Genomic DNA, 282,738 nt, shown 5'->3' with positions numbered 1-282,738 from the left:
TAGCTACAAAAACTCTGTTTTTCTTTTTTTTTTTTTTTTTGGTTTTTCGAGACAGGGTTTCTCTGTGGCTTTGGAGCCTGTCCTGGAACTAGCTCTTGTAGACCAGGCTGGTCTCGAATTCACAGAGATCCGCCTGCCTCTGCCTCCTGAGTGCTGGGATTAAAGGTGTGTGCCACCACCGCCCAGCTGTTTTTCTTTTCTTAAGTTATGTGTATGAGTATTTTGTCTGCATATCTATCTGTGCACTATATTTAAGGAGAGGGCATTAGGGCATTAGATCCCCTGGAACGGGAGGTATAGAAGGTTGTAAGCCACTTTGTAGATGCTGGGAATTGAACTGGGATCCTCTAGAAGAACAACCAATGCTCCTAACCACTGAACTGTCTCTCCAACTCTACCCTGAAATTCTTTTAAACGGCATGTGTAACTCTTAACCAACAAGATGAAAACTTGTTTTGCCTTTGTAATTTGATGACGGTGTAGCTGATACTCTGAGATACTGTAAACTATTAAAGAGTTATTTGTGGTTAGCCTTAGAACTTAGAACAGAATTTAGTGTTTTCCTGGGCACATACCTGGAATCTGCAAACTTGGGAGGTGGAGACAGGAGGATCCTCCTCAACTCTATAATAAAATCCAAACCAGCCTGAGCTATATGATACCTTATCTCCACAAAAGAGAAGCCTTGTTTTTTTGTTGTTGTTGTTGTTTTTTGTTTTTCTGCACTGCTGGGTTTTAAGTGTATTTTTTACTGGCTGTGGAGCAATAAAGTTTTTAGTGAAGGTTAGTAAATGAGTCCAGTTTGGGATTTTGTGTTTTAGGAGGTTACTTCTGTTTTATTTTTAGAGGTTTGAGACTTTTTCATTTTGGTTTTGAAACAGTCTCCAGTGTAGCCCAGGCTGGTCTCAAACTGGAGATCCTGCTTCAGCCTTATTGAGATTACAAGCTGCCCCATGTTCGTGTTCCAACTGTTAATGTCTGCTAAGCCTTGAAAAGCTCCTCAGATTGCTTGTGATTTTACTACATACTTTGTTTCTGTCTTTACATATCTCCTTCCCACTACTTAATGTGCTCCTTACACACTTAAGTAAACCTGGTTCCTTCCTAAGTAGGATGTCAGTTGAGGAAGATTTCAGCTGGTAGATAGTCACTCTGGCAGAGAAAAACGAGGGGAGTGTAGAGGTGCTTTTGTTTGTGCTCTACTTCCAAAAGCTGGAAAGTAGTCAGCAGAGTTAGGTGTCGGATGGTGAAATCCAGTTTGCTAGGACACCGTTGTTGGGCACACTGGTATTACTAGCTGACTGTGATTCTGTTATCCATTGTCCTTTGCAGGATATAACTATGAGCTAAGTTAGTTTAAAGCATACAGGATTAACACACTGACAGAAATCAGAGCCCAGAACTTGGTTTTTACCTTTTCATTCTCCTGAGTTAGGGTTCCAGCCCATGTTTAGTTCATAATTGATACAGTCTTTTGTCATAGCTGCATCTCTCTACTCTCAAAAAAGAAAGACTTGAGCCGGGCGGTGGTGACGCACACCTTTAATCCCAGCACTCGGGAAGCAGAGGCAGGCGGATCTCTGGGAGTTCGAGGTCAGCCTGGTCTAGCTAGTTCCGGGACGGGCACCAAAGCTACAGAGAAACCCTGTCTCGAAAAACCAAAGAGAGAGAGAGAGAGAGACAGAGACAGAGACAGAAAGACAGACTTGAGTGCAATGTAGAATCCGAAAAGAGAAAAAACGGGAGAGGTGTGCTCAGGTCTTTGAGAGACAACCCCGGAACTAACCTTTAGATTATAATCCAATTCTGTGAGAGATCTATTTAGTCACTTGAAAATTCACTTTCTCGTCTTGTTTGCAACCCACCAAATGAAAATTAAACATTGGTTTAGGAAGAGTTTATCACAAGTACTGTGTGTTTCAAAAATAATGAAATTGCCGTGGATTTTGAATTAACTTTTTTTTTCCTCTCCAGTTATTAAAGAGAGTATACGGGAGTTTCTTGGTAAACCCAGAATCAGGTATGTAGAAATGCTAGTGGCTATGGAATGATGGTAAACCATGTTTTGCTTGTATCAGGGCTTTTTTAGCTAGAGGATTTGGTTTAAATTATCATTCTGTAAAACACATCTGAAGGAGCCCAGTTCTCGAGTCAGTTCCCTCTGTATAAGTAGCTGTTAACGGGTTCTACCTTTTTCAGTGTGATACACAATGTCTTAAAAATCAGCAAGTGTGTTAGTAACACCCCAAAATATTTCTTCTAATCTTTTAGTCAGAGGAACCTCCTTTATTTGAGCAAGTACCCTTTGAATATACTCATAAAATGCTGTAGGGGCACTGGAGATACTGCTCAGTTTGTAAAGCAGTTGTCTGAAAAGCATGAGAGCCTAAGTTTGAACACCAGCGCCTAGTTTTAAAAAAATGTCAGTTGTAATCCCAGTTCTGGGGAGATCACCGGTGAGCATAGAGTTTGTTTGTAGCCAATCTAGTCTAATTGGTGAGCTCTAGATCTCAATGAGAGACCCCTTTTCAAAATACAGGATGGGGGTTGGTTTAGTGGTAAAGAACACTGATTGCTTTTCCAGGGGTCCCAGGTTTCAGTTCTCAGCACCAACATGGCAGTTCACTATCATTTGTAATCTCAAATTAAAATAAAAACCAGTGATTACTTTTTAAAATTTTGTCTAAGAAAAGATGAACAACTCCTGTGGAAACACCCCATATTGCACCCTAGTTTCCATTCATACACAAATAAATGGACAAGCATTGGTTCCCATTCAATAGCCCCTAGTAACAGTATAAACCATGTAAAAGTTGTATCTTATGTTTATTAGCTTATTTGGGCAGTTTTAGAAAGCACAGCCAGCCATATGGCATTGATTGTTCTTGTTTTTAATTTTTAAAAAGTGTTACTGTATATGTGTGTGCTTGGAGTGTGCACCATACCGTGCTTATGGAAACCAGAGGACAGCATATTGTAAGTTCTCCTTTCACCTGTGTGGAGGTTCTGGGACAAAGTGAAGCTATCGCAGGGTTTATAGCAAACATTTCAGCCTTAGCTGTCTCGCTGGCCCTTATTCTTACTGTGCATCCTCAGGATGTTCTGGTCCTATCTGAAGTCTTCACTTGAGGTCAGACATTAGCTATACTTTGCTTTTGATGTGGGCTCTGAGAAACAGCAAGCCTCAACTCTTTGTTGTTGTTTTTCACATTTCTTAAATTTGAATAGTGATTGTTATTTTTAATATTAACATGACAAAAATTAAGATTTAAACAGCCTTTCTTCTCAAGGAGGTAAATAGGGAAAATAGGGCCCAGGGAATAACTTTATTAGTGGTAATTAAATAATATAAAGGTTAGAGATATTTGGAGATGTGAGATCCATGTGGTTTTGGTAACATATTCCCATTAGTTACTGTTTTTAAATGATCCCCAGTGGTTTAAAGGTATTCTTGAGGAAACATGTATAGTCTTTGAAGTACCATTAATGACTTAATTAGCCCTTTTCCTGGCATTCATAGAAGACGGCAGGGTACTTTAGAGGTCAGTAGACATGATTCTCAGTCCTTGTTCTGGCCCACTTACTGATGACTTGGTCCATAAAGTCTGTAGATGTTTTAGAGATAGTTTTGTAGTATAGCCCAGGCTGTCCTGGAAGTCAAGACACCCACCCTGGTCTCTTGAGTACTGGCTTGCCCACCTACACCACCATGCCTAACTTAAATACTAAACTTGTGCCTAGTTTAATCTCTTCCCTCTACCTACTACAGCTTCAGCACCACCCCAGGCTCCCCACACCTTCCCTCCTACACAGATGAGGGCATTGTAGAGATTGGGCAGTTTTCCAAGGTCGTGTAGTGAGGCCAGAATATGAACTCACTTCAAGATAGAGAGCTCTATACCTGTGTGTCGTGGCATATTCAGCAAGGCGCTGCTTCTCTGAACCAGTTTTCCTTTCTAAATGAGGATAAACTTACCTGTCCTGACATCTTCAAAGAAACGCATGGAGGGGTCAAATGAAGTAGAATTCTGAAAACACTGAAAATACACAGTTATTCAGAGAGACACTATTAGGGAAGTATGTGTATTAAGAAGCAGATTTCTACCCTGCCCCCTACAAGGGTTTGCAGTGGTGTGGGGGGGATCGGATTTTCTTTCCAGAAAGCTTGCACCTGCTGACCATGTGGGTGCATATTAAACCATTGGAGAAAATACGTGACTTGTACAGCTTGAGTCATAGAGTCCCCTTCACAACTGTCTCTAGGGCCCTAAAGCTATCTATAAATATTTACATAATTTGGTATAAGGTAGAGATGGGGAGTTGCCTCTACACTGTTTACTTGAAAGATAAAGGTTTGATTTGGTTTTTTGTTTGTTTATTGTTTGTTTTTACATATAACTGATGGGTGATTTATTTTTTTCTCCCACCAGGATACAATGTTTCTTTGCTATATGACCTTGAAAATCTGCCTGCATCCAAGGATTCTATTGTGCATCAGGCTGGCATGTTGAAGCGAAATTGCTTTGCCTCTGTCTTTGAGAAATACTTCCAGTTCCAAGAAGAGGGCAAGGAAGGAGAGAACAGAGCGGTTATCCATTACCGGGACGATGAGACCATGTAAGCGTGGACTTCAGCTCCAGGCTGAGGGTGGCTTCTGTTTAGGTGGAAGCCCTACCGCCATCTATATATACCCAAAAATGTTGAGATGTTGGGGATCTCCAGCTAGGGGCCTCATTCTAACCTTCCTCCCCTGAGAAAATCTGCCAAAAATCAGCCCCTTGCTGAGGCTGCTCAAGACTGCATCTACAGGCTACCATATTTGCCAGGTGATTCCTCCTCTGCCTTCCCAAGGGTCGTCCAGGAGTTGTTTTGCTCTGCTCAGATTAAACTTGGATTTACTAATTCGGCCTGACTGACTTAATACCTTGGTGGTGGCGTTGCTACCAGGGGAATTTAAACTTTTCAGCCTCCATACACCACTGACTAAGAGAGACAGTGTCAACCAGATGAAAAGAAATCCTGTCTGTCCTTTAAGGCACTGATCTTTTGATGTTTTTATGTTTTTATTTTTTAGGATTACTAACTACTTTATGTGTGTTTGTATTTTATGATTGTGAGTTTTGTAGAATGGGAGTTGAACCATGCCCTCTGGAAGAGTAAGTAGCTAGTCAGTGCCCTTAACCAGTGAGTCATCTCTGCAGGCCCAAGGCACTACTTTTCTGAGTTCTCTTAAAGGAAATTCACAAGGGCTAGGGAGATACTCAGCCCTTCAGACTACTTACTGCCTTTCCAGAGGATCTAAGTTCAGTTCTCAACCCACTTGGCAACTCACAGTTGTCTGTAACTCCAATCCAGGGCATCTGATTTCCTCTTTGGGCACCAAGCACACATATGCACAGGTACACATATAAACAAAACACCTGTATATGAAATAAATTTAAGGATGGCCTAGGTAATCAGGCACCAGAGGTTGAGCATAAATGCTGGGGTTTTTTTTGTTGTTTGTTTGTTTTTGGTTTGGTTGGTTGGTTGGTTGGTTGGTTTTTTGGTTTTTGGAGGCAGGGTTTCTCTGGAACTTTTGACCCTGTCCTGGGGCTCATTCTGCAGACCAGTCTGTCCCTGAACTCATAGATCCAACTGTCTCTGCCTCCCAAGTGCAGGGATTAAAGGCTTATGCTACCACTACCTGGCTGTTACTGCAACTCTCTTAAGTTATCTGTGTACTATATATGGACCCTATCATATGTAAAGAAACTTTTTATAAATGAGTCACTAACTTAAGATACTATGTTATGCCTTATATGCAAGATTTAAAAGTCTAGTTTTGTTAATTCCACTTCCTTCTTGGGAATGCATTTACTACCCTGACTTTCTTGACTGGTCTCTGGCACACCTTTGTTTTATTGAGATTGAGACTTTGGACTTTACCCTTCTACTTCCCTTGCAGATAAAGTTATTGATAGAATCTTCTGATGCTGTACTTACTCCTGAGTTTGTTTCCCTCAGGTATGTTGAATCTAAAAAAGACAGAGTCACAGTAGTCTTCAGCACGGTGTTTAAGGATGACGACGATGTGGTCATTGGAAAGGTCTTCATGCAGGTATGGAGCAGAAGTCTTTAGGGGAAATTGTGCGGCAGGAAGTTATCTTTACACACCATGTACATAGCCATCATATGGAGTAGGGTTGTGTGTAGTTCAGTAGTAGAGCATTTGTCTAATATGTACAAGGTCCCTGGTTCAATCCCCAGTATCTGAGAAGATGATAACAGAACAACATACATGTACACCATAGTATAGACAAGACAAAGTTCTGTTAATGTTGGAACTTGAAGATGTAATAAACAACCCTGTCTTAGTTTGCTTCTTTGTTGTTATGATAAAACACTGTGTGATGGAGGAGGGTCTATGAGTTACTTTCATTGGTTAATAAAGAAACTGCCTTGGCCCTTTGATAGGACAGAAAATTAGGTAGGCGGAGTAAACAGAACAGAATGCTGGGTAGAAGGAAGTGAGGTCAGACACAATGGAGCCAGCCGCTAGGTCAGACATGCTGAATCTTTCCTGGTAAGCTACCATCTCGTGGTGCTACACAGATTACTAAATATGGGTTAAAGCAAGATGTGAGAATTAGCCAATAAGAGGCTGAAACTAATGGGCCAGGCAGTGTTTAAATGAATACAATTTGTGTGTTGTTATTTCGGGTGTAAAACTAGCCGTGCAGGAGCTGGGCGGGGTGAAAAGCAGGCCTGCTCGCCTCTTCACTACAACTGTGGCCAAAAAAAATCTCAAAGAGGAAAGGGTTTATTTCACCTTAGACTTCCAGGTCACAGTTCATCAGTGAAGGAAGTCCTGGAGCTCAAGAACATGAAAGCAGAAGTAAAACAGAAACCATGGAGGAGTGTTGCTTACTGGCTTGTTCCCTGTGGCTTGCTTGACCTGCTGCTTCCTTATACAACCCAGGACCAGGGTGACACCATGCACAGTGAGCTGGGTCCTCACATCAATTATTAATCAGGAAAATGCCCCACAGCCATGCCCAAAGGAGTCTAATGGAGGCAATTCCTCAGTTGAGGTTCCTTCTTCTCAGACATGTCTAGCTTTGTGTCAAGTTGACAAAACTAAACAGCACGGCCTCCACCAAACTTACATGAATGTTCTGTTTCTTCTTGATGGTTTTTCCGTTTTTCAGGACAAGGCAAGAGGGAGAATTAGTCTTGACTGGATATTAACTCTCCCTCGTTTCTGTGACAGAGCCCTTGATCTAAACATTTCCTTGTCTCTTATGTTTCCTCAGTTTTGTAACAAGGTCTGCTCTTGACTTGGTTTGGGTCCCTATCTTCAGAGTGGTGAATAATGATTTGCAAAGTAGGGATAACATGCAGGAGCTGGAGTTGTGGTTGACTGGCAGGAGAGCCCTGCCACAGTTTGAATGAGTCACCATAGATTGCCTCCTGCTTGGAAGGGTAATAGGACTTAGAAGAACATTTTGTCATTGGGATTCTGGTACAGTGGGACTCAGCATATTGTAGACCTTTGCGGCTGTGTCCTTTTGGCTGCTGGCCAGTCACTGGCTCTCGGACATGAGGTTATTGATCAGGAGGTATTCAGGCTGCTGCCTTCTGAAGAGGATCAACAGTCAGAATGTAATGTAAAGCTTTAATACATTTTCCTGTTCCCTGGTAGAATGATGAGTATTGTTTTGTTTTGGTTTTTAATTCGGAAGCAGCCAGGCTTGTGGCCCAGTCTCTAATCCAACCACTTAGATGCCTGAGACAAGAAGATTGCTGCAAGATGGCCTAGGCTACTGAGTAAGACCTTACCTCAAGTTTTTTTTTTTTCTTTTAAAGAAAATTTTAAAGCAGAATCTTTTTTTTTCTTTCTTTTAGAATAGACTTGAAATACTGCTGTGCTTAACACAGTGAGGCTTTGTGTACAAGCCTTCTACCTAGCGAGGAAAAACTTCAAAATGCCATCCGTGTTAATGGTATCCTTGTTAATGCTTTGTATTGGAACTGACTAATCAGAAACTCTTAACTTGGGGTCCCTTTGTGAAAAAGTGGAATGTTGACACTTTAGTATTTGATAGTACTGGACTTTATGAAGAAAAGGAGGGTATGCATATATGACTCTTAAAAATAAGCCCTTAGACAGACATTTCCTAATATTTTTCATCAGAATTAATGGGAATTAAATGCAGTAGTTAAGAAATTAGACTAAATCTAGGCTAGCAAACTAATCTTAAAGCTATAAATATAACTTTCAAGTATAAATATAGATTTGGCTGATTTAGGGATTGTGTGTGTCTGTAAACTTTTTTAAAAGTTTTGTTCCACTTGTTCCAGGAATATCCCAACTTGTTTTTAATATTTTAAACAAATCTTACCTTCTAGAGTACTGCAAGTCCGCTCTGTAAGGTTTTGTGGAGGCTCTTTTTTGTGGAGGGGGTATGAATTTAGACGACTCCTTCAAAGTGCATGTAGCAAGGCACTTACCTACATGAAAAGACAAGCCTATTGTAGTGGCTTTTGTTTGTGGTTCTCCCAGTGTTTCTAAATGAGTATTCCATGATGTGCAACCCATCTTCTCTGCTACCTTCTCCAGATCAGAGGCTAGGGTAATTTATGTTGAATAACCATAGAGACCAAAATAAATCACCCAAGATTTTTCCTGTGTCCAAGAAAAGTTAGTTTTGTTTTGTGTTACTTTTTTTTTCTTTTTTGCTTTGCTTTCTTAAAACGGGCAGCTTCTTAGCATGTAGCCCAGGGTATCCCAGAACTGTGTGTACAGGACTGCCCTCACATTTGGAGCAGTCCCTTTCCCCTGCCTCCCATGTGCTGGAATTACAGGGTCTGCCATCACAACTAGTAAATGCTTGTGTTAAGGCACACACTACGCTTCAGTGGGCGCAGTAAGAAAAACATGGAACACTCTAGGAATTTGCATGTCATCCTTGCGCATGGCCGTGCCGATCTTCTCTGTGTATTTCATTTGTAGTGTGTGTACACTCAGATGAGCACTTCTGTTTTTAGACTGCCTCACTATACAGCCCAGGCTGGCCAGTAACTTGTGATCCTCCTACCTTCGTCCTGCCCAACTTGACTTATACTTGATTTAAGATGCTCCCTTCATCATATACAGTTTATCCCCAGGATAATGTACTTTGTTGGAAGAAAGAAACAGTGCTGTTGGGCTTAGCAGCTAAAGTCACTTGCCACCAAGCTCAGTGGCCTGATTTGACTTCCATCCCAAGTTCCTACATAATGGAAGGAAAGAATCAACTTCCTAAAGTTGTCCTCTGATCTCCACACATGTGCAGTGGCACAGAGTAAATAGAATGTAATAAATATTTTTTTAAAGGAAATAGTGTGCTGGTGTTCAGCAGACATCCTATCAGAAAGAAGAAAGGGAAACAATCTGGTTGGTTTCTGTGCGACAGGTAGTAATAAAGACAGGGAGCTGTTTGCTGTTGCTATTTCAAGAGAAAGCAATGGAGAAGCAAAGACATCAAGTTATCTAAAGACTATTTCCCCCTGCAGAAACAGTGTTGACCAAATATGGGGGATGGCAGAGAGGAAGAGGAGGTGTCTTATGTAGCCAAGGATGACCTTGAATTCTTTGTTGTTTTGTTTTTGTTTTTCAGTTTTGTTTTCTTTGTGGGAGGTTTTTTGAGACATGGTCTTAGTATGTAACCCTGACTGTTCTGGAACTCTTTATATAGACCAGCTGACCTCAAACTCAGAGAATCTGCCCACCTCTGCCTCTTGAGTGCTGGGATTTAAGGTCTGCACCACCACACCAGGCTGATCTTGAATTCTTGATCTTTTTCCCAAGTGCTGACTTTACAGGCATATACCCTGTCTCCAAGTACCTTTCCTTTAGGGAATAAGATATGTTGGGAAGGGAGCTAACCTAACACATTGAAACTGTTTCTCTACTCCGTAACCCTGTAACAGCCAGGCAGGGTTATCTTCAGAGGCGGTGTATAAAACAGGAGTCCCACATGATCTGTACATTGCTTGGGATTTGATAATTAGTGTGTCGTGGCTGGGTTTTATTGCTATGAATAGACACCACAACCTCACAACTCTATATAAAGGAAGCCATTTAATTGGGACTGGCTTACAGTTTGGAGGTTTATCCATTATCCTTATAATAGGAGGCATGGTGGCAGGCAGGTAGTTGAGAGTTCCTATCTCTGTATCAGGTGTCAAAAGGGAAAGTGGGTGAGCCGCAGGGCCTGACTCGAGCTTCTGAAACTCCAAAACCCTCCCCCAGTGACACATTTCCCCCAATAATGCTGCTCCCTATGAGCCTGTGGGGGCCATTTTTATTCAAGCTACACACAGTGTGGGTTCTTCCTACTTGCAAATGAAAGCATAGTCCCTGTCCCTGCCTTCTTATTACAATGGTTCTGCATCAGCAGGGGTGTTTTCTTTTACTCAGGAGTACTATGCTGTCTTTGAAGGAAAGAGGAAAAGAAACAGGAATAAAGCCGAATCTTTAGCCTAAGGAACTCAGCCTGGCAGGGAAGCCAGGTGCCCTAATGAATAGTGATGTATCCTAGAAATGCTTCCAGTCGTCCCGACTGTTGGAGGCTGACTATAGAAGAGGCGGTACGTGAGCAGCAACAGGAGCCACACTTCCGATCATATGGCTGTGTGACCATGCTTTCAGTGTCTTAACCCTGACACTGTCCTTAGCTCTATGCAGCTGCCCTGTTTCAGAAGACACACTCAATCTACACATTGGATCTGATTCTTTTTTGTTTCTTAAGGGAGGGGTTTCTAAGGAGTGAATTCAAGGCCTTGCATTGTATTGCTGTCATTGCTGGGAATAAACTCTAAGGAGAAGGATGTCATATTCATTCATTGTATAGGAAAGCATGGGGACCTGGGGATTAAGCATAAGAGGTATGGCCTGTTTTGTTTTATATATATAGTTTGATAAGCACTGTGCTTTTGTTAAGGATTATGAGCTCTTTTATTTGGGGGAGGTTGTTTGGTTTGGTGTTTTGAGACAGCCTGTAAACTGAGACTAGGCTGGAACTGCCAGCGATGACCCTGAACTCTTGATCCTTTTCTCCACCTTCCGTGTTCTGAGATTATGAGCATGTGGCACTGCTCCTGGTTTACTAGAGTTTTGTTAGGGTTTGTTTTGGGGGGCATGTAATCCATGCTAGCCTAACTTGATTCTCCTTCCCTACCCAGCTTCTTTTACTCTGTCATCTTAAGCCCTCAGGGAGGGGTTAAATTTGTTTTAAAGTTTTGATTGATGAATTCTAAATAATAACAGATAAAAGATCTCTTAAACAGTACAATCAAAGGCCTAGCTTGGAAGAAAGAGATCAGGTGTGAGTGTACTGAAATTATTGGGGCTAGATGATCAGGAGTTAAAAGTCCTCCTCATCAACTGAAGATATGGCTAAGCCGTTAAAGGCTAGTCTCATAACCAAAAGTCTTTATCTATTTAGTGAGTTTAAAACCAGCCTAGCTACATGAAGCCCTGTCTCATGGTTGGGGTGAAGGGTCATGGGGAAAGAAAAGGAAGAAACTGGAAAGAAGGGGCAACCAAGAGAGTGGTGGGAAATTGTTCAATTTGTAAAGAGTTTTCTATGTGTGTTTGGAATTTAAAACTCCAGCTAAACCCTGGTACTCATCACCATGAAACTGGAAAGATTTCTTTAAAAAAAAAAATCCGTTGAGGGCCTGGTAAGCAGCAGTGCTTACGTTTTGTGTTTTGTCTTCTGAAGCAGTCTTCCCACTCTGACCTGACAGCCTTGAACTCAAGAACTCTTGCCGTGTTCAACGACCCAAAAAAAGGTGGGGGGGACTTGCACTGCAGTACTTTGTACCACAGTTGAAGACATGGTGTCACTCTGTAGTCTCCTTTTGAATCTTGAATGCAGTGGGAGCAACTGGCACTTGTAGCTGAGGTGGTTTTGTAGTTGTTGTTGTAGCTGAGGTGGTTTTGTAGTTGTTGTAGCTGAGGTGGTTTTGTAGTTGTTGTAGCTGAGGTGGTTTTGTAGTTGTTGTAGCTGAGGTGGCTTTGTAGTTGTTGTTGTAGCTGAGGTGGCTTTGTAGTTGTTGTAGCTGAGGTGGTTTGTAGTTGTAGTAGCTGAGGTGGTTTTGTAGTTGTTGTAGCTGAGGTGGTTTTGTAGTTGTTGTTGTAGCTGAGGTGGTTTTGTAGTTGTTGGTTTGGTTTGGTTTTTCGAGATGGGGTTTCTCTGTGTAACAGCTCTGGCTGTCTTGAAACTCACTTTGTAGACCAGAATGACTTTGCACTGACAGAGATCTGCCTGCCTCTGCCTCCTGAGGCTGGGATTAAAGACGTGTGTCACCAGTACTGGGCCTGTAGCTGAGGTTTGACAGTTAATTTTTAGTTATCCGCCGGTCCAGAGGACAACAAAGGTCTTAGCACATAGTATGGACAGACTGCCACTGAACTCACGTGAACTTTCTCTCACTGTGTCTCCACAGGAGTTCAAAGAAGGACGAAGAGCCAGCCACACAGCCCCCCAGGTCCTTTTTAGCCACAGGGAACCTCCTCTAGAGCTGAAAGACACAGATGCTGCCGTGGGTGACAACATTGGCTACATCACCTTCGGTGAGGCTGGAGAGGTAGTTCAGTGGTAGAGTGCTTGCCTAGACACACATGGCCCTGAGTTCAGTCCTCAGCGCTGCACAGAACAGCGTGTGGCAGTGCTTGGGTTTTTGCTTCTAATGTTCAGCCATGATTGGCTGACTCTTCTTTTCCACTAAAGATACCAAGCTTCACCGTGTTGGCCTTATGAGCTGGCTGATCGTGACAGCTGACAGCTCATTCCCATGCTGCAAAGCTGCAAAAATGTCTCCTTTAATTCACCTTTAAGCTAAAGGTGTAGCTGTCGCTGGTGAATACGTTTTTCGTCTACATTATTCTTGAAGTTGAGGTGTATCTTACAGTTATGGCGAGTCAGTTTCATGAACAGCAATACTTTCTTTATGGTACATGAGTCGTGGTAAACTTGGTAAACAATGCATTTCTTAGCCTGATGTTTACTTTTTTTTTTCCTTCAAGTCAGGGTAAACCGAGAACCAGAGTCCTACCTTTCTTATCAGCCTTTCCTTTTTGGCACAGTTGATAGACTCGGGGTTCTTGGTGTTAGAGAAACAAGCATGGTAAGAACTGGAACCCAAAGGCGGGTCTGCCCCAGTGCAGCGGTCTGAGCCTGTGGGCGGAAGCAGCTCCCCCTGCTGGACCTGCCGTATGTTTGGTTTTCATGATCAGGAGATGTGTATTCTTTGGAACCTAGTTTTACTGACAGTCTATACTTTATCACCACAGACCCAGGACAAACAGCTTTGTTCCTAAACAAAGCTGGATTCTAGAGTTCAGAATGGAGTCCAGATTTGGATGAGTGCCCAGGGTCATACCTGGTTTTTGTGCCATGTGCTTCACTATTGGCACTCATTGGCACTCCCTTGATTGTGTTGTCTATGATGGTAGCACACATGCCACCTCTAATGCCTTGTTTGTTTGTCCTGCTCAGTGCTCTTTCCTCGCCACACCAATGCCACTGCTCGAGACAACACCATCAACCTGATCCACACGTTCCGGGACTATCTGCATTACCACATTAAGTGCTCTAAGGTGAGGAGGCACCAGCATCTCTACCAGGCTGTTAATTCTCAGTAGACACTTCCACATGGGGTTGAGAGGGGAGAGAGAGAGCACTTAGCAATTAAGAGTACTTACTGCTCTTTCAAAGGACCCAGGTTCAGTATCCATTGCCCATGTCAGCTCACAACCATATGTAACTCCAGTTCCCAAGGACCCTTCTGGCCTCCATGGATACATACATATGTGCATAAAATCATTCAGTCACATGTATACTAAATTTTTTAAAAAATCTTTTAAAAGTTCCAAAGGTCTTAAGAAATTACCTCTGGGTATCTCTTGGTATAGCCAGCAGTAGAGCACTTGCCTCAGTTTGGCCCCCACAGTAAGAGAGAAATGGGCCGGGCGGTGGTGGCACACGCCTTTAATCCCAGCACTCAGGAGGCAGAGGCAGATGGATCTCTGTAAGGTCGAGGCCAACCTGGTCTACAAGAGCTAGTTCCAGGGGGCTGGAGAGATGGCTCAGAGGTTAAGAGCATTGCCTGCTCTTCCAAAGGTCCTGAGTTCAATTCCCAGCAACCACATGGTGGCTCACAATCATCTGTAATGGGATCTGGTGCCCTCTTCTGGCCTGTAGGCATACACACACACAGAATATTGTATACATAATAAATAAATAAATAAATTTTAAAAAGGGAAAAAAAAATAGCTAGTTCCAGGACAGGCTCTCCAATGCTACAGTAAAACCCTGTCTCGAAAAAAAACAAAAGAGAGAGAGAGAGATATCAATGACCCCTCCCTTTCTCCTCATCCTGCCTGTAGTAGAAGGGTGAGTCTATATCTCATATATCATATTATTGCCTAACCATCCCACTCTCTCCCTCCCTTACATGCTCCTCAACATACCCCATGGCTTATCCCAATGAATGCAAAGCTATTTTTCTAGAACATGAACCTGTTTCAGTTCCTCCTGTGTTTGCTCTTAGGCCTATATTCATACACGAATGCGAGCAAAAACATCTGACTTCCTTAAGGTGCTCAACCGTGCCCGCCCAGATGCCGAGAAAAAAGAAATGAAAACAATCACGTAAGTAGTTAGAACCACCTTCCCACCTCAGCTCAGCAAGAAGCAGCAGGTCTTGATGCCTGCAGCCAGGTGACCGAAGAGGCCAGCAGGGCCAGGCCTAGAGCCACCAAAGGGAAAGGGAAAGAAAAAGGGCTTGGCGCACATGGGATCAGGAAGAGTTCTCTGTTCCAGTGTTTGCAAGCTACAAGAATGACAGTTAGGGAAGCAAAACACAGGGCTTTTGTTGTTGTTTTTACTAAGAATATGTTCTCTATGGGCTTAAATTTTCAAAGGCGAATCTCTTCTTCCGTATTCCTGGAAAAGTAAGTCAGCCACTTGAGGACATTTAGTATCTGAAAAGACCTGGAGTCAGCACCTAGTGTTCTTTCTACTGGTCCTGCTCTCAGCAGGAAAGGTGTACAGGGCCAAGGCTGCCTTCGTCAGGGAGAAAGATGACAAGCAGAGCAGTAAGGACCAAAGACCAACATGGCATAAGACCTATAGAGCTCACTCTAGTGTAGGTGGCAATCTGAACACCTTCAGCGCCTTCTGGCATGTGCTGCTGTACCAACTTAGACTCCATTGGCATTTGAAGGCTCAACTGAATACTGAGAAATGGTAAGCGTTTTTCAGTAACGGAAACATCAGGCTTTTCTGTGTGCTTGCTTGGTGGGAAGTCTCTTCTGACTTTCTCTGCTGCCACCTACAGCCTAAAGGTGGTGCTCCATCTGACCTCCCTGGAGAGATCACATCAGATGCCATGTCATGGTGTGACAGCTGCATGGCATATCTAAAAAATGCAAAGCTGTAGAAGAGGTGGACAAGTAAGGTTATGCCCAGAGAGGTCTGCAGTTTTTCCTGTCCCTCCTTTCCACCAGCGCCATTGTGTGACCTGGAATAGAAGGCAAACTTGCTCTGGTGATGTGTCAGAACCACCTGTGGCATGAACCTGTAGTCCCAGCTGCTGAGGCTGTTGGGGACTGAAGGAGGTAGAAAAGTTGAGGCTGGCCTGAGTAATATTTGCAAGCTCTTGTCTCCAGATTCAAACAGGTGGGCTGGGAGGTGGCTTAGTTGGTGAAATGGCTGCTGTGCAAGCATGAGGACTTGAGTTTGGATATCCATCATCCATGTATGAGCTAGGCATGGTGACACATGCTTGTAACCCTACCACAGGTGGATTGCAGGAGCTCTCGGGCCAGCCAGTCTAAGCAGTCAGCGAGTTCCAGGTTCAATGAGAATCCCTGTTTTAAAAAATAAGATGAAGAATCAGGCATGGTGGCACACACCTTTAATCCCTGGACTCACTTGGAAGGCAGAGGTATGGCCTCAGTGATTTCAAGGCCAACCTGGTTTAATCGCAAGTTCCAGGTCATTCAGAGCTATGAAATGGGACCTTGCCTCCAAAAAATAAAAAAATAAAAGAAAGTGCCCAATTGAAGAAAATATACATTGCTGACTTCTGGCCTTCACACAGAGACACAGATAAAAAACAAGCAAAGAAAAACCAGACAGAAACGTCAAAGAGTGGGATGTTAAAATAGTCCTGGGACTGCTTGCACCACTTGGTTCTGTGGCTGGCACGTGCTCCTGGTGATTGCTGCCAGATTGGACAGAAAGGGGCAGGAATTGATCCCTGCCTTGATGAGGAACCTAAGGAAAGATGGGTCCTTTACAGGAATAAGTTCAGTTGTTCAAAAGCCTGCTAAATGTAGACAAATTAATGCAGGCCTGCTATAGGTATGGTTCTGAGCCTTGCCTGTGAAGTTGCCTGTGGAGTCAGCATTCTGCAGTACTTTGCTTATCTTGTGGGGAAAAGACCATCAAATAGTTTGATTGAGGATAGGCAGTAAACATGGAGAGCTGCTTTTGCTCTTTTCTATAGTTCTCAGTTCTCTATTCCAGGCTAGTTTACCGAATACCCTTGGAGTAGGTACCATTTGCAGGCTCTTTAGGCATCTAGTATCCCTCTGGGGATTTACTGTGTAGAAGAGGACACCATAGCTCAGACACTCAGAACCAGCCAAGTGTTCTCTGAGCCAGAGTGTAACTTAGAACATGACAGCAGAAACGTTTTTAACCTTTAACTTTTGAAGTTCTTTTTTTTTTTTTTTTTTTTTTTTTGAGACAGAGTTGCACTCTTGGCTAGCCTGGAATTTACAGAGATCCACCTTCCTCTGCCTCCTAGGTGCTGGGATTAACAGCATATACTACCACACCTGGCAAATGGTTTAAGTTTTTTAAGATGGCTTTGAATTTCCTACCTCCTGTTGAAAGGTTAAGGAATTGTTACCTCAGTGAGATCAACTGGGTCGGCTAAGCTATCTGAAAGCTAGAGAAAAGTGGGCGTGGTGGCACTCAGGAGGCAGAGGCAGACCTAGTGTACATAGCTAGTTCTAGGCCATCCAGGGCCACATAATAAGACACCATCTTAAAAAAAAAATACAATTTTCCCATCTCCTGGCAACATCCAGTGCCCTTAAGGGCTTTTGCATGGTGTTATTTAGTATTGAGTCAGAAGTAGTGAAGCCATTCTGTGAAAGCTGAATCTTGACTGAGACTTGTGGCACCAGCGCCTTTGATTGAAGACTCTCTGCTCCTTGTAGTTACTGGGTATCCCTTGGGCATTCCACCGCAGGTCTAGAGCATAGGGTTTGGAAGGAAAGGACATCTGGAACAGGTCTTCACACTGTCTCTGCTTTTGAAGGGGGAAGACATTTTCGTCCCGCTAACGCTTGGGAACTGAGGAGGAAGCTCTGTTGATGGAAGGCTGGACCGCTTGCTACTGGATAATCGTAGCCCTTCATGTTGCACCTCTCCAGGTTCTTAAGGGATTCTCCGTTTGGGTTCCATTTTGTACGAGTTTGGCAAATAACCTGCAGAAACGAGCTGTGCTTGCAAGGACTTCATAGTTCCCAAGAATTTAAGAGAAAAAAATTTCCACTTGATCAACTTAATTCCCTTTTATTTTTCCCTCCCTCACTCCCCTTCCTTTTCCCCTTTTCCAAGCTGTTTGCTTTGCAATATGTTACTGGTAATGAGTTGCAGATAATGCAATCTTAACTTGTTTTCTTCTAAGTATTTGAGTTCAAAACTCCTGTATCTAAAGAAATACGGTTGGGGTCATTAATAAAGAAAATCTTTCTATCTTACTTGAGGATTTGCTGGGTTTCTGGACTGAGTCCAAAAGAGAAAAGGGTGGCCCTGCGCTGCCCTTGAACCAGCAAGCTCACATAGTCTGGAGCCTGTCTTCACTGCAGGGAGGAAGGGCTGGTTGGTAAACCGGAAACTTGTTTGTTTGCGTCTCATTTTATTCATCTCACTCTGTAGCCCATGTTGGCCTCGACCTCTCCAGCATGCCTCAGCTTTCTGAGTTCTGGGATTTTAAGAATGAGCCACCTTTGTTTTGTTGTTGTTTATTTGAACATGTTTCCTGCATTGTAAAGCTTGGTTGCCGATACCACCCAGCTGAAACTCCCTTAGAGTGACAAAATGTTTTCTGGGGCTGGGGGATGTGTTTCAGTTGATAGAATGCTTACCTAACCTTTCACGAATCCCTTGGTTCAATCCCCAGCACCATATAAACTAGGTTTGGTGGTGCACACCTTTAAATATTTTTATTTTGTCAGGTAGTGGTGGTGCACACCTTTAATCCCAGCACTTGGGAGGCAGAGGTAGGCCTCTGTAGTTCAAGGTCAGCCTGGTCTAGAGTGAGTACCAGAACAGACTCCAAAGCTATAGAGAAACCCTGTCTTGGGGGGGGCGGGGGGATGTGTATAAATGTTTTGCATATTTACACATTAGTACATTAGTGCATGCATGTGTTTGTGTGTTTGTATGAGTCTGTGTACCAAGTAAGGAAAGGGGTATAAATCATATGCAATTCGAGTTACAGCTGGTTTTGAGCTGCTCTGTGGGTCCTGGAACCAACCCAACCGCTGAAGAAGCAACAAGTGCTAACCACTAAGCCACCCCTCCATCTGCTATGACATACACCTTTTATTCTTAGCACTTGGATGGGGGTGCAGGAGGATCAGAAGTTCAAGATTATCTTCAGCTGTACGTGCATTTGAAGCCGCTCTGGGCTACAAGTGAGACACCCTTTCAAAAAAAAAATGTTTTCTGTCTGGGCTGTGCATGTGTGCATTTGTGTATATATGAGAGATTGAGATTTGGGTGGGGGTTGGTTGTATGGTTTTAAAATAGGGGCTTACTGTGTAGTCCTGCTGCCCTTACTCAGATCCACCTGCCTCTGCTTCTCAGTGAGCACTGGAACTAAAACTGCTTGTTCTCCAATCAAATAATAAAGGGCATTGCCTGACAAGAGGTTTTGCAGGACGTTGGTGGGTGTTCCAGTGTGGCGCTGATGCCTACTAACTGGCCACACTCCCTCACACATTCCAACAGCTTGATGTGCTCACAAAGCCCACTCTAGGAGGTGCCTGCTGAATAGATACCTGGGACCCAGCAGAATGTGCTGTCCCCTAACAAGATAATTGGGGCCAAAAATAAAATCTGTTTGGTAAGGTCTTATCCTGAGAATTTGAGGGGTGTCCAGGATGATTTGAAGACTGTTCTTTTGTCTCCATTTCAGGCAGTGTGTCTCAAACTAGTTGGATGATAGTCATAGCCACCTTGACTGTATGTGACAGCCTTTTTATCTTCTACAAGTTTGTTTTTCAGATAATGATGCATTTGCTTGCGTGCATGTTGGACATAATAAAGCAAGGGCCTGTCACCTTCCCAGTGGTGACAACTTGAGTAATTGTAGCCCAGTATCACACCAGTTAAGTGACATGTTTTATGTGTCCACTTTCTTCACATTTAACCAGTTTTATTCAACATTGTTTGTGCCTTTGTTGTATGTACCTGTGCATTTTCTCACTTGGATAGATTTCTGAACACCAGTGTTTGTTTTGAAAGTGGGGTAGTGCAGATCAGAGCAGTTACTGAATCACACACAGTATTGATTGGGGACTTTTTGACTTTTTTCATACATGAGCACCAGGACAGAGTTGGAGAACTATTTTACCCCATCCATTGTCAAGTTTTAAATATTGCAGATTGCTCCATCATTAGATTTAATTGAAATCGGTTCTAGGGACCTGCAGGTTCTCTTGTTCTCCTACTTCTGGGAAGTTAAAAAAAAAAAAAGTATCTTGAGAAATACTTTGCGAGAGTTTCAAAGGTAGTTTTGATAGAGTTTTTGTTCTTGTTGGTTTTGTGACGGGGTTCTGTTATCTAAACCAGGCTGGCCTCTGCGTCTCAAGTGCTGAGATTACAGGTATTCACCACCATGACCAACTACTTTAATTTTCATTCCATTTTCTTTTGTTTTATTTAGGTTTCTGACAGAGCTTCACTCTGCTCAGGCTGGTCTCAAACTCAAAGCAGTCGTTCTGCCTTGGCCTTCAAGTTCTGAGATGACAGCTTTGCCCCACCCAGCTCTGGCTGGCATTTGCCTTTCTGCTGATTTTTTCCCCCTTTTTTCCTTTTTGCCGATTTTAGAGCAGGAACTCTGGATCTCCCTGTGCGTTCTTGGCAGTAGTGAAACTTGCTTTTTGTTTTGTTTGTTTTGCTTTTAAAGATTGTTCTCACACATACACACGCCACTCCCCTTGGTATCCCTTTCTTTGCTCCTTAACCCTGCTTCTTCCTACTTAGTCTCCTAGTTGGTAGACCATTGAGGCAATACCATCTCTCCCAGAGTCGCCAGCTCCTTAAGGAAGGGATGGGACTTCATGGGTACTTCCTGTGTCCACAAAAGGGATGGAGGCCCAGTCTTATGCAACTGCTATGTGTTTATGGTTCTACAGCAGTGCCATACCTGAATGCCAGTGTTTTGTGACACCCTTCCCCATCTTACAGGTCTTGGATTCTGTTTGCCTTAACTTCTGCCTTAGGGTTTCTAATGCTGTGAAGAGACACCTTGATCATGGCAATTCTTCTAAAGGAAAACATATGATTGAGGCTGGCTTACAGCTCAGAGGTTTAGTCCACTATTGTCATGGCAGGAAGTGTGGTGGCATGCAGGCAGGCATGGTGCTGGAGAGGTAGCTTAGAGTTCTATATCAGGTATCAGGAAAAGAGAGAGCCACACTGGGCTTGGCTTGAGCTTCTAAAACCTCCAAGCCCACCCACCCCCAGTGACACACTTTCTCTAATTAGGCCACACCTACTCCAACAGGGCCACATGTCCTAATACTTTAAAAAAATATCATTCCCTATGAGCCTTTGGGGACCATTTTCATTCCAGCTACCTCATCTTTTATGATGTTCCCCCAGCTTTGGCTGCAAGGAGGAGGCAAGGATTGATGTGACTCATCAATCACTTACTCTAAATATTTTGGCCAGAATCAAGCCTCTGTATTAACCATCACACTCTGCAAAAATGATTCTTTGCCCCCAGCTGAGAGCTTAGTAGCCTGTGGGTATGAATATTTAGAAAACAGTTTGACAACGTATTTATTAGAGGGAAACAACCACGGTGTGTCACCCCTTGTAAGCAGTCAGGTTTATGTTACCAGGCTACTGTGTAGCCAATCACAAAGCAGCTGGTTACCCCCACAGTACTCAGTGCCACTCTTAGAGTGGTGCCCCAGATCTCTCTTGTGGTTCAGTACTGTAGCACACATGGTCTTTAGCTGGGTAAGATCATTCTGGCTTAGTTCCTCGGTTTTTCTGTGTCCTTTAAACAAAGCCTGTAGTCTTCAGTGTAGGGTCAGGACTTGAAAGAACATAAAGATTAAAAGCCGTGTAGTAGTGACTCACACTCAGGAGGCAGAGGCGGGCGAATGTGAGTTCTAGGTCAGCCTGGTCTATAGAGTGAGTTTCAGGACAACCAAAAGTACACACAGAAGAAACCCTATCAGTAAATAAGCAAATAAATCAATAGGTACATACAAACATAGTGAAAGCATGCACTGCTCTTTCAGAGGACAGGACGTGAATTCCTAGCACCCACATTAGGCAGGCAGCTCAAAACTGTCTATAACTCTGACTCCAGGGTATCCAGTCTTTTGCCCTCAGCAAGGGACCTGCATCCACACACAAATACACAGTCCTTAAAAATAATAAACCCCAGTCCTCAGGAAATAGAATCAGGTGGGTTTCTGTGATTTCCAGGCCTTGCGTGGTATGACCTTGTCTCAAAACAAAACCCCAATGGGGTCTTACCATATAGTTCTGGCAGGCAATCAATAATAGTAGCAATAACCTCTATTCTTTGGGGGTCTCTGAGGCATTAGCGAGATTTAAAGAAGTATTATAGGAGCCGGGCATGTTGGTGCACACCTTTAATCCCAGCACACGGGAGGTAGAGGCAAGTAAGTTGGTCTTTGTGAGTTTGAGGTCAACCTCATCAACAAAATGAGTTCAGGACAGTCAGGGTGGTTACATAGAGAAACCCTGTTTCAAAAGAAAGAAATTGTAGGAGAAAAGTATAATGGCATTAAACATTTTTGTAATAGTAAATTCTGTCTAATTCCACAATATTTTGCCAGCATCAAGAACCCATGCTGATTGGATGAGGAAGAGACATTTTCTTAGTAATTTAGCCTCTGGTAAGGTGTTCATGCTCCTGTAAACAGCTCTGATGAATTCACTGAATCCTTTAAAAAGGGAAGAGGACAGGAGTCAGCAGGCATACTGGGACAGGGTACCAAATAAGTATGGTCATATATTGCATGCCTGTAGGAAAATGTGATGGAGCATCGTGATGATTAGAACATGCTAAATGGGAAAGAAAATACACTTTGAATTGAACACAGTGGCTCATACTCGTAACCCGAGTACTCCAGGTTTAGATCGATGTGCATGTCGTACAGCATGGGCATCTCTGATGCATATGGGCACAGATAGATGCACATGTGTTTGGATAGAGTCCTCCCCCACCCAGTGCTAGGGATGGGCCCCAAAGCCTCGTGTGCTAGGCTGACATCTAGTGGTATCCTCAGCCACAACTGAGCTATGCTGTAGATCTGTAACAGCCATGTTGTCTTTATGTGTGGGGGTAAGTGTACAGGTTCCCGTGGAGACCAGAAGCATCGGATGTCCCTGCATCTTGGAGTTACAGGAAGTTAATGAGTCACCCAACGTGAATTCTGGGAGCCAAACTTGGGTCCTCTGCAATAGCAGTATGTGCTGTCAATATCTCTACGTCTCTTCCCCTTACCTCCCCCCCACACACACACACACACCGGTTCCCTTTATACACCCGGAGGACCAGAAAGCAATAGGACTGTTGGATAAGTGACAGAAGTCAAGCTTCTTTATGTCTCGGGTTTTCCAGACCTTCCCTAAGATGGTTGTACTCTTCCCCTTCCTTTATCGGATAGGAGGGTAGGACTCTCCAGATCTGGATGGGACATGTTTAGCAGGAAAGGAAATGGCATTACAGTACGCAGCAGAGGAGCTGTTAGATACAGAAGGAGAAAGCCCTGACCTAACCGCTACATAAGTCCTTGTAGATGGTGTCTGTGGCAGTTGACATCCAGTTGCCGTCTGCCTAGGGCTCGCCTGACACACCCTGTTCAGTCCTCCCTGAAACCTAAGCTGACGTAGAATGAGAGGATGTGTTTGGACTGCTGGGATTCAAGGATCTCACACAGGATACTCTAGTGCGCAACTAGTTTCTGTTGCAGGCTAATCCAACCATCCAGGTTTAAGGACAGTTTCTTATGCCTCAGCAGCTGAATAGGGGGTTCTCAAAGCCAGCTTCCTGGCCGGTCTTACACTGTCTAGAAGGTACATATCCACATCTGCTTTAAGTGTGGGCCAGCTAGGTATGGTAGTGCAAACCAGTAATCCCAGCACTTGGGAGTCTGAGGCAAGAGGGTCAGGAGTTCAGGGTTAGCCAGTGTCCTGGCTAGTCTGTTACACTATCTAGAACAATGATTCTTGCCCTTTCACGGCGGTCACCTGAGACAATTGGAAACATAGATATTTTTTTATTTTTTATTTTTTTTTAAATTTTTATTTATTTATTATGTATACAATATTCTGTCTGAGTGTATGCCTGAAGGCCAGAAGAGGGCGCCAGACCTCTTTACAGATGGTTGTGAGCCACCATGTGGTTGCTGGGAATTGAACTCAGGACCTTTGGAAGAGCAGGCAATGCTCTTAACCACTGAGCCATCTCTCCAGCCCCCGGAAACATAGATATTTATAATTTATAACAGTAGCAAAACAATTATGAGTAGCAACAAAAATAATTTTATGGTTAGGGGTCACCACAACATCAGGAATTGTATTAAAGAGTTGCAGCATTGGGAAGGTTGAGGACCACTGTCTACGAGGTACATAACCATGTCAGCTTTAAGTGCTAGCCATTTGGGTAAGGTCATGCAAACCATTGATCGCAGCACTTGGGAGTCTGAGGTAGGAGGGTCAGGAATTCAAGGCTAGCCTGGGCTACTTACCAAGACCCTGTCTCACTGGTGTATGCCTGGTGGCGGGGTGTGTTAAGTAGTAGCTGGGAAAGCAGTTCAGAGTATGGGAAGCTTCATCGCCTCCCTGGTCCAGAGTAGCTGCAGAAGTGGACTAGGGAGATCTGGGAGACTTCTGGGACAGTCTAGATTGTCCACCCAGCACATGTTCTCTGTCAGGAGGACAGCAGGTCAGGGCCACAGGCCGCAGGTGGAGCGTCTGAATACTTGCACCCTCCCTCCTCCTGTGGCATGGGAAGGGCAAAAGAAACCATCATGGCCAAGGGCTTGACATAGAGGAAGCAGATGAGTTGGTGAAGGAGAAGCTGAGCTGAGCCCGGGACAGAACCCAGGCTCTCCAGCTCCCACTGCCTGTGCTGTCCCGGTTACACGTCATGCCACACACAGTGTTTAGATAGAGCAGAGAAGAAACAGACATCTGAATCTCTGGGGAAAGAGGCTGGGAACGGAAGACTGTTTATTCCCGGCAGCCCTGCATCCAAGGGGTCTTGCACCACTTGAGGACAGCCCCAGACAACTCTCCCAGAGCCTGACTCACGCCCCACTGCCCCTGCGGGGGCCCGAGACGGGGCGGCTCCTGGAGGGTGGGTTTGAGGCTGCTCTGCTTAGTCTCCCAGCGGTAGCCCCGCCTCCGCAGGACCCGGGAATGTGTGCTGTAGGGCAAACAGTGCCACAGTTCTCAAACCTCTAGCCTTTGGGGCTGCGTTTCTCCAAGGGAACTGAAGTTCTGCTCTGGGAGAAGGGAGAAGGTTGCTCTCATCTCCCTTCCGGCTATCTTGCTACAGTCTGGGCCTGTTTCAGTCCTTAAGGAGTTCGGCTGGGCTCCTCTCCTCCCCTCACGCCTAAAGCTGTCCGAGTGCAAATCCCTTGGCTTCCATGCTGTGAACATGACCTTCTCTCCCTATACTTAATTTCCTCAGTTTTCCTGTAGATCAAAAAAGGCCATTCCTTTGCTTTCCTAGGCTCCCTGTCTGCCTTTCTCGGCAGAGTGCTTGTGTGGAGGGACAGGTGCAGAGAGGAACAGAAATCCTGATGATGTTAGCATTTACGGGAATGAAGTACTCAAGAGCCAAGGGTTGATCTGGTTCCTGTTACCCCTTTGCTGGGGGGGCGGCTCTTATTTTTTTTGTTGTTTGTTTGTTTTGTTGGTTTGAAACAAGGTTTCACTTTGTTTCTGAAGCTGGCGGCAACTGGCTGCAGCCTTCATCTCATCACCAGAACTAGGATTACAAACCTGGCATAAGGAAGTACAATTTTGAGCTCCACTGTGCATATAAAGAAACAAAATTGTATCTGGCGGTGGTGGCACATGCCTTTAATCCCAGCACTCAGGAGGCTGAGGCAGGCGAATCTCTGTGAGTTTGAGGCCAGCCTGGTCTACAAAGTGAGTTCCAGGACAGACAGAGCTGTTACACAGAGACACCGTGTCTCTAAATAAATAAATAAATAAAACCGGGTGGTAGTGGCACAGGCCTTTAATCCCAGCAAGAGGGAGGTGGATCTCTGGAGTTCAATTCCATCCTGGTCTACACGAGCTAAGAGCTAGTTCCAGTACAGGCTCCAAAGCTACAGAGAAACCCTGTCTCAAAAAAACAAAAATAAAACAAAAAAGAGAGAAAAAGAAAGAAGAGCAAAACTATTGAGAGAACTTCAACAACTTGCCCAGGTTTGCACAGCTAAAGCAGCGAGACCACTGCGGGGACCACCACCAGCCCTGCCGTGCCAACCACAGCATATGCCTCTCAGCACCATGGAGCTGACCTCCCTCAATACTGTCAAGCATTGTGTCCACAGGTCCTGTGTTACCCCATGACATTCCCTACCACAATCCCAATAGGTGGATTTTACTTGGGGGGCGGGGGGAGAGATTCACAGCATTGAAATAGGCACTCTGTAACCCAGCTAGCCTCAAACTTTACACTGATCCCCCTGCCTCAGCCTTCCGAGTGTTGGGATTTACGGGTTTGAACCTCTACACTTTATCCACTTGTGCCTTATGTATAACCCACAATTTGACTGAGAAAACAGTTGAGGACCGGGGATGCAACTGAGTTGATAGAATACTAACCTAATGAATGAGTCTGTGAGTTCTATAACCTGTCTATAGTGTGGTCTGCAGACACGGTGACAAAGCTATAACCCTAGCACTTAGGAGGTGGAAGCAAAAGGATCAGAAGTTCAAAGCGATACCACATAAGAGTTTGAGATCAGCCTGGGCAATATGAGACCCGTCATCTCAACAAAAAAGTTGAGAGGTATGTAGCATGACCCCTAGACTAAGGAAGGCAAGGCTTAATTTCTAAGCTACAAACCTCATCCAAGCTGGGGTGGTGGTGGCACTCCTTTAACCCCAGCCCTGGGGAAGTAGAGGCAGGCAAATCTCTGTGAGTTTAAGGTCAACGTGGTCTACAAAGTGAGTTCCAGGACAGCTAGGACTGTTACAGAGAAAGCCTGTCTCAAAAAAAAAAAAAAAAAAAAAAAATGAATAAAAATATAAATAAAAATAAAGGCTCATCAGTGAAGATTCTCAGGTCCCAGCCCCAACCGCCACCCCCCCATCTTGTATGCACACTATTCTTCGGTGTATGTAGCTGGCTGTGGGCTGCTGTGGCCATCCGGGGTTTAAGATACCTAACCAGCTCTATTAGCTGGGGTGCTGCGGGGAGGTGTTATGTGTCAGTCGTTCATTGGCTGAAATGGATTCCCCAGATGAGCCTGGCAATGACAGCAAGCGGGTTCTCCGCGGTGAGGAAAACACCTAGGTTTCATGATGTGGTAGACTGCTAGGGCGGGTTCACTAGACAGGAGAGGAGGTCTCTCAGTAAAAGCAGTCAGGATGTGCCAAGTCCCACCCCGGAGGAGGAGCCAAGACTGAGGCCCTCCAGCCCAGACTCCCCCATCCTTTCAGGAATCCAGACCAGGGCAGAGCCTGAGCCTGGTTCCTGCCTTCCCCAGCATAGGAGCAACAGGCAGTCATGGGCCAGGACCCCAGGCATGGACTGAAGCCCTGAAGAGCGGCTGCTGTGACTCTGGTCCTCAGAGGAAGGCCCGGCTAGCTAGCACCACCTGTTCCTAAGAGCCATGTGAGTAGCTACACCCCAGCCTGTCCGGTCCGATCCTGAAGAGGTCAGTGCAGTGGTATAAGCCACTAGAGTACTCGGGAGACACCATTCCCACCCCACCAGGTCACTAACCCTAGCTGTAGACTCTAGCTTTCTTTACTCTGAGGGAGGCCGGTGAGGGACTAAAGGGCTGCGAGCTAGGTCTCAGTAGTTTAATAAAAGTGGACAGTGTAGGGAAGGGGAGCAAACTAGAGGGCCTTTCAGGGAGACTGATAAAGAGTAAGGCCATGGGAGGGAAAGATCAGGGGTGCAGTTTTGGGAGCTGTTAGGATAGGAGAGCATCTCTCAGCCAAGGTAACCATAGAGCTGATGCAGGTCCTGGGAGAGGCCACAGGATGGGAGGGCAGAATCCTTCTGTATTGACTTTGATCCTAGCAACAGCAGATGCTCCCCTGTTGACAGGATCCAGGACCCCTCCCACTGGCCCTGGCATGTGGCCTGGGGCTGAGACTAGGCAGCCAAGTGAAAGAAAGCAACAGGGTCAATTTGGAGGCTCTGCCTTGTGCCTTGGGCTCAGCCTATGTTTAGAGGTTGGGGGGGCTCCTCTCTGTTCTTAGCACCCCCAACTCCTTGCCAAGCATCTCCCCATACTTCCTTCTAGTTCCCAGGAAGGGCCTGTTGCTAGTGTGGAGTGAACGAGTCAAGTTTATGGGCTGGAAGTCCTACCCGGAGGCTGTTCACTGAGCTGTAACAGGGTGGGGGTGCAGGGACAGGGCACTCTGTGCCTTCAGGAGCCTCTCACACCATGGCTGTCTGGCCACTGTCCTCTCTTGGCACCCCAGTGTGTGCTGGCAGAGGTTGACATGCTTTGGGTAGGTTGCCTTCCAATCCAGACAGACTTGTAAACACAGCTGCCCTGAGGCTGGAGGATGACAGAAATAGGTGAAGCTGCCCAAAGGTGGTTATCGCCTGAAGGACAGCCTCTACTAAGATACCATACAGGGAACTCTTGCCAGAATTGATTTTCCAAGCAAAACCAAAAACATGACTTCCCTATATAATTGTTTACGTTTCAACTGAGAAAATCTGTATCAGCAAACGGTATGGCCCAGTCTGAGTCTCCAGCCTCTATGTTAATGTGCTGTCCCGTCCCCTCCCTCCCCCCAGGAGAGTGACTGCAGCTCCAACCTAACTCTGGCCACTCCTCCATACAGGCATGCTGACTGCAGCTTCAGGCCCTCCATATGCCAAGGCCTATGATGACACCCAACAACACTGGGGAAGTGGCCAGCTCCATTCCCAAAGGGGTACTGGGGATTTCCCTGGCCCTGTCAAGTCTTATCGTTGTCGCCAACCTGCTCCTGGCCCTAGGCATCGCCCTGGACCGCCACCTGCGCAGCCCACCTGCTGGCTGCTTCTTCCTAAGCCTGCTACTGGCAGGGCTACTCACGGGGCTGGCACTACCCATGCTCCCTGGGCTGTGGAGCAGAAGCCACCGGGGCTACTGGTCCTGTCTCTTTCTCCACTTGGCGCCCAACTTCTCTTTCCTCTCCCTGCTTGCCAACCTGCTGCTCGTGCACGGGGAGCGATATGTGGCAGTGTTGCAGCCACTGCGGCCCCAGGGGAGTCTGCGGCTAGCCCTGCTCCTCACCTGGGCCAGCCCCCTGCTCTTTGCCAGCCTGCCTGCTCTGGGCTGGAACCACTGGAGTCCTGGTGCCAATTGCAGCTCCCAAGCTGTCTTTCCAGCCCCCTACCTCTACCTCGAAGTCTACGGGCTCCTTTTGCCTGCTGTGGGAGCTGCTGCCCTTCTGTCTGTCCGAGTGTTGGCTACTGCCCACCGCCAGCTGCAGGAGATCTGCCGACTGGAGCGGGCAGTGTGCCGTGATACTCCCTCAACCCTGTCCAGGACTCTCACCTGGAGGCAGGCTAGGGCGCAGGCAGGAGCCACGCTGCTCTTTTTGCTGTGTTGGGGACCCTATGTGGCCACACTGCTCCTGTCAGTGCTGGCCTATGAGCGCCGTCCACCACTAGGGCCGGGAACTCTGTTATCTCTCATCTCACTGGGCAGCGCCAGTGCTGCAGCTGTGCCTGTGGCCATGGGTCTGGGCGATCAGCGCTACACAGCCCCATGGAGGGCAGCTGCCCAAAGGTGGCTGCGAGCACTTCGAGGAAGAGCCAAGAGGGACAGTCCAGGCCCCGGCACCACTGCCTACCACCCCAGCAGCCAAAGCAGCACGGACCTGAACTTGAACTAGGGAAGCCTCCCAGGAGCATTCATCCATCTCTTAAGCCATACTTCTCTGGGTTGGAGCCCTTGCTCCATGAGACCTCACCCTGACCAAATAAATCTCTGGCTACCATTTCAAGTCATCTCCTTCCATATCTCAGTAAGGGAGAGGGGCAGGTTGACTGCCTTAGATGGACCCAGAGATGGACTGAGCACCAAAGAGATTTCACCTCCAACTAAGCATTGTTCTGTCCAGCCGCCACAAAACGCACACAGACACCGCCTCTGGGAAGTATATTTTATTTACATTTTTAAAATCTGTAACTAGTCTCTCTTCCTCCTTTCCTTCCCCAGAGAGTTGGGAAGGGAAAGAACGGGAACCTCAAAGACCTACCCCCCACATACAAAGACGCACCCCATGGCTCACACCAGCAAATCAAAGTGAAAGAAACGTGGGCCTCCTAAAGGGCCCCAGGGCTGGACAGGAGAGGGAGGGCCTGGTAAGGTGGGTTTCCAGGGAAGAAAAGGACAAGGAGTGGGCAGGTCAGCTGAAGGGATTGGAAAGCAGTCCAACGCCCTCCCCTCCTTTTCCCTCTACACCCTGCACCTCTGCTGGGGGAAGAGAGGGCAGGGGTCTGGTCTCCCTTTATCCCCTCAACACCAGACACCATGCCAGAGCCGCAGCTAACGGTCAGGTCTCTGGACACAAAACACTTTCGCTTTGTGGTCTCCTGATGTTGTCACCACCAGGGAGGCATCTCTGTGGACAGAAAAGGGGGGTGAAATTACTGGAGAACCTGAGGCCCATGCCCCAGAGATCCTAAGGCAGCTGCTTCAGCATCATGTCCATTCTAGGTCCCTAGCTGAGTCTGCACCTGGTTCTCAAGCCCTCCCCCCAAAGCCAGGGAGCTGACCCGACTATGTCCATGGAAACTGCAAGAGAATCCATGAAGGAAACCCCTAGTATGGGAACAAGACAGATGCAAGGGGGACAGGTTCGTTCTCAGCACCCTGCCCCATAATGGGTGGGGACAGAGGACCTCAGGACTGTGACTGCACAGGTGACCTGGCATTCATTCCTTCATCAAAGGATGAAACCAGGCACTGGGTCTGACTTCCCTTAGAAATCGTCTCCCGTTCCCCAAGGACCTGTGCCACCCCACCCCAGACCCACTTCCCAGAGCTGCCAGTCCATTATGCTTACTTGCTGAGGGCAAAGTCCAAGATCTCAGCAGTGTGGCCCCGGTAGTCAGTAAGCAGGCGGCCAGTCCGGGCATCCCAGAGACGAACAATGCCATCCAGGCTACAGGTGTATACCACAGCAGTGCCAGCCTCCCACAGCAGCTGAACAATGCCCGACTGTCCCGGAATGTGACACAGTAACAAAGTAGGGCAAAAGTCAGGAGGGAGAGGAGAAGACACTGTCCCCACGCTCAGAAAGAGCGGGGCACAGGGCCACAGAGGACAGACTACCTCTTAGCCAGCACAACAGCCTGCTGAGTAGGAACAAAGCCCCAGACATCATACCTGGTGCTGACACTGGTGCCGGAGTGTCTGCGTGGACAGGTCGTAGATGGCCAAGGTTCCATCCAGATAGCCAACAGCTGCCAGAGGCATCCTTGGAAGCAGAAGAACAAGGAAGGCTCTGGAGGCTCGAGATTTATGCACCTTCCTTCCCTCCTCCCTGGTCCTAATGACTGAGACCCTCTGCAAAGCCACCTCCTCCCTCCGCCTCGGGTTTCCAGGCCAAGACTCTGCTCACACTCACACACTGCAGAAGCCCAAGGACTCCACGGAGTTGGACTCACTCTCCTCTCCCTCGCCCAGGCTGGGCTGGGAGGCGACTGTCTCAGGTCTGAACACACCCACCACCTACAGGTAAGAGAAGAGGGTCACGGACTGAGGAAAAGGGCAGGGGAGGGGCAGAAGGTTCAGACAGAAGGCCAAGCTACTTACCTTGCCAGTGGTAGCACTGACCAGCTTGGCCTGACAGTCCACAGAGCCAGTGAGGATTAGGCTGCCATCCTGGTTGGTGGCAACACAGGTCAGAGGGCCCTGGTGACCCTCAGTCCCTAGGACAGAGCAGGGATACACAGGCTGAATCCTGCACAGGCTCTCAAGCTCCCCAAGCCCAGGTCAACACCCCCCCTCCTCTGATACCTTTCAGTACATGGATGGGACTTCCCTGCTTGAGGTCCCAAATCCTGATGGTTCCATCTTCATATCCTACCACAGCTCTCTTCCCTAAGAACCAAGGCATGAATGACCAAAGCCCAGAGGGTACACTGAGCAGGGAGAATAGAGTAGGGGAACCCAAATTCCCCCTGAAGTCACAGGGAAGCCCTAGTATGGGGCAGGCGGAGGCTGGGATGACTACAGTACCCCCGAGTCACTGGGTCCACCTTTACCCCCAGGAAGAGACAGCTCTCTCACCATCAGGGAGGACACGGCCACATGTTGCAGGGCAGTTGGGGCCCTGGAAGGTCTTACAGTCACCATTTGGCACCTTCCACATCCAAGTGTTGCCGTCAGCAGTGCCCGCTAACAGGACAGGTGCCCGAGGGTGCCACTCCATCCACTGGGCAGAGAGGAAGGCTCAGTAACCAAGGCCTGCTACCCAGCCTGTCTAAGAATCCATGAACCCCACCCTTGTGTCCCTGCTTCCAAGGCTAGCAAGAACATTACGGGTGAACAGACACATTGCTGGAGCTGGCGTGTTGTGGTTCAAGGCGAGTGTCTCCAGTAGAGCTAGGCTTGCCCCTCCCAGTAGTGCTCATCTCTACTTGGGGTCCCCCAGAGTTGAAGACCACTCCAAGGCTCTCACCTCCAGGTCTCCTGCTTCAAAGGACCAGACTTCTTCCTTGGTGTCCACCTGCCATACCTTCAAAAGACCACTCATGTCCCCTGTGGCCACGAGGGTGGAATCATGGCTGAAACCAGCACATGTCACAGAGTCCTTATGGCCTGCAAAGAGAAGTGGGCAGGTTTTGAGTTCAAATTTGCCCGAGAGATGTAGCAAGTTCAAAGCCAGCCTTGGCTACATAGTAAATCCAAGGCCAACCTAAACTATATAACCTTAAAGAGCAGAAAGCGGCAGAAAAGGAAGAACATTAGTGGCTTCCAGGATCCGGCACGAGACGAGTAAACAGCTGCCAGGTGTCCACAAGCCACCTGCCAAGGTGCCCAGAGGGACACAGCCTCCCCAGCCTCTCACCTGCGCACTCGAAGAGCAGCTCCCCATCGCTGAGCCTCCACACGAAGGCCTTGTCATCTTCACCCCCAGTCACTGCCAAAGTGTTGGTTTTGGGGTCCAGGCTCACACAAAACACGGATGCTGTCCCAAGAGATAGTCCATGAGAAAGGCGACGGAACTGGGCTCTCATCTAGAATTCTGTCTTTCAGTGCAACCCTTCCCCCAAAGCCATACGTATTCTCTCCTGGAAAGGTTATAGCCAGTTCTTGTTTGAAGCATTAGGTTGTTAGAGAAATCCCGAAGTCCTCCTCCAGAGCACGTCCCTCTGCTGTTCTGTTCCCCTCACCATCCCACTCTGAGATACAAGCCAAGAGGTAGGTCCATGTGCACAGCTAACAGCACAGGGTACCACCAGGCTGGGTGTGAATGAAGGGATGAGAGCGTCATGGCTCCTGAGAAGTCTGCTGTTAATGCTGCTTCGGAGTGTCACTTGCCTTCATTTCCACTAGGGCTACCTCCATTCACTTTCATCCAAGATGACTTTTTTTGTTGCTGTTTTGTTTTTCGAGACAGGGTTTCTCTGTGTGGCCCTGGCTGTCCTGGAACTTGTTCTGTAGACCAGGTTGGCCTCGAACTTAGAGATCCACCTGCCTCTGCCTCCCCAAGTGCTGGGATTAAAGGTGTGCACCATCACTGCCTGGCCAAGGTGGCTTTTTTTGTTTTTTGTTTTTTTAAAAAAAGAAAAGAACACCAAGATCCAGAAAGCTGACAAAGGTGATAAACAGCAGAGGTAGGATTTGAACCTAGGTGTCTCACTTAACCCCACTGCAAAGCCTAATCCCTTTGGCCCTTCCTATGAATTCCCAGCAGGCTTTCCTATTTGTCTCTCATAATACCCTGCCCATGGTCAACGGATCATACTCAAATGTCCATCTGCACTGCCCCGAGGTGATCCCCTCAAAGCCCTACCTGAGTGCAATGCAAAGGTGACCTCGCTATCATCCGGGCCCTCCATGCTGCCGACCACCCCTTCCTGGGGTTCCAGGACCCAGCCCTCATCATTGCCCTCTTCCTCTTCTTCCTCTTCCTCAAAGTCCACGTCTTCCATCTCCTGGGCCAGATCATCTGCTTTGGGAAAAGCGTTAAAAGATGGATCTCGAAAGAGCTAAGAAGAATGGGGTGAGGGGTGAAGAGAGAACACGGCGACGCTGGGGTGGGTGGTGTGGCCAAAGGTAAAGGTGTCGTCCCACACGTACCGAGCAGAAACAGAGCGCTAGGGGGGCGGAGAAGGGGAGAGAGGCTAGATCTGAAGACCTGGCGTTGGCCAGCGACCGTGTGGGTAGAGAGGACAGAGGGCATGATGGGAAGGGGGTGTGTGAGGGGAAGGGCCAGGGGAGGCGTCAGGGAACCCCCACCCAGCCAGGCCTCGAACTAGTGTGGGGGGTAGGGAAGGAGGGCTGGGAAAGAAATGTCGGTAGGAACGACCGGTAGGAAAGGGGGGAGGGGGAGAAGCAGGGGTCAGAGGCCAGGGGTGAGCGCCTCCTGTCCCATGGCCTCAGGAGCGACAGTTCTCACCCGGGTCGGGCGGGCCTGGATCCAGCTCTACCACCTCAATGATCTCTTCATCTCCGTGGAAGCTTAGAGTCTCCAGCGGCGGGGTGTCAGCGGCCGCTCCGCTCTCTGATTCGGACTCCATGCGGCGAAACCTCCCGATCCACTTCTCTGGGCCCAAACGCCTCCCAGAGTCAGCTCTGCGCGACGACGCGGAACTCGAGCCCCTCCTCCCGGGAGGAAGTAGGCGTAGGTGACTCCCAGCCGAAAGAGCGACGGAATCGGGACCAATAGCGACAGAGGTGGACTGACAGAGCCGCCAATCACAAGGCAGAACTGGGATGACCAGGCCGGGGCGTGGCGGGAGAACCCAAGCACCGCCCGACATGACTCCGCCCCCAGATGGAGGGAAACAAGCGAGCGTGCGCGTCTCCGGGGTCTCCTGGGAGGAGTAGTTCTCCCGGGTCCGCTACGCGGACTTCTGGGAAATGTAGTTTCTGATCTGTAGGCAGGACGGAAGGCGCGGGGGAGGCCCCTTACGCAAACTACAATTCCCGGCGGGGAGCGCAGTGAAGGGGGTGGGACCTGAACATGGCGGCGGTGGTAGCTGCTACGGCGCTGAAGGGCCGTGGGGCGAGAAATGCCCGCGTCCTCCGGGGTAAGGAGAGGGACCCCTGGGAAGGGTAGGGCGCTAAAAGATCCCATTCCCTTCACATCCCATCCGGCACGACAGCAGAAAATCAAGCTGCTAATTGCTGCCCACACCTCTCTGCAGGATCTTAGAGAGTCTGGGGGTGAAAGATGCTCTAGAGGTCACCCGATCTAACCCCTGCGTTCAGGTTACACAGCATGTCTGGGGTCTTGCTGCTAGAGGGAGTTCCGAAGGAGCCTTTAGTCTCCCGCGTTCCAGGGGTTTCATACTCACCGCAGTGCAGAGGAAAGAGCGCTGGGCTTCTGGAGGCTTGAGTTCTAGCACTGGGTAATTAGCGGTTTGACCTTGTGCGGAGCAGCTCGTCTCTCGGGGCTTCAGTTTCCTCTTCTATAGTGCGAGGGAAAGGAGTTAGCTATCCTTTGGGATAGCTAAGGTCCTGCAGTTTTAAAAGAGTTCCCCGGATTTCCTTCATACGTATGTCTCCGGTGAGTCTCTCTGCAGTCCTTCCCAACCTATCTTCTGAATAGAAAGAACAGCAGCGAAGCTCGCTGTCCTGGCACCAGGGTGAGGAGCCCGCAGTGACGTGGAAGTAGCTTCCAGAGGTGTCACCTCGATGGCGATTTTCCCATTTCTGTTTGGATTCTTCATGGCACTTGTTACTTCAGACTGCAATCTCTCCCCTCCCTCATCCTATACTGAGCTGCCTTTCCTTCATTCACAGGGATTCTCTCCGGAGCCACAGCTAACAAGGCTTCCCAGAACAGGACCAGAGCACTGCAGAGCCACAGCTCACCGGAGTGCAAGGAGGAGCCTGAGCCCCCCCTCTCTCCTGAGCTGGAATACATTCCCAGAAAGAGGGGCAAGAACCCCATGAAAGCTGTGGGACTCGCCTGGTGAGTTTTAACTGCCCCTCTGCCTAGCAGTGGGACTTGCATTGGATGGGTGTCGGGACCTAGACACTTGAGTTGCATGCAGATGGTGAGCTGAGGCCAAGGGAAAGGAAGAGAATTCAAGAGGTGGAATCTCAAAGTGGGGGAAGGAAGATGGGAATGGGACAATATGTAACGTTGGGGAGACAATGACTTTTCTGTGGAGCAAGTTGAGCTGATGTGGTTTGAATTTGGGTCATTGGCTTCATCCTTCCTATTGGGAGCTGGGGTAAGTCTTAGTAATTAAAATTGTGTTAGAATATGTTGTGTAGAAGCTAGAAATGATTCTGTGAATTTATTTGCTTCTGATTCTGGCTTTAGTACATATTATTGGTCAACATTAAAGGAAAATGAGGAAAATTAACATTTTTTTTCCAGCAAGTGCCTGAGGCGTGACAGTACTTTGCCATATAAGTGTTTTAAGCTTTCTGAGGTAAACATTGCACTTCCATCTCACCAGGGAGGGATCCAGCTCCCAGCTGGGATTCTCGCTAGGTCATGACTTCATGTTCTTTTGACTCTTACCAAGACCCTCCCTTTGAGTTGTAGTTGCTCAGATTAAGAAAAAGACTTGGTTGATATACCTTAGAGGTTAAGACATGCTTAGCACCCTTGAAATCCTAAGTTCAATCTGCAGCACCAAAAAGAAAAAAGAGGTGTCTGGGAAGGGATGTGAGGCAGTTTAGGCAGAGGGGACTTTGCAGACTCACAGAGGGCTACTTATACTATCACACATCAGCGGTCAGCAGGAGTGAAGAGGTCCATGAATATCAGCCATAAAAAGAGGAACGAAGAGGTAGGCAGGACCACACAGGGCCTTTAGTGCCATGCCTAGCGTTGGCATGGATAATAATAGAGAGCTATTACAGTGTCTTAAGCAGGCAGCAGAGGATCGGATCAGTGGGGTCCCTGCAGCAGCCAGCACAAAGGCCAGCAGGACAGCTATCGCCACAGCGTTTGTACACTTGGCACAGCTGGACTGATTCTTCCAGCTCCTCTGGCTCAGTCCCTGCCCAAACCCGCTGCACATCTCCCCATCCCTAGGGCCATCGGCTTCCCCTGTGGTATCCTCTTCTTCGTCCTCACCAAGCAGGAAGTGGACAAGGACCGTTTGAAGCAGATGAAGGCTCGGCAGAACATGCGGGTTTCCAACACGGGCGAGTATGAGAGCCAGAGATTCAGGGTTTCCTCCCAACAAGCCCAGTTCCCTGAAGTTGGGTCTGGTGTACAGAACTGAGTGAGAATCACTGCAACCTTGCACTAGACTGTTGACTGGAGTTCTGTGTGGCTAATTGTGGTCATTTCCCGAGGCCCACCAGAGGGCGCATGATGCTCAAGCTGCTGCCAGCACCCGCCTCTTCCACACAGAAGAACCAGCCAAAGGCAAATAAAGTTATTAAGTACTGGCGTGAAAAGGAAGCAGAACTGCATTTGTAAGCCCCAGGGAGGGGAGGGGCAGAGTGGGGCTGGCTCGTCCCTGTTCTCTCAAAGAAGATCTGTGTTCCCAGCTGGGTGGTGAAATAACCAGACTTAAGTGCAACAAGCGCAGGTACAAGCCGTGGAGACCCAAGCCTTCAGAGCCACTGGTCAGGAAGGCAGGTTCCCATGTAGCCTTAAACTAGTTCAAATCAGTCAGGCATGAACATCTTTAATCTCAGCACTCAGTAAGAAGAGGCAGGTGGATCTCTTGAGTATGAGGCCAGGGTGGTCTGCATAGTTCCAAGACAGCCAGAACAACAGAATAAAGAGACCTTGTCTCAAAAAACCAAAACAAAAATCAAAGGCCGCATTCAGGGCATGGACGAAAAAGCATCCAAATATGTCAGCCACTCTGGTCTTCATTTTTCTCATTTGTAAGAGAAACTAGTTTCCAAGAGAAATTCCAAACCCGTGGCTTAGTCCCTTTCCTGCCTGGAAAAGAAATGTTATATAAGGACACAGCTTCCCAGGGAAGTTAAAGCTAGGGAGCTTTTTTTTTTTTTTTTTGGTTTTTCGAGACAGGGTTTCTCTGTGCTTTTTGGAGCCTGTCCTGGAACTAGCTCTTGTAGACCAGGCTGGTCTCGAACTCACAGAGATCCGCCTGCCTCTGCCTCCCAAGTGCTGGGATTAAAGGCGTGCGCCACCACCGCCCGGCAAGCTAGGGAGCTTTTACAGAGGGCTCAGGACACAGATGTGCAGATTTGAGCTCCTTCCCCCAGCCAGCTCTTGTCATTTCAGCAGCCTGTCTCTCCCATCACCAAGAACTGTTCCACGAAACTTTGCTTGGTTCCGTAGAACTGGCTGGAGACTCAGCCTGTGATGCAAAGGAAGTGGACACTTTGGCCAAAGCCACCACCTTACAGTGAAGAAAGCCACAGCTACACAGGTTCTCAATGCCAAACATAAAACTTTATTACATTTCTAGTTGTGCCCCTTTGGGATATATTCAGAATCAAATACTGGACAGAATGGCTCTCATTATGTCTTGGGCTAGTAAGGTTCCCACCTCACCTAATAAGCTAACTGGCTTCTGTCTCCACCGTGGTCAGTACCAGCTGGAGGCGCTTGGATTCTACAGAAAGTGGTAGCTGGCTTGGAGAGGGGGTTCTAGTCTAAAACCTCCCAGCAGGAGTTCAGAACAGACTGAGCTGGTGTTAGAAGGCACGGTCACTAGGTACCAGAGTGGGCTTTAGTGTTTCTCAGACCAGAGAGGGAACCCAAGGCACTTTCCATGTCCCCACCTGTCTCTTCTCCTAGACTCCTTCCAGCCACTCAGGATCCTACAAAGCACCTCACTTGCTGGCCTTCACCTCCCACCGTCTTCTGAGTGTCTGAGCAAAGTGCCAGCCAGGTGGATGCCGTTCTCAGCCCCCATACTGAATAAACTTTGCTCACTGTCTTCCCCTAACCCAGATAAATAATCTATACATGTTACTGGAGGATGGGGTTGGAGCAGGGAAACTGCAGGGCACAGATCTCCCCTAGCTTCGTGAGCTAAGAGACGCCAAGCCTAAAGAGTTCAGACGGAGTAAGTGGCCCATGAGTAGTGGAGCTGGAGGCAAAGCATCTGGCTTTATTGGGTCCAGGAGGGGAACAGCTCCAGCTCCCTAGCCTAGAACCCTGTGGCCAAGGTGGGATGTGAGCCTCTTCACCTTGAAGCTCCTGTGTTCACAGGCTCCCCACTCTCCCCACCACACACTGAAAGTTTGGTGTATGCTCATTGTGGGTCAAGGGGAGAAGATACAACTTCAGTCTGGTCCTTACCGAGTCCACCAAGGACAAGCGTTGCAGTAACTCCAGAACCCTTGGTTCTCACATAATACAGCCAGAGGCCCTCCCATCCCCAGGACAGAGGGAAACTGGGCAGATTACTTGAGGGGAGAAGGGACCTGGGCCCAGCCCAATAGGAAAGGGTGAGTCCCAGGCCAGTGAAGGGGATAGCTCTCAGTCTCGACTCCCCACCAGCTGGAGCACGAAAGTGAAGATGTAGACTATGTCAGTGTAGATCTGCAGGGCACCTGTGATGTAGTCCTCTGGGCTGATGGTGTGCTTCCGGTTCCCCAGGACCAGCTGTGTATCGTAAGCCAGGAACTGCAGGGAAATGAGACACGAGTGCCCAGGACTCTGGTCAGCAGAATGTCCTAGAGCTGAGCTGTCCGTCCTGCTTGCTAAGGGACTCAACGGTCTCTGCCCTTGAGCTGCTCACTTCTCTCTAAGAAGGCTGACACACTGTCCTTACACAGCAGGGGGTGTGAACAAAAGACAACAGGGATGCCAGGAACTTCTAGAAGCTCTAAATAGGAAAGAACAATTGTCCAGGGCCCCGCCCCACCTTTCAAGCTGCCTAAATTCCATCTCTACCCTTCCAGCTTCCCCTCCCAGAACAGGGACCAAACTTACCAGAGTGAAGCAGATGGCCCCCAGAGCGGCATAGACCATGTGGAGCCAGTAAATCTGTGAAATAGCGCAGTACAGGCATTAGGAAGCCAAGCTAAGTACAAAAGAAGCAGGCCCTCAACACCCAGCTGACCCTGGAACTCCAGCAGCTGAGCAGGGAGATCAGGGAAGCTACCTCTCCAGGGTCTCCTACCCTGCCTCTAGATCCTGGGAGAAACTGAGAATGTGATTTATTTGCCAGAGAGAGCAGAGGCAGTGCCACAGTATCCATATAAAACCAGTCACGGCGCCTTTCAGCTCAACGGAAAGCTAGTCAGAGTACAGGAGTGTTTGAAAACACGGCAGCTGAGTAGAGCGAGCTCAGGAGGGGCAGGCTCAGCAAAGCAGCTCACTGGCTCCTGCAATCCACTTTAGGGACAGCTTAGAGAGGCCCCTCAGCAAACTTGAGTTGCCTGCCACGCTGCTCAATACCACTGCCAAATGCCTGTGCATAGGCCAGGAACAGCCATGGTGGGGTCGGTAGCACCCCCCATTCTGACCCTTCCCCTTCAGCCCCATTCACTCCCTTTGACTGACTGGAAGCAGAGAAGGTATCAGAACCAGTGATCCCAAAGCCCCTTACATCCAGGCCTGACTTGGTCCTTTAGCTTTGCATCGCAGAACCTGGTCTCAGCTAACCTGCCATTTCCTGTAGAATTCAGTGGTGCTATCTAGGGCCCAAAGGGCTGTGGCTTACCATCTGCCTAAGAGAAAAACCCAAAAGGATGGTACTGTGTTGGTGCTGGCACTAGCCAATGGAGGGGTGTGGGAACCAGAGCCCACCCCTGCACTACAGGAAGTCTGCTGGCTGGGTTCACTGCCTGCCCTCATGGCAGGACACTCACATATTTGAATGACAGCACAATGCTAGTGACAATCCCAGTGACCATCAGCACGATCCCCAGGACACAGAAGAGGCCTGTACACGAGGTGAAGTCCACCTAGAAGAAAGGGAGGAGGAGGACCTGTCAGATGACTGCCATCCTCAGCATCTAAGTCGGGAAGTCAGCACTGCTCCTGGGGCAGGGCAGTGACATGCTAGGACATATACAGGAGACAGCTTGCCAGGTCAGACATGAGAGCTCAGCATTAGACTAGGGAAACCCCTGGCCCACAAGGTTCTGGGCCCTCCCAGGTCTGCCCAAGTGCCAAACCCAAAGGTATGTGTGTGTGAAGGGCAGGGTGGCCAGGGAAGGGCCTTCTCCATCTTCACCTTAGTCTGGAAGCAGAAGATGGTGACAGAAATGGATACCACAGCAGTGATGATCATCGCTATGATGACGGCTCTGGTTTGGTACATACTGGGGAGAGGGAAGAGTTGAAATGGCGCAGAATCATAAGCCATGAATGTAGAGTCCCTAAGTCTGGGACTGTGCCCACAGTCCAACCCGTCACAATACTCCCCTCCCAAGAGTATGGAGGAATGTCCTGAACATACCTGGAAATGGTGCCTGTCATAAAGCCCAAAGCCAGAGTCTGAGGGGAAGGAGAGAAACAAGGCCAAGAGTTAAGAAGAGCAAGTGTCAGGCTCTGAGGTCCAGCTCCAACACTGGCCCCTATGGCCCTGCCAGAGCTGGGGGTAGATGTGGCTGTGCTAGAAAGAACAGCCACAAAGGAAAACAAGGACAGGGCCTGGTAAGGGGAATAGACAACCAGGGACATCTTTCCACAAGGTGCCCCCAACTCCTCTCTGAGAGAGGCCTCCCCTCCCCTTCTAGACTCACAAAGAGGGTCAGCAGGATGATGTTCCATGGGAACCGGCGCCTGGAGAGAGAGAAGAGACACCCTGGTTAACCTGCCCTGGGCCCATCAATCTTTCCCTTAGGGAGAGTACCAAGTGTTCACACAGGCTAACCTGGGACAGACCTCAGCGAAGCCTTGCCTCTGACCGGGACAGTTCCTCAGCCTTTGCACCTCGAGTTCTTCCTGACAGAAGAACTTCCCCTTTTGTATTTTACTACGTGGGTGTGTACACACATGCATCACAGGACACATGTGGAGGAATCACTCCTTTGCCACATGTGGGTCTTGAGCCTCGATCTCTGCTCCTGAGGCATGGTGGAAAGTACCTTCACCTATTGAGCCATTTGCCTCCTCCCTTCTTGTCTTCCTTGTTTGTTAAATGCTCCAAATGCTGTGTATCTTGTATGTTTGATTCTTACATCTCTTGTGAGGACAATAGATCTCTAGGTAGGTATCACGCACTGCACTAACCGTGACCGCTTCCTCCTCGTACCCAGGTCTCTTGCCACTGCATGAACCCTTTTCCTCTCGAGATAACTCTACTCCTGTCCCAACTCTACCTCCTCTTGTCTGGGTCCCCAGCACTCACCTGGGTCCCTGGCAGCAGGCAAGGGTCAGGTAGGTGACGAAGAAGACAGCACTGGGGGAAGAGATGGGACACAGCTCTAGGCCAAGCTGCCCTCTGTGGGCAGCTCTCAGCAGCCTAGGCTTTTTTTTTTTTTTTTGGATTTTCGAGACAGGGTTTCTCCGTAGTTTTTTGGTTCCAGTCCTGGAACTAGCTCTTGTAGACCAGGCTGGCCTCGAACTCACAGAGATCCGCCTGCCTCTGCCTCTGCCTCCCGAGTGCTGGGATTAAAGGCATGCGCCACCACCGCCCGGCTCAGCCTAGGCTTCTTGACAAACTTTCTTTGTAGAAAGTAAGGGCAAGATTCTCAGCCAGGGCATCGAGAAGCCTGGAACAGGGTTTGGGCCAGAAGGAAGTGTAGGGTGATCATAGACACTGGGTAAGAGAGCCTGTACCATGAAACCCACATGTCACCACCATACATGGCTCTGGCCCTGTTCTAGCATTCTGTGATATTACTCCTCTTCAGGTGACCCCCCAGCCCCTGCTGCCTGGACACTGGCACCAGCTTCTGGGAAGGCCTCTCCTAGGGCATATTAACCCCTGCCCTGAACAGAGCTGGTCAGCCTCCTGCCCCCACCCCCCTCGCAGCAGCAACACCATCACCGTGCACTCACTAGGACACGTAGTACACAGCCACATTCCTCCTCACGAACGCACTGACTGGTTCCCTGTGAAACAGGACACCAAGAGGAAGTCATACCATGGATTGTCTGCCTCCAGCTGAGAGCCATCCCCTCCATGGACAGCCTAGCAGGTAACCCAGGCTGGGAAAAGGAGAGACTCACACAAAGGTGAAGATAGCAATGATGGCCACCGTGATGAGCAGCTGAACGGAAATGATGGAGTAGACCTAGAACAGACAACCAGGGATATAACTCAATCTCATGCTGGCCTCTCCCTGGAGGATAGTTAGTGCCAAGGCTCATGCCTCCATCTACCAACCCACCCCTGTTCTGTAGGGCAGGATCTCTTTTTAGTTTGGAAGGCTCTGGCCGGGGATAGGGCTCAGTGGTTAAGAGCATATATCGCTCGTGGATCTGAGTTCAGTTCCCAGCAACCACATCAGGCAGCTCATAACTACCTGTACCTCTAGCTCCAGAGGATCTGATGCTCTCTTCTGGACTCCTTGGATACTACACACACAAACACACACACACAAATACATATACACCTTAATTAAAAATAAAATCTGTCTTGAAAAGATAAATAATAACTGTAATTTGGAAGGCTCCACTTTTTGAGCCCTCAAAGATTCTTCCCTGACTGCAGACTAGCCTCTCCAGCTGTTTCTTGGCCCCTTTCCTCCTATCCAACATCTAGCTAGCTTTGCCGGCTCTGGTACTGAGAGTGAGTCTCTGTTCAAGGGCTGAAAGAAGGAATGTGTGGTGGCTTAGAGACAGCATGCTCATTCAGTTCCCAGCTGCTTGCTGTCTAAGGGAACAGTGGGCAGAGAGGGGAGAGCAGAATACAAGTAGACTTCCCCAGGTGGACTCCAGCATCCTGAGGGGGATCATAAAGAGGGGAATCCTCTCTGAGGAGGGGTACAGAACTACAAGGAGGCAGGTAACTAAGGTGTTTATGTGGAATGTGTGCCTGTGCCTAGTCCCCCCTCCCAAGCTCCAGCCCCATCTCACCTTTCGGATGAAGTTATGTCGGACTTTCCGGTCATCCCATTCTCCATGGCCAAAGTTGTCACTTACTGCTCTCTCCTCCCCACCATAGTCATGGCCTGGGACCAGACACAGATCATGTCAAACCAACTGGGGACCCAGGACAGGTGGCCTCCATCTCAAAGAACCTCTGACCCTGTCTCAAACAAAGGCTCAGGTACCTCTGTTCAGAAGACACATTTGTAACTCAGATTCCTTTATCAAGCTAGAGTTCTCTGGGCACCCTCAGAGTAACCCCAGCTGGGCTTAGGTGAGGAAGAGCTGTCCTGTCAGCAGGCATCTGCCGCAGGCTCTGTACCCAGCCCCCATCACTGGGGGCGGGAAAGCGGCATCACCATCTAGGGAAGCAGCTGGCATCTAGGGAGTAGAACTGGATGGCAGAGCAGCAGCCTTGGGGTAGAGGGCCAGAGAAAAGGAGGGAGACGTACACAGACAGTGGGCACAGAAGTCAAGGTCTCGGTCTGTAGCAGTTCCACAGTGTACATAGTACATGCAACTGTCACCTGTAAGTGATATCTTAAGGTCTGCCTCAGAACAAGTGTCCAGGTAGGAGCTGGCCACACACTGGCTCTGGGACACTGAGGCTACTGAAAGCCACCAACATTCCATGGATGCCTCTTTGGGAACTGCTTCCAAAATCTACCCAGAATGAGGTGGGGTACAGCTCATAGGCAGAATACATGCTTAGCCTGTAATGATCTGGAGTTCAATCTCCCATACCAAAAAGAAATGCAAAATCCACCCCCCACCCCGAAAAGAGGCTTACTATAGTCTAACCTCACCTTCACTGACCAACCATGACATTTTGGCTGTTACAAAAATCAGACTGTATATAAAGGATGGCGATGTCAGCCCTAGTATATTAAAAAAAGTGCTTAGGGTTCCTAAGGAAGACGTGGTACCCACACACGGTGGCAACAGCCTTGTTGAGAAACAGAAGTGGTTCCGTAGGCAACCACCTAGAAGCCATTAATTCACCCAGCTATCTTCCCGGGGTAAATTCTGGTATATGTCTTATGGCCTTGGTGTCCTTACTGAATACGTAGGTCAGCAAGTGGCTGGAGGGAAGAACAGGAGGCCAAGGGGCAGGTAGGACAGGCAGAGGAAAGGGGTACCAAAGGAGATGGTAGGAGGAAGGGAATGTAAGGGCTCCTTGGGCCCCAAGTCCATCTTGTCCCATCCACCCCCAGCTACCCTCCAGGACTCACCGTAGTTCATGGGCATTGGATGGATGGGAGGCATCGGCTGTGGGTAGCCAGCAGGGTGACCGTAACCAGGTTGGGGGTAGGCAGGGTAGGCAGGGTATCCACCTGGCAGGACAGATGGCTGCCCGTAGCCCCCAGGAGGTGGAGGGCCAGGGTACAGGGGGTTGCGGTCCTCATAGGGAGGCGGGGCAGTGGGACTGGACATGGCCACTCAAGGGCTGAGGGGAAACCCCAGCTTCTGGGACCTGCAATAGGAAACAAGCAAGCAGTCATAAGTTACTGGTCACTCCCTCCACCCTTGCTCCCTTACAGGCTGTGTCTCTAGGTCACACATGCCACTCACTGCCCACAGGCCACCCCCCCACCACTGGGCCAGCCCCTGGCTTTTATACTCTCACAGCAGCCTTTATCCGGGAAGGGCCTCCCCTGCCCTGCCCTGCTTGTTCCCCGGCCACAGCAAAGTAGGAGTGGGGATTAGTCAGACACCCAGCGTCACTGATGAGCATCAGAACCACAGATGAGAACGGCCCCACGGGGGAACTCCCTGTTCTCCTTTAAGGAAATCTTGCCGTGGTGGCTTGACAGAACCAGGGAAGAAGCTGAATGGGCCCTGGCAGAGCTTCCTGGTGAGTCACAGTGCTGGCCAGCTGGGACCCTCTGGAGGGGTCAGCCCAGCCCCCACAGCAGCTGGCTGGGGCAGCAGGCTAGAGCGCCAGACACGGGGTGGAGCCAGGCTAGAAGCTGAGCAGTAAAGAGGAGGAAAACAAGCCTGCCACTGTGCCAGAACTGCCAGGCCCCGAGGGAGGGCGGGGCAGGCAGGAGACAGGACTTTCAGGTTCCCGCCACAGAGGCATGTGGCAGCCTGTGCCTGCTGCTCCCTTCCCTGGCCTGGTCTGGAGTAGACACTGCTCCAGAGCTCCCTGGAAAGGGCGTCTCTGGGCTGTTCCCTGCAGCAGTGGCAGGGTCAAAAAGAGCCATCTGAGGAGGGAGTGCTTCTGACAGAAGACTCCCAGTCAGGGAGCAGGGCACTCCAGATGCTCTGCTTACTTCAGGGGAAGTGTCCCACTGTGTGGATGCACAGTTTAGGAGCACACCCTGAAAGGACACTCTGAGGTCTTGGTAATGTCCTGTGTTGTGCTGCTACTCTTTAGGCCTTCTCAGTCACGTTCTTCACAGCCTGTGGGGCCTCTGAGATGGTAGAGATGAGGACACAGACAAGCTAAGAACGACTTGTCCTTATTTCCATCATCGAACCACCCGTTCCTGTGTGTACCCCATGACAGAGTCACCCCTGCCTTACAGGGAAGACCCCCAAAGCTCTGAGGGTGCTGCTGGAAGCACAGCAATCCCGGCTTCTCCTTTCAGGGTGCCCAGTGCAGCTCAGAGATCAGATAGAGAGAGGGCCCTCACTTCACCTCTCAGGACAACAGGAGTTATTCACAAGGGAACATGGTCAGTATCGAGTAACAGGCCAGGTCTCCGAGCTGGTCACACTGGGGAAAGCTGTTCTTCATCTCCCCAGAGCCAGAATGTGTAAGGCAGAGAGAAGAAAGCCCTTCTTGACAGTATGAGGAGGGAGGCAGGCAGTGAGCAGGGCAGAGCGCTGGGGAAATAAATGGCTGCCGGGGGTGACCAGTGAATTTAGGACCCAGCCATTGGTTTGGAGAGGTCCAAGGCTATGGAAGGACAGAATAATCACAAACAAGATAAAAAGAAGCAGGGTCTTTCCTGTCCCATTCTCTGGAGCAAAAGGCTTCTTCCCCTAAACGCTACTCCCTCCCCTTCCAGGGTCCCCTTCTGACTCCACAGAAAGGATGGTGTCCTAGTGGAAGAGAAGACAAAGAGGTGTGTCTGTCATTTCATTCTGGCCCTCATCTCAGTAACCCTGGTCTATCTGACATCCGCCATTGGGGTGGTGCTGCAGGCCGATGGCTACACGGCCCCAAGAGGCACTGCCATGAAAGGTCCTATCAGAGTCCCAACAGTGCCACCAGGCCAATATGTCACATATACCCTTCACAAGGTATATGTGAAATGGGGTGGTTCAGTGAGCTCCAAGACAGCTCCAGGAGCCCTGTCTGTGACCTTGGGAAACAGACTATTCAGGGCTTGCCCCTTGCTCGGCAGACAGCTGCTCCTCCCACTTCAAGGGGCTACAGTGATCTAGGGGTGAAGTGTGACTCACTGCCTGGGACTGGGCTCCAGGGTCTAGAGTAGCTCAGCTGCTGACTCATGGTCTCCCTCCTGCCCTCCCTAGCCCTGCCCTGTGTGCTTGTGGTCAGAGGAATCTGCCAGCGGCCCTGGCTGATCCAAGTATAATTAATTGTCTGAGTCCTTAGCTACCTGCCCCTTTGACCCAGAGATGTTGCTATGCATCAGTATCCTCACCTGGAGAATGGGTTCAACACCTGTGCGGTTGTCTCCCAAGGAACTGTAAAAATGAAAAGAACTCTCAGAACAATGCCCAGCGAGGGTCCTTCTGGCTTTTTTCAGCTGCAACCTCACTAACGCCTTAAAGTAGCCCAGCAGGTGAGCACTGTCATTACAAATAAAGACTCTGAGGCTTAGGAGAGTAAAGAGGGCTGACCAGGACACCCCACTGGGTACAAGGAAGTCAAGGCTTCCCCCAAGGCCAACTCTGGTGCCCTTTTGTTTGAGTCCCTTATTTGGAGAGTCTGTCTATCCCGACCTCTCATCAGCAGTGACATCAGCAGTGGTGGCGCATGCCTTTAATCCCAGCACTTGGGAGGCAGAGGCAGGTGAATCTCTGTGAGTTCGAGACCAGGACCAGCCTGGTCTACAAGAGCTAGTTCCAGGACAGGCTCCAAAGCCACAGAGAAACCCTGTCTCGAAAAACCAAAAAAAAAAAAAAAAGAAAAAAAAAAGAAAAGAAAAAAGAAATGGATAATGGATACCCAACCGTTCGCCTTCCCCACAGTGGGCTCCAATCTCAGTCATCAGCACAAGGGAGGAGACTCAAAACGTCAGAATCTAGGACACCCATCCACTTAGGACAAGCTGATCCTAGGCCACAACACAATCCTGGCTGTCTGACCTCAGGTGCAGGAGAGTCAACCCTTTGTGTTGGTACCAGCCAGGAAGTTGCCAGCCTCTGCCACACTCACCAGAGTGATGGCAAGAACGATACCTGTCAGATCAGCAAGAACCTCTGACACCCAGAACCCCCAACTTGGCTTCTATGCAGGCCCCAGCTCCTGCCCGGCCTCCATGAGGAGCCCATCACCAAAGGTTCCTCTAGGGCTGAGGTCTGAGCTAGCATCACCCTAGGGAAGTGGCCAGCCACTGTCCTCGCCAAACTGAGCCATGGGGACTAGAAAACAACAAAAGGTGGGAGGACAAGGACAGAAGAGCCGAAGAGACCAGAAGCTAAGAACTCAGGTCTTCTGAGCTCATCCAGGGCCTGTGAGGGCTACAGAGACCCATAAGCACTCGCCTAAGTTAGGCACCCAGCTTCTCTGTGAGCAAATGCCAGCTTGTGATCCAAGGGTCCAGACTTTGTCCCATCCTGGCAGCTCTATGTCTCAGCTTGTATCTCTCGCAGGTAATCCGTCCCATCTCAGGAAAGTATCAGAGCTTCTTCCTGACTCAGTCATGGTGGCCGCAGGAGTGTATATTGGGCCCCAACAGCAGGATTTATTGGTGGCCAAGGTTTTCAATGTAGAATCTGGGGACACTGTTCCCCGCTAGTCCCTGGGTTGTGTCAGGGGCCAACTCTGTGCTTGGCCTACTGAGGTCAGATTCTGGCTCTGGCTCTCCTGGGCCATATGAAATGTTAAGACTCTGGAATCTGTAGAAAGAAGGCTGAGCTACTGGGGTTACAGCACAGAGTGTGTGTTGGAGGGAAGGGCAGAGAAGAGCAGCCGACTGGTCCAGGCAGCGTGCCCTCCTGAACGCCAGGAACTCATGCCCAGACCAGAATGGAAAGAATTGCTCAGCGAGCATCTCAGAAAGCCCCACCCCCACCCCAGCATAGAGCCACGGGGACACAGAAGAAAAGGAAGCGACCAAGAGCATCTAAACCAGCCATCAGGCTGGATTACGGGGAAAAGGAACCCGGAATCAATTTTATACTCTTAGGTACCCTGGCCTAGGGTCTAAGAGGTGAAGCAGAGGGGTCCAAACATTGAAGTGTCAGCTGGAACCAGGAAATTTAAGCGCTCCAGCCCATGACAGGTCCTCTTGGCCAAGAATTTGGAACTTCTAAGGCCAGGTATGGATAGGGCTTCTTGCCTTTAATTCTAGCAGAGGTGGGCTGGTTTCCGTGAGTTCCAGGCCAGCCTGATCCACATAACAAGTTCCAGGCCAGCCAGGAAATGTTAGTGAGTCGCTATCTCAGGAAAAAAAAAATTAAGTACTTTAGAACTTCCCTTTAGCTTGACCCAGCAGGAAAGCCACAGGAGCCAGAACAAGCCACCCTTCCCCAGTTCCCTCCTGACTTCCTGTTCACACTGCCCAACCCTGTCTTCCCTCCCAGGCACCAGGCCACTCCCTAGGTCCCACCTCTAGAATTCCTGAGTCCTGGAAAGTAAGGGAAGGCCCAGTCCTGTGGCTCTTTGCCACCCTCATCTTACGTCATAGGAGACGTAATCTCAGAGATCCCAGCGACATCACCAGTCAAGAGTGGCCTGGGTACACAGATAAGGAAAGGGGGACAGGCGAAGTGGCGAAGTGGCTCAGCACTTGGGAGACAGAGGCAGGCAAATCCCGAGTTCAAGGTCAGCCTGGTCTATCCGGAGGGAGTACCAGGACAGTAAGAGATAGATAGTGAGAAACAAAACAAAAAAAGAGGAAGTCAGTAACAGGGCTGCTGCCATTTCTGACACAATGGCCCTACCTACCCCATCTGTGTCTCTCCTGAGGTTGGGGGGGCGGGGTAAGCCGAAGAATAGGACTATTAAACAGACTACAGTGGAAAACCACAGAGGGATGGGGAAGGAAAAGAACCACCTAAGAGTGGTAAGGTCAGTCAGTACTTACTAAGCAACTAAGCCAAATGCAACTAAGGTACCTCTTGATGCTCACAAAAGATCACTGCCAGCTGGGTAGTGGTGCGCACACCTTTAATCCCAGCACTCGGGAGGCAGAGACAGGTGGATCTCTGAGTTTGGGGCCAGCCTGGTCTACAAGAGGACAGGCTCCAAAGCCACAGAGAAACCCAGTCTCGAACCCTACCCCACTCCTCAAAAAATCACTCTGCCAATAAAAAAAAAATGCTAAATTTGCAAGCCAGGAATGGTAGCACACACCTGTAATGCCCACTCAGGAATAGTGGCACACACCTGTAATGCCCACTCAGGAATGGTAGCACACACCTGTAATGCCCACTCAGGAATGGTGGCATACACCTGTAATTCCCACTCAGGAATGGTGGCACACACCTGTAATGCCCACTCAGGAATGGTGGTACACACCTGTAATGCCCACTCAGGAATCTAAGGCAGGATTGTTTCAAGTTCAAAGCCAGCCTGAGCTACACAGCAAGACCCTATCTCAAATCTAAAAAAAAAAAAAAGTGAAATTTGCAGGGTGGGGGGAGTGGTGTTAGAATCTAAAGGCCCAAGAAAGGCAAACGGCAGAGATGATCTGAACTTCTTGTCTGATTTGGGGTGCTTTTACAACTGCTGGGGAAGACATCTGAGGCACCCTCACCTGGTGGGGGCGCATACAGGGCTGAGGTAGTGAAGATCGGCAGAACCGAGTGCCCAGTGGCTATGGATTCCTTTTCCCATCTGTGCCTAAGTCTCCATGATAGGAACAGGGCTGGCACCAACTCCAGTACATGAGTTGGGTAGGTCACTTCCCACTTCCAGACTCCATTTTTACATCTGTTAGATGGGTATTATCCTGGGCTGAAAAATCAAAACCCACTTCAGTCCTGTCGGTTAAATTCTGTATTAACAGGCTAACAGAACAGGAAGCTTCAGGGCACAATGGCATACCCCCGCCCCAGGAATGGGTGAGACCTGTACATTAATTCACTCTCTCCTAAATCGCTCCCATAAGGCCCTCACTCTTCACAACATGCGTGATACTGACCCAGGCCACCTGTTTATGACACAGAGACCCAACCCTAAGAAAAACCTGTCTCCCTCTCCCATCTCTTACACCCCTATGATCCCACCAGCCCACTCTTGAGAACTGCACTAAGAACGAGGCAGGTCTAAGTGGATCAGCAGTGCCCAGCCTGACAACCACGTGGTGAGAGGAGAGGACCAAGTCCTGCAAGTGGTCCTCCCCACGTGCAAGCACTCCCTTCCACACACAAATAAGTATGCAGTTTTTAAAAGGAACCACACATGAGCATGGGCAGCGTAGTGTACACCTGTAATCCTAGCACTAAGATCCCAAGTTCAAGACTAGGGCCACAGGAAGGACCTGAGGCTCGGGGGACCAGTTCTCAAGGAATCAGCCGAGTGCTAGGCTAGGGTCCTCTGGAGGGTCCTCCCCGTGCTTAGTGCCAGCTGCTCCTGGAACCTCCCTGGAGGAAATGTCTAGGCAGCACAGGACCAGGAAAGGAGCATCTCCACACGTCACCCCGTGTCATAGAAGCACACCGGTCACTTTACATAAGGAAGCCTCGCCTTCCTCCCTAACTGATGCATTAAATCCACAAGTAAAGACCTGTGGACTTCTGCATCTTGCTCCTACTTCAAAACTAGTCCCCACAGCTCAGGCTAGGGCTGGAAGGGTCTTAGCATCCCCAAGAGAACCGAAGGTGGGCACTCTAAAGATAATGTATGTCACCTCACTGTGGCATACTGGTCTCATTCTGGAGCCCAGAGCCCGGCTTGTGGTCCTTCTTCTGCCTTAGTCGTCTAAGCGCTATGAGGTGCGGTGCCTCAGTGCTGTTACTGCTCTGTTTTGTGAAGCAGGGTCTTCCCCTGTAGCTTCAGCTGGTCTCGAGCCCACCACTCTTGCTTCCGTCCCTGGCACAAACGGTACCACGCTACCTACACTCCTGGTGCTTCTGCTCTTTCTTAGCCCCGCCCCGCCCCCACGAGAGGTCTTGGGGTTGGAGGTGCTGTGCTGAAGATGGCTTCTAGCTGAGGTCCCCCATTCTTAAGGAGAAGGCTGAGCCAAAGTACCTATTACCCTAGCCCATGACATGCGCTTCTCCGAGGGCTTGTCAACTAACCTGTCATTACCTCTCTCATCTGCCCAGTTTTACAACCGCGGGCCTGAAGTCAGACAGGAAATCAGGGCCCTTGAAGCATTGGTCTCACTTCCTTTGAAACTGTGAACCAAGACCAGGTCGCCATGACTGGAGAGGTGAGGAGAACAGCACGAGGCGAGGAAGTTCTGTGGCCTCTCATGGCAGACACTGCAGCCCAAAGAAGCAGCTGGCTTGCCAGGCAGGCCACCACTGGCCAGGCCAAAGGCACCGGCTTTGAAACCAAAGCTCAGCACTGAGATAAATATTTCAGAGTCCCAGAGAATCAGACACCTAACAGGCCTTCCATGACAGCTCTCCCCACTTAGACTGTGTTGAGGGTACTCGGGTTGACCCCCAGCCTCGTGGATACCATGCACAGGCCACAGTGGAGTGAGTGGCAGGGAAAGCCTTCCTTCCCTCTCTCTTGCTCTGGCTCACTCCCAGGACTTCCCCAACCCATTTTTCCAATTTCCCTCTTTTGTTTTTACTCAGACCTAAAGAGGTCACAAAAGTCGGGCATAACAGCTTTCACTTGTATTACTCCAGCCCTCAAGAATCTGAGGCAGGAGTATTGCAATAAGTTCAAGGCTACACTGGACTGAGTGAAACACACACACACACACAAAGTTCACGAGTGTCAAAGTACTTCCTGGGTGGCTCCTGAGCCACAGAACAAGAGAGCAGGGGCTGGGAGATAGGGCATGTTTGGGTAGGGATGAACTCATCTCTAGACCTAAGGCTTGGCCCACTGGCTTCCACCCTGATCACGGTGCTAGGGCTCCCTCCTCCCACTCCCAACTGAGATCCTCATCACCTGGCGGTGCCAGGATACGCAGAAACAGCTCCAGGTGAGTGCCAGGCCCCGGGCTGGCTTCCGCCCTCCCTCTTCCCAGCTGAGGGCCGTGATAGCCCCCGTCTCACTAGCAGCCCAGCCACTCTGGGGCCCCCGGAGTGGGGGCCACGCCCTGCGACAGACAGGCCTCTCAGCCACTGATGGGCACCCTGCAAGACGCTGGTCAGCACTCGGCTGCGCACCGCACGCGGCTGCGCCGTACGTTCGGGCCATATGTCCCCCAGGCGCACAGGGAAAGCGAACTCGCAATGACAGAACGAAAAGAACCTACTCTGGCTCGGGCTCACGACCGGAGCGGGCCAGCCGCGAGCGCCAGAAAAGTTTGGGCGCCCCGGCGTAGCGGCGCCCCAGTTCGCTTCCAGTCCCCGCCGGTCCCGGGTCCCCACCTCTGCCGGCCGCAGTCCCCTGACTTGCCTTCGCTGTTCGGAACCGTGAGATCCGCCTGGGCCCCGGAGGCTGCGAGGACTGGGCTGAGCCAGGCAGCACTAGGACTCCGTGCCCCGCCCCGCCTCCCTCGGCCGCCCAGTGGGGGAGGAGCCGCCCTCCCTACCCAGAGGCCGAAGGAGTCCGGGGGTCCGCCCCGACCCCAGCCGCCAGCCAGGTGTGGGTGGTTCCCATTTACTGGAAACGACGCCGGCTGGCGGCTGTGGACAAAACCCAAACTCACTGGAAGAAAATAACTTCTTTCCACCAATTTCAGACCCCACCCCAGGAGGAAGAGCGAGTTAAGCGTCGTCGCCAGCAACCGTGTACCAGCGCGGAGCGCTAGGGGCTTTAGAGCGAGTCTTGTCTTTAAAAAGTATTGCTTTTTTTGTTTGTTTTGTTTTTGTTTTAATTCTTGGGGAAAGGGCAGCTCGCTAAGTACCTCAGGCTGGCCTCCAGCGCTTTGTCACCCTGCCTCAGCCCGGGTGTTGCAATTACTCACCCTGATTTCACTTAGTGTGTGTGAGTGTGTGTGTGGGTGGGTGGTTTTGTTTTATTTTTGTCACTAACTGGTATTTCAGCACAACTTTAGGGCCAGGGGCATAGCTGACAAGGGTTTCATCCCCAGCATAGCAAAAACAACAAAGAACGGTTTCTCCGGGCGGTGGTGGCGCAGGACTTTAATCCCGGCACTCCATTGGCAGTGACAGGCAGATCTCTGTGAGTTCAAGGCCAGCCTGGTCTACAGAGTGAGTTCCAGGACTGGCTCCATAGCTACTGAGAAAATCTGTCTTGCTGGGCGGTGGTGGCGCACGCCTTTAATCCCAGCACTCGGGAGGCAGAGGCAGGCGGATCTCTGTGAGTTCGAGACCAGCCTGGTCTACAAGAGCTAGTTCCACCACAGAGAAACCCTGTCTCGAAAAACCAAAAAAGAAAAAAAAAAAAGCAAATCTGTCTTGAAAAACTCAAAACAAAAAGAATAGTTTCAGTGATGCGTAATATTGTATCACACAGCTGTGCTATGTTTACAACAGTTTCATCCTACACGAGCATTTTTGGTCATAGAAGATCTTAATAATTATCTGACAATTATGTGCTTTTAAGCTAAATTTCTTTTCAGGCTTGAAACTTTAAATACACAAACGGACATGAGGCTCAAAAGCTCTGCTTGCAATCAGCCATGTGTCACTGACTGACAGAGACGTGTTAGGTTAGGGAATTTCGTTATTGCGCAATCCTCACGAGGTATTTACACTAGCAGATCACTGTGTCACTGGGAATAAAAATAATCTTACTTCAGTTTAAGATGCAAGAAACCCTGGCTTCCACCCCCACCTCTGCATAAACAGTGTGGAGTAGGGTAAGCCTGTAATATCAGATATTTTGGGAATGTCAACACTAAAATAACTATTACCTCAAAGGGGTTAAGAGGAGCCAAATATGTGACCATGGTCAAGGAACACAGATTTAGGATATCAAAATTCCGTGTTCCAACACGGTAACAGTCTGATGAACTTTTTTGTGGGGAGGGTTGATTTTTGTTCCGAGAGTCTCACCACGTAACTCTGGTAGGCTTGGAATGCAATCTGTACAACTCATATAGACCCGCCTGCATCTGCCTCTTGAGTGCTGGGAATAACAGTGTATCACACAAAACTTGATGGAGTCTTTATACTGGTAGAACGCAAAAAAGTCCCAAGTTAAGGCATTTTTTAAATGCATTGTGGAAAAAAAGTAAGTAGGCAGTTAGGGCAAAATGTAGACACCTCAGCTGTTAGGCCTCCGAGCCTATGTGAGGACACTCAGCCTTTGAGTTGGTAGGAAGGTTTATTGTTAGATCAGACACAGAGATAACAAGGGATGGGCTGCTTAGGGGGCTGAAGATAAAAGAAGAGAGATTGTAATTAGCTCTGGGCTGGCAGCGGTCCAGCCTCTACACGTTCTTGAAGGTCTAGTCGGTTAATCAGCCTGCTCAAAGGTCTGGTGAACGAGGAACTTCTTTCTAGGAACTTTCGTTCCGGAGAAGGGGAATTATCTCAGCCGCACAGCAAGTCTGAGGCCAGCCTGGGCTATAAAGTACCCCCACCTTAAAGAAAACAATGATTTTCTGGGCCCACACCATCTATCCAGTCCCTGTTAGACCTCATTCTGTGGTGCATGGCTGCACTTCATAAAGGAGTGAAGTCATTTTGTTTCTCTTAGTTTTTCGAGACATGGTTTCTCTGTGTAACAGCTGTGACTGTCCTAGAACTCCCAGAGATCCACCTGCCTCCGCCTCCCGAGTGCTGGAATAAAGGTATGTGCCTCCACTGCCAGGTTAAGGGTGTGAAGTCTCAATCCCACAGGGTAGTTACGTTTTGATTGAGGTCAGTCCGGACCTCAAGGTGAGACTCAGTCTAAAGGGAAAACAAAAACAAAACAAAACAAAAAAACACTGGGGGGGGGGCAAGATGGCTCTGTGGGTAAAGGCACTTGCCACCAAGCCTGACGACCTGAGATCAGTCCCCTGAACCCATTTATAGGAAGGAGAACAGACTGCGACTTGGCCTCTGGCAACAAATCAGCTAATTAATGCGATTTGAAGAGGGGTTCAAGTTCAGTTAGCCAGGTTGTGGTGACGTACGCCTTTAATTCCAAGCATTCAGGAGACAGAGCAAGTACTGGGCCAGCCAGAGCTACGTGGTGAGACCCAATCTCAACAAAAGAAAACAAAACCAAACCATCCAGTAGCATTCCACTCCAGGAGCAGCTACCTGGATTTGTGTGGTTCCAAAGTCCACTTCCTGCTAGCACAAAGGCTGCTGGGTAGGAGAGCACCTCTGTTTAAAGTGCTTATCTCGTGCTAATAGCTGCTTATTAACTCACCTCTAAGTGGTTTTCACAGCTTGTTGACACTTTCCCCTTTTGATTTTCTTTGTTTTGTTTTTGTTTTTTTTCTGAGACAGGACCTCACTGTATAACTCTGACTGTCCTGGAACTCTGTTTGCAGACCAGGCTGGCCTCAAACTCACAGAGATCCACCTGCCTCTGCCTCCCAAGTGCTGGGTTAAAGGTGCATGCCACCACCGCCTGATTCAACTGTCTTTAAATTGCTTTTAATCACATCTATTTGTGTGTATTGTGCATGTTGTGTGTGTGACTGCTTGCTACATGCCGCCTCCCTGGCTTCCAGGATTCACCGTCCTCCTGCCTCCCGAGTGCTGAGTATTGGGATTACAGGTTTGTGCCACCACCTCAGACTCACGGACAAGGATTACAGTGAAAATGCATGGCCAAGTGAGGTAGAGAGAGGCTGAACCCCAGGAGTAGCTCCTGAGCCAGCACTAGGCATCTCTACTCAATGATTGTGTCTCCCGCATACCCCCCTTGCCCAGAGCAACATTTAGGCAAGAGCTGTTGAATAGGCTAGGCTGCTTAGCCACTAGTCCCAAGGATCTGTCTCCACCTCCCCAGGACTGGGGTTAAACCCAGACCCTCGTGCTTGTGAAGCAAACACTGTACCAGCCATGCCATCTTCCCACCACTGGAGTCAACTTTAAAAACCCATTGGAGGGTTTTTGTTTTTGTTTTTGTTTTTCCTGCACAGGCCTGAGAGCTGAGTTTAGATCAGCAGCTCCCATGAAAGCCAGCTGTGGTGCTGCATGCCTGTAAATCCATGGCTGGTTATGTATGTGGAGACGGGCCAAAACAATGAGACCGGTCTCCAAAAAGGTGCGTGTGTGTGTGTGTGTGTCTGTCTGTCTGTCTAGGGGGGGTAGCAGAGGAAGACACTGGACATCAACCCAGAGGTAAGTGCACCCCACCCCAACACACACATGCATACGCCACACACTATAAAATGCATTTAACACACACCACTCACACATGCAGTATGCATATTATTTGTATAGCGAGGTATAATTTAGATGGAAATTATATATAGGAAATTATATAGGAGGACTGGTCTAGTTCCACTGACAACCCCGACCTTTCGGTGTATTCCAAGTTCCCATCGCCTGTAGACCTCTTTTTAGGACGTCTCCTCTCCTAAAAAGAACTCACCAGAAAAAGCACAGTTCTTTTGCTTAGTTTTGGTCTTTCTTTGCTACAGGGATAGGATCCTACGTGAGTTTTGCAGCCTTCAAGGTTTGGCAGGCAGTGTGTATGTGTATATATATATGTGTGTGTGTGTGTGTGTGTGTGTGTGTGTGTGTGTGTGTATGTATGTGTGTGTGTATATGTGTGTATGTGTGTATTGTGTGTATATTCATATATATATATATATATATACACATATGTGCCTCCGCTACTTAAGAAAACTAGTGGGGGGCTGGAGGGATGGCTCAGTGGTTGAGAGCACTGATTGCTCTTCCAGAGGACCCGAGTTCGATTCCCAGCACCCACATGGCAGCTCACAACTGTCTGAAGATCCAGTTGCAGGGGATCTGACACCTTCACACCAATGCACATAAAATAAAGTTAACCCATAAAAAATATTTAAAAAAAAAAGAAAAAAAAAGAAAACTAGTGGGGCTTTTGTGTGCCCTGGGGCAAGGCTGCAGGGCTGCAGGCTTTGGAAAAGCAAGACTCTTGGTTAAAAGTCATTGTGGGAGAACTAGGTAGGTGACCCCACGTCTGTGCTCCCAGCAGGTGGAGGCAGAAAAGTCTAGGAGTTCAAGGTCACCCTATACTACAAAGCCAGCTCAAGCTAGACTAGGCTACCTATCAAACTATCTCAACCACAAAATGATAAAATCCAAACAAACAAACAGACAAAACTCAAAATAACAAATAATTCCATTTTGTGTAAGTTTGTCTCCATTGTCCCAGGCAACATTTTGTAATACTTACCCTAAAAATAGTATTCATTGTTTATCTGAAATTGCAGCTCACCCCGAGTCTGGCATTTCTCTGGCAACCCTACAATCCTACAGGAACAGAAAGTCAGGAAGGGGCGGAGAGTGAAAGAGAGCAGGCTGAAGTTTATTTCCTGAATGGGAGAAGCCAAAAGGTTGCTGGGGAGGGGAGAGCCCAGGCAGCCGGGAGGGAGGGTCCACAGGGAGGGGAGAGCCCAGGCAGCCGGGAGGGAGGGTCCACAGCTTTCTCTGCGACTCTGCCCCCTCCAGTCTGGCTTCAGGCTCCAAAATTCCTTTCACAGCTTTCACTGAGTTTACCACCCCTGTAAGAGTTTTTGATATTTATATCTACTTCCTTAAAGAAGATGCTTTGTAGTTATCAGATGGGGAAAACCTTCCACTTTCTCCCCGACTAGAGACAAATTTCACTTTTCTACCCTGCCTGGCCCCGCCCCATCACCTGGAGGACAGAGAATGCCCTGCAGCTCTTAGGTGGGGTGGGGAGGGCTACGAGCCTGAGACAGGGTGAGAGGAGAAATGGGGGGGGGGATTCTGAGGGTCTTCCTCCTACAAACTAGCCTCGTGTTTTACTTCACACAAAAATACCTTTGATCCTGGCAGAGGCAGATCTCTAAGTTTGAGGCCAACTTGGTCTACAAAGCAAGTTCTAGGACAGCCAGGGCTGCACAGAGAAACCCTGTGGGGGAGGTGAGGAAAAAGAAAAATACGTTTATTGAGCAATTATATGCTCCAGGCGTTGTTTCTGGATTTGAACACCAGGTGGCAATTAGGTGAAAATGTGCAAGGAAACAACAGGCATCAAACGTCAAAACTGATTGATGGAGATCGCTCCGCGTTGAACAGAAAAGGGGAAAACCTCTGTTAATAAAATACTGAGCTTTGCTGGGTATGGTGGTGCACACCTTTAATTCTTGTACTCAGGAAGCAGCGGGGGGGGGGGGGGGGGGGCCTCTATCAGTTCGAGGCCAGCCTAGTTTATGTTACAGTTACAGGTTAGCCAAGGCTACCTGTTGAGACCTTGTCTCAAAAAAATAAAAATTTCATTGAATTTAAAATTTAAGATGCATTGATTGTAAGTTAGAAATTAACATTTAATAATGTTAATAATAATTAACATTATTGTATGCTTGGGAGGCAGAGACAGGCAGACCTCTACGAGTTCAAGGCCAACCTGGTCTACAGGCTTAGTTCCAGGCCAGTCAGATCTACAAAACAAAGAGACCCTGTCTCCTAAAACAACAACCACAAAAAAAACTAACATTTTTGTTAATAAACTTTACTTAACATTTTTCTAGCAAAATAGTAGACTGCACATACTGACAGTCCTAGGGGTTGCTGAGGCAGGAGGATCAAAAGTTCAAAGTCAGCCTGCGTCTCTGAGACTCTAAAGATGGGAAGCATGGAGAAGGTGGCTCTGTTGGTGGCCTAGTGCAAGAAACCCCAGGTTCCGGATCCATAATTCAAGGTCGTCCTTGGCTACTTATTGAGGTGTAGTGTGGATTTTGAGACCCTGTCTCAAAAGAGAGATGGGGGAGGGAGGGGAGAAGAAAAGAGGATCAAGAGGGAGGGTGAGAGCAGGGACTGGGAAGACTGCAGAGTTTCCTCCCAGGCCAGCCTGCAGATGCCTTCCCCTACAGATGCATCTTACCTTCTGCTTTTGCCACCTCTGGGTTACTTGAAGCCTTGGGTGATTCCATTTATACAACAGACTTTACGAACCGTCCTGTGGTGCTGCATAACCCAGACCCAACTGGAAGAGGAAGTGAGTTACAGAATGAGGAAGCTGGAACCTGTTTGGTATCACCAAGGCACAGTCGTCAGGGCGAGGGCACCCATCCATCTCTCAGCACATTGAATTCATCTGTGGTGCTTGTGAAAAAAAGCCCAGATCCCACGGGAGGCTATTTCCCCTCCAGGCCTGGAAGCCAGCTGTAAGCTGAGGCCCCAGGGAGAGAGTCTCTAGCAACTTCAAGTTCAAATCACTCATGGCTGTGGGACCCTGGAGATAGTCTTTAACAACTCTGAGCTGTGGTGGCTTTGTCTGTACAAGGAAGGTAATAATAGAATATGTTCGTAAGAATTAAAAACAGTAGTTGTCAGTACTTGGGGCAAGCTAAAAAAAAAAAAAAAAAAACAAACCTGGAGCTGGAGATGGCTCAGAGATTAAGAGCACTGCCTGCTCTTCCAAAGGTCCTGAGTTCCCAGCAACTACACGGAGGCTCACAACAATCTATAGCGCCCTCTTCTGGTGTGTAGTCATACATTCAGGTAGAACACTGTACATAATGAAAAAAAAATCTTTTAAAAACTGTGCTTACCGCCCAGTGGTGGCGCACACCTATAATCCCAGCACTCAGGAGACAGAGGCAGATGGATTTATGTTAGTTCGAGGCCAGCCTGGTCTACAAGAGCTAGTTCCAGGGCAGGCTCCAAAGCTACAGAGAAACTCTGTCTCAAAAAACAAAAATCACAAACAAAAAAAAAAAAAAAATGAGCATACCCACTAACTGGAAATTTATTGTATTTTGAATAAATTCACTTTTAAAAAGTTCAGAAAGAGCCGGGCGGTGGTGGCGCACGTCTTTAATCCCAGCACTTGGGAGTTGGGAGGCAGAGGCAGGCGGATCTCTGTGAGTTTGAGACCAGCCTGGTCTACAAGAGCTAGTTCCAGGACAGGCTCCAAAACTACAGAGAAACCCTGTCTCGAAAAACCGAAAAAAAAAAAAGTTCAGAAAGACCATGTTACAGGTCAGGGCCAGGAGCCCAGTGACTCAGAGATGAACTTGAACTCAGCCTGGTGTTTCTGTAATGAAGAGGACCCGTTGGGATGAATTTGTCTAGGCCAGGATTCTCAGCAGGGCCAGGATCACACTGACCCTTATACCCTGCCCAATGCCACCTTGTACCTTGGCCTCTTGAGCCATCTGGCCTGTTTGGAGAGTTCACCATCTGGTTTCCTCACCCACCATATCCCCCTTCCCCTGCCCCTATGTTGTGGATGGACTTCTCCACCTCCTGCTTCTCCCCCACCTCCCTCTCACGTTCTTCTTGTGTTTCTAAGAAATTTGCTCTCCGTGAAGAGCCAGCATTCGCTTGCTTCTCACCCCTGCCTGGTGGGTGGGTAGCTACCAGATCTGCTCCGTGTCCCAACTGTCCCAAGTTACCACCATCATCTCCCAGCCCTCCAGCCTTTTTTTAAGGTACCTGGAGGGACAGCTGTGGGTGCTGGGAACCGAATTCTTATATTTTTGGTTGTGAGCCTAGCCTTTAACGGCTGAGCTCTTGTAGACCAGGGTGGCCTCGAACTCACAGAGATCCACCTGCCTCTGCCTCCCAAGTGCTGCGATTAAAGGCGTGTGCCACCACTGCCCAGTTTGCCTCTGACAATTCGGTGACCACACGAGAATCAGCGATGCATTGATCTTAGCACATTTCCCCCCCAGTTCTGGGGACTGAAGCCGGGGATTAAAGCCAGGCTTCGCATAGGCAAGTGCTCTACTGTGTAGCTATCCCATGACCCCGGCACCTCTTCCTTGTCCCTCAAAAAAATCATTTGATCTGTAATTAGATAAAAATAGAGCAAAAATTGGCTTTATACTAACAACACTTCAAGTCTCAGTAGTCATAAGCAGTTAGTAGCTACCATACAGAACAGCTCTGGGGGCCAGGGTTTGTCTTTGGCCTCACTCTAAGGTACCTAGCCAAAGAAAGACCTGAACCAATAGATTTTAGTTTTTGAGACAGAGTCTCCTGTAGCCCAGGCTGGCCTTGAACACACTATAGCCTAAACTAGCCTTCAGTTCTTCATCCTCCTTTTGCCTCCCAAGTTCTCCCAAGTTGGGTTACAATCATGAGCTCCCTAGATCAGCTCTGCCTGCAGCAGTACTTTTTACTAATTTTTTCTTTTCCACGAGCACCCCCCCCCCACACACACACACATATACATCTAGGTAAGAGAAAGGCACCGTCAAATCCCAGGCATGACCACTAGATGGCGCAGTCTGGCTAGCAATGCTGGACAAGAAGTAGGCTCCCACAACTTTGCAGAAACACAGGTGGAAGAACATTAACTCAGTGCTTTTGACGCTGTGCCCAGCATCAGTGAGGGAATCCCAGCCAGAATTAACAAATATAATAAAGCAGACTAAGTAAAGTGGGAATATATCTCAGTGTAACTTCGTTTCTAGTTTATTTATTCTGTATGTCTAGTATGTGGATCTGAGCGTAAAATGTAATTTTTTTCCCCTTCAATGCATACTTTGTCAGCACATCATATTGGGAGGAGGTACATATTAAAAAGCTACAAGGGGCTTGCTGCCAGCCTCGACCAAGGTTCGATCCCGAGAACCACATGCTGGAAGAAGAGAACTGGCTCATGTACTCTGTCCTCTGACCTCCGTGGGAGAACCGTGGCACATGAGACACTCTCACACTCAAGCACACACACACTAACTAGGTTTTTCTCTCTTTTAATAGAATGTTTTTTGGTCATTTTTATCCATCCCACTTCTCCCAGATTTATCCCCACTTCCTTACCTAGCCAACTTGGTTTTCTCTTTTTTAAAAAATTTATTCCTTTGTTTATTATGCAGTGTTCCACTTGCATGCATGTCTGCAGGCCAGCAGAGGGCGCCAGACCCCAGTACAGACGGTTGTGAGCCACCATGTGGTGCTGGGAATTGAACTCAGGACCTCTAGGAAGAGCAAGCAGTCAGTGCTCTTAACCTCTGAGCCATCTCTCCAGCACTCCCCCCCACCGACCCATCATTCTCTTAGATGCATGGCCGTCCACTGGAGTGTGGCCAGTCTACCAGGAGCTACACTCTGAAAGAACATGGACTGTCCCTCGCAGCTGCCAGTAACTCCTCAGCTAGGGTGGGACTGCATGCCCACCTCCCCTCTCCAGGCTGAAATTAGTTAATTTTTAACTAAAGCTATTGGGAGGAGAGGGGAGGAGGATAGCCTATAAAATGTATGTTATTGAGATCCCATGGCCAAAAAGTTAGAAAATCACTACGCGCTGTTAGTTAGTTGCAGAGGAGGCATTGAAGCTAGGTGACGGGCATATGAAAGCCTCTTCAGTTTCTTCCCTGCTTGTTCTGTTGTTTGTTAATGACCAAAAGCAATCTGGGGAGGAAAGGAACATCAAGGCAGGAACCTGGCTAGGAACTGGAGCAGAGACCAGGGAAGAATTCTGCTCACTTTACCAGCTCCGCTCAGAAAGATCAAGGCTCAGAAAAGTGAGCCGCCTGGCTTATACACTCCAGGCCCACCTGCCTAGGGATGGCACTGCCCACAGTGGGCTCGGCCCTTCTACATCAATTAGCAATCAAGAAAATGCCCCTCAGAGATGCCCACAGGACAGGCATCAGATGGAGGCAGTTCCGCAATTGAGGTTCCTTCTTCCTAGGTGTGTCGAGTTGACAATATTAGCTCGCTATTTTTTCTTCTTCTGTGTTTGTGTTATTTTGAGATGTGATCTCGCTGAATTACCCAGAATGGCCTTGAACTCATCTGTAGGCCACGTGGGCCCTGAACATGCAATCCTCCTGCCTCAGCTTCCCCAGAAGCTGGGTTCATAGGTCTTTGTCACCAGTCATGGCTTTTTACTGTTTTAGCTGCTTTAAATTCTGGAGGTCATGGGATGGGGGGTTCAACATACTAGCAGGACACAGCGGTGCACGCACAACACTAGCAGACACAGCGCTGCACACACAACACTAGCAGACACAGCACTGCACACACAACACTAGCAGACACAGCGCTGCACACACAACATGGGAGTCTAGGGCAGGAGGATTGCCGAAAGTGTGAAACTTCCAGTTGTTGGGCCCTGAAGCCCCACCAAGGAGGAGGTCGCCCCAAGAGACACAGCACGGTTGATGCAGTAGCAAGAGGAATTTTTATTCTGCCACGGCAGAGGTCCCTCAGCCTCAAGAGGAGAAGGATGCCTGCTTTGTCTATTACAAGCTCTTTTAAAGGAAAAAACACAAAATCAGGGAGGGGGTAGTACAGAATCAAAGGGAAAGTCCCAAAATCATTTGTCAACTATTTTGACTAGTTCATTCAACGGTCAGCTAACTCTACTTGATCAATGCTGTGGCGATTACAAGGAGGAACACCTGCAGGTCGTCTCAGCCCAGTGCCAGGGTCCGGGTCTATTGAAGAAAGACTACAGTGGGGATGGAAAGTACTCAGAGCTCCTGTGCACGCGTGGTTGGTTGCCAGGGTCCTGGTTCCCAGGAAGGGGGATGCAGTAGTGCTAAGGTGCCTCCTAATGCTAAGGGCCTGGTTCCCAGGAAGGGGGGTGCAGTAGTGCTAAGGTGCCTCAAAGTCTTTCACAGTGAGATCCTGTCTTTAGAATAAGTTCTCCGCTGGGTATGGGCACACACACCTTAATCTCAGCGCTAAGGATACAGAGGCCAGTGGATCTCTGTAAACTGAAAATCAGCTTGATCTATAAATCAGGTTGTAGGTCAGTCAGGGCCACCTTAGTGAGCGAGCCCTGGCTTTAGAGAGGAAAAACCTCCATGAGAAAATGTTAGTTTGAAAAGAAACTGAAGGAAAATGGGCATACGCTAAGAGAAGGGACATTTGCTAAGAGAGGGGGCTCATCTAGATGGGCTTCTCAGGGAAAGCTTCTAAGACAGTATAGCATATAAGGGTAACCTGAGGCTGGAGAAGAAGTGGGGGTGGGGTGGGGTGACCTCTGTGTTCACACTTGAACAAAAATGAGCATGAGGTCCCCTTTCTTGAAGGTGATGGTGAGGGAACAGGATATGTGAAGGTGATGGAGATAACCCTGAACCCAGACAACCTCTGAGTGTTCCAGAAACTTCAAAGAGAGGGTCGGGCCCCAGGCCTGGCCTAAAGAGACTGGGGGTGGCTAGGGCCAGGTCTCTGGACCTCATGGGTTTCCTTGACGGGGGGAACAAACATGGGGCCACCTCGGGCAAAACCATTCTAAACTGTGAATATGGGGTAGGGGCCTGAGTCTGAGAGCAAGAAATCAGTATCTGAGTCATCACAGGTCAAAGGGCCCAAGATCAAAGCATGCGCATTGCAAACCACATCCTTTCATCCATTGGTCACACCCTCTCTGCCCTTCTCCACTGTGCTTGGAGCTGCTCCACACAGTGGCTCCTTGGGTGTGGACACTGGAGAATCCCATTGTCCTTCCTGTCCCCTGCAGAGACACGCTTCATCCAAAGGTACAGTCCTCTGGCAAAGGCTGTCTCTACGCAGCTCTGCCTTCTCTTGTGCTCTAATTTTATTTTGGGGTTGTGTGGTTTTGTTTGAGGTTTTTTTATTCATTTGTTGAGATTTATTTATTTAATTTGATGTATATGAATGTTTTGCCTGCATGCATGTATTGCACCCCATGTATGCCAGATACCCAGGGAAGTCAAAAGAAGACATCAGATCCTCTAGAACTGGGGTAACTATGAGCCACCATGTGTGTGCTGGGAGCCAAACCTGGGTCCTCTGCAAGAGCAACAAATGTTCTTAATCCCCAAGTCATCTCTTCACCGCCCCCGCCCCCCAGCATAGTGAGAGTGAACGGTACAGATTTCAGGTCCAGTAAAACCAGAACTGAATTCTGATCCTGTCACTTACTAGCGTGTGATGGAATAAGTCATTTAGCCTGTCTGAGATTCAACTTGCTCATCTCCATAAAAGAGGCTGCCATTTTCTTCCTTTCAGTGTTGCCTTTTGGTGAATAAGGTCTTCCACTTAGCACAGTCTACACTCCAATGAGTCAGGTGCTAAGGGCTGGGGGGTGGGGTGGGGGTGGGGCAGGGAATCAGGCAGCATCATTCCTGCCTACAGGGAGATAGATTCCAAACTTAGGAAACAGTGGCTCCATTCAACTCTCCCAGAACCTCAAGAACAAAAGCAGCAACTTTTCAAACAGTTCACTTCCTACTGTTCCTTGGCCCTTTCCCCGGGGGAGGGGGCATGATGATGAAGTATTGGCCAAACACGGGTGGAGATGTACTGGCTAAACACTTGTGACCAGAAATACCTTCAAGAAGGAAGTTGAGCCGGGCAGTGGTGGCACACGCCTTTAATCCCAGCACTCGGGAGGCAGAGGCAGGCGGATCTTTGGGAGTTCGAGGCCAGCCTGGTCTACAAGAGCTAGTTCCGGGAAGGGCACTAAAGCTACAGAGAAACCTTGTCTCGAAAAACCAAAAAAAAAAAAAAAAAAAAAAAAAGAAGAAAGTTGAATTTATTATTTACTTTGCAATGCTGGGGACCAAACCCAGGGCGTGTTTGTGTCGGGCAAGTGTACTGCTGCTGGCTGAGCAGCATCCTCAGGCAGATGAAGTTTTTAGCTGCAAGGATACCGAAAGGAGAGGCACATCAGCTTCCCTGAGGACTGACTCTCTCTCTCTCTCTCTCTCTCTCTCTCTCTCTCTCTCTCTCTGTCTCCCCAGATTGGAAGCTGGAGCTTTAATTAGTTTTAATTCCCCCTGGGTGTACCGCATATCCCAAGGGTGGGCTGGGCAGGAGGCACCTGAGAACTAAAGAAATTTCCTTTGAAAGATTTCTCAGTTGGGCAAGGCGGCCACTGCTGAGCTCCCAGCCCTTGGGAAGGGGAAGCAGGAGGATCGAGAGTTCAAGTTCATCATCAGCTAAGGAGTTTGAGGCTACATTAGCGCTTGTCTCAAACAAAACAAAGACTTCTGAAGCTGTGGGCAGAAGACACAGGGCAGCAAGCAGTGCGGGCTGACTCAGAAGCGTGTGGGGACACAGAGCATTAGAAAACCGACTTGAGACCTTAGTACTAAAGCAAGGGGTGTACACTGAGTCCTGCAGACACTGGCTTCAGGCACAGCGTGTGGGCTCCCGGCAAGGCTTCTCTACTACTTGAGGTGGACGGGTGTGAAGGGGCCTGCAATGGGACAGACGTGACATTCTGAGGATCTGATGAGGTGCTGGCAGTGAGGAACGGAAGGGAAGGATCACACCCTGATAATTCTTTCCTCGTCTTTGAGCACTGATGAGGACCAGAGAGGTTGGTTCACAGTTACGGTAGAAGCTGGGCCTGATGGCTAAGAGGTGGCTCAGTGGGGAAAGCCTCCTCCAGCAAGCCTGAGAGCCCAGGTTCAGACCCCCAGAACTCATGTAAAAATTAGGTGCAATGCCTCTTTGGGGAGATGGAAGGCAGAGGCTCACGGGCTGGTGTAAGCAGCAGCAAACAGCAGGAGAGACCTTGTTTCAAATGAGATAGAAGGGGTGGCACATGCCTTTAATCCCAGCATCAGGAGGCAGTCGGATCTCTGAGTTTGAGGCCAGTCAGGTCTACAAAGTGAGTTCCAGGACAGCCACTGCTGTTACACAAAGAAATTCTGTCTTGAAAAACAAAACAAACAGCCGGGCGGTGGTGGCGCACGCCTTTAATCCCAGCACTTGGGAGGCAGAGGCAGGCGGATCTCTGAGTTCGAGGCCAGCCTGGTCTACAAGAGCTAGTTCCGGGACAGGCACCAAAGCTACAGAGAAACCCTGCCTCGAAAAACCAAAAAAAAAAAAAAAAGAAAAAAAAAAAAGAAAAGAAAAACAAAACAAACAAACAAACAAAAGCAGACGGAGAGGACCAGCACCTGAGGCTGTTCTCTGACCACACACACACAGTGCAAATGCATACCCACACTCACACAGAGGAACATGCACACATACACAACATACAGATCACACAAACATAGTATACACCTCGTATACATATACACACATCAAACATATACACAACACACACAAACAGATGAATATGCACACAAAGACAAGGTTTCTCTGTAGCTTTGGAGCCTGTCCTGGAACTAGCTCTTGTAGACCAGGCTGGCCTTGGATTAAAGGTGTGTATACCGTGCAGGGCTGGGATTAAAGGTGTGCATACCATGCAGGGCTGGGATTAAAGGTGTGCATACCGTGCAGGGCTGGGATTAAAGGTGTGCATACCGTGCAGGGCTGGGATTAAAGGTGTGTATACTGTGCAGGGCTGGGATTAAAGGTGTGCATACCGTGCAGGGCTGGGATTAAAGGTGTGCATACCGTGCAGGGCTGGGATTAAAGGTGTGCATACCGTGCAGGGCTGGGATTAAAGGTGTGTATACCGTGCAGGGCTGGGATTAAAGGTGTGTATACCGTGCAGGGCTGGGATTAAAGGTGTGCATACCATGCAGGGCTGGGATTAAAGGTGTGCATACCATGCAGGCCTGAGATTAAAGGTGTGTATACCATGCAGGGCTGGGATTAAAGGTGTGTATACCGTGCAGGGCTGGGATTAAAGGTGTGCAGACCGTGCAGGGCTGGGATTAAAGGTGTGCATACCATGCCCAGTCCTTGCTTTTTTCTTTTCTTCCTGCCTCACACTCCAGTTTGTGGCATGGCACTCCCCTCTTCTCTCAGCCCAGTGTAGAAACTCCCTCACAGACGTGGCCAGAGGTTCTTCTGATTCATTTTAGGTCCTGTAATGTTGACATAGCCAGTATTAAGCATCACAAGAAAGGTGAAGAAACAGGTGGAGTGAGATAAGAGCATGAGGTCAGCTGTGGACAGATGATGTGGAAAAGCCCCTGGGTCATCTACATGAAGGGGACCAGCACGAAGGTGGGCACTGAGATTGGCCACTCGCGATGGGGGTCCATGGAGCAATGAGCATACAGGCAGAATTTGAAATCTGGGAAAGCAAGAACTGGACAGAAAAGGGGCAGCCAGACATGGCAGCCTATTCCTGTAATCCCATCCCAGACTTGGGAGGCAGAGGCCTTTGGCCATATGTGTGAGAGGAGAAGCCACAATAGCCTGGCAGGGCGGGACAAGAAGGGATTGCGGTACGCTCCCCTGCCACAGTTGCTGCCCAGGGGCTCAGGACAAGGGCTGAACAATACAAGTGGGTTTGACCTTCAAGGAACACAGGCTGTTGGGATGCAGAGGTGACAGCAATGCCCAGGTGATGAGCTGAGAATAAGTGGAAAGGGAAAAGTAGAAAGAGTTCTGATAAAATAATCAAGAGGCGCCACACCGCAGAAGACCACAGGAGATTTTAAAGGTACCAGAAACAAAGCAAGTGATACCCAGAGCACACGGACAGAGTCTCCGTCCTAGGTCCGTGTCTGTGGTTGGGATGCAATGCTCTGACGGAAAGCAACTTAGGGAGCCGGGCAGTGGTGGTGCACACCCTTAGCCCCCAGCACTCAGAGGCAAGTGGATCTCTGTGAGTTTGAGGTCAGCCTAATCTGCAAAGGGAATTCTTGGACAGCCAGGGTTACACAGAGAAACCCTGTCTCAAAAATCAACAAGAACAAGGACAAACAAAAACAAAAGCAAGGAAAACAAAATAAAAACAACTTCAGGGAGAACAGGTTCAGGTTATAGGTTCCATGATGTGCGAAAGTCAAGGAAGGAAGGAACTTTAGGCCACCGAGAGACCGCGTTTCTTTTTTTTTTTTTAATATTTATTTAATTATTATGTATACAATATTCTGTCTGTGTGTATGCCTTCAGGCCAGAAGAGGGCACCAGACCCCATTACAGATGGTTGTGAGCCACCATGTGGTTGCTGGGAATTGGACTCAGGACCTTTTGGAAGAGCAGGCAATGCTCTTAACCTCTGAGCCATCTCTCCAGCCCCGAGACCGCGTTTCAAAGGAGGTGGAAATAGTTCCTGAGGATTATGTTCAAGGTCTGTCTTTTGGCGTAAACACACACACACATGCACACACACACACACATACACAAAGGCAGAGGGAAACTCCTGGCTAGAAACTCCAGGACTGATTACTTCAAGACTTGGCTATTTGTTTGCAATTGATTGAGTCTGTGTAGCCCAGGCTAGACTATAATTCTTAGCACTTCTGCCTCATCTTCCCAAATGCTAGGATAGCAAGGGTGAGCCACCATGGCCACTTTTCCATGAGGTCTTCAGGGATAAAAGTCCTTGCTCCATTTATGCCCTGCCATCTGCAGTGTTCTGGAACATAGTGGGGGAGGGTGGCGTGCGTGTGTCTGTGTGTATGTGTGCCTTGTGTCGTGCATGCATGTGTGTGTGATGCGTTTGGGAGTCTGAATGCACATGTGCAGGTCAGAGGACAACTTTTGGGAGTCAGTCTTCTCCTTTCACTCTGGGATCCTGAAAGTGAATTCAGGTTGTCCGGCTGGCCCTGCTTTTACCAGCTGAGCAATCTTGGCCATCCTGGAGTATCCATCCTCTTAAACTGCTTTGTGATAGCACCAAAAAGGCTGCTGGGGTACCAGATACTACCAGCAGATGACAGCATGCTGGAGCAGTAAAGATGGCTTCTTTATAAAAAGGGAGGGGACATTTGAGAAAGCAAAGCTGCGCTAGGTGGGGATCACATGTAGTCCCAGTACTCGGGAAAGGGGAGGCAGGAAGGTCAGGAGTCAGGAGTTCGGGGTCAGTCTCAGGTGCAAATCAAGAGGTCAGCCTGGACCACATGGGAGCCTGTCTTAAACAACAACAAAAGCTGCCGGTAGGAATGGGATGCATCTCAGTGGTAGAGAGCATGCCTAGCATGCAAAAGACCCTGGGAGCACCGGACACTTGTTAAGAAGGTCCCCATGTACTGTCTTGTCCTCTCACCAGCTCTGACCTGGAGCCGCAGAACTGATCTCTCAGAATTGATTGACAGGGTCATGTGAGAGCCAAGGGTTCTTCCATTTCAAGTGCTGAGAACAGTGCGGGCACGTGCTGTGTGCTATATAAATATTTGCTATTATTATCTCATGGCAGGAACTGCATCATGGTCCTGGGTCTAACCACTAGTTGGCAGGGCACCAATTGGCTTAGACCAATCAAGACCTACCCACCAGGCTGGAGAACTAACAGAATCTGCCAGGTCCATGTTAAAAACAAAAAACAAAAAACAAAAAAAAAACAAAAACAAAAACAAGCTGGGATGTGGTGGCGCTTGCCTTTCTTTAATCCCAACACTTGGGAAGCAGAGGCAGGGAAATCTCAGTGATTCTGAGGCCAGCCTGGTCTACAGAGCGAGTTCCAGGACAGGCTCCAAAGCTACAGAGAAACCCTGTCTCAAAAAAAAGAAAAAACCAGCCTTTGGGGAAGACCCCACTGAACAGAATCAGTCGGTCATTAGTCTCCCTCTCTCCCTCTCTCATCTGTTTATGTCTGGGGACAGAGTCTAGACCTTGCTCGTCCTAGGCATGCGCTCTTGGTCACTGGGCTATGCCATTTTTTCTTTCTCATTTTGTGTATCTGTGGTATGAAGGTATGTTCATGTGTCTGTACAGGTGCCTGTGCACATGTGTACACATGCTAAGCCATCTCCAAAGTCCTATTTTTAAGTAATGAATTGATGCATGCGTGTATGTGTATATAGCACTAGTGACTGAGCCTACGGCCTTGTACGTGTTAGGTTCTACCACTGAACTTAAATCCGGGCTGTAGGGGGATCCTCCTGCCTCAGCCTCCTGAGTGCTGCAATTATTTCATGCGCCTCTGTACCGAACCTCCGAGGGAAGCTTGAGTTTGAATTTGCTCTTAGAGTGAGAAAAGTGGCGGCTTGAGGGTCCTGGCACCCCCGAGGATCTCTGGGTAAGCGGCCAGCGCATAGACGGCTGTAGCCCCAGAACTTGTGGTCTTGAAGGACATTTGCTGACAGCAAAGGAAAGGAAGTGGGGTCTGAGGTGCAGAACGACAGCTGCTGGGAGGGAGACTGTTGTGGAACCCCTGAAAGCCAGTCATCCTTGCACCCCAGCAGCAGACTCTATACAGAGAAGGAACGTGGTTGTTAGGGTTTTGTTGTGTTGTTTTGTTTGATGTTGTTCATCATCTTGACACAAGCTGAGGTCATCTAGGAACAGGGGACCTCAAATGAGATTTTCTTTTTTTTTTTTTATTTATTTATCATGTATACAATATTCTGTCTGTGTGTATCTCTGCATGCCAGAAGAGGGCACCAGACCCCATTACAGATGGTTGTGAGCCACCATGTGGTTGCTGGGAATTGAACTCAGAACCTTTGGAAGAGCAGAAAATGCTCTTAACCCCTGAGCCATCTCTCCAGCCCTCAAATGAGATTTTCTTGTAGGCGTTTTCTTGATTAATAATGGACATGGGAGCCGGCTGTTGATGGCACAATGCCTTTAATCCCGGCACTCGGGAGGCAGAGGCAGGTGAATCTTGGTGAGTTCTAGGCCAGCCTGGTCTACAAAGTGAATTCCAGGACAGTCAGAGAAACCCTGTCTCAAAAAACAAACAAACAAACAAAAAATCAGAAAAGTAACCCCAAAAAACAAAAGCAGTAATAATTAAAATAAAATAAAAATTGACATGGGAAGGCCCAGCCCACCATAGGCAGTGCCAGCCCTGGGCTGATGGCCCTGGGGTATAGGAAGGCAGGTTGAAAGCCCCGGGGAGCAAGTGAATAAGCATTGCTCCTCCAGGCCTCTGCTTCAGTTCCTGCCTGAGCTGCTGCCCTGACTCCTTTCAGTGTCGGGCTATAAGTGATAAGATAAAATAAACCCTCTCCTCCCCAAGCTGCTTCTGATTATGGTGTTTATCACAGCAATAGAAAGTTAACTAGAACAGGGGACAAAGGCAGTCTGTCGTTGTCTGGCTCACTCCTTCCCCCCAGGTCAGGTGGCTAGCCCTGTTTTTTAGGACCAGGATATCTGGGCTTCCCTCCACACTTCTCTCTGCTTGTTTGGGCTCAGGCGCCTGAATCTTGGAGTCACGGTAGCTTTCTCTGATATCAGCCTTGAACTCCTCCAGGCATCTGGGCTAGGAATAATGCAGAATGTTAAACTGGGAGCGATGCTGATCCCTCTGTAGGATCCGGGGTACAAGTGTGCCTTCCTAATACAGAACACAAAGTGCCCCATCAAGACGGGACCCCAGCAAGATGCAAGTGTGACTAAGCACCGATGTTGGGGTTCCAATAGAATCTGAATCAAAGTGGTCCCAACTTACAGGAGACAGTAGGTTTCTGTTCTGTGCCGTAGGAAGCTAGAAGCTAGTTTTGTACAGGGGGGTTAGGAATCTAGCAGGCTAAGGCTGGATGGAATAGGGGTAAGTGCTTCAAGGGGCCCAGCCTCAGGCCAGATAAGGAGGGTATGGGTGTGGCTCAGTGGCAGAGCGTTTGCTAGCAAGCACCTGGTTTGGGGTTCCATCCCCAGTACAACAAACAAACAACAACAACAAACTGTTGGGAGGGAAGAATTCCTGTCTGAAATGTGCACTGAATGGCTGGGAGGAACCGACTGATTCAAGGAGCTGGAGGACATTGTACAGGGTTGCGGGACCAGGGACGAGGACACTAGAGTTGAGCTTTGTCAGAGTCAGAGTGGCCCACATCAGTGGAAGGTGTGACCCCTGAGCATGCCCTTGCTGAACTACACAGAAACCTTGGAATTGAGGTCAGGGACAGAGGCTCAGGCTGAGTTCTGCATCACCAGTGCAAAATACAGGGTGTTGGGCCCCGTAGACCTACAGTAGTGAATGTCAGTGACGGGAGGCAGCAGGACTCTGCGTTTTTTAAGCGCCTGAAGTGGATCATAGGCTCCCCAGAGCTCCAGATCCGCTGAGTTCAGATACTAAGTGAGTCGTGGCAGTTGGCCATCTAGGGGCATAAATCAAACAAAAATAATGGAACAGGTGCTTAAAAGCCAGATCTGATGGTGCCCACCTGAAGTCCCAGCTACTCAGGAGGCTGAAGCAGGAGAACACTTGACTTCCGGAGCTCTGGGCTATAGTGTGTTCTGCTGATTAGGAGTGTGTTCCAAGTTTAGTCTTAGCATGGTGATCCGCTGGCACCTGGACCACGAGGTTGCCTAAGAAGGTGTGAATGGAACCAGGCTGGAAAGGGAGCAAGTCAAAGTCTTGTTTGATGAGGAATAGGGCAGCAATGCCCAGTCCAGAGCTAGGACAAGGCGGAAGTTACAGGTTCCCCTGCCGAAGGCAGGTCAGTGTGTGGGCAGGAAAGAAGTAGAAAACAGATTAAGTTAAGACAGGGCATTGAGAAGTGTCAGGGAAATCCCTCCAAGCAAACCATGTTTTCAGAATGTGCAGCACAATGGCTCAGAGGGAAGGTCACCATGGGCACAGTGAGCTCTTTGACGACAGCATGACAGGGGGCTGGCCAGATGTTCAGTGGGCCTGGCCAGATGTCCAGGGGGGCTGGCCAGATGTCCAGCCGCCACTTTTGCATTGGGTCAACATTTCTAAACAAAACTGACTTTGCCACCTGGCCCAAATAAGATATCCCTATTCTTTTGCTTTGTTTTTGAGATGGGGTTTCTCTGTGTAACAGTTCCAGCTGTCCTGAAACTCACTCTATAGACCATGCTGGCCTCCTGAGTGCTGGGATGAAAGGGTGTGCTACTATGCCCGCTAATGTCTCTATTCTTTAACATTGTCACAGCTCCATCTCCTATAGCTCCTCCACAATGGTGCTATTGACGTCATCATTGTCATCACCATCATCACCATCATCACCAATGATATCCTGTAAGTCAGCTATGCACCAGGCATCCAGCTTGAACCGTAATGCGAAGGTGAAGTCAGGCTGTCTTTTCAAGTGACACAGCTTTGGCTGACAGCTGGAATAAGAATGGACATGAGAACATCTGTCTATCCCTGGAACCTGGAAGAAAGGTTGCCTATATGTGTGTGTGTATTGTTGTTGTTGTGTATGAGTTTACTGTTTGTAGTTATGTCTGTGTACTACTTTCAGGCCTAGAGGCTGGAGAGGCTGGAAGAGGGTGTTGGGTCTCCCAGGACAGGAGTTACAGACTCCAGTTACAGAATGAGCTGCCATGTGGGTACTGGGAATCCAACTCTGGTCCTCTGGAAGAGCCAGTGCTCTTGACTATTGAGCCATCTCTCCAGTTATGTTTTGTGGCTCTTAGTTTTATTTGTTTGGTTGTTTTTTTGTTTTTGAGACAGAGTTTCTCTGTGTTGCCTTGACTATCCTAGAACTCACCCTGTAGATTAGGCTGGCCTCAGACTCACAGAGATCCGCCTGCCTCTGCCTCCCGAGTGCTGGGATTAAAGGCGTGCGCCACCACCGCCCGGCACTAACGGACTTCTTCTGGAGAGTCACAGAGGCAAACTTTAACCTTGGCAGAGCCTCTGAGCTGCTCCAAGAGGAAAGAGTGTGTGGCCGAAGGTCCGGGTGTGTGAGTGCCTCAGAGACAGCTCTCTGGCAGCTTCCTGATATGGACTTTTGTGTATAGAGACAGAATTTTCCACACGACTGTTCTGCAGGGACCAAACCCACTGGTCAGAACAAGAGAGTTCCAGTCTCCTGACTGCCACAGTGCTCAGCAGCTGTAAACAGCCATTCAGCCATTCTTTGCTTCTGTCCTTCATTCATTCATCACATGCTGGACTATGCCTTCTCTGGGTCAGCACTGTACATACTACCAACTCCTGGGGCTCATGGGCATCCATTCCAGTGGGCATGATAGTGGGAATCACAAGACAATGTTCAATGTGAAAGCTGTCTTGAAGGTGAAGGAAACGGCGAGTAATTATCTTGGTTACTTTTCTATTGCTGTGAAGAGACACCATGACCAAGGCAACTTAACAAAAGAAAGAGGTTATCTTACAGTTTCAGAGAGTTAGTCCATGACCGTCAGGGTTGGAGAGCACGGCAGCGGGCAGACAGGCATGGGCTGGGAGCAATAGCTGAGAGCTTACATGTGGATGTAACTGTGGATGGGGTGGGCTTTTTAATCCTCAAGGCCCACCCCCAGTGACACACCTCCTCCAACAAGGCCACACCTCCTAATCCTTCCCAAACAGTACCGCCAATTGGGGGCCAAACATTCAAAGGTTTGAGCCTATGGGGATCATTCTCATGAGAACCACCACAATAATGTAAGTGGTATAATAGAGGGTTGGGGGCCCAGCAGAGGCCTCTGGGAGGACTCTTCTTCTGTGTACCTTACACCTTAGTGAGTTTACATTTGCAGATGCCCTCTCTCGGGCTCTGTGTTATAGCCATCTTGGGGCACACAAGTCTTTGTTGTGGGCTTGTCCTAGGCATTACAAGACTTTACGAGGACCTGGAGCCTCTACTTCCAGAGGCACCCTCTCCACCCAGGTGCAGCTGGGAACCCTGGTAGACAGGATGTAGGCATCCCTCTGCTCAAGATGCAGCTTGCTTCTCAGCTTCCAAGTGGAAGGAGTGTGTGCAAAGGGCCTGTCGTCGTTTCTCTTCTCATCACTGTGATAAAAACGCCCCAAGAAAAGCAACTCAAGGGAGAAAGGTTTGTTTTGGTTTTGCGACAAGGTCTCAACTATGTAGCTCTGGCTTGGCCTGGACCTCAGTATGGAGACCACGCTGGCCTTGAACTCACAGAGATCTGACTGTCTCTACCTTCTGAGGACTGGGATCAAAACAGTGTACCACCATGCCAAGTCTAAAAGGGAGGGGTGGCCGGGCGGTGGTGGCGCACGCCTTTAATCCCAGCACTTGGGAGGCAGAGGCAGGTGGATCTCTGTGAGTTTGAGACCAGCCTGGTCTACAAGAGCTAGTTCCAGGACAGGCTCCAAAACCACAGAGAAACCCTGTCTCAAAAAACCAAAAAAAAGAAAAAGAAAAAGAAAAGGGAGAGGTGTCATGTTAACTCACAGTTAAGATGTACAGCCCATCATGGCGAGGAAGTTAAGACAGCAGAGCCCTGCAAGCAACTGGTGGCGTTGCATCTCTCATCAGGAAGCAGAGGGTGGTGAAGGCCTGTTCTCCCTTTTTTCTACAGTCAGGATTGCGGCCCAGGGAACGGTGTCACCCACATGTAGTCCAGAGAGGTCAGGTCATCTCACCTCAATTACCCTAATGAAAACAATCCCCCACAGGTCAGAGGCCCCCCTCCCAGGTGAGTCTAGAACTCATCAAATCGACAATAGAGACTAACTTCACAGGGCCTGCGGTGGCAATGACCTTGGTACATTTGAGGGACAAGTAGCTGGTGCAAAGTGATGAGGGAAAGAATGCCATTTGAGGAGGCTGAAGACAAGCTCAGCTAGGCCCTGTGGGCTGTGATGGGACGTTGACATTTCAAAGAACATTTAGTCAGCATTTAATATGTACGTGGCACCACGCCAGACACTGGCAAGCTACAGATGAATACATTAAACTATAGTTTCCACCCTGAGACTACATTCTGATATCGTCAGCAAACAGAAAGGTATGGCATTGGTATCTTACTAAGGGGTTCTTGTCTGTACAAGTGTGTGCTTGTTCGGGAAAGCACGTGAGGTCTGAATCTATGGGGAGCCAGAGAAGGAATGGCTCCCCAGGCAGAAAACATAGTGCATACAAAGTGTGCGAGCATGAAAGAGTATGGTGAATTCTAGCGGCTGAGTAGTTTGCTACTGCAGGGCAGAATGCAGGAGAGGGCGAGCAGCATCTAGCTTACTAGAACAGCAGATTCTCGTGGACAGGAGAGGGAACTGCCGCAGGTCTGGAGCCATCATGTCTTCCCAAACAGTCCAGAGTGGGAATGGACGGCTACCTGAGCCTGCGTGCGGTGGCAACGACACTCCCCTTCACTCCCTATCCCCAGCCTTGCTGTGACTCCAAGGATTCCATAAACAGTGTCTTGAGTTTATTAGCTATGCATTTGTTAACGAGTGTATGTGGGGGGGGTATGCAAGATCCTGAAGGTTTAAGATTCCATTGTTTGTGTTTTCATGCCTGAGCCTGCATTTCCTGTTTTAGATTACAGGGACTGTGTTTTTATTTTCTTCATATAATACTGCCTACAGGGGCTGGAGAGATGGCTCAGAGGTTGAGAGCATTGCCTGCTCTTCCAAAGGTCCTGAGTTCAATTCCCAGCAACCACATGGTGGCTCACAACCGTCTATAATGGGGTCTGGGGCCTTCTTCTGGCCTGAGGCATACACACAGACAGAATATTGTATACATAATAAATATTTAAAAAAAAATACTGCCTACAGCACCTTCCCCTGCAGCAGGGTATGTTCACAATGACCCACAATCCTTCAGTGTTGCGTGTACAGACACAGAGACACAAACTCTCCGGCATTGGACATGCCTTCTGTGAATTTGCTTATTGGTCTTCATTTCTCCCCAGCCCTTGGCAACTTCAACCCTTCCTGTGCCAGAGCACCAAGAAGTAGAACTGCAGGCAAGAGACAGGGAGGGTGTGTCTACAAATTGTGTCTCTCAAGATGGTCCCACAGAAAATAAACTCCAAATGCCTGGGGCTTCCAGATTAAAGCAAGGATTGGGTGGATTACAAGGCAGTTTGGGAACAATTTACCCACCCATCGGCTTTCTGGTGGGGAGCAGATGAAGGAGGTCGAGGTACAAAATTGTACACAAGCCGGGTGGTGGTGGCGCACGCCTTTAATCCCAGCACTTGGGAGGCAGAGGCAGGCGGATCTCTGTGAGTTCGAGACCAGCCTGGTCTACAAGAGCTAGTTCCAGGACAGGCTCCAAAACCACAGAGAAACCCTGTCTCGAAAAACCAAAAAAAAAAAAAAAAAAAAAAAAAATTGTACACAGGAGCCTTCAGTTGCACAGTGGGCACTGACTGGCTGCCAGACCGCAGAGGGCGATGGAAAGTGTGCTGTGAGGTCTGGTTATCTGGGGCTCTCAGGCTGAGCACAGGAAGCAGGGAGGAAAACAAGAGCATTGCCTCACCTGCTTCCCTCCACCCCTCTCCCAGTGGGAGCGATGGGGAGCTTGAATTTGCAGCATTTCCTTCCCTTCCTGCAGAGGGCTAGGCAAGACTGCGTCCAGGCGGCCCAGCCCTGGCTCCTTTGAGTCAGTTTGTACATTGCTGGCTCTCACACCCACCTCCACCCCATTGAGCAGAGCAGCTTCTAGAACTCATTAGGAAGGCAGCAGCAACAGGGTGAGGAGATGTGGAAACCAGATGAGGCATGGGCCTGAGGGTGTCTAGCTGCTGGACCTGGCTCTGCCACCCTTGATGAAGTTTCTGTGGACAGTGGCCTCTTTTTCATCTCTGAGACGTGGGTGAAATGTTGCATGCTCTCTGTATCTAAGTTTGGCCTCCGTGCCCAATTTGCTTCCTTGTAAGCACCAGTTTCTCATCACATCTATCTATATGTTTATGATTATGTACGCACATATGTATCCATGCAATTGTATCTGTTCTCCGATTTAGTCTCATCGCTGTATTCCCTAGCGCAGAGTCCCGGAATGCTCCCATCCTCCCTGTTGGGGATTAAACCCAGAGGCTGGTACATACTACACCACCAAACTGCTGCCCGGGCCTGGATACTGTGTATTTGTGTGGGCTCAAGCACCATGGCACTCCTGGGAAGGTTAGCAGGCAGCTGGTGGGAGTGGTTCTTTCTTTCCACCGAGGAGAGGGTCCAAGGGTTCAAATCAAACTCAGGTCGTCAGGTTTGGCAGAGTGTCTTTATCCGCTGAGCCCTCTTTGACCTTTATGTGTCTTTTGACTACCTCAAACCCTGGCACAATGCCTTTAAGGTAGTGAATGAATAAATGAACGGCAGAAGATGCAATGAACTCCCGCGATCCTTCCAGTTGATAAAGTTGAGGAGTTTAAGGTTTCTTGCCAGGAGGACCACACCAAGGCCTCTCCCAGAGTCTCCTGCAAGGGAAGAGGGCGGGCTTGGCTTCTGTCCTCCCTCAGGACTCTTGGCCTATGTGGACCCTAATTAGCACAGGGTTAAGGCGGCTCGAGCTCCGCCTCCGCACTGGCCAGTAAAGGGAGGATCTCCCAGTCTGTCTTAATCTAGGGATTTGCAGCGCGTGCCCGGCCACAGCTGGCGAGGAGGCGGGTCAGAATGCGAAGTAATGGGAGGAGCCAAGTGCCCCGCGCCCCCCAGCGCGCAGGTGCCGGGAGCCCCGCCCTTCTGCGCGTGGGGCCGGGGCGGGGCAGTCGCCTAGCAACGCTCAGCCCCGCCCCTGGCCCCGGCCCCCGGCATGGCTTGGCAGAGCTGGCCTGCGCCCTGGCTGTGGGTCTCCGGCTGCGGGCTGCTGTTCTTCGCCTTCGCGCTGCTCCTGAGTCCCGGGGGCTTCCGCGGCCTGCTAATGACGCGCAGCCAGCGGCTGCTCTTCCGAATCGGGTTAGTGCCCCGGCTCCGATCCGTGCAAGCTCTGGAAGGCGGGCGGGCACGCTGGGAGAGGGAACGCGAAAGGGATACCGGGGGTTCTAGAATGGCTTGGACTAGGGGGTCCTAAACCGGAGCAGAAGGAGAGAGAAACGGGCTGGGGAAGCTCCTGAGTTCGTGCTGAGTGAGGAAAGGAAAGAGTTGGAAGACAGAAGAATTGGGAGGGGCCGGCTGGGAAAAGGATTAGCGGCGCAGATAAGAGTAGGCAGGGTACGGGAACCAGAGGCCTCGGGGAGACTAGAGCCAAGTTAGACGCGGGAATCCAAGGAACCTGGGAAGTGGGGAGTGCGGGAAGAGTGTGCACCTAACTGCGGGGCAGAGGTCAGCAGATCAGACTCCCTGGCAGGTTCAAGGGTAAAAGCACGCCTCAGACTGTCCAACTTTTCGCAGTGTGCCGCTGTCCTTCTGCTATTATCTAGCTCTCCACAACTCTAGGTAGACTGTAATGTCGCTCGCAGGGTTCAATTCTGTAGGTCAATCTGGCCCTTTCTCTCTACCTCCTATTACTGGCTTCCAGAGCCCCCCCCCCCGCTGTGAAATTTGACCCAACAGCCAACCACCAACCTCCAGCAACTTTCCCCAGCCAACTCCCCTCCTCTTTGCCACTTCCTTTAATGGACCATGACAAAAGTGATAATAATCACTGTTCCTCAGCAGTCAGCAGCGGGGAAGAAACCCGGAGACAAGCTTCCGAGGGGAGGGTCTATCGGCAGGACCTCAAACCACAGTTTAGGGACAGTAATGTCAGGATGGGAATAGAGGGCTGTGGTCAGATATCTGGGAGGGCCTAAACCTAAGAATTTCCGAGCTTCAGAGAAGACTCTGTGTAATTCACTCTTCCTCCTTCCTCAGACTGCTATCCCAAACTTCAGGCCTAGAGCCCCAGTCACAGTCCCTACACTAGAGATATAAAAACCCCCGTGGGCAGAAGAGCAGATTCTAGAGAGTGCTCTGACTAATTTGCCATTACTTTGTTAAAAGCATTAAAGTAAGAGGTGGCAGGGTTTTGTTTGTTTAGCTGGTTAGCGTGGTAGGACAGCCTCCCTAGTATTCCAGACTGGTCTTGAACTTCTAATCTTCTAGCCACATTACAGGTGCTGTCCTTACAGGTGTGTGCAGGCCGAGGTTTGTGGCTGGTCTGACTGTATTTTGTATCTGGATTCTGGGGGCAGGGGGTGGGTGGGTGAGGTTTTATTTTGTTTGGTCAGTTTGTCATTTGGTTGGTGCTGGAGATTGAGCCTCAGGAATGCTAAATTTGCTCTATCACTGATCTGTACATTCCTAGTCACTAGATTTGGGGGCTGTGAGTGCACACTTGTGTACGTGAGCGCGTACATGTGCGTGTGTGTGCATGCATTTGCTTTGGTTTGGTTTCTTAGTTTTCTTCACAACTTTCCTGGGGATTGTGTAGCTCTATTAGGAGGAAGGAGTTTACAGACTTTTAGCATCCAAAATTGGCAAGCCCAAAGTCATACAAATGGCCCGAGAAAATGGATAAATGGGAGAGGTTTCATGAGGAACTAGAATCAGAATTCCTAAGATCAGAATGCCAGTAATCACAACCATGAGAGTTTGGGTCTTTCTTTCTTTTCTTTTCCTTTCTTTCTTTCTTTCTTTCTTTCTTTCTTTTTCTTTTCTTTTTTTCTTTTTGGTTTTTTGAGACAGGGTTTCTTTGTGTAACAAACAGCCCTAGCTGCTAGCTGTCCTGGAATTAGCGCTCTGTAGACCAGGCTGGCCTCGAACTCACAAAGATCCATTTGCCTATGCCTCCTGAGGGCTGGGATTAAAGGTGTGTGCCAACACCACCTTGCTAAATTTGAGTATTTCTAAATTTGGGATTTGGGAGGTTTTCAAATCCCTTAATTTTTTTTCCTTTGGGGAGCTTCTTCATAATTCTTTTTTGGGGGAGGGGGAGTTTTAGGGGTTAAGATAGGATCTTGCTATGTCCCAGGCTTGCTTCAGACTTTGCAGCCATCCTGCCTCAGCCCAATACTCAATTACAGTTACCTCACCACGCTAGAATTAAGTGATTCTGGGCTGTAGCAATGGCTCAGCTGTTCTTGCAGAGAACCCAGGCTCAGTTCCCAGAACCCACATGGTGGCTCACAACTGCCCATAACTACAATTCCAGAGGCTCCAACACCCACTTCTGACCTCTTCTGAGGGCACCAGACACAAACATAGTGAACAGATATACATGCAGGCAAAACACCTATACACACACAAAAAAATCTTCAAAAAAAATTTTAAAGCCAGGTGGTGGTGGCACACATCTTTAATCCCAGCACTCCGGAGACAGAGGCAGGCAGATCTCTGTGATTTCGAGGCCAACCTGGTCTACAAAGTGAGTTCCAGGACAGCGAAGGCTGTTACACAGAGAAAACCTGTTTCGAAAAACCAAATTAAAGAATTCAGTGGTTCTGTGAGTTTTCCCTTTGTCTGGATTTCCAGATTTCAGTAAGATTCAGTTTTCCAGTTTTGCAGAGCAGAAGGGTGTGCCTGGGATAGGATTTCCAGACCCTGCTGCTCTGTGGTCTGGGAAACAATCAGCCCAGTCCCTTGGGAGGAGACACGGCTAACCTTCAGAGTGGGGCAGGAAACATGTGGCAAATGTGTAGGTGTTGTTTCGAGGTGCCTCCAAGCCCGCAGGAAGGATGGACATGGAGGAGGAGTCCATAGGCATTCCGTAAACTGAAGGTCGGTGAGGACCACTAATCTCAGTGCATTTCGTTGGGGCTGGAAAGCAGACAATGGCAGTCCTAAGCAACGGCTCTCATTAGTCGTGATAACTTTAGCAAAGGCCTTCCTCAGTAGCCACCATTATCTGGGGATAAGTATAACTAGGCTCAACAGAGCGTAGAGCCACCAGACGTGGGCTGACACTGGGCACGTGCACTGGGGACTACGGGAAACAGGGTGGAGAGGAGCTAAGCATATAGCGTATAGTCGATGGGGCGGCTGGACAAGTCAGCGCTTGTATCCTGGCTCTGCTGCATGTTGAGCGTGCGACACTGGGCGGATAACCTTTCCAAGCCTGGCTAGTCGGGTGAGGCCACATGTAAGTGGTCAGGAAGTGGTAGCCATTGCTTGTGTGGTACCCAGTGATGGAAAGGAGGGAGGATGCGTGTCCTCCTCAAGTTCTCTCACAACTGTCTTCTAAGTTTCCAACCACCACCAGGAAATGCTGTGTCTCTCTATCATCCCATAACACTGAGCTGCCCCGGGTCAGGACTGGTGGTCACTGGGGAAGAGCATGTGGCCAGTGTTCTCCACTGCTGACCTTCAGAGTGAGGCGGTAGAGTGCTGTGTCTGTAACTCCAGCAGCAGGGGATACCACACTTTCTTCTGGCCTCCTTGAGTAACTGTGCGCTTACACACACACATACACACATACACACACACACATCTGCACACATAAATTTAATTTTTTCCAAAAGTACCTTTTAAGAAAAGAGAAAGACCGGGGGTTGGAGAGATGGCTCAGCGATTAAGAGCCCTGCCTGTTCTTCCAGAGGACCTGGGTTCAGTTCCACCCACATGGTGGCTCACAACCACCTGTAATAAGATCTGGTGCCAATTTCTGGCCTGCAGGGACACACGCAGGCAGAGCATTGTATATATAATAAATAAATAAATCTTTAAAAAATTATTTAAAAAAATAAAAAGTTTTAAAATTTGCAATGTAAAAACAAGACAGAGAAAGACCTCCTAGGCTAAGTCTGCAACTTAGCAGGGGTGCTTGTGTCGTATATACAAGGCTTAGCACCCCGCCACCCAGGTTAGGAGACAGACCATGTGAACAGAAGTGAGGCAGGTCAAACAGGCAGGGGTCGGGCACAGCAAGCTCCCAGGGGTGGCAGGGTGCACTGAGGAGCCCGTGGTCAGGAGAATTAAGACTCCCTCACGTGGGCACCCTGGCACCTAGCATCAGCCTCAGTTTCCCTTTTGCCCCTTTGCCTCCTCGGTGGGAGTGGAGAGCCTACCTGTTGAGGGGAGGCCAGTGGAACATGAGGCTGGGCTGTCCTGCAGAGCTGAGCTGGCCTTCCCTGATGTATAATCTTAGCTGACCAAGCCCCTGTTCATTCTTATACACAAAAGGCCATTCATTTTCTTTCCTTTGGGTGTTTGATGACTGTGAGACACCAAACTCCAGTCTTCTGGACAAGCAGCAAACAGTCTTAGCCACTGAGCCATCTTTCCAGCCCCCCAGGAGATCTTTCTTGACCCTCGCCCCAACCATGTGACCGAATCAACTGTGCCTTGGTGAACGTTACCATTTCTGAAAGAGGAAACCTCTTGTCTAGGCCAGTAGGGTCCACCGACCCAATGCCAAGGGTGGTGAAACCCCGACATGAGGATCCGTGAATAAAGAAGCCCTTGTTTGTGGCCTAGATGAAGGTCAGCACTGTGCGCTGTGCTATGGGAGACGTGGCCTGCAGCGCCTTAAGTATTCTCAGTTGAAGCTGCTGATTGAAATCAGAAACATGGTCCCTGAGATAAGCCAGTGAGTAAGATTTCAAGTCTCATAACTGGAGTTTGTGACTCCTCTGAGCTCCACACAGGAGCAGGCCCTCAACAATAAATATAAGCCGAAGTTACATATAAATCAGAAACATGTCGCTTTTCTGCTCATACCCCTCTAGTGGTATCTCCTCTCTCTCTCTCTCTCTCTCTCTCTCTCTCTCTCTCTCTCTCTCTCTCTCTCTCTCTCTCACACACACACACACACACACACGAAGGTGGAGCTAGCTCTCTGTGCCCTGCCCACCCCTCAGCCACAGGAACTACTTTACTGTTGGTCGAACACTGGCAGCCAGTCCTTCCTCCCCACCATTCCCTCTGCCAAATCCTCCTGTTCCAGAGACCTGCTCCCTGTGTTGTGACCGCCTCACCTGCACACAGCCCTATCCCCGTGCCCGCCTTCCACTCCCCTCACCCAGCTGTGTGTATTGACTTGTCTGTCTCTTGCTTTTCTCCTCCCACCTGAGTATGGCCACACAAGGAGCAAAACTTCGTCCTTGCTGTACCTCAGCTTCCAGAGCAGTGCCTGGCACACCATCAACCCTTATCAAATGTTTTTTTTTTTTTTTTTTTTTTTTGGTTTTTCGAGACAGGGTTTCTCTGTGGCTTTGGAGCCTGTCCTGGAACTAGCTCTTGTAGACCAGGCTGGTCTCGAACTCACAGAGATCCGCCTGCCTCTGCCTCCCAAGTGCTGGGATTAAAGGCGTGCGCCACCACCGCCCGGCATTAAATGTTTTTGAATGGATGGAGAGAGGGAAGAATGGGCGGTCAGCCTTGGCTGAGGTGCCACATCTCCTCCATGAAGCTGGCTTAACCTCCTTAATCCAAATCACCTTTGTGTCCCCTGGACCTGGCCACCAATACCCCGCTTAGAGCTTTCAGTGTGTTTTCCTTTTCCTGACTCAGGCTGCCACAGGTCTGGCTTCCCGGCTGACTCCCATGGGCCTGCCTAGGGAACAAATTTCTGTCACAAGGGCCTGTGCTAAAAATGAGTGAGAGAAGAGACACCCAAAGGAAATGAGTGGCCTGGCTCTGGCCTTTTGGCTAAGGTGGGGCTCACTGGAGGGGCTGCCAGTTCTAATGTGTTTCTTATCCTGCCTGAGGGCTCCTGGCAGTAACACTTCCTCCCTCCAAGGGCTGCAGAGGCTGAGAAGGCGAGGGAAACACAGGCAGGAGACTCTGACCTTGCATGCCCTGGCATCTCCTGGGCACAGGGAGAGTGACTTCCAGGCATGCCGGAGGCTGCAGGAAACCCTCACTGGCAGAGGGGCCTGTTTGGCTGCCTTGTTAGCTTTTTTCTCCCCAAGGAAGCACACAATAGGGAATGACTGTTCCTAAGGGCCTTGAGCCAGTCTGGTCAATAGAACCCTGTGACCTGTGACTCCTAGATCCAGCCCTCAGTCCTCAGCCCTCAGACAGCCGTTCCTAGTTTGTTATTAGGTGTGTCCCATCACTGGTCACATGCAAGCCTGGACAAGCTGAGTATTGGCCAAAAATACCCATGTCCACCAACCTCACCACCCCAGGCCTGTCTCACTGCTCTGAGCCTGCCTGTTGGGCTACAGTTATGTCTCAGGTCTCATTTTACTTAGGGGACCCACACATACGGAGTACCTAAGCTGGGACCACCATAGGTTCATCCTGCTCCCTTCTGCCCCATACTGGCCAGAGATGGGACTCTGGGCCCAGCTGAGGCAGTCACCTGACAGCCCTCCAGCTTCTTTCTGTCCTGGGGAGGAGGGGAAGGGGAAGAAGAACAGCTTTGTGGGCTTTCTAGTGTGCAGCAGAAGGGACTGGGGGAGGGGGAATCACACTCACTGTCAGCTGTCCCCATGGCTTCTCATGGAGCTTAGGCTGGGCCTCCGATACCAGCGAAGCCGTGCCCTGGCTCACTGAGGTGAGGAATGGTGCACTGTGGGCCCAAACTAGTGGCCTGGTACTCGGTCACCGTCCTAAGTCCCAGGCAGGGCTCTGAGATGGCTTGTAGCCCCGCCTGGGCTATTCCGGCTGCAGCCCCACACTTTCAACCACTGGGTCCCAGGGGACCAGTTAAGAGACTCTAGTTTCTTTCTGGTGTGGTTATGGTGGGTAGAAGGGCTGTTCCGGGCTGTGGAAATGCTGAGTCAGACTTCAGGGCTGGGGAAGGAGTGCGCTTTAGCGGGCGAGCGCATGCCCACGCATGTGCCAGGCCTCCAGTTCTGTCTCTAGCACTGCAGACTCTAGGAGGGGATAGACGGAGTCAGAATCTTCCTTCCTGTTGTTTGTTGTTGTTTTGTTTGGGGGAATTTGGTGGTTGTGTGGTAGTGGTTTTGAGACAGGGTCTCACTCTGGCCAGCCCGGAACTCATAGAAATCCACCTGCCTCTGGCTCCCGAGTGGTGTGCATTAACGGCCACCTCACCTGGCTCAAGTGGTCAAAATCTTAATGTGTCCTAGACACCCAGCTCTAGTAGGTGGTTCTGATACTCTGTGAGTGCTGTTCTAGATCCCCGCCTGCTGGCCCCGCCTGGGGACCCCACGCAGAGTGGCTCTCAGTGCCACCCTTACTGATCACAGGAAGTTTTAGAAGAACTGAAGAAAAAAGGAGAGCAGGCGGGGCTGGAGAGATGGCTCAGTGGTTAAGAGCATTGCCTGCTCTTCCAAAGGTCCTGAGTTCAATTCCCGGCAACCACATGGTGGCTCACAACCATCTGTAGTGGGGTCTGGTGCCCTCTTCTGGCCTGCAGACATACAGATAGAATATTGTATACATAGTAAATAAATAAATAGATAAATGATTAAAAAAAAAAAAGGAGAGCAGGCTGGGGAGTAAGTCCCTGCTCCATGCGCCCAGCATGGAGAACAGAGGCAGTGTATCAGGTAATGGCTGAAGAAATCAAGGCCCACAGGCGGGGATAGGCACTAGGCTCCACCCTCAAGCCTTTGCACGGAGCTGTGGCATCCCAGTCAGGTGGGTACAGATTGGCCACAGACCACAGCATCCTCCCCAGACCCCTCATATTTCCCCTCCAGTCACTGCCCCTTTTCCTCAGTTCTCTCTCCTCTCTCTCTGGCTCCTAGGGCATCCATGAAACCACTGGCTGCCAACACTCTTGCAGGAATCAAAAGAGCCTTAATTTCACAAGGGCTTTCAAGGGTCCCACCCTGACACCAGAGACCTCCCTGCCTTCTCTGAGGTTGAGTGCAAAGTGCTTACAAATGTCATGGGCTTGCTCAGGACTGAGAAGCAGAGCTTACCAGACCTGAAGGTCCCGGAGGCAAGATCCTGGGCCATGCGCCAGGTCTGTGTAGCCACCCTGACTTATCATTTTCCCCAAAAAGCCCTTCAGAGGAATTGGGGTGGCCCTCTAATCGTTTAGGGCCGCTCATCTAGTCCTTCTCCTGACTCGGGGTCTGGGGAGGACTGTAGGGGGTTCCAGGTCAGGCTTCTAAGGAGGTGTATCTTCCTGTCTTCCCACTCTTCCTGTCTTGTAACCTGATCTACTCTTCCAGGCTGTTTCCGGTCTGTGAGATGGGAGTATGGTACCTGCCCCAGACTTGAGTTAATCCATGGGAGGAGGCCCTGGGCTCAACAGAGCTTGCTCACAGTCTCAGGCAAGAAAAGCTGTGGCATTGAAAATTGTTAAAGATGTGGCAATGAGGTCCAGGGAGGAGCCCTGACCCCGACTTTATGGGCAGGAGTAGAGTGGGGCTTGGGGACCTCTCGTGAACTTCTGTCCTGTGTTCTCTCTTCCCTCTCCCTGGCTCCGAGGCCCTAGATGCAGCCTACATGGGCAAACAGCATTAGGATTTTATGTCCCAGCGACACAGCCCCACCCGTGCCCTTGAATCTGGGTGACCTGCTTGGCAGAGAATATCCTGCTTGTCCAGGTCTGTGGGGGCAGTGGGGCGGGAGGAGGGAGTAAGGGTGGAGAGGACTTCAGCTGGGCAAGTCACCGCCATTAGGCTTGCTGGGTCTGCAGCCCTGGCCTTGCCTGGATCCATTCTGGCCAGGCACTGAGCTGTGCACATGCCCAGCCCCTCCCCAACCTCTCCTAATCACTAGCCAGCCTTTCCTGAATGCCACCTGCTGTGCTGGGCCAGTGTAGGGGTTCCTGGGGGTGGAGGGGAAACCGAGGGAGCCACACAAGGACCAGTGGGACCCTGCTAGCCTCAGGCAGGTACTGCCCAAGGAGGATACCAGGTCTGTGCTCGAGGGCCCAGCTGTTCCAGATGGAGCAGAGGGGACAAGTTCTCAGATGGCATTGTCAGTGGCTACATTTCCTAATAAGAGGGAACTAAGTCCTGAAGCACAGAAGCCTAGGGAGGAAAAGAAAGGGAATTTCAGGCCTAGGAAGCTACAGACAGAGGTAGGGAGCCCAGAGCTTCTCTCTCTCTCTCTCTCTCTCTCTCTCTCTCTCTCTCTCTCTCTCTCTGTTTTTTGAGACAGGGTTTCTCTGTATTTTCTTTAGAGCTTGCCCTGGAACTCTGTAGACCAGGCTGTCCTCAAACTCACAGGAGATCGGCCTGCCTCTGTCTCCCGAGTGCTGGAACTAAAGGTGTGTGCTATCACCACCAGACTTTTTCTTCTTTTTTCTTTTTTTGTTTTGAGGAGAGTTTTCTTTTTTCTTTTTGTTTTGAGAAGCGCTTTTGACCCCTTTGTGGGGGAGGGTCAGTGTGTTCCGAGCACACGTATGCTCAGAGGACAGCAGCTTGCAGGTGTCGGTTCTCTCCTTCCACTGCATGGAGTCCCAGGAATGCAACCCAGGGCATAAGACTTGCCAGCAAGCACCTTATCCATGGAATCATCTCAGTGCCCCCATTCCGTGTTCCTGTGTGTCACACACACACATACACACACACAGAGGCCACAGGTCACATTACTCTGGTAGAGGTCAGAGGACTTTTTTTTTTCAAGACTGGGTTTCTCTGTAGCTATGGAGCCAATCCTTGAACTCACTCTGTAGACCAGGCTGTCCTCAAACTCACAGGAGATCCACCTGCCTCTGCATCCCGAGTGCTGGGATTAAAGGTGTGTGCCACCACTGCCCAGCCTGCTCAGCCTGCTTTCTTATAGAACCCAGGACCACCAGTCCAGGCATGACACTGCCCAAGATAAATTCTTGATCCTTCTGCCTCAGCAATTTAATGTATTGGTCTTACAAGCAGGGCAGTTTTGAAGTTGTTTGTTTTCTTTGCTTTTTCTTTTTTCTATTTTGTTGTTGAGACAGGGTCTCATTATGTAGCCTTGGCTATCTTGGGTCTTGCTGTATAGACCAGGCTGGCTTCTCATTCACAAAGATCCATCTGCCTTTGTCTCCCAAGTGCTGGGATTAGAGGTGTGCACAACCACACAGGCCTAGAGTTGTATTTTTGGTAGGGGGAGGGGATGCACAGAGGTTTGAACCCAGAGCCTCCCATGTGTTAGGCAAGTGCTCTTCTCCTGAGCCTAATCCTAATTTTATTTTTTTTTTATTTTATTTTTTTTCAAGACAGGGTTTCTCTGTGGTTTTGGAGTCTGTCCTGGAACTAGCTCTTGTAGACCAGGCTGGTCTCGAACTCACAGAGATCCGCCTGCCTCTGCCTCCCAAGTGCTGGGATTAAAGGCGTGCGCCACCACCGCCCGGCCTAATCCTAATTTTAATGAGTTACTTTGGGCGTCTTCAAAACCACTAGATAACATAGCACTCCAAGCTGCACTCCCCAGCTTAAACAGAACATTACAGATAGGGCAGAAGGCTCACAGCCCCAGCACTGAGCAGTGCTGCTGGCTAGAATGGTGGCCATCTTCCACAGCTCCGGGATGGTTTCTGCCTGCATTGGCATTTCAATAAATGTCAGGTTGTTTTCTTGGCAACATGTCTTTTAGCTTAATGATACGTGTTTGGACTATGCATGTTAAGTCCTGGTTTTGATCATTTGTTTTGCTGGCTGTGTAGTTTCCCACATTCTGGGTATGGCCTAGTTCATTTTTATATTTTGCTACTGATGGATACATAGGGGGGTTCCACCGTTTCACTCTGGGGAGCTCAGGACATTCTCTGGACTCAGTGGGAAGGGAGGAGGCAGAGACTGGTGGAGGGTCAGAGCAGGGAGTAAGACTCTCTTGTGAGTGCTGGGAGCCACAGCAGGCTTCGAGCAGGAGCAGCACCCAGCAGAAGTGGTGCACTGGGAGCTTGAGCTTCTGCCTTGTCTGTAGTTTAGACTAGAAGCCAAAACTTTTAAGACCTAGGGATGATGGCCAGACATTGGTGGCACATGCCTTTAATCCCAGCACTCAGGAGGCAGAGGCAGGCGGATCTCTGGGAGTTCAAGGCCAGCCTGGTCTACAGAGCGAGTTCCAGGACAGGCTCCAAAGCTACAGAGAGACCCTGACTTGAAAAACAAAACAAAACAAAATAAAAAATAAAAGACCTAGGGATAAGCCCTGTGGACTTGTCCCCTGATGAACCACCATCCAGAGTGACAGAAGCAACTGAGAAAGATCCTTGTAGAAGGAGCGGTGGGCCGCCTGCCGCCCGGCTCCCACACAGCTGGCTTTACCCGAAATAACAACACACAAACTGTATTCTTTTAAACACTGCCTGGCCCATTAGTTCTAGCCTCTTATTGGCTAATTCTCACATCTTGCTTTAACCCATATTTAATAATCCGTGTAGCACCACGAGGTGTGGCTTACCAGGAAAGATTCTAGCCTACGTCTGTGTCGGGTGGGAGAATCATGGCGACTGCCTGACTCGGCTTCTTTCTCCGAGCATTCTCTTCTGTCTACCCCGCCTACCTAATTTTCTGTCCTATTAAAGAGCCAAGGCAGTTTCTTTATTGACCAATGAAATCAACACAAAACAGAAGACTCTCCCACATCAGATCCTCATTTGAGAGAGAGGGCTAAAGAGGAGGGGTCCATAGGCCTGTGACAGTGGCATGGCCAAAGCTAACGGTACCCATGGAAAGTCACTGTGGTGACTGGGGTAGGGTAGGAGTAGGGGTTACACTAGGCCTGGGAGAGTGTCCCAGCGCAGCTAGGACCTCAGCCCACCCCCAGCCCAGGCCCTGCTTCTCCAAACCTAGTGGACTTGACACCACAGGCTCCCTTCCCCTTGGGCCAACCTGCAGGGCACCCTTCTGTCTATTGCTTCCTTCTTAGCCCCATCATCTTCGCCATCATCTTCCCTTCCCACTCACTGGGTCCTGCTCTGGCACTTTGCCCCTGCCAAGACCTTGAGGCCTCTGGGCAAAGCTCCTAAAACATGCCACATTTCCCCGTGCCCAACCTTTGGCTCTGTATCACCCAACAGTTGACTACAGGCTCTGTCAGTGTCCCACTGCCGTCTCTCGGCTGAGACAAGAGGCTTTGGGTCTGCATACGGCCAAGCCCCTTTCCTTTCAGTGACTCTGAACCAGCTGTAGTCAGTCGGTAGTTAATGCTCCATCTGTTTTCCAGTTTAATGTGTGTGTTCTGCTATTCTTTATTACAACCTGGTTATCCCCAAGGCAAGGAGCCTTTGTCCTGTGCTATTCCCACCATGTCCAGCAAGCACGGTGAATATTTTCCAAGTGAAAGGAGCCTAAGAGAGTGGCCTCTAAACTCACAGATTTGCCTTCTTTTCCCTCCTCTTCCTCTTCGTCTTTTTGCTTTTTAAAGACAAGGTTTCTCTCTGTAGTCCTGGCTGACCTGGAACTTGCTCTGCTGACCAGGCTGGCCTTGAACTCACAGAGATCCTCTTGCCTCCACGTCCCAATCCCATTTGCCCGCCGCTGCTGGGATTAAAGGTGCGCACCAGCACTGCCTCGCCAGACTGTGCCTTCTGTTAGTGCCACAGAATCCCAGCACACACGTTAGCCTTGGACAAGGAAGGCAAGGACATTTCTCAGGTGCTCCCAGGTGCAGGCCACCTGTCCCAGCAGCTTCTGGCAGAATTTGGAAAGAAAGTGGCAGTTTTGAAACCCTCTCCACCATCCAGCTCTGGCTGGGTGCTTCCCATGTGTTCTCCTACTTGCTGCCACTTAACCTTTATGTGGGTCTGCCAGGGCACCTCTGACTAAGAATGAAGCTTTATGTGGTTCTGCCAGGGCACCTCTGTACTAAGGATGGAGAACTTTATCTCCCCGGCCAAGGACATAGTTCAGGAGGAGCTGCAGGAGGAATCATAGTGCTGCCTTTCCCATGAGTGACACGGGGAGAAATGATGGTAGAGGGCTTGGGCAAGACTATCACTCCGTAGAGGAGAGGGTGGTTGTGTTTCGTTATGTTGTTTAATAATGTTTCAGTTTGAAGTAGTTGTAGATGGGTCACAACAGCACACAAACAGATTCCTGTATACCTAGCCCAAGCCTGCTGGATATTAATGTTTCATGACCACAATAAAGCTCTCAAAAGCAATGGATTCGGTTCAGCAAGAGACTGTTCACACGATCAGGCCGTATGTAAAGGTTGCCAGCCGCCCCACTCGTGCTCCTTTCCTGGTCCTGCACTGTTCTGCCACCTCCAGGCCTCTCTGGGGTTGAGTACTGGCCAGGTGTTTTACAGCGGGTCCCTCCATCTGCGTTTGTCTGAGGTTTTTCTCATGAATAAATTATGGATGTACATTTCAGGCATGAAGGCCACAGAAGGGAAGTTATGCCTTCCTCCATGGTCAAAAATATATTGTTACTGCTGAAATTAGCATCTGTTTTCTCTTCTGTGGGTGATGGGGCTGGAACCCAAGCGCATATGGGTGCTAGGCAAGAGCCCTGCTGCTGACGGAGCCCTCGGGCCTGACATTATCTTCCGTCATCGGTTTCTAGTGCAGTGAGCCAGTTTCTCCAGTGACTATAGTATCTTGTGAAGCAGCCGGTTTGAGACTCTGCAAATCTCTCCGATTGCGCGTGGTGATTTGCCCATCGTCCAGGTGTCAGGCTGCACTGCTGTGCTGCCTTAGAAACTGCAGGTGGGGTTTGCATGGTGAATGAAACCTAGGTGAGAGGGGGAGTGAGGTCAGGGGGCATTCTTGGAGGAGAGAGTCTAGAGCAGCAGAGGGAAGAATATCCCAGGTGAGAGACCTGCCCAAGAGAAGGTACGTCGGTAGGATTGCTCGGACCCAGTGCACCCCCCTTCCAGACATCCCCCACCCCCGCTGCCCTACTTTCCGCGCTGTGCACCAGCTTGCACTCAGAACCATTGGCTTGGCATTCAGCAGCTGGCACAGGTTTATCCTGAGTTCAGCCCCTTACCAAGTTTAAGAAAGGAAAAATGTTTGCTGAACCACCTTCAGGATGACACACCCTCCATGGTCACCCTGGCAGGAGAAAAGATGCCCGGAGGGCAGTCTGTTTCACCTCTTGTGGGCAGCCAGGCACTGCTAGAGTCATTGAGGCCAGGCCTGCAGGAAGCTAACCTTGCTCTCTACTGTTATAGATGTTACCCATCTGGCACCTACTTCTCCCAACTGTCTCCGCTGTAGCCCGTCCTCTCTAAGAGAACTGCTCAAAGGGACACTTTGTGTGTTTTCTGGATTAGATTTGCAATCTTAACATATCTTGAAGCTATGTGTCTATTCTTTTGTTTATGTTTCAAATTAGTTTCTTCCCCTTTTTGCATGTGCATTTTCAGGTAGTAATTTTTATGCTTGTTGATTTATAAAAAGGAAAGTAAAATAAATGTATGTGTCCAACAATGTGAGTTGGGGGGGGGCTTATTTCTGAACCATGGGATTCTTTTTTTTTTTTAAGGATTTTATATATTTATTGTGTATACAGTGTTCCGCCTGTATGTATGCCTGCAGGCCAGAAGAGGTCACCACATCTCATTATAGGTGGTTGTGAGCCACCATGTACATAGTTGCTGGGAATTGAACTCAGGACCTCTGGAAGAGCAGCCAGTGCTCTTAACCCCTGAACCATCTCTCCAGCCCCCACCACAGGATTCTTTTAGAATCTTTGTGTGTGTGTGTGTGTGTATGGACACTTTTTTTTTTGTTTTTTTATTTTTTTATTTTTCGAGACAGGGTTTCTCCGTAGCTTTTTGGTTCCTGTCCTGGAACTAGCTCTTGTAGACCAGGCTGGTCTCGAACTCACAGAGATCCGCTTGCCTCTGCCTCCCGAGTGCTGGGATTAAAGGCGTGCGCCACCACCGCCGGGCTAGAATCTTTGAAACTATGTTTCTCTCTCTCTCTTCTTTCTTCTCCAAATTCATAGCATATTTACCACCAAATATTAAAATATACACGAGCCAGGGAGTCCCTGAGGAGGAACTGGGAGTGCGGCATTCCATCCCCAGCACACGAAGAAGAAGGAAACACTGGTATTTTCACAACCAAGAGCCACTTTCAATGACCCTGGGTCTTCTCCCAGTAGAAGTATCTAACTATGTAATCACCTTTTTCAACAAGAAAAGGTACATGTATTATTCAGCTATTTAGAAACCTATAGTTCTTATTCCTGCAATCTATCTGTGGCTATCTCGGCTGTATTCAATGTCCCCTCACATCCCCTAACTGGATGTCTCTCTTGCACCAGCTCATTGCTATTACAACAGAACACACAGAATTAGCCCTGAGTTGATGGGAGCTCAGTTTCAAGTCTCCTTCCCTCGCGCTCCTACGTGGCCCACTCCTATGAACGTGTCACCGGGAGGCCTGTTTTCCTGGTCCACTGTATCTGTGGCGTTTTTGTTTCTTCTCTGCGTGTGCTTGTGCTATGGTTCCTGGGTAGAGCTCGGAGGACAACTTGCAGAAGTCAGTTTCCTGCTTCCATTGTCGGGGTTACTGAGGGTTGAGTTCAGTAGTCAGGCTTGGCCTCAAGGTCCTTCCTGGCAAAGCCATCTCGTTGGCCAGGTCTGTGTCTGAAACAGCAGCCCTGTCGTGTTCTGTCTTCTCTCTGCTTTCAGCTGCTCATCTTCCTTCATCACTGTATCCCCTCTAGAAGGTCAGCGTCAGGGAGTGATGGCAGCCATGTGCAGTGTACTCAGCACTTGGCCAGTGGCCAGGGGTCAGTCAGCGTGGCCGAAAACGTGAAAGTCTAAAGGACTAAAGCTGAGTCGCAAATGAAACCAAAAGTAAAGGTCGTATAAAGCCAGGCACCCAACGCAGAATGCAGACCCTCTCGTGGCATGACAGAGTTGCCAGGGGAGGTGAAGGGTGCAGAGCTGGCTAGGCTGCAGCTGAGCCTTTATATAGCCAAACTGTCCAGGATCAACTTGGTTTGTCCAAACTGGTTGCAGATAAAGCAGCCAGTATTTCTCTAAGGGGCTATCCTTCATACACACTGTGAGAGGTTTAGGGTCAAGCTTAGAGCGCCTTCTATACTTTGACTGGCTTGATAGATTCCCAAGCACTGACTGCCTCCTCACCGTGTGCCTGCCCCAGCCTGTTTCCTGCGCAGCCAGGGCCCAAGCCAGCTCCTTCCCATACTGAAGGGTAGATACATATTTTGTACTGCCTAGTGTAATGCCAACTTGAGGTACACGGTGGTTGGTACAGACCTGTGATCCTAGCACTTGGGAGATGAAGGCAGGGGGATCATGAGTTCAGGATCAGTACTGGCAACATAGCAAGTTTGAGGGTAGCCTGGACTACAGAAGAACCTGTCCTTTTTTTTTAAGATTTATTTATTTATTATGTATACAGCATTCTTAGTATTCTGCATGTATGCCTGCAGGCCAGAAGAGGGCACCAAATATTACAGATGGTTGTGAGCCACCATGTGGTTGCTGGGAATTGAACTCGGGACCTTTGGAAGAAAAAGCAGTGCTCTTAACCACTGAGCCATCTCTCCAGCCCAGAGCCTGTCTTTTTTTTTTTTTTTTTTTTTTTTTTTTTTTTTTTTTTGGTTTTTCAAGACAGGATTTCCCTGTAGCTTGAAACCTGTTCTGGCACTAGATCTTGTAGACCAGGTTGGCCTCGAACTCACAGAGATCCACCTGCTTCTGCCTCCCTAGTGCTGGAATTAAAGGCATGCACCACCATTGCCCGGCTACAAGAACCTGTCTTAAACAAACAATAATACATAAATAAAAAGGTAATTAATTAATTAAAACAAAATTCCTTGTTCAAACAATAGAAAAAATGTATTATTCGAGGTACAGAAGTTATAAGCCTGGCTTGATTGTGTGCTTATAATCCCAGCACTAATGAGGCAAAGACAAGAGGATCTTAAGTTTGAAGCCACATTGAGCCATGTAGCCAGATTCTGAGGAGAGAGACAGAAAGCGGGGGGAGGGGAAAAAGCAATAAACTATGAAGTGTTTCCATTATTCCATCATTTTTTTGACTTGTAGCGTTTTCAGTTTGCTATTTAATGTCTTTCTAAATAAAGCCAACATGGTGACTCTATGGCTACGATCCCAACATTTGGGAGGCAGATGTCAGAGGGCCACTTCCAGTTAGTTCAAGACTACATAGTGATGATGGTCTACTTATGGAATTCTGGCCAGGCTAGCAAGGCCTGTCTCACCAAAAATAAAAAAAAGAAAGAAAAGGAAAATTTACATAACGAGCAAAGATTTTTCCATTCATTTTTATATTGTACCACATCAGTCTTGTTTGTTTGGGGTACTGAGGATTGAACACAGTACTTGTGCGTGCTAGGTGAGTGACCTGCCCCTAAGTGACATCTCCAGCCCTTTATTTATTCATTTATTTATTTATCTATTTTTAAGATTTGAGACAGAGATCCCCCTTCCGGATATAAGCTGATTATATAACAAGACCTGTCTCATAAAATATTTTTAGAAAATACTTTTGAAGGTCAGCTCAAGGTAGTAACCTCAGAGCACTGAGCCCGAGGGGCCCTTCTGAACTGGGCCCAGGCGACCTCACAGGTCTCACATTTGTTTGGAGAACTTGACTAGAGTGAGTCTGGTAGTAGCCTGGGCTACACGAGACTAAAAAAGAACAAAACAAACAGAAAATGGTGACGGCAAAGAGCTTGACTAAGGGCGGCTGAGGTGGCAGAGATGCCGGCTATGTGGGAGAGGGCTGACCTGACCCTACACCGTCGGCCCTGCAGGTATAGTCTGTACACACGAACCTGGCTCGGGTACCTCTTCTACCGACAGCAGCTTCGGAGGGCTCGGAATCGCTACCCCAAAGGCCATTCCAAAACTCAGCCCCGCCTCTTCAATGGTAAGCTCCAGCGGTCCCTGGCCAGCACCTACCCTGCTCCCCAAGCTCACCTCCCTGGCTACAGCCTTCTCCTCCCCTTACCCGACCCGCTGCTCTGTCTGCCTTCCCCAGGAGTGAAGGTGCTTCCCATCCCCGTCCTCTCGGACAACTACAGCTACCTCATCATCGACACCCAGGCCGGGCTGGCTGTGGCCGTGGACCCCTCAGACCCGAGGGCTGTGCAGGTGAGGGGCGGAGTGCTGGGAGTCATGGTGGGGACTGCCAGCCGCTCTTGCCAGATGGGGCCTGACTATGGGATCTGCTCCTGCATATGCGTGGGCATCCTCACACAAGAACACCCCCTTCCACATAGAGCGTAGAGCCAGAGAGTGAGGGTTCTGGCCTGGGACTGTGAATCCTGGCAGTTTCCAGTCTGCCCCTCACCCTCTTTGTTCCCTGCTGGATATTCTTTTTTTCTTTTTTTTCATTTTTATTCATCTATTTATTGTTTGGGTGCTTGGGGGGGTTGTTTGTCTTCTTTTTTTCCTTTCTTTTCTTCTCTTCACTCCTCCTCCCCTAGACAGGATCTCACCGTGTAGCTTTAGCTAGTCTGGAACTGACCTGTTGATCAGGCTGGCCTTGACCTCACAGAGATCTGCCCCTTTCCTCCTCCCCAGTGCTAGGATTAAAGACATGCATCACCATGCCTGGTATAGCATTATGTGTGCATGGTGTGTGCATGTGTGTGTGTACGTGTGTGTGTGTGCCATGACATGCATGTGGAGGTCAGAGGACACCCTGTGGTTATTTCTTTCCACCTTTATTGAAGGTTCTGGTGTTGGAATTTACCTACTGACCTATCTTACCAGCCCCAGACCCTCTTTCTTCTTTGACCTCTGTCAGTATCTTGCCCTCTCTGCCTTTCCCTTCATGTTCATATTCTATCTCTCCCCGCCTCCCTCCTTCCCTCTCTGTGTGTGTGTGTTGTGTGGTACTGGAAATAGAACCCAGGGTCTAGTGTTACTTTTCAATGTGAGTGTATCAGTGTCAACTCCCGATGCCCCCTTTCCCTCTCTGCTGCACCCCACACTGGGTCTCTGCTCTTCCCTGTCCCCTTTACCAGCTTAGCATTCATCAGCCTGTCTCCTGCCTTTCCTTCATCTCTCCAGCTGTCTTTCCCACCCACCCCCAACTAAACTTTCAGTGTGCCTCCCTCTGCATCCCCTGCCACCCTCAGTCCCTCTTCTCTCCTCCAGGCTACCATTGAAAAGGAAAGAGTTAACTTGGTTGCCATCCTCTGCACCCATAAGCACTGGTAAGGGGCTGGGGATGCTGGGGCTGGGGCTGCCCGCAGTTTTATCTTCACGGGTTGGGCTTGAGGAGCTGGGCTCAGGGATGGGTACGACCCACTTTCTCATGAAGTCACCCAGGCACCAGCAGAGGTACAATGGAAGAGACTGGATCCCATATCTTGGCACTCAGCAGCTTGGAGCCTCAGAGGAGGACAGGAACTGCTGTGTTCCATTCATGGGCATGCAGCAGGTGCCCAGAGAATGAACAGCTGTTAGTTGGCAGGTGGCACAGGGCACAGAGGCTGGAATGTTAGGTGGATGTGGTCAGATCCACTGGGGAGAGTGTGAGGATGGCCACTGGAGCTGAGCGGAGACTCCAGGAAGGGGAGTGTCATGGGAGCATAGCAAGTTGGGGTGACTTAAGCAGGGAATGGCTTGAACAGGAGCCAAGGGGTACCTTAGGGGAGGGGGAGTCCCCTGTGTTCATCTCTGCCATCCCGCAGGGACCACAGTGGAGGGAACCGCGACCTCAGCCGGCGGCACAGGGACTGTCGTGTGTATGGGAGCCCTCAGGACGGTATCCCCTACCTCACCCAGTAAGTGCCTGACCCAGATGTGGGTGGGCATCTCTCACCTCCTGCCTTCAGTCTGCCAGGGTGTCTGCAGCTGGTGATACTCTGCCTAGCTCTTAGACAGCTAAGTGGAATCCATGTAGAAAACTGGCCCTGTTTGCCCCCAAGATGATCCACCCATAATCAGAAGAGAAAGGCTTTTGCACTGAGGCCCTGGGCACCCATGCCTTCACCCTCCTGTAAGGCATCCGACCCTTAAGTCTGGGATGGTAGCTTGAATTCCCTCTCTTACATATTGTTTTGTGCCCTAGCCCCCTGTGTCATCAAGATGTGGTCAGTGTGGGACGGCTTCAGATCCGGGCCTTGGCTACCCCTGGCCACACTCAAGGCCACCTGGTCTACTTGCTGGATGGGGAACCCTACAAAGGTCCTTCCTGCCTCTTCTCAGGGGACCTGCTCTTCCTCTCTGGCTGTGGTGAGTTTCTGTCAAAGAGAGGGGAGGGGGAAGAAGAGGGAGAGATGGGCCAGAGCAGCCACTGTCCCATGTCCCATTTAGAAATGCTGGCTCCCAGCATCCCAGTGGCAGTCACCGCCCCTTGCATTGTGTGATTGTTTATGTTCTCAAGATCCTCACAGGGGCTAGGCCTATGACAAGACCCGACCCTTTAAGCAAACACCCATAGAGCACTGATTTCCACTGGGTGAGACCTGTTTCCCCAAGATAGTGACCAGGAAGAAGAAGCCATGGAAAGTTGAGGATACTTAAACAGGAAGGAAGCACTGTGGGTGGGTGAGGACCCCAAGTCCTAGACTGCAGAGTCCCTGAGGGCTTAGTGGGAGGATCGTTTCTACCCACCGAGCCTGGACCCCAGGAGGCCAGCATGAAGACTCAGTAGCCTTGCCCTTCACATGTGTGTGGGGCTTCACACCAGCTCTCCCATAAGGAGGGGGTAGATGCCTGGGGGTGGCTGGGCAGGACTCAGCTGAAGGACCAGAGGCTGAGGTCCCACCCCACCCCTCTGTACCTCAGACCACACCGTGTCAGCCTTTCACATTTGACCCCATGCAGGACGAACTTTCGAAGGCACAGCGGAGACCATGCTGAGCTCGCTGGACACAGTGTTAGACCTGGGGGATGACACCCTGCTGTGGCCTGGTGAGGTGTCCCTTCTCCCTCCTTCCAGCTCCAAGCTTTGCCTGGTACCAGGGCCCTCCCAGCCTCTTGCTTTCTTAGAGCCCGGCAAGCTCATTTCATGGGCCCAGAGGCAGCACAGCCAGTCCTCCAGGGGTGGGACAGACACTGCCCTCCTTCCTGGAGTTAATACTGGCTATATGATACTGAAAAATTTTGTACCCCGATATTAATTCTCTCTGCTGATGCAATAAATCAAATAAGACCAAATTAAAGTTCAGGTTTTAATCTGAGCCAAGCATTCCCAGGTGGTCCTGGGGGAAGAGGAGAAACCACGAGGGAGAACCACATGGCAAGCCTCAAATATCCTGTAGGGGTGGTCTTGAGCATCTCAGGGGGAGGAGCTGACCCTTGGTGGGCTTTTTTTGGAGCAGGGTCTGGAGAGGGCAGCTCCAGGGGAAATCCCTGACAGATGTCCATGCCTTTCATGCTGCTGCCCCTCCCCCATCAGCCCTTGGCCTCTTGTGAGCCCTAAAGACTCAGAGTCCTGGAGAGATACCTAATCGTTCAGATAATCATGGTCACAGTCCAAACATAAAGTAGCCTTAGCTTATCTGAGAGAACAGTAAATCTGGTCCACGTGTGCCCATTCCGTGCTCATTTGTGTAATGGATACTGTATGCACTGTCAGGCTCTGTTGTATGCTCTGGGCAAACCACAGTGATACTTGGGCTTCACACACACACATACACACACACACACACACACACACCAACTCTTCCCAATTCTCTCCCTCCTTACCCATCCAAATTTTTATCTTTTTCTTTCAATTTTTGCCTGGCATGTTATTCTCTTCTCCACCTGCCAAATTAGAAAACTGTGGCTTAGGGAGGTCATCAGCGAAGTCATGCTGAGCCAGGTAAGAGGCCAGCTGTGGCCTCTCAGCTCCAAAGTGAATGATTTTCCCCATGAGTCCAAACCGCTGCCCAAACTGCCTCTGCCTTTTCTTTCTCTGCCCCCGCCCCCAAACAGTGCCCTTGGTTGGAAAAGCAACTTCGGTTTTGGGGTTTTCCAAGAGCCCTCGCCCTCCCCTCTGCTGGCTGGGTAGCTGTGGGCCTGGGGCCTTGGAGTAGGACGGATTTATGATCTCACCACCAGCCTCTCTTTGCCCCCTGGCCTTGCTAGGACATGAATATGCGGAAGAGAACCTGGGCTTCGCAGGTGTGGTGGAGCCCGAGAACCTGGCCCGGGAGAGGAAGATGCAGTGGGTGCAGAGGCAGCGGATGGAACGCAAGAGCACAGTGAGGCCCGGGAACGCGATGGGGTGGGATGGGGAACTTGGCCGCTGTCCAGCCAAGCCTGCCGCTGCCCTGCCTGGGCCCGCGAGTGCTTCCCAGAGCTCTGGGCTCTACCCTGGGAGAGTAGGGTCCTTTTCCCAGGCTCTTTCCACTTATCCCTGTGCTTCTTGCTCTGCAGTGCCCGTCCACCCTGGGAGAGGAGCGCACCTACAACCCATTCCTGAGAACCCATTGCCTGGCATTACAGGAAGCTCTGGGACCGGGGCCAGGCCCCACCAGTGACGATGGCTACTCCCGGGCCCAGCTCCTGGAGGAGCTGCGCCGGCTGAAGGACATGCACAAGAGCAAGTGATACCCCCAGCCCACCCCGATCCCGGCTGTCCCGCAGAGGGGAAGCCACCCATCACCCACACCTCGCCATCCTCTTCATCACTAAAGCCACCACCGCCACTGGTGCCCTAGGCAGCACCATTTTCCTCCAGATTGTTTCGCGAGGGCACAGCACAGCAGGGACCTAGAGGAGGAAGCAGCAGCAGGCCAGTACGGCTGGGTGTTTAGGAAGGTAGCACCTGAGACATCTCTAGACTTTGCTGCCTTGGAGGGTCTGCCTCCCTTCCCCCACTCGTAGACCAATAGCCAGATCCTGAAAGGCTGCTGTCGGCTGCCCTTCCAGAGGCCACACCCCCACTGGAGCCCTAGAACCCAGGAGAGTGGAGCCCTGGCCAGGTTAGTCTGTCCTCCACTCCTCCCCCTCCAGGACTGTCAGAGAAGCTCACCCCAAAAACAGTGTTGTACGGTGTGGTGCCTAGGAGAGTGGTCACCCACAGGGGCAGCCGGAGCCTGGGTGACTGAGACTCTAAGCCCTACCTTACCTACCCTGCTAAGACATTGCCAGGCCGAGATGTTCCTAAGAACACACAGGGCCGGAAGCCTGGCTCTGGCCAATCCCTGAAGGCCAGAGGGAAAGTTTCCTGATCGCCAAGGAATCTTCTGCCTCAGGCCAAGGAGACACAAAACGCTGGGATACAGAGCCGCGTGCCACACATCTGTCCTGGGTCTGCCACTGGCCTCTGCTCCTGCCCCAGGTCACAAGGGCCTGCCTTCCCAGGGGAGAGTGAGCTGTGGTCTGCCTGAGAGATCCTGCTTTCCCCTTGGGGCCCTTGTCTTAGGAATTCCTGCCTACTTCTGTCTTCCTTAACATCTTTTGCTTTATCCTCACCTCTTTTCTTCTTGACGTCATTAAAGGCTGATTCTTTCAGTCCTGGTACTCATCTGGCTCCTTGTAGTTTTCAAAAAAAGAAGAAAAAAGACCTTCCATCTCCCCGTGATTTCCCATCTGATCCCAGGCCCCACGCCGGCAGTGTACAGAAAGCTGAGGTCTGGGAGCAGGGAGCTCAGCGGAGTGCCAGCTTCCAGGACCCAGGCTCAAGGCTGCCCCACTGCTCATCCCTCCTCCCACTCCGCTTGTCCTCCGGTCTCAGGCCAAGGACCGCTGTGGTTGTTTAGCAGGCACACTCGGGTTAGCTAGGAGCCTCCCCTTGGGTTGCACAGTACCCTCTGCTGATCCTCCCAGATGCCCCTGCCCTCGGTTCTCCTGTCTTCTGGCCTCAGCTGCCCTCTCCAGCCTCAGCCTTTGGAACCCACTCTAGCAATATCACCAGACTAGTTAGCCTTCCCCGCCCCCAAGACACGCAGTTCCACGCCTTTGTGCCTTCGCTCACGCTGTTTCTTCAGCCGGAATGCCTTCCCGCTCCTCCTGCCTCCTCTGCCTGGCAAAAGCCTGTATTATTAGCCTCTCCCAGGCCCCTCCCCCAGGAAGGCGTCCCTCACCATCTTCCAGGCTACCTCTGCACCTGTAAATGCTTCTCGTGGCACCCATCACACCATACTTTACTTGTTTACATGTTTGCCCCCCTTCTAGACTGTGAACCCTTAAGGGCATGGACTGTATCTTATGCATCTCTGTATTCTGCGCCTAGCACGGTGCCTGGCACACAGTAGGCGCTCAATAAATGTTGAATGAATGATTTAACTCATTGGCTTATCTGTGCTGCTACAGCAGAGAGCCTGCTCACTGTTGTCTGGGGGTCACTGAGGGTCACTACATGGGAAGAGCTTTGGGCAGCCTATCAGGTACTGTGCCCTGGGCTCAATCCTCAGGAGCATCAGAGCAGCCCATGTGTGGGTACCCTTGTCTTTCCCTCAGCTTGAGACACTCAGGACACCGCTAGCTACAGCCCAGTAATAAAGAGCACGTCAGGAGCACAACCCTGCCTCCAGCATGTCTCTCTTTATTTGGTTTTTCAAGATAGGATCCATGTAGTCCTGGCTGTCCTGGAACTGGCTCTATAGACCGGGCTGACCTCAAACTCGGAGATCCACCTGCCTTTACCTCCTGAGTGCTGGGATTAAAGGTAGGCCACCACCATGCCCAGGAGGCTTTTTCCCCTCTAACTTGTCTTAGCACATCCGGGGGGAAAAAAAAAAAGAGCCAGGCGGTGGTGGCGCACGCCTTTAATCCCAGCACTTGGGAGGCAGAGGCAGGCGGATCTCTGGGAGTTCGAGGCCAGCCTGGTCTACAAGAGCTAGTGCCAGTACAGGCTCCAAAGCCACAGAGAAACCCTGTCTCGAAAAAAAACAAAACAAAAACAAAAAAAGAAAAAGGAAGAAAGAAAGAGCTGCAGCTGGATATGGCACGGGCACAGGGCTTTAATCACAGCACCTGGGGACAGAGACAGGTGAATCTGTGAGTTCTAGATCAGCCTGGTCTACAAAGAGATTTCCAGGACAGCAAGTCTACACAGAGAAACCCTGTCTAAAAACAAAGAAGCACAACAAACAAAACCCAAGCTGGAGTCCTGTTTATGTCTTGCTTTATCTCATTGAATTTATCTTTTTGCAGATTCTTGTTTTTAGTGAGCGAGACTGACTGGTTTTTAGTTCGTGAAGGTAATTAAAGATATTTCTTTTTTAAAAACATTTTTAAATGATTTGTTTATACTGTTTTATATGTGTTGCTGTTTTGGCTACATGTGTGTCATGTGTGTTACGATAGCATCAGATCCCCTGGAACTGGAATTACAGACATGGGTGAGCGAGCCACCGTCTGGGTGCTGGGAATTGAACCCGGGTCCTCTGGAAGAGCAGCCAGTGCTCTTAACCGCTGAACCATCTCTCCAGCCTAAAACATGCACTATTTGGGTGGGTGGATGGGGGTTCCAGATAGGGTTTCTCAAGATATTTGTTAAATTAGGACACCATGAAGCAGAGTGACCCCCTAGCTGTGGGGTAGCCTTGTGTGGCTGGAGATCGGACACACTGGCACAGTATCGTACCAGACCAAGTGAGAACTGTTCTCCCACCCTGACAGAGGTTAGCCTCCCTCTTAGGCATGGGGATGGGCCTCGGTCCTCACCTTCCTCATGCAGGCGAGCTCTACCATGAGTCCGACTCACTGCTGTCCTGGGGGATGAGCCCCAGGTCCTGGACCACACAGGTCGCTCTGGGCATCCTCAGTAGAAGGAGCTCTCGTGGATAGTCCTAGGGCTGGGGAAGCACTTCCATGGGCCTTGGGGATCTCCCACCTGACTGTCCCCTTTGAATGACAGGTGAGCATGTACATCTACAGCTCGTGCTTCCAAACAACCTGAGTTTTTTGCTGATAGGATTGTGGGTGCCATTAGTCTTAGACCCCTGGGAATCAGTCCCAGCTCTGTCCTGCTTGGCAATGTCTCAGGCAAGTAATTTCCCTGTCTTATTTCTTTAAGAGGCTATGAGGGACAGCATCTCCATGGGTTGGGTAGGCAACCTGAAATTGACATACTTCAAGTCACATCCTACTGACTTCAGGCACTGACAGAGCCAGGGATTCAGAGTATCTTTCCTAGGAGGCAGATGGAGGAGGACTGCAGGTTTGAGGCCAGACTGGACTACATCCCGAGACCCTGTCTCATAACAACAGCAGCACCAGTCAGTGTGCTGTCACTCAGCACTCAGAAGACAGAGGCAGGAGAGGCAGGAGTCCAAAGCCAGCCTGGGCTACATAGTGAACTGGAGACGCACTTGGGCTACATGGAGATATCTCTGGTCTACTCTGTCTCAACAAAGAAGCAACAACAAGAAAACCAAAAGACACTGGGCAGTGGTGGTGCATGCCTTTAATCCCATAAAGACAGTTGGATCTCTGTGAGTTCAAGGTCAGCCTGGTCTAGTCCAGGATTGCCAGGGCTGTTACACAGAGAAATCCTGTCTTGAAATTTTAAAAAAAGTCTTTTTAACCACAAAAGTAAATAAATAGGTAGGTGGCCGTTCACCTTTCATCCCAGCACTCGGGAGGCAGAGGCAGGTGAATCTCTGAGTTCTAGGCTAGCCTGGTCTATAAGAGCTAGTTCCAGGACAGGCTCCAAAACTATAGAGAAACCCTGTCTCATAAAACCAAAAGATAGATAGATAGATAGATAGATAGATAGATAGATAGATAGATAGATAATCTTCATTCAGCTCTACTTTCTTCTGTATTCATTTCTTACCCTATCTGACTTTTTCCTTGCAGGACACACATGGTCTCTAGAAATTTCAGCCTCACAGTCTGTGAGTTCATCAAGCCCAGCAGAATCTCCATTAGTTCCAGGAGTGGAGTTCTGTTGGTCCATCTTGAGTCATACGATCAAGCATAGGCTCTGTCACTTCCAACATTATCACACTGAACTGAAAAAAGGAGAATCCCAACCAGCAGGTGACTGACAATAGAAACAATGCCCGACAACCTAAGCATAAGCTTCCACCAATGTCCGCTGGAGTCTGATGGGGAACATTGGAAGGGAAAGGCATATACAGCCACTTTGAAAAGGGCCACCTCAGATTCCTGGGGCTCTTAGGAGGTAACTCATGGTAAGCATGTGAACTGACCCCAAAGATGTTTGAATAACCACTGCCCAATTGGGAAATCTGTCATAAATAAATAAATAAATAAATAAATAAATAAATAAATAAATAAATAAGAAAGGAAGGAAGGAAGGAAGAAGAAATTGGATTAGAACCTGGTCATGAAAGTTTATACATTCCAAGTTCAAGCTGAATAAGAGAGAGGATGTGAAGCTGGGTTAATCTGAATACAAAGATAGGTCCTGCCTCTGATTGACTGCATGCAACCCAAGATGGGTAACTGTCACTGGGTTTGGCAGACTGGTTAGAACTGCAAGAGATGCAAGTGTCTTTCAGCCAAGAAGCAATGTCTCCTTCAAACAATATTCTAATAAACCCAGAGCCAGTCCATTGGACGTTAGAACAAAGTGTTCAAGATCAAGAGCTATGGCCAGGTACGATGGTACACACCTGTAATCCGTACTTGGGAGGCAGAGGCAGGGGGAGCTCTATGATTTTGAGGTCAGACTTGTCTACACAGAAAGCTCCAAGCCAGCTAGGGCTATATAGTGAGGCCATATCTCAAACAGACAGACAGACAAAGATCTGGAACCCCAGGTAGGTTGGAGTGTGTAGTTCCCTTTCATGGGCAGGTGGCCTTTCTAAATCCGGGTTCGTCATCTGTCAATGGGGATGATAACGGTACCAAGACAAGAAGCTTGCTGAGGGCACGGCATTTTCTCCAGGTCAGTAGATGCTGCTCAATGGCCAGAGCCTGTGTGTCCCACCCAGTACCCCCGGTTCCCATCCAGCTAGCTTGTCCTCTTGCTCTAGTATGTGTTCACGCCGGCTCAAGGAGTATCACACAATAACGACGAAGAAAAACTGTTTTAAAAAAAAAACAACTGGGTGGTGGCAGCGCACACCTTTAATCCCAGCACTCGGGAAGCAGAGGCAGGTGGATCTCTGTGAGTTCGAGGCAGACTGGTCTACAGACTGAGTTCTAAGACAGGCTCCAAAGCCACAGAGAAACTCTGTCTCAAAAACAAACAAACAAACAAACAAAAACAAAACAACAACAACAAAAACCCAAAAAGATAAACAAAAGAAAAAAACACCAAAACAACCAAAACAAAAACAGCCAGGCAGTGGTGGCACATGCCTTTAATCCCCACACTCAGGAAGGAGAGGGAGGCAGATTTCTGTGAGTTCAAGGCTAGCTTAGTCTACACAGCAAGTTCCAGGACAGGCTCCAAAGCTACACAGAGAAACCTTGTCTTGAAAAACAAAACACAGGGCTGGAGAGATGGCTCAGAGGTTAAGAGCACTGACTGTTCTTCCAAAGGTCCTGAGTTCAATTCCCAGCAACCATATGGTGGCTCACAACCATCTGTAATGAGGTCTGGTGCCCTCTTCTGGTCTGCAGACATACATGGAAGGAATGCTGTATACATAATAAATAAATATTAAAAAAGAAAAAGAAAAACAAAACACAAACAAAAATACAAAAGCAAAATAGACTGGAGAGATGACTCAGTGTTTAAAAGCACTTGCTGTTCTCGTGAGAAACCAGGTCTATTTCCAGCACCTGCAGGGATCACAGCATTTGTAACTCCAGTTGTTCCAGAAGACCCAATGCCCTCTTTGGCTTCCACAGGCATGAGCCACGCTCAGAGTACACAAACATACATGCAAGCAAAACACTCGTGTAAAATAACAATAAAATAAATAAATTTAGCCAGGTGTGGTGGCATGCACCTTTAATCCCAGCACTTGGGAAGCAGAGGCAGGTGGATCTCTGTGAGTTTGAGGCAGCCTGGTGTACAGAGCAAGTTTCAAAACAGACTCCAAAGCTACACAGAGAAACCCTGTCTCAACCCCCCTCCCCCCCAAAAAAAAACCCCACTGGAATTGTTGGCGTGCACTACCATGCTCTGGTGGGCCTTTTGTTTATTTGGATGTTATGCACGCTGGGGATCAGCCTGGGGTCTTGTAGGTTGTAGACAAGTCTGTACCACCGAGTCACACTCACGGCAGTACATTTTCTTTTAATTTTATCCTAATAACCAGAATAATTTAGGGGCTGGAGGTATAGCTCAGGTGGTAGAGTGCTTACCTAACGTTCATGAAGCCCTGGGTTCGGTCTCACATGGCTCATGAGCCGAGCATGGTGTTCCACACTTCCAGTCTCCGCACTCAGGAGAAATCCCACGTGAGCCTCCACTATATAAGGCATCCTTGTCTAACCTAAGACACTTGGCAACCCAACTCTAAAAAGAAATTGGAGCATGTTGGTGACAGCAATAAGGAAGATTTTTTTTGTCTGTCTTTACATAAATTCATATTATGAAAGCAATAGTTTGCTTTTGTTTAGTTTTTTTTTGTTTAGTTTTTAATTAAAATATTTTAAAAAGTGGTCTCAAAATACAGCTCTGGCTGTCCCTTGAAGTCCCTTGTATCGACCAGGTTGGTCTCTAGCTCACAGAGTTCTACCTGCCTCTGCACTCTGAGTAATGGGTCTAAAGATGTGTATATACCACCATCCTTAGCTAAAAATGTAATTTCTTAAGTTCACAGTTGTTGTGGGACAATGATCTCATACCCTATAAAAATTTATCCTCTGTATTGCTTTAATAAAACGCTGATTGGCCAGTAGCCAGACAGGAATTATAGGCAGGGCAACTAGAACAGGAGAATTCTGGAAAGAGGAAAGGTTGAGTCTTCAGTCTGCAGACACAGAGGAAGCAAGATGAGAATGCCTTGCTGATAAAAGGTACCAAGCCACGTGGCTAACACAGACAAGGATTATAGGTTAATGTAGGATGTAAGAGTTAATAAGAAGCTTGAGCTAATTGGTCAACCAGTTTATGATTAATGCAGACCTCTGTGTGTTTCTTTGGGACTGAACAGATGTGGGACCAGGCGGGACAGAAATCTCAGTTACCACACAGTATTCTGCTCGCATGTTTGCCTGCGGCCAGCAGAGAACACCAGATCTCATTCTAGAGGGTTGTGAGCTACCATGTGGTTGCTGGGAATCAAACTCAGGACCCCTGGAAGAGTAGCCAGTGCTCTAAACCTCTGAACTATCTCTCCAGCCCCCTAAAAAATGTAATTTAAGAATGCCACCAAGCCTGATCACCCGAGTTGGAGTCCCCAGAACTCACGTGGCACAAGGATAGAACTGGCTTCCAGAAGCTGTCTCCTGATCTCCAGACACATGCAACGTGATGCACACCCTACACAAATAAATTCAATAAAGCCAATAAAAATGTTAACTGGAATATGGAGGCCCCATGAAGAGCACCATCCTAACTGATATGAGTGGAACAACCCTTCGGTGTCTAAGACTAGTTAGTGTCAAGAATTTCTCGGAGGTGCTGGCTATTATGCTGACCTGTTTGTATTGTATATAGCATCAACTCCAACATGCCCAAAGGAGAATCAGATGGCCACAGCTTGGAGTATGAGTCACATAGTCACTCCTTTTCCAAGTCTGTTTTTAACTACTTTAGGAGCCGTTGCACTAGAAGTTCCCATTCACGTTTCTGCTGTCACCCAGTCATCTCTCACCTATTGCTTCCTAGTTTCCTGGTTGCTTCAATTATTTCCTTCCTTCCTTCCTTCCTTCTTTTCTTTTTTTTGTTTTTTTTTCTTTAATTTCATTTGTTTTTAGGACGGAATCTCTCTGTGCAGCCCTGGCTGTCCTAGAACTTACTCTGTAGACCAGACTCAGATTTGCCTGCCTCTGCCTCCCAAGTGTTGGTATTAAAGGCGTGTGCCACTACTGCCTGAATTTATTTTCATCTTTATAATACAGAGTCTCATGCAACTGAAGATGGCCTCAAACTCAATATGTAGCTGAGAATGACTTGGATTTCTGCTTCCCTTGCCTGGATCTCCCACGTGATGACTCATGACCATGCACCATCCTATCTGGCTGCTGCCTGTATGCACACACTCAAGTCTGACTCTCTCCGGTCATGTTGTGACTCTCTCAAGGATTAGCTATGTGATGTTTGGAAACCATTGAGTCTCTCTATGCCTTAGTTCTCTTATCCACAAAGTGGAGGTAGTAAAGCATGGTAGTGCATACTTGCAATCCCAAAACTTGAAAGGTAGAGGCAGGAAAATGACAAGTTCTAGATCTCTATGAGTCGAGACCAGCCTGTTCTACATAGTGAGTTCCAGGATAGCAACGGCTATATATAGAGACCCTGTCCCCAAAACAACCACCATAAAACCAACCAACCAACCAACCAACCAACCAACCAACCAACCAACCCAAGCGTTTGCTATGCCTCCCAGTGCCATCATCATCATGCTCCTGTTTCTGAAAGATTAGACCTCCTTGAACTTGCCACAAGATGGCAGTGTGGTAAGGTGAAAAGAGCAAGCTCAGTGAGCCACACAGTGCTAGGCAAAGCGTTTCCTGCTCTGCAGAGCAGCTGGCCTGGCTGGCTGAAGGCTGAGCTTGCAGGAAAGATGAACAGCATGTGGTGGGCCCAGGAACTAGAAATACAGTTGCTATTGAATTGCATGGCTTTTCCATCATCATAAAAGTGATGAATGAATGGGAGGTTGAGCCATTAGCGGTTGGAGAGTATATTAGGACTATAGCTCACAAAGATATAGAGGTAGATTCTGTGTGTGAGCCTGGATCTGGCTTTAAACTTCTGATCGTCCTTCCTTGGAGTCAGGCATGCATCCGCTACTTCTTTTTATTATTGTTTTATTTTATGTGTTTGGGTGTTTTGCTGAATGCCCACAGAAGAGGGAACTGGATCCCATAGAACAGCAGAGAATTGTGAGCCATCATCTGGGTGCTTGGATTCACACCCAGGTCTTCTGGAAAAGGAGCCAGTGCTCTCAATAGCTGAGCTATCTCTCCAGCCCAAGAAAGTATTAATAACCCGTTTCCCCCTTGCCTCTTAAGAATGTCAAAGGCTCCCTCTGCTGGACAACCTCTAAAGCTTGGGCTGAGCACCAAAAACTGACAAATCTAGGCTCAGTAAAGGTTGATTGCCCTTTAAGGGGCAGTACCTAGCTTCTGGTTGCCATGGAGACAACTAGCCACAGACTGACTGACCTCAATCAGCATGTCTTCCAAAGTTTTCCCCACAGGTGGGGGAATGGGCTGTAGTTCTGTGGGTGGAAGGAGAAGGGATATTTCTCTCACAACCTAACCTGAGTGTGGACTTAGCAAATTCAGCTCCTGCGGACAGGGATCAGAACTAGGGTGCCCTGCATACCCTGCCCTTTTCCCCAGGATTTGGCATCTTATCTTCTCCTTCCTCTTGTAGGCTCCCGAGCCAAGGACAACCAACGTGCAAGTCAGCCGCTGCTGCTGCAGCAGCAACAGCATCAAGAGCAACAGCCATTCCCAGAGGCCAACGCTGAAGCCATCAACTTCCTCGAGTCCTTCCGTGAGCCAAATGGTGGGGTGGGCACAGGGAGAGCTGCGAGTGTGGGGAGGAAGGGAGAGAGACTCAGCCCTGTCTCTCTTCACTGGATTTGCTTGTGTTTGTGGAGGGACAAGACTCTGGGGGCGGGTCACCAGCTGGTGCCTGCTGATGACGGGGAGAGGTCGCAAGGCTGGCAAGGAGACGGCAGACATGGCAAGGGGTAAGTGGGTGCTTTGGGGTCTAGAAGCTGGACCCGGAGAGAGCTTCTCTCACCAAACAGGGCTGGATAAACTGCTACTCTTCTTCCCCGAGACTCTGGCCATCGTCTCAGACACAGGCGAGCCTCAGGGAGAGCTGACCATCGAGGTGCAGAAAGGGAAGTACAGGGACGAACAGGGCATCCTGACGCACTGTCTCCTGGTTCACGCCTGTAGCCGAGGCTTCATCGATAAATCGCCGTGTGGAAGCTCCCTCCTAGGTAGAGTTCAGCTGCCCTGTACCACATTTTCCCTCCACAGCCCCCACCCCAGTCTATGTGTCCTCAGTCAGGACCTGCAGCCCTTGACTTACACGGGTACTAGGGCAAGACATGGCGGGGAGGGGAGGACAGAGCAAGGCTGATCTTCCTGTCATTTTCCCGTGGCCACATTGCACCAGCCTGGGCCAGCCTTCCCTAGGGTCCATTTTAGACCCCTGTCTCCTGTGACGTCAGCACTTGCCTCCCTGTACCCCAGGCTACCTAACCAATAAGCTGGAGCTGATGGAGCAACACAGTCAAGAGTTCATTAAGGTACTTACTCCCAGCCGCCCCCAGCCTTGCTTCCCGGTTGATGGTAAGCAAGAACACAGACCCTTTGAGGGTGGGAGGGACCCCAGGAAAGCGTCACACCACTGTCACCCACCGATCTGCCCCTCTGGCACACACAGCTAGATGAGCAACCACTTCCATTACTGCTGTTAATGTTCTATGGAGCCCAGCCCACTAGGGCCTCCTCCGACCTGAAAGCCTGAACACTTTCCAGGACCATGTGGCCTGGCCTTTCCCAGAGCCTGGCTATTCCCTGGAGCCTGTCACCACTAAACCTTTCAGTGTCCTGGCTCGAAGCCCCTCACCCAGTCTTCAGTAACTTCCTCTATGGGGCCATGACCTAGCTAAACACGGAAGATGACCTGGGCCTTCCGGGCTTCTCAGAGAATCTGTTCCCAGTTTCAAACCTGTATGCTGTTCCGAGGTGTATTACTGTTTGTTTTCCTATTGCATAGTACGGCCTTACTCCTGACGGCCTCCATAAACGGAAGCCTTCGTCCTTCCTTTTTCTGTTTTGTTTTGTTTTGTTTTTTTGCTTTTCAAGATAAAGTTTCTTTGTGTCCTGGAACTCACTCTGCAGACCAGGCTAGCATCTAACTCAAAGATCCACATGCCTCTGCCCCCCCAGTGCTGGGAATAAAGGCATGCAACATTACCACCTAGCTCTTCTCCTCCCTCCCTCCTCCTCCTCCTCCTCCTCCTCCTCCTCCTCCTCCTCCTCCTTCTTCTTCTTCTTCTTTTTGAGACAGTCTCATAGCCGGACTGACCTCAAACTTGACATGTAGCTAAGGATGACTTTGAACCCCTGATCCTCCTGCTTTTCCCTTCCAAGTGCTGGACCACTACATCAGGCTTTGAGACTTTTCATACATCTGTTTGTTTGTCTTATTTTTAAGCTTTTTGCTTTATTGAGACAAGGATTGGAGGTAGACAAGGTTGGGTTCCAGCTTAATCCTCCTGTCTCGGTCTCTCAAGTGCTATGATTATGGAAAGTACATCACCATGGACAACTGTTTGTCATTTTATATTTTTTCTTATTTCGGGGGAGGACACATATGTGGAAATCAGTCAGAGGGCAGCGTTTGGGAGTTGGTTCTCTCCTTCCACCAGAAACTGTGGGAGCCAGATTCCAGCTCAAGTTGTCAGGTTTGTGTAGCGAGTACTCTTACCCACTGAGACCACTGAGACACCTTGCTGGCCCTGGTTATCATTTTTATTTTAGATCCAAGTCTTTACACTTCTATTTTGTCTTTTATAAAGAATAAGGCTGAAGCTGGGTGGTGGTGGCACACACCTTTGATCCCAGCACTCCAGGAAGTAGAGGCTGGCAGATCTTTGTGAGTTCAAGGCTAGCCTGGTCTACAGAGTGAGTTTCAGTACAACCAGGAGTACACAGTGAAATCCTGTCTCAGAAAAAAAAAAAAAAAGAGAAATGTGGGAAGAAAGAGAGAGAGAGAGAGAGAGAGAGAATAAGACTGGCCAGGCGGCAGTGGCGCATGCCTTTAATCCCAGCACTTGGGAGGCCTGGTCTACAAGAGCTAGTTCCAGGACAAGCTCCAAAGCTACAGAGAAATCCTGTCTCAAAAAACAAACAAACAAACAAAAAACGAACAAGACTGATTGTATTTATCAGTGCTTGGGAAGTTGAGGCAGGAGAATTGCTGCAAGTACAAAACTATCCTGGGCTACATAGGGAGTTCCAGGTTATTTGAACCATTTTGTCTCAGAAAAACAAAATACAAACAAAAGAAAGGGTGGGCACTGGCCTCTTAAGGGTGAGCGCCCCATTCACCCACGTGCTCTGTGCTCTGGCCTCCAGTTTCCCGTCCTCCCCATGGAGCGGAAGATGAGTATCCTGAAGCAGGATGACCAGATGGTTGTGACCAGAAGTGTCAAGGAGGGTGAGGTAAGAGTGAAACCACAGCAGGGAGAAGCTTGTGTGAGGCCAGGTGCCTAGACCAAGCCCTTGAGACAAACTCCACACTCAATACCCTGCTCGAACACGTCCTTCCTCTTCTGAGCTCCGTCTCTGACTCAGATCTGCCCCAACAGGAAACCAAAACTGGAGTCTCCGTCTTCCCCTGTCAATCACTTAAGGGCTTTGTCTCCAGCGTGGCCAATCTGGTGCTTCTGAGAGTGATGGCCTGGCAGCGGTCAGTGCCCAGTGGTGCTCGCTTCCTGGCCTTGGACACGGAGGGCAAACTATGCTATTGCACCTACGTGAGTCCTCTCTCTGGGAAGGGAACTGGCCTGACATAGTGGTCCAGTACTTGGGAGGGGAAAGCAGGGGAGTCAGAAGTTCAAAGTCATCCTCAGCTACATGTCAAGTTTGAGGTCAGTCCGGCTATGAGACTGTCAAAAAAGGGGGAGGGGGGCAAACTAAAAGGATCACAAAGACCACGGAGGTGGGAAAGACAGGTGTAAACGTGGAGAGAGAGGCTACCGAGGTGGGTAGGCATTGCGTCATGAGAGCAGAATGCCATAAGCCACGGCAACGGCAATTAAGAACTACACTGAACGGATGGAGGAGGTGGAATTAGTGAGGAATGGGAAGCAACCTTCTTTGCATGAGCGTCAGTACAGAAGAAAGAAACAAAGGCTGGAGAGATAGGTCAGTGATGAAGCATGAGGACCCGAGTTTGACCCTCAAAACCATGTATGTGGCTGCACACTTATAATCCCAGACCTGGAGAGGTGAAGACAGCCTGGCTAAACCTTGGGTCCCAGTGAGACTCTGTTTCCAAAAAACAAGGTGGAGGTAGAGAGAGGACTCAGTGGTTAGGAGCACTTACTGGTCTTGCAGAAGACCCTGGATCAGTTCCCAGCACCCACATAGGAGCTCACAACCTTCTGTAATCAATGTTACAAGGGATCTAATGCCCTGCTCTGGCCTCTGAGCTCTGAGGGCACTAGGCACACACACACTCAATAAGTACACATACATGTGTGTGTGTGTGGGGGGCAAAACATTCATATACATGGAAAAAATAAAATAAATATTTAAAAGTAAATAAAATAAGGTGGGCAACTCCTGAAAAACAACACCTGAAGTTGTTCTCAGTCATACACAGACGCGCATGCCAAACACCTATACACATATGGACCCACAAGCACATATATACCTGCAGGCATGCACGAACATGTACACACGCACACAGACACACAAGCACGTCTATACCTGCAGGCATGCACGAACATGTATACACGCACACAGACACACAAGCACGTCTATACCTGCAGGCATGCACAAACATGTACACATACACACACACACAATACAGCATCTAAAGCCAGTCATGTACCTATAATCTCAGTACTTGGGAAGTGGAGACAGAAGGCCAAGGAATTCAAAGTCATCGTTAGCTATCTATTTATTACAAGGCTAGCCTGTGCTACATGAGATTCTGTCTCAACAACAAAAATCATACCTTATCTAGGGTTTGAAAGTGTCAAGCAAATGTTTCACCTCAGTTCAAAGATATACCTTTTTTTCAACAGGTTTTGTGTGTGTGTGCGTGTGTGTGTGTGTGTGCATATGTGTGGTCCAAACTGGCTTTATCTTCTCAATCCTCCCACATTAACCTCCCAAATGCTGGGATTTCAATTGCATGTGTGTACACCTGGATGGCAACCTAACTTTCTGTGTGTGTATGTGTGTGTGTATGTGTGTGTATGTATGTGTGTGTGTATGTATGTGTGTGTGTGTGCGTGTGCACTAGCACAAATGTACATGCAGGTTTGTGCAGGTGGAGGACAGTGGTCAATGCAGGTGTTCCTTCCTTCCTTCCTTCGTTTCTCTCCTTCTTCTGGTTTTTGAGATAGGGTCTCTCTGTGTAGCCCTGACTGTCCTGGAACTAACTCTGTAGACCAGGCTGGTCTTGAACACAGAGATCTGCCTGCTTCTGCCTTCCAAGAGCTGGGATTAAAGATGCCTGCCCGGCTCAGGATTTTTTCTAAAGCACTGTCTGCCTGGTGAGACAGGCCCTCTCATTGGGCAGCACCTTCCTCTCCACCCTGATGTTCGTCCCTGTAACAAAATAAGCCAGCCAGCAGCACTCCTCCATTGAATGGCTTGGGCAGGGGGTGGCAGCAGGTGGCCAGAACTGGTTGTGAAGAATCCCCAACTTATCTAGAGAATACAACTCAAACTGTGTGGCGCATGAGGAACTGAAATGCTAAGTGTGACTTCTCACTGGTGAGCAGGAACGAGGAGGACAGGGCTTGGGGAGACAGAGTCACCGTGGTGAGCAACCACCTCACCATAGCCCCCACTTTGGTTGCTGCAGCAATCTCTGGGCTTCCAGACAATCCAGCTGGGCCACCAGCAGGCTGAGATGTTCATCGTGGAACAAACCATCCACTCTGAAGAGGACATCCCCTTCTCCTGTCAATTCTACTTGCTTTCTGATGGGTGAGCCACTGGTGGGGGGGACCGAAGTGACAGTGTCACATAAAGTATGAGTGTTCTGACCGTGAAGAAAGGCTGGGCGGTGAATCACAGCATTCGGGAAGTAGAGGACGGCGGATCTCTGTGAGTTCGAGGCCAGCCTGGTCTATAGAGCTAGTTCCAGGACAAGCTCCAAAGCTACAGAGAAACCCTATTTTGAAAAACAAGCAAACAAACAAAGAAAAAAGAAAGGACATTCATGGATGGAGTGGGGCACAGGGGTCACTATTATTCCCATGATACTGCCAGGAAAACGTGTCATTGAGGTCTGGGTTTACCTTTGCTTTGTCCATCTCATTCGCTTAAAAAAAAAAGTGAGCCCAGGTGAGCCTCAAATCTCAGTCTTCCCGCTTTAGTACCCTAGGTCCTGGGACTATAAACATGTGTTATCTTTTAAGGCAAGGCCTGATGCTTACCGTTGTCTGGGACAGGACCCAAGAACTACAAAGATAAGGAGAGGTAGCAGAGGTGGTAGCCCATGCCTTTAATCCCAGCACTTGGGAGGCAGAGGCAGGCGGATCTCTGTGAGTTCAAGGCCAGCCTGGTCTACAAGAGCTAGTTCCAGGACAGGCACCAAAGCTACAGAGAAACCCTGTCTCAAAAAACAAAACAAAACCAAGTTGTCACCTGACCTCCACACAAGCATGTGCCTGCCTGGTCACACACACACACACACACACACACATGATAAATTAATGCTTAAAACAAAAATCACTGGATGGCTTAAACAATGGCCAGTAGGGTTGGTTCCTGGTGAGATTTCTGGCGGCTGCCACCACTCTCTGTGCCAGTGGGTAGACAGCTCTCTCTGCTTTCTCTTTCTGTTAGGAGGCTGCCAATCCTCTGATTAGAGCCCTGCCATTATGCCCTTCATTTGACCTTAGTCATCTCCCAGAAGGCTCCCATCACACTGTGGGGTAGGTGGGTAGGTGCCACAATTCATTACCCTCAGCACCCTTCCGTCACTAGCCGGTGATACAGGAGACTCCCCAACTTATTCTGTATTCTGCAGGCACCTGGCTAAGAGAGTCCAGGTGGGCTCCCCAGGGTGTTGTATCGTCACTAAGATGCCCCTCTTGAGGGAAGAGGGTAAGTGACTCGGGACAGGGCAGGACAATGAGGGGAAGGTGGGAGGAACCTGGCCTCTCTCTTGTTGGGGAAAGATCGAGCGGTAGGGGTGGGACAGGGGCCTTCGGGGGGGGGGGGGGGGGAGGCGGCAGCCCTTCAGCCTCGGAGGGTTAGGATGGACCTCTGCCTTGAGTACCTCTCAGAACAAAGCCCATCCTTGAGAGTTCCTGGGATCCCCCCTGTGTACGTGAGGGATGACTACACAGGTCTCTTGCTCACTCCACTTAGATGTGATTGAGCCTCCGCCCCAGTTTGATAAGAAGCCCCTGGTGTGGGAGGAAGACCTGGAGTTATACTCGAAATTCCTGAACCGGAAGGTGAGAAGTGGCTGCAGCCAGCCTAGGGGTCCACCTGCTTTCCTACTATGGACGGGTAGAGCGGAATGCACTTGTCTGGGAGGTAAGGGGTCCTAGCCCAGGCACTCCTGGTCAGCTCCGGTGGGTGACCGCCCCATGCCCCGCCAGGAGCAGCTGCGCCTCAGCCACACCAGCTATCTGCGGCAGCACCCCGAGGCCCAAGCGCTGATCTCCGACTTCTTGCTTTTCCTGCTGCTCCGCCGGCCGGAGGACGTGGTCACCTTTGCCGCCGAGCACTTCGGGTCCTTCGAGGTGCTGCGCCCGCCGATCCCTGCCCTGCGTTCCTCACACCGGCCCAGCCCTTTCCGCCCACTGGAGTCCGAGGAGGAGGAGGAGGAAGAGGAGCAGGAGGAGGAAGAGGAAGAAGAAGAGGAGGAAGAGGAGGAATACGAGGAGGAATACGAGGATGGATACGAGGATGGATACGAGGATGGATACGAGGAGGAATACGAGGATGGCGACTACTTTTACGCCGACGATGATGACTATGACGATGAAGACAACGACGTAGAAAGCGACAAGGATGATGACAACGACGAAGTCGACGAGAATGATGACGAAAGCCAGGATTTGGATCTGGACAACCAGAGTTTGGATCTGGAAAATGACTAGGTAGACGGCTGGGGGCGAGCCCCTGGGACTGGCAGGATCCTGGCTGCGGTTTCAGTGGGAGATAGCAGAGTCCTCCCCCTCCTGCTCTGCCAGCAGGGACTGTCTCTGGCCAGCCCCTCTTGTTAAAAAATGTGAAGCTTTAACTTTGTTTGCCCAGTGAGGTTCATCTTTTCTTCCTAGATGCTATTTTCACGGTTGTGACCGTTTCAGAGGAACGAAAATTAAGGCCTGTAGTCAGATGTGTTGACACGCGCCTGTAGCCAGCGCTCAGGAGGCTGATACAGGAATGCTGCCGAGTGCTGGTAGCAAGCTAGGGCCACACGACAAGGCCCTGTCTCAAAATTAAATTAAAAATTAAGAGAAGATGAGGTGAGGAAGTGCGTTTGAGTCCCGTGTGGTAAGATCCCGTAGACAGGAGAGCAGGATTTTAGCCTGGAGTTGGCCGTGAAAGCCAGCAGTAGCACCCTGAATCTAAACACAATCACCACCACCCAGGAAAGAATGCAGGAATGTGAGCAGGTCCATGGAACACCCCTTGCCCTACTCAGCTTCTTAATGCTTCCGTTCCTCCACCAGCAGCCAGTACACACGAGACTCCCCCAGACTGTGCAAGGGCTCCCCAGTTATCCGTAGAGAAGACAAACAAAACAGACAGGTACTCATCACTACCCCAGGTCCCTTGCTCGCCCCCAGTTCTGGCCAATGGCTTGTCTATCTGATGATGGCTGTGGACTGGGTGGTAGTAGACAGGTCTTCCGCAGCAGTGGGTAGTTGAGGTGCAGGCACTGTGCCTCCATTAAGGCCTCTGGTCATCAGGCCTCAGCCTTGCTGCTTTAACATGAGAGAGCCTGGAGGAATAATGAATGATTGGCAGGAGGCCAAAAGGGTGAGGAATATTAAGGGAGGATGGCAGTGTCTGTCTCTCAGAGAAATCGCTTCAGAAGACTTCAGAGAGAGCCGCCACTTGAGCCTTTCAAAAAAAAAAAAATTTTTTTTTTTTTTTTTTAGATTTTTCGAGACAGGGTTTCTCTGTAGCTTTTTGGTTCCTGTCTTGGAACTAGCTCTTCTAGACCAGGCTGGCCTCGAACTCACAGAGATCCGCCTGCCTCTGCCTCCTGAGTGCTGGGATTAAAGGCGTGCGCCACCACTGCCCGGCAAAAAAAATATTTCTATTTATTTACTTTTGCACAGAGATCCGCCTGCCTCTGCCTCCTGAGTGCTGGGATTAAAGGCGTGCGCCACCACTGCCCGGCAAAAAAAATATTTCTATTTATTTACTTTTGCTTTTCGTAGTGTCTCTGTGTAACAACCCTAGTTGTCTCGGAACTAGCTCTATAAACCAGGCTGGCCTTGAACTTAGAGTTTTACCTGCCTCTGCCTCCCAAGTGCTGGGCTTAAAGGTGTGTGCCACTACAGCCTGGAGAGCCTTGCACTTTTTTAATGTCGTTTTCCCCCTCCTTTATTAAAAAGAAATGCATTCACAAGCCCGTTGGTGGTGGTGCGCACCTTTAATCCCAGCACTCGGGAGGCAGAGGCAGGATGTAGAATTCAAGTATAGCATGGTCTACTGAGCTAGGTTCAAGACCTGGCCTTGTTGTTCTTTGGCCCTTTTTTTGGTGGGGGGTGGCAGGGGTAGGGGGTGGGTAGCCGAGTGAGTGGGGTGGGGCTTGTTTGTTTCAAAACTCTTTTAAGTAGCTCAAAACCACAGAGATCTGCCTGCCTCTGCCTCCCAAGTGCTGGGATTAAAGGTGTAACACATCACCCTGCCCTCATCTTTCCTTTTTTGATATTAGAAACATCGCTGCATTGACCATCCCTGTGACTGCGTCTTTGTGTACATTAACGATTATTTTCTTCTTTTTTATTTGAAACAGACTCCATGGCTCAGGTGGGTTGGAACCCACTGTAGCCAGCTGTGGAACTGCACACCTTTAATCCCAACACTCAGGGGGCTGGCTCTCTGTGCGTTTGAAGCCAGCCTGATCTGTATAGTGAGAACTCCCAGTGTACAACAGCAAACCGGCCTTGAATCTGTGACCCTCCTGCTTCTTCCTCCCACGTGCTGGGATGTCAAATACAGACCACCACACCTGGTTCAGCGGTTACATCCTTAAAGCATCATTCTGACTAACAGAATTATTGAATTGTTTTGAAGGCTTTTGTCATATTGCATATTGTACCTCAGCATTGCTTTCGTCAAGGGCTCATGGGCATTTCAGGAAGAGGAAGCAAACTGGAAGCAGATATGGCCAGCACAGCTTTCTACCGAGCCAGGTGTGGCGCGTGGTCCTGTAACCCAGGCTGCTTAAGAGATGGAAGCAGAAGGATAACAAAGTCAAGGATTGCTTGGGCTACAGAGTGAATTCCAGGTCAGCCTGAGCAATTTAGTTAGGTCTTGTCCCAAAACAAGAAGTTTTAAACAAACAAACAAACAAAAAGGAGACGGGTAGGCTGGGGACATAACTCAGTGGTAGAGGACCTAGCTACTACCGTTGAGGACCTGGTACTGAAAACCAACAACGAACAAACCCAGGCTGTTTATCTTTATGAAGGTACAGAGTAGCCCTCTGTTAGGCTTTCCTTTACTAATCCTTTGACTGAATCTCATGTTTCTTGGAAACCATCACCATTGGGACATCTCCATCTGAAATGCTCTCTTTAATCACCACAAATAGCCTGTAGTTTAGTTAGGAACTCTACAGAGCGAGTTCCAGGACCATGAAAAGGTTTTGCTGACTGAATTAGTCCATCAAGACTGTTATAAGAAAATGCCCTGGGGCTGGAGAGTTGTTTTAGTGATTAAGAGGCCTTGTTCTTTCAAAGGACCCAGATTTGATTCCCAGCACCCACATGAAGGTGCATCTCTTTCTCAGGCACCAGGCATGCATGTGATGCCCAGACATGCATGCAGACAAGGCCCTCACAGACATGCATGCAGACAAGGCCCCCACAGACATGCATATAGACAAGGCACTCACAGACACGTATGCAGACAAGGCACTCACAGACATGCATGCAGATAAGGCACTTACAGACATGCATGCAGGCAAGGCACTCACAGACATGCATGCAGGCAAGGCACTCACAGACATGCATGCAGACAAGGCACTCATATGAATACAATAAATCTAAAACATTAAAAAAGAAAAGAAAATGCCTCGAGCCCAGTGTGGTGGCACATACCTGTAATACCAGCACTTGGGAGACTGAGGCAGGAGAATCTTGAGTTTAAGGTCAGCCTGTCGATGAATGGAAACCCTGTCTACACACACACACACACACACACACACACACACACACAAAAGAAAATGAAAACAAAATATCTAAACTGTGAAATCTATAAGCAACAGTAACAGAAATTTAGCCAGGCATGGTGGTATACACCATGATTTATTTATTATGTGTATACATTTATATATGTATGTGCAACGCCCTCAGCATCCAGAAGAAGATCAGATCCCCTAAAGCTGGAGTTATAGGCAGTTGTAAGTGGCCTGACATGGGTATTGGGAACTGAACTTGGGTCCTCTGCAAAAGCAGTCCATGCTCTTAACTGCTGAGTCATCTCTCCAGCCCAGGTCTGCTTGTTTGTTAATTTGCTTGCTTGGTTTTTGTTTTCTGTTTTTGTTTGTTTGTTTGGGGGGTGTTGAGACAGGGACTCATGAAACACAGGCTAGCTACCTTTCCTATGCCTATTGTATTCAGGTCTGCGTCCCCATTTTGCTCATGCTGGGGATGGAACCCACTGTAGTGGCAGGCACTCTATTAAATGAGCTATTTCCTCCGCTAGCCCCTCAAACCTCTCGTTATAAGGGCAGTAATCCCATTTTTTAAAAGTAGAACCCATGTGACCTATAACACCCCCAAGGATCCTGCCTCTTAATGCCAACATCACCTCGGTAGTGACTTAACACACAAATGTTGTGGGGTCACGAACCTTCAGACGATAGTGATGAGCCACTGTGAGCATCAGTGTTCAGGACACTTGGAGTTCCAAAGAACCTCCGGGCAGCGGTGGCACGCGCCTTTAATCCCAGCACTCCGGAGGCACAGGTAGGTGGATCTCTGTGAGTTCGAGGCCAGCTGTCTACAGAGCGAGTTCCAGGACAGGCTCCAAAGCTACACAGAGAAACCCTGTCTCAAAAACAAAAACAAAACAAAAGAGTTACCTATAGGAAACCTGATGGCATTCCAAAGAACTGATGTCAGTCACCTTAGTTATAGTCCAGTGCAGAAGAAGGCTGGTCTTTTGTTGCCTGCTGCCCAGACCCGAATAGTCACACAGAGACTATATTAATTACAATACTACTTGATCTTTTAGCTCAGGCTTTTTATTGGCTGGCTCTTACATCTTAAATTAAATTAACCCACTTCTATTAATCTATGTATCACCATGAGGCTGCAGCCTACTGGTTCTGGTGGGCATCCATCTCCTTTGGCAGCTACAGGGAGTCTCTTTGACTCTGTCTAGTCTCTCTATATTTCTTTCAGCCTGGCTATATTCTACCCTGTCATAGGCCAAAGTAGCTTCTCTATTAACCAATGGCAATAAAACATATTCACAGCAGACAGAGGGGAGTCCCACGTCAGTTCAGGCTGGTTCTAAAGTCACTTTGTTGTCCAGGCTGACCTTGAACTTGTGGTAATCCTCCTGTATCCTCTGCCCAAGTTCCATAATGGCAGGCATGTAACACTACATCCAGTCGACATGATGCTTTGGAGGTTATCTTTATTATCTAAAGTATCAGAATTCCATGACGTTTTAATCTCAAGTCATATTCTATTACATATCTATACTATATGGTATCTACCCATGTGTTGACAGACATGTGGGTATTTTCCCCTCCTGGGCTAGTATAAATAATGTTGCTAGGAGCTGGCGTTCAAACGTCTGTTTTGCATTTCTGCTTTTACTACAATTGGAATACTGATATGGACCCAATGTCATGGACCATTATCCTGGGCCATAATGTCCTCACTTTCTCTGGATCCATTTGCTGTGAAAGGGTGCAGAGACATGTGGGTATATTAAGTCCCATGCAGTTGGTTCACATGTGGGTTCCATATCTACCACATCGCGGCACCACGAGTCATGTTTACAACCACATCCATCCTCCACCTGATCTATCCCTAACTTGGGGCAACCGCAGATCTGATCTTTGTTTCTAGGATGTTGCTGTTGTAAAAGTACCATTTAAATGGGACGACAAGGGCTGGGGAGATGGCTCAGAGGGTAAGAGCATTTGCTCTGCCAGCATGAGGACCCGAGTTCTAATCCTCAGCACCCATATAAAAAAAAGTCAGGCATGGCTGCAAAGCTGGAGTTTGGAGACAGGTGGATCCTGAGGCCAGCCAGCTTGACAAAACGGTTAACTCCTGTTTCAGAGGCATATGCTATGCCAGCATTCTACCATTCAAGGTAAGACAGAGTGGGCAAGGAAAACATTTGCATGAGCATGCAACAGTGCACAGTTACACACCCACCATCCCCAAAGTGCTCTCTTTCTCTCCGCACACACACACACACACACACACACAGATACAAGGCACATACCTATAATCTCCAGCGCTCAGGATGCAGAGGCAGGAGGATTATGAGTTTGAAGCCAGTCTGCACCACATAGACTCTGTCTTGAAAAAGCCACAGGTCGGGCTAGAGAGATGGCCCAGCGGTTAAGAGCACTGACTGCTCTTCCAGAGGTCCTGAGTTCAATTCCCAGCAACCACATGGTGGCTCACAATCACCTATAATGAGATCTGGTGACGTCTTCTAGCCTACAGGCAGGATACTGTATAAATAAATAAATCTTTAGAAAGAAAGAAAGAAAGAAAGAAAGAAAGAAAGAAAGAAAGAAAAAGCCACGGGTCAATGAAGGACTCTTGCCTGATGTGTGCAAGGCTCACTCGGAGCTCTATTCTCCTGTGTAAACCTCTGGAGTACTGAGGATGGAGACAAGTGCTATCATGTTGAACTAATAGGTGAGCTTTTGAAAGTGACTTTTTTTAAAACCTAAGTACGTGCTATGCCAGCATTCTGCCACTAAACTACTTCCCTACTATGGTTTTACTTTGCATTTGAGGTAGGGTTTCACTAAATTGTTGGAACCTGACAGCCCAGGCAGGCTTTGAACTTTATTTTTTTTTAAAGATTTATTATGAAGCCCAGCGGTGGTGGCACACACCTTTAATCCCAGCACTCAGGATGCAGAGGCAGGCAGATCTCTGTGAGTTCGAGGCCAGCCTGGTCTACAAGAGCTAGTTCCAGGACAGACACCAAAGCTACAGAGAAACCCTGTCTTGAAAAACCGGGGGGGGGGGGGGGAAGCTTTTTAGCTGGGTAGTAGCGGCGCATGCCTTTAATCCAGCACTCTGGAGGCAGAAACAGGAGGATCTCAGTGAGTTCGAGGCCAGCCTGCCCTACAAAGTGAGCTCCAGGACAGTACAGGCACGAAAGCCCAAAGCTACAAAGAGAAACCCTGTCTCATTATATATACAGTGTTCTCGCTGCATGTATGCCTGCAGGCCAGAAGCTCAGAAGCAGGCACCAGATCTCATTACAGATGGTTGTGAGCCACCATGTGGCTGCTGGGAATTGAACTCAGACCTCTGGAAGAGCAGCCAGTGCTCTTAACCGCTGATCCATCTCCCCAGCCCCCGAGGCTCTGAAGTTTTCATTCAGTGTCATTTCCTGAAGACTTACCCACGTTATTATATGTAGTAGCACTTTGTTTCCTTTGTTGCCAAGCAGTGATTCACTCACCCGTTGATGGACAGCTGGAGTAATTCCAGCTGTGGGCTACTACAAATATGTTGCGATAAGCTTCGTGTGCAGGTTATTGTTTGGACATATGTTTAATTTCTCTGGGGTAGATGCTCAGGAGTTCATTCTGCGGCATGGACGCAGCATTCGCCCGTGGCAGGACCTGGGAAATCTTTTCTTCTGAGACCCTCATGGGTGCACAGGACAGACAGACTCTCTACCTTCCTCCTCCTTCATATTAGGTCAACGCATCGGCCTGGAGAGCCAGACTGAGATGAAAGACCTGAGTGTGCTTGTGAGTGTGTGTGTGTGTGTGATGTGAGTGTGCGTGTGTGATGTGTGTGTCTCTGTGTGTGTGATGTGTGTGTCTCTGTGTGTGTGAGAGTGTGTGTGTGAGTGTGTGTGTGTGTGTTAGAATGTGTCTCTCTGTGTGAGAGTGTGTAGTGGGTGAGTGGCTACCATGAGATGTGACCACTAATACCCCAAAAGGCAGGAAGTACCTGAAATCAGAGGTAATTTGGGGGTACCTGGAACAAGAACAGATATATAATGGAGCACGGGGTGGCCAGGAGAGGAAGAAGGGGCAAAGCTGTGGGTTACCAGCTCCTTCCGCCACCACTGGCCACTTCTGTGTTTGGTGAGTGTTTCGAAACAGCGAGTGTGTGAAATTGTGGGCATTCACTTGGTGATGTGGAGGTGGGAGTCCGGCAAGGATGGGAAGGGTGCGGGTTCCCCCACTCTTACTCACTTGTACCAGCACCCATAGAAGAGGACAGACTGAGACGCTGCTGGGCCTGCTGACATACACAGACTGTGTCAGACACCTGCGTCCTCATGATTCGTGAGTGGTGACCTCTAGGGACCTAGTGTAATTTGAGTGGGGGAGGGTGAATGAGGAGACCAAGTCTGGAGGAGATTTGAGGCAGCAAGGAGGACTTATGGTCTCTGTGGGGGCTCTGGTCTGCCAGACACACTGGAGTCAGGCAGTTCTGAGGATTAAAGCTGAGGGGGGAGGCAGAGCATGGGGCCTGAGCAGCTGAGCTGGGGGCCTCGGCTTGCCCTTCTCTGGGCCTCATGTCTCACAAATCTCCTGACTCAGGAGATTTAGATTGGAGAAGTTCTGTGCTCACTGGGAGGGAAGTGATTCTGGAAACCTCTACTTGACACACGGATGAAATGGCCAGTCAAGGGGGTGGAGGTGGTGGAGGAGGCAGGTAGCTGGAATCCTAGGCTCTTGGAAGAAAGTCACGCCCGCTTAGCATCCTGGGGTCCATTGCAGGTGACAAGAGCCCCCAGAGGCTGAGCAGGCCTAGCTATGGCTCCATTTCCAGCCTGCCAGGCCCAGCACCTCAGCAAGTACCACCCCAGAAGACCTACTTGAGTGAGAAGATTCCCATCCCCAGCACAGAGCAGGTAGGAATGCTGGCAACATCCTGAGATCTTTCGGGGTCTACCAGATCCTCTGAGGTCTTGCAGTCTGGGGAGGGGGCATTTCCTGTGACCCACAACAGTGACTAACTGGGTACTCTGGAGTTATCTGAAAAATAATCACATGGTTCTCAAGAGAACCTCAGCTTTCCTGTGAGGGGAAAGAGCCTGAGACTATTTTAGCACTGGAGGAAGGAACCACCCAGGGGAGAGCACAGGGGTAAAAGAGAGGCATCGGGCTGATTCTAGGATGCCGCCACCCAGTCTTGCCACAATCTTTCTTTTTAAAATGGATCACATTGTTTATTTTGTGCGTTTGTGTGTGCGTGTGTAGGTGTGTCCAGGTTATTGCATGCATGTGTGTGCGTGCGTAGGTGTGTCCAGGCTATTGCATGCATGTGTGTGCATGTGTAGGTGTGCCCAAGCTGTAGCATGCATGTGGAGGTCAGAGGACAACTTGGGGGAACCAGTTCTTTCCTTCTACTATGTGGGTTCCAGGTTCGGTGGCAAGTGCTTTTATCCTCTGGGCACTGGATCAGTCTCTGCTCCCACCTTCTAAGCAGATTCCTAGCCCGACAGGTCAAACCCAGAAACAGCGTTGAGTGACTGAGACCTCAGTGGTCCCCAGAGATCAGTACCTGTGGTATGAGAAAGGCTGGGGGAGGAGGATCTGGAACTGGGAGGTTTAACTACAACAAGGTCCCTCTCTGGGGACTCTGAGGTCTGTATGACAAGCATGCAAGCATGCAAGAGGCAAGCAAGTCACACATAGGCCAGCAGCAGAACGTGACCCATCCAAAACGGCAGAGCCACAGTGACTCAGCACATCCCATTGGCTCCTCAGGGTGGAGGGCAGCACCCGTGTGGGTGATGGGGGACAGGGCCGGCAGCCTCCACCACCCCCACCTCTAAGATGGCCTGATTCTGCTTGCTCCCGCAGGGCACATTCAGCCTGAGGAAACTGTGGGCCTTCACGGGGCCTGGCTTCCTCATGAGCATCGCTTTCCTTGACCCAGGGAACATTGAGTCGGACCTTCAAGCCGGTGCTGTGGCTGGATTTAAAGTATTGAAGCTGGGCCTCTATGCTGGCTCTGTGGGGAGGGCGGCAGCATCTTAGTTAAGACCATACATGGGTGGTTTGCCTGGGAATAGGGATTAAGTTCAAGTGTCAATCTTGTGCGTGTGGGGGGAATTGGGGGGGTATGTCCCCCTGGAAGCCCCTCCAGAAAGGAGACTGTACTGTAGGGGGTCTTTCCACCCCACCTATTCTCTGTCCGGGAGGCGCTGTCTTGGCTGAGGGTCTCCTTGTTCCGTCACAGCTGCTCTGGGTACTGCTATGGGCCACCGTGTTGGGCCTGCTCTGCCAGAGGCTGGCTGCCCGGCTAGGCGTGGTGACAGGCAAGGACTTGGGTGAAGTCTGCCATCTCTATTACCCTAAGGTGAGCCAGGAAGAGGCAGAGGGAGGGGTCATGGACGGGCAACACCTATGGGTCTCAAACCCTGAGCAGCTCCTTATAGCTTCCATTTAAAATAAATACGTCGCCAGCTCCCGGGTATCGCAGGCCCAGCTGGCGAAGGAAAACAGTTCAGTTCATAGTCACGTAGCTCAGGCCTCGTCACTGCCGGGCTGGGGAACACCAAAGTTACACCATGAGGTATTTCAAAGGGTTTTTGTTTTATTCATTCACTTGGTTATTTTTTTTTTTCCACAACTAGAGATTAAACCCAGGAGCTCCTAATGCTAAGATGAGCACTTTACCACTGAGTTACAGCTCTAGCCCTTTTCAAATTTAACCCTTTCAGGAGTCAGAAGGGCTGAAGGCTCAAGGGCAGAAGGTATCACTAAAGCTGACAGCCTCTTCCCCACACCATGGGCTCCTCAAAGCAGTCATTTGCTTCTAGAAGCTTGCAGCCAGGCTTAAATAACCACGAGAATCACCAAAGTCTTCTACCCCACCCCACCCCACCCAAAAAGAGAAAGAAAAAGATTAGGCTGAGGTGTAACACAGTGATTGAGCATGTGCCTAGCATGCACAAGGCCTGAGTGATTTTAACCAAAAGTCTGATTAGCTCAGATTTCTACATGTTCAAGGCGCCAGTTTCTGCTTGGCTTTGTTTTGGAGTGGGTACATACAATTGGACCTAGGACTCATCAGTGCCCTGTCAAGCACCACCACACTGAGCTCCGTCCTCATTCCTCTTGACCATTTTTTTGAGACATGTCCTTACCAAGCTGCCCCAGGCTGTCCTCTTCCTCCTGCCTTGGTTTCTGGGACGTCAGGCCTGTGTCACCATGTCTGTCTTTAGCTCTAAAGGGTTCCTCCACATCTCAACAAGAGACCAAGCTTCCAGGACACAAACCCTCACGAGACATAAAAAATCCCATGGCAAAGCCCTTTAAGTGTGTCTTGTTTTGTTATTTTTGTTTTTCGAGAGAGGGTGTCTCTGTGTAGCCCTGGCTGTACTGGTACTCACTCTGTAGACTCAGCAATCCACCTGCCTCTGCCTCCTGAGCGCTGCTGGGATTAAAACCAGCTGACAAGTATAAAAGCCTGCAGGCTTCCAGTTCCATAGCTCAGCACAGAGCACCACAAGGCAAGGGGAGAATGAGATGCCCAGCAGCTAGCCTTCTTTTAAGGAAGCAACCTCTCCTCCCCGTAGGTGCCCCGCACCCTCCTCTGGCTGACCATCGAGCTAGCCATTGTGGGCTCAGACATGCAGGAAGTCATCGGCACGGCCATCTCCTTCAATCTGCTCTCAGCTGGACGGTACCACTAGCGAGCCCACCTCAGTCCAAGGCTGGCAGGAGCTGCTGTCTCCTCCCCATGCCAAGGACCTCCCTGTGTCTTCTTTATCACCCCCATTCCTTACATGTAGGGCTGGTATGAATCTCTCTCAGAATGTGAGGTGACACATGTAAAGTCACACACATGCGAGTCACATAGCACAGGTCAGGGCTCCCTGCCACTCCTGATCCCCCTACCTGGTTTGGCCCTTCCTGGGTGTCTACGCAGATTCGGCACACCCTACACTCCCCTCACCCTAGCTGTCCAGGCCACTTGGGGTCCTGACTCCCCACAGAGGGTTGGAACTCCAGACCTGGCCCACGCTGGGCTGACCTGACCTATGTGGTTTCAGAATCCCCCTGTGGGGCGGCGTCCTGATCACCATTGTGGACACGTTCTTCTTCCTCTTCCTGGATAACTATGGTGAGAGAAAGTCCCTCTTCTCAGGGGATGAGCGTGGGTAGGGCTGCCCTCATGGAGCCTTGGCTCTTCCCAGGGCCATGGGTCCCCTTTACTCCAGTTGTAAGTCTTGAGCAAGGGCTTCCGGTTTCATCTTCTATAATATGAGAAAGAACAGGCCGGACGTCACAGGGCTGTGGTGAGGTTTCAATGAGGAAAATATATGCTAAGCCCTTGGCCCAGTGCCTGGGACAAAGTGCTCCAAACAGCCACTCAGAGAGTTTACAGGGCAGGAGGTTGTTTGTCTCTTACACCCCTTTGCCATGCCCCTAGGACTGCGCAAGCTGGAAGCGTTCTTTGGATTTCTTATTACTATCATGGCTCTGACCTTCGGTTATGAGGTGGGAAAGAAATCAGAGCTACACGTCCTTCCCTTCCTGGGGGTCTAGGGAGACAGCCCTTAGCCACACTACCTGCCTGCTTTGGGGATGGGGTTGAAAGGAGGGTGGTTTTAACAGGCTGACCAAGTTCCTTCCAACAGTATGTGGTAGCACGTCCATCCCAGGGAGCACTTCTTCAGGGTGTGTTCCTGCCCTCCTGCCCGGGCTGCGGTCAGCCTGAGCTGTTGCAGGCAGTGGGCATTGTTGGCGCCATTATCATGCCCCACAACATCTACCTGCACTCAGCCTTGGTCAAGGTGAGTGTGTGTGGGGGGGAGGGCACTGACGCCCTCCCGGAGCATCCTAGATAAGGGTAGAGTCATTCTCTGCTGCTCAGTGCACCTGTAATAACGGGTCTGAAGTGTGCCGGGAGCCGGGAGAGGGGTGTAGATCAGTCAAGGCCTTCGGGGACGCAGACAAGGACAAAGCAAACCAGGCAAGGAATTGTGCATGGCAAACGGTACTCACAAAGAAACAAACTGAAAAAGTCTGTTAGAGAAGACCGGAGGATGGGAGATGCCATTGCAGACAGGGAGAACGGCAAGCGCAAAGGTCCTGAGGCAGAAATGAACCAGATGCGCTAAAAAATGAAGAGTGTTGGATGGAGGGAGCAGGGGACATCCGGTCTGAGTTAGTTAGAGAGGGACCTCAAAGGTCAGGTCCCTTCCTTTACTCACATAGCATGTCACTGCGGAACGGACCTCTGGTAAGGGGAAAGATGCAGGAGGGGGCAGTTGACCAGGACCTGAACCAGACACCACATAGGGGACCTTCAAAGAGCTGTGACTCATATAAACGTGGGGGCAGAGGCCATCGGGAGCCTCTCAGAGACTTTGACCCTTCCCTCCACCTCTGACCTTCCTAGTCTAGAGAGGTAGACAGAACCCGCCGGGCGGACATTCGCGAAGCCAACATGTACTTCCTGATTGAAGCCACCATCGCCCTCTCTGTGTCCTTCATCATCAACCTCTTTGTTATGGCTGTGTTTGGTCAGGCCTTCTACCAGCAAACCAACGAGGAAGCGGTGAGCCACGCTGGTCCTATGCGCCCGTATCTGTGTCCCCGCCATCCCATTTGCCCTCCAGCTTGGCCACGGGTTTCAGGTCCCACGGCCACATCTTCCAGAGCCTCTGCGGGACTCTGGGCTCTAGGGTCCTCTCTCCTCATCATCTCAGCTCCCAGGAGACAGGCGTCAAGCACTTCATAATGGTGACAGAGCTATTGTACCGGGCATCACCCCAGAGTCACAGGGGAGAGTGAGCAAGGAGTCCTGCACCTTGTGCTTGTGTGTACCACACCCAGGGATGATGTGGAGGGACAGGAAGCCAGCTGCCCACCCATGGGTGCTCAGGGAAGTTCAGAGTTGAAGCAGTGCGGGGGGGGGGGGGGCAGCGGCAGGCAGGGATGCACAATGACCGAGACCGGGCTGGGGAGGGTCCCCTGAAATGACCTCTGGAAGCAGGAGCTGACTAGCTCCTCTTTGCTCTCTGGGATATAGATTTGGGTCTGTCACCCTCTAGGAGTAAATCCTCCACCGTGGGACCGTCACAATCCCAGTCAGTGCTCCATACTTGCTAAGGGTGGGGCTCTTTTTGTGAGTGAGTTGAGGGAGAGTTGGGGCAGGGAGCAGCTGGAATTCCCTAATCCTTGCACTTGGAAGATCTTGCTGCTGGTCCTGAGTGTGTGAGGGTGCACCCCCCCCCCCCCATGGATGTCACTGTACTGCCTAGCATGAGAGGAGCGGAGTGGATGGGGGACTTCAGGAACTCACTCTGTAGACCAGGCTGGTCTCGAACTCACAGAGATCCACTTGCCTCTTTAATCTAGAATGCTGGGATAAACCGCAAGTGCCTATTTTCTAGTTCACGTGACTGCAGGGCTCTTTGGGGGAGAGGGGGATGCGGGAATGTAGTGGCTGTGCCAGCTCTTACTGATGGCAGAGACTGCAAGCCTAGTTCCTATGTGAAGCTGCATTTTAAATACTAACAAATTCCTAGGAAGAGAAAGAAAAACACCCTGGGCCTAGTGGCCCAAGACCTTGAACCCAGAACTCTGAAGGTAGAGACAGACAGATCTCTGTGAACTCAAGGCCAGCCTGGTCCACACAGGGAGTTCCAAGACCCACAGGGTTACATAGAGATACTTTGGCAAAAAAAAGAAAAAAAGAAAAGAAGGGAGGGAGGGAGGGAGGGAAGAGAGAGAGAGAGAGAGAGAGAGAGAGAGAGAGAGCAAGCCATTATTAGGAAAGTATGTCTAGCAGGGCCTCAGGTTTAAAGTTGACCAAGGCCTGGGGTCCTGATTTTCCCACCTCCCTCCTACTGACTCCCGCCTGCAGTTCAACATCTGTGCCAACAGCACCCTCCACAGCTACGCTAAGATCTTCCCTAGGGACAATCACACAGTGTCGGTGGACATTTACCAAGGAGTAAGTGCCCCTCGCCTGGTCATGCTTTCTCAGGGGCGGGGCCTCTAGTGGGCGGGACCTCTGTCTGACCGCACCTTCTCCCTCTAGGGTGTGATCCTAGGCTGTCTCTTTGGCCCTGCCGCCCTCTACATCTGGGCAGTGGGTCTCCTGGCAGCGGGGCAGAGTTCTACTATGACGGGCACCTATGCAGGACAGTTCGTGATGGAGGTGGGCACCGGCCAAGGGCAGCAGCCTCACTGCTGAAGGCTTGGACTATGGGCTTTTCGGAGTAGCAGAGGGCGAGATGACAGACAGAATCCCCCAAGTTGTTCCATATTCAGCCACCAGTTATGGGAATCCTCCCTTTCCCGGAACTCATCTTCTGCCCACCAGCAAGGATCAGAGCTGCCCCTGTTTCCAATACGGACAAACGTGGAGGGGGGCGGGGCCTGGGACAACCGAGGCCAAACGGCCCCATCAGGGTGCTGGCTCCCTCTCAGGGCTTCCTGAAGCTGCGGTGGTCCCGCTTCGCACGTGTCCTCCTCACTCGCTCTTGCGCCATCCTGCCCACTGTGCTTGTGGCCGTCTTCCGAGACCTGAGGGACCTCTCAGGCCTCAACGATCTACTCAACGTTCTGCAGAGTCTGCTGGTGAGAACCATGATCTAATTAGGAGCACAGTAGCCCCCCTCCTCCACCCCAAAGAGCCCTCTAAGCTCTGCCCTAGACCCTTACAGGATGCTATAGCTACCCTAAGGAGCAAGAGTCCCCACTATCCCCATTCCATAGACGAAAACACTGAGGAATGAAGTTAGTTGACTGGATGCTGAGCCCGTTTTCCAACCCCAGCAGCCTGAGGCCAAAGCGCTCCATAACTGCTTTGAAAGGACCACAGATGAGAAAACTGCCCAGGGCTCTTAGGGAATTTCCCCAACGTCTCCCCATCTCGCAGCGCTCCCGGCAGGGCCCTCAGCCTCCACTTCTCTCCACAGCTGCCCTTTGCTGTGCTGCCCATCTTGACTTTCACCAGCATGCCAGCCGTCATGCAGGAGTTTGCCAATGGCCTGTGAGTACTCCCCTCCCGAACCAGACCCTGGAACTGCCCTCGGCACTCACAGCCACGCAGAGGCAGGAACTACTGTCCTCGCCACCATCCCATGAAACCAAGGCCCTTTAAAGAATCTGCCCAGTGTCTCACAGCTACTAACTATGGGAGCCAGGACTTGGTGGGGCTCATTCTAGAACCTTTACCACACACCTCTTGCCAATCCTGCCAGTGCGGAACCTGAAGGGTCCCCAAGTAGCCAATGGGGTCTGTCTGCTCTAGACCACACAAGTCAGAGAAGGAGTTATCTTGCGTCTCTGTCCCCAGTTCTGAGCTAGCCGAAGCTCCTGGGGGTTGGGATGCGTGGGGAGATGATCCAGGTGGTCCGCAGCATCCAGCCAGTCGGCCCTCAGGATCCTCCCATCCCCAGGTTGAGCAAAGCCATCACCTCCTGCATCATGACACTCATCTGCGCCGTCAACCTCTACTTTGTGGTCAGCTACCTGCCCAGCCTCCCGCACCCTGCCTTCTTTGGCCTTGTAGCTCTGCTGGCTGTGGGCTACTTGGGCCTTACTGCCTATCTGGTACGGGGGCAGCCAAGGGATAAGGGAGGGCAGGAGAGAGGGGGGAGAGGGGAGGGGAGGGGAGGACAGGCGGGGCTTCCGCAGAGCTCTGGCCCCTCCCCCATCCATGGTCCTTTCCCAGGCCTGGACCTGTTGCATCGCCCACGGAGCCACCTTTCTGACTCACGGCTCCCACCAGCACTTCCTATACGGGCTCCCTAAAGAGGAGCAGGAAGACAGGGAGCGCTCTGGGTGAGCAGCACACTGGATCCAGCCAGCAAGGCCGCAGGATACAGCAAGGCAATTGGAGGTCGGCAACCCGGCTCTCGGGATTACAGATTTCCCGTTTAGAGGAGGGCTTTACCTCTGAGTAAAGTATTCTCGGCTGTGCTAGGGACCACACCCATCTAACCACCAAGCTAAAGGACTTAAAAACACAGTGCCCGGGGCGAGAGAGATGGCTCAGCAGTTAAGAACACTGGCTGCTCTTTCCCTCACCGTCGTGGTGGCTCTCAAGTGACTGGTTCATCCAACCCAACGCCCTCTTCTGGCGTCCTACACTGGCACTGTCTGCACAAGGCGCATAAACATTCAGGCAGGGCACCCATATACATAAAAAGAGTACTTAAAAACAAAACAGTGTGTGCTGCTTGGTTCCTAAAAGATAATCCAAAACCTACTCCACGCAGTCTGTAATCCTCCTAGACTGAGGCAGTAGACAGTCAGATCACCTCATCAAAACAAAGCAACTCTTTTGTCTCACTTGGAAGGCAGAGGCAGGAGGCTTAAGGAGTTCTAGATCATTCTCTTGCTGATAGTTCAAGGCCAGCCTGGGCTACAGGAGAGCCTGTCTCAAGAAGGAAAAGGAGGAGGGAAGGTGGAGGAGCGGAGGAGAAGCGCAGCAGCACCAACCTGATGACCTTAGAAGCTGGGGGGGGGGGGGGATTGGAGGAAACTTTTAAAAAATAGTCCGACGACTGAACGGTAGCTCCCCTCTGTTCCAAAGCGCTGGAAAAATGTAAACGTCAAATACTCTCCCCCACACACACCCCACGCTCAAATGTCTGATTATCTCCTCTTCTGTTGTTCCTTCAACCCATTTCCCAGGCAGTAAAACCTAGAAACGAATCCTTCTCTTTCAGGAACCAGGTCATTAAAAAAAAAAAAAAACAACCAAAAGTCTGTGCCTTCAAGGCCCATTTCAATTGCCGTCTCCCCAGGGGACAAGGCTGACCTGACTCCCACGCTGTGCTATTAGGGTTTCCTGCCCTAGCCTCTCAGCTCCCCCTGGGGGCAGGGACTCTCCCGAGCGCCCACACCCCGGCCTAAGCCCTGCGGTCCCTCAGGGGCAAGCGGAACTCAGGTGAGCAGGCGGGTGCTCTCCGAGGGCTGTGGTACTAGCGTGGGCAGGGAACTCCGTCCTCCGCAGAAGAGCGGTCTGGCACGCTTCGCCCTGTGTAGAACTAGCACTTTGCAGACGATCCCTAGACAGTTTCTAGGCTCCCCTAAGTCCCTCCTCCGGACTCCTCGGGTTCCTCGAACCCTTGCCTGGAACAGCCCGGAGCTGCACCGAGGAAGGGGCGTCCACCGAGCCTTTCCCCAGGGTTGAGCCTGTGGGAGTTTCGCTGTCTGAAAGTAGCGCCCATTACCCGGAACCCAGCTGGGGAGGCTGCCGGCTGGACGCTCAGATTGGGGCGCTTGTTTATGAAAAGAATTTCCTCTTTCTTAAAAGGGCAACGAGAAGAGTGGGGCCCCCGAAAGGAGCGGCGAAAGGACAGATCTGGCGCTACCCCGACAGCTGCCAGAGAGGGTGCCCGGGCAAGAGTACCTCCCCATGCCCTGGTGCTCGCCCCTGGAGAAGATGGGACCCGAGATAGCGAAAGGCGTAGGGAGCTATTGAGGAACGCTTCTCCCAGATTCCCCTTCGGTTCCTCCTCAACTTGCTGCACATCCTGGAAATTCACTTGGCGTTCATTGGTGACTTTTTTTGTAGTGGGCCCTGTGCTAGCAGTGGAAGAGAGGTGAAGTTCCGAATTAAAGAGGATGTCAGCTGTCAAAGAGTCTCACGGGAAGGAGTGGGGGTGGGGCTAAATAAACAAGAACGGGGACAGGATGAGGCCGGACAGCTGACCCAGTGAGTTCAGGGAGAAGGCCACAGAGCACACGATTCTGAAAGTTCAGTAAGAAAGGGCTGTCCGTGAGCGTGCCCAGAGTGCACAGTTCTCAGATGCTGTGGACTGGAGCTGGGGGACCCAGAAGGATTGGAAAGCTGATCATAGGAATAAGTAAGTCTAGGATTTAGAATTGGGCGCCGAGAAGGTAAATTTGGCTCAGATGACTTACTTCTAGCACCCCAGACAGGGAATGGCATATGGCAGCTCACAACAGCCGGGAACAGCCGGGAACTCCAGCCCCAGGGGAACGTGGCACTCTTCTAGCCTCTAGAGGCTTCCTAACACTGGCGGCATACGCTAACATACATGAAAATAAATCTCCCTCGGGCACTGCGGCACACACCTTAACATCAGAGCTCTGGAGGCAGAAACAGGTGCATCTCCACACATTTGAGGCAGGCCAGCTTGGTCTCAGTAGCAAGTTCCAGGCCAGTAAAGGCTATCTCAAAATATCAGTAATTATAATAATGAAAATAAGTATTGGGTCCAGTGAGATGGCTCAGCGGGTAAAGGTTCCTGAGGACCAGAGCGCAGTCTTTGGGCCCCACATGTGTGAATTTTCTGACTCCACACACGTATTGTGGCATATGTTCACTCACGAAAAAAATAAAATATAGTGATTTTTAAAAACTTTTTTCTTTTTCTTTGTTTTCTTTTTCTTCTTCTCTCCTCCCCACCTAACCACCTCAAAACAGGGTTTCTCTGTGTGTAGCCTTGGCTGTCCTGGAACTCACTCTGTAGACCAGGCTGGCCTCAAACTCACAGAGATCCACCTGCCTCTGCCTCCTGAGTGCTGGGATTAAAGGCGTGCGACACCATCAGCACCGGGTTGACTTTTTTCCCCCTGATTTTTAAAACTCTTTTTTAAAAGATAAGAAGGGTCAGTAGAGGTTGCTGAGGCCCAGGGTCAGGGATGAGGTCAGGTCTAGGTCAACTGTTTCCGGCCAGAGGCCACAGGTTACTGCAGCCCCCATCTCCGTGGCAGACCTGGTGAAAACTCTCATTGGATTTACAGAAGGTGGAGGGCTACCTTAGAGTTTCCCCAGAAGGCCCTAGGTGGCGCTGGTCCGCCACCTGCCCCATCTGTAAATGGGAGGGGAGGGAAACCAAGGGGCTGGTTGGAGGGAACCTTGTCTCGGTTGCCCCTCAGGATTCTCCGGAGTCCTGTTCCTACCCCCCTCCCCCGCCCCTGCCGGGCTAGCGGCCCACACTATTGTTTTCTCTTGGGTATGCAGCCATTAAATTAATAACCGTAATAGACTGCGTGGGTAAAGCCCCCCTCCCCAACTGCTGGGGAAGAGTAAACAGTAGCAGAGATGGAGCCACGCTCCCCTCCGGACTGGGAATGCGATTCTCACGGTACAGCCCCCAGCACGGAGCACGGAGAGCTACAGAGCTTCCTGACGAAGTGAGCCCGGGGCTGTCCTTCCTTTGTGTGTGTGTGTGTGGGGGGGGGGGGTAGCTCCTGAGCACTGAAGTGAATTTAGGTGGAGGGTTTGTGAGTGTTCAGGGTAGCGGGTTAAGGAACGACGGGAATGAAAGGCCATCCGTCATTCAACCTCGGGTCACACAGTTCCCTTCGGGGACAGTGAGGGCCTGGCTGAGAAAGCTGAGGCACCCAGGGTGCCCCTGGCCAAGAAGGAGGTCTCCGAAGAGAGGCCGGAGAGTCTGGGTTTGTGCCTTCACCTTTCCATGCTGTTTCCTCTTCTGCCAAAAAACGCAAGAAGGGTATCGTCCCAAGGAGTTCGCGAGATCCGGAGTAACATTTAGGACGGGCGACCCAGGGCACCAGCACGTGGGAGGTAAGGAGTGTAAGGGTGGCCGCCCTGGAGCTCCCGGAGAGCAGACGCAGGGGTCGGAGATGAGCGTCCCACAGTCCCTGCTGATACCGGGAACTGAGCTGGCGCGCCTGCAGAGCAGAGCGGCGAGCGCACCGCGGGCCAGGCCCCCAGCCCGCTCCCGACCGGCTGCGACAAGCGCGCCCGCCCAGCTCCGCCCCAGTGCCTGGGGGAGGAAATGGCGAGGCGTGCGTGTCAGGGCTTGGCGTTCGTATTTTTAAAATTATGACGAATGAAAGAAACTTTGTAAAACAGGAAAAATAAAAATAAACGAACCGCAGCCTTCGAGGGGCGCAACTGGGCGCTTCCTGCGAGAAGACCCTGTATAAACGCAGACCTAGGCAATGGCTGGGGTGTGTCACCACAGATCCGGTGACGCGTGTGTTTAAAATCTGAATAGTTGCAGTCTCAGGCGCCCAAGGGCGGATTCTGGGCCCTCCCTCCGCGGGCGTCCCCTGGGCACTTGGGAACACAGCCAGTACTAGAACTGGCCTCTCAAATAATCACAGATAGGGACGGCGGGGTGGGGGTGGGGGCCTCTAAACAAGGTGGTATTTCTTCTAGTTCGATGGGATTTGGCTCTGCCAAGGACGAGGAGGCACGTTCCAAGCCGAAGGAACAGCACGTACGAGAAACAAGGCCCTGAGCTACGGAGGCTCAGTTTTTGCCGGGGAAAACGCTGAATGGCTTGACAGGGGAAGAGGGCTAGATTTGCCACAGGTCAGTCGGTAAAGCTAGGCACGGACGTGGAATTTTTCACATCCTGTGATGCCCCCGAGACTGCGGTGGGTGCTGAGTTGTAGGTGGATCAAGAACATAATTCGGGACTGAGGAGATGGCTCAGCCGTTGGGAGAATGCACTGCCCTGGCAGTTGGGTTGCCTGCACACACAGGGCAGCTAACAACTGCCTGGGGGGGGGTGGGAATCCTCTAACTCCAGCTCTAGGGGATCTGATGCCATCTCCTGGCCACCGTAGGCCCTGGCATACATACACATACACAGAAGTAAATCTTTCTAGGATTCCATAATTTGATGAGCTTGCATAACTGGAACTAGCAAAGAGTGCCTTTTTCTCACGATATCCACAACGTTAGATAATACCCACCGTAGGGGCGGCGAGAAGGCTTAGGGGGTACAGGTGCGTGCTGGTGAGCCTGACCACCTGAGTTTGATTGCCATCCCCTGGTGGAAGAAGAGAACTTTTGATCTCCACTCGTGGGGCGCGCATTCCTCGCATACACAAATGAGTGTAATTTTAAGGTTTTTTGGGGGGGGGGGTACTGGAAAGATGGCTCAAGGGCATTTGCTACTCTTGAAAGGACAGGGTGTCCGTTCCTAGGATCCACACAGTGGCTTACAACCATCTGTTAACTCCAGTTCTAGGGAAAATTGATGCCTCCTTCTGGCCGCTGAACTGTACTGCACATACGTGGTACACGTACACATTTGCAGGCCAAACACAAACGATACTTTAAAAATTAAAAAAATTAGCGCCGGGCGGTGGTGGCGCACGCCTTTAATCCCAGCACCCGGAAGGCAGAAGCAGGCGGATCTCTGTGAGTTTGAGGCCAACTTGATCTACAGAGCGAGTTCCAGGACAAAAGCTACAGAAAAACTTTGTCTCGAAGAACCACACCAAAAAAAAGAAAGAAAGAAAGAAAGAAAGAAAGAAAGAAAGAAAGAAAGAAAGAAAGGAAGGAAGGAAGGAAGGAAGGAAGGAAGAAAGAAAAATTAAAAAAAAATAAGCACCCATTTTACAGAAAATTAGCATCATCCCATTTTCCAGAGGAGTAAACGGAGGCAGCCGGTGTCAGCCCCTTGGAATGCGCGGAGGTGGGGCTGCGTCGCCTTCGGGCCCCCGGGCCGGGCGCTTGGGGCGGGCCTCAGGCCCGGGGCTCCCCAGCTTGCCCCGGCCGGTTACCGCTGGCCGCCCTGCCACGCAGCCGCAGAGGCCTGGTCCCGCCAGAACGCCGCAGGAAGAGAGGCGACGCCCCCTGGATCTCCGCAGGAACCGGGCCCGCCTCCCAGTCCGCCGGGCCCCAGAAGTGATGAAAGCTGCGGCCGAGCCCCGGTCGCGCCGAAGCCATTGCCCTTTTAAGGGGGAGCCTTGAAACGGCGCCCGGGTTCCATGTTTGCATCCGCCTCGCGGGGAGGAAACTCCATGTTGTAACAAAGTTTCCTCCGCGCCCCCTCCCTCCCCCTCCCCCCGAGAACCTGGCTCCCCTCCCCTCCGAAGCTCGCGGGGATCCCTCCCTCCCACCCTCCCCTCCCCCCCGCGCCCCGATTCCGGCCCGAGCCGGGGGGGAGGCCGGGCGCCGGGGCCAGAGTCCGGCCGGAGTGGAGCGCGCCGGGCCCCATGGACAGCTCGGCCGTCATTACTCAGATCAGCAAGGAGGAGGCGCGGGGCCCGCTGCGGGGCAAAGGTACATGGGCGGCGGGAGGGGAGGTCGGGGCTCAGGGCTGTGCCCGCGCCGCAGCCGCTGCCACTGCCCCGGGCGCGCGCCTCGGCCCAGCCCGAGCCCCCGCCAGCGGGGCCAGGGAGAGTTTGAACTCCGCGAGAGTCTGAAGCGCTGGGCGGGGCCTGGCGCCGCTAGAGCGCTTGGTGTGGTCCTGGTAGGGAAACTGAGGCAGGAGGCTCGCGAGGGGTTTGTAGGTTGGCGATTCCCGGGCGTCGCCCCCTCCCCCAGTTTGGCGCCAATTGGACTGGAAGGTGGGGGTGAGGCGGCCGCCTGGCCACCCGTTGAGGCTCCGCCCCCTCCAGGCTGAGGTCTGCAAGGGGTGCTGAGGTGACAGCGGGCTGGGTAGTCTTGCAGGGATCTCCCGCCAACACACAACCACGCTCCCACAAACTCGGGCGTCTCGCGTGGAGGTGCAGACGACGCCCTCGGAGGCACAGAGCCCCTGAGCGTGCAAGACAGACTCGCGAGCCTTGTGTCCAGCTGGGCACGGGGCACCCCGGCTGCAGCGGGCCAGGCCAGTTGGCGTCGAGCCTGTGCACAATCGCACCGACCCTGTAAGGGCAGGCGGAGCCCCTGGGGCTGGCCTGGGTGGGGATCACCCCCCCTCCTGTGTGAACTTCAAGATCGGGGAGTCGTCTGGGTCTGTCCACGGTCCAGTCCCAGCTTCTCTGGGGGCTGAAGGCAGAAAGGATTAGAAAAGTGGGTGCTGCGGGGGGGGCCTGGGGGTGTCTGTTGGTTTGAAGGCCTGTGCCTCTCCGAAGTCTAAGGTTGAGACGGGGCGGGGTGGAGGAGGCGGGGCTGACAGCCCTGGGCCACTGGCCTCTGGGACTTTGAGAACTTTGGACTCATGGGGTAGACAGAATGGAGGGAGAGTGGGAGTGGACGATGGGGCCCCGAGCCCTGACGTTCATGAGCAGGGGCTGCCCAGGTAAGGTGTGGGGTCAGGTGATTGAAAACCAACCCTGGGAGAAAGAGAAAGCACCCCCCTATCTGCCCCTCCTTAAGGCCACCTACTCCTTAAAGTGGCTGCCTTCTTGGCCACACCAGATTTCCTTATGTCGAAGAGTTGCAGGGGCCCCTGGAAAGGGGCCTTTCCTAGAGAGCCGGGGCACCCTGGTGTGGCATTGAAGGAGGGAGAGTGCCCACGTTCTCTGTGCTCAGGGGTTGAGACCCGAGGCCAGTGTGCCCATGTTCACTCCTTGCTTCAGGTGACCAGAAGTCAGCAGCTTCCCAGAAGCCCCGGAGTCGGGGTATCTTCCACTCGCTCTTCTGCTGTGTCTGCCGAGATGATGGGGAGCCTCGGCCTGCCCACAGTGGGGCTCCCCTGCTGGTGGAGGAAAATGGCGCCATCCCTAAGGTGTGTGGTGGCCAGGAGGGAACTGCAGGCGCACCTGGGCTTAGCTGGCAGTGGACGTGGCAGAAGGGGTCTAGGCTGAACTTTCCTGACACACCTGCCGATCCTAAAACGTTCAGAAAAGGGAGGCGCTTTCCCTCTAGGTCCTGCCTTTTTCAAACCCCACCCCCTGCCAACAGCTGTGGCTTGCCTGAGACCTAAGTGTACATCCCTTATAAATAAACGGGAACTTTCTGAGGAAAAGGGATCCATATAGCCTACCCTGGTCCAAAGTTGGCAAGGCCCAGGCTGAGGAGGGGGTGGAAGATCTGGTTGGGTCCTCAGGTAGAGAGCTGGGGAGGGAGGCCTGTGCAGGAGGCGCCCCACTGAGCCCAGACCCTCCCCACTGCAGACCACAGTCCAGTACCTGCTTCCCGAGGCCAAGGCCCAGGACTCGGACAAGATCTGCGTGGTCATCGACCTGGACGAGACCCTGGTGCACAGCTCTTTCAAGGTGGGCCCCACCCAGCCATCCTCAGCCTGCGCTCTCAGGGGGGCCTACCCTGGTCAGGGAGGGAGGACTCCCCCTCCTCCCCCTCCAGCAATTCTTCTCTCCTCACAGCCAGTGAGCAACGCTGACTTCATCATCCCCGTGGAGATTGATGGGGTAGTTCACCAGGTGAGGGGCAGAGGGAGGTGGGGGTTTGGTGTCTGCACTCTGCACCCCAGGTACCTCCCAATTGGACTCTGATAGATGGGGAATGCCCAAGGCTCAAAGAGAATGTGAAACCCAGGGCTATTTGGTTTCCCGGGGATGGAGCCAGACTTCCAGACCTGCACAATTGTGGGGCCCTCTTGCCCCTCTTCCCCCACTGCCCGGGACCCAGTTCAAGTAATTCAGGATAGGTTGTGGTGCTGGCCAGCCTGTTCTCCATTACTTGGCTCGGGGGCCGGTGCCCTGCAGCCTTGGGGTGAGAGGGCTAACCTGGGCTCCTTTATTTGGATAAATAAGACCAAGGTGGAAAAGGGGCTGGGGATTAGTGACTCCCACTAGGTGAGGTGGAACCCCTGGAATGACATTCCATCCTCTTCAGGAAGGGGGATGGTTGGGGAGTTCGCAGACTTCAGGGGAGCCTCCATGGACTCCCTGCCTCTTCTACTGTTCCAGCCCCCTTACTGTTTATCAGCCCCGAGCCTGTCGGCCAACAGTTCCCTCACTAGCTCATTCCCCAGGTCTACGTGCTGAAGCGGCCCCACGTGGATGAGTTCCTCCAGCGAATGGGCGAGCTCTTTGAGTGTGTACTGTTCACTGCCAGCCTTGCCAAGGTGAGCCCTTGCCCGGGATCGGGCAACCATACCCTCCCATCCACCGCCAACATGCCACCGGATGCAGTCCTGGGCTCGCTGCTCGCTCGGGAGAATGACTTACCTCCTATCCCCAGTACGCAGACCCAGTAGCTGACCTGCTGGACAAGTGGGGAGCCTTCCGTGCTCGGCTGTTTCGAGAGTCGTGTGTCTTCCATCGGGGGAACTATGTAAAGGACCTGAGCAGGCTGGGCCGAGACCTGCGGCGGGTGCTCATCCTAGACAACTCCCCCGCCTCCTACGTCTTCCATCCAGACAATGCCGTGAGTACACAGGGAACCCAGGGCTTGAGACAGAGCATGGGATTCGCCGGAGTCGCCTCCCCGGCCCTACGCGGGTGGGGGTGAGGGTGCTCACGTATTTCACTCTGTGCCTGCGGGGGTTCCCCATCTGGCAGTTTCCAAGCTGCCAATCATGGCCTGTTAATGGGACAGAATGGATATGGTGCGTCCCAGCTGGGATCCTAAGTCTCTATGAGAACACGGCTTAGCGGTATCTACTCGCGCGTGCTATGTGGGCCGGGGTTGGGCCAGCCATGGGGCCCCCTGGACACCTGCCCCTCCTCACTTCCCTGTCATCCCCCAGGTCCCAGTAGCCTCCTGGTTTGACAACATGAGTGACACTGAGCTACACGATCTCTTACCCTTCTTTGAGCAACTCAGCCGTGTGGACGACGTCTACTCAGTGCTCAGGCAGCCTAGGCCTGGGAGCTAGTGAGGTGTCTTGGGGCCAGGATCTGCCCCTCACCGAGGCCCAAGCCTCTTCCCATCAGACTGTGGGAGCCTGCCTGTGCTGTTAACAAAACCTCATGGGCTATGCAGTATGGCCCTGGGGAAGAGGGTGTCTCCCCTGCCAGGCTGTATGGAGGACAGAGAGCCTTTGGCCCCTGTATCAGTGCCTTCAAACTTCTTCCCCTCTTCTCAGGGGAGCTGGGGGGGCCCTGCCTGTTGCCCCCTTCTGTCTTCTCTTCTCCATGCTGCCATGTTTCTCTGCTGCCAAATTGGGTGTCATACCCCAGCTCTGCTTTGGGGGTAGGAGCAAGGTTTTTGCGGGCCCCATGCCTTGGATTGCCCCCACCTCCAGTCTGGGAACAGTGGACACCAAGTGCCTTGCAAAGAACCCTCTGCTGGTCAGCTTTTCTCAGATCTAGGCTGACCTGGGAGGAACCAGCCTCTCCCCTTCCCTCCTCCTCCCTGGGATGATGGTGCCCAGCAGTTTCTGAAAGGGAAGAGAGGGAGAAAGTCTATTGTCACTTGTAAAAGAGGGGACCCTCCTTAGGGAACACTCCCAGTTTAGCTCGTCCAAGGCTGATGGCTGTACCCTATATCACTTGAGCCCCCAATCTCCCCAAAGCCTGGGGCTCGGCAGGACTCCTCCGTGGTGCCATATAAATATGTATATGTGTATATAGATTCTTGAGGGAAGGAGCGAGGAAGGGTGGGAATAGACACTCCTCCCTCACCCCTTCCCTGGGCCCAGAAATTGGGGGAGGGAGGGCAAGGATTTGTACATTTTTAAAGCTACTGTTTTCTAAATGGAACAAGCTGGGCCGTGAGGGGTCGCAGCCCTTTTACTCTGTTCATCCAAAAAACATTTATTGAGTCCCTCCTGTGCCCAGCAGTGAGCTAGTCGGGCCAGCTGAGTGGGAGGGGGTCCGCCTCATCCTAGTCTCACCCCAAAGCCCCAGACTTCACCAGTGCCTTCAGAGTATCTGCAGGAAGTGGGACCTTCTTGTGGGCTTAGGGAAGTCTCCAAGGAAACTTACTAAGCTGCCCCCCCCCCCCGTGCCAACTCATCTCCCCCCACACTCCCCGCAGCCTCCTCCATGGCCCCCTGCTGGCTGGGGGCAGCTCCCAGGTCACTCTGCCAACTGACTTCTGTTTCTAAAGCCCCTCCCCACCCCTGCTGAATCTAGAGTTCAAGTCCTTGGGCTCTCTCTCCCCAGAATAGGAGGGTTAAGTGACCCACAAACAAGTGCCAAGGGAGTTGGTGAAGGGAGAGAGGGTATGGTTGGCCTGAATCGGATGACCTTCCCAGTTAAGTGCCTTCTCTCTGACCAGCACCTCAGTGTGATAACTAAAGAAAGCTAGACCCCTTCCTATCCTGTCTCTGTGGTTTTTGGGGGAGGGGACTTGAAGTGCGTGAATGGCCAACACCTGTGACTGCTTTTCGGAACCTTGTTGGGCAAGAAGAAATTGGCCCGGAGGGGACTGTGTGGGCATCTGGTCGATCTGAGTTCGGTTGCCAGAACCCACGTGATGGAAAGAGAAAACGAACCGCCGCAAGTTGTTCTCTGACCTCCCGACACGTACCAAGGCACGAGCTCGCCCCCACGTATACACACACTTTAAATAAATAAAAGAATACACAAACCCCACGGTGCCCCCACCGCTGGAATGCGGGGCGGGGCCTGCCCGGGGCTGGGCGGGAGGCGGAAAGCCAGGCCGACACGGGCTGCCCTCGGTCTACAGCCTTCCAGGCAGCGGGGCCAGCAGGGAGGGGACTGGGTGGGGCGGACTCCAGGGCGCCCGGAGGCCTCCTGCTCGCATTGGCCGTGCCCTAGTCACGCCCTGCGCCCCAATCCGGCCTTGCGGCCTCCGGCCAGCGCTCGCCACGCCCCTCCAGCCAAATTCGTCTTCCGCAAACCCCGCCTGGGCGGGGCAGGAAGTGCCTGGCCAAAGCCGACGCCTGCCGCTAGGGGCCTCCCGGGCTCGTAATCCTGGCACTCCCCGGCCTAGAATACCCCGGGTCTGGACGGATCGGAGCTTGCCTCAATCACCCCTCCTCCGAACGTGTGGAGCTCAGCCATTCCCCACCACACAGAGTAGAGAAAGGGGGTATACCCCTCCCAAATGTTGGTCCCCATCCCCTAGCTCCATTCCCCAAGGCCACCCATGCCTCTTTACCAAGAATTTAGCCCCGAGTCGCCTTTGCTTCAGGTGTGAGTATGTGTGTGTGTGTGTGTGTGTGTGTGTGCAATAGGTGCGAAAATGGTTCCTCACCACATTCTGCCTACCCTATCCCACCCTACTACTTTACCTGATAGAAAAGAGCCAAGAAACTTCCACCCGAGAAGCCTACCCTGGAATCAGCTCTGGTCTGGAGCGCGTGGACCAGGAGAACCTTTTGCAAGATTTATATCCTGCCCTGGCCTCCGTCCGCCCTCATTTAGGCTCTGGCTTGGTTTCCTGTTCTGTATGCAAACAGTAGTCGCCTCAAATTTGCATTCCCAGAGGCCAGACAAGCAGAGCACCAGCTTCCATTGAGACCCACAGTCAAACTCCCCAACCCGGCAACCACACACCCTCTGCCCACGCAGTTAAACTCAACCACATGTGTGGGCACTTCCTTGTCAACACCAGTCAGTGTCAGGTTTGCCTCTGCTCTCAAGGAACTCGTCCCAGGGCAAGTAACATTAATTCCTGGAGCTGGAAAAGATGGCTCAGCACTGACTGCTCTTTCAAACGATCCGGGGTCAACTTCCAGCACCCACATGGTGACTCAGAAACGTATACTACTCTAGTCCCGAGAGACCTGGTGCCCTCTTCTGGCTTCTTCGGGCACTGCAGGCATGTGGTGCGCGTTAAGTGCAGGCAAAACACACATAAAACTAAAGAAGAAAAATGCCATTGATTTCGGAGGGATACATTAGTATTTTTTAAATATCAGTATTCCTTCTCTAGGATCAGATGAGACCACTTCTGAACATCCTTAACTTTTCTTCGGAGTTAGTGGCTCCAGAGACGCCTCTGAGGCCAATTGGGAATAGTTCCAAAATTAAAGCATAATTAATTAATTAAAAGTAAGTCTGGAAAAGAGAAAAGGAAGTTTTAGCCATATCAAAGCTCATGTGTGACTGAAACCTATATTTAAGGAAAAGAAGTAAGATAAGAGTTTCTCAGGGGCTGGAGAGATGGCTCAGTGGTTAAGAGCATTGCCTGCTCTTCCAAAGGTCCTGAGTTCAATTCCCGGCAACCACATGGTGGCTCACAACCATCTGTAATGAGGTCTGGTGCCCTCTTCTGGCCTGCAGACATACACACAGACAGAATATTGTATGCATAATAAATAAATATTTAAAAGAAAAAAAAAACTCTTTAAAAAAAAAGTTTCTCAGCCAGGTAGTGCTAGCGTACGCCTTTAATCTCGGCACTGGGGAGGCAGAGGCAGGTGGATCTCTGTGAGTTCGAGACCAGCCTGGTCTACAGAGCTAGTTCCAGGACAGGCTCCAAAACCACAGAGAAACCCCGTCTCGAAAAACCAAAAAAAAAAAAAAAAAAAAAAAACAAACAAACAAACAAAAAAAAAACTTTAACAATAAACAAGATAAACAAAGGGGTCTGGAGATGGTTCAGAGGACTTGAGTTCAGTTCCCATAGCAACAGCTCACAACCAGCTCTAACCCCATCTCCAGGGGAACACACACATATCTCTCCTTAATAAAAAGAATAAACCTTACAATGAGAAAAACTTTTTTTTTTATTTAAATATTTATTTATTATATACACAGTGTTCAGCCTCCATGTATGCCTGAAGGCCAGAGGAGGGCTCCAGATCTCATTACAGATGGCTGTGAGCCACCATGTGGTTGCTGGGAATTGAACTCAGGACCTCTGGAAGAGCAGTCAGTGCTCTTAACCTCTGAGCCATCTCTCCAGCCCCAATGAGAAAAACTTAAGCAGGGTTGAGAATGGAGATTCACACACCTATAATCCCAGCACTCAAGAGGCTGAGGCAGGAGGATAGGAAATTGGAGGCTAGGCTGGGCCATGTGGAAAAGCTGTGCCTTGCATGGGGACCTTGGGAGAGGGTTGAAAGGGAGGGGCGATGCAGGGAGTGGAGCAGAGAAAAATATAGAGCTCAACAAAAATCAATAAAAGGGGGGGGGGAGCCATGCCTCAATATAACAAAAAAAACAAAAAGATTTTTATTTTTTTATTTTTTTTTTTAAAGATTTATTTATTATGTATACAACATTTCACCCGCATGCCAGAAGAGGGCACCAGATCTCCTTACAGATGGTTGTGAGCCACCATGTGGTTGCTGGGAATTGAACTCAGGACCTCTAGAAGAGCAGTCAGTGCTCTTAACCACTGAGCCATCTCTCCAGCCCTATTTTTTTTATTTTTTTTAAAGATTTATTTATTTATTATGTATACAACATTCCTTCCATGTATGTTTGCATGCCAGAAGAGGGCACCAGATCTCATTATAGATGGCTGTGAGCCACCATGTGGTTGCTGGGAATTGAACTCAGGACCTCTGGAAGAGGGGTCAGTGCTCTTAACCTCTGAGCCATCTCTACAGCCCACAAAAAGATTTTTAAGAAAAAACCCTGGGCTTTGCCTGTTTGTTTTGTGGGACCAACAAGGTTGTCCAGTTTCTCAATACCCAGTGGTAATCTAACCAAAATGGTCCTAATTCCACCACGGAGAGGACAAGCTCTGGGTCAAATGATGCCTTGCGAAACGAAGATGACTATGGAATTGCTTATTGCAGCACACACAAAGCAGAAATGAGTTTAAACAAAAGCAAGTTTAAAAATCATGTTGAGGGGGCTGGAGAGATGGCTCAGTGGTTAAGAGCATTGCCTGCTCTTCCAAAGGTCCTGAGTTCAATTCCCAGCAACCACATGGTGGCTCACAACCATCTGTAAAAAGGTCTGGCGCCCTCTTCTGGCCTTCAGGCATACAGACAGAATATTGTATACATAATAAATAAATATAAAAAAATGTTAAAAAAAAATCATGTTGAGGTCTTGTGATGAAGAAAACATCACATTTCCGTAGACAAATTGTCCAAATGGTCAGGGAGACCATGACATCCAAAATGTCACGAAGAGGGTCTGCGGTGTCATCAAGTCAGCAGTAGCGAAGCGAAGACTTCTCACCAGGCGATGCTTACACTGGCCAGTGCCGGCAGAGTACGTACTTGCGGATTGGAGTCAAGGGAGATGTTTCAAGTGACAGGCTGAAGATACTGGGACTTAGAAATGTTACCCTGAATGTTATCTTAGCTTCCAGATAGGAATTTTGCTTTGTTAGTTTGTTCCAGACAGGGTCTCTGTTCTCCCAGACTGGCCTCAAACTTGACAATGTTGCTGAGGATAACCTTGACCATCTGAGCCTCCTGCCTCCAACTCCCAAATAATGGGATTACAGGAATACCCGACACCCAGCTCTAGACATCAGTTTAGGAGGAAAAGTTCTGGTGGCTGTAGGTGGAAGGCTCTTAGTTCCTTCCTAGCTGCCCAGACCCCAAATAATCACACAGAAACTATATTATTTGCAGTACTGTTTGACTAATAGCTTAAGTGTATTTCTGGCTTACTCTTATATCTTAAATTAACTCATTTCTATTAATCTGTGTATTACCATGTGGCTGTGGCTTAACAGCACTTACAGGTAAGGTTCTGGTGCCTCTGTCCTGCCAATGGTTACGTGGCGTCTCTGACTCCGCTTGCTCTCTCTCTATTTATCTCTTCCAGCCTGGCTACATTCTGTTAAGTCATTGGCCAAAAGCAGCTTCTTTATTCATTAACCAATAAAAGCAACACATATACAGAAGGACTTCCCATACCAGGTGGCCACCAACCACATTTGTGTCAAAGTGACAGGACACCCACCAGGGTGTCCAGAGAACATCTGTTTACATCTGCCTGCTTCAAATGTTCTTGTGGGTATCTGATTAGCGGCTGTTTTGAAATTCCCCTTTATCCCAACCAACGAATGCAAAAGTTGTATACTTTTACCCAATCCTGAAACACCAACGCTTGTGCCACCCTGTCTTGCAGTTTTTGCCTTGAAAAGCCCCTTACCCTGAAGCCTCGGGGCATTCTCCCCTACCTGCTATGGCGGTGTGTTGGATTACGGTCTGAGTTAGCTAACTTGTAATCAATAAGCCCCAGTGTGTGTGCATCAGATACGGGCTCCGTGGTGGTCTTGTTTGGGGGTCTGGCGACATGACTACAACAGACCATGTCCCATGTGTAAAAAAGCAAAGAGCCTTTATTCAAGTTCGAACTTAGACTCTCCATGTGTCCAACTCATTGACATGACCAGAGAGTCTCAAGCTCAGCTGGGGTGGGTTTTTATTATAACAGACTTGGGGTGAAGGATTTCTAAGGTTCAGGACCCCTAATTGGCTGACTTTTGTCTATGGGTGTCTTGGTGGAAAGGGATGGGTGTGTACTGGGCTAAGGTACATCCTATCTACGATGGATTGAATGGTAGGAATTTCCTTTGGAACAGTAGGTGCTTTCCCCTTGGATGGTCTGTACCTGGATGGCCTTTCTTGGAACCAGATGTTGCCTTAGGGAAATCTGAAACTCAGGCCTCTATCCACCTTGCCATGGCAGAGCCCTACAAGTCCTACTGAGGCACAGTCACATCTATTATAACCAGAATACTGACTCCCTGCGGCTCACCAGAACGAAGCACATCACATCACCTCGTGTGAAAGAGAAATTGGGAGCAGACAAATGACGCCAGCACTCGGATGCTGGGAACGCCTGTGAGAAGCTTGGGAGGTTGGAGGGCACATGGATTCCTCACCATACAAGGGTAGCCCCAGGGGACTAAGCAGCAATTCCATCTGGAGTGAGGCATGAAGAAGAGGGGCGGGCAAGATGGCTGGAGTGAGAAGGATGAGCTCCCGAGCAAGGCCTCAGCTGGTTGTAGCCAGGAGTGCAGCAAAAGACAAGACTGTTGGAATGGTGCCCAAGTGGGGGACGATGGGAAAGGAGCTGTAGATTAAGGGGTGACCTCTCATATTTTATTTGTTTGTTTGTTGTTTGTTTTTTTTTTTTTTAACAGGGTTTCTCTGTGTAGCTTTTACTGTCCTAGAATTCACTCTGTAGACCAGGGTTGGCCTTGAACTCAGAGATCCACTTGCCTTTGCCTCCCCAGTGTTGGGATTAAAGGTGTTTACATCTGATTGATTTTCTTTCTTTCTTTCTTTCTTTCTTTCTTTCTTTCTTTCTTTCTTTCTTTCTTTCGTTTGTTTTTTGAGACAGGGTTTCTCTGTAGCTTTGGAGCCTGTCTGGAACTAGTTCTTGTAGACCAGGCTGGCCTCAAACTGATAGAGATCCGCCTGCCTCTGCTTCCCAAGGGCTGGCATTAAAGGTGTGTGCCACCACCACCCAGCTTTATTTTTATTTTCATTGTGTTTTAATTTATTTACTTACAGACAGACAGATCTCATATAAACCAGGCTAACCTCACATTTACTACGGTCTTGATCTCCTGATCCTCCTGCCTGCCCCTCTTCAGTAATAGGATTACAGGCATGGGCCACCAAGCTGGATTTGTGAGGTTCTGGGGATTCAACTTGCGGCTTCATGCGTTCTAAGCAAGCACTCTTCCAGCTGAGCTACATGGCCAGCTCTTTCTTCTTTTTCATTCATTTATTAATTTTTGAGATGAGGTCTTGATATGTAATCCAGGCTCACCTGAATTCATAACAATCTGCCTACCTCACCCTCCGAAGGTCCTGGGATTACAGGCATGTACCATGTTTAGTGAAAGTGTCCCTCGTTATTTTAATAGACATAGGCTACAACTGAGGGGACACGAAGATCCCATAAGCGGGAAAGGTGCGTAAAAACACCTGTCACCTGCACACTGGGAACTAAGATGGGTGTGGACGCACCTGTCACCTGCACACTGGAAACTAAAATGGGTGTGGATGCACCTGTCACCTGCACACTGGGAACTAAGTGAGGGGCAGTAAGACTCTACCAGGAGGACACAGTCACAGTCCTGGAGGTGAGGAACGGGCCTGAACTGTGGCAATGGCAGAGTGACCAGATAGGTAGGATGGATGTGGGAGTCGATAAATGACCTGGGCAGGAAGGGTGACTGAGCTGCTTCTGGGAAGGGGTGAAGAAGAAGGCGAGTGGGGGCTGGAGAGATGGCATGGTGGTTAAGAGCACTGGCTGCTCTTCCAGAGGACCTGAGTTCAATTCCCAGCAACCACATGGTGGCTCTCAACCATCTGTAGAGGGATCTGATGCCCTTTTCTTCAGGCATAAAGTCATACATACAGATAGAACACCTATATACATAAAATAAATAAATCTTTAAAAAAAAAAGGAGGAGGCGAGTGACCATATCCAGCTATAGAGACACACCAGTGAAGATACCGCTAACTGTGGGCATGGAGCAGATACCTACGCTTGTTACACACACACACACACACACACACACACACTCTGCAGGAAACAGACATGTGGCACAACACTGGTGTCAATAGTATAAAATGATAAAACCTTGGAAGATGAACCAGGAATATCAGAGAAAAAAAATTTTTTTTGTCTTTTATTTGTTTTTAGTTAATTTAGTGTACTGCCCAAGTGCTTACACGTAAAGTCCCGAGAACACCTTACAGGGGTCTCTTCCTACCAGATAAGTTTCAGGGAATGAACTCAGGCCCTCAACTTGGCAACACCAGCCCTGGTTTGTGTTTATTTTTGAGACTGGGTCTCACTATGTGTAGCCTTGACTGGCTTCATATTCACCATGTAGCCAAAGTGCCAATGGACTTCTTCTAAACTTTATTTATTAAATAATTTTATGTATATATGAATGTTTTCCCTACATGCATGTGTATCACATGTATGCTGTGTCTGTAGAGGACAGAAGAGGGTATTGGAGCCCCTAGAATTGGAGTGACAGGTGGTTTTGAGCTGCCCTGTGAGTGTAGGGACCAAACCTGCCTGCCTCTGCCTCCCGAGTGCTGGGACTAAATGGTGAATGTGCTACCATTGCCCAGCTTAGGACAGGAATTTACAAGCTGGAACATCATACGTCATAATCATGCTTCCTTAACTCCCTTCCCCAGGAAATAAATACATTTTTTTTTTTTTTACATTTAGCAAAAGAGAAGGGAGGGAGGGAGGAAGAAAGGAAAGAGCAGATCTGAGGAGTTAGTTCAGCATCTGTCAACTGTACACAAAGCACATTTAATCACCAGCCCTGCAATTTAAAATTAATTAATTAAAAATTAATAACAAAATAACAGCTACTAAAGAAGTAGGAAGTGAGAAATCAAAGGCTTTGTGTGTTGGCGTCGACCTATCGTAACTGTCTCTTTTTGTTGTAGTGCTGCATCTATCTATCTTTGTTCTTTGAGATGAGGTCTCCCGCGTTACCCAGGCTGGCTTTGAACTCTAGGGCTCCAACAATTCCGCTGCTTCTGCTGCTGCTTAAGTGGCTGGGAGCACAGGCACACACTGTGGACCTGGATGAATCCTACTAGAAAGTAGGACCTGCTGCTGTGAGCAGGCTTCAGACTTCACACTGCTTATGCTGGAATAACCTGACACCAGTGTCCTCTGAGGTGATTCAGTGTGGTGACCTTTGACCTTGTGCTGAAAGAATGATCTCATTCAAGGACCAGCAGTATCAGCATCTCCAGGGAACCTCTGGCCCCACCCCTGACCTGCAGATTGTTATCTTGCCTTAGGAAGATTCCCCAATGATACTTAATGATTGATTTTCTTTGAGATGGCAGGCCTATCAAGTATTTCTGAAGAAAGTCTTTAATTGGAATCTGCTTTAGGCTTTAAGAAATGGGAGGAGAATAACAACAAAATAATAATAATATAATGCCTAAAATTCAATGTTTTGTTTGTTTTCACAGGATCTCATATAGCCCAAGCTGGCCTTGAACTCACTGTGCAGCTGAGGATGGTCTTGAACTTCTGATTTTTCTGCTTCTACTTCCAAAGTGCTAAGATTATAAACATGCACGTCACATTCAATATAAGGACATAATATTTTTTTTAAAAGCAAGCTGGCACATGTTTTGTGGCTGACACATGAGGATTATGGGTCCAAAGTCAGTGCAGCTACTGGGTGAGTTTCTGTCTCTATAAAATAATAAATAAATCTGAATTTTGACCCTAGGAAAAAAAGCATCGCAGGGCTTGGGGAGTAGCTCAGTTAATATAGTGCTTGCCTGGCATGCACAGAGCCTCAAGTTCAATCCCAGTACCTCCTTAAAAAAAAAAAAAAAAAGGTGTGGTGCACACCCATGATCCCAGCACTGGGGAGGTGGAGGCCGGAGGATCAGAAGTTCCAGGTCATCCTTGGTTTTACAAAGCAAGTTTGTGGCCAGCTTGGGTTACATGAGACCATGAAACCTTGTGTGTTTAGGTTTTTGTTTTTACTGGTTTTTTTTTGTTTTGTTTTGTTTTTTTTGTTTTTGTTTTTTTTGTTTTTTTGTTTTTTTTGGTTTTTCGAGACAGGGTTCCTCTGTAGCTTTGGTGTCCGTTCCGGAACTAGCTCTTGTAGACCAGGCTGGCCTCGAACTCACAGAGATCCGCCTGCCTCTGCCTCCTGAGTGCTGGGATTAAAGGCGTGCGCCACCACGGCCCGGCCGTTATTATTGTTTTTAAAGCGTGAATAAATAATAGCATAAAGGAAAGCTGGGGCTTACCCATAAGGCAAACACCCCGTAAGATGGCTCTCTTGTCCGAGGTCATGGGGAAAGGGGAGGGACTTTTCTTGATTAAAAAACGCTGAGAAGACGTGACAGCCCAAGGGATCCTTGTTCCTGATCTGACTCCACACATAAAGGCTGATAAGGTCAGGGTGGAGATAACCGGCGGACTGTGGACTGGAGAGCGGGTGGTGCGGTAAATACTGGCACACTCTCAGTAATGAAGATCGTATCCGAGCTACGGAGCAGAAAGAAACAGACACTGGCTGCGAAGGAACAGTATTCCACGGAACTTCCTTTCAAACATATGTTTATACACATCACAAACACATGGCAAATATGCCAGCTCCTTAATCCACAGGTGGCTGTCACACTTGTTTCTGCTTTTCTATATGGTTGACGTTTACCATAACAAGAAATTAGATTTTCATGTATTTATTTATTTATTTGGAGGCCGGGCATTGTGCTCAAGGCTTTTCGTATTCAAGCCCATAGTTAGTCACTGAGTTACATCTCCAACACTTTGAAACAGTTTGCTTTAGAGATATTTATTTTGTGTGTATGAGACAGATATTTATTGTCTGCATGCATGTATATGCATCATGTATGTGGCTGGCACCCCCAGAAGTCAGAAGAGGGCATCAGTTCCCCTGCAACTGACATCACAGAGGTCTGTGAGCTGTTCTGTGTACGCTGGGAATCCAGTCAGAGTGCTCTGCAAGAGCAGCCAGTGTTTTTAACCACTGGGCCATTTCTCCAGGCATAAAACAATTTTAAAAAACATGTATTTTCCCGGCGGTGGTGGCACACACCTTTAATCCCAGCATGTGAGAGGCAGAGGTAGGCAGATCTCTGTGAGTTCAAAGCCAGCTTGGTCTGCAAGAGCTAGTTCCAGGACAGCTAGGGCTGTTACACAGAGAAATCCTGCCTTGAAAAACCAAAACCCAAAACAAAACACCCCCCCCAAAAAAAACCAAACAAGCAAAAAAACCTAAAACCCCAAAAACCAACACACATATTCCCTGTTTGACTGGTTGCACATGCCTATATCTCTGGTACCTGAGAAGATGTAGGGATTAGAAATTGCAGGCCAACTGAGCTGTAGAGCACAGCCCGGTGATTATTTTGGGGTGTTTTGTTTGTTTGTTTGGTTTGGTTTTTCAAGACAGGGTTTCTCTGTGTACCCTGGCTGTCCTGGAACTCTCTCTGTAGACCAGGCTGGCCTCGAACTCACAGAGATCTGCTTGTGTCTGTGGTGGTGTGTGTGTGTACCACCACCACCCTGCCCAGGCAGGCCTTGACTTGGTGATCCTCCTGCCTCCACCTCCTCCAGCAAATCCTACTGGCATGGGCCACCACAACCGGTGCTTTTAGAAATTCTCCACTTTCACCAAAAAAAAAAAAAAAATCATAATAAGAAAAGAAAAGCCGGGCGGTGGTGGCACACGCCTTTAATCCCAGCACTTGGGAGGCAGAGGCAGGCGGATCTCTGTGAGTTCGAGACCAGCTTGGTCTACAAGAGCTAGTTCCAGGACAGGCTACAAAACCACAGAGAAAGCCTGTCTCGAAAAACCAAAAAAAAAAAAAAAAAAAAAAATCATAATAAGAAATTCTCCACTTTTTTTGTGTAATAAGAGAACTGAACCTGGGCCCACAGTAGGAGTGTGCTGTATCACTGAGCCCACACCTGCAGTGAGAGTGGATGATGTTTACCCATGAGAACAGCTGGAGAGAGTCTGGAGACCCCGTCCAGAGCTATTTGCTAACAGGAACTTTGCTGTCAGTGGGATACACTGTGGGGGGACTGGAAATGAAGATGGTGACAAATGTTTGTGGGTAGTAAAGATGGCTCAGTGGATAAAGACACCACACAGCTTGAACCTGATATCTGGTCCTGGAACCCTCAGTGGAAAGAGAGAACCCAGCCCCGAAAGTTGTTCTCTGACTTCCACATACAAAATAATAATTATGATGGGAATAATAATAACTAATTAATTGCTTTAAAAGGTGTGTGGGGGACTGGAGAGATGGCTCAGCTGCCAAAAGCACTGCTGCTCTTACAGAGGATCCAGGTTCCCATCCCAGCCCCCATATGGTAGCTCACAAGCATCCCTAACTCCAGTTCCAGAGAATCCCACACCCTCTTTAGGCCTCCACAGGCACCTCACACATACATAGACAAAACACCCAAACACGTAAAAATTCAGGCAAAACGCCCATACACATAAAAATAAATCAAGGAACCTAAAAGGTGTATGTATTGGTAAAAAGTACACACACACACACCACACACACACTGATAGAAGACACGTACAGGAGATGTGCACAGCACACACACTGGAAAAGGGTCCGAGATACTTCAGGATAGACTATGAGCACTGATTCATCGGGAAATAGCCATCCTGGAGTTTTTCCTTTCCGTTTTGCTTATAACTAAGTGAACATACATCCTTTCCATTCACAAGAAAGGGCACTACATTATTTCAAAACAAAAGAGCACCTGCTGTGTGTTTACTTTCTTCACTGACTGTGCATGGGCCCTCATGCGTGGGTGTGCATACAAACACGCACACGCACACACACACACACTCTCTCTCTCTCTCTCTCTCTCTCTCTCTCTCTCTCTCTCTCTCTCTCTCTCTCTCTCTCTCTCTCCAGTCTCCAGAGCTCTTGGGAAGGTCAAGGGGCCAGATACCCTCATCCCACCCTCTTCATCTTGCCCTCCTAAAGGACCAAGATTCCGAGGTAACAGAAGTTCTACAGGCAGCAGGAACGAGGCCACCATTTCCAGTTCATCCTCGAAGCTGGCCAAGTGAGAGGGCAGGGAGGCAGATCCCCAGGTCCAGGGCAGGAAGGTGGAGGCCCTTGGCTCTTGGGAGAAGACAGTGGAACAGGGTTCAAAGGCATGGTTTATGGTAACTCATAAAACCTCCAGGTGGAGTCTGTGGCTCGCAGAGGGGGAGGACTGGAAGGGTCCTTGTGCCCACTGAACGAGGGTCATGCTGAGTAGCTGAGGCCTGTTGGGGTGCCAGGGGCCCAACCTGTCCCCAAGGGGACCCTGGCCTGTGTGCCGAAGTTCCAGCTGCAAGGCCCCAGGAGTCTGTGCGTTGTAGTGCACCCCACCCCCCGCCCCGCCACCACCCCCTCCCCAGCCATCCCTCTAGGGCAGGAGAGTAGACAACTGAGTTCCCTTCCTGGTGGGAAGAAAGAATGGTCCAGACACCTGTAGCCTGCCCTGGTAGAGGTTGTCCATCTGCAGGGAGTGCCCAGGTCCTGAGCGGAAGTGCGCCCCATCCCCGCAGCTCTGGAGCCAAGGGTGGGGCACGCACCAGCTCTGACTGTCAGGCTGTTGTTGGCATCTAGGTTCCCAGGGACCTGGGCACTTTCTACCCCACCCCCTCATCTATTCTCTCTCTCTCTCTCTCTCTCTCTCTCTCTCTGGGGCCCTATCTTCCCTTATATGGTGAAGGAAGTTCCTGGGAGGGGGGGTGAGGACAAAGGTTGCTTTCCTGCAGCCAGCTTGCCACAACTTCCTAAGATCTCCCAGGTGGCGGCTGCCTCTTCCAGACAGGTAAGGCAATTGGGTAGGGACGCATGGGGACCACAGGTGATTGAAAGGGACAGGGTCCTTGCCTCTCTCTGGCAGCCTGGACTGTCTGTAGCACATTGGTACAGGTTTGGGGAATGAGGTAAGGCATTTTGAGGTTCTGGAAGAAGTAAGAAGCCAGCATTCTGTCCTGGGCCTTCAATGAAGGAAGCTCACAGGCCCCTACCCGGTACCTCACCCTCTCTGCACTTCGGGTGCCATTCATGCAGGTTGCCTGGGGCTCAGGTGGATCCTTAGGGCTAGGATTTCTAGAACTGAAATCAGAACAGTCCTGAGAAAGCTGGGATTATTGGTCTCCTTGACTGGAGTCATTCTCTCTCGCTGCTCATCTCTTGGTCCACTTCTTCTTCATCTGAAATGGTCTTTTTCTTTGTATCACCATTTTCTGTCACACCTGGGACCTCAGGTGTAAACTAAAGCCACCAGGAAATCCAGTGATTGAGCCCAGAGGAAGGGGAGAGGCAGGAGTAGGAGGCTACAGGGCCGTGTAGGCCTTGTCGGGCCTGGACATCACCCCTGCCCTAGAAGTGGCCCCTGTTTCCCCAGTCACCGTGGTCTGTTTTACCAGAGCTGGGCATGAAAGCCTAGCTTGCCTAGAATTTTGGGACTTACTCTGTCCAAGGCCATCTGTCCAGGAATCTTCCTGTCACTTGGAGGTTGGGAGTATCTGCTTCTGGGGGGCTCCCAGGCCCTGGGTAGCAGGAGTGTGTCCTTTTGTATAAGGAGGAGTGGCCTAGCCCACTGTTACCACACTCCTGTCCAGTTAAGAGCTGCGTACTGGGAACTAAGACTCATAGCAACACACTAGGGGTCCCTAAAGTTGCACCCCAAGAATAATAGGACAGCAGATAAGGAAGGATGGGTGGCTGGAGACAAGACTCTAAATCTGTCTAAAGCCCAGTGAGGAACTTCTTCGGTTTCCTAGTTCAGTCTCAGCTGTGTGAGGGCCAGTTGTGTGTCTCTGCCATAGACAATGAGCTGGTAGCTACAAACACCTGTGATTATTCCTGTGTGTAATCTGAGCACTTGGGAGGCTGAAGCAGGAGGATTGCTATATGTTTGAGGCTAGCCTGGGCTATAGAGTAAGATTTTGTCTTACAAGAAACTGCTACCATAAAAAAAAAATAAAAAAATAAATAAATAAAAAAAAATCCCACCTGCATAGGTCATGGAGCCTGGGGACTTTAGACTTACAAAAAGGCTTTTCCATCACTGTGTGGTCAGAGCTGAGAGAGCCATCAGTCTGGGACCCAGAGGGACCCCGTGAAAGGGCTCCCTGCCAGCCTCAGAATTCTGGGAAGGCTTCCTGTAGGAAGTATGAAAAAGCTGAGACAGGTGTAGCCCGGACACCAGGGTGGTAGCCAGGCTAGGATTCTAGAAGTCAGGTGGCAGAAGAGAGTGTGAGTAGACAGACTATTAGGGGGCAGGCTGTTGGGACAGAATGGAAGGAGGGGGAGGTGTCTGAGATTCTACACAGACTTTTGGTTCTCTGGGTGACAAGGGCTAGGTTCCTAGGGCTAGGGCCATAGAAGGGTGCGGACCGGGGGTAAGTCAGTGAATTCAAGCTGAGGGAATATCCACCCCAGGTTCCTTGCTGGTGGGTCGGGGGATGAGGGCCATCCAGTCCTCCCTGAAGTTTAGGGGGAGCTGAGGAGTTCATCTGGGATCAGGAAGAGGTGTTTGCTCTGACCAAGATGGTAGGTGCAGAAGCAGCTGGAGGTGCTGATGGGGTTGGACTGGCCGCGTCTGAGAATCAGCCATCACCACTTGGCCCTAAGGAGGCTGTCCCCTCTCTGTTTAGGCTGTTGTGGCGGGGAGGTGGGTAGGAGGGTCCCAATCTCACTTCTCTTCAGGGAGAGGCAGCGAGTCTTTATCCCCTCCCTGATGACAACAGACAGCCCTGTGTCTATCATTAGTTCATTTTGCTGCCAATTTGCTCCAGGGCATCCATCTGGTAGACCTCTGCTCCTAGCTCACCCATGACCCACTTCCTCACAGGGAGTGCAGAAGAGAGTCTTAGAGAAAGGGTAATTGTAACAGAGATGGCAGGAATAAAACGGAAAATGCTGTCCTCTGTACTCAGATTGGTCTTGCTGAACCAAAAGGATTGTACGTGTGCTCGTGTGTGTGTGTGTGTGTGTGTGTGTGTGTGTGTGTGTAACCCTTCATGCTAAGGAATATGTGATGTTTGCAGTTATGCCAACAGGGGTATCAGGTGGAGTCAGGCCCGTGGAGCTTCCGCAAACACAGCAAGCTTCCCAAGATGGACAGGTGGCCCAGATCACCAAGGGGCGGGTTGACCAGAGTGGGCAGAACATAAGATAAGTCAGCCTGCAGGGTGGAGAAGAGGGAGTCTACAAGAGGTAAAGGCCAAGCCATTTATTATCCAAGACGTGACTCAAAACCAAAGTGCATGGAGAGATTAGCTGGAGAGATGGGCTGTCAGTGTAGGGCACTTGACCTTTCTCTTGTTAGTCACTAGGCCAAGGCACAGTCATGGAGGGTCACTGACTCCTCCTGCTCCCTTTGGGGCAGGCATGTGAAGCATGAGTGGCCGTCGTACTGGTGGAGAGGGTTGAAAAATGGCATGAGAAAAAACCAGGCTCACGACAGGAATCCTGGCCAGTTTTCAAAGGACTCAGGCCTCATCTCTGTCAGAAATAAAACATCTAAGCCCTAAGCCTAATTCTGGCCTAATTAAATCAGAATCCCTAGGGATGCAGGCTCTGAGCTCAGGGGCATCAGCATTTTTAAAAAGCTCCCAGGCGACTCTGGAACAAACACAGCTACAGGTCCAAACAGAAAAAGGTATTGCTAGGGACAGCTTGGTGAGGGGAGGCTTCTTCAAGCCCCGTGGATGGAGGGTGCTTAACGTAGTGGCAGTTTCTCTCTGCTTGTCATCCACCCATTCACTCATCCTTCCATTCACCCACCCGCTCACCCATCCACCCACCCACTCATCCATCCACCCACCCACTCACTCATCCACCCACCCACCCACTCACCCATCCATCCACCTATCCACCCACCCACTTACCACCCACCCACTCACCCATCCACCCACCCACTCACCCATCCACCCACCCACTCACTCATCCACCCACCCACCCACTCACCCATCCATCCACCTATCCACCCACCCACTTACCACCCACCCACTCACTCATCCACCCACCCGCCCACTCACCCACTCACCCACCCATCCACCCACCCACCCACTCACCCACCCGCTCACCCATCCACCCACCCGCTCACCCACCCACCCACCCGCTCACCCATCCACCCACCCACTCACCCATTCACCCACCCACCCACTCACTCATCCACCCACCTATCCACCCACCCATTTACCACCCACCCACTCACTCATCCACCCACCCACCCACTCACCCATCCATCCACCTATCCACCCACTCACTCACCCACCCACTTACCCACCCACCCACTCACCCATCCACCCACCCGCTCACCCATCCACCCACCCGCTCACCCACCCACCCACCCGCTCACCCACTCACCCATCCACCCACCCACCCACTCACCCATCCACCCACCTATCGACCCACCCACTTACCCACCCACCCATCCATCCATCTAAACCCTCCCTTCCTCCTTACTCTTTCCCTGCTTTTCCTCACTCATCCATGCATCTAACAGAGAATTGGTATGGTATTGTACTAAATGCTAGAGACTTAATTTTTTTAAAATTACATTGACAGATTGCTTGATTGTGTTTGTGTGTAGGCATGTGCACGCCACAGCACACATGCGGCAGTCATTCCATTCGAACCATGTCCTAGCACCTAATTATTATTGGAAAGCGTCTTGTGTAGCCCAAGCTGGCCTCAAGCTGGCCGTGCAGCCAAGGATGACCTTTAGCTCCGGCTCTTCCTGTCTCCGCCTGCGTGCTAGGATTACACCACACCCAATTTAACGCTGGGGATTTAGTACTAAGCAGACAGAAATGGTCTCTGCCCTCGCAGGAACACCTGGGCGACAGTTGGGCGTGGTGGTGCACACCTTTAATCCCAAACTCTAGGGAGAAAGAGGGAGGCAGATCTCTGAGTTCAACTTCAGCCTGGACTACAGAGTGAGTTCCAAGGTAGCCAGGGCTATACAGGGAAACCCTTTCCCCCCAAACAAACAAACAAAACAAAACAAGCAAACAAAAGATATTCTGGGGCACTAGAGAGATGACTCAGTACTTAAGAGCACTGGCTGCTTCTCTAGAGGACCCAGGCTTGATTCCCAGTGCCACATGGCAGCTCATAGCTGTCTGCCACTCCGGTTCCAGGGGCTATGTATATGTCTATAGGCAAAATGGTCATATCCATAAAATAAAATAAATAAAGTTTAAAATGTTCCAGGCAACAATCGCAGTGATTGGAGGATGTTGGTGGGGCCTGGTGAGGAACAGGCATGCGTTCCTGTATTATTATGGTAAATTACTCAGAAGATATTCGTCTGTCCGTCCATCTGTCCATCGTCTTCCATCTATCCATAAAATAGCCCAAGCTAGTTTGGCCCTAAATTACCTTCACCCCAGTGCTGGGATTGCAGGTGTTCATCAACACCCCACTCACTTTATTCTATTCTTTATTTAGGAGCTGGGGGTGGAACTCCTGGCCTGGGCGTGCTAAACAAGCTCTCTGCCACAGAGCTACAGCCCCAGTCCCTGCTTTATCCAGGCGATTCTGTGACATTTAACACATTCACAGCGCTATGCAGCGCTCTCCACTCTCCAGTTCCAGCACTTACTCCGTGCCCACTAATGCCCTGATCCTCCTGCCCAAACCTAGTAACCACAGTCTCTGCCCCTACAGATTTGCATGTCTGACTAGGTCATGTAAATGGGATGATTTATTATGTATGCTTTTATGACTGGCTCCTTTCTCTTAGCACAGTTTGCGTTGGGGGTGTGTGTCATTACTCCATCTTACAGCTTCATAGTGTAGTGGATATACTGCTTCCTGTTTCATTTACTGATGGACATTTGTGGTCCCTCCCCCACTACCACAACCACTCTCTCCCACACCTCCTCTTTTTGAGACAGGGTCTTCATGGCTGTCCGAAGTTCACTACACAGACCAGGCTATGGTTCCATGTATGACATTTGTGAATAGAGCCGCTGTAAACCTCAAGAACAATTTTCTTTCTTTTCTTTTCCCTTTGTGTGTGTGTGTGTGTGCATGCATGTGTGTGTGTGTACAGGTGTTCACATGTGAGTACCTGTGTGTGGAGGCCAGGGAACAAACTCAGGTGTCATTCCTCAGGTAGCACCCACTTCAAAATCTTTAAATATTATATTTGGTGTGTGTATATGTACTTGTGTCAGCGGAGTGGGGTGCACGCATGCCACAGTGCACAGTGTAGGTCAGAGGGCCATTTGTTGAAGTTTTTTCCTTACACCGTGTGGGTTCCAAGGATTGAATTCAGCTCCTCAGGCTCATGAGCAAAAAATGTCTTTACTCACAGAATCATCTTGATGCTCCCTGCTGCCACCCTGCCCCTTTTGTCCCAGACAGGGTCACTCACTGGTCTAGAGCTTACCAAGTTAGTTAGGCCATTGGCCAAGACAGGGATACGCTGGTCTCCATCTCCACAGTGCTGGGAGTACACGCAGACACTGCCATTCGAAGCTTTTCACATGCGTCCTGGGGCTAGGACAAGCACTTTACCAACTGAGCAATCTCCATGGCCCTTTTTGTGTTTTGTTTGGTTTGATTTTTCTATGATTAAAATTGGGCTTAGTGTTGCATATGTGCAATCTGAAATAGTGAGTTCAAGGCCAGCCTGGGCTACTTGAGACCTTGTCTCAAAAAGCCTACAGAGTAGGGAGATTGAAGCTACAGAAGAGGCTTGAAGTGGGTGTGATGGCACACAGGACAGCCTAGGCTACATAGCAAGACTTTGTCTCAAAAGCATGGGTGTCTTTTAAGTGCTGGGTTATGTAACTTATACTAAGGGAGCCAATGTAGGCATTTGGATGAGAGTGGGTCATCATCAAAGCTGGGTGGGAAGGCTGGAGGCTAGATTCTAGGGGTTAAGACCCCTAGTGGGGAGCCAGCTTCCCTTCCTCCTCTAGGCATCAAGTTTGTGACCTCCACCTGAGACTGGGGTACTCCTAACTTGATGGGTGTGACTTTCACATGCCTTCTCCCCTAGGCTCACCCACCATGACCAAATTGACTGCTCAAGTCAAAGGCTCTCTCAACATCACCACTCCAGGAATACAGATATGGAGGATCGAGGTGAGTCTTGTCTGGAGGGGAGTTCAGGGATTCGGGAGGGTGGAGGAAGCCTGGCATTGCCCAGTCTCCTCCAGCCAGGTCCTGCACACTGCAGGAATCTGCTGCTGCCACCTCTGCCACCCCGTCCTCTTTTCTCCATCTCTTCCTCATCTGCCTTTTCTTCTTCCTCTTCCTTGTCCCCATTAGCCCTATCCTTCTCTGTTCTGTTTCCTCCCCTTGTCCCTTCCCAAGACAGGGTCACCCACTGGCCTAAGACTTACCGAGATTTTTCCCACCTTTCATTTCTGGGCACTGAGCTTTTTGATTTGGGGTATCTTGTGGTGCTGAAGTCGGAACCGAAGGCCACACCTAGTAAGGACTCTATAGCTAAGCAACATCCAAACCTTGTTGGGCCCTGCATCCTTAACTCCCATTCTTCTGGTCGGCTTCCTTACCTGGTGGTTCTGGGAGCTCCTATGACCTCTTTCTTTTTTTTTTTTTTTTTTTTTTTTTTGGTTTTTCGAGACAGGGTTTCTCTGTGGTTTTGGAGCCTGTCCTGGAACTAGCTCTTGTAGACCAGGCTGGTCTCGAACTCACAGAGATCCGCCTGCCTCTGCCTCCCAAGTGCTGGGATTAAAGGCGTGCGCCACCACCGCCCGGCGCCTATGACCTCTTTCTAGCCTGGATCAGGTCACTCCTCCTTGGGGATGGTATCCTGTTCCTGGGAGGCCACTGTATTGATCCCAAATTTAGTGCAACCACATGATTGGCACAACACACAACAGCCGAGAATGACTAGACCCAGGCAGTCCTGTAGCTTTGGTCTCCTGGGTAGGCAGGACTACACGTTTGCCACCATGTCCACTGTGACCTTTCTCTCTCCAGGCTATGCAGATGGTACCTGTTTCTTCTGGCACCTTTGGAAGCTTCTTCGATGGTGACTGCTATGTAGTCCTGGCTGTAAGTGGGTCAGGCCAGAGGGGGCTGAGCAGAGAGAAAAGTACTGGGTATTAGGGTAGAAACTGGAGGCTGGGGGCTGTGCTGAGGGGCGGTCTGGCTTCAGCAACCAGTTTAAGTGGAGACTGCTTATTTGTTCCCAGCCGCCCAGACCCAAGTAATCACACAGAAACTGTATTAATTACAACATTGTTTGGCCGCTGTCTTAGGCATATTTCTATCTAGGTCTTACATCTTAAATTTTATTTTTATTATTTTACATTTTACCACAACACTCATGGTTTGTTAGTCTTGCTTCTTAGGCAGCTACATGACAGTTGCCTCCTTCAGCAGCTACTTGGCATCTCTTTGGCTCCGCCTGCTCTGTCTCTATATCTCTTCCAGCCTGGCTATATTCTGCCCTGCCATAGGTCAAAGCGGCTTTATTCATTAACCAATGCGAGCAACACATAGAGAAGGACATCCCAAATCAAACCATTGTTTACAAGAGTGCCCAGGTGCCCAACTGTGGGGCTCAAGAGGGCTCAGAGATGGTTTGTAGAGCTCTCCTCTAGCTCTGGAGCCATGCGCTCATTCAGCCTTGGGGGACCTTCTGAGTTGGTCCACCCTTTACTATTATTGTATTTTTTTGGTGTGTGTGTTTATGCATGCTGTGGGGAGGATGTGAATTTCAGAGGACACCTTGGGGGAGTCAGTTCTCTGCTTCTACCATGTGGATCCCAGGGACTGACCTCAAGTCATCAGCTATAGTGGCAGGTACCTGCTGAGCTGTTTCAGGGCCCTGGCCCCACCTCTCTAAACCCACCGTCATCTTCATAGCCCTTCATGATGTTCGCACTCCCTGGCACCACCAACACGACTAAGGACATTCGTGCTTTTCTTTTCTTACATTGAGTTGCTTCTGATTTTTAAAGTTTTTCAAAATTACATTGGCTTACGCATTTGTTTTGTGGATCTGTGCGTGTATGTGTGTACGCGTAGGGCTGTACACGTGCCGGGCAAGGTGCACACGCTGACACAGGACAGTTTGCAGGAGTCGGTTCTCTTTTTCTGTTACGTGGGTCCCAGGGATCAAACTCAGGTTGCCAAGCTTGGTTGCAAGTGCCTTGACCCATAGAGTTCTCTTCCCTGCCCTGCTTCTAAATTTTGAAGATACATATTTAACAATTCACCACATTCTTACTGTAAGTGAGAAGTTGAGCCATGTGTCATAGATTGAAAACAGCTGTGGTGTATTTACACAATCATTACGTGTACAGCAGGTATTTGTGTCCACAGGATATCTGTGGATTCAACTAACTATGGATCAAAAATATTTAGAAAAAAGTTGCATGCGAGGGCCTGGCGAGATGGCGGCTCAGTTAAGAGTGGATGCTGCTCTTGTAGAGGAGTTGAGTTTGGTTCCCTGCACAGCAGCTATGTAAGTTGGCTACAATTGCTTCTAATTCCACCTCCGGGGGATCTGATGTGCACAAATCCATATACACATCAAAATCTAATGGAACATGTAGTGAATGATTACATAGATGTCTTTCTCACCACTATTTCATACACAGTACAGTGTGGCAACCTTCCTGACTGCCACCTGCCTGGGTTCAGGAATTAGGACTCGTCTAGAGATGATGTACGGTCTAAGAGACGCCTGGGGTGTAGCTCAATGGTAGAGTACCGACCTATCATCCAGGAGGACCTGAGTTTGATCCCTACCCCTGCACGATAGGTGCTTTGGCATATAGGCCTGTAATCCCAGCACCCCTGAGGTAGAAAGAGAAATCATGGGAGGGCATCCTTTAGCCCAGAATACTCCTGCCCAGTGTGGGCTACATGGAAACCTGTGAAACCACACGAAAACAACAGTAACAACAAAACAATAGCAACAAAGCTGATTCTCGAGCCAGGGAGATGGTTCAGCAAGTGTAGGTGTCTGACCTCCCGAGTTCAAAACCTCACAGTGCAGTAAAACCAGCTCCCAAAGGTTGTCCTCTGACCTCCACCCCCACTCCGAGCAAGCCTATAACTGTGCTTAAACACACCTATGTGAATATGCATATATGTGCGCACGCATGCGCGCGCACACACACACACAATTTTTTTTTTTTTTTTTTTGGTTTTTTTCGAGACAGGGTTTCTCTGTGGCTTAGGAGCCTGTCCTGGAACTAGCTCCGTAGACCAGGCTGGTCTCGAACTCACAGAGATCCGCCTGCCTCGGCCTCCCGAGTGCTGGGATTAAAGGCGTGCGCCACCATCGCCCGGCCACACACACAATTTTTTAAGCATAAGAGGATTTTGCAGATTCCATACAAACATCACATACCATTTTCCAGAAGGGACTTGAGCATGTATAGAGCTCCCATGGGATCCTGTCCCTCACAGACCATGAGGGGCAATACATTTGTTTGCCATACAGTCATCGTACTGGTCTCTGATAGCCCATACCCATCAATCCACGTGAGTCATTTTCAAGACGAGAACAAGATCCAGAGAAGGGAGGGCTACGTCGTATTTTCTACTAGTAGAGTCGCTGACTGAGCTGGGCCGCAACTCGGGGCTTCTGATAATAAGCCAGAGGCCTCCTTGGGTCCAAGTATGTGGGAGACCATGCAGAATGGGACAGGGAACTGTGGGACCCCAGGTCTCACTACACAGATGCCCCCTCCCCCAGATCCACAAGACCAGCAGCACCCTGACCTATGATATCCACTACTGGATTGGCCAGAACTCATCGCAGGATGAGCAGGGGGCAGCTGCCATCTACACGACACAGATGGATGACTACCTCAAGGGCCGGGCTGTCCAGCACCGTGAGGTCCAAGGCAACGAGAGCGAGACTTTCCGCAGCTACTTCAAGCAAGGCCTTGTGTAAGGAGGGGTGCGGTGGGGCCGGGGAGGATCCCAAGATTGGTCACCGAGGTGGGGATTAGGACATGGGGGCTGGGCTGGAGAGAAGGGACACTGAGACTCTGGGCAGTGGGAGGTGATCTGGGCTAGGAAGAAAGCCTGGATGAAGCTCTGGAGGTTGTGGGAAGCTCCTGCGGCCTTTGCTGATTTTTCTCCACCTTTCCACTCCTCACGCTTATTTCTGCTGTTGCCCTGACCCGGGACTGTCCCTCTGAGTCTGCTTTCGCTTGATTTATCCCTTGGGCTCTTCTAAGATCCCATAACTATGGCTGATGAATTCTGTCTTCGTTCCTGTCTAGGTGTGGTGGACTGCTCATTGCCTGAGCACCCCCAAACCCCGCCCCTCAGGTTATCACATCAAACCCCACTCTCTCAGGCCAACTCACAGGTGGCTGCTTCCTCTTCTCTAATTAGGCCTTTCACTAACAACTCTAGAAAAGTCTGAAGCTCTGTCTGGCTGCCTTTCCTCATGGAAACACCTGCTTCTCTAGAGCTGAGCTGTCTTTTCGTTGTGGGAGGCCAAAGCTCTATAGCCTCTGGGCATTCGAGTGGCCTCTCTCCCTTCTTCCTCCTCAGCGCCCTGTGTCTGGGGCCCTGGCCTTATTTCCGTTTTCTTCTCTCCAGACCTCACCATGATTGATTACCATTGCAGACCCTTCTGCGGGGCGGGGAGCTAAGGCGAGGGGCAGGAAGACCTACATTGCAGGGTCAGGTGCATGCTCCAGGCTAACCAAGCATTTGCAGGACACTGCTGTTTGAACCTTAATTATTTCCTTTGCCTCAGCCTGTCCCAGTTGGGGCCTCAGAGGGGCGCAGGCAGCTCAGGACCTCGGCATATCTTCTGACTCAATACCCTTCAGTCTGCTTTCCTTTCTCTCTCAGGATCCAGAAAGGGGGCGTGGCTTCTGGCATGAAGCACGTGGAAACGAATTCCAGCGATGTCCAGCGGCTGTTGCACGTCAAGGGCAAGAGGAATGTGCTGGCCGGAGAGGTGGGTAGGCCCAGCCAGGACACTGGCAGGCAACTGAGCAGGGCTGAGTGAAGTGAGGGTGGCCAGAGGTAAAAGGCTCTCAGTGGGCGCTGGACCTCCCTGTGCCCTCTAGGTGGAGATGTCCTGGAAGAGCTTCAACAGAGGGGATGTCTTCCTGCTGGACCTCGGGAAACTCATCATCCAGTGGAATGGACCAGACAGCAACCGCATGGAGAGACTTCGGGTAACCCTGACAGGGCACCTCATCTCTGTTAATGCAGCAGGCCTCACCTGCTTTAGCAGCCTCGGCAGCACCGCCCCCCCCCCCCGCTTCTCCCCTCCCTGTGAAAGTAGACAGAGAGGCAATACTGCTGTGTGACTGTGTTAGGCTAATGACTAACTTATGATTTACGGCACGGGTGACCCCATCAGGTTCCACAGCAGGTGAGACAGACAGATACGCCATGCGAAGAGAGCTTGGGTATGGAGAGTTTATTTAGTGGGTATTGGGAGGATGTGGGAAGGCAGGGGTATGGAGGGGAGAGAGAAATTAAGAAAGAGAGAGAGAGAGAGAGAGAGAGAGAGAGAGAGAGAGAGAAGGGAGGAGGAGAGAGGGAGGGAGTTGATGCCTCTTCAGAAGAAGGACAGAGAGAGAGAAAGGAAGAGAGGTAAGATCACCTTGCTTCAGAAGGAAGGGGGAGATTGGGAGCAGGGCAGAGTGCCTCTCTTAAAGGAACAGGGCACCCAGGAGACTGGGCAGGCCAGCATAACTATAATTATAATACTAACCCTTAAGGTGGAACAGGTCCCTGAAGTGTGGCAGACCCCATGTTCAGCCTTGAGCATTCAGGGATGGATGAAGTGGGCAGAGCCTTGCCCTTGCTCTGCCCGGAAACTGGCCATCCTGTCAAAAAGCCAGAAAGAAAAGGGAGAACCAGAGGAATGATTGCTGCAGGAATGGTACTAGGGAAGCTTTGGGGACCAGATGGAGCTACAGCAAAGGCCTTGGGTCAGTAGGGAGCCCTTCAGGTCAGTGGGAATATGATGAGTCGCCAGCAGGTCTCACAGACAGGATGTGTGGCCGGCAGGCTAGGAAAAAGTGTTAGATCTTTTGGTTGGGACACCCAGTTAATAGAGCTTATCTGATTTCTGAGTAGAAATGGGCTGGGGAGAGGGGAAGCTGGAATCTGGGCTTCACTTTGTACGGGATGAGGACCCAAAGCTTTGTGCTTGAGAACAGTGGAGGGCCAGGCCCTGAGATGGGGAAGATCTCAGGGAGACACAGAGGGCCCTTTTGGCTATCTGAAGAGGAGCTGTCCTAGGGGGAGAGCCGAGAGCTAGGCTGGAGACAGAAGCATGAGAATGACTATCCCCAAGTGCCAAGGAACTCCAGAGTGCCCATGAAAGGAGGGGCTTTGGGCTAAAGAAGAGCACACTACAGTGTGCAGGCAACCAGGGGCCTATGTGTGTGTATGCATGCTTGTGTAAGCCTTCATGGAACTGAGCTGTGTGTGTGCGAATGTGTTATATAGGTATGTACATGTGAATTTGCATGTGTACTGTGAGCGTGGGTGCTTTGGGTAGACTGAATATAGTACTAACATCTTTGAGGGTCAGCTTTTGTACAAAACCATGAAAGGAAACCACAGATTCCCAACAACGTCAAAACTAAAGGTCTAGCTTCCCTATCCCGCTCCCCCAGACGCCTTGTCCATTTCTATGAGGAAATCTACATTCCCAGGGCTTCCTACTGTTTCCTCACACACCTGACAAGCCTTGTCTCCACCCCTTGTAAATCTGCAAGGTGGGGTGAGGCTTGCCCTGCAGAGTCCAGGGTGGTGAACAGTACTGCCCAGTCTGCTACTGCTGACCTTCAAAGATCATCTGTGACCTTCCTGCAGGGCATGACCTTGGCCAAAGAGATCCGAGACCAGGAACGAGGTGGACGCACTTACGTGGGTGTGGTGGAAGGGGAGAAGGAAGGGGACTCCCCGGAGCTGATGGCAATTATGAACCACGTGCTGGGCCAGCGCAAGGAACTGAAGGCAGCAATTCCTGACACAGTGGTGGAGTCAGCAGCTAAGGCCGCACTCAAGCTGTACCAGTGAGTTCTGGGCTGGGGCCTTCCTGAGTGCCCGGTCTTCCTGAGTGTGGGTTTTTCCTGAGTGCGGGGCCTTCCTGAGTGCGGGGCCTTCCTGAGTGCCGGGTTTTTCCTGAGTGCGGGGTCTTCCTGAGTGCGGGGTCTTCCTGAGTGCGGGGCCTTCCTGAGTGCGGGGTCTTCCTGAGTGTGGGGTCTTCCTGAGTGCGGGGGCCTTCCTGAGTGCCGGGTTTTTCCTGAGTGCGGGGCCTTCCTGAGTGCGGGGTCTTCCTGAGTGCGGGGTCTTCCTGAGTGCGGGGCCTTCCTGAGTGCGGGGTCTTCCTGAGTGCGGGGCCTTCCTGAGTGCGGGGTCTTCCTGAGTGCGGGGTCTTCCTGAGTGTGGGGTCTTCCTGAGTGCGGGGGCCTTCCTGGGTATGGGGCCTTCCTGGGTACTGGGCCTTCCTGGGTGTCGGGCCTTCCTGGGGTAGGGTGTCCTGGCTGTGGCACCTCCTATCTATCCATGCCTTGCTTTGTCCTGCAGTGTGTCCGACTCCGAGGGAAAACTGGTGGTTAAGGAAGTTGCTACTCGGCCACTCACACAGGACCTGCTCAGCCATGAGGTGGGAAGGGGCTGGAGGACCCCAAGCAAGGGACACCCCTAAAGTGCTAACATCTAGGGAAACCTAGCCCTCCTTCCTCCCCCAACACCACAGGCTCATTTAGTTTTTTCTCTGCTGACTCTAGGACTGTTATATCCTGGACCAGGGAGGTCTGAAGATCTTCGTGTGGAAGGGGAAAAAAGCCAATGAGCAGGAGAGGAGCGGGGCCATGAACCAGGCCCTGGTAAGGAAAGGGTCCGGCCCAATGGTTCTCAATTTCCTAATGCTGTGACTCTTTAGTACAGTTCCTCATGTTGTGCTCACCCCCGAGCATAAAATTTATTCCATCGCCACATCGTAACTGTAGTTTTGCTACTGTTATGAGTCAGAATATAAATATTTGATATGTAGGGTATCTGCTCCGCAACCCAAAAAGGGTTGTAATCAGCCGGGCGCGGGCGGTGGTGGCGCACGCCTTTAATCCCAGTGCTCGGGAGGCAGAGGCAGGCGGATCTTTGTGAGTTCGAGGCCAGCCTGGTCTACAAGAGCTAGTTCCAGGACAGGAACCAAAAGCTACGGAGAAACCCTGTATTAAAATTAAAAAAAAAAAAAAAAAGGTTGTAATCCACAGGTTAAAAATTCCTGGTCTAGCAGCAGCAGAGGAAGAAGAGAAGGACTCAGACAGGTCATAACACCAGGCAGAGTCCACGGAAGATTTGGGGAGGGCAGGGCTGGGAGTGGGGATGGATGGATCCAGTTGTTGAGGTCTGAGGACCATAAGGTCGCCAGCGTCCTGGTCCTCAGCATATGAGCGAGCTGACCACCAGCCAATCCTGGGCCTCCCTAGGGTACTGGGTGTCACACCCCATGCAAGAGCTTGGCTTAGAGAAGGGAATGGCTAGTCTTCCTCCAAAAAGGGTTGAGTGGGCTTGGGGCCAGGGCGCTCGAATTAGAATTGAGGAGGTATAGTTAAGCTAAGGGTCAGATCTGTTGGAATCAGAGTTAGGTGTGGGGTCAATACTAGATTCAGGGCTGAGGTTAGAGTGCTCATTTGAGACACTATCAGATGTAGCCTTGATTGGAGTAGGTTGGTAGAGTTAAGTTTGGAGTCAGCACTGGGGTCGGGGCTGGGCACGGTCAGGGTTGGAGCCAGGTGGATCTGGCTTTGGCTTGCTTGCGGGTGTGCAGACTACGGACAGGAGGCGCTAGCCTGCAACGGCTCCCTTATTTTTCCAGAACTTCATCAAAGCCAAGCAGTACCCACCGAGCACACAGGTGGAGGTGCAGAATGACGGGGCGGAGTCAGCCATCTTCCAGCAGCTCTTCCAGAAGTGGACCTTGCCCAATCAGACCACAGGCCTGGGCAAAACATACACAGTGGGCTCCGTGGGTGAGAAGCCACGCCCCCTCGGCTCCCTGGGAACCAAACACTTCTCACCAGACTGTATTTGCTGAGACATTGGGGGAGGAATTCAAAGGAAAGGAAGGCTTGTAGCCTCCATCACCGTGGTTTCCCTGACAAGCTGGGGGGTGGGGATAAGGCATAAGGCGTAAGGCGGTGCTTCAAGTCTGAATGCTACCAGGGAGTCAGACCAAATAGAGCTCTGCTCTCGAACCTGATTCCTGATCCTGTTTAGGTCAGTGCCTTAGGGGCAGGGAGCTGTCACTCTATCTGTGTGACTTTGGATAGGTAGTTAAATCTGTCTGGCTTTAGCTTCTTTGTCTATTGTGTTGGTCTACAAATCCCAGTATTCAGGACTGTAGAGAGGGCATGGGACACCTCACCTGGTGACAGTTCGTGTCCTCATCTCTCCAGCCAAGGTGGAACAGGTGAAGTTTGATGCTACATCCATGCATGTACAGCCTCAATTGGCTGCTCAGCAGAAGATGGTGGACGACGGGAGTGGGGAGGTGCAGGTGAGTGAAGGAAGGAGTACAGGCTGGTGGGAAAGGGGTAACCCAGGCTGGACCTCATACAGGTCTGATTCTGCTCCCAGGTGTGGCGCATCGAGAACTTAGAGCTGGTGCCTGTGGATTCCAAGTGGCTGGGCCATTTCTATGGTGGCGACTGCTACCTACTGCTCTACACCTACCTCATAGGCGAGAAGGAACACTACTTGTTGTATATCTGGCAGGTGAGGCCCTGGCAGCACAGCTGCTCAGCTCCCACACCCCACCTGTAGCACAGCTGCTCAGTCTCCTCAGCCCATCACATCTGCAGCACAGCTGCTCAGCTCCCATACCCCACCTATAGCACAGCTGCTCAGTCTCCTTAGTCCATCTCATCTGCAGCACAGCTGCTCAGTCTCCCCACCCACCTGCAGCACAGCTGCTCAGTCTCCCCACCCACCTACAGCACAGCTGCTCAGTCTCCCCATTCTCCCCATTCTACCTGCAGCACAGCTGCTCAGTCTCCCCAGCCCACCTGCAGCACAGCTGCTCAGTCTCCCCACCCACCTGCAGCACAGCTTCTCAGTCTCCCCACCCACCTGCAGCACAGCTGTTCAGTCTTCCCAGCCCACCTGCAGCATAGCTGCTCAGTCTCCCCACCCACCTACAGCACAGCTGCTCAGTCTCCCCATTCTCCCCATTCTACCTGCAGCACAGCTGCTCAGTCTCCCCAGCCCACCTGCAGCACAGCTGCTCAGTCTCCCCACCCACCTGTAGCACAGCTGCTCAGTCTCCTCATTCTACCTGCAGCACAGCTGTTCAGTCTCCCTATCCCACCTGCAGCACAGCTGCTCAGTCTCCCCATTCCACCTGCAGCACAGCTGCTCAGTGTCCCCAGCCCACCTGCAGCACAGCTGCTCAGTCTCCCCAATCCCTGCCATCACCCATGTGTTGAATATCCCTGGAGGTGAGAAACTTACTTTCTCCAGAGGCAGCTTTTCCCATCCTCGGGTGGCTTTAGCTCTAAGATTGCTCCCATTGGGTCTTCCCATTCAGAGCTCTTTCCTTTTGGTTCAGAGTGTTGATTCTAATTCTTGTCACACACTGCATGGGGACTCTGTGTTAGATGCCTGAGTGCACGGAGTGAGTTGTGTGATATTTTTCTGAGAATGGAGTGGGAAGAATAGAACATATTTGGGACCAGCCATGGGTTTGAGGTGAGCCAGGACTGGGCTGGGAAAGGATTAGAGCTGGGGCTAGGGTCAGAAAAAAACACAGTCTATTGGGGTTAGGTTTGGGTTGTGTTCAGTGTAGGCTTGATGGGGAGGTCATGGGTCCATTCAGGCCATATTTGGGGATGTAGCTCCATTGGTGGAGTGCTTGCCTGACATACACAAAGCCTAGGTTCAGTCCCCAGCCTTGTATCTAACCTGGTGAGGTAGCAAATACCTGTAATCCCAGCACTCAGGAGGTAGAGGAAGGAAGATCAGAAGTTCAAGGCCATCCTAATCTATATAGCACATTCAAGGCCAGTCTGGGGCGCTTAAGACCCAGCCTAAAAAAGAAAAAAAGGGGGGGGGGGCAGGCAGTGGTAGTGCACACCTTTAATCCCAGCACTTGGGAGGCAGAGGCAGGCGGATCTCTGTAAAGTCAAGGTCAGCTTGGTCTACCTTGGAAGCAAGTTCCAGGAGATCAAGGACCCTTACACAGAAAAACTCAGTATTGAAAAACAAAACAAAAATGGGTGAGGCCTAGTACAGTGGTACATGCTGTTAATCCGAGCACGCACGACACAGTGGATGCAGCAAGGACCAGCCATCCAGGGATAAACAGTAAGACTCCGTCTTAAAATAAAAAACATAAAAAAATGGGTGGTCAGAGAGATGGCTCAGTGGGTAAAGGAGTTTGCTGCCAAGTCTGACGTTGTGAGTTTCATCCCTAGAATCCACATACATACACACATACATACATGCATGCATGCATACATACATACATACATATACACACACAGTGGGAGGAGAGAATGACTCCTTCAAGTCTTTGACTTCTAGACTTGCACCATGGCATGTACAGTGTACAGCACATTCTCTCTCTCTCTCTCTCTCTCTCTCTCTCTCTCTCTCTCTCTCTCTCTGTCTCTCTCTCTGTCTCTCTGTCTCTCTCTCTTCTCAAAAGTCAAAAGGGCCTATTGTTTAGCTCTAGCTGTCCTGGAACTTGCTATATAGATCATTCTGGCTTTGAACTCCCAGAGATCTGCCTGCCTCTGCCTCCCGAGTGCTGGGATTAAAGGCGTGCGCCACCACCGCCCGGCTCACTCTTGATATTCTTAAAACTGGGTTGGAATATAGTGGAGGCCGAGGATAAGGTCAAACTCGGGACCCTCACTCTCCCTTCCCCTTGCTCATTCCCAGGGCAGCCAGGCCAGTCAGGATGAAATTGCAGCCTCGGCGTATCAAGCTGTCATCCTGGACCAGAAGTACAACGACGAGCCAGTGCAGATCCGAGTCCCAATGGGCAAGGAGCCACCTCATCTCATGTCCATCTTCAAGGGGCGCATGGTGGTTTACCAGGTGAAGCTGCTGAACTGAGAGCAGACATCGAGGAGATGGGGAAGGGGGTGTCTGGTGGGCATGAGACTGGGGCGAAGCTTGCTCCTCATAGGAGAGGTCCCTTGTCATGTATTCGCTTGGTGACAGAAACCAGCAAGCTTTCTTTAGAGCTATAGGGAAAACCCGCACTGTGTACAAATGTTATTTCCCCTTCTCGATCTTTGCTGCATGAAAAAGGTTTTTTTTGGGGGGGGGCGGCTATATTTGCTGTGTCTGCCCAACAAGATGATCTAGGCACCTCATGCAGCTGTTTAAGCAATAGTCTGTTTATGCTGAAACTTGTAGACACAAAGTCCTTTGCAACTCAGGAAGTGAAGCGAGACTTGACAGAGAGCATTTGTTGGGAGGGGACGGTCGTGTGGCTCTCCTCTAAGCAGTGAACTCCCAGCTCAAAGCACTGTGTAGTTAAATGCCAGCGACAGAAATTGACTTCAACAAGAGGCAGAGATGCAGGAAGCGGGGAGCAAGCAAAGAATTCAAGGAGGGAAAGAATACAGAGGACTTCTAGACACTTTAGGGGGAAGCTCAAGAGCTCTATGGAGGTGGAATGAGGTCTTACCGCACAGGGGCACAGTAAGGCCTGGGGCCTCCGCCCTGGGGATTTATGGAAGGAGAGAAAGAACACAAAGGCAGTTCGTCTTCATTTCAAATTTTCATGGGCTCCTAAGGGTCAGCAGAGGACCTGCGTTTGACACAAATGCAGTGGAGGGCCACTGAAGCCTTTTGAACAGCGGAGTATAAAGACCAAAGCCGTGCCGGGGCTGGCCCCTCGCCCTCAGCCCTCTCTGGATGTTCTTTGTGCTATCATGTCACCTTCAGCCTTGTCCCTGTCTTCCTGCCTTCCCCTTATACCTGCAGGGAGGCACTTCCCGAGAGAACAACACGGAGCCTGTGCCCTCCACAAGGCTGTTCCAGGTCCGGGGAACCAATGCCAATAACACCAAGGCTTTTGAGGTTACAGCCCGGGCCACCTCCCTCAACTCCAATGATGTCTTCATACTCAAGACTCCATCCTGCTGCTACCTGTGGTGTGGGAAGGTGCGTGAGGAACCACAGGCCTCCTTCTCATGTCCATGACACACCATGATACGCAGGGGGTCCCGGGAACCCCTCAGTCACAGAGCAGATCAGGGCAAAGGTGGGAGGCTTTCAGACGACCAGGTCCCACTGACAGGTCTACTGTGGTAGGTCGAGAGTCTTCTTTGTGTAGCTTTGGTCTCTCTGCCTCTCCGGTTCTCTGTCTTTCTCATCTCTTTCATGGTGGCACCCGGCTCATCTCTCTCCCTGCCTTGTCTTTCATGCTGTGTCTCTTCCTCTGAACGAGGTGCGTTCCCTCATCTCCTCTGCCATTCTTTAGGCTGTTAAGGATGAAGGAACGTAAGAACTGTGGGTGTGCTTGGCATCCTGGTCCAGAAGGACCCTCTCAGACCCAGGAGCTCTGGCAGAACGGAGCAGGAGGGGGAGGAGGTGGGTGGCACCCAGGTTGGTCTTCCGCACAAGAACGGCCTCCCTCTTTTCCCAGGGATGTAGCGGTGATGAGCGGGAGATGGCCAAGATGGTCGCTGATACTATCTCTCGGACAGAGAAACAAGTGGTCGTGGAGGGACAGGAGCCAGCCAACTTCTGGATGGCCCTAGGCGGGAAGGCGCCCTACGCCAACACCAAGCGGTAATGTCCCAGCTTCTCTTCTCACCCCCATGACCCCAAGCAAGGGCTCACTGCATGATGCTTAGGGCCGGACATGGGCCTTTCTGTAGAAAGAGGGTTTTCAAGAAGGCAGAGGTATCTGCTTGAACTTGAGGAAGCAAGTGCCAGAGCCCAGGCCTTGTCCCTAGAGACTGGCACAGGCCCCCAGAATGCTGTGGGAGGACAACACAAGCCCTCTTCCAAATGTTACTTTCTAAAGAATAGCCAAAGAATATTCAAAGGCAAAAGTTCTACACTGTAGTTGCACTGGGAGAGAGACAGTGGGAGGATAGCAGGAAGAACTTCCTCCAGGACTGTAGATGAGCTCCTGGAAGAGATGTCCAGAAAAGCAGGGGATTTGTCTCTTCAAGCACTGTTGAAAGGAGAGGGGACCTTTCGTCAGTCATAAGAAGGGCATTTGGTGAGAAGCCAGCCTTTCCATGTAAGAGTCCTTCAACTCTCCAGTCCTCGTGTTCCTCAAGTCTCTGAGCCCCACACCTACATCTGCCCACCCTACAGGCTGCAGGAGGAAACCCAAGTCATCAACCCTCGACTCTTCGAATGCTCCAACCAGACCGGGCGCTTTGTGGCCACAGAGATCTTTGACTTCAGTCAGGATGACCTGGAAGAGGACGATGTGTTCCTATTGGATGTCTGGGACCAGGTAGGATGAGAGGTCTAAAAACTAACCTTCTCCACCTTGATTCCCAGCACCAAAGGTCCCCAGGGGCTTTATTGTAGGGAAACATCAAGGTCTGGGGGCCCCCGATTCTTTCTCCTGGAGAGGGGGAAAGAGAGGGACATGCCCTGATCATCCCACAACTTCTTTATTTCCCATGGAAGGAAGCAGGAATGTTGCTAGGGGTCTTGGGCTCTGGGGAAGCAGAGTGCCCCATAACCACAGGCTATCTAAGGAGCAGCATCTGGGCAGCCTCATTTACAACAGAGATGTGAAGTCAAGGCCCAAACAGGCCTTGCTTAAGGTCATTAGCTGAGTAGTGACAGGTCTTCCTCGCTGGCATCAGAAATGAGCCAAGGCAGAGCCTGTGGACATGAGGAATGTCCATGTTGCTCGCCACGCACCGACTGAGGGACTACTCTCCACAGGTCTTCTTCTGGATAGGGAAACATGCCAACGAGGAAGAGAAGAAGGCTGCAGCCACCACTGTACAGGAATACCTCAAGACCCACCCGGGAAACAGAGACCCTGACACCCCCATCATTGTGGTGAAGCAAGGAAACGAGCCCCCCACCTTCACAGGCTGGTTCCTGGCTTGGGATCCCTTCAAGTGGTCTGTGAGTAGCCCAGCAAGTCCTCTTGGCTCAGCATACCCTCCCCCTCCCTCCAGGTGGCTTCATGGCACATACTGGTCGGGCATGATGGTACAAGCCTGTGATCCCAATGTCTGGGAAGTAAAAGCTGGAGGGTCAGAAGTTTAGGATTATCCTTGGCTACCTGGCATGATGGGGGATAGCCTGAGCTAGTTGAGACCCTGTTTTACCTAGGGTTTGTAGACACAGCGGATGAGGCATGCCTGTGTTCCTAGGACTTGAAAATGGAAACAGGGGGATTTCAAGTTCAAAACCAGTCTGAATGACATAGCAAAACAAAAACAAAAGCAAAATAAAACAAAAAAGGCTGTGAGTTTAGTTTAGTGACAGAGCACTTGCCCAGCATGGACAGAGCCCTGGTAGCATGCACACATGGGGGAGGGCGGTGTAGTGAAGTGTTAATTAATCTTAATCAATAAGAACCCGGAGGCAGATAAGGGGGTAAAAACCTGGACTGTCAGAAAACAGAGGAGCCGCGCCCGTTGCTTTCTTCCTCTTTGTTCTTCAGTCCAAAAAAAAACAAAAAAACAAAAAAAACAAAAAACTGAGATCCGGTGTCCACCTCCAGAGTGCTGGGATGAAAGGCATGTGCCACCACTGCCTGGTTTCTGTTAACTCGTGGCTAGCTCTGCAAATTTCATTTGTCAAAACACAAACCAAATAACCCACAACAGCGAAGTTATAGTGTCCTGCTTTTTGTGCTATGCAAAGCTATGGAAAATTGATTAGAAAGAAAAATATTCAAGACTCAGTTCTTGACTGGGCGCAGCCATGCTCAGGAGCAGCCACAAGCAAGGGACGCCCCTTCATAAGAACTCCTTCAGGGCTGACCCCAAGAGTCCGCAGCGCCAGCCCAGGACACGCCTGCTGCTCTAGAGGACAGACTCCCCTGGCTCTAAAGTCTAAGCAAAGTGGGTCGCATATGTTCTCTTACTGGGGGACAGTGCGTCAGGCCTCCAGGGGTACCTGCTCTGCCCCTCCCCCTAGGCTTGTGGCTCTGGGTGTTTTAAATTGCCAGATGAGATTGATTTAGGAGCAGAGAGCTTAATTTCGTCAAGTCTACTGCCCCCTCCTCCCCGCCTTTTCTTTTCTCTTGACTCTTGTTGAGGGGCTGTTTCATCTTCGGGTAAACAGGTCTCCCCCCGACCCCACGTGTGTGTGGTATGTGTGCCTAGACATATAAGCACATGTGTATATGTGCATGCATGCAGTGGAGGCCCGAGGTTCATATCAAGTGTTGTGAACATTCTCTACTTTGTCTGCTGAGGTAGGGTTTCCTTCTGAACCCAGAGCTCATAGGTTCATCTCGTCTAGCTAGTCAGCTAGTCCTGGCGTTCGGGGTCCCCCGTCTCCACTTTCTGAGAAGCTGTGGTTACATACAGAGAAGCTGTTACAACTACCCACCCAGCTTTTTTCTGTGAGAGCTGGGGATCTGCACCCCATTCCTCACACTTGGGAGGCAAACGCCTTTCCCCACCTAGCCATCGCCCCAACCTCAGGTTATCAAATCTGAAGGCAGCAGTGTGGATTCCTGGCCTCACAATCACGCCAGCCCCCAACCCGACAGACAGTTCAGGTGGACTTTCCCTCCTCTCTTTGTGCTTTTCTCGACCTCATTCATTCACTCAGCAAACATAATTCACTTCGGGAGCTCTGATGTGTCACTCTGGGTGCTAGGCCCTGGGTCTTAGGGTCCTAAAACAGTCTCCCCTTCCTTGTCCTCTGTTGGGGCTTCTCTTAAGTGCCCCAGGCCCCGAGTTTCCCAGAGCCCATCCCTTGTAGGCAGGACATCAATAATGCCTGTGGCTATGTGCATATTTCCCTGACCCTCATAAGGGGTCAGGGAAGCACATATTCTTCTCTGTTCTCTTGTCCAGCTGAGCAGGGACAGATCACCCCCCTTGCCCTGCTCTTTCCCGATGTTAGCAGCCCGTTTGGCCTTGTTCTCTCTGTCACTAGAGACGGCCTTGCTCCCCCACTCACTCACTCTGAGCCACTTCCTGCCCCTCTCCCCAGTTCGTCTCAGGTCAACCTTTTTTCCACCTTTGATTCCTCTGCTGAGATGGGGTCTGATCTGTTGTTTGCTTTGCTTGCAGAACGCCAAATCCTACGATGACCTGAAGGCAGAGCTTGGAAACTCTGGGGACTGGAGCCAGATTGCTGATGTGAGTATGGGGGTGGCCTGGCCTGGAGGTGCTCATATCCATGGGAGCTGGGAATGCTGAGAGACAATACCAGTGTCTTGCACCCACCCCCATCTCCTCCCTCTTTGTGAAAGTCCTCATCTTGTCTTTGTGTAACACCCATGTCTCTCCATTTCCTAGCAAAACAGCCTGCATTTTTCTTTTTTCAAGGCAGAGTTTCTTTCTTTCTTTCTTTCTTTCTTTCTTTTTTTTTTCTTTTTTTTTTTTTGATTTTTTGAGACAGGGTTTCTCCGTAGCTTTTTGGTTCCTGTCCTGGAACTAGCTCTTGTAGACCAGGCTGGCCTCGAACTCACAGAGATCGCCTTCCTCTGTCTCTCGAGTGCTGGGATTAAAGGCGTGTGCTACCACCACCTGGCTCCAATTTTTTTTTTTTTTTTTTTTTTTTTTTTTTTTTTTACCACCCATGAGACAGTATATTAAAATGCAGTTCCCCCCCTGGCCTAGTGATGCTTGATTATAGTTGCAGAACTCAGGAGGCTGAGACAGGAGAATGCAGAAAGACCCAGACTCAAAATAAACAAAAACACCCAGAAACAAAATTAGCAAATTATAAGGCTCCATTCCAAAATATTTTGAGTTGGCTCTCAGGAGTAGCAAGTTTTTGCTTGTTCATGTGTATGAGATGTGTGTACATGTGCGTGTGCATGTGTGTTCACATGCGTGTGGAAGTCAGAGGCCGATGCGAGTGTCTTTCCGATCGCTCTCCACTTTATTACTGAGGCAAGGTCTTCTTGCAAGCCCGAGTTCTCCAGTTCAGCTGGTATAGTAACTGGATTACCTCTGGGATCCCTGGTCTTTGCTTCTGGAGTATGCTGTCACAGTGTGTTGCCACTGTGCCAGGCTTTCCTGTGGGTGCCAGGGACCCAAACTCCAGTCCTCATCCTCAGCTCCAGACTCGGCATGCTTTAAATGAAAGTCTGAGGTGGTCTGGTGTACCACCTGGGGAAATGGGGACATCCGTAGGCACCATCACCCTTGGGGCACCTCTCCAGGCAGAACGATTGTGACTCTTTCAGTCTTTGTCACTTGTCAGAGGTGTGTCTAGGTTGTCACAGGCCCACAGAAGAAACCAGGCAGACCTAGCTCTCTCACACAATCAGAACCTGAGAGCAACGTCTCAAGCCTCTGAGGGTAATCAGCGAGGACGTTCCCACCTCCTCCAGCCACAGGTCGGGAACACTATGGTGATTCATTAGCCCTCTCTGGTGGACGGCGCAGTGTTTAAGAAGAAAAGCTAGGTCAAGGCCGAGTGAGTTCATAAATGACAGTTTTACAACAGATATGAGATAAAGGGTCATAAATGTCCAGGGAAGAGTAGACGTCACACTCCAGAGGAAGCCTCGGAAGGTTAGTCATTGAACAATCATCCTGTTCCAACTAGTTTAGGTCAGATGCAGGGTGCCAGGTTATTCTACTAGCTTCTGGGTCCAACCCAGGGAGATGTGTTTGACTGAGTGTGTGTGTGTGTGTGTGCGTGCGTGCGTGTGTGTGTGTGTGTAACAGGGGAGGGGGAGGACAAGGAGAGGTCTCCTGAAGAAGGTCCCCTAGAATGGAGAGCATCTCGGTGTCGGACGCAGCCCCGCAGCTGCTGATGTGTGTTTTTCTTGTTTCCTAGGATGTCATGAACCCCAAGATGGATGTGTTCACTGCCAGCACCACCCTCAGCTCTGGGCCCCTGCCCATCTTCCCCCTGGAGCAGCTGGTGAACAAGCCCGTGGAGGAGCTCCCTGAGGGTGTGGATCCCAGCAGGAAGGAGGTGAGTGGGCCACGGCCAGCAGGAGGAGGACTGGTCCATTTCATTGGAAAACCTCATCCACCCCAGACTGTGTCCTGAAGAGAACTGGTGCACACACCATGGTAGCCTTACACCCCCTGGAACAGGGCAGAGAAGCCCAATTACCGCTCATGGTGAGAATGGGTGGTGCCAGGTGCAGCCAAGGCACACAAGCCTCCTGTGTGGGCATCAGCCCAGGCACACAAGCCTCCTGTGTGGGCATCAGTCCAGGCACACAAGCCTCCTGTGGGCATCAGTCCAGGCACACAAGCCTCCTGTGTGGGCATCAGTCCAGGCACACAAGCCTCCTGTGTGGGCATCAGCCCAGGCACACAAGCCTCCTGTGTGGGCATCATCAGGAGCATCATGAGTCAGAGGTCACCTTCCGAAAGGTGACAGGAACCCAAGTTATGGGAGCAAAGTGAGTTTGTCCTGGAGGAGCGATGGTGAAGGCAAGAGGCCTAGGGAGGAAGCACAGGAGCACAGACACTGGGGAGAGAGGCAGGGGCCTGCCTTTGGGGACCTATGGTGGCTGAAGCAGTAGAAGTCAGATAGTCATCTTTTAAAGTTTAAATTAAAATTTTATTTGTTTTGGATAGGGTCTCACTAGGTAGCCTTGGCTGAATTGGACCAAGCTGGCCTTGAACTTGCAGTGACCCTCCTGCCACTGCCTATGGCAGGCAGTACTAAGTCTGCTTTTTTGTTTTTGTTCTTGTGACTAATTAATTACTTATTTATTTGAGACAGGGTTTCTCTGTGTCCTGGAACTCATTATGTAGACCAGGTTAGCCTTGAACTTAGATCTGCCTCTGCCTCGTGAGCGCTGTCGCCACGCCCGTACTGTTATTTTTGTGTGGGTGTGCGTGTGCGCTCTTAAATGGGTGTGAATGTGGGTGGAGGTGCCTGTGGAGGCTGGAGGCACTGGATCCCCTGGAGCAGAGGTAACATGTGCTTGTGACCTCAATGCTCTACATGAGTGTAGGAGGCAGAGACAGGATACTGCCTGGAAGCCCAAGGTCAGCATGCCTGGTTACATAGCAGTGAACAATAAGACACCTGTCTACAATAGGTGGAAGGTTAGGACTGACACCCGAGGTTGTCCTCTGTCACACGCACCTTCACAGGTGTTAGTGCCCTGCATGCACAAGGTGGTTGCCAACCACTAATGCTCACACACATACATGCACATATGTCATACACAGAAAGCCATATTATGAGCTGGGCAGGGTGGCTTATACCTAGGTGCCTGTAATTCAAGTCCTAGGAAGCTGAGGGAGGAGGGTCATCTTAAATCTGAAGCCAGCTTGGACTGCACAATTGGAGTCCTTCCTGCCTTTTGCCTCAGGGGGCTCCTTCGTACATACTCCCTGGGTTTCTCCCTCTGAGGCTTTGGAAAGCAAGGAGACATCTATGTCCTTACTGTAGCTCTAGGGTGCTCTCACAAGAGGCAGAAGCTTAGCTGATCTCTGGTGATAGAAAAGTTTTAAAACAGTAGACATGGTGACACACAGCTATAACCTCAGCCCTTAGGGAGCTGAGGCAGGAGGAACATTGCTAGTTTGAGCCTAGCCTGGGCTACTTCGTGAATTCAAGATCAGCTTGCGTGTGAGACTCAAATCTATATCGACCATCCCATTCTACAGTCAAGAAAACTATTATCTGGAAAACTGGGAAGATGGCTCAGTCCGTAAGCACTGGCTGTGAAACCCCAGGACCCAAGTGCCATCCCCGGTACCCATATCAAATGCCATTCATGGGGCTGGAGAAATGGCTTAGGGCACCAGAGGACCCAGGCTTAGCTCCCAGCACCCACAAGGTGGTTGCCAACCACCCACAATTCCAGTTCCAGGGGATCTGATGCCCTCTTCTAACGTTTGCAGGCAATGCATGAATGTGCATGTGCATACATGCAGGCAAAACACACGCAAGTAAATCTAAGAAAAGGAAAAGGAAGTTGTGCATGGTGACTCACGCTTGTACTCCTAGTTCTGGTGAAGTAGACCACCTGGAGCTTGCTGGCTAGCCAGCCTAACCCAATTAGTGAGTTCCAGGCTAGTAAGAAACTGCCTCAGAAAACAAGGTGGATGGCCCCTAAGGTTGTTCTCTAAATACACAGGCACCTGCATATACATGACCTCACACACAGGTGCCAAAAATAGCCTCCTTCCAATCCCAGAACACTAAGGCCCAGAGAAGGGAAGTAACTTGCCTGAGGTTAATAACCCAGTTGCACTGTCAGCATCAGGGTAAGGGCAGCAGGCAGGGGTGGGGACCAGGTCGTGAGGGTTAGTGCATGCGCCATAAAAGACGCATTTCTGCGGGGTGGGGCAGCGTGCTGTTGAGCAGGGAGTAGACAGGCTGAAATGGAGGGCTAACTCTGAAGAGGACAGGATCAGTATAGCCCACGGTTCTCCAAGCAGTTCAAGAAGACTCAGATTTATTTAAAATCAGTTGTCAGCAGCTGACTAATTGTTAAGATTTTTGTTTTAATAGACAGGGCCTCATTATGTAGCCTAGGCTGGCCTCAGATTCATAGAGATCCATCTGCTTCTGCCTCCCAAGTGCTGGGATAGTTTTTGTTGTTTTGTTTTTTTAGGTTAAATGTTTTTTAGATTCATGTATGTTTTGCCTCCATGTTTGTATGTGTGCCACATGCATATCTGTTATATGCAGACGTCAGATTCCCTGGAATGAGCTACGGATGGTTGTAAGCTATGACATAGGTTCTGGAACATGACCTTGTGTCCTCTGCAAGATCAGCAGATGCTCTTCTGAGCCATCTCTCCACTCCCTGATTTTTATTTTTTTGAGACAAGGTTTCTCTGTGTAGCTCTGTGGCTGTCCTGGAATGTGCTCTGTAGACCAGGCTGGTCTCAAACTCAGAGATCTGCCTGCCTCTGCCTCCCGAGTGCTAGGATGAAAGGCATGAATTTTTTTTTTTTTTTTTTTTTTTTAAATCATGGATACAACATGCATCTTGTGAGAAAGGGGAGAGTAAGATTTCAGACCTTGCGGGGAGGTGGTGGCCCATTTCTTTAATCCCAGCACTTGGAAGGCAGAGGTAGGTGGATCTCAGTTTAAGGCCAGCCTGGTCTACAGAGTTAGTTTCAGGATAGCCAGGACTGTTACACAGGGAAACTCTGTCTTGAAAAAAGAGGAAAGAAAGAGTGGTGTGGTGAGTCTCAGTGAAGGCAGCAGCACTAGGGTAATGGAAGTGAGGCAGATATGGGCATGAGTGAGGCTGGAAATCAGCTGGCAGGCCTCCAGAGTTACACAAATTCACTGGGATGGGGTCAGAGTTCAGCAGTCTTGTCAGAGCTGAGAATCAGCCTTCCGGGGCCTGGGAGGGCCCTGTGGATTCTTGTGCAGAGCTGACTGAGCAGCTGCAGTTGTGATAAAAGTAGGGGAGGGGATTCCAGTACCAGACCTGGTCTGCAGCAGCTGCTCCTACCCACTGATACCCTTATTTATTCCATCCCAGAACAAGGTGCTCTATGCCCTACCTGGGGACTGGGAAGGTTCCCAGGAGCCTTGTGGAGAAAATGCTGAGCCTGGGAGGCAAGCCTAATGACAGGGTAGGGAACTTGAACAGCATCTACAGTGTTTGCTAAGACACTGCTCAATGCAGTCACTCTGGAGTCAGAGATCCCCTAGGGCAACTCCACTTGAGAACAGCCAAAGACTTAACTAAGCCTTGCACACACTACGCAACCAGAGCTCTCCTGCCTATACCTTGCAAGCTCTGGGTTACAGGAGTGTGCCACCACGTTGCTTTCCCCAGCCTTTTAAATTTTAACTTGTTAATTTTATTATTTATTTATTGGTTTTTCGAGGCAGGGTTTCTCTGTAGCTTTGGAGCCTATCCTGGAACTAGCTCTTGTAGACCAGGCTGGCCTTGAACTCAGAGAGATCCCCACCCTTCTCTGTCTCCAAGTGCTGGGATTAAAGGCATGCACCACCACCACCCAGCTTATTATTTATTTATTTTTAGATATTTAATATTTATGTGTATGGGTGTTTTGCTTGAATGCATATCTGTGTACCATGTGCAGTTAGGACCCCTGGAGGCCAAAAGAGGGTGTCGGATCTCCTGGGACTGGAGCTAAAGATGGCTGTAAGCCGCCGTATGGGTGCTGAGAACTGAATCTGGGTCCTCTGCAAGACCAGTGCTCTTAACCACTGAGTCCTCTCCAGTCCCTTTTATGTATGTATGTATGTATGTATGTATGTATGTATGTATGTATGTATGTATGTATGTCTATCATCCATCTATCCATCCATCATCTATCTATCTATCTATCTATCTATCTATCTATCATCTATCTATCTATCTATCTATCTATCTATCTATCTATCTACCTAATCATCTATTTATAGACATAGTCTTGGAAATACATTGGTCTGGAACTCAGAGACCTGCTTGCCTCTGTCTCTGGAGTGCTAGAGTTAAAGGCATGTGCTCCAATGCCAGATCCCCAATTCTTTTTTTTTAAACTTTTTTGTTGTTGTTGTTTATTTATTATGTGTACAACATTCTGCTTCCCACGCACCAGAAGAGGGCGCCAGATCTCATCACAGATGGTTGTGAGCCATCTTGTGGTTGCTGGGAATTGAACTCAGGACCTCTGGAAGAGCAGCCAGTGCTCTTAACCTCTGAGCCATCTCTCCAGCCCCTGGATCCCCAATTCTTTTTGGGGGGAGTGGGTGGGTAAAAGGTCTCACTATGCAACCTTGACTGTCTTGGAACTCGCTGTGTATAGACTAGGCAGGCCTTAAACACCTGAAGGTTGAAATTAAAAGCATGTATCAAGTTAGGCACCTTTAATCCCAGCACTCAGGAGGCAAAGGCAATCAGATCTCTGAGTTTGAGATCAGCCTGGTGTACAGAGGGGGTTAAGAGCGACGCAAAGAAACTCTGTTTTAAAAAACCAAAAAGAGAAGAAAAGTAATGGGGGCTGGAGAGATGACTCAGTGGTTAAGAGCATTGCCTGCCCTTCCAAAGGTCCGAGTTCAATTCCCAGCAACCACATGGTGGCTCACAACCATCTGTAATGATGTCTGGTGCCCTCTGCTGGCCTGCAGAGATACACACAGACAGAATATTGTATACATAATAAATAAATAAATATTTTACAAAAAAAAGAAAAGAAAAATCAAGAGAAGAAAAGTAATAATAATAATAATAATAATGTGTGTTATGTGCGGGCAGCTGCAGAGGCCAGCATAGGGCACTGGATGCCCTGGGGCTAGAGTTATAGGTAGCTGTGAACTGCACCACAGGGGTGCTGGGAACTGAATTCAGTCTTCCAAAAGAGCATCAAATACCAGAGTGCTGAGCCATCTCTCCAGACCCAGTCAGCCTTAAAAGGGGGGGGGGGGATTGGGATTAAAGACGTACGATGCCACCATCTGACCTGCGGTAGGTTCTTCCCGTTTGTTTACAACACTCATGCATCCTCCCATATACATCAAACCATCTCAAATCATTAGTTTCCTCCATATACATCAAACCATCTCAAATCATTAAACGCTCTGCAGTTACGCTGTGTTGTGCAGGGGTAATGGCAAAGTGTGCCTACATTCTGTAGTGTTTTTTTTTTCCCATCTGTGGTTGGCTTACTCATGCATGTAGAACTTATTACTACTGAGAGCTGACTATTCAAAGCAGACTTATCGAGGAGTAACGGTTCCCCAGGGAAAGGCAGGCTTGCCCCAGGCTGTGTCTTTGCAAGTGCTATAGCAGTATGTGTGTTTCATTGTTGTTTGCCCTGTTCATTAGGACCACGTCAAGACCTGCTTCCAAAGCATGGTTAAGAAGCCGGGAGGTGGGGGCTGGAGAGATGGCTCAGAGGTTAAGAGCACTGGCTGCTCTTCCAGAGGTCCTGAGTTCAATTCCCAGCAACCACATGGTGGCTCACAGCCATCTGTAATGAGATCTGGCGCCCTCTTCTGGCGTGCGGGCATACATGGAGGCAGAATGTTGTATACATAATAAATAAATCTTTAAAAAAAAAAAAAAAAAAAAAAGAAGCCAGGAGGTGCTGGTGCCTACCTTTAATCCTAGCACTCTGAAGGCAGGTGTATCTTTGTTAGATCGAGGTTAGCTTGGTTTACAAAGCAAGTTCCAGGACAATCAGGGCTATTATTATACAGAGATAGCCTGTCTCAGAAAAAACAACAACAAAAACAAAGCACGTGAGGCCCAGGAGGGGGTAGCCTGTTGCTAGAAGGGCCTTGAGTCCCCTGAAGGCAGTGGAAGCTTGATCTATTCATGCACGGGCAGACACTGCTTGCTTTTGAGTCTAGATTTGGAACTACTATATGATGAATCATATAACTTTTTAAAACGTGTGTGTGGGTGCCACAGCACATATGTATGGTGGTCAAAGGACAACTTCAGGGTGTCATTGTCTACTTCACCAGGTGGGTTCCACAATCAAATTAAGGTCCTGAGGCATAGCAAGCAGGCACCTTTACCCACTGAGCCACCTTGCCAGCCCCTACATATTTTTGAATTTATATATATATGTGTGTGTGTGTGTGTGTGTGTGTAAATGAGTTTATGACGTGCATGTATGTGTCCAGAGGCCAGAAAGTGGTGTAGGAGCCTCTAAAGTAATGGTTCTCAATCTTCCTAACGCGACCCTTTCTAATGTGACCTCATGTTGTGGTGACTCCCAACCATAAAATTGTCATTGCTACTTCCTAACTTTGCTATGAATTATAATGTACATATCTGGTATTTAGGATATCTGATATGTGACCCCCCAAATGAGAACCGCTCTCTAGAGCTAGTTATATAGCTGTGAATGACTATCCCATGTGGGTACTGGGAACCAAACGCCTATCCTCTTTAGAAGATCATTCTGAATTAGCCTCATGAATACTTTTCTTGTGAGACCCCCCCCCCCCAATAAATGGCTCACGCCTTTAATCCCAGCACTTGAGTACTTGGGAGGCAGAGGCAGGCAGATCTCTGACTTTGAGGCCAGCCTGGTCTACAAAGCGAGTTCCAGGACAGCTAAGGCTACACAGAGAAACAAACAAACAAACAAAAATCCAAAAAACCCACCCAAAACAACAACAACAAAAACCCCACAACACACACACATATACTCCTAGCCAGGTGTATCTGGCTTTTTAAATCACACTGCTCAGGAGGCAGAAGCAGTTTTACTTCTAAGAGTTCAAGGCCAGCCTGGTCATAGTAAGTTCTGGACCAGCCAAGTCTACATAGTGAGACCCTATTTCAAAGAAAGAAATATCTTCCATTTGGGGCTAAGAATACAGCCCTGGGTTTGAACCCAGCAGCATAAGAACTGCCTGGTAGCGGGGTTCAGGAGCATGATGGCCTGCCCTAGCAGAGTGCAGGCCCCAGCCTGATGAGTAGGAGTCGAGATCTGAGATCTGACTTAAAGCCTAGCATGGCAGAAGCCTGGTTGACTATGTGGCCTTTTATTCATGCAGCACTTCCTACCCCCTTTCCTGGCTCAGGAGTGTTAGCTTTTGTTCTCCTTTGTTTGATCCTATGTCACATCTGTGTGAGTCATCCAAGCAAACCCGGGGCAAGACTGTGACCTTTGCCCTCTGGTCCTCTCCTAGGAGCACCTGTCCGTTGAAGATTTCACTAAGGCCTTGGGGATGACTCCAGCTGCCTTCTCTGCTCTACCTCGATGGAAGCAACAAAACCTCAAGAAAGAAAAAGGACTATTTTGAGAGTCACGGCTCTGGCTGTTCAGAAGTCCCTACCCTGCCTGTGAAGGCTGTGTTCTGCCATTACAGGTTTTAAATCCTAAGCCAGCTGAAAATGTCCAATTGTATCTGTGAGCCACAGTGTGATAGTCCCTTCTGTTTATAATAGTGATCTCCTTGAGAAAGATGCAACCTCCCCATGGAGTCCTGTTCTAGCGTTTGCTTTCCTTAGAGCAGCAGCACTCCTCCTCAGTGCTCAGCTGGACACCTACAGGGAAGCAGGAGAGGGCCAGGTGTCCTCTCACTCCTCCTCACACTTCAATAGGACAAAGGCAAAGCTTAGCTAGGGGCAACTCTGGGCTTGGATGCTGTTACCCAGAAGTCTCTGCAAAGCTTCAGACTCCTCAGATGACATCAGGAACATGGGTTTACTACAAGAAGTCCAATCAGAAGCCAACAGAAGGTGATTTCCACTTAAAACAACTGGTTATTCAGTGCCCCCAACAATGTGTCCCTTTAAAGAAATAATCCAAAATAACACAAGGTTAATAAAGGCTTTAATGTCTCTCACACACTCACCAAAAAACAAAACAAAAAAACCAAACTATATAATTTAAAAAGGAATCAGAAACATGGAAAAATCATAAAGGACACAGAGGAACAGTTCTGCTAAAACACAGATAAAGTGCCGTTCCATACAGACACCAATCATCAGAACCAGAAGTCACTCTGAACACAAAAAAGCCACCTCACAAATAATGTGGCCAAAGCTGCCAACAAACCTGGGAGTGCTTCAACCAGCAAAGTACAGGAGCCTTGCTTCTGTTTCCCTCTCCCAGGCATGAAGAACTGCCACCAAGAAGAGGAAAGGAAGCTAGGGGACAGATGCATACACCCATGGCAGTCTCCCTCTTGCCCACTTATTCAACAGATCTGTTCAGACAACTGCCCTTCTTTGTTCTCTGGCTTGACACACTTGAATGAATCTTGACCCAGACTCTCATCCACCTTTCTCTTAGGCCTGAGGGACTGACTGTAACTTTTAAGTCCATTGTCACCAAAGTGTTCATTCATAGGGGCACACCTACAATTAAAGCCTCTAAACCTTAGATACATAGCACACAGAAAGGAAACAATTTACCAGTCATGTATGATTGAGACTTCCTTAAATCTAGTAACCAAAGCAAAACACAAACTGAGTCTACTTCGGTGACAGAGAATAATCCTGTTACAAAACTCCCATGATGACAATCAGTTACTTTGTTGAGGTTTTCACTATTAGAGCTTTTACTAAGAGTCTTAGTTCATCAAGGAGAGAGAAAAATGTGTAGTTTAATATTAGCACCCAGAGTTAACCAACCTGTAAGCACCACATCTTAAAATGTAAATACATCTACACCTGCTGTGTCTGCTACTGAGCTGTTTAGGTTAAGCCTGATCATAGAAACTAGGCAATCAACTTGGAATCAGAATATAAACACAACAATTCATGGATTTACTTATTCTTCCTGCTGGGCCGTAACTTATGAGCATGTGTATACACACCTATACCTACAAAACAAGAGTCCAGCCTCCCCACATGCCTAAATGATAGTCTTGGCTACTAAAATAAACAATATCAACACCCAGCCTTTTAACTCTGTATAATACAGGGCTAACGTCCCCCCCCCAAAAAAAAAAACAAACTTAAGTTTATCTTCTCATCCAAAGAGTTTTGGCTAAGATCCAAAGATTGCATAGAGTACTAATTGCTATGGAATTCCAGGTCAGTCATTTAATGTAACCACACACTTGGCATTTTACATGGAAGGTTATTATGTAGACTGAAGGGAACTGATACCTCTGCTCTAGTAACTTGTCCCTTCTAGCCCCAAATGTTAACTGCTCTCAATGTAACTCTGGGATCATGGTTAAATTAATACAGTCTAGGTGAAATCGCCATTTGGAGTCAAATAGGAAAGTTAAAAGAATGGAGAAGGGAAAGGCTAACAAGGCCACAGTATGGGCAGAATGTACTAATTCAAGTCCAAAGTTGTAAGTACTAACTTATTTTCAACTAACAAGTCTTGCCCAAGACACGAAGGTCAAACCAACCAGGTTCTGTGCCACATGCACACACGCCATGAAAACAACTGCTGCTCAGGGCATTATTTCTGTTTTCTTCCATGGTGTACTGCAGAGCTCACGTGGGACATAATCATTCAACAGTTCAAAGTTCTCCAATGCAGAGGCGGCAGCGGACAATGCTAAAGCTCACAATCACTATGCACTTGAGATAATCAGTTACTTTCAAGCAAAACAAAACGAGGCTCCTGGTAGAAGTGAAACAACACGATTTAAGTTAGTTCCAAAAACAAGTATTTTTCCGTTGTAAACTACCGCATACCCTCCCTGTGCCCATGTGGAACATTCACTACAAGGTGTGCAGTAGATGGTAGGAGTCAAAGCGTTTATCAGTAGTCAAACAAAAGCACTGAGGCCATTACATCTCAATGATTCAGACCTTTAGAAGAGGTGATCATGTAAGAATGCACCCAGATTGCAAGAGTCTGGCTGGAGCTCTCTGAATACAATCTTCTAGAAAAGATGTTGCATCTTAGTGATAGGTTTTAACATCCCCCGAAAATCTGACATGGTCTCATACATACCTCAGAATGCAGAGTAACCCTCACATTAATAGTAAAAGCAAGAAAAAACAGGGAAGGAAGTGAACACAGGCTTTATTTTGCTAAATCCTGTGCAATCCTAATGACAGTTGAGCTGACAATTCCCTCAAGCTCATTCTTTTTACGGTTTCATTAGCTGCTTAACCAGGCAGATAATGTTGGCGAAGTGATGTATGCAGCGCTTGCCTCTGCATCCCCACTTGGTCTCAACTCAGAGCACCTAAAAAGTAAGAGATGTACTGTGCACCTTTGATAGCTCCTGGAATTACCTACAGCTATTCTCCCAATTCTCACCCTACTTAGTTTTGCCTTTGCAACAGTGTTTAGCTTTAGTGGTCCAGTTTGCACTGTAAAAAGCAGCATGCCTCTTGCCTTTCTCTGCCTGGGAGACAAAGAGACTAGCATTCTTCCCTGCCCTAAGCATCCCTGTCAAGGAGTCATAGTCGAAGCAATACTGTGGTGTAGGAGGTCCTTCTGTTTATGTGTTGCTTTCATTGGTTAAATAAAAAAACTTAGGTAGACAGAAATGAATGCTAGAAAGAAGGGTAGAGTGGCAGACACCATGATTTTCCTGCCTGAGGCGAACGCTGGTTAGAATCTTGCCAGTAAGCCACAGCCACGTGGCAATACACATTAATGGAGATGGGTTAAACTAATATGTAAGAGTTAGCCAATAAGAGATTAAAGCTATTAGGTCAGGCAGTGTTTAAATGAATACAGTTCCTGTGTGATTGTTTTCAGGTGTAAGCTAGCCGGGCAGCAGGGACAAAGGCCCCCACCCTCTTCTCATGCAAGTTTGGTGCTCCAACGTGTTAAACTGACTCAATGTAAAACCTGAGAGGGCTTTAAAAGAAATTCTAGACACAAATATAGAGTTTAACATAAGTTTTTGCTGTTTGCGGGGTGCCACAGAAAAAATTTCCTAACTCAGTAGCCACAACAGGAAAAAAGTGGTTTTAAAATACCAGCTTTCTGGGCTGTGCCGCGAGTATGACCTCTGACTCTTGGGAGATGAAGCATTTGGATGGAGTTTGTTAGTAAAGTGCTTATGCTTGGTTTGTTTGATGGCAACTGGACTCGCTGGAAGAGGGGCACTGAACGCAGCTCCGCCATGCTGGACTGGGTGGGGCAATCAGGCAGTACCTGTATTTGACCTAGGATGGTCGCAACTCATATTCTTAAAGAGCTTAGCATTTTAAAAGCACAAAGCAAGTGTTCCTAGACAGATATTAGATTCACAATAAGACATATTCAGACATAAAAGCCCTCTAAATGGGTCACAGTGTTAAATAAATGTACGTAGACATGAGAGAAAAAAATAGAGTATAGAGTCATAAAATAAAGTTAATACTTCATAAAAATAAAAAATTCAGAGTCTGGATTCTGTATATTATTGCATTTTCCTTAATTTTTTTTGACTGTAAGGAGCTAAGGTCAGAGAGACGTTTCATTGTGTGGGCTGCTAAGCTAAACCAGCATGTATATTATAAAAGTATTACGACTTCAAAATTTGGGTCTAAGGATATAACGCTTTCAAAAAGATGTTCTTTTTGTTTTCAGAGGATGACACACTGTGGATTGCTTCTAGACCAATATGGTATGATAGGCCATGCCCTTCTTAAAGGTTGCCGTAAACACCCTCAGAAAATTACTTCATTGAACTCCTGAGATGAACCTAGCACATAGGATATACCATAAAGGACCTGATTAACAGCGCTCCCATATAGCAGAAATAAGTTTGGAGAGAAATAACTATCTCCATATTCCCAAATATTGTTTATAAATCTTTGTTTACATTTAAAAGGGGGTATGATATAATTACCATTGGTATGAATTTTGCTTTATTGGTATAAATTTAAGGTCAATCTTGTTCTATATATTTCTGATCTTAAGGAATTGTGATTGTGTAGTTCATTTAAAAATGTAATGTATAATTAGGAAATATAGGCTGTTAATGGACAATCATTTATAAGTCAAGCTTGTAGTCACGTTAGCTAGATTTTCTAGATATACAGAGATATTTCAGTTAGATAGGCATTCTTCATATCTTTCAAAGATTACAGAATATGGCATTTAAGATGTTTTAATAACTTAGGGCTTTTCATGACAATGAGACATGTCTGCTCCTGGCAGCACCAAGCTACTTCAAGAGGAAGACAGGCATCAAAGAGGCTCCTTACGGAGTTGGTTAGCCATTTGGGCAAGAAACTGCTCTTGCCTGGACTATTGCATAAACGGGACATAAAAAACCCATAGAGGACTGCTGAACTTGCCTAAAGGTGAGATGATCCTTCGGGGTTCCTGTTTCATAAAAGAGTCTGTAAGACATTCCACAGGACACAAAAGGAAGTGACTAAACTGTCCTTAAAATTTTCTGCTTCAGGCTAGGTGGCGGCGGCACACGCCTGTAATCCCAGCACTTGGGAGGCAGAGGCAGGCAGATCTTTGTGAGTTCGAGGCCAGCCTGGTCTACTCTAGAACAGGCTCCAAAGCTACAGAGAAACCCTGTCTCGAAAAACCAAAACCAAAAAAACCCCACAAAACAACAAAAAATTTCCTGCTTCATGAAAATGTCTGCTGGATACTATAGGCCTATATGCTGAAGATGGATGCCCCAACATACAAAAGAACTTTGGGTGACTGTACAGGCCGTGAGATGTCTGTCATTTCAAGAGTTTTGGAAATTGCTTACTTCTTGTTTACTTAGGTATTATTATATCCTCCTGGAGTCTTTGATGGAGTTGAAGAATAGTTATAGTTTTCCTTTGTTATGATAAGACAAAAGATATAAATATTCTAACTGTAATTCTTGCTTGATACCTGTTATATGTAATTTTACTATGTTAAAGTGAAAGCCTTCTTTTGTTTAAACAGAAAAGGGAAAATGGTGTAGGAGGTCTTTCTGTTTATGTGTTGCTTTCATTGGTTAAATAAAGAAACTGCCTTGGCCTTTTGATAGGGCAGAACTTAGGTAGGTGGAATAGACTGAATGCTAGAAGAAGGGCAGAGTGGCAGATGCCATGGTTCTCCTGCCTGAGAGGGACACTGGTTAGAATCTTGCTGGTAAGCCACAGTCACATGGCAATACACATTAATAGAGATGGGTTAAACTAATATGTAAGAGTTAGCCAATAAGAAGTTAGAGCTAATGGGTCAGGCAGTGCTTAATGGGCCAGGCAGTGCTTCAATGAATACAGTTTCTGTGTGATTATTTCAGGTGTAAGCTAGCCGAGCAGCCATTCCCCCTGCTCTCCTAGTGCAACAATACTGGTCTTTGAACCTTTTATAACTGAGGTTTTAATCCATTGGGATCATGCCTGCTCCATGGGAAAATGATACAGAAGAAAATATAAGCTTTTAGCTTTACCACCACAACAATATGGAAAGAGTATGATGAACACACTGTGTAGCGGCATCTCTGAGAGAAAACGTCAAGTGCATAATAAATAGCAAGTGTGGGACTATAACATTCCAAAGCACCAAAAATCCATTTTTTTTTTTTTTGGAAACTGCATGTAAACAGCATTCAGAGTCATAAAATCAAAGGAAAAATAAAACTCAAATCAGGCTACAGAAATGTCTCTTCCAGGGAAAACAAACTATTAGTGTAACTGGCTTTCCAGTGAACTTTACTCATAAGAAACATCAAAGGTTGGACTTGAGTGAAGTCACTCAAAATGCAAAAGTTCAAGCCAAACAATATGTGCATTTCCACACTTCCCGCTTTCCTCCAAACAGCTGTGGCAGTCATTGTGAGCAGACATACTACTCCTGGTGGCTCATCCTAGCTTTAAGGCTCCAGTCATTCCATAAATTGTGTGGGTATGTATATATATATATATATTTACAACATGAATTCTTAAGACAAAAGGAAGCGTCACTCTTGTAGGAGAAAAAGGTCAATCAGCTATAGATGAGACCAAGGTTTCCATAAAACAGTATGGAGCGTTGCACATGATGGAATTTTGTCTTTTGGTTTGGCCCTGAGCTGTTTGTTGCTCCTGAATCAAGTAGAATTCCAAATTCTCTTCGGGCAGAGGAAAGGTGAGGTGGGGGGCAGTGAGAGAAAACTGCAGTTCATGTTGCCAGCCATTTGCTCCTCATGAGGTCTGAAGGGTAGTTTTCCCCACTTCCATGCTAAGTGCCTGAGAGTTTTTTTCTGTCTCCAGCAACTCATCAAAGATCTCCCTTAAAATAAACAAAAAATAAACAGAATGAGAAGAGGCAAGGTGTGGGAGGGGTGCAGACAGGAAACGGATACTGATAAAACTTGCACCCTACTTGGCACCTAAATTTCACTAAACTAGCCGTTTACTTGTTTGAGCATCATAACCCTAGAAGCTAATTCTGAGAATGAGGAAGCAACAGCAGTTAGCTTTATAAAAATGCTGTGCAGTTCCCTTCACATGAGCAGATCTCACTGACAACCAGAAGACCAACCCATGATAAGACAGGTTCTACCACAGAACAAAGTGCCCTAAATGTAATTCCCAGATATTTCTGTGAGATGATAATGTGGAGTTAACAGAGGAAATATTATGGAATTATAATAAAGTGATGGAATTAATTATCTTGTTCCCAAGAAAGTCTGGATAACTCAGCTGGTGGTAACGACCTGGTGGGTTGGTTTCTTACTTGTGCATGTAGAAGAAGATGTAGCCGCTCCGATCTCGGTCACTCTGCACAGAGGACTCTTGGATTTTAGAGACCTCCAGATCATTGTATGTGAACCATGCCTGTTTCTTAATGTCATATACATCACTAATGTAATGACCTGAAACAGATAAAATCTGGAATTAAGTTTTCTAAAACATACCACATTTTTCTTGGCTACCAGAAGCTTAAGAGAAACCCTCATTATTCTCTGCCTCAGTAATATTTCTTTGTAAAATTCATCTGAAAACTATGTACAGAGAACTTTGTGTGTGTAGTACTCTGCAACAGAGCTGTATTTCAGCTCTTTGTCATTTGAGATAGGGTCTCTTTAGGGAGCTCGCTTAACCTTGAACTCACCTATGTAGTTTACAAAGTCTTGAGTTTTTCCTACCATGCTGCTTCTGCCTCTCAGTGTCTGGCATACTACAGAAATGTACCAAACTGAGAGAAATAACCTTTTACTTTACTTTTTTGCATGTATGGCATGCATGTTTCTTCTTCAATCACTTCCCACTTTATTTACTGTGGCTGGTCCAATCTTTCATTGACCTAGCTAGCTGGCTTTCTCTGGGGATCTCTATGTCTGCTTCCTTTGAGGCTGGGATTCCAGACAGGTCACTGGATTCTTTTTTTTTTTTTAAATATTTATTTATTTATTATGTATACAATATCCTGTCTGTGTGTATGCCTGCAGGCCAGAAGAGGGCACCAGACCTCATTACAGATGGTTGTGAGCCACCATGTGGTTGCTGGTAAGTGAACTCAGGACCTTTGCAAGAGCAGGCAATGCTCTTTACCTCTGAGCCCCAGGTCACGGGATTCTTATGGAAGTGCTGGAATAAAATTCTAGTCCTCATGCTTAGAGGGCAAGCACTTTATCCACTGATCATTTCCCCAGGCCAAGACAACTTTTTAATAAATGTATTTGCTGAGAGGAATTTTCATCATTTATGAAAACAGCTACCCTGACTTGTATAATTCACAGACAGTGTTTATTAAAGGGAGAATTTTAAAGTTTTTGTTGTTGTTGTTGTTTTGTTTTTTAATCTTTTTCTAGATTGAGTCTCATGTAGCCCAGACTGGCTCTGAATTCCTGATTTTTCTACCTCTACTCCATGAATGCTGGGATCACAGATGTGTACCTCACTGTCCAGTTTATGCGGTGGTGGGGATAAAACCTAGGAGGCAGGCACTTTATCAATTACATCCCTAGCTTCTTAAATTTTTCTTAATGTAGTCAAGCTATACCTAACAAAGATAGACAAATAATAACAAAGAGGGCAAATGGTAGCTACTTTGTTAACAAATGCTGAGATCATGAGGTCCGTTTACCTGAGGAAGTAGTACTCCCAATGTGACTGACAACACTGATGAGCCGATAGGAGTGAGGAAGATTTCCGGTCTGAAAACAGAAGTGTGTACAGCTCTTCATTTGAATAAAAGTAAAATGCTGAATTAAATTTATGAGTCAAAGGTGACAGAATCTTCTGTGCATAGTGTGGTACGAGTCAGTAACAAACCTAAGTGGTCTGCTTACAAGCCTCATGCATGTTTTTATGTATAAAGTCTATCTCCAGGAACTATCCTACGGAAATAACTTAAAAGAAAGGAATAAACGTAGGACTAGAGAGATGGCTCAGCAGTCAAGAGCACTTCTTAATACTTACAGAGGAGGCCGGGCGGTGGTGGCGCACGCCTTTAATCCCAGCACTCGGGAGGCAGAGGCAGGCGGATCTCTGTGAGTTCGAGGCCAGCCTGGTCTACAAGAGCTAGTTCCAGGACAGGCACCAAAGCTACAGAGAAACCCTGTCTCGAAAAACCAAAAAAAAAAAAAAAAAAAACTTACAGAGGAACCAACTTCAGTTCCCAGCACCTACATGGGCATCACAACCGCCTATAAAATTCTAGCTCCAGGGGATCTGAAGCCTCTTCTGGCCTTCACGAACACAGACACGCACACCCAACACAAAAATAAGTCTTAAAAAAAACTACACTTTACAGTCAGGCGGTGGTGGTGCATACCTTAATGCCAACACTCGGGAGGCAGAGGCAAGCGATCTCTGTGAATTCAAGGCCAGCCTAGTGTAAAAGAACTAGTTCCAGGACAGGCACCAAAGCTACACAAAGAAACCCTGTCTTGAGAAACAAAAGAAAACAAATATGTAAATATAAATATATATATTCACTGTAACGTTATAATAATGATGTTAAAATATATCCAATCTCAGAATGAGACTGCGAGAGCTATCTCCTCCCATTTTATAATGCTCTCTAGGGCTGGGATTTAAGGCATGCATGGCCTGGTTTCTATGGCAACTAGTGTGACCACTGGGATTAAAGTTGTGTGTTATCACTGCCTGGTCTGTAAGACTGACTAGTGGGGCAGTTTTACTCTCTGATTTTCAGACAAGCTTTATTTATTAAAATACAAATGAAATGCTATAGCAAGGGTTTCTCTGTGTAGCAGTCCTAGCTGTCCTGGAACCAGTTCTTGTAGACCAGGCTAGCCTTGAACTCACAGAGATCCGCCCGCCTGGGATTAAAGGCGTTAGCTACCACCGCCCATCTTGGCTTGTTTTACAGATCCACATGAGCACACATAATAACTACAGCCCTATAGAAACAGTTATGATCAGTTACTTACTAAACAACAGAATGAAAAGGAAAGCTGCTATGTTACTGCAATAGTTATGGATTTCTATATTTTAAATACTACATTAAAATAGTTAATAAAAAATAAAATGCAATATTCATATACATACTTTATAATAAAATCAAACACAAAAAAGGACTATAGCGATAAGTAAATAAAAAACCATAGCATTTTGATGAAGTAGTTTACCTTAGGAAGTTTAAGTAGGAAATTCAAAATGTGGAGAACACTATAATTACACAGTTGCTGAACACATTATTTATTATAATAAAAACTGAACTTGTATGAGGAAGCATCACTGTAACCCCAGTACTCAGCAGAAGGGTCTGAATTATAGGTTAGCTTAACTACATAGCAAGACCCTGTCTCAAAAAACAAAATCCCAACATTTGGGAGGGACACGTGATAGGATCAGGTCACCCTTGGTTACAAAGCTGGTTCCTGGTCTGTCTGAGCTAAAGGAGACTTCATTTAAAACATGAAATTAAACAAAAAACTTGTAAATAATCTTTTTTTCTTTTGTTACTCTGTAGTGTATGCTGGCTTTGAACTCTTCTTGTCTCAGCCTTCCAAGTCCTGAGATTATAGGCATAAGCCACTATGTCCAGCTAATAGTCTTTAGCAAGCAGAATAAAAACTCTCCTTAGGTAATAGCCACCGCCTGGTTAGGTTATAACATTTTAAAGCACATGTGAAGGTGGGAATGATAAAATAATACATTAATAGTTTCTAAGAGTAGTTGTGTGCTAAAAGAATAGAATCCCATGTAGTATTTTTTATTTTTTGGGAAAAGCAATTATTTTAGAAAAGAGAAGGATGTCAGACATTGTGGTGGCACACGCCTTTAATTCCAGCACTCAAGAAGCAGAGGCAGAGGGATCTCTAATTTTGAAATCAGTCTGGTATACAGAGTGAGTTCCAGGACACCCAGGGCTACACAGAGAAACCCTGCTTTGAAAACTCAAGGAGGGAGGGAGGGAGGGAGGGAGGGAGGGAGGGAGGGAGGGAGGGAGGGAGGGAGGGAGGGAGGGAGGGAGGGAGGGAGGGAGGGAGGGAGGGAGTGGTGGGGGGGAGAAGGAGAAGGAAATGATACCAAATGTGCTCACAGAATTACAGAATCAACTGAATGGTTTTCACTAAATATAAAGATAGTAGTTACTTGGTAGAACTAAAGTTAATTTAATGTATTTATGTCTTTATTTATATCGACATATATATTGTTATGTAACAAGAACAATCAGAATGTATTTGTTTTATTTGAAATAAATGAAGAAGCTGGGCAGTGGTAGCACATGCCTTTAATCCCAGCACTTGGGAGGCAAAGACAAGTGGATCTCTATAAATTCGAGTCCAGCCTGGTCTACAGAGCGAGTTCCAGGCTAGCCAAGGCTACACAGAGAGACTGTCTTGAAAAAACAAAACAAACAAAAAAGAAAGATAGAAATAAGAGATGAAGAACAAAAGATAGGTAAGAGAAAATGAAGGTCCCCTGACAGCAGCCGAGGGGCAGAACTGAAGCTGTGCTATACTGAAGGGAGTCTCTAAAGAGAAGGAGCAGAAGGAACACTGACAGGCTCACCAACCATACCTCAGCATTTCTTTTCAGTTCCTCGGCTTCAGCTTCTGTGTATTCCATATCAAAAACATCCTCATTTCCAGAGTCTTCATCTGAGCACAGGGAATCCAGAAAAGGGTTGTTCAACTCTGAAGAACAGAAAGATGGGCCTGGTAAAAGTTCTTAAAATAGACATAAGATGACTGAGAAGATAAAATAGCCTAAGATAGAGCTAGATATGAGGACACCCACCTGTGATCCTCACACCAGAGAGTGGAAGTACGAAGATAGCTAGGCTGAGGGCACTATGGACTATCAGACAAAAACATATCTCAAAAGACCCGAACCAAAACAAACCAAAAACCCAGTTTGAAGCACTCATTTGATCATCCTAAGACATAAAATATTTTATTAACAGGGTTCCAATTAACAGGCACCTTAGGAAGTAACTGTATATGCAGGCATCTATGAAAGTGTCCCTTGTTTTCTGTATGTCCATGTACATTCAGTTGAGCGTGTATGTGTATGTAGGTAGAGGTAAATTTCTAGGGTTGTTCCTTAGAAGCCTTCTACTCCCTACCCCTTTTAAATTAACCCCCCCCCCCAAAAGACAGGGTTTCTCTGTAGTTCTGAAGCCTGTCCTGGAACTAGTTCTAGTAGACGAGGCTAGCCTCGAACTCACAGAGATTCACCTGCCTCTGCCTCTCCAGTGCTGGGAGATTAAAGGTGCTGCCACCACTGCCCGGCCTAAAAAAAAAAAAATGAGCTTTTATATGCATGGGTATTTTGTCTATATGTATTATCTGTGCACCACATGCATGCCTAGTGCCCTCAGACACCAGAAGAAGGTGACGGATCTCCTGGAATTAGAGTCACACATGGTTGTAAACTGCCATGTGAGTGCTGGTAATTGAACCTGGGTCTTCTGGAAGAATAGCAGTGTTGTTAACCATTTAGCCATCCCTCCAACCCCTCTACCTGGATTTTTAAGACTAGGTCTCTCACAGGCTCTGGTGAGACTGTTTGTACCTTCCTGGCGCTGTGATTACAAGTATGCTTTACCTAGCTTAGCAGAGGCTGCTGAGGGAAAAAACAGACGTCAACAGTTTTACCCGGCTGTGAACTGAGACCTATAGTAACAACTGACATGGCAAGCCATGCCAATGGGTGCAATAGTGCCATGAATGGTAAGGTGGCATCTGCTTTTTAACTGGTTTAAGACGTAGGAAACTCATACCAGGTACTATAAATCTGATCAAGAACCAATGGTTGGGGAGCTTATCGACCCATGGGATAAACTTACTATTATTATTTTGCTAAAAGGACATAGTATCAAACTGTCCTCTAAATTTGTGTGCTCTTTAGTTAGTGTAGCTATCAATCCTCATCAGAGAATTTTCTGTGTGCAGTAGACAGTGGTTAACATAGAAACTCACAACCAGTCACAAACTGGACATCTATAACATACCACCTGCTCCCAAGGCTCAGGGACCACCACAGAAAAAGGGATGGAAAGACTAAGAGTCAAAGGTCAGGAAGACTGGAGTGAAATAGTTATCTTTGGACATGTCAGGCTGCTCTACTTAGGAATTCACCATAGCTATGGTTGTTTGCCCAAGTTTAAGTCAACCAACAACTTAGCATGGAGTGATGTGGTGATTTAAGTGAGAATGACAGCCACACAAAGGCTCGTGTGTTTAAATACTCGGTCCCTAGCTGGTGAAACTGTATGGGAAGGATCAGGAGGTTTGGCCTTTTGGAGGAGGTGTGTCACTAGGGGTTGGTTTTGAGGTGCCATTCCCAGTGCATTGCTTGTTCTCTGCCTCATGTTTGTGGATCTCAACTGGTCCTGCTGCCATGTCTTTGCTCCACCACCATGGATTCTAACACTCCGAAATGCTCAGCTGATGTAGGATTCCCCTCTGTATGCTGTGAATACCACTGGTAAACAAGCTGATTTGGCCCTACTGCAGTGCAGAATAGGGCAAGGCAGAGATTCCAAGCAGATAGAGGAAGAGAGAGCAGGTGTAGTAAAAAGTCACGTAGTTGCTGGTGGAGATAGATATCCAGATGCCGGATGGACAGGCTACAACTATGTGGTGATGCACAGATTAATAGAAATGGGCTAATTTAAGATGTCAGAGCTAGTTAGGAACATGCTAGTCATTGGCCAAGCAGTGCTGCAATTAATACAGTTTCTGTGTGATAATTTTGGGTCTGGGTGGCTGGGAAATGAACAAGCAGCCTCTAGCTACATTCAGCCAAACTAAATGTTTTCTTTTATAAGTTGCCTTGGTCATGGTATTTTATCACAACCACAGAAAAGTAACTATCACAAGGGGAAGGGGCTTATGAGGCACCACTCCTAAAAGAGCATTTATGAAAAGTTTATGACTTCTTAGGGAGGGAGAGTCAGTTTTCTTTAAGAGTATGGTCTCTGGTATGTTGATCATATTCTAGTGGATGATCTTACACTCAGTAATATAAATGTAGAAATTTGGACTTGAATGGTTATATAGAAAAATATGAAGTTGGGGTGGGTGCTGTAGGGACATGGTAGATCTGGAAAGAATAAAGAGGACAGTTGGAATATGAATATGATTAAGATACATTGTATGAATGCATAAAATTATCAAAGAATTACTAAGAATATATTAAACAAAACAAGTATGTATCACCACACCTTGCTTTTTAGGTGGGTGCTGGGGATTAAACTCAGGTTCTCAAGCTTATATAGCAAGCAAGACTTTTCTTTGAAATACATTTATATGATAAAGGTATCTTGGGGCTGGAGAGATGGTCCAGTCTTCCAAGAGCACTTGCAGAGGACCCAGGTTCAGTTTCCAGCACCCATATGGCAACTCAGACCTCCACACCTCCACATGCACACACATAGTATGTGTGTGTGTATGTATATATATATAGAGGGGGGGGGCAAAACTTTCATACACACTTAAAGGTATCTAACCATAAGAAATAATGAACTGAAAAATAATACATAATTATATAGATAACCCAATTCACTTATCCCCCACAAAAGAGAGCAAACTAGGCAGGCCTCTTACTTCAGCGCTCAGGAGGCAGGGGAAGATAGAGCCTTGTGAGTTCAAGGCCAAACTGTTCTATATAGTTTCAGGCCAGTCAGGGCTATATAATGAGACGCTATCTCTAAATAGTTCTTTGTTTATGACAAATTAAAAAAATCATAGCTCAAGGATATTTAAGACAGGAACACCCAAGAGTGGAAAAAAACATACCATTTACCCCAACTAAACAGTCCTAAACAGTGACAGAATTTTAGACCTCTATTCTTTGAAGAGACTAAACAGTCTCTAGTTTAAGGGATATGAAGCATGGATGAGGTCATTCATGACAGATGCTAGTTTGCGTACTGAATGATGCAAGTGACTCACACTGTCAGCTCTGTTACTATATTTGGCTCTTAGAACTCTTTAGAACAAAGGTAAGAGATTTAAAATTCTTCAGGAACTTTAATACTCATGAGAGCTCAAAGTTGCAGCAGTGGTTCACACCTGTAATTCCAGCACTTGGGACAGTGACGCAAGTTGATAACTGTGAGCTCAAGGCTAGTCTGGGTTAGAGTGAGACTTAAAATTGGTTTAAATTTGACCTATTCATGTGCTTACAGGTTCCAATCATCACTTTAGCTCCCTTGTTTTCATTATGAACTAACAGTAATAATTAGTAGATATATGAACAAGCTTTTAACAAGGACTATACAGACCAAACACATTAGATACCGATCTAAAGCAAACAAGTCTACTCAGGAGAGAAACCATCAAGCCAAGTAACTGTATGTGTGGCCTCACAGCTCAGAGAGTACTTCAGTGAAACAAGTGAAAATAAGGCATAAAAGAGCACAAAACATCTCTTGACGTCAAACAGACATGACAGAAACAAAAACTCAGAAGAAGTTTGGAGTTAGAAAAGGCTGGAGAGCTTCCAGACAGCACAGGAAATGATGAAAACACCCAGACGTAGAAGAGGTAAGGAGTGGGCTAGCCCAGCTCCTGGATAACAAAAGCTTCAAAGACAGAAAAGAGAGTAGGCCATGGTGCTATATGCCTGTAATTCCAGCATTTGGCACGGGGAGACAGGAGAGTTAAGAGTTAAGGCCGGTTTTGCTATATGATATCTTATCTCAAAAAAGAAAACAGATAGGGAGACTTTTGGGAAGAAGGTGGTAGCTGGGAGACCTCACAGAACCTGTACATGGTTAGAAGGCAGGCAGGCAGATTGTGGTAATGGAACCTGAGAGAGCCATCACATCATCAATGTATTATTTTTATTTCCTTGAGACAGGTTCTCATATAGGTCAGACTAGTCTCAAATTATCTATGGAACTGATGATTAACCCCCAATTTTGGATCTTCCTGGCTCCATCTCCCAAGGGCTGGGATTATAGGTGTGGATACTCATATCCAGCTTGTCCTGAAGAGAGAATGCCTGAGAAACCTAGCTTATTGTCTATGCCTTTATCATAACTATAGTGTTGGCAAAATTTTTACTCTCTCTTCTGGATTCTGCTTTTCAGATCAGCCAGGAACACTCACTTCATACTACCCAACTGTTCTATTTCCAAGAATAGGAGGAAAACCAAAGGTATTTTAGAAATACAGCTGAAGAGCTGGTCAAATCTCTGTGAATGTCCGGTACTTGGCTCACGTACTAATTCTGCTGTATGTTTGTGTATGTACCCTACTCTATCATTCTGCACCTTATTTCCGTGAGATAGGTCTCCCTCACCGACTCGAGGAGGCTGGCAGCAAGCCCAGTCAGTCCAGTTTGCATCTCTTCTCCCCACCCGATGGAACTAGGATTGCAAGCACTTGTGTGAGAAGGCCTAGATTTTTTTTTTTTTTTTTTTTTTAACTTGGGTGCAGGGATCCAAACTCAAGTCTTTATGCTTATGCACCAAGTTGTCTTACTCACAGAACTATCCTTGTTTGTCCCTCCACCCCCTGTGTGTGAATCTTCTGCAACCGAGTCCTCATTCCTGGATCTGTCAACTGACTTCCTGGGAATGAGCAGTTAGAAAATCAACTGGAAAATTGAAGCCATATATTTTTGTAGAAATCTTAGAAATTATAAATCTTTGATTAAGTATTTTGTCTTGCTGTTTTTAGATTAAAACAAAGATTAAACATTCTGATACAGGTGTAGACAATAATAAAATAACTTAAAGTATATACTTTTTTTTACTTGTTATATGGGTCATTTGTCTGCATGTATTTATGTATACTATGTGCATGCCTGGTTCCAAGGAGGTGATTAGGGGCGTTATTTTCTGTGGAACTGGAGTAACAGATGGTTGTAAGATAGTATATGGGTGCTGGGAATCAAACCTGGGATCTCTGAAAGAGCAACTGGTTCTCTTAATCACTGAGTTATCTCTTTAGCCCCGTTATAAAAATACACACACACACACACTCATTTCATATTAGTATAATAGAAACATAGTATAACATATAACCATATTTTATTATATACAATATAATATCACATGCAAATTAATATGACATAATATATATTGTATAATGTAAATAAACAAAAATAAAGCTAAAGGAAGTATTATAACAGTGATTTTCTCTAAGAGAGAAAAGAGATACATATGTAACTTCTCAGACTCTTTTTCTATATCTGGGAGGTGTTCATATTTATTACTATATTAAAAAAAAGAAACAAAGAAGCTAAAACACTTTAGGGCTAGGGATATAGCTCAGTTGACTGAGTGTTTAGCATACATAAGGCCTTGCAAGTGATCCCCACTATTGCATAAACCAGTTGGTGTTGTATACCTGTAACCTTTCAGAAGGCAGAGGATCAGGAGGAATTCAATGCCATCCTTGGCTACGGAGAGAGTTCCAAAGATAGCTTAGGCTAAATGAGACTTTGTCTAAAAAAAAAATTTAAAATGTCTGCTATGTATTAATATACTTTTCCATTTAAAAATGTAATTAAAATAATCTCCATACCTTGAAGACTTAACTCTGTAGCCCTTTTGAGGTCATCATCTTCTTTCTGTTCCCAAGCCTCCTAGAGAGAAAAGAACGAAACTAAGGTATTTAAAGGGGTTCTCCTTAGACACAACTGACTAAAGGAAAACAAATTTCTCTGAGAGCATTTGCTTACCATGCTTTCTCTAGCTCTACAGAGATTTGAACTACAACTTATGAAGAAGGTGGAGTGGAAGCTTGTTTCTTTTTCAAAACTGGCCTCTTAAAAAAACAAACCAAACCCAAGCATTCATTCTAGGGAGTCTTACTAACTTTTGCTTGTTTTTCAGTGCGAGGGATGGAACCAGGACCGTGCATAATGCCAGGCAAGTGCTTTACTGGTGATCTACATTTGCAGTCTCATGAAACTTTCATTAGCATGATCTGGATTATCTTAGATCAGACAACCATGAAAATAGCACCTATAAGTCAAGTATCTTAGATGATACAACAGGTCAAATAAACTTATATAAAGAAGTAAAAATTGAGCCTGGCGGTGGTGGCACCCGCCTTTAATCTCAGCACCTGGGAGGCAGAGGCAGGAAGATCTCTGTGAGCTCAAGGCCAGCCTGGTCTACAAAGTGAGATCTAGGACAGCCTGGGCTGTTACACAGAGAAACCCTGTCTCAAAAAACCAACCAACCAACCAACCAAAAAACAAACAAACAAAAAGTAAAAATTGGGGGTTCAGAGAGATGGCTCAGTGGTCAAGAGCACTTTCTGCTCTTGCAGAAACACAGCTTCAATTCCCAACACCCACATGTTGGCTCACAACTATCTGTAATTTCCAGTCACAGAGAACCTGATGCTTTCTGACCTCTGTGGGCATTAGACAGTCACATGGTTCACATATATACACGCAGACAAAATGTGCACTCACATAAAGTAAACCTTTAAAGTAAAAATTAAGAACTAGGGATATAACCTAGAGTAGCCAATGTTATGTCTGATCCCCAGTACTACAACAAACACTTGTGTACAGACTTGCTATACAATGACCTGATAGATTTTTAGATATTTCTGAGAAATTTGTTATCAAATAACTTATAGAAGATATATTGTAAGAAAATAACCAAGCAAGTATACTGCCTTGATATATTTCATAAAATCATGCTGAGGGATATGCTGACAGCTTGCAGAATAAAGCTAACATGGAACAACCTTTAACATGCCATTTTGCTTTAACATTTAATCAACTACAGCATACAGCATGACTAATAATATTTTAATAAAAAATTTACTACTTAGAACTGGTCATTCAAGACTAAAGCAAGCCCAAACAGTTTTTCTTTTTCCCCCTTCAATAACTAACTGCACATAAACAGCCAGGAGCAATGCCTGACCCATAGCAAATGCTTAACACAGTAGTGACTGTGACTTGCTGTCTGGGAAGAATGGGAGAAAGCAGTGACAGAGTGTCTTACTTGTTCTTGAAGGCTCTGAGCCAGTGCTTGCTGCAGTTCCTGCTCTTCTCTTTCACGCTCCATGTCATACTGCTGCAGCCAATCAACCTCTCCCTGAGAGCCTTCTGGAGTTTTGTTTTCTTTATTCTCGTCACAGTCTTTCGTTATCTCAGAAAAACTAGCAGGCTCTAAAGAAGCAGAATATTATTTTGGAAAAAAAAAAAAAAAACCTAAATTTTTGTGAACTCTAGTGGCACATACTGTTGAGAGAGTAATTTGCCCTGCTCTTGCCTAACATTTAGGTTTAGGGTCTAAGGCCTAGAACTTGCTAAGTAGCTGAGGATGACCTTGACCCTGACCTTCCACTTCCACCTCCTTGCTTGAATTACTGGTATGCACCATCATGCTTGGTTTTATGAGGTGCTGGGGACCAAACTCAGGGCTTTGTGCATGGTAGGCACTTGTTTAGTGTTACTAAACAAGGAACACTCCCAACCCTTGCTTACAACCTTTTGGGACCAACAATTTTATCTTCCCACATCTATACTGGGATTTCTCAGGTTCAGCACCATTAATAATTTGACTGGGATACAAGTAAGGCCTTTGGGGAGGGGGAAATGGAGAGGAGTGTACGCTGTGAATTTTAGCAGGATCCGCAGACTCTACCAGGGGATAGGAGAGCTTTAACTGAGTCACCTGACAGGAATTAAAGATCCCCCTCAATTATGAAAATGGGAGTGCTGATGCCAGAAGTCTGTAGCTCTTTATACTTGTTACCTTAGTTTTTGTCGTCCCTGCACCCCAGCTGAGGACTGAACCCAGGGTCTTGTGTTTGCTGTCACTGAGCTAATCCTTAACCCCACTTCTGTCTACTTCTGACAACCAAAAATGAAAGACATTGTCCAATATTCCAGGGCAGGGGAGAAAGACCTTGATTTAGAAGCACTGATGCACAGTAATAGTTCTGAAAACAAAGGATTAATATGAACAAGTGATATTAAACAGTGACTAATAACAACAGGGGATACATAAAGGATACTTGCACTAAGAGGAATAAGAACCCCATCAGATTTTGGTTTCTTATTAAATTGAGGACAAACTATTATTTTACTTGCATATAAAATAATTCAAAATTGAAGAGGCTCTGACTCTACAATCTAGAAAACAATCTTGTGACATCTTGTTATGACTTCCATTCACAAACCTGAAGGCTTGCACTATTTAGAAGACACACATCAATAAAGGCTCTAGAACAACATTTTGTATAACACACACTTATCTTGATGAAACCTACCTGGCTCAGCGACGGTTTTGGGTTTCTCAGCCTCCACAGCATCGGGATGTTCAGGCATCTCTTGAACGTCATCTTCTGCGAATCCAGTGTCGGGGCTGCTGGCCGGCTTATCGTCATCTTCACGGCCGAGCGTGGGCAAAGCTTCTCTCCTACTCATCTCTAACACAGCTGCCAGCACCTCCTCCTCACTCATTCTGTCAAATCCCGAGTTCTCCAATTCGGACTTCCCAGGTTCTGATCTGCACAATTTTGAATCCTGAAGAAGAGAACTGCTTTTACAAGAAGCCAAAGTATCTATTAATATAGCTAATGTCTACCAATATGGATGTCAATTAATACAGCCATTGTTGAACACTTTATCTAATATACCCCAGAGTTTAAAATTGGAATTTGGAGGCTGGAAGATGGCTCAGCAGTCAGGAGCACATAATACTCTTGCAGCGGATCAAGTTTTGTTCTCAGTTCCCAAGCCTGGCTCACTTGGGCTTTCAAGAACAAACCCCCACTTCCCCCACATAATTAAAAAATATGAATGTGAAATTAAATTTGTGTGTTACCACACCTGGCTTGTTTTGTGCTGGCGTTCACATCCACAGATTTTGCATGCTAGGCAAGCATTTTACCAACTGAGCTATAACTCTAAGCCTAACAGTGTTTCTTGATTATGACAGGTACAAAGCATACCCTCTATAAAAATCTGGAAGATAAATACTGCTAAAGTAAATTATTCAAAACAGTAAGCCAATGGGTATGGTGGTGCATGCTTGTAACTCTAGTAGTTAGTAGACAGAGGCAAGAAAACTGCTATAAGTTCTAGGCCAGCCTGGGCTATAACATGAGATTCTGTCTTCAAAAAAAGATTAGTTAAGAGATAATAAGCCTTAAGAATTTTGTTTCAGATATATATCAAGTATACTATATACATTTTGTTCATATTCGATTTTAAATGCTGGCTAGTCTTTTTTGTTTTTTTGTTTTTTTTTTTTTGTTTTTTTTTTTTTTTTAAATTGAGGCAGAGTATGATTATACAGCCCTGACTTGCCTGGAACTTAGTATAGTGGACCTTCCTGGTCCTGGAACTAGGTTACCATGTGACCAGATTCACAGACGTCTGCCAGCTTCTGTCTCCTGAGTACTGGGATTAAAGGTATACACCATCTAGCAATGTTGTCTAGTCTTAAATGAGAAAAATAAAGGTCACACAAGATTCTGTAAGTAAAAATATATTCTCTGAGTAACTTTTATTCTAGGAGAATTCCTGGCTTTCTTTCTTTTCATATTTACGGGAAGCAGCCACAAACCTCCTTCAGCTTTACTGTAAGATGGGACAACTCAGAACACAAGTAACTGCTATATAGCTCTATAGAATGATGCAAACACCTGGAAAAGCTTACTTTTTTTGAAGTATTAATTATTGAGGATTGTAATAGATGTAGCTGTGTCTTCACCACTGTCATTTAACAACTGAAATTACCCAGTTGCTGTTGATATAAAAAATACTTACTATGATTTTCTCCTATAAAAAAAGCTATCCCATAAGCAAAGAGCTGAAACTCAGAATGTCTAAGTAGCTCTGGTGTCACCCCACCCTCGCATGAGGAACTGGGGGTCGAAGCCAGAACCTCACACATGTTAGCCAAGCACTTCATCACTAGGCCAACTCCCCAGTAACACTCATTTCTTTTTTTAAAAAAAGACTACTTTTTTTGGAGACAGTGTCTTGTTATGTAGACCAGGTTGAACCTAGAATTCTGCCTCAGTTTCTTCTGTGCTGGGACAATAAACCTATACCATTCTGCTCGGACAAGACCATTGGGTTTTGCTTTTTTCTTTATCTAGAAAAAGCACTCTCTAAAACCAGTGTCTCAAACAGAGACATTATGCTGTGAATTTCTTTAATTTGCTAAAGCATTTGTTTGGACAGCTAAACTAAACAGAATACTGTCAGATATTCTGGTGAGCCATTACTTACTTTTTCCACATCTTCCTGCTGCTGTTCATTGCCTGACACATCACAAAGCCTCTGGGTGAGGGCCACAGAGCGCTTTAGTTCATCCTCACTGTCAGAATCAAGGCATGAAGTGAAGGAGCTTTTGGATTTGAAGGTGAATTTCCTGTAATTATATATAAAAAAAGTCTATTTAATTTGCTTATTTTTGATGTATAAACACCAAAAAGCTTTTCCATTATGGGAAATTATTTAACAGAGGGAAAATATGGACCAAAAGAAGTACACTTAAGCATTACTTTTTTTTTTTGGTTTTTCGAGACAGGGTTTCTCTGTGGTTTTGGAGCCTGTCCTGGAACTAGCTCTTGTAGACCAGGCTGGTCTCGAACTCACAGAGATCCGCCTGCCTCTGCCTCCCAAGTGCTGGGATTAAAGGCGTGCGCCACCACCGCCCGGCTTTAAGCATTACTTTTAATGACCTCCTAAAAAGTCATGGTTTGAAAATGCTTGGCTATTGTGCATTACCAGTAAACTTTTTGCCTTTTTTTTTAAAATGACTAATTCCAAATGTAGTTTGTTTCTATCTTTATAAAGCAAGTATTCTATTGAGTCCATGAAGGTATAGCAAGCAATTAATCAGTTTGTGGTGGTGATAGTGGTGTTTTTTTGAGACAGAGTCTTTCTACATAGCCCTGGCTGCCCTCGAACTCATAGAGATTCAAGTGCTGGGATTAAAGGCATGCATTACCATTTCTGGCTACAAATCACTATTTTTGACAAAAGTACATGAGTGCTAATTTTTGACCTTTTAAATTATGATCATCTATGCACTTTAAAACTGACAGCAACAATCCACTTATTTTATTATTTCGAGGTCAGACTTCTGGCAACCTCTCTACCTTCCAGAAGGGACATTCCAAATTAAGGGGGAAAAAAAAATCTGAGAAGGCAGTTCTAAATCCCAATACAATAATAATAGGACATGATGTATTTTCAATATAGCAATTTCATGAGAGATGAGAGCTATGAAATGAGGGAGGATAATCACAAAGAAGGGGGAGAAAAAGAAAGAACTAAAAGTTGTTTAATGTAAGGCAAATAATACCAATATTCAAAAACAGTGAAGCTGGCATGATACATTTGTACATGCCAGCACTAGAAAGGCTGAGGCAATAAAACTGCAGATTTGTGACCAGACTGAATTATATAGCAAGATTTTACCTGAAAACAAAACACAAAACTACAAACAAGCAAAACCCAGTGCAGTACTGATACTTAGAATGTGGATTTACTTTTCCTTTGTAAAAAGACTTTGTACACATATGTATGTCTGTCTATGCCACATGTATGTAAGTGCCGAGGCCTTGAGAAGAGGATCAGATCCTGGTTGAAAGTCATCTGACATGGGTGCAGGGATCTGAACTTCAATGCTCTGGAAGAGCAACAAGTACTTTTAACCACTGAGCCATCTTTCCAGTCCCATAATGCAAATTTTAAATCATTAAGAAATACGTAGCCGGGTGGTGGTGGCGCACGCCTTTAATCCCAGCACTCGGGAGGCAGAGGCAGGCGGATCTCTGTGAGTTCGAGGCCAGCCTGGTCTACAAGATCTAGTTCCAGGACAGGAACCAAAAGCTATGGAGAAACCCTGTCTCGAAAAAATCCAAAAATAAGAAAAAAAAAGAAATATGTAACTGTCTCAAAGTATATAAGAATAGCATAACTAACATACTGAGCATGGTGACACATGCCTTTAATATCAGCACTTGGGAGGCAGACATGTGGAGCTGAGTTTGAGGCCAGCCTGGTCTACAGAGCAAGTTCCAGGACAGTCAAAGCTACAAAGAGAAACAACATCAAAACCCAAAATGAATAAATACAATAAAAGAGAATAGCATTGACACATTTTAGAAAAATTTCATCTAATATGGTTAAAATTTTAAGAGATAAATGCTTTAAAAGGCAAGTTTTAGTTGTATCAAAATTTATCTATGTGAAACATTATTTAGTGATACAGATAAAGTGCTACCACATTAAAGGAGGAAGTAGCAAAGATCAAAGAACAAGAACTTCCTTTGATGGATGTTAAAATAAACTCATATGTAATAGTAAAAAATAAATTAAAATCTGAAAAATATAAGTGATTTAAATGTGAAAACTGTAAATAAGGACACAAGGCACGAAGAAAAAGAGTGCAATGAAAATCAAGAGGATAGCATAGAAACAAAGATAAAGAGGAGAGACCAGTGTGAAGACTGAACACACCTGAAAAGTAGACTGGATGCCAAGCAAGATACCAAGCCCAGATACTTGAATAGCTGCCTACAACGAGTTTATAAGGTTTCCAGGGTAACTTAAAAATCGCCAAATCAGTTCCCCACCAATGGTTTTGGGGTCATCTCATATAGCCCAGGCTGGCCTCAAACTTGCTATTTATGAAGATGGATGGTCTTCAATTCCTGAGCCTCTTGCCTTTATCTCACTAAAGATGTATGCCACCACACACAGCTTTAATTAACTTTCTTGATTCTTAATTTTTGATTTCATACTTATCAAGCAAACTCAACTATTTTTTATGAGGTACATACTTTGTTAAAGAGGTAATACCTGGCTATGTTTAACCACTGTCAAATGTGACAAAGAATATTGTAGAGGAACCAATGGTACCCAGTTTAGAATTTAGCCTCTTTTAAATCTGATCTGCACGTTGGGTTTTATAGGCCCTAATCACCTTTTATTAGCCAACTTTCAAATTCTCAACCCATTAGACCGCAGAGAAAAAATGGCTATGTCAACGTACAATAATATACAATGAAATAATTTGCTTCTTGGACCCACTGTGATTTGTGCATATCCATGAGTAAGGACAATGTTTACAGAAGGCAGCCTGCCTGTAGCAGTGAAAAATGTTTGTCCTTAAATGCATCACTTGCTCACTTTCTAAGCAGCTAAGAAGATTCATATTGATACATCTCAGATTTCTAGTCATTTTAATTATCTGGTTTTATTGCACTGAAAAATAATGACAGGAGGAAAATAAAACAGTGGTTCCTAAATGTTGTCTTATGGATACTAAATTTCCAAACAAGCACTTAAAGAACAAAACTGCTTTTTTTAAATTATTTATGTGTATACTGTGTTCTGCCTGCGTGTATGACTGCAGGCCATAAGAGGGCACCAGATCTCATTATAGATGGAAATTGAACAGGACCTTTGGAAGATCAGGCAGTTCTCTTAACCTCTGAGCCATCTCTCCAGCCCCTGTGCTTTTCTTAAAAGGACTTTGGGACATCAAATTTGCTTCATGTTGCTTCATTTGCATTTTGAAGTGAACTGACAACTAAGTCAATTTAAATGATCTAATTTTAAAAAATGGGTCTATCAGAAATTCCAGTGACCTCTTATGAAGCACAATTTTGAAAAGTGAGAAAGAAAAGAAGAGAAAGTTTCTGTCCTTAAACTTCTGGTCTTAAAAAAATGTCAAGTATTTGCAAAATAGCTGCATTCCAGTGCTTGTTTGTTTCTTATTTCCTTTCAGAATTCTTCCTGTCAGTGTCATATGAGGAAGGGTGCTTTAGACAGGAGTTGTTTTTATCTCTTTAAACCTTAGAGTCAATTCTTAAGTTTTAGGATGAAAATAATGCTATTAGCAAAGATCTTTAAAGAAATTTAAAAACAAAATAATTCTGGAACCTTTTCTGATTGCTAAAAAAAAGCCCTGGATCATATCTAAGCCAGACTCAAGAACATTTCCAAGTGTGAGTGATACTGAGCAACTGGTATGCAAAATAAATGATAAAGAAAAGGGGAGGGGGCAACTTTAGAGATCAGGGTGAGCCAAAACCTTAGACAAAATTTGGGTACATAAGAAACAGAACTCACTTTGAAGGTGTAGAAGGGCTGGTGATGCAGGAATTCACCATTTGAGAGGCTTTCAATGGTCTAGAACTATTAGAAAATTAGAGAATATGTAATATATACAATTGCATCATTAAAGGTAGATATTTAACTGGCAAAGTTAATTATTCTATACTATAGGTCTCTTATATCCTCTTGAAAAGCAAGCAATAGTTTAAAATAACCAAAAAAGCCCAGAGGAAAAATTAATTATCATCTCTGGCTCTCCTTGATCTAATATTGAAATAAACAGCTTCACAAATGAAGTCAAGTGCAACACAAATGACAAGAACCTGAGGGGAAACTATCTCATTTATTTTTGAGCAATAAAATAATAATAGCTCTCCCAGATAGCAAGCACTGTATGTACTACCGTACTTAATGGTCACAACAATCTTTTTTCCCACAGAGAAAGTCGTAAAGCCTAAAATTGCATTAAAATGTAGTCAGACAGCTGCATTTAAGGTCAGTGGTCACAAAGATAAGAAATACAGTCAGAGGCACTAACAGCTCTAGCAGTAGAAGGCAGTTTACACCAAGTAAAAACATTCTTTTCAAATAAGAACAGAAAAAACAAACAAACATAAAAACAAAACAATTACATACACTAAAAACTCTCAGGGCACAGGTTTTGTTAGTAAACCCATGAGGACATTAGTGCAAACTTACATGATGTAAATATATAAATCCAAAGATAAATATATCTTATAAATTGCATCAATTAATTTTTGGAAATGTTCTTTTATTTTTTCTAATACTACTTTAGCCAAAACACTGTCCTTCCTTGTTCTTTTTGGAGACAGAGTATTATTATTTAACCCAGGGTGGCCTCAAACTGTTCTTGAAGCATCCTTCTGCTTTAGACTGGAATTACCAGCATGTGTTACCGTACCTGACAAGACTCGGGTCTTTTTAGTTACTAAACAGTAAAATCAATCTCTTAGTAAAATTAAGAATTTGGAGAAAATTTTCAAAAATTCATTTCACTACTACAGCTTCAGGACTTTATGATTCTACCAAATTACTGTTCAAGTATGAAAAAGAACTGCAGCATAGGGTTCCAAGTTGAACATGCATGTAGAAGAGCATGGCATTCAGGAGGCCTAAGGTTCCAGCATGCAAAATGACAATGCAAAAATCTAAAGCAAAGGGGACTTCTTTTTCTCAGAAACATTTCTAGGAGTCGCTGATGTTATTCACATTGGGCATAATTCCTACTTATAGAACAATCAGTCTTTCTGGGAGGGGAGCTCTAGTTTAATATCTGATTTCTCAAATTTGTATATCCCAAAGCACTGAGGCATTTGTTAAGAACACTGATTCCCAAGCCCCATTTAGATCCTGAGTGGAACATCTAGAGATGAACACAGAAATGAATACTTTAAGTGTCTTGCCTAGGTGAGTCTTAAGATTATCACATTTCACATATAGTATATATAATAAATAAATAAAAAAGAATTTAAGATTATCACATTTCACTTATATTCCCAAGTATGTCAATTGGTCTTTTATTTTATTTTCTGTTCTAAAAGAGTAGCAACTCTCTTTCAAAAAAGTACTCTATTATAACAGGCATCTATTAAATTTGGAAGAATTTAGTGTAAGCATTTTTCTTTAATTACTTCTATTTGACAGAAGTGTAATACTAAAATTCCAAAATAATGCAGAATTTAAATCTCCTTTGATTGTTTTTCCTGATAGCTGTTATCTAGTTTGACCAATCTCTGAAATATTAAAACCCATTTCAAAAGTAAAGGTAAAAAGCATTGTCTCTTACATTGCCATATGTGCACTCCATCCGAGAGTAAAAGGTGGCTTTGTATTTTCAGTACAATGAGATGACAGAGTCAGATATCTCGGAATAATGACTTGCTGTCCTATCTTGTTGTTAAGTGAAAGAGCTACATTGAAGCTGTACCGTTTCAAATGAAGAATGAGGACCCTGGAAAACAAGAGAATGGCTCTGCTAATTCATATGGAACACAGGTACACTCTAGCCAAGTCAAATCTGACTGAGAGATACAGCTGGTCACACTGGGCGGTGGTGACCACACCTTTACTCCTAGCACCTGTGAGGCAGAGGCAGGCGGGTCTCTATAAACTCAAGCCCAACCTGGTCAGACAGAGTGTTCCAGATTAGCTAAGGCTATATATATAACAAGAAACTGTCTCAAACATCCCCCCCTCAAGCCAAGCCCACACACTTAGCCAAACTAAATGTACTTTAAGAAATTTTTACTAAATATTTGCCATGTACAAAGGTGTGGATAGATACAAATAAAAACCTTAGATCCAGTGATAAATGAAGTTTAGATAAAGTACATCTAATGTTCCTAGGAAACTCTCCCGCCATAAACACAAAATAGACCAAAGAACTAAATTTTTAGATGTGTCTATTGATTTTTGGTTAACATTATTTATTTGAGTGTTATATATTTAAAATAGGTCATATATGATCATATGGCAAAATGTCTATTAGACTGAATATTATATGCATATATATATATGCATAATGGTGACCAACATTATTTCAAGATTTTTCTTTTTGGGGAGAGGATCTTTTTGTTGTTATTTAGCTCTTGTAGACCAGGCCTTGAACTCAGAGATCCACCTGTCTCTGTACCCCAAGTGCTGGGATTAAAGGCGTACACCACTTCCACCAGCCTTTTTCTTAACTTTTTTTCCATTTATTTTACATATCAATTAGTTTCTCCACCCTCCTCTCCTCCCAGTCCTTGCTACTTCCCACCTAAGCGCCCCCCCCCCACTTCTACTCCTTTACTGTCTTGGATAGAACATTAACAAGTAATCTTTAACTCTGGCTTGTCTGGAAGTTTCAATGCAAGCCAGGCTGGCTTTGAACTCATGGTAACCCTCCTACTCTAGATTCCCACGTGCTATGATTTACTCTCTGGTATTTCAAGATTAATTATTTTTATTTATTCTAGAGCTAGAGTCCCTTGCAGTCCAGGCTGGCGACAAACTAAGGATGACCCTGAACTTCCAGTCCTCCCACCTCTACCTTTCAAGTGCTAAGAGAGCTGGGATAGCAGAGACTCATCACAAAGACAGATTTTATGCGCCGGGACCTGGGATTGAACCTAAGGTTTCCTGCACGTTGGGCAAGCATTTTCTCAATGAAGCTAATTTTCTAGCCACTGAGATTATTCTTATTTTACTATACTTATTTACTTTGTATATGAATGTGGGCCATGGTATCCATGTGGAAATCAGACTCTCTGTGAGCCACTTCTCTCCTACCAAGTGGGTCCTGGGGAATTGAACTCAAATAACTGGCTTGGCAGCAAGCACCTTTATCCTTTGAGCCATTTTACTGGCCCTAATTCTCTTATTTTAAAAGCACTATCTCTAGAGAAAACTAAGAGGAAAACCAGAAAACTTTACCCACTAACAAAAGCATTATGTAAATCATTTGCATGCTGACTCTGGTCTGAATCTAAAAAGACATGTAGCTCTTCCTGTTCCTTTTTGTTATTATTACTACTGTAAGCTAATTGTCATCTAATTTCACCTAAATTCTGCCTTATAGATTAAATACATTTCATAACCCATAAGAATTTCTAAATTTGAAACTCAAAAATTTTATCAGATTTAAGCTTCAGTTTTGGCAAAAACTGTCTCGCCTTAGAAAACTCTTGTGTGTTCATTCTGCACAGGCCTCTATCACAGAAGCCACAAACTCAAAAAATTTGCAAGTTGAAATTACTGATTATATTTCTCTTTATGTGGGATAGGACTCTAATCCTGGAACTCAGAAGGCTGAAGCAGAAGAATTATGAGTTCAAGGTCCATCTTAGTGACTTAGGAAGACCCTACAAAAACTTAAAACGTCTTCGGCTATAGCTCATGGGTAGAATATTTGCTTTACATGCATGAGACCCTGGGCTAGGCTTCCAGCACCAAGAAGAATTTTTTTTTCAACTCCTGGCCTCCTAATTTACAATGTAAAAGGATATACTGATCCAGTTGAGGCAGAATAAAAAAGTAAGTCTTGATGATAAAGGTGTTAGGTCTTTCAATGATAAAAGCAGAGGGCTGAGAAGTGGCCTGGTGGCATAGTGCTTGACTGGCTTGTGAGAGGCCCTGCTTTCAATTCCAGTACTAGAAAGATCCAAAATATAAAACAGATGTAGAATTAGACCTAGTGGTACACAGCTGTAATCCCAGCACTTAGGAGATAAAAGCAAAAAGATTACTGCAAATTGAAAGTCAGCCTGGGCTACACAGTGAGTTCCAAAATATACAGGGCAAAAGAAGACAGTGGCTTGGAGGACTAATAATTAGTATTTAAGATTCAGAAGCATCTATTTCATATAACAAGTTTAGAACAAACTGACAATACAAGTACAGTACTGGAGGGAAACAGATCTCTTTTACTTAATATTTTATTTACACTATTTGAAATTTTTATTTTATGTGCATGCATGTTTTCTCTACATGTTATGTTCTGTGCACCACTGTGCGCCTGGTGCGGGAGGAATCAGTTGTTGACTCCCATGGGAGGCCTGCCCTTTTATGAATGGAGACAGATGGGGGTAGGGGATCAGATGTAGGAGGAGAGGACAGGAGGAGAGGAGGAAGGGGAAACTATTGTCTGTATGTAAAATAAAATTAAAAAATTATATAACTTCAGAAAGGGAAAAATAGGAAAAAAAATCAGATCTTCTGAGAATGGAGCTACAGACAGTTTTAAGTCACCATGTGGGCTGGGTATGGTGGCCCATGCTTTTTAAACTCAGAGGCAGGCAGAACTCAGTATTTTCAATTTCATAAAGTTAGCGACTAATCTTTTGTCTTCAAATATCTTCTTCCCTTCTTATTGCCTCATAACATTAATACAACACAAAAAATGATAATACTGCTATGACTTAAAAAGTAATTTCTCTGAAAACTTATTTTCTAGAAAGGAATGGATTACAGAATGCAAAAGAACTTTTCCCTGGAGCCTAGATTCCCGAAAGGATACATTTACAGAAAATTTGAAGCTAATAAAAGAAACTAAAGCTCTCTGGTACAGGCAGAGTGCCACATAAATACTTAATGCTAATAATCATCTGGTTTGTGGCAGAGAGCTCTAATCCTGGGAAGCACTAAAAGGTATCTTGTAACCACATCATAATTTCTGCACCTAGCTTCATCTTATGTACAGTACTAACACAATGTAAATTGATTTTGTCCAAGGCAGAAAATTCTTCTATGATTATAGGAAATCTAATAACTTTTAAAGATCCTTTGAAAAAGGAATTCGCAAAATGTAGTAAGTGGCTTCTCCTATGTCCATACTGTGTCTGCGGCACTTTTTCCTGATGGATAAGAGAAGGAAGGAGACTATAGCAAAAACAAATGGTATCCCTAATGCAAAAATTCAAAATCAAATAGGCTCCCAAATCTGAAATTTAGAGAACTTAAATAATGCTACAGTGAGAAATTCTATACCTATTTTACGTGAAAAGTGTCAGGCCGTGGCAGTGCACATCTTTAACACCAAGCAGAGGCAGGAGGATCTGGTCAACAAAGCGAGCTCCAGGATAGCAGACCTGTTACACAGAGAGACACTGTCTCGAAAAACAAAACAAAAAAAGCAGGGACACTGAAAATACTATATAAAATTTTTTTTAGGCTATGCATAATGTACATATGAATGAACATTAGTGCTTAGACCTGCACACAATCCAATCCTGAATCTCATGATGCATATGTAAGTATTACAAAATACAAGAAGCTTCTGGCTGAAGTATTTCAGAAGGGATCCTCAAACTATACAACTGTTACAATATTATCAAAGAAAACTTTAGAGGCAGTGTTACTAACTGCATCCTCTTTTTGTCATTTTCCAGAGACTCAAAGACTACTTTCCCTACAGTATTCGAAATTCTCTTTTTATTTCTTAATATTTTATTTTTTTATGGGTATGGGTGTTTTGCCTGCATGTATATCTAGGCATTGAGTTCCTTGAAACTGAAGTTATAGATGATTGTAAGCCACCAAATGGGTGTTGGGAAATGAATCAGGTCCTCTGCAAGAGTAAGTAGCTAACGCTCCAAACTACTGAGCTGTCTCTCTAGTCCATCTTCCTTGTATACGCAAGCTTTCAAGGTCCTTACGAATTCATAGTGTTAAGTTTGTCTGCTTGTTTATTGAGTTTAGGGATCAAATCTAGGGCTCTGGACATAGTAGGTAAACACTGTATATTCCCAAACTATATTCCCAGTGAATTAGAGATATACACTTTCTAAAAAGGCAACAAATTTACCTGGGAAGCCTGTTAAATTTGTGTCGGACAAGAGCACACTTTCCACCACACTTTTCACAAGAATACTCAAGCTCTTCTGCCTATAAAAAGATAAGAGAGAAAAATAAGGATGAAGTTGAATTGGCATTAACCCACTAAATGCAAACAATCTTTAGTCTCACTAGTTCAGGGGAATGACAACTCTGAACCAGTTTTAAATGCTGTGCGTGGAGCCAAAGAATACCAAATTAAAACCTAATCTTTAAAATGCTTATTTATGATATCATGTCTCCTATTTTCAGAATTCCTAATTCCTTGTTTACCAAGGAAACATCTCAATTTATGATATTAACTAGACTCTAATGAAGCAGATCTTAATTTTTCCCCATGGATACACAAGAACGGCTGCCAAGAGTATATCCAGATTTTAACAGTGGGCTATAGCAGAGATAAGATCACCTTCAGGTTAGGCGGAGTTCCTGGTCTGTTAGGTGTAACTCTACCCCTTTCTTACAATGGAACTCAATCTTCTGGTGACAGCCCACTAAGAACAACTGCTCTAAAAGGACCAAAGTTTGGGGTGGATATCATTACCTAGAGAAAACTGAAACAAGAAATCCTTAAAAGGGGGGATAAAGATACACAAGAAAATCTTCAGTGTACAATAATGACAAGAATAGTAGAGAATGAGTAAACAACAACAGAAAGACAGAGTAGCCATCTGCTGAGGAAACCCAACAGTCATCATTTAAAGAACAGAATTTTTATTAAGCTATAGGAAGAAAACCCTGTCAATTTGCTACAACAAAAAAGGACCAACAATACAGATGAAGAAGAATCTTAGCAAATTCCCACCAGTTCTAAGGTCACACAATAAGTCTGACTATGCCCCCAGAAACTTTCTGAATCTCTCCCCCAGACACACACACCTGATTCTCCCTTCTTGTTCCTACTAGGACACACAACCTAAGAAAAGAGTATATTTTCATTCCTCAGCTCTCATAACAACTCATTGTATCTCCAAATTTAATTCATGTTGCCAAATTTGACAAAAGATCATTTCAAATGCTTTGCATTCATATTTGTTTACAAGTAAGAAACAGCTTTTGTGTGTGTGTGTGTGTGTGTTTTGAGATAGGGTTTCTCTGCAGTTTTGGAGTCTGTCCTGGAACTTGCTCTGTAGACCAGGCTGGTCTCGAACTCACAAAAATCCTCCTGACTCTGCCTCCCAAATGCTGGGATTAAAGGCATGCGCCATCAGTGCCCAATAAGAAACAGCCTTTAAGGTTCCTTAAAACAAGCAGCATTTAGCTAAACATTCAATCTATTTAGAAAGCCAGTTTTCTTCTTTAGCAGCTTTAACCAAGTTTATCATTATTTATAAATACTTTCACTAGTTTTCTCTGCAAATAATTTAGTCAAACTCTGCCTTAAAGAAAACTATTTATAAATATAAAACTGAGTTATATGAATATATCAAAGACATTACCCTAAAGAAAAGATCAAGAGAATCTTGAATTGAACGAGGAGGGAGAGGTTTTTTCCTCCGAGGAAGGTCAATCGAGAGATCATTAAACTGTTCTCTTTTGGGAATAATCTCTCCACACCTGTAAGGATGAGATGAGATTAGTGTAAAATTGGGACTATAAAAATACATACCTATAAATATGCACATATTTACATACATACAAATAAAAATCCATACATAAAGAAAACTATACTTGATACCTTCTTCCCCTATAGAGCTTAAGGTCCAATATACATGAATAGCATAATACAATCTTTTTAAAAAAAAGACTTATAAATTATATACAGTGTTCTGCTTGCATGTATGCCTGCATGCCAGAAGAGGGCATCAGATCTCATTATAGATGGTTGTAAGCTACCATGTGGTTGCTGGAAAATGAACTCAGGACCTCGAGAAGAGAGCAGCCAGTGCTCTTAACCTCTAAACCTTTTTCTGGTTTCCACACTACAATCTTAATAATTTTCTTCCATACAGAAACATACCTATCTGACTTCTACTAAAATGTCCTGTTTCTACCTCTAGATCCAGATTTAAACAGCTAGTGTGATCTGCTCTGGCCCATGAAAATTATCTCTTACAAAAAGTAATAATAATAATTCAAGGGTAAGAGTAGTAGTCTTGACCATATAAACAAAATTTTTGCAGCTAGATAAAGTCTTATCACTTTATCTAGTGAGGAGTGACAGCTCAGAATCATCATGGACTTTACACACTCAAAGAATATGGAATCATACAAAGGCAAAGATTACCTTAGAATTCTGCCTGTGAGAGGAACTTAGTAAAATACATTCTTATAGCCCTGGTCTTTAACTGTGGAAGAAAGCTACTGTGGCTCAACTTTGAATAAAATTAAAAGTGCTGAAAAAGACAAATGAAAAGCATTGACCAAAAATTAGCTTTAAAAATTTGTTTCTAACAACTGAAGAATGAGCTCAGTTCTTACACAGAACTCAGATTTTGTTCCTAACACCCATAAGGTAGCTTACAACCATCCATCCACAAGTCTAGTTCTAGGGGATGTGATACCCTTTTCTGAACTCTGCGTATACATACATGCAGGGAAAACACACATATACATAAAAAAAGTAAACCTCAAACAAACAGTAACCAAACAAACAAAAAACTGTTTCCAGTCAAGTACTGTAGCTAACACCAGTAACTCAAGCACTTAAAGGTTGAGCCAGGAGGACCACAAGTTTGAGGCAACATAGTAACATCCTGCCTTGGGGGAAAAATAATCAGCCAGGTGTGGTGGTGCACACTTTAATTCCAGCACTTAGGAGGCAGAGGTAGAAGGATATCTGCGAATCTGAGGCCAGCATGGTCTACATAACAAATTAGGACAGCCAGGACAACAAAGAGAGAGACTGCCTCAGAAAATCAAACAAAAAGCAACCCACAAATCAACCATGAACTATTGAGTTAGAACAAAAGTATATCACAGTTGGTTGTGATAACGTAATACTTTAATCTCAGGATTTGCAAATAGAGGTAGGCAGATCTGTTAGTTAAGGTTACCCTGACCTATATGGTATGACACTGCCTCATAAGACAAACAACAAAAAGTGTATCAAGAACTATTTCAATTATCTTTGGCTATTACCTCGTTAAGCATTGTTATAAAAATAGTGATCAAGGAAGATGGGTCAGTGGTAAAAAAGTCTGCTGAAAAAAAAAAAGTCTAATAATCAAGCCTGGTGTGGTGAGATCTCCGTGAGCTTCAGGCAGCGTGGTCCACAAAACAATTCCAGGACAGCCTGGGTTGTTATATAGAGAAATCCTGTCTCAAAAAACAAAAACAAGGGCTGGAGAGATGGCTCAATGGTTAAGAGCATTGCCTGCTCTTCCAAAGGTCCTGAGTTCAATTCCCAGCAACCACATGGTGACTCATAACCATCTGTAATGAGGTCGATACCCTCTTCTGGCCTGCAGACATACACACAGACAGAATATTGTATACATAATAAACAAACAAATAAATAAATATTTTAAAAAACAACAACAAAAAGAAAAGCCTAAAAACCTGTCCTCTGACTGTTTCAGTCAATAATGAATAAAATGAAGCAAAAAGAAAAGAACGGCAGGTGTGGTAAATCATGTCTGTCCTGTCCATCAGCAATGGTAGGCTGCGAAATGAAAATGCCAAGTTCTAGGACAGCTTGAGCTACATTACATAGTAAGATTCTGTTTCAAAAACCCGAACCCAAAAGAACTGAAAGACTGAAAGAAAAAAAAAGTTTTGATAGAATTTGTGGATTTGTATTTTCCCTGTGGGAAAGAAAGGAATCAAAAAAAAAAAAAATAAGTCTTGATATGAGACAAGGAAAGTTTTAGCCACTTGCCACACAGGACTAAGAAGGGTTAAAAGTTTGCTTAGAGGTTACATACGCTTTACAGATAATGGAGTGCTGAACCTCAAACTCCAAGTTTGCAATAACAGGGCAAGTGAACACTTTAGTAGCTGAAGCATCTGGTGAATTTTCTTCTCCCAGGATAGGTTCTGTCTTCCAAGTTTTATTCAGTTTTTCCATATCCTCCTTCAGCTGATCTAAGCACTGGCTTAAAAATTCATGAGCATCCTAAAAAGATGATAATATCTGTCATCAGAGCAAATCATTTCTCATCATAGCTTATCAAACTATTTATAAAACTAAAGCACCTAAAAGTCAAAAGATAATAAGACTGAACAGGGTCAGTCTTATTCTGATAAGATTTTGAGTATTTATAGCTTTTGAAAAAGTACAAGTTTAGAGATTTAGCTCAGTGGAAGAACAATTAATTGCCTAGCATGTCTGGGTCCTAGGGTTCAAAACCCAGCACCAACTCTCGCTGACAAACCAAACAGTAACAAGAAAACAATAAAAAACAAACAAAACAACAACAAACACCCAAACCAACCTGACTAATAAGAAACCTTAACAAACCATGGAAAACTGTAACATTTAAGATTTAGTATGTATATAAGATTTAGTGTGTGTATGTGGCAGGGGTTATGTGTGTTATGAATGCACTGCAAGCACTAATAGCCTGAGGTGTTGGCTGCCCTGGAGTTAGAATTATAGGCAGTTGTTGAGTATCTGATATGGGTCCTGAGAACAAAATTTGGGTCCCCTTTAAGAGCAGTAAGTGTACCCTTAACTGCTAAGCCAGCTTCCAGTCTTTAGAATTGAAAATTTTAACTATTCAATTGTATTATCATAAATAAACAAACAACTCTTTGTTTAAAAAAGATATATACATATTTCTTTTTCTTTTCTTTTTTTTTTTTGACTGGGAGGTAGTAGCGCATGCATTTAATCCCAGCACTCGGGAGGCAGAGATAGGCAAATCTCTGTGAGTTCGAGGCCAGCCTGGTGTACAAAAGCTAGTTCCAGGAGAGGCTATAAGGGTACAGAGAAACCCTGTTTTGAAAAAACAATAAATAAAAAATTCCAGTTATTTTTCACTGGCAACCTGCATCTATAAATTAAGTATGCTAAAGCTAGACACAGTGGAATAAGCCTATAATTTCTCCTCTTGCGAAGGAGGAGAGTCCTAGACCAGCCTGAACTACACAGCATGAACCTGGTTCAAAAAAGGAGGGAGGCTGAGGATGTAGGTCAGTTGGTAGAGTGCTTGCCTAGAATATGTAAAGCTTTTGGTTCAAGCCATAATACTACATAAACCAAACACAGTGATAACACTTGTAATCCCAGCATCTGGGAGGTAGAGGCAGCAGGACCAGAGTTTCAAAGTCACTCTTGGCTATAAATACATATATACATATATCATGCTTCAACCTGGCCTGGGTTACATGAGACAGGTTCAAAAACAAAACAAAACAAAATCCAAACAGGATAAAACGCACAGGAATCATATTAAAAGTTATGACAACTCCTTAGGTTTTACCATCCAACGTGACATTACACAGGTAACATTTTAAAATAAAAATTAGGTGAAAAGCTAATTTCAATTTTCTGTATTTAAAACTAATTAGCACTTACATTTTGCACATAGCCAGAGAATCTTTCTGCAGTAGCTGAAATAGCATTTTTAACCTTTTTGAGTAGTTCTTTTTTGGTCTCTGAATTAGAAATATCTTTTTTAATAAGCAGGTTTGCAAAGCGTCTGATAAATAAAAGAGACAGGTTAGCAAATTTTAAAAAACATTCGGTGGAATATTTTAACGACTAATTACTAACAACACATAATAATGTAACTGCCCCAAATCCTATTATTTAAAAACCACTGAGGTTATTCAGTAAATATATCAGCATTACCTGATAAGTGCATTGAGTGGAATTTTCTTCCATGGAATACTTTGTTTAAGCAAATCATTTGCAAATGACTGGAGTGAAAACAGAGATTGTAAGATAGCATTCATATAGCATGTATTTCCCAAGTTGGAGAATCTGGAGAGGAAAAAAGTATTTAATGTTCAGCATGCATAAAGGTTTCAAAACCACCTGGATGGTTTGTTAAACTACATACTACTGGACCCTGTTTCTCTTTCAGTAGGTATGGAAAACGGGGGTGCAGGGAAACACGCATTTCTAACAAGGATCAGCTGTTGCTGACCTGGAGAAACCGCTTTAAGAACAATTATAACTTTACAAGACAAACTAAAAAGGAATCATTTCGCATTATTTTGTTATTACCCTCCACTTCTTTCAATTTATCTTCTTTGTATAATAAAAATACCATCCCTTTATTTATATGCAGTAAAAACTTACTTCCAATATTTCACTGACCATTTTTTTGTGCTTACCTATGCAAAATTTAGCATTATACAAATTTATCACTCTTATATTGAATCTTGATTTTGAACCAAACTTATAAAGCCTTTCCCTACATGAAAGTTAATAGAAAAATTTACCCATAACATCTGGTGTCTGAAGAGATTAAAGATTTCAAATTTTATTTTTAATTATACACATGTGTCTGTGTTTGGGTATGTGTACTCAAACACAGGTACCCCTTTGAGGCCATTAGATTCCCTAAAGCTGGAGTAACAGAAAGTTGTAAAGTGGCTAAATGAGGGTCCTGGAAATTGAATTCGGGTTCTCTGCAAGAGCAGCAAGTGCATAATGGTGGAGCCATCTCTTTAGCCCAGACTTAAAAATTTTTACAACAGGTTTCTCTGATTCTATTAGAATTATTCTTGTACACATTTAATACTGATCTTTTTCAAAATTGGCTATTATAATTTCTTTAAAAAGTGCATCTTCATTACAACAATTAGGATTTTCTCTTCTAGTCTACTGGTTGGCCTACACACATATCAGTAGTTTATTTATGAATGAGATAGGGTCTTTGATTTTTACTATAATTTAAAATCTTGACTCATGGTACTTTTGTACTATTTCCAAAGCCTTGTTTGAGAATGTTTAATTATAGCTCAAGTTTATTGATAATAAACCTCTAGTTCAGTTAAGTTCATGGCTGCTTTTGAGAGAATCTTTATCACCTAAAACATTTTAGTTAATATTTCCTGTTTTTCATACTGCTGTTCTGCAGGGAAGTAGTCGTCTTTCTTATATTCCAATTTTGTTTGTGGAGAGGATTTTGTCCTCTCTTTTGTTAATTTAAGGTGAAATCTCTTCAATGGACCATCACAGTGGTGGTGACAGTGGGAGAGGAGGAAGAGGAGCAAGCAAGTCTTGCTTTCCTTTCACTTTGGCAGAAGCCTTATCCTGGTACTTAAGACTTTCTGGAAGTGACTTTTTCTTTTTCTGATGTTTTGTCACCCCTTACACATATTTAGTTTTCATATAAGCCTACTGTCCCAGCTACAAGCATCCACAGTTCAGACAATGGAAAACAGAAGCGTTGAAGGAAATGGGTTTGTCTGTACACTTGGAAATGTATTAAACATTTGTCTCCCAGCAGAGCTGAAGCACAGCCGTATTTCTTTGCACTTCTTCTCTCTGCGTGCGTTTGTGTGTGTGTGTGTGTGTGTGTGCCTGTTTTGGAGGATTCGTGACAAACAATAGAATCAGGTAGCCTATATTACCCTCTAGTCTTCCAAAGATTCTTTTTAGATGTGCTCCATCCTTTAGAGGAGTCTTGGGACCTGAGTAATTCAACCTAAAATTCTGTAATTTCTGAAAGAGTTCTGAAAAGAAGATTTATTTCTAGAGATAGGTACATCCATTATGCAGGAATGAAAAAAACACCAGAGGAACCTAGAGTGTCAAAATGGGCAACTCGTGAGATTGTCAACAGAGTGGCACAGACCAGAAAAGTAAAGGACTTAAGAGGAGACGATATGAAAAGGAGAAAAAGATCAATGGAGTGAAAGGTAAGATGGCCTCAAAATAAGACAGGTAAACTGCTGTCTGCCTGGCAGTGGTGGCGATGCCTTTAATCCTAGGACCTAGGAGGCAGAGACAGGTGGATCTCTGAGTTTGATGCTAGCCTGGGCTACAGAGTGAGTTCCAGGAAGGATAGCCAGGGCAACACAGAGAAACACTGTCTTGAAAAACCAAGGGAGGCTGAGGGGCGGGGGGAAGAGCTGGTTGCTTTTCCAGAAGACCTGAACCCAGTTCCTAGCCTCAGTGTTAACAATTCTGCCAAGACTTCATCCTAAAAGAAATCCATTAAACATTACAGGAATAATCAAATGTTATGGTACACACCTATAATCCTAGCATTTGAAAACTGGAAACAGGAGGATCAGGAGTTCAAGGTCATCTAACTATACAAAATCCTATCTCAAAACAAAAAGAAGCCTTGAGAAGTGCTGGCTCAGTAGTCAAGAGCACCAGTCAGCTTCTAGAAAGTACCTGGGTTTAATTCTGAGCACCTACTATTATCACCACCACTATGATTTCATTTTTGTGTTGAGAGAATATATAAAAAAATGTTGAAAGTATCTGAATATTGGCCAAAATAAATGGAGTTAGAGAATACTCATTTCTCCTTTAACATGATGTTACAGAGACAGATGGACAGACAGATAGAAACATGTAAACAGAGGCAGATCTTTGTATCCTGACCACAGAGTCCCAAATAATCACACAGAATCTTAATATTAATTACAAACTGTTTGGCCTATTTCTCAAGCTTATTACTAACTAGTTTTTACTTTTAAATTAACCCACTTCTATTAATCTATGTTTTGTCCTGTGTCTCATGGCTTTACCAGTGCTTTAATACATCTTGTTCATCTGGCGGCTGGTTGGCATCTCCCTCATCTGAGTTCTCAGTCTGATTGTTCTGCCTAACCTTATCATGCCTGGTTATTGGTCAAACAGCTTTTATTATCAACCAATGAGAGGAATACATATTCAGTGTACAGAAAGATCATCCCACAGTAGAAACACTGTCAAGGTCTGAAAACTGTTTGGAGACCAGATAATGGACTTACTGTTTATAGCTATGACAAATCTTTAATAAGTGACCCAATTTCTAAATATTTTATAATAACATTATATATAATATTTATATATTATGCATTACATATAACATATCTATTTATTTTATATAACATTATATTAATATCCACAACAAATGGAGAATAACTCAGTTGAATCACTCTGTAAGAAAGCAAGTTTACCAACCCTTGCAGCTGCTGTTGATGAGAGGAAAGGGGCACTCTAGGTTTGTTCCAGCCTGTGTAATCCTGGTTACACCTCAGTTTTTTAACAGATAGAGGAGCTGGCTGGGGAAGAAACCCCAAGCTTCTTTTGGCAGAAGGAGTCTGGCTTGAAACATTACTCCTAAAAACAAAAAAATGAAATAAAAATTTTTACTACTACCACCTTTTTTCTGTAGTAGATTCAGAGAAATCAATGTCAAAGGGAAAGACAGTCTCAGACTTAAGGGAAATATTAGTATAATAATAATGGTCACTTAAAAGAAAACCTCAAGTTTAACTGTTAATAGAGAAACAAAAACAAAACAGATAGCTTCAGAAGTTTACATATTTCACCTACGGACTACACAATCCAAGGTTATGGCTTGAAAAAGGCTATACAGTTTCACTTTTTATTTCATTTTCATACACTTTATGGATGTCACATCAGTTTACCTAGTTATGGACAAAGTTAGTATACTCTTCACCACTTCAAATCACATAGAAAATTTCTTAATTTCTTTGAAGAAAGGTATTAAATGTTTGTTTGGAGGTGGAAATAGAAGGGGCATTTTTAATTTTTCTATATATTATTGTTTTCCAAAAAGATTAAAGCAAGTGTCACTTCACTGAATGAATTTCCATCTCCTCACATTTCTATTATTTATCATCACAAGTATTAACTTTTATTATTCTGGTAGAATATGACTTCAATGCTATTTTAACTTGCATCCCTAATTATACTTGAAGCTGAACATATTTCTACACTGTATAATTCTCTGAAATGGTCTTTTATATTCTTATTTTTAAAAAAATATTTATTTATTTATTTAGTATACAAATTCTGTCTGCAGGCCAGAAGAGGGCACCAGACCTCATTACAGATGGTTGTGAGCCACCATGTGGTTGCTGAGAATCGAACTCAGGACCTTTGGAAGAGCAGGCAATGCTCTTAACCCCTGAGCCATCTCTCCAGCCCCCGGTCTTTTATATTCTTATGTTTTTGTTTTTTTTTTTCCCTTTTCTTTCCTTTGTTTTGAGACAGGGACTCACTATGGATCCCTGACTAGTCTAAAACTTCTATGTAGACCAGACTGGTCTAGAACTCACTGAAATAGGCCCACCATATTGGATGCTCAGGTTGCAGATGTGTGCCATCATCCTGGATAAAAATAACATTCTTTGTATATATTCCTAGATTATAATTTACTCGTGTACAGCATCTTTTATGCTTTATTCTGTTAACTAACTCTGCTTCTCTTGTTGCAAATGTCAATCTACTTTATTTTATATCATATTTATTTTCTTTCTCATAGCTTCAAACTGCTATTTTACCCATGTGGATCTTTCTGTTTTGTTGTTTTTCGGGATAGGGTTTCTATATTGCTGCCTTGGAACTTGCTTTTTAGACGAGGATGGCCTTGAACTTGTAGCTGCACCTGTCTCTGCCTCCAAAGTACTGGGATTAAAGGTATTTGCCACAACACCTGGCTCCCATATGGGTCTTTAAAATATTACTTGCTGTTTGGCATTTGTTGAAGCTTTTCAATTTGAGGAGTTTCAGCATTTTCATCCACTATTTCATTGACAATATCCTTGAATCTATCCTTCTTTTCTCCCCAAAGTTCTATACTGACATAGCGTATTCCCAAACTAAGTTTCTTAGTTGCATTTACACTTAATGTTTCCTCACTGCTATATCCTATGATGGTGCCTTATTGCCAAGTGTTATACTATTTCTCCCTCTGGTCCTGAACTTTTGCAGAAGATTTTATATTACAGGTTCTTAACTCACTTTTAAAAAACATTTGTGTGTGTGAATGTATGTACATGTGTGTATACAGGCACTCATTTGGGGGGGTGGGTCAAAGGACAATCTGCAGAAGTTTGTTTTCTTTCTACCAGGTGGGTGCTAGGGATCAAACTGAAAATATAGGGCTTGGGAGAAAATGCCTTTAACCACCAAGCCCTCTCACCAGCCCTTGTAAATCTTCCAAATCAAGTCAAATGAAAGCAGGTAACACTGGTCTGTATCCTTGCTCTCTACTCAACAAACCCCAGGAAAAATACATCAATCATTCTAACCCCTGGAAGGTTTATAAGAATGTTTGCCTTGGCTTAAATATGGCTTTTCTAGAAACCAGCTTCATACAGTGTCTAATGTTCTGGGAAGCCTACACAAACACACTTATGTGCAACACGTGCATACTTGGTACTCATGAATGTCAGAAGGAGGTGTTAAGATTTTCTGAAACTGGAGTTATAGATGGCTGTGGACCACCATGTGGGTGCTGAGATTGAAATTCAGCGTTCTGCAGGAGCAGTCCATATTCTTAACCATTGAGCAATTTCTCCAACTCCCACAACCATACTTTTAGAAAGTATTGCTATGTACCCATAGCTGACCTATAACTCACTTTATTTATTTTTTTGTTTTGTTTTTCGAGACAGGGTTTCTCTGTGGTTTTGGAGCCTGTCCTGGAACTAGCTCTTGTAGACCAGACTGGTCTCGAACTCACATAGATCCGCCTGCCTCTGCCTCCCGAGTGCTGGGATTAAAGGCGTGCGCCACCACCGCCCGGCCTATAACTCACTTTATAGACCGTATCAGCTTTGAATTTGTGTTAATTCTACTTCCTACTTGCCTCCTGGGGTTACAAACATGAACTCATACCTGGCTAGAAGTTAAATGTCTGAAAAACTTTTCCAATGAAAGATACTTGTATGAGGCTTTAGTTTTTAAAAGAAAAAAAATCTGTTAATTTTTGCAAGTTAGTCTAGTATCTGCATAGGAAACAAAGGCAATGTAAAAATGCCCTGAGTCTTTAATATGCCCATACTTGAGAGGATGGGAAATGCAGTGTTTGAAAGACTCCAATAATGCCAGTAAACATGAATAACATTGGTATTTGCAAATCTCAGTTTATTTACTGTTAGACACATTTCAGAACAGATGAAATTAAAATAGCTCTAGAATGCTTCCTAACTAAAGTATCATGACGTTATGATTGGAATTGACTCTGCTGTGTTTAAACTAGGGCACTAGCTAACAGTATAAAGAATAGCCAGTTTCATCACTCAAGATTATGAAGGAGGAGGGCCCTTCAACTTCTACACTCATAATTCTACAACTAATTCATACCTGTCTAGGTTAGTGCCACCAGAAGAGTAGTCCTTGCATCCAGCTCTGCTCCCATAAAATGAGGATGACTGCAAAGGCAAAAGCCCTATAAAACACAGGAAAGAAAACTTAATGACTAATTTAACACTCAAATTCACCTAATAATATTACACAATTGGATCTCCTTGTATTTAATTCTATTCTTAATACATGTCCATTAAAAAGATCAATACTGTGGGAAAAGTTACCATAGCAAAGCCCTGTTCCTCTGCCAGCAAACTGTTCAAGGTCCTTTTCTAGCTTCTAATCCCTTTCCCCCTACTCTTTTATTCTTTGAGAGTTTTATATATATGCATATACTGAAATAACTTTATTCCCAATTCCCCTCTCTCATCTCTACCTCTCCTGCCCAAATCCTTCTTCTTACCAAGAGGTGTCCCTCTTACACTCATGTCTTCTTTGGGTATGGCCCAGAGTTTATTCTAACTGGTTTCTACAGCTTAGTTTTTTGTCTTACATACCAGAAGTTATTAAACCTTCCAATTTGCTACAGCAATTTTTTAGAACTATAGTTAAAATAACCAATTACTAATAGTAAGTCACTAATAAATTTTAAAAACAATTCTTTAATTTACACATTTTACCATTTATTAAAAACAGCAATTTGCATACTAATGAGATGGCCATTGTGTATTTACTATTTCTGTTTGCTAATTGCTGGTTAGTTATAACTGCTTAAAATAAATGCTGTTAAGATGGTCTTCAAACAACAGATCCTATTAATGTGCTCTAAGTAGTAGTATTTCAGAAATACGGCTTATACTGGTCATTGCTTTTTCTTTTTTTTTTTTTTTTTGGTTTTTCGAGACAGGGTTTCTCTGTGGTTTTGGAGCCTGTCCTGGAACTAGCTCTTGTAGACCAGGCTGGTCTCGAACTCACAGAGATCCACCTGCCTCTGCCTCCCAAGTGCTGGGATTAAAGGCGTGCGCCACCACCGCCCGGCCATTGCTTTTTCTTATAGGAATCCCAGTGATAATGAGCAATACTGATGAACATTAATTTCAACCACAGTACCTTCTGATTCAGTCTATGGTCTTTTTGTTTGTTTTTTTCGGGATAGGGTTTTTCTGTTAACAGTCCTGGTTTTGTCTTAGAACTTGCTTTGTAGAGCAGGCTGGGCTCAAACTTACTGAGCTTTGCCTGACTCTCTCTCCCAAGCATGTGTTACCACTGCCCAGCACCAGTCTATGGTCATGGTACTTTAACATTAAAAGATTAATTCTACATACTGAAATAGACGAAAAAGAAGGTAAATTTTGGATTTTTTTTTTTTGAGACAGGGTCTCTCTGTTGCATTAGTTGTCTTAGAAGTCATAAAGACCCTCCTACTTCTGCTGCCTGAATGCTGGGATTAAAAGCATGTGTCACACTTAGTTAAATTCTGGATTTTTAGAGAAAAACAAAATATAAAAATAAGTACACACATACACATACACACCCTCACTATGTAGTCCTAGCTGACCTCAAACTCAGAGATACAGGTACCTCTGTCTCCCCGATGCTGGAATTAAAGGTGTGAGTCACCATGCTGCCTATTGCTGTTTTTTTTTTTTTTTGGTTTTTCAAGACAGGGTTTCTCTGTAGTTTTGGAGCCTGTCCTGGAACTAGCTCTTGTAGACCAGGCTGGTCTCGAACTCACAGAGATCCGCCTGCCTCTGCCTCCCGAGTGCTGGGATTAAAGGCGTGCGCCACCACCGCCCGGCTTGCTGTTGTTTTTGAGAGACAGTCTCATGTAGCCCCAGCTGGTGTCAAATTCACTATGTAGCTGAGTTTAGTCTTGAACCTCTGATTCTTTGCTTCTACCTCCTGAGTGCTGAGATTGTAAGTATGTACCATTACTCTTGGGTAACTTTCCTTATATTATATATATTCTATTTATATGTAATATATATAAAATATATGTATTGTGTGTGTGTATGCCACAGTACACATGTGGAAGTTAGAGGATTACTTTCCAAAGTGAGTTTTCTCTTTCTACCACATGGGTCACTGAGATCAAATTCAGGTCTTCAGGCTTAGTGGCAAGTACTCTTACCTATTGAGTCATCTTGTCAGCCCTCTTTAAAACACTCAAGTCAATTACTGGGTACAAGTTAGTGACTAATGACTAACACTAGATTATCCACTATTCTGGAACATTGTACAGTCGTGTGCTAGTTTAATATAGTATATTATGTAAACAAATGAGGCCTTAATTAAAGACTAAAACTTACCTGATGTTCGATTTTCTTCTGCCTGTTTCAAACTCAGCTGCTTTTCTCTACTGCTGGTTAAATATTTTCTTGAAGGGTCTGTCATAGCTTTGTTGTTCCTACAGTTAACAATTTTAAATCAATATAGTGAATGTATCAAGATATTCTTACTTCTCAGTGAAATAAGAACAATGAAAATAACCTTTCATTAAGTCAAGAACCAATATAATATTGCTATACATATGTCTCTAGCAAATTAAGCAAAATAAAAAATATTTTCTTTTAAGAAAGTCAAATGAAGAGACAGCAAGATAATAGTTTTTTTGTTTTTTGGTTTTTTTTTTTTTACCAAAAGCAAGATCAGGGGCTAGCCAGACAGCTCATGTAAGTAAATGTGCTTGCCATGAAGGCCCAATGATCTAAGTATGATGTCAGAATACCACAGTGAAGGTGGAAAACAAACTCCTGCAAGTTGTCCTGTGTCCTCTAAACTGTGGTATGCACATGCACAAGTGTACACACACACACACACAAAGTAATAAAATTTAAAATTATTTATGAGACAAAAACAAACAGTTAAAGATGAAAACTATCATGTGAGTATTGATACTTTGCAGTTTTCAAAAATAAAATCCAAAATTTTTTTATGTTACATATAATTTGAAATGCTACTTAGAAAATACAAACATTTCAGCTGGGGAGTTGGTGGCATATGCCTTTAATCCCAGCACTCCGGGAGGCAGAGAGAAGTGGATCTCTGTGAGTTCAAGGCCAGCCTGGTCTACAAATGAGTTCCAGGATAGGCTCCAAAGCTACAAAAGAACCCTGTCTTGAAAAACAAACAAACAATATATACACACACACATATATACACATACATTTCAACTTGTAATCTTTACTAGTTTAAGTTCAGGAATACAAAGCTAATATATCTTTCTTTCTTTTTATATAGGGTCTCTCTATATAGTCCTGGCTGTCCCAGAAGTAGCTGTGCACTACTCACAGAGATCCACCTGCCTCTGCCTCTTGCAGGCTCAGACTAAAGGTATTCGCAATCACACCAGGCGAAATTCTTCCCTTTTATTTCCAAGTACTAAAGGAAGATGTCCACAAAGATAAAATCTCCAAGTTTAGATTGAAATTACTAATTTAGGGGAATCACCATAAATTAAGCTTGTAGCAGACAATGCTATTGCGTTGCCAATATTCCCTCTGGCTCCATTTTTGTGTCCTTTGCTTTAGATCTTCACTCTACAGCCTCTCATTAAGAAATATAGCTAAGCCTGGAGGTGGTAGTGCACACCTTTAATTCCAGTACTCAAGAGGCATAGGCAGGTGGATCTCTGTGAGTTCGAAGCCAATCCGGTCTGCTGAGTGAATTCTAGGATGGGCAGGGCTATAGAGAGAAACCGTATCTCAAAAATAAAAATTAAGGGGCTGGAGAGATGGCTCAGAGGTTAAGAGCATTGCCTGCTCTTCCAAAGGTCCTGAGTTCAATCCTCAGCAACCACATGGTGGCTCACAACCATCTGTAATGGGGTCTGGTGCCCTCTTCTGGCCTGCAGGCATACACACAGACAGAATATTGTATACATAATAAATAAATAAATATTTAAAATAAATAAATAAATCAAAATTAAATATAACTAATCCTAGCACTCTGGAGGTGAGGCAAGCAGGTCAGGAGCTCAAGGCCAGCCTGGGCTACATAGTAAATTTGAGATCAGATTGGATTGTGTTAAGACTTTGTGTCTCCCTCCAACCTTTAATGAGTTTGGCCCATAACTAATTTTCTTTTCCTGAAAGAACATAAGTGTTTGAGTTTTGATCCCAAGCCTAAAAATGTCTTTTAGAGTTCCAATTCCGTGGAATTCTACCACTAATATATAAATAATTCTAGGCTAGCTTGTTAGATGTTGGAAGACACATGGCCTAATTACCCCAGCTAATAGCAACTCCAGGGGCAGCCATGAGTGAGACTATTCGCAGATTCTCAAGCCTCTATACTGACCACAGATTCATGGGAAAAATCAAAGGATCTAGGTATAACTGGTTAAGCCAAGTTCAGATAAGCTGAAGTACATAAGTCACTATCATTCATAAGTAATACTTTTGTTGTTAATTTGTTTTATTTTTTTTTTTTTTGTTTATTCGTTTTGAGACAGGCTCTATGTAGCTCTGCTGTCTTAGAACTCACTTGTAGACCAGGCTGGCCTTGAACTCACAGAGATCTGCGCGGTTCTGCCTCCCAAGTGCTGGGATTAAAGGTGTGCACCACCATGTATGCCTGTGCAGCAATATTTTTAAATTTAAAGTCACTATATGGAGAAATGTGTTATACGATAATAGGTAAGTGCTACAAGGATGTGAGGTAAAATACAACCATGAAGAGGACAGAACCGGCTTTCTGCTACTATTAAGTACAGATTTGTTTGAAAGAGAAAATAGGGGCTCGAGAGATGGCTCAGTGGTTAAGAGCACTGGCTGCTCTTCCAAAGGTCCTGAATTCAATTCCCAGCAACCACATAGTGGCTCACAACCATCTGTAATGAGGTCTGGTGCCCTCTTCTGGCCTGCAGACATACATGCAGACAGAATACTGAGAATACTGTATACATAATAAATAAATATTTTAAAAAAAAGAAAAAAAAAGAGAAAATAGGTCTTAGCCAAGACAAGCGGAATGTAGCAGGTGCCTTAGGATTGTAGAGCAACACCATTCTGTCTGCAAAAGAAAACTATAAATTATTTATGAAGTGTGGTATACTACTCTTGTAAGAAAAGGACTTCAAAGAGGATGAGCAGTCATTAAGGGACTATGTTAGCAGGAGCATCAAGAGCTGGTGCTGTCACACCATAAAGCTTTAAGGTCAAAGGGGCATAGCCACAACCTACTATACCTGGAATTAAATATATTAAGATTGGGCCAACGACTCTCTAAGACCAACTGAAAGAGTAATAATTAACCTGGACCAGTCTGGACACTAGCACAAAGTGAAAACCAACTACAGCCCTAGTAAAGGACTATGTTAAAAGACAAGAGACGAAGAGTTCTAAGGAAAGTATCTCACCACTGGCTCTGTGTGGCTAGAGAAAGAAGGTCACAACTACTTATTAGCTGGCAGCAAAGAGTTTAGATGATCAGGAAGAAATGACGATGCACAAAGGAACTTTATGGATAAGTGTATAAAGGACAAAGATCTGTGTCATATGCTAATTTTCACCAGGAAAACAGCCTACAATCAGAAGGATAACTTGTCAGCAAATCTGTCCTTGGCTATTTTTTTCACCAGAGATCCAATTAAAACAGCTATAGTGGCAGAGATAGAATCTATAGTATAGATTTCCCCTTATCTAAGTTTGGCTATTGCTATTGTGTTCTAAATGGCAAACAGCAAAAACTGGTGCTGAGTTCTAATCTAGACTCCTTCTTATGAAACCAATTCTTCAATTGGTTGTAAATGATTTTATCAAATTACTTCTACCCTAGAAAAAGACAACAAATGAGGCAGAGATCACTTGGTAGATAAAGCGTGATGATCTGAACTGTGAAGGAATAAATGATGGTTAACTTTTGGCCAAGTTTACAATCATTTTTAGAACAGTCATAGAAATCTAGCATTGTCTCTGGAAAATAAACCAAAGGAAAACCAAACAGTCTGTACTGGCCTACTTTGATTGCTGCAACGAAACACCACAGACTGGTTACTATGCCGGTGCTGTGAATACAGGATCACAGTGTCAGCAATTTTAGTTTTTGGTGAGACCCCCTCCTCATGGTTTATGGATGGAGCTGCCTTCTCACTATGTCATCATATGGACAGTGTGGCTATCCATCCCTAGTCTCAGTCTGGATCAGAGCTCCACCTTAAAACCACTTTTAACCTTATCTAATTCCAAAAGAGTCCTAGCTTCGAACCCAACTTTGGGATGATGTCTTCAACAAATGAATTTGGCGGTAGAGAAAAGGTTCTTGATCTTTCACTAACTTACCAGAAAGAAAGGAAGGAAGGCTCACACTAACCCAGAAGACCAACAAGAAACATTTGTTGAGCTGGACAGTGGTATACACTTATAATCTCAGCACACAGGAGGCTGATGAGTTCAAGGCCAGTACATACCTTTCAAGATCTTGTCTCAAAAACAAAAATGAGGGGCTGGAGAGATAGCTCAGAGGTTAAGAGCACTGACTGCTCTTCCAGAGGTCCTGAGTTCAATTCCCAGCAACCACATGGTGGCTCACAACCATCTGTAATGAGATCTGGTGCCCTCTTCTGGCCTGCAAGTATACATGCAAGCAGAACGCTGTATATGTAATAAATAAATAAATCTTTAAAAAAAAAAAGAACAACAAAACTCCCAAAGAACAAAAGAACTATTTATTTCCAGCTCTTCAGCTCATCCTTCCTCTCTCAGTGTCACAACAACAGGCAGGAGAGGAGTTGTGCGACAGAATGACAAGATCCGGAGCACCTGATGAAGTCTCTGCTCTGGTGTCACCAACACATCTTAATTCTATTCTATAATTGGAATTATCACAAATTGAATATTGTTGCAAGGCAAATTTTCCCTAGGAGTTTGAACAATTGATGTAAAAAGTACTGGTCAAGTGCCACAAAGACTCTTAAAGCAACTTACGATGACGAATCATTTTCCTTAGGATAATCTTCAGTTAGCTCTGAGCCAGATAACATTCTTTTCCTCTTTTCAGTGCTATGGAGAACAGATTTTTTTAAAAAAAGACTACTTTTAAAAAGTCATAATTCATACCATCAAAAATCATAAACCATGGCTAGGAAGAAAACTAAAATCAGTAAAGTGCTTGATTTGTAAGCACAAGATCTAAGTTTAAACCCCGGGAATCACACGAAAATCTGGATGTGATGATGTGCACCTACAATCCCGTGCTGGAAAGGTCCCTGGGGCTTCCGAGTAAGTTCCAACCCATTGAGAAACCCTTTCTCAAAAGAAGGGGTAGACAGTATCTGATAAATGACCCCCAAAGTTGTCCTGTGGCCTACACACACACACACACAAATGTACAAGTGCATTTATACACGCACTTTCATCCACACCTAGACAAAAAATTAAAAACCTACTCAAAGATAGGAAATAAGACTATAATAGCCTGATTCTTTACATTCTACTTAATATACTGGTTTGTCTACATGTTCAATGCATGTCACTGACATAAACTGAAGATAAATCTTTGTAATTAATTATACATGAAAAGTATGTTTTATATTTGCTGCTTTTTTTCTCCTTGAATTCCTAAAAGTTCCAAAAGACATTTACAAACAGGTTCAGTCTTTCCTACCGGTTTTCTAATAATCCTGATCTAAGAGGTGTTGATGTCAGCGACAAAGAAGGAATCGTCCGGCTAACAGCCATTCCACTCCCGGCTACTGTCTTAATTGATCCTCTACTGGGGTTGCCAAGAACTTTTCGAAATGGAATATCATCTTTAGTTTCTAAACTTCCTCTTTTTGAAGAGGCCTGTAAAAATAAAATGTGAGACAGTTAAATCTTTGAAGTGAAAACACATTTTGTTTGAGACAGTATCACATATAAACTTCAGGACGGCCTCAAACTTACTAAGCACAGAGGATAACCTATCTAGAACTGGCCTTCCAGTCACCACTTAAGTGCTGGGTTAAAAACATGCATCACTATGTCTGGCTTATGTGGTTTGAAGGACCAAACACAAGGTTTCAAGCATTCCAGACAAGTCTTCTACCAACTGAGCTATGTCCCCAGTCCAGTTATAAATAAGTATTTTAAAATTTATTTTATTTCCTGTGAGTTGGTGTTTCACCTGCAATTATGTCTGTGTAAGTGTCAGATCACATGCAACTGGGGTCACTGACACTTGTGAGCTGCATGTGGGTGCTGGGAATTAAATCCGGGTCCTCTGAAGAGCAGCCAGTGCTCCTAACCACTGAACCATCGCTCCAGTCCATAATACCACCAATTCTTATAGGGGGGTTAAGAAAGTTCTCCAGGGGTGGAGACAACTGGGAATAGTATGCAAAATGAAAAACAAACAAACAAAATAAAATACCTCTGCAGAGAATCTGATATACTCAAGTGTGAGAAATTGAGTTTGTAGTATTTATCTTTTCTTGTGGTTATCTATCTGTGATTTTGAGATCTATCTATCTATCTATCTATCTATCTATCTATCTGTGATTTTGAGATCTATCTATCTATCTATCTATCTATCTATCTATCTATCTATCTATGATTTTGAGATCCATCCATCCATCTGTGATTTTGAGATCTATCTATCTATCTATCTATCTATCTATCTATCTATCTATCTATCTATCTATCATCTATCTGTGATTTTGAGAAGGAATCTGGCTTTGCAGTCCCAGCTAGCCTAAAACTCACCATTTTTTTGTGCCCCAGCCTTAAGTGATGGGATTATAGAGATATACTATCACATCTAACTCTCCCATAGTATTCTTATAAACTTGAAACTCTTGGGGCTGATGAGATGATTCAGGGGGCTAAAAGCACTTGCTAAGTTAGCCTGATGATCTGAACCAATTCCGAGAAGCATGCAAAAGTGAAGTAGAGAATAAACGCTAGAAAATTGTCCTCTGACATCTATACATTCTCTGTGGGATGCATGCAGCTGCATACAAATACACATACACAAATGTAAAAAAAAAAGTTACTATGAAAGTAAAACCATGGAAAGAATCGAAAAGTCATTTAGCTCTTAATTATCATTCAACCAAGTATTACCTAAGCAATCACCTCTCTGTACAAATATATTTACAGAAGAACTTTGAAGTTTCTGATTTTATACCTCGCTTTCCTTTGCAAACCAATTAAGAGAGACAACAATTGCTAAACTTCAGCAAGATTATTTACTTGTGCACACCAAGTCTCTCGGCTTGCTCAATATTACGAATAAAAACTTTTTTTCAAAGCAAAGGGAAGATATCATTAAAATAGTTTGGTGTCATATAGTATAAAGCCAAAGTTCATGCACAACATATACAAAGGCATCAAAGAAATAGCAACAAACAACCTGAGGCTGTTTCTAGTACTACAGCACACAGCCAGCAGCCCCTTTTATGTGTACTATCTCAGAAGACGTTGGTGCTGTCTCCATTATATAGCTAGGTATTTAGGCTCAGGAAACTTGAGCTTCACCAATCAATGACCCATGTCTGTAAGTGGCAGTACTACATGCTGGCTTTTTTGTTTTGTTTTATTTTTCAAGACAAAGTTTCTCTGTATAACAGCCCTGGCTATCCTGGAACTCGCTCTTGTAGGACAGGCTGGTCTTGAACTCACAGAAATCTGCCTGCCTCTGCCTCCTGAGATTAAAGGCATGCGCCATCACTGCCCAGCTTTTCATGCTTGATTTTTAACAAGACATCCTTGGTTCTAAAAACTACTATGGTTCATTCTAATGATCATGGGACCATCAAGTAAAGGCTAAGTAAAACTATGTAAAAAGGTAAAACTGAAATATAAGACAGAAATTGGTTGTGGTGTATATCTTTAATCACAGCACGTGGGAGGCAGAGGCAGGCAGATCTCTGAGAATGGCTTGGTCTACAGACCAAGTTCCAGGACAGCTAGGGCTAACACAGAGAAACTGTGTCTGGAAAATAACGAAGAGAGAGAGAGTGAAATAAAGGTAAAATTGTGGTAATACTTAGAAACTGCTTTTAGAAAAACAAAAAGGTAGAGGTAGCCAAAAGGACAAAGGTCAGCTATGTTGAAGCACCACTGTGATACTGCTACATTAGAGATCATTATCTAAATTCCACACCATGTAACTACTTAATCCATCAGTGCTAAATGAGTTTTTAAGAAGCCAGAGATTCAGCCGGGCGATGGTGGCGCACGCCTTTAATCCCAGCACTTGGATCTCTGTGAGTTCGAGACCAGCCTGGTCTACAGAGCTATTCCAGGACAGGCTCCAAAGCCACAGAGAAACCCTGTCTCAAAAAAAAAAAAAAAAGAAGCCAGAGATTCAAATGAACATACCTGACTGTCTGAGTAAGAAAGGTGTCTGTTAGTTTCCTTCTGAGAGGCCCTGCTGCCCAGAAAAGCTCCAAAACTACCAGACCCTTGAGAAGGTTTCATAGCTGGTGGACAAAAATGAACAAACCACTTAATTTAATAAAAATATTCAGCATCATTGTTGTTAACAATACCGAAATGGAAGTAATAGCCAATTCTCTCTGACAGATTGTGCAACTGAGATACACAGTAATATTTAGGGATAAGAGCTCCAATAAAAGAATAAGTAACACAAGAGGTAGCCACTTAACAGCATAAAAATTTACAAGACAAAAAGTATTTTATAATTAGTAGTATGGAAGAGTAAATCACTGTATCTAGGGCATGAATACTTATACCAATGTCAAGAAAACATCAGAAATAGTAACAAGTATACTTTTTATTTAAAAAAATATTATTTTCTAAACCAGGCAGTGGTGTCATATGCCTTTAATCCCAGCACTTGGGAGGCAGAGGCAGGTGGATCTCTGTGAGTTCGAGGCCAGCCTGGTCTACAGAGCTAGTTCAGGACAGTTAAGGCTGTTATAAAGAGAAACACTGTCTCGGGGGGGATGGGACGGGACCGTCATTTAATTAATTAATTAATTAATTAATTAATAAGCATGATGGCTATGGTAGACTTAAAAAAAGAAAGAAATAGATTCAATATCATTGTTTAAGATTTGAAAAGGTGATATATTCAAATGCTTTTTTGAGACAAACCAGGTTTTGTTATTTAGCCCAGGTTGGCTTCAAACTCCAAATCCTACTGCCATTAGCCTCTCAAGTGTCAAGTGCTACAGTTCAAGTATATGTGCCACTATTGTACACCTCCTTCCCCTGTTCTTTCTCCCTTGTCCTTTTCTCAACAGGGTTGAACAGACAGACTGGCTTTAAACAGTCTCCTAGCCTTAGCTTCCTAGCTGCTGGGACAGCAGGCAGTTGCCATTATGCCACATTTGTTTGTAAATACTCAAGTTAACATAATTCAAGATTGGTGGCATAAACATACGAATAGCTAGCTATTAAACAGAAAACTACAAAAACCTTAATGTATATGAATGGTGCAATATATCAAGTAAACATAAGAAAATTCATACTGCCACATCTTCATTCTCTGTGGAGGGAGTCAGTACAAGACCTTGTGCATGCTAAGTACCTGCTCCATTAGAGCTACAACTCCATTCTGTTTGTGTTATATTTAACTTGAAAAAACTCAGATAAAAGTTATCAGTGAACAGAGATACTTACTTCCTCCTTTTCAATTGAACACCTTTTATTTCTTCATTACTCAATTTTGTCATTGATTTTATAGAAAAGGCTTCCAGATTTTTACAACTAAGTGTGCCAGCTGTAGGCATAACATGCATAGCCTTTATCACGTTGAAATAGTTTTCTTCTTCTCCCTAGTCTATTTAGAGTACTTATTGTGAGAGAATATTAAACTTGTCATTTTTTTCACCAAGATGATTATGTGGCTTCATTATTGTCCTTCAGTCTGTTATTGTGGTGCATTATATAAACTGATTTTCATGATGCACTAGTTTTACATTCCAGGAATAAATTTAGCATAATTCTTATATGGTGACACTTAACTTAGCCCAACAGTATTTTGTTGAGGATTTCCCCGTTAGTGTTCATCAGAAAAATTGGTGTACAGCCATCATACTTTTGTCTCATATAGCTCAGGCTGGCCTTGAAAAACATTGAACTTTGATCCTCCTGCCTCTATTTGAGTGTTGGAATTACACGTATGCCTACCATGCCTGGTTCCTGTGTGCTGATCTGTTAGGGACTCTGATGGAGGAGGGTCATCTATGTATCTCCTGCATACTGTAGACTCTACAAACGAGCCACACCCCCCACCCTCAGTCATCATGTTCTTTTAGACCTATTAATGTCAGACTCATGAGATGATTAGTACTTACCTGCATGAAGTCTGTTTTGATGGACTGCATCTAGAAACAACCTCATTTCCTCTGCTTCCTTACTTGGTACTTTGTCAATAGACAAGAAGCTGTTATCTTGTAAAGTCAACATTAGGCGACTTTGTTTTGTTCCACTGGGACGTAGTACCACATTTTTAATGTTATGACTTAGCTAAAAGAAGAAAAAAATTATCTCTTCTTCACCCAAAATATACAACAAAGTCTAAAAATTGCTGAATTTCATACATTCCCATTTACCTTTCCTTCTTCCTCTTTCTTGATAAATTTTAACTCAAATATATAAACTTTGCGAAAAGATTTATTTCCATGTTTAATTATATGGATGCATGCATATCTGACTGTGGTTATGTAGTAGCACCTATGGAAGCCAGAAGACATTGTGGTCTCTGAAGCTGGAGTTATAGGCAGTCATGAGCTATTTCCATATGAATACTGGGAATTTACCTGGGGCCCTTTGTAAAATAAGTATGTGCTTTTAACTGCTAAGTCACTTTTTTTCTTTTTTTTAAGATTAGGTCCCACTATAGAGTCAGTCTATTTGGTCTAAAACTCACTATGTATTTCAGACTGGCCTCTAAACTCACACTGCTCTTAACTACAAAGCCTTTGCCTCCTGAGTGCTGGAATTAAATGTGTGCCTCCATGCCCAGTTAACATTTAGCTTTTAAAACCAGCATTTTACTACATTTTATCAATTTATGAGTATTGGGGGCGGTGCCACAGAATGTCAATGGAGGTCAGAGGATAACCTGTGGTAACTGGTTTTCCCTCCACCACGTCCCTTTTCAATTACCTCTTTGACTTTGTTTTGTCTGACAATCTCATGTATAACTTAGGTTAGCCCTGAACACACTACATAATGAAGTCCAGTAGTCCAGTATCACCTCTCTTTTTCCAGTCTCCAGCTCCCCAGTGCTGGAATTACAAGCATGTACCACTATACATTCTATTATGATAGAATATATGTGATATACAAAGGCGTCAGCAACTTACTTTCACAGTTCAAAAGTATAAACAATTGGAAAGTTTATTTCAATCAAATTCAAGTATAAAGTTTAAAATATATTTCTTGAAAAAATAAATATAATTTTTAAAATTTATTTTATTTTTATTTTTCAAGACAGGATTTCTTGGGGCTGGAGAGGTTAAGAGCATTTCCTGCTCTTCCAAAGGTCCTGAGTTCAATGGCTCACAACCAGTTGTAATGGGGTCTGGTGCCCTCTTCTGGCCTGTAGGCACACACACACACAGAGTATTGTATACATAATATACAAATAAATATTAAAAAAAAAAAAAAAAAAGATGGGATTTCTTTCTGTAGTCTTGGCTATCCTAGAACTTAGAGAGGTTTTCCTGCCTCTAGCTCCCGAGGACTGGGATTAAAGGCATGCACCACCACCTCCCAGGTAAATTTATTTATTTGTTTATTTCGAGACAGGGTATCTCTGTGTATCTCTGGCTGTTAAATTTTTTATGTGTATGGGTATTCTGTCTTCATGTATATTTCTTGCCTGGTGCCCTCAGAAACCAGAAAAAGGTATTGGATTCCCTGGAACTGAAGTTAAGACAGTTATGAGCTACCATTTGGGTGCTGGAAATTGAATCCATGTTCTCTCAAACAGCACCCAGTGCTCTTAACTGTCAGGCAATCTCTCAAGGTCTGATGAACATAGATCTTTTAAAAGTATATGTTTTTTAGTCACTGAGCCATCTCTCCAGACCTTGATTTTTTTTTCCCCAAGACAGTCTCACTATGCACCCCAAACTGACCTCAAATTCACTATGCAGACCAGGCTAGGCCTGAAGTTATAACACTCTTCTATGAGATTCCCAAATGCTGGGATTATAGGAATATGTTACCATGCATAGCTATGTTCTTAAATTTAACTCCCAAAGAGATTAGCAGCTCTTAGCTCCACAATAGTAGTACAGAAGGAGAAAATTAACAATTTAAAATTTTGTTATATTTTATGTGCATATATGTGTGTATGTATGTATATGGTGTGTATCATGTCACAGCATTTGTGTGTAGGTCAGAGGACAATTTGTGGGAACTGATACTCTCCTTCCACCTTACGGGTCCTAAGGAACAAACTCAGATCACCAAGTTTTGTGACAGGTGTCTTAATCTACTGAGTCATCTTGCCGGCCCAATAGCAATATTCTTTTAAAGACAGTGACAAGTTTTTCAGTCAGAGGAAGACAGCTATAAAGATGACCTGAACAATCATCCATTAAAGACCATGACATATGGCAGGGTTATTTAGGACATAGATACTTACTTTTAGAAGACACTAAAAAAAAAAAATTCCATTAAATGGCTCTAGCAATTATTTCAAAGAAAAAAAAAAAAGATGAGCTAAGATTATGTGTGTGTGTGTGTGTTGTCAGAGACTGAACCCCAGGTTCTGAGCACATTAGGCAAGTGCTACCACTTAGCTCATATTCAGTCCCACATTTTCCCAGACAGGCCTTCATGGACCTATCACTCTGTGGTATGTGTCTTAATCTCATCTGAAAATAATTCTGACCAAGTAGCCCGGATTGGACGTGCATTACAACTACTACTGACAGCCTCTAAAGTGCTGGGATCACAGGAGCGTACCTTCAAAATCTGGCCTAATGGGGTTTGTTGTTATTACTGTTTTTTTTTCCTGTGTGTGGGGGGGTATTTCAGTTTATAGTTCCATGTTATTTTTGAGACAGGATTTCATATAGCTCAGGCTGGCCTCAAACTTGCTTTGTGACTCAAGATAACCTCGAACTGCTGATCTTCCTTCCTCTACCTCTCAAGTGTTAGGATTACAGATATACATCACTGTTCACGCATGTTAATGTGACTTTTGAAATAGTTTAAATATCTGGTACCCAAACCTCTCTAAGTTCTTTCCCACTAGTTTTCTTTGCAACAATGGTGACTGTTTCCTATTCTTTATTAAACCTAACAATACTACTGAGTAATTTATAAAACAACACATAAAAGTACCAAACCTTTCAGGGCCACTTTGCTACAACTATGAAACACTAAGGAACCACTCCAAATCAAAATATGTTATACCTGAAACATCCTTGGAATTCCTCCAGTGTTGTAGTGAACCACTAGGCTGACTTTATTGTCTTTTTCCACAATTTCAAAGGATCCTTCTTTCCACTTTGTAATTCCAGTCTGCATACTTCGAACTCTGATAGGACCATTTATCTTCAGAGGAGACATATTTTCTTTAAAAATAAATTGCTTTTAACGAAATTGAAAAGCAAAAATATATGTTCACTTGACAGATTCTAAAGAAGAAAAATACAACAAGTTACAAGTGGTTAAAAACAGAATTTTAAAGAGGATACTTTAATAAATCATCTTATATCTTTCTTCATTTGGGGAAAAAATCATTTACTCTCTAAAGAAAAAAATCTTAACCCTTCTCTAAAATACATCCATATTCAGCATTACCATTTCCAAAAAGCAATTTAACTTAAACTTCAATATTCAAATTTATTCAAGATTCCAGAATAAATAATATTCTTTTCTTTGGTGAGTCTATGTATAATGTGTGTGTATTCGTGAGGCACACACGTAGAGCAGTTTGAGACAAGGTTCCTTCTGCTCACTGCTGTATCCACCAGGCTAGTGTACCCATAAGCTTCCAGTGATTCTAGACATGTATGTACTCTATCCAGCTTTTGTGTGGGTTCTGGAGATTCAAACTCAGGTCATTATGCTTGGTCATTGAGTACTATATCCACTGAGTCATCTTCCCAACCTCTTGAATGAACTTCTAATACTTATAAATGACTTATAACAATCAATAATAGGATAAGATATCTAACACCACTCAACTAGACATGCAAATAAAATGATAGTAATAGATGTTAGCAAATAGTATCACATATATAAATGTGCAAATTTCTAAAATTGCTAAATCAGATTTTTTATGTATTTTCATCTTCTAAAACACTATAAAATGGATTCTTGCTGATAAGCATATAAATTAAATATTTAATATAATTACTGCCTAGATAGTTCGGTTGGAAAATCTAGAAAAGATAGTATAAAATGGATATTAGGTCTAGAAATTGGGAGCCAATTTTGTCACTAACTTGTAACTTCTTTCTCTGATATTAGTACTGTCATTCATACAATGCGACAATAATGACATAATGTTGGGGGATGAAATAACACATATATTCAGCTGATAGTACTATTAACATTTATGGAGTTAGCAACCATGTGCTAAATTATTCCTTCTATGTAATGCCCCTTTTTTCAAAGACCTCAATAAACCAGATGTTAACAGGAGTTACAAATCAACTGCCGTGAGGTCAGCCAGGTAAAAGACTGAAGCAAATAAAATACGTTCAGGTGCAATCAATCTAGTCAGCTACTAGCACGTGAACCTTGATTTGCCAGTTCACCTTTTTTTCTTGTTTTTCACAAAAATGAACTTCATATAAAATTACTCATTTTATATTGTAAGCAATAAATTCAAATTTATTTTTAAAAGCCATCAAACAAAACTCACCTATAGGGAGGAGGTGTTAAGTCTGGGTTCCTTGAGTTCAAAGCATATAGCTACACTGCATGGAAAGTAACTAGGAATCAAAGAAGACATTTAAAAACGCTTTGAGAGTTCAAGGCTCTTATGCACCTTAAGTTCTTCATTACTATTTCTTCACACCGTCAAAAATTTCTGAGAGCCAACTGTGGTCACATTTAAAAATTAGCAATTTACTGAACATATAAATTAAAAACAATAAAGTTTATTATTACTATGCCTATTCGTGTGACATTTTGCTCAAACTAGTAACCCTACAGAAACCTGAATAAGCCACCTGCACTTGTAATACATTTCAGCTATTATTTGTGGCTCTGTTGTTTGTACAAGTCCTTGACATTTCTCTCTTTTCTATCTATCAGGATTAGGAATATGTTGTTTCTCTTCTACACCCGTTTCCCCAGCCAGAATCATTAGAACTAGCTTTGACCTTCTTATATATTTTGGGGTTGGACTAGAAATGGGAGGTTAGAATTCTGTAAATTCTTAATTTCATACGTCTTTCAGGTATTTTTCTAAGTAAACTACAAATCAAATAGATTTATTCTCCATCTTAGTATTACTCAATGGCTTTTAAACGTCTTTACAATAAAATACAAACTCATTAACATGATACCAAGGCCTCAGGCCCTCATTAGCTATTCCCAATTAAGTGTGCTGTGGGAACTCCTTCAGCCAATAGCCTTTAAGATATGGGCCCACTTTGGGAGTGGTCTCATATACCATAAATGCAAATGAAAAGCACGAGCAGGCCTGATGGATTCAGTTCAGTTCCCAGAGCACACAGAGGACTGCAGATCACTACTCTTTCTGTGAGTTTACCCCAATAAACAAACCTTTGTTATACTCCATTTCAGGCTATTGTGGAACTCTTTTGTACGCCAATGTAAGCATTCCCTCAATTCAGCCATCTCAACTAAAAAAAAAATTCCCAAAGTCATGTATTCTCATGACACTGAATCTTTACACACTGTGGTCATGTCTATAAGTTTTCATGTATTCTCCCCTCCTGACCTGCCTTAATTCCTTCTTTTGGTTCTAAAATCAAAGCTCAACTTAGATGTCACCATCTTTAAGAAGCTTTCCTGACTACTTTTCACTGGGTTCTCTTCCTCATAACTCACTCTGAGGCTACTTAATTTTTTTAATTTTTATTTCATAAACATTAGTGTTTTGCCTACATATATGTCTGTGTGAGGGTCTCAGGTCCCCTGGAACTGGAGTTACAGACAGTTGTGAGCTGCCAAGTGGGCATTGGGAATTGAACCCAGGTCCTCTGGAAGAGCTTCAGTGCTCTTAACCGCTGAGCCACTTCTCCCTGAGGCTATTTAAATCCTCCATATTCCTGTTGTACTTTGTGCTTATAGACACATGGCACTATTACAAATGTTATTTATTCCTTTGTTTCTACATTATTTGAAGACAGGGAATGTGTTCTTTAATCTCAATAAGCATCATTGATCAAGAATGATGAACAAGCTGGGATGGTGGCCCATACCTTTAGCACCAGCACTTGGGAGGTAGAGGAATGAAGATTACTGTGGGTTTAAGGTCAGTCTAGCCTATACAACAAGTATCATATCAAACATACATAGTAAATCTATCTCAAGAAAGGTTTTATGTCTTATCAGTTTTTTTCCATCTTTTCTTCTACCTCTCCCTGAAAAAAAAAAATTTGTCTTATCAAATGCTTTCTTCTTTCTCTACAGCTCATTACGGAAATATAAAACACCATTATCTTGGTGTTGATTATTTAAAACACCATTATTAAATAAACTTAGAAATGAAATTTCACATCTACTAAAGTATACAAGATATTTTAAAATGTTATTTCTATCTAATTCTAAATGCAAATTTTGATTACAAGTATAAAATTTTACTTCATGACTTCGTATGTTGAACATTTTAACCATTTCGACTACCAGCTTTTTTTCTAATGAAAAAACTTAAAGATACAGAACATAAAACTAGAGAATACAACAAAAACATTCAACATTTCTTTTGTACTAAATGAATGAACAGTAACCACTCCTGAGCTTGCCCTACTTGCTAAAGATAAAAAGTTTCTTTTTCAATATGAAGTACATACAGAAACAATTTAAAAAAAAAAAAAAAACTTTTTTTTAAAGACAGAGTCTTACACTGTAGCCCAGTTTGGTCTAGAAATCACTGTATAATACATGCTGGCTTCAAACTCATAGCAATTCTCCTGTTTTAGCCCATCCCCACTCCCGCCCAGTGCTGGGGTTACAGGCGTGAGTCATTATGCCCAGCATTAGTTAAACTTCCTATAAACAGAAGAAAAAGATTCCTTGAACTCTAACTATCCAAGTTTGAGACTCCATGCAAGCTCATACTGCAAACTAGGTGTCTTTGTGTAGTCATTTATTTAAATGCATATATATCAGGCATTCTGTGGTAAAGAAATCATGCTAAAACATAAATGTATAATAAAAAAAACCTGTCAATTATAGCCTATTTGCATATTACTGCAAATACAGAACCAAGACAAAACCAATACTTACTTTTCAGTGACTTTTACTGAAAAATTACACAAAATAACAATTATCCTTTATTCTGTGTCTTGTGCCAAAAGCAATGTACTTTTCTTGAGAAACTATTCATATTCTCCAGCTCTACCAGTGATCCCTCCAGCAGTCAGTCACCAACTCAGCTAAAGAAAAACAGAAGTGTGTTTTAAGAAATTTCAACATATGAAATTTAAACAAAAAATGAATCATGTATGTCAAAAAGTCTCATTTAAAGACCACTCTTACTGAAAATATTAAAATAAAATGCAACACAGAATAAGGAACTCAGGAAGAGCCTGCAAGTCCATCCCTGGTGTCTTCCTTTTATATATTGCTTAGATTTTGAAACTAAGTCAGTGAAAAAGTACATCCTTTGTTGACTTTAGAAACATTGTTGCATCATAACCATCTAAAAGATGGCTTGTAAATTGTGTCAATCTGTAGTTTTTAAAGTTGGAAAATACTAAGTTGTGTTGATCTGTAGTTTTTAAAAGCTGGGAAAAGGCTATCTTCACCACCTTTCAGAAAGTTCTTTAAAAAATAAACAACAAAAAATTCTTAATTTTAGGTTTTTCTAAACCTTTCTCTGGAATTCTACCATAAGTTTGAATACAACATCAACTTTTAACTCTGTTCATTTAGAAAAATGATTTATAAGCTGGGTGGTGGTGGCGCACGCCTTTAATCCCAGTACTTGGGAGGCAGAGGCATGCAGATCTCTGTGAATTCGAGGCCAGACTGGTCTACAAGAACTAGTTCCAGGACAGGCTCTAAAGCCACAGAGAAATCCTGTCTCAAAAAACAAAAAGAAATTCAGAAATTCATTACTTTGGGATAGGGATGTGGCTTCATTGGTAGGGTGCTTGCCTACCATGCATGAAACCCTGGAATTCATTGTTAGCAAAAGATTAACTGGTGTGCCTCTATCCCAACATTTGGGAGGTGAAGTAGGAATTCAAGGTTCATCTTCAGCTATGTAGTGAGTTTCAAAGCCAGTTGGGCTACATGAGAGGCTGTCTCAAAAACAAATAAGTTAACTCATTCAAAACTCACTTCTTCAAATCACCACTCCACCCAATAAATATTATGCATTTACTAAACACAGTGCTAAGTATCAAACATTATTGATTTAATATTAATAATCTTAGAGGACAGGTTTTATCACTGTATCTTACACATAAAGGAAACTGAGGCTTTCAGAAATTAAAAAATTATGCAGGGGGTGTAAACAGAAACTGGAATTTCATTTCCTGGTCACCCAGCCTGAATAATCACATAGAAACTACATTAATTATAACACTGGCCAATAGCTCAGGCTTATTCCTAGCTAGCTCTTACATTTTAAATTAACACATTTCTATTAATTTATGTATTGCCGCAAGGCTGTAGCTTACCAATAATGTTCCAGCATCTTTCTCCTTCAGCAGCTACATGACATCTCCTTGACTCCGCCTACTCTATCTCTGTTTAGATTTCCCACCTCGCTTTACTCTGCTAAACCATTGGCCAAAACCGTTTTATTCATCAATCAATAAAAGCAACACATATACAGGACATCCACATCCTTGGGGCTAAAGAGGTAGCTTAGTAGTCAAGATCACCTGTTCTTGCAAAAGAACCTGGTCTTGATTCCCAGCACCACATGATGGCTCAAAACTATCCATAACTCCAGTTCTGGGGAAAGACACTCTCTTCTGACCTCCACAGGCAATAGGCACAGATGCGGTATACATACATATAAACATACTACATACAGGAAAAACACACATAAAAGTAAACCAATCTTTAAAAAGGAAAAGAAATTAATATTGAGTCACCAAGAGACAAAACTATGCCCAAACTCAAAACCTTTTCCCTACTTTGTTTTTTGAAAGAGAATTTCATGTAGCCTAGGCTGTTTTTGAACTATATAGGTAGAGGCAGATCTTGAACTACTGTTCCTTCTAATTCCACTCTTCAAGTGCTAGGATTATAGGCATACACCACCACACCAGGCTGGAACCAAACTTTATAACCACTACCACAGTGCATACTCAGCATTGTGTGATTCACTTTCCAGCCACCACTCTCAGAGGATTTTTCCGTCAATAAACCCTTCTCTACAATAGTCTTCTAAGAACCACTTCCTCCCCTCGCCCTCCTTAGGGACTCAAGTGACACTAGTTGTTCTCACAGCTCCCTCCCTAATCAGACCAAGAACTTAGGCACTAGCCGCCCAAGCCTGATGGCATGAGTGCGACCCCGGACCTGACAGTGAAGAGAATGAACCGACTACTCCCTCTGACCACCTCAACAGGTACACTACGGCACGCATGCACCCAACCCACCAACCGTGTGCACGGACTTGTACACGGACACCACGCAAATAATACAGTATTTCTAAAGTTCATAAAACAAATACACACATAAGATAAAGTTACTGTCATAAAGGAGAGAAGAAATTTGATCTAAATAAGATTTATCTCTAATCTACAAAAGATTTCTTTCCATTGGACTGTCTAAAATCTGAATGATTTGGTGGAGGTGGGGGAGGTGGAGAGAGTGATACACACATTTAATTTCAGCACGTAGGAGGCAGAGGCAGGTGGCTCTTGGTGAGTTCAAGACCAGCCTGGTCTATAGAGCAAGTTCCAGAACAGACACCAAAATCTACACAGAAGGGCTGGAGAGATGGCTCAGCGGTCAAGAGCATTGCCTGCTCTTCCAAAGGTCCTGAGTTCAATTCCCAGCAACCACATGGTGGCTCACAACCATCTGTAATAAGGTCTGGTGCCCTCTTCTGGCCTGCAGGCATACACACAGATAGAATACTGTATACATAACAAATAAATAAATATTAAAAAAAAAACAAAATCTACACAGAAAAATCTTGCCTCAAAAAACAAAAAGAAAAAAATTGAAAATAATTTGATAACACAGGAATAAGTAAAAAAAAAAATCCTAAACTGGAGACCCTTTGTTGCTCTTTGTCCCCTGCTCATTTTCAAATTTGCATGGCTAGAATCCAGGCTTCCAGCATGGTAAGCGAGCACCCTATAGCCGAGGCACACTCATCTGTTTTCCTTTGCAGAATGAGGTGTCTGTTCTAATGGGAATGTCAGAAAACTTATGTTTTCAAACAAGATGGTTCTTAAATCATCGAACGTCTCTATAAGTTAACAGCAATTTCCAATTTGATTCATTTAACCAATTCTTGAGAAATGAAAATGAAAGTGAGTTGCTTTATTTTTAATTTTTACATTGTGTGTATGTGTGTGAGTGTGCGTGTGTGTGAAGAGATCAGATATATCTGCAGGACTCGGTTCTGCCTAAAGTAGCTTTTAACCAACCTGGGGGTTCAGAGTAGAGGGAAAAAAAAATCCAGAGAAGCCTTTACTCAGAAAGTATTACTTAAGCTGAAAATGAAGGTATATTTGATTGAAGGATGAAACAATTCAGATAAACAGAATAGTGTGTTGAAAGGCCTAAGCTAGAAATGTTGTATGTCAACACAAATCAGTGTGTCTGAAAGTTAATTAAGAGAAAGGAAGAGGTCAGAAGATAAAGCTAAATCTAATAAAATAGGCAAGAACCAGGTTATGTAGAATCTCAATCAACTCCACCCCCCACCAACACACACACATACCAAGAACATCTTGTAGCCCAGGCTGGTTTATCTGAGGGGGACTCTGAGTTCCTGATTCTGTCTCTCCTGCTTTATATGACGCTGGGGCTTAAACGCAGGATTTGGGCACGCTAGGCAAGCATTTCAGCACCTGAACCATAACCCCGAACAGGACTTGAAATTTTATCTTAAAGTAATAAGCACCTTGGCAATGGGAAAGTCACTGAAGGGTTTCAAGCAAAGAAATTATACGTTATTTTTGAATGAATGGAAAAGGGGAGTTTGGGAAGCAGAGAAAATGAGTAAAAAAAAAAGATCAGATAGGAAAGTAGTGTTGTTAACTCATAATTACAATAACAATTAATTCTTACCTGCAAGTTTTTGTGTATTAATACTTTACCAAGTTTATAGCACTTATAACAATCCACAGGTGAGAACTCCTATTAGTAATTTACAGATGAGAATAGGAGCCAGAGAGATCAAGTCCACATGAAAAATAACTGTGGTTTAAACTAGAAAAGTAAAAGTGAAGCTGGTCAGAAGCAGATGCAAGACATATTTTGGAAGTAAAATAAAACTTGGCAAGGATACGAACATACAGGATGAAGAAATCAAGAATGCCTCTGAAGCTTCTACCCAGTGTAACTGAACAAATGGACATGTCACATCAGAATGAACATGCCTTATGGAAATGAACACTGGAAGTGTGAGAATCTGGGTACAGAGAAAAAGGTCAAGACTATGGTTTGATTTCACACCTTTAATTCCAGCACTTGGGAGACAGAGGCAGGTGGATCACTGAGTTTTCAAGGCAGCAAGTTCCAGGGCTGCCAGAGTTGTTATACAAAGAAACCCTGTCTGGAAGTAAAAGAAAGTATCAAAAAAATAAAATAAAATAAAAAAAAAAGGTGGGCAGTCCTGGTGGCACCTTTAATTCCAACACAGGGAAGCGGTTTTCTCTGAGTTTGAGGCTAGCCTGGTCAACAGAGGTAGTTCCAGGACAGCCAGGGCTACACAGAGAAACTCTCTAAAATCAAAAAAACTAAACAACAACAACAAAAACCTCTGGTTTTAGAGGTGTTATATTTGAAATTCCTAAGTTGGGGAAATTAAGTTGAGATGTTAAGCAGACAGCCGTTTATCTGAATATGGGGCTGAAAATAAAAATTCTCAAATTATCAATATATAGTGAAATTTAAAACTTAGAGAGGAATGGAACGGCAACACAAGAAAACCCCAGCCCCAAACCGAATCATTTTACCCTGCCTAAATTTCTCACCAAGACAAATGATTACGTTTGTTGCTGTGTTTTTCATCCCTCGTTTACCTTTTGCCAGTATGCAACGACATTTTTTCATCTCTTTAGTCCCTCTACCCGTTATTAAGCATTAAGCATCTCGATGCTACCGAAGTACCCTTCTCTAGCATTGTACTCTTCTTTAGGCAATGTCATGCATACACATGGTTCCAAATTTACACAAGGTAAATGACACACATAACATACAAACACATATTTATCTATCTATATGTGTGGCCCAAAACCCTCCTCTAATCTCTAACCCAATAAACCCAAATGCCTCTTTACCACCTCAACATTCTCCTAGATTATCTCTTTCAGCTGGAGATTCATTAGGTACTGCAACTCGCCATAAGAATACCCGAAAAACACTATAGTACAACTCTCCAAAGACATGGAACTTTATTACCAATTACCTTTTTTTTTTTTACTAGATCTTGATTTAAAATTGGTAAATTGGACATCGTGGGAGTGTGAGGGCCAGACATGATAAGCTAAGTCTGGGCAGGTCACCCAAAGGAAGTTTCTTTACTTCCAACCATTATCACCTGGGACTCTGGCCATCAATAAAGTTAAATGGAGTCTGGAGTCTCAATAGTTTACCCTGAGACAATTCCTGGCAGGCCGAGATTACCTGACCCCCACCCAAGAGCAGACCATTCAAAGGAAATTCCTGGCATTCGAAGCACTGTAAATAGAAACACCTGCCAGCATTTCACCATGACACCCCTAGACAAATGTCAGCCAATCAGGGGTCATGAACCTGAGACCCTTCACCCCCACCTTTACTACTATAAAGACCCAATTCTAATTGAGCCCGGGGCTCTCCGGATATTCCAATATGTTGGACATGCGCAAAGACCGAGTTTGCAAACTTGATTAAAATAAAGGCTCTTTGGTTTTACTCTGGGACTCAGTCTTCTTTGTTGGCTTTTGTGAGGATCCACGCATTTGGGCTTAACAGGAGTGGCTAGATACGGAAAGCAACCAAATGCACGACAAAAAATTAACTCTCTGACTTTTCTCCTGAGCACTGTTTAAGAGGAGGAGGAGGAAAGTAAAGAATGGCCACGAGAGCGAATGAGTATCGCACCCAAGGTCTGAGGGCTGTGTGACTTCGGAAGTCACCTGGAGAGACAGCAGGCCTCGTTAAGAGGCAAGCCAAGACCACCACAACCCGAGCAAAGCGGGGGCAGGTTGAGGATGCGGAAAGGGAGTGACAATACGCGCCGCGTTCAAGGAGAGGGAAAGCGGAGGGGAAAACACTCGAGCGGGGCACCTGTAAGGCACAGAAAGCGTCCGGGGACCTGGTGCAGGCTGAGTAGCAGCCGGGCGAACTCTGGAGTGGACGCCGAGTGGGCGGACCGCACGGGGGTGGGGGAGTGAGGCTGGAGAAAACGGCTCGACTCCGGGGCTGTCCCGGCCCGCTTACCTGTGCCAGAGGGTCCGAGCCCGGGACGAGCCTGCCGGAAGCACAGAGTTCCCGCGGAGGGGGGAGGAGCCGAGGGGCTCAAAAGGAAGGGGCGCTCCTGGCCCCAGACAGCGACACCGCGATCTCTCCTACACACCTGAACCCGCTGATGGCGGGAACTGTGACTACACGCAAACACGTACGCACGCACGTACTCTCGACGCAACCAGTCTGGGCGCGTGCGCGACAACACCCAAGCCCCGCCCCGCCGGCATTCGTTCCGCCCCCTCACCACGCCCTGCCCCTCACCCGGGTGGCCCGCCCCCTGCGGTGACGGTATGATAGTACACATGCGCAGTCTCCGTTGTTTCGACTTCGGACCGCCCACCATTTTCCTCTAGCTCAGCCTGGCTGAGCATGCGCAATTCGTGTCCTTCCCGTACGGCCGGCCTTTTCCCGCCCTTCTCTGGCCTTAAGAGGGAAAGTCGGAGTTCTGGCTCCTCTGGGGACATACCTGCGAAGCCAGGGGAATACGAGGACCAGTAGGTTGTAGACGTCATTTTGATCCTGTATCTTAAGTGTCTGAAACTATTAGCTAGGCCGAGGGCCAGGAGGCGGGAAAGTGCTCAGTGGGTGGAGGGTCAGAGGTGAGAGGTCAGAGGGCTGCGAAGGGGGAGGAGCGAGCCGGAGGCGGATGGCGGCTCTTCATCTCCGGCTGCACAGCCGCTAAAGCTGGGACGCGGGTTCGGCGCGTCCGGCGGAAGGAGGAGAGCGGCGGCCGCTCCCAACATGCACAGCCTGGCGACGGCAGCGGTAAGTGGCAGCGCCCGGATACCAGTCTCAGCCTTCTTCCTAGATCCTGGAGCCGGGCCCCGAGTTCAGCTCCATCTGCCCCTAGCCGGAGGTCCGGGATCTCCACACCGGGCCCCGACCTTGGCGGAGTCGGACCCCCGGCTATCCCCCCCTCTCCTCCGGCTCCCCTCCCGGCCTGGCGCGCGGCCTCTCGCGTTCTTTTCCGGCGCCGAGGCCTGGTCGCGCGGCCCCAGTAGGCCATTCCATTGATTCATTGGAGCTCGGCGTCAGTCTCTGGACGCCGGTTGTGTGCTGGGCGTCGGCGGGGATGAGGATAATCCGTGGCCATTCGCTCTGGTCCCTTGCTCCTGGAACTCCTCTCCTAAGGGCATCTCATTGGGAAGGAAATGGCTTCTAGCTCAATCCACTTGCTTTACATATAGAAATCCAGAGACCCGAAGTTCAGGATGATTGCATCTTAAGAGTTCTCTGCGTTTGAAGCCTTCCTCACAAATCTCATTTTATCTTTGAACAAGAAAAGCTAATCAATCACGTGTGTTACACCTCCCTGAAGTCATACTGTGGTTTTCGGTTACGTTTAGAGAAAGTAGACTCTAGGCCTACAAAACTGGTATGATGGGCTCCTTAGTCATGTTTATGGCCTCGGTTTTTGTCACTTGCTCTTTAAGCTCCGACAAAAAGTACATCACTTTTTTGCTGCAAAAAGCAGGTCTCTAGCCGGGCGGTGGTGGCGCACGCCTTTAATCCCAACACTCGGGAGGCAGAGGCAGGCGGATCTCTGTGAGTTCGAGGCCAGCCTGGTCTACAAGAGCTAGTTCCAGGACAGGCTCCAAAGCCACAGAGAAACCCTGTCTCGAAAAACCAAAAAAAAGAAAAAAAAAGAAATATATTTTATGCGTACAAAACCATTCAGCCCAAAAGGGAGAACAGCTCTCTGCTAGTTTGATATAGTTTGATAATAATGTTTTATTAAAAGGAAAGACTATTGACGTTAGTGAGCTACAAGGGATGATATAATATGCACCAGAATAGAGCCCTGTTTTAATCTTGGTTTATACTCCTCTTTTTTTGTTTGTTGATTTGGTTTTTTTGGTGTGTTTTTTTGTTTGTTTGTTTGTTTTTTTTGTTTTTTTTTTTTTGAGGCAGGGCTTCTCTGTATAACAGCCCTGACTGTCCTGGAACTCACTTTGTAGACCAGGCTGGCCTCGTACTCACAGAGATCCTCCTGCCTCTGCCTCCTGAGTACTGGAATTAAAGGCATGTGCTACCATTGCCTGACTGTTTTTAAATGAATTTTTTTAGATTTATTTATTTGTTTATTTTATGTATGAGTATTTTATCTGCCTCTATACTGTTATGCCAGAAGAGGGCATCAGATTTCACTATAGATGTTTATGAGCCACCATGTGGTTGCTGGGAATTGAACGCATAACCTGGAAGAGCAGTCAGTGCTCTTAACTGCTAAACCATCTCTCCAGCCCTTTAAATGAATTTTTTAAGGCTTGTTTTTATTTTATGTGCATTGGTGTTTAGCCTGCATGTATGTTTGTGTGAGGGTGTCAGATTCCCTGTAACTGGGGTTGAAGACAGTTGTGAGCTGTGTGCTGGTAATTGAACCTGGATCCTCTGAAAGAACAGCCAATGCTCTTAACTGCTAAACCATCTCTCCAGACAGTATTTAATATTCTAAATTAAATTTCTCAGATGATATTGTGTATATATTAATAGTTCAACTCACTATGCAAATCCAACTATTAATGAACTGTACTGTAACAGACTGTAGAAAGTTCTGTTAGTTGTAAGAAATAATTTCTTCAGCTTGGAGAGGGATGTTTGTGATTTCAATTGTATAGACTACATGCGGACACGGATTCTAGGAAATGCTGTTAGGTAAATTGAACTCGGCCATATAGTCACTGTTTGACCTTGATCTTGTTAAACCATTATTAACCTGTTTCTTAGCTTAGAGGATAAATAGTAATTCCTAGACAGCATAGGCTTCTCTGCATCAGCAGAAAATACCTGCGTTGTCTAGACCAGGTTATATAGGGTTAGTGAAAGAGGCCCCAGAGAACTTTTGGGGATAACTTTGGATAATAGAAGTGATCTATATCATAATTGTTAGGGCGGTCACTAAGGTGGGTAAGTTTATCAAAATTCATTGTAATGTTTACTTAACATGGTGTGCGTTTACTGTATGAGAAGTATACTTATATGAAATTGATGCTTCCCTCTTACAACAAATCTAAATAATTTCTAAGATATATTTGAACTGGTAGTTGGGTTTTTTTTGTTTTTTTTTTTGTTTTTTTTTTGAAACTGGTAGTTAGTACAGTAGCTCAACTTTAACTGTGACAAAATTGAATGGCTTACCCTAGGCCAGACAACTCTATAAATGGCTAAACTTTGTGAAGGTAGTTTGGTTTACTAATTATTTATTTTATTTTATTTAGTTTTGTTAGTTTTGTTATTTTTTCTATGAGAACTAGGCAAAGGACTTAAAGCTAAAATGTAAATGTACCTCTTTCCATTAGGTTTTTTTTTTTTTTTTTTTTTTTTAGGTGATCTAAAACCTAGACATGTATCCTTCTTTTTATGGGAATGCTTTTTTTTTTTTTATGTGATGTGGTCCATATTAAGCTATGTCTTTTCATAAAGGGCTATATAATATTCCAATATAAAGATGCACCAAGATATATTTAAATCATGTCTTATTGAAAGCTGTTTGTTAGTTTTCTCCCTTAAGACATCTTAGTAGTAAGCATGCTGGTATATTTTCGGTACAGCCCAAATACACCTGTAACATAAACTCCTAAAGGGCTCATTAACTGTGAAACAAATTGAGTTGCTTTGCATCGAATATATGCATTTATTAAAGCTCCTATTATTTAGAAAATACGTTTTCTAAAGCACTACTGCAGGATAAGACTTGGTTTAACTGTAATAAATTGACATTTGTTTTCTTGTTTTCCCCTGAAGCCTGTGCCTACTGCACTGGCCCAAGTGGACAGAGAGAAGATCTACCAGTGGATCAATGAACTGTCCAGTCCTGAAACAAGGGAAAATGCTTTGCTGGAGCTAAGCAAGAAGCGAGAATCTGTCCCCGACCTTGCACCCATGCTATGGCATTCATTCGGTACTATTGCAGCACTTTTGCAGGTGGGTGTGTATTCACAGAGTTCAGTCGTGTTTGTCACTTTGTGTTTTCTTCTTCCTTGGCTCAAATGATTTTTTTGAAGACTTTAGAAGAATGCTTGTTTAAATATTTGTTTATTTGTTGAGGCAGGGTTTCTCTTTGTAGCCCTGGCTATCCTGGAACTTGCTTTGTAAATCAGGCTGCCTTTGAACCCACAGAGATGCCTCTGCCTCCCAAGTGCTGGGATTAAGGGTGTGGACCACCACCGCCCAGTGATGGTTTAAATATTAGCATTTGTCAGAAACCATTTTTTAAAAGCAGAAGTATTTGTTAAAATGCATATTTTGAAGATTGAATTTAGTTGGTTTGAGAGGTGGACCTTAAAATCTGTGTTTGACACAGCTTTTAGACATACAACGGGTTGATCTGTATAGCAGGGAAGAACATAGAAATAGTATAAGGACCAGAAAGAAAATATTGAGATAAAGGTATATCCACTATCGCATTAAATGCGGGTATCTCTGTGTTTTTGAAAAATAACAACTGCATCTGGTGAGGTGGCTTATGGGTAAATGCATTTGGTTGCTGCCAAGCCTAACAACCTGAGTTTGAGTTTGACCCCTGGGATTAACATGGTACAAGGAGAGATCTGGATCCTGCAGGTTATCCTCTGACTTCCACATGTGTACTGTGATGTGCACACACACCACACAAAGTAAGACCAAGAATAAATAACTGAAAATTTGAATCAGACCAAAGTGGTTATAAGTGGAAAATAAATTAAGTTAAAATGAAACAATCTCAAGGTATCAAGATAATATAAAATAATCATTCTATAAAGTTCCTCCCCAAATTACTAATAGTCTTTCAAATCTGTTCAGTAAATTCAACACTTGTAGCCAAGAATCTATTGGTGTTATGGAAAAATTTGCAGCTAAAGTAAATGACTGTGTTCAATATGGGTTTCGTCTTTATAAAGTAGAATATTAGTTAAAGTTATAAAATGTTATATAAGGGTCACTCAATTAATTAAGACTAGCTATGGGAGCTGGAGAGATGGCTCAATGGTAAAGAATATTGGCTGCTCTTTTAGAAGTCCTGGTTCTGATTGCCTGTGGCTTACAACCAGCTATGGCTCAAGTTCCAGGGGATCTGACTCTTTCTGGTCTCTGTGAGCACTGTATACACATGAGGCACAGACATACATGCAGGCAAAACATCAACACATAAAATAAAGACTAGCTGCAAAACCTAGGAGGAAGTGTAGGAGATCCATTTGTTGCCATTGTAGTATTCCTAGAGACACATGAGAAAGGTCTTGCCTAGGTATTCCTGTATGCTTGTGATGAAAGGATAATTCAATTTCTGTAGGGATTAAAGTGGTCTTTTAAAGTTACTGTGCTGGGCTGGAGAGATGGCTCAGTGGTTAAGAGCATTGCCTGCTCTTCCAAAGGTCCTGAGTTCAATTTTCAGCAACCACATGGTGGCTCACAACCATCTGTAAAGAGGTCTGGCGCCCTCTTCTGGCCTTCAGGCACACACACAAACAGAATATTGTATACATAATAAATAAATAAATATTTAAAGTTACTGTGCTGTGACACTGTGATATAATTTTGTGATTAATTGCTCTCTGGGATTCTTTGCATTTTTTCAGGAAATTGTAAATATTTATCCATCTATCAACCCTCCAACTTTGACAGCACACCAGTCTAACAGAGTTTGCAATGCTTTAGCATTACTGCAATGTGTGGCCTCACACCCGGAGACCAGGTAAGACTGTGAGTGTGTTGGTAAAGTTAGTGGGGGCAGATTAGTGTTTTATAGGAACTTAGATACCTTTGCTGAGTGATCAGAGAAAGGACATGCAATGTGGTGTGTGGGTGTGAGTCTTCAGAACTCATTATTATTATTGGTTGGTTGGTTTTGGAGTTCCTTGTGGTTGTTTGTGGTTAGGGTTGTTTGTTTTTGCTTTGGTTTTTTATAGCTGAAGCTGTCTCAAACTCTTAACCCTACTACCTATGTGTCAAGTGCTGCTGGGATTATGGTTGTATACCACCATGCACACCTTTCTGTTTTTTCTTTGACAGAAATATATATATATATATATATTTCTACGCTGTTAAGTTTGATGACTATTTTTAGTCTCTGGCTACAGATTGAGGGAAGAGTAATATGATTTAAAATAAAGTAGAATACAATTCCATACTTTCAACATCATAGAAACAAACAGTTTTCAGAATAGCAATAAACACTCTGAACATAAGCAGATCAGCCAGTTTAGTGATTTGTTATGTTCTAAGAGGAAAGATTTGCGGGCTGGAAACATGGCTCAGTGGTTAAGAGCACTAACTGCTCTTCCACAGGAAAGTTTAATTAATTAATTAATTAATTTTGAGCTAGGGTTTCTCTGTGGCTTTGGAGCCTGTCCTGGAACTAGCTCTTGTAGACCAGGCTGGTCTCAAACTCACAGAGATCCACCTGCCTCTGCCTCCCAAGTGTTGAAATTAAATAAATTGTAAAAAATAAATTAAAAACAAAAATGAGGAAAGATTTGCTTAATTACCTTAAAAGTATTTTCTGGCAGTGATTTAATCCCAAATAGGAAACCAGAGCTTTAAGCTTGACATGGTGGTTCATACCTGTAATTCTAGTATTCAGGAAGCAAAAACAAGAGGCTTGTTGCAGAGTAAGGCCCTGTTTCAAAAAAAAAAGTAATTATTTTATGTTTAATTAAATCAGAGTCATTTTACAGCAGTGAAGTTTGATCTAAAAAGACTTTCCTCCCCCGTTTTTGAACTCTCTTTGTAAACAAATGAGGCTGGCCTCCAACTCACAGAGATCCACCTGCCTCTGCCTCCCAAGTGCTGGGATTGAAGGTGCGCACCACCACACCTGGCATTAGCATGCGTGCATGCGTGTGCTAGAGGGCAAACACACATGCTTGCCTGCTGCTTCTTTCTGGGTGCGTACAGAGACTAGAAAACATCGGATCCCCTGCAATTCTAGCTTCCAGAGTCCGTTGTAGAAAACCCGAAATGGGTGTTGAAACCTCAACTCAGATCCCAAAAAATACTCATAACCACCGAGAGCCATCTTTGCAGCCTTCTGGAAGAATCTTTAGCACTGATATAGCCTCTTCTCTTTCTTTCCTCTCCTTCTCTCTTCTCTCATGTTTTCCCCTCCTTTTCCCTTCTCTCTGCTCTGCTCTCCTCTCTTCCCCTCTTCTCTTTCTTTTCTTCTTTTGGAGACAGTGTCTCCAGGCTAGCTCCAAACTCATGATTCTCCTAATTTAGGCAGGCCCTGAATAATGGGATTCTATCTAGGTGTGCAGCAATACATTGGCTTTAGCACTTATGACTTTTTTTAACCTGTAGTTGAGTGCTTACTCAACTATACAGTTTTTAAGGTATTTGGTACATACTGAGGTAGATTGTGTTGCTTTAATCACCCTCGCCTGGGTAGATGTTGCATATTGATGCCTTAGCTGAGTGTATATAATGTGTCAATGAGGGCAGGAGGATACTATTCTAAGCTGTAGACATCTCTGGCCTCTGTAATTGTATGCTAATAGTCCTCAGCATTTCTTGCTTCTGACAATCAAATGTATCTCCAAACATTGACACATCTCCTAGGGTACAAAATTACACATTTCAGAACGTTGGTCAAGACTAAAAGCCAATAAAATTCTTTTCTTAAGATTCCTTGCTCTGGCAGTCTCACATGTTGTTTCAGGCTTGATGTTTAGAAGTCAACTCTGGGTTCTATATGTGGCTGTTTTTTTCTTTTAGGTCGGCTTTTCTTGCAGCACACATCCCACTTTTTTTGTACCCCTTTTTGCACACAGTCAGCAAAACTCGTCCCTTTGAATATCTTCGGCTCACCAGCCTTGGAGTTATTGGTGAGTGATTTTATTATTTTTGTTTTATTTTTGTTGAGACAGAGTCTTGTATATCATAGACTAGCCTCAGGCTTGCTGTGTACCTGAGTATACTCTTAAATTTTTTACTTAAAATTGTTATTTTCCCTTAACATCCATCTCCCAAGTGCTGGGATTATAGATATACATCACCATACTTAATGCAGTGTTAGGGATCAAACCCAGGTATCGTGCATGCTAGGCAAGCACTCTACTAACTGAAACACACTGACTACGTAAGTTATTAGGGACATTTTTGTAAGCCTGAAATTCTTACAATAGTGATCTCAGTTAGTATGTTTTGTTCGTCTTTTTACAACTTATTTTTTTTTGCTTTTGGCATCATCTCATTTATGAGTAAGTGCTTGCAAATATATCAAGCACCATTCTCAATGTTGCTAATAACAAAGGCGAGGATCAGTAATCAAGATCTGGTCCTAGCAGAGGCAGGCAGGATCTCTATGAGTTCGAGGCCAGCCTGGTCTACAAGAGCTAGTTCCAGGATAGGCTCCAAAGCTACAGAGAAACCCTGTCTTGAAAAACAAAAAGAAAAAAATGTAATCAAGATCTGGCTTTAGCATCAAATTATAAAGGAGTAAAGAATAATTTGATTTTAACTAAGTTGAATGAATTTAGTTTAAATAACTCAGAGCCTTGTATTAGGCTAGTGTTCTTAACACTGAGCACTTTCCCCGTTTGCTTTATTTTTATTTTTTAAACTTTGACACAATGTTTCTTTAAGTTGTCCAGACTGGTCTGGAACTCAACAACATCTCCCTGCTTTAGCCTTCCCACTACTGGGATTATACTCATGACTGTTTTTGGTTTTGTTCACGTAGATATGAAACTGATTGCTTGACGCAGAAACTGCAGTCTGTATATTACTTTAATTCCTTAACTTGCAGAGTAAATATAACTAGAAATCATTTCTCTAAGGTAATTTTGTTTGTCCATATTTTCTTTAGGGGCCTTGGTTAAAACAGACGAACAAGAAGTAATCAACTTTTTATTGACAACAGAAATCATCCCTTTGTGTTTGCGCATTATGGAATCTGGAAGTGAGCTCTCTAAAACGGTGTGTGCTTTTAAGTAAGATTCAGCATTGTTTTAGCTCTTGAGCTGCTGCTTTGTGACTCTAGAATTATTTTCTGCCTCTTCAGACATTTTACCTTCAAAAATATTTTTTCTCTTTTGTTGAAGTGTATTTATTTGTGTGGGTGTGAGTGACTGTGCCATGGGCCACCTGTGGACATAAACAACAACTTTGGGGAGGTAGTGCTCACTGTCTACCTTGTTGGGGAAGGGTCTCTTGTTTCTACTGCTGTGAGTGAGCTGGTCCACCAGCTTCTGGGCAGTTTCCCATCTCACTATAGAAGTGTTGGGATTACAGATGCATGCCACCACATCTGGTTTTTTATGTGGGTTCTGGGAGTCAAACTTGGGTCATCGGGGTTACACAGTGTCTTAGTTAAGGTTTCTGTTGCTGTAATAATATACTATGACCGAAAGCAACTTGGGGGTGAAAGTGTTTAACTCCTCTTACAGCTTGTAGTCTGTTATCCAGGGCAGTTAGAGCAGAAAGTCAAGGCAAGCACTGATACAGAGGCCATGGAGGAATGCTCCTTACTGGCTTGCTCCATGTAGCTTGCTCAACTTCTCTTTTATAGCACCCAAAACCACCAGTCTTCTCTTGGCCTCAAAAGACACATGTATACATACAGTGCACATAAATTCACACACACACACACACACACACACACACACACACACACACACACACTTTCTCCCCCCTCCCCCCAGAAAAGAAAGGAAAATGATAGTAAGATAAGATAAAAGATAGACATGAGGGCTGGAGAGATGGCTCAGAGGTTAAGAGCACTGGCTGCTCTTCCAGAGGTCCTGAGTTCAATTCCCAGCAACCATATGGTGGCTCACAACCATCTGTAATGAGATCTGGTGCCCTCTGGCGTGTGGGCATACATGGAGGGAGAATGTTGTATACATGATAAATAAATAAATATTTAAAAAAATAGACATGACATTCTGGGGCCTCCTACATCAATCACTAATTTAAAAAAAATTTATAGGCTTGCCTACAACCCAGTCTTATGGAAACATTCTCTCAATTGAGTTTCCCTCCTCAGATGACACTAATTTGTGTTAGGTTGACTAAACTAGTCAGTACACACACTACTGCTTTTGTCTCCTGAGCAGTCTCTGGGGTCCCTGTATATTTTCCTTTTTGATGTAAAAACTATCAGATAATCATTAAAAACCACAAACCATGGAAACTGAGGCAGAAAGATCACAAGTTCATGGCCAAACTGAGCTGATAGCAAGACATTGTCTCAAAAGACAGACATAAAAACCCCAGACCTCAGCGTTTAAAGAGCATTGCCTGCTCTTCCAAAGGTCCTGAGTTCAATTCCCAGCAACCACATGGTGGCTCACAGTCATCTGTAATGAGACCTGGTGCCCTCTTCTGGCCTGCAGGCATACATGCAGGCAGAACACTGTGTACATAATAAATATAAATCTTTTTAAAAACAGTATTTGTAAAGATGTCCATGTGGAGGCTAGCCATCACTGTCGGGTGTCTCCATTACTGCTCTCCTGTGTTTCTGTCTTATAGCTCACTGTTTTGCTAGACTGGCTAACGGCCAGTCTGGGATTTCAGATACAGTGTCACATCAGTGTTTACATGGATGCTAGGATTCCAAACGTGGGTCCTTATAAGCTGGTACAGCAAGAATTTTGCCCGCTGCACCATCTTCATGCCAAATGCATCATTTCTGGTTATCTGTCACGTGAAGTGTGGCATGTGTACTCGAGCTTCAGTAAGACTGTATAAAATTCTTACCTCATTTTTCTTGCTGAAAATTCTGTTGCCAAAGCCCTTTTATGTTCTGACACTGAATGTTGTAGTAAAGTTAAAGTCTCTCTTTTTCTTTTATCGATGGCTCACCTTTTTATATTTTTCTTTTATTTGTTCTAGCCTCTTCTTTCATTAACTTTAGTTATGCTGTATTATGTCTTTCATGTCTATTTTTTCTTATATTCTGCTTTTTTGGGGGGGGGGGGGTTGAGACAGTGTATGTCTGTGTGTCCGTGCATGATTCTGTCTGTGGGTGCCCTTGGAGGTCAGAACTGAGGGTGTTGGATCCCTTGAACAAGATAAGAGGCTACAAGCTGCCTAGCTGGAGTCCTGACAGTTGAATTAAAGTCCTCTACTAGAGCAGTAAATGCTCTTAACCACTGAACACACTCTCCAGCCCATTTTACTGTTTTAAGTCAAATATTTTACCTCCTGTTATATTTCTTTACAGCTCACCAGTTTGGGGTGAGTGCTTGTATGTATATGTATACACACACATACATCTTTTGATTGATGTAAAAATATTTAGGTGAAGTGCCTCCCAGTCTAATTAACTATTACTACTACATTTTTATATTGAAGAACATGTCAAGAGGAATTTATGCCTCAGATTATAGTGATTTTTCAGAATAGTAGGATTACAGAATTTAACCGTTTTTTAAAAGATTTATTTTTATAAATACTTATTTTTATAGTCAACTTGATTAGTCCCTATTTCAATAACCCCCTACTTCCAAGTGTCCAAAACTAAAACTAACTCATTCCTGTCTAGGTTTCCATTGGCTTTTTTTTATGCTTCAACAAGAGTAGTTCTCACAGATACCTTTTTATTACTTAATAGCTTCTCTTGTCTTTCTACCTTTGCTCTCTGAGGCAGGGTCTTGCTATGTATCCCTTACTGGCCTGACACTGTATAGCACAGGCAGACCTCAAATTTGGAACAATTTTGGAACAATCCTACCTCAGGTTCCTGAGGACTAGGTGATTGACGTGCACCACCATACTAGGCTTTGTATTTAACTTTCTTTGTATAACACTTATAACACCTTGCCCATAGTAGGCACGCTTTGAGATAAAGGTTCTTGGTCAAGGCTATTGTAAATGATATAATAACCTGGGAAGTATTTTTAAAGTACAAGGGTGGGGTTGGAGAGATGGTTCAGTGATTGCGAGCACTGGCTGTTTTTGTGGAGGCATACTGTTTGGCCCATCGCAGTGACATACCTCAGTAAAACAGTAACGATAGTTCTGATGACACCAAAGAAAGATAATCAGCATCCTAATCCTCTGCAAGCAAGCACTGTGACTCTTGCTTGTAGTCCCAACATTTACTAGGCTGAGACAAGGGCATTGCTGTGAGTTTGAGGCTAGCTAGCCATGGCTACAGAGTCTGGTTTAAATTAGGACATTTTGGTTGGCGGGTGTGGTCATTGGTTTTTGTGTTTTGTTTTGTTTTTATTTTTTTTGTTTTTGTTTTAAGTCCATTCTAAGCTGGTTTGGTACTCACTAAGTACCTCAGGCTGGCCTCAAATTTTAGGCAATTCTAATAATTATCTAGGGTTTTCCCTTTTATGTAAAATGAAAATCATGGTGTGTCTACTTAATGAGTTCAATAGGAAAAATAAGGCCTTTAAATAGCCTTTAGAAAAAATCCTGACATACAGTAATTGCTCAGTGTGATAGTATTTGTTCTTTATGCTCTAGGTTGCCACATTCATCCTCCAGAAGATTCTCTTAGATGACACTGGTTTGGCTTATATATGTCAGACTTATGAGCGTTTTTCCCATGTTGCCATGATCTTGGTGAGTTCTTTACTCTCTTTACAACTGCCGATCACATAACTTAGTCCCTTTGTAACTGGCTGAGAACTTAGTCTTCTAACTAGAAACTACTGTTGTAGCCATGGTGTCCCGTGCCTGTCATCCCAGTATTTATAAGGCAGAGAGGGGCAAGAGGATCACTGCAGGCTTGAGGCCAGCAAGAGTTCCACACCAGCCAAGTGAAGAAGTAATATACACTGTCTCAAAAATACTATCTGGCATAGTAGTAAGTGCCTTTAATTCTGAACTCCAGAAGCAGAGGAAGGCAGATCTCTGTGAGTTTGAGTCCTGATTTATATAGTGAGTACTAGGCTAGTCAAGGCCACATAGACCCTGTCTAAAAAAGGAAAAAATAATAAAAAATATTGGAAACTTCTTTAATGATTCTGATTTTTGGTGTCAAATTATTTTGTGTTTTTTCCTCCCAACCTTGTTTTGGGTAAAACAGGGTAAAATGGTCCTGCAGCTATCCAAAGAACCATCTGCCCGTCTGCTGAAGCATGTAGTAAGATGTTACCTTCGACTCTCAGATAACCCCAGGTAAAGATTTGCAAAACTCAGGACTTGAGGGAAAAGTCTCGTGGCTCAGGTCTTGTATCTTAGTTTATCTTAGACGGACTTAAGTTCCTATTAAAATCTAAGGTTCTAATTTTGAATATCCCCTAGTTAGATCTTCCCATTGTTCCTACCCTCAAATTCCAGAAAGCCCAGACAGTTTCAAGTGAGGCCATATCATGTGGTTTGTTTGAGCTTTCTATGACTACTCCAAGTAATCAGAAAGATAAGTATAGTTCCAAAGATCTCTTGTAAAGTTCCGTAGCCTGGAGGCTCTTTATTTACTCTTGCAGTTCTTCGCTTCCTGTAAGATGTAGAGCTTATTGCTTTTTCTTGGTGTGATCAAGATATCTGCCAGCATCATGCACTTTGTAGATATAACGCACTTCAGAAATGTTTGACCTTTTGTCCTGTCAATCCATAATTTATGCTGAAAGCTACATGCTCAGATTCTGCCAAGCCACATAATGGAGTGCTTTCTGAGTTCCTAGGAATCAGGTAGCTTAATGTGAACCCAGTCTGTAGCCTCTAGGTTATTCAAGCCCTAGCTATTCTTTGATCGTAAGTTGTCCTATTTTTCGGTAATTCCTATTTTCTCCCAAGTTTGCAATATACTTCTTAGAAATTCTTCCTGTTTGAGTATCAGAGCTGTAGCTGTTCTGAACAGCCTGAATGGAGTTGGCATTTGCCTTTTTGAGGCTTCTAGGTAATAATGTTGCCATAGTTTTTACTATTCATCTCTTATTAAGGCTTTCAAATACAAAATTGAAGCGTTTGCTTAAAGACAAAACTGATGTTGGTATAGAATTAAAATTGATTGATTTATCATACAAATGAAGTCATGTCTGCTGTCAGTGTTCAATTTTTAAAATAATTTCATTTACCATAAGCTATGCTTAATGATTTTTTGACAGTATTTATTATAATAAATCAAAACAAAATTTGGAGTGAAGTAAACTATTGCACCGTTTTATTCCGTTTTGCTTTTGCATTAAATTCTGCACTGGGGTATGCTGAAAATATTTGTGGACTACACATTCTGAACATATGCATAAGACCTGCTTTAAGGGATTCTAGTAGATTCTTGATTAACAGCATAGATTCCTACCTAGGAAGCTGTATATTTATATCTAAGAAAGGGGCTCTTCCAAGCCCCAAAATGTGGGTTTATTTGTTGTCTCCCTGGTTGGTTTGTTTGTTTCTGATGTAGGGCACGCGAAGCACTCAGACAGTGCCTCCCTGACCAGCTGAAGGACACAACCTTTGCCCAGGTGCTAAAAGATGACACCACCACGAAACGCTGGCTTGCACAACTGGTGAAGAACCTGCAAGAGGGCCAGGTCACAGATCCCCGGGGAATTCCCCTGCCCCCTCAGTGATCCTCTCTATTCCATCCCACTACTCCCATAAGTTGGGGAGTGGGGTGGAACCTAAGAGGAAAACAGCTCAGGTTTTATTGCCGACTGGGAGTAGACAACCTCAATGCTGAACTGCACTGGAGAAAAAGGGCAAAGTACCCCACTGAGGTGTGTGGGCTGCCTGGAGGTCCTGGATCCCCCTGCTGCTCCCAGGAATTGGGCTCCTGACACAGCAGTCTGCCACCACAGCCCCAGGAGCATGTCAACACCAGCAAATGCTGTATTTGCAGCATGCCCAAGATGACCCTGTTTCTAGCCACTGGTAGAGAGGAGACATGGTAATAGCAGCAACACTCTAGGCATGGTGAGCGCCTGGGACCACAAGCCATGTGGCTTAATTTGTTATTTTTTTTTTAACTTTGCCTTCCTGGAAGACTCAAGATGTGTCTTTTAATTCTTTCAGTATTTACTTTGGGTTTTTGTTGTTTTTAATCTAGAGAGAGGTGTGTTTAATGGACACAAGCTGTGGTTTTCAGCAAAACTTTGTCAATCGGCACTGTTTACAAGTCTGTTAGCTGCATAAGCTCAATAAAAAGTTGGTCTGGGCATTGCACCCCTCTGGCAGACGGATGGCTGCATCAGGCTGTCGGGGGGTGGGAGGCAGGGAAGAGGACAGCCAAAGGACAAGCAGGAACTCTCCAACTCCCCTCTGCTGCCATGAGAACCTTCACCTCGGTTCTGACTTTAGCTGCTAGCTTTTCCAAATCTCAGTGCTTTCCCCTTCTTCTAACCACTTAAACTTAAAGCAGATGTCTTAATTTACCCAACTTTCCTGAAAGTGTTGTACTGGGGCAGGAGGATGGCAGTTTTGAGATCCAGGTCTTCAAAGACAATTTCCGGTGTCTTCTCAAGGGAGGCAAGCAAGCCCCTGGGTCCCCGTCGGATCCCTTTCAACAGCGCCATCTCTGCTCATGATTATACTTGAAACAGTATTAGCTGAATGAGTTTCTTCAGATTTAAGATGAATGGCTGGATTCTGCTGGCTCAGTCTCCTCTCCCCCTTTTAACACACATTTTTTTATTGGTCTATGGAAACTACAGGGTTGTCACTAAGATATTTTTACTTGTTGATAATGTGTCAGAGTTCCCCTTCCATCTCCATGGGCTTGAATCTATAACCTATTATAAACTGTCTTTATTTCTGTGACCCATTTTCAGCACTTGCTCTTTCACTCTCATCCTTATCTCCAAAGATGGGATTATTGCTCCAGTTCTAGAGACCAAGTCTTCAGCCCATGTCTCACATGCTTGAAGATGTCTGTACCGAGTTCAAGGAAGAAGTATAAAGGGGTGGATGCTCATAGAAACCTTTGTAGGGGCAGTTGAGCCAACCCAAGGGCTCTTTAAGCCGGCTTTCACAAAGGGAGCCGGCCTTGTCAGTTGGCTTCTGTCTCTTAGAGCCAAGAAAGTAGTAATTAAGTAGCCTAGATTAGGAAGGTTAGAATAAGCACTTATTCCCTTGCCTTCCAATTGAAGAGCAGAACGCGAACTCAGGCCTGAAGGGGAAAGGTCTTAGAGAAAACAGGAAACAGCATCAACTTGATAGATGTTTGGACTCGTTCCAGTTTGTGATCTGAAAAGTTTAACAAGGAAAAGAAAAAAAGTTTAACAAGGGTATACTGATTTTTGAAATCTGCCTTCCTGCTGAGCCAAAGTTTCTCATTCCTCTCCACCAGGGGAGCAGCTAGGGCCTTCCTCCCTGGGATAGTCTCTCCATCTTTTGGTGCATTGGCCATGTTACTGTGCCAAGTGTCTTAGTTCACATCCCATCTATCCTCAGCTGGCTTCAGAACCTGCGTAGGAGTTGGACGGGGAGGGGTGCAGTAGGTCTCATTCCCTATGGTTGGCCCTGATGTTGTATGTATTATATAAAGAGACCTCTCCCTTATGTGTTTTCCATCCCTTTCCCTCATCAGGATTGAAATAAAACATGCTCTGTTTTTTTTTTTGTTTGTTTGTTTTGTTTTGTTTTTTAATTCTTTTAATTGGGAAATTTATTCTGTCAATATAGAGATAACTAAACACTTTAATCTGGTGATGGTTGTTGGACCTACCTCTACCCTGTCTGCTCACACACACAGACTGCCCTGCTAAGAGGACAACGATAGTTCCTTTGTGGGCAGATTTTTAGGTGACCAGAAGGCTACAACTGATGATGAAAGCTGTTTGGGGGTCTAGGATGATGGCCCTTACCTGATAGTGTCTCTTGAACAAGCAGAACCTCACTCCTGACTTCCGTGCCTGGGTGGGAGAGATTTCTGTAAATAAAGGGGTAGTACTTAAATTTATTCTGCAGTATTTACACTTATTAGGGGCTTTAAATGTCAGGTGTGGAGTTCAGGACATCTTTAGAATTGATCTTGCGCCTGGCTTAATAGGATACAGCCAGCCCATTTCCAGCTATTTTCAAGGATTTTAGAGAGCTGTACTGTTGTAGAAGGCAGGGTGGAGAGGCATTTTCAGGCTTCAGAGAAGGCCTTTCTTCTATATATAATTTCCCTACTTGCTATTGACGCTGCTCTAAAGCCCGGAAAAAGAGGACAAAGCTGCTACCAAAAACCCATGGAAGGTCTAGGAAGATGGATGGTTCATTGGTTAAAGTGCTTGTCATGCAAGCATGGGAGCCTAAGTTTGGATTCCCTATCACCCAAGCAAAAACTGGGTATAGCAGCACACCTGTAACCCCAACAGGCAGGAAGATGCTAGGGGCTTGTTGTCCAATCATTCTAGACAAAGCAGCAGTCTTTGGGTTAAGTGAGACTCTGGCTCAAAAAAAATTGTATGGGGCCGGGCGGTGGTGGCGCACGCCTTTAATCCCAGCACTTGGGAGGCAGAGGCAGGCGGATCTCTGTGAGTTTGAGACCATCCTGGTCTACAAGAGCTAGTTCCAGGACAGGCTCCAAAACCACAGAGAAACCCTGTCTCGAAAAACCAAAAAAAAAAAAAAAAAATTGTATGGAAGCCAGGCATGGTAGTGTATTTAGGAGGCAGAGGCAGGTGAATCTGTGAGTTTAAGGCCAGTTTAGTACAGATTTAGTCACATTGTGAGTTCTAGGCCAGCCACAATACATAGCAACCCTATCTTTAAAAAATAAAATGGAAAGAAGAAAGATGCCCAATGTTGCCAGGTGGTGGCACGTGTCTTTAATCCCAGCACTTGGAAGGCAGAGGCAGAAGATGTCTGAGTTTGAGGCCAGCCTGATTAGTCTACATAGTTCCAGGACAGTCAGAGATACATAGTGAGACCCTGTCTGGGAAAAACGAAAATAAACAAAAACCCAAAACATAATGGACAAGTAAAAAGTTCACTGGAGGAACTTGCCACCAAGCCTAATGACTTCAATCCCTAGGAAGGAGAGAACTAACTCCAGCAATAGTCCTTTAACCTCGCCTGGGGCACTGTGGTCTGTGCCTGCCCACACATACACACAAATAATGTAATGAAATATATAACGTCACAGATAAAAACCACTGGCTTCGTGTTAATATGGAGACTGGCAAGCTCAATAAGAATAACAGCAAAAGTCAGTTAAAATGGGGGCGGGGTGCTACAAACTAAAATATACTTTGAAAACATCACTGAATTTAACCCCTTAAAGACTAATCAGATTTTTTTTATTTCTTTCTTTTTTTTTTTTATTTATTTATTGGGTTTTTTTCGAGACAGGGTTTCTCTGTAGCTTTGGTGCCTGTCCTGGAACTAGCTCTTGTAGACCAGGCTGGCCTCGAACTCACAGAGATCCGCCTGCCTCTGCCTCCCGAGTGCTGGGATTAAAGGCGTGCGCCACCACCGCCCGGCTTATTTCTTTTTTAAAAAATTTATTTATTAAGCATACAATGTACTGCTGGCAAGGAAGGCACCAGATCTCATTACAGATGGTTGTGAGCCACCATGTGGTTGCTGGGAATTGAACTCGGGACCTCTGGAAGAGCAACCAGTGCTCTTACTCTCTGAGCCATCTCTCCAGCCCCCCCCTTTTTTTTTTTTAAATACAGGACTTTCGATATGGGATGAAAGTTTGCACTGGGGCTTGGGAGATGGCTCAGGAGGTCAAGTGCTTGTTCTGTTTTAGTTTTGTTTCATGGTAAGACCATGACCAAACCACCTGGGGAGAAGGGGGCTTACTTCCCCTCACAGATTATAGTCTACCATCAAAGAAAGGAACCTTGAGTCAGGAACTGAAGCAAAAGTCGTGGAAGAACACTAATTGGCTTGCCGTGTGTGTGTTTTAATACCACGTACCCAGCCAACACACTACACAGAAACCTAGATGCACATAAAAACTTTTGACAGTGTGTCTGTGTAACTAGCACACTGGGTGTCAGAGACAGGTGGATTTAGCCAAAATATTGAACTCCAGGTTCAGTGGTAGAACCTCAAAAAGTAAGCTGGAGCTGGTGAGGTGGCCCCAGTTTGATCCCTAGAATCCATGTAGAAGGTAGAAGAAAACACAGATTTGTCCTGTAGACTTCACAAACAGATCATGGTATATGTACCCACACATACATATAGTATTTTAAAAAGGAGAGAGAAAAAGTTCCTCAACGTCAGCCTACACATGACCTGTTCATATCTTAGAACTGCCAATGGGGTAAGTCTTCCAAAGGGATAGATGGATCTCAGTTCATTTTGAAGCAGCAGCGCCCATCCACCAAAGTCTGTCAAGGACATTCCAGGAAGTGCTAGGGACCAACTTCTGCCATGAATATAGACATAAAATTCAAAGGATCACATGGAGCTCAGTCTAGTCCTCAATTTGTGATTCTGCCCCAGCTTCTCAAAGTCTGGGATTATAGGCATGTACTACTGTACTGAGTGGTGAGGACCAGTGTCTTAAAATGAGAATAAGAAACTGGGTGAGGTGTCTCATACCTGTAATGCCAACTGGGAGCTGAGATAATGACTGTTGGGAGGTCAAGCAGCCATGTCTTCATAGGTTCTACATTGTATTGGCTACAGACAGACCTTGTCTCGAGAACAACAATAAGGCTGGAGAGATGGCTTACTGGTTAAGAGCACTGACTGCTCTTTCAAGGACCTGGATTTGATTCCCAGCACCCACATAGCAGCTTTCAACTGGATGTAGACCAGGAGGTCTGACACCCAGTCTGCAGGCATAGGCATGCAATTAGTGCAGATATGCATGCAAGCAAACCACCCATATACATAAAAATAAATGGTTTTTTTAAATGAAAAATAAGGAAGCAAGGGGTATATCTTAGTGATAAAGCACATACTTGAGACCTTAAATTTGAGCTATGGCACCACAGAAA

The 282,738-nt window shown here is 46.5% G+C and overlaps 11 protein-coding genes and 1 non-coding gene across 26 annotated transcripts in view; 8 read left to right on the top strand and 4 right to left on the bottom strand.

The window, feature by feature from the left end:
- Arpc2 (actin related protein 2/3 complex subunit 2) overlaps positions 1-17,838 on the top strand; it is a 32,618-nt gene extending 14,780 nt beyond the window's left edge. For both annotated transcript variants that reach the window (XM_057756336.1, XM_057756329.1), the window contains 7 exons: positions 1,975-2,020; positions 4,431-4,617; positions 6,007-6,100; positions 12,478-12,604; positions 13,530-13,630; positions 14,584-14,684; positions 17,368-17,838. In XM_057756336.1, coding sequence (XP_057612319.1) covers positions 1,975-2,020; positions 4,431-4,617; positions 6,007-6,100; positions 12,478-12,604; positions 13,530-13,630; positions 14,584-14,684; positions 17,368-17,392 — 681 coding nt within the window. In that variant the 3' untranslated portion in view covers positions 17,393-17,838. The remainder of the gene's footprint in view (positions 1-1,974; positions 2,021-4,430; positions 4,618-6,006; positions 6,101-12,477; positions 12,605-13,529; positions 13,631-14,583; positions 14,685-17,367) is intronic.
- LOC130870571 (U6 spliceosomal RNA) lies at positions 8,915-9,018 on the bottom strand. The gene has a single exon (XR_009056716.1). It is a non-coding gene; the product is annotated as a U6 spliceosomal RNA (small nuclear RNA).
- A 10,586-nt stretch (positions 17,839-28,424) lies between the features above and the next one.
- On the top strand, positions 28,425-29,423 carry Gpbar1 (G protein-coupled bile acid receptor 1). The gene has a single exon (XM_057763034.1). The coding sequence runs from the start codon at positions 28,425-28,427 to the stop codon at positions 29,421-29,423; it is 999 nt and encodes a 332-aa protein (XP_057619017.1).
- A 263-nt stretch (positions 29,424-29,686) lies between these two features.
- Aamp (angio associated migratory cell protein) lies at positions 29,687-34,611 on the bottom strand. Of its 2 annotated transcripts, none has more exons than XM_057794482.1 (11): positions 34,164-34,611; positions 33,558-33,716; positions 32,610-32,729; positions 32,220-32,359; positions 31,829-31,973; positions 31,556-31,639; positions 31,352-31,467; positions 31,164-31,267; positions 30,923-31,013; positions 30,600-30,754; positions 29,687-30,155 (listed from the first exon to the last, which is right to left on the bottom strand). In XM_057794482.1, the coding sequence occupies exons 1-11, from the start codon at positions 34,525-34,527 to the stop codon at positions 30,080-30,082; spliced, it is 1,554 nt and encodes a 517-aa protein (XP_057650465.1). In that variant the 5' UTR covers positions 34,528-34,611; the 3' UTR covers positions 29,687-30,079. The 2 variants fall into 2 exon arrangements, with proteins under 2 accessions (XP_057650465.1, XP_057650475.1); XM_057794492.1 differs by having other exon boundaries at positions 33,558-33,713; positions 34,164-34,602.
- Pnkd (PNKD metallo-beta-lactamase domain containing) lies at positions 34,610-104,245 on the top strand. Of its 3 annotated transcripts, XM_057794505.1 has the most exons (10): positions 34,610-34,797; positions 35,513-35,684; positions 97,791-97,906; positions 98,018-98,130; positions 99,142-99,200; positions 99,681-99,773; positions 100,061-100,224; positions 100,819-100,905; positions 102,067-102,182; positions 102,358-104,232. In XM_057794505.1, the coding sequence occupies exons 1-10, from the start codon at positions 34,731-34,733 to the stop codon at positions 102,529-102,531; spliced, it is 1,161 nt and encodes a 386-aa protein (XP_057650488.1). In that variant the 5' UTR covers positions 34,610-34,730; the 3' UTR covers positions 102,532-104,232. The 3 variants fall into 3 exon arrangements, with proteins under 3 accessions (XP_057650488.1, XP_057650507.1, XP_057650498.1); XM_057794515.1 differs by lacking the exons at positions 34,610-34,797; positions 35,513-35,684 and adding an exon at positions 80,107-80,259 and having other exon boundaries at positions 102,358-104,245; XM_057794524.1 differs by lacking the exons at positions 97,791-97,906; positions 98,018-98,130; positions 99,142-99,200; ... (3 more) ...; positions 102,067-102,182; positions 102,358-104,232 and adding an exon at positions 36,765-37,128.
- Positions 38,087-58,180, bottom strand: Tmbim1 (transmembrane BAX inhibitor motif containing 1). Of its 7 annotated transcripts, none has more exons than XM_057794565.1 (13): positions 58,162-58,180; positions 47,270-47,312; positions 44,885-45,126; positions 43,641-43,735; positions 42,792-42,856; positions 42,621-42,674; positions 41,968-42,018; positions 41,360-41,399; positions 41,074-41,111; positions 40,849-40,936; positions 40,481-40,576; positions 39,600-39,653; positions 38,087-39,290 (listed from the first exon to the last, which is right to left on the bottom strand). In XM_057794565.1, the coding sequence occupies exons 3-13, from the start codon at positions 45,084-45,086 to the stop codon at positions 39,144-39,146; spliced, it is 930 nt and encodes a 309-aa protein (XP_057650548.1). In that variant the 5' UTR covers positions 45,087-45,126; positions 47,270-47,312; positions 58,162-58,180; the 3' UTR covers positions 38,087-39,143. The 7 variants fall into 7 exon arrangements, with proteins under 7 accessions (XP_057650548.1, XP_057650557.1, XP_057650538.1 ...); XM_057794574.1 differs by lacking the exon at positions 58,162-58,180 and adding an exon at positions 53,576-53,594; XM_057794555.1 differs by lacking the exon at positions 58,162-58,180 and adding an exon at positions 53,295-53,411.
- Positions 104,246-112,139: 7,894 nt separating the features above from the next.
- Positions 112,140-120,018, top strand: Catip (ciliogenesis associated TTC17 interacting protein). The gene is made up of 10 exons (XM_057762604.1): positions 112,140-112,166; positions 112,346-112,468; positions 112,728-112,925; positions 113,182-113,237; positions 115,075-115,161; positions 115,308-115,475; positions 117,542-117,666; positions 118,715-118,791; positions 119,059-119,147; positions 119,295-120,018. The coding sequence occupies exons 1-10, from the start codon at positions 112,142-112,144 to the stop codon at positions 119,796-119,798; spliced, it is 1,452 nt and encodes a 483-aa protein (XP_057618587.1). The 5' UTR covers positions 112,140-112,141; the 3' UTR covers positions 119,799-120,018.
- Positions 120,019-127,253: 7,235 nt separating this feature from the next.
- Slc11a1 (solute carrier family 11 member 1) lies at positions 127,254-136,116 on the top strand. 2 transcript variants are annotated; one of them, XM_057761466.1, is made up of 15 exons: positions 127,254-127,399; positions 127,838-127,971; positions 128,927-129,049; positions 129,306-129,425; positions 130,648-130,754; positions 131,125-131,195; positions 131,505-131,572; positions 131,713-131,868; positions 132,477-132,635; positions 133,947-134,036; positions 134,124-134,243; positions 134,516-134,665; positions 135,007-135,080; positions 135,490-135,643; positions 135,765-136,116. In XM_057761466.1, the coding sequence occupies exons 1-15, from the start codon at positions 127,393-127,395 to the stop codon at positions 135,876-135,878; spliced, it is 1,647 nt and encodes a 548-aa protein (XP_057617449.1). In that variant the 5' UTR covers positions 127,254-127,392; the 3' UTR covers positions 135,879-136,116. The 2 variants fall into 2 exon arrangements, with proteins under 2 accessions (XP_057617449.1, XP_057617450.1); XM_057761467.1 differs by lacking the exon at positions 134,124-134,243.
- Positions 136,117-141,707: 5,591 nt separating this feature from the next.
- Ctdsp1 (CTD small phosphatase 1) lies at positions 141,708-147,100 on the top strand. Its single transcript, XM_057762790.1, has 7 exons — positions 141,708-142,058; positions 143,303-143,451; positions 143,840-143,941; positions 144,050-144,106; positions 144,661-144,753; positions 144,870-145,055; positions 145,378-147,100. The coding sequence occupies exons 1-7, from the start codon at positions 141,992-141,994 to the stop codon at positions 145,504-145,506; spliced, it is 783 nt and encodes a 260-aa protein (XP_057618773.1). The 5' UTR covers positions 141,708-141,991; the 3' UTR covers positions 145,507-147,100.
- An 18,917-nt stretch (positions 147,101-166,017) lies between these two features.
- Vil1 (villin 1) lies at positions 166,018-192,808 on the top strand. The gene is made up of 19 exons (XM_057762130.1): positions 166,018-166,092; positions 166,957-167,031; positions 169,691-169,887; positions 170,809-170,917; positions 171,030-171,140; positions 172,798-173,000; positions 173,515-173,593; positions 173,718-173,816; positions 174,809-174,962; positions 175,389-175,489; positions 175,570-175,707; positions 177,874-178,032; positions 178,930-179,109; positions 179,594-179,739; positions 180,277-180,421; positions 180,865-181,053; positions 183,186-183,254; positions 184,909-185,049; positions 192,670-192,808. The coding sequence occupies exons 1-19, from the start codon at positions 166,018-166,020 to the stop codon at positions 192,781-192,783; spliced, it is 2,484 nt and encodes an 827-aa protein (XP_057618113.1). The 3' UTR covers positions 192,784-192,808.
- A 536-nt stretch (positions 192,809-193,344) lies between these two features.
- On the bottom strand, positions 193,345-263,090 carry Usp37 (ubiquitin specific peptidase 37). 4 transcript variants are annotated; one of them, XM_057758894.1, is made up of 26 exons: positions 262,949-263,090; positions 256,610-256,758; positions 254,052-254,121; positions 252,593-252,816; positions 249,514-249,685; positions 247,571-247,671; positions 244,875-245,053; positions 244,196-244,270; positions 239,579-239,676; positions 237,327-237,411; positions 234,171-234,329; positions 230,889-231,020; positions 230,613-230,736; positions 229,018-229,208; positions 226,591-226,708; positions 225,123-225,202; positions 220,626-220,790; positions 218,834-218,899; positions 214,976-215,117; positions 213,004-213,259; positions 211,731-211,897; positions 210,286-210,346; positions 204,323-204,438; positions 201,414-201,483; positions 200,061-200,199; positions 193,345-199,613 (listed from the first exon to the last, which is right to left on the bottom strand). In XM_057758894.1, exons 4-26 carry the CDS (start codon positions 252,746-252,748, stop codon positions 199,526-199,528), a joined length of 2,940 nt encoding a protein of 979 aa, XP_057614877.1. In that variant the 5' UTR covers positions 252,749-252,816; positions 254,052-254,121; positions 256,610-256,758; positions 262,949-263,090; the 3' UTR covers positions 193,345-199,525. The 4 variants fall into 4 exon arrangements, with proteins under 4 accessions (XP_057614877.1, XP_057614882.1, XP_057614889.1 ...); XM_057758899.1 differs by having other exon boundaries at positions 252,593-252,769; XM_057758906.1 differs by lacking the exon at positions 218,834-218,899.
- Positions 263,091-263,362: 272 nt separating this feature from the next.
- Cnot9 (CCR4-NOT transcription complex subunit 9) lies at positions 263,363-279,395 on the top strand. The gene is made up of 8 exons (XM_057762865.1): positions 263,363-263,740; positions 266,720-266,899; positions 268,534-268,649; positions 270,668-270,777; positions 271,761-271,870; positions 275,375-275,473; positions 275,940-276,031; positions 277,257-279,395. The coding sequence occupies exons 1-8, from the start codon at positions 263,717-263,719 to the stop codon at positions 277,423-277,425; spliced, it is 900 nt and encodes a 299-aa protein (XP_057618848.1). The 5' UTR covers positions 263,363-263,716; the 3' UTR covers positions 277,426-279,395.
- Positions 279,396-282,738: the final 3,343 nt, after the last annotated feature.

This window comes from Chionomys nivalis, chromosome 2 (genome assembly GCF_950005125.1).
Source record: "Chionomys nivalis chromosome 2, mChiNiv1.1, whole genome shotgun sequence".
Classification (NCBI taxonomy): domain Eukaryota; kingdom Metazoa; phylum Chordata; class Mammalia; order Rodentia; family Cricetidae; genus Chionomys; species Chionomys nivalis.
Note: the sequence above shows the minus strand (reverse complement) of the source record. Positions and strands in the feature narration are given on the sequence as shown.

Excerpts from the sequence above, each read along its gene's own strand:
- Tmbim1 (XM_057794565.1), bottom strand. The coding sequence starts at position 45,086 with ATGTCCAGTCCCACTGCCCCGCCTCCCTATGAGGACCGCAACCCCCTG. Across the intron at positions 42,857-43,640 it reads GACATAACTTCATCCGAAAG|GTCTACTCCATCATTTCCGT; the intron begins GTGAGATGGGGC and ends TGTCTGTTCTAG. Across the intron at positions 40,577-40,848 it reads TCTTCTGCTTCCAGACTAAG|GTGGACTTCACCTCGTGTAC; the intron begins GTGAAGATGGAG and ends CCTTTCTTCTAG.
- Usp37 (XM_057758894.1), bottom strand. The coding sequence starts at position 252,748 with ATGTCTCCTCTGAAGATAAATGGTCCTATCAGAGTTCGAAGTATGCAG. Across the intron at positions 213,260-214,975 it reads AGCAGGAAGATGTGGAAAAA|GATTCAAAATTGTGCAGATC; the intron begins GTAAGTAATGGC and ends TCTCTTCTTCAG. Across the intron at positions 211,898-213,003 it reads CAAAACCGTCGCTGAGCCAG|AGCCTGCTAGTTTTTCTGAG; the intron begins GTAGGTTTCATC and ends CTGCTTCTTTAG.
- Pnkd (XM_057794505.1), top strand. The coding sequence starts at position 34,731 with ATGGCGGCGGTGGTAGCTGCTACGGCGCTGAAGGGCCGTGGGGCGAGA. Across the intron at positions 34,798-35,512 it reads AAATGCCCGCGTCCTCCGGG|GGATTCTCTCCGGAGCCACA; the intron begins GTAAGGAGAGGG and ends CTTCATTCACAG. Across the intron at positions 98,131-99,141 it reads CAGACCCGAGGGCTGTGCAG|GCTACCATTGAAAAGGAAAG; the intron begins GTGAGGGGCGGA and ends TCTCTCCTCCAG.
- Cnot9 (XM_057762865.1), top strand. The coding sequence starts at position 263,717 with ATGCACAGCCTGGCGACGGCAGCG. Across the intron at positions 270,778-271,760 it reads CACCAGCCTTGGAGTTATTG|GGGCCTTGGTTAAAACAGAC; the intron begins GTGAGTGATTTT and ends TATTTTCTTTAG. Across the intron at positions 276,032-277,256 it reads CGACTCTCAGATAACCCCAG|GGCACGCGAAGCACTCAGAC; the intron begins GTAAAGATTTGC and ends TTTCTGATGTAG.
- Slc11a1 (XM_057761466.1), top strand. Across the intron at positions 127,972-128,926 it reads CCATCCCCAGCACAGAGCAG|GGCACATTCAGCCTGAGGAA; the intron begins GTAGGAATGCTG and ends TTGCTCCCGCAG. Across the intron at positions 135,081-135,489 it reads CAGGAGTTTGCCAATGGCCT|GTTGAGCAAAGCCATCACCT; the intron begins GTGAGTACTCCC and ends TCCCATCCCCAG.
- Gpbar1 (XM_057763034.1), top strand. The coding sequence starts at position 28,425 with ATGATGACACCCAACAACACTGGGGAAGTGGCCAGCTCCATTCCCAAA.
- Aamp (XM_057794482.1), bottom strand. The coding sequence starts at position 34,527 with ATGTCGGGCGGTGCTTGGGTTCTCCCGCCACGCCCCGGCCTGGTCATC. Across the intron at positions 32,730-33,557 it reads CACCTTTGCATTGCACTCAG|CATCCGTGTTTTGTGTGAGC; the intron begins GTAGGGCTTTGA and ends CTCTTGGGACAG. Across the intron at positions 31,640-31,828 it reads TGGCCGTGTCCTCCCTGATG|GGAAGAGAGCTGTGGTAGGA; the intron begins GTGAGAGAGCTG and ends CTTGGTTCTTAG.
- Ctdsp1 (XM_057762790.1), top strand. The coding sequence starts at position 141,992 with ATGGACAGCTCGGCCGTCATTACTCAGATCAGCAAGGAGGAGGCGCGG. Across the intron at positions 144,107-144,660 it reads TTGATGGGGTAGTTCACCAG|GTCTACGTGCTGAAGCGGCC; the intron begins GTGAGGGGCAGA and ends CTCATTCCCCAG. Across the intron at positions 145,056-145,377 it reads TCTTCCATCCAGACAATGCC|GTCCCAGTAGCCTCCTGGTT; the intron begins GTGAGTACACAG and ends GTCATCCCCCAG.
- Catip (XM_057762604.1), top strand. The coding sequence starts at position 112,142 with ATGTCTTCCAAAGTTTTCCCCACAG. Across the intron at positions 112,167-112,345 it reads TTCCAAAGTTTTCCCCACAG|GCTCCCGAGCCAAGGACAAC; the intron begins GTGGGGGAATGG and ends TTCCTCTTGTAG. Across the intron at positions 118,792-119,058 it reads GCCCCTCTTGAGGGAAGAGG|ATGTGATTGAGCCTCCGCCC; the intron begins GTAAGTGACTCG and ends CACTCCACTTAG.
- Vil1 (XM_057762130.1), top strand. The coding sequence starts at position 166,018 with ATGACCAAATTGACTGCTCAAGTCAAAGGCTCTCTCAACATCACCACT. Across the intron at positions 173,001-173,514 it reads GCCGCACTCAAGCTGTACCA|TGTGTCCGACTCCGAGGGAA; the intron begins GTGAGTTCTGGG and ends TTTGTCCTGCAG. Across the intron at positions 179,740-180,276 it reads CCCTACGCCAACACCAAGCG|GCTGCAGGAGGAAACCCAAG; the intron begins GTAATGTCCCAG and ends CCCACCCTACAG.